This window comes from Salmo trutta, chromosome 9 (genome assembly GCF_901001165.1).
Source record: "Salmo trutta chromosome 9, fSalTru1.1, whole genome shotgun sequence".
Lineage (NCBI taxonomy): Eukaryota > Metazoa > Chordata > Actinopteri > Salmoniformes > Salmonidae > Salmo > Salmo trutta.
The window spans coordinates 35,970,351-36,258,708 of NC_042965.1; the positions used below are offsets into that span (position 1 = coordinate 35,970,351).

Here is a 288,358-nt window from a genome sequence, read left to right on the forward strand (position 1 = left end):
TACCCCACATGACTCTCTGTTTCAGTAGTTAGTATTCTGCCACTATGACGTACCCCACATGACTCTCTGTCTCTCTGTTTCAGTAGCTAGTATTCTGCCACTATGACGTACCCCACATGACTCTCTGTTTCAGTAGTTAGTATTCTACCACTATGACGTACCCCACATGACTCTCTGTCTCTCTGTTTCAGTAGCTAGTATTCTACCACTACGACGTACCCCACATGACTCTCTGTCTCTCTGTTTCAGTAGTTAGTATTCTGCCACTATGACTTACCCCACATGACTCTCTGTTTCAGTAGTTAGTATTCTACCACTATGACGTACCCCACATGACATTCTGTTTCAGTAGTTAGTATTCTGTCACTATGACGTACCCCACATGACTCTCTGTCTCTCTGTTTCAGTAGTTAGTATTCTACCACTATGACGTACCCCACATGTCTCTCTGTTTCAGTAGCTAGTATTCTGCCACTATGACGTACCCCACATGTCTCTCTGTCTCTCTGTTTCAGTAGTTAGTATTCTGCCACTATGACGTACCCCACATGTCTCTCTGTCTCTCTTTTTCAGTAGTTAGTATTCTAACACTATGACGTACCCCACATGACATTCTGTTTCAGTAGTTAGTATTCTGTCACTATGACGTACCCCACATGACTCTCTGTCTCTCTGTTTCAGTAGTTAGTATTCTACCACTATGACGTACCCCACATGTCTCTCTGTTTCAGTAGCTAGTATTCTGCCACTATGACGTACCCCACATGTCTCTCTGTTTCAGTAGCTAGTATTCTGCCACTATGACGTACCCCACATGACTCTCTGTTTCAGTAGTTAGTATTCTGCCACTATGACGTACCCCACATGACTCTCTGTCTCTCTGTTTCAGTAGCTAGTATTCTGCCACTATGACGCACCCCACATGACTCTCTGTTTCAGTAGTTAGTATTCTGCCACTATGACGTACCCAACATGACTCTCTGTCTCTCTGTTTCAGTAGTTAGTATTCTGCCACGATGACGTACCCCACATGACTCTCTGTTTCAGTAGTTAGTATTCTACCACTATGACGCACCCCACATGTCTCTCTGTTTCAGTAGCTAGTATTCTGCCACTATGACGTACCCCACATGACTCTCTGTTTCAGTAGTTAGTATTCTGCCACTATGACGTACCCCACATGACTCTCTGTCTCTCTGTTTCAGTAGTTAGTATTCTGCCACTATGACGTACCCCACATGACTCTCTGTTTCAGTAGTTAGTATTCTGCCACTATGACGTACCCCACATGACTCTCTGTTTCAGTAGTTAGTATTCTGCCACTATGACGTACCCCACATGACTCTCTGTCTCTCTGTTTCAGTAGTTAGTATTCTGCCACTATGACGTACCCCACATGACTCTCTGTTTCAGTAGCTAGTATTCTGCCACTATGACGTACCCCACATGACTCTCTGTCTCTCTGTTTCAGTAGTTAGTATTCTGCTACTATGACGTACCCCACATGACTCTCTGTCTCTCTGTTTCAGTAGTTAGTATTCTGTCACTATGACGTACCCCACATGACTCTCTGTCTCTCTGTTTCAGTAGTTAGTATTCTACCACTATGACGTACCCCACATGACTCTCTGTCTCTCTGTTTCAGTAGTTAGTATTCTGCCACTATGACATACCCCACATGACTCTCTGTTTCAGTAGCTAGTATTCTGCCACTATGACGTACCCCACATGACTCTCTGTCTCTCTGTTTCAGTAGTTAGTATTCTGCCACTATGACATACCCCACATGACTCTCTGTTTCAGTAGCTAGTATTCTGCCACTATGACGTACCCCACATGACTCTCTGTCTCTCTGTTTCAGTAGTTAGTATTCTACCACTATGACGTACCCCACATGACTCTCTGTCTCTCTGTTTCAGTAGTTAGTATTCTGCCACTATGACATCCCCCACATGACTCTCTGTTTCAGTAGTTAGTATTCTGCCACTATGACATACCCCACATGACTCTCTGTTTCAGTAGCTAGTATTCTGCCACTATGACGTACCCCACATGACTCTCTGTCTCTCTGTTTCAGTAGTTAGTATTCTGCCACTATGACGTACCCCACATGACTCTCTGTTTCAGTAGTTAGTATTCTGCCACTATGACGTACCCCACATGACTCTCTGTTTCAGTAGTTAGTATTCTGCCACTATGACGTACCCCACATGACTCTCTGTTTCAGTAGTTAGTATTCTACCACTATGACGTACCCCACATGACTCTCTGTCTCTCTGTTTCAGTAGCTAGTATTCTACCACTACGACGTACCCCACATGACTCTCTGTCTCTCTGTTTCAGTAGTTAGTATTCTGCCACTATGACTTACCCCACATGACTCTCTGTTTCAGTAGTTAGTATTCTACCACTATGACGTACCCCACATGACATTCTGTTTCAGTAGTTAGTATTATGTCACTATGACGTACCCCACATGACTCTCTGTCTCTCTGTTTCAGTAGTTAGTATTCTACCACTATGACGTACCCCACATGTCTCTCTGTTTCAGTAGCTAGTATTCTGCCACTATGACGTACCCCACATGTCTCTCTGTCTCTCTGTTTCAGTAGTTAGTATTCTGCCACTATGACGTACCCCACATGTCTCTCTGTCTCTCTGTTTCAGTAGTTAGTATTCTACCACTATGACGTACCCCACATGACATTCTGTTTCAGTAGTTAGTATTCTGTCACTATGACGTACCCCACATGACTCTCTGTCTCTCTGTTTCAGTAGTTAGTATTCTACCACTATGACGTACCCCACATGTCTCTCTGTTTCAGTAGCTAGTATTCTGCCACTATGACGTACCCCACATGTCTCTCTGTTTCAGTAGCTAGTATTCTGCCACTATGACGTACCCCACATGACTCTCTGTTTCAGTAGTTAGTATTCTGCCACTATGACGTACCCCACATGACTCTCTGTCTCTCTGTTTCAGTAGCTAGTATTCTGCCACTATGACGCACCCCACATGACTCTCTGTTTCAGTAGTTAGTATTCTGCCACTATGACGTACCCAACATGACTCTCTGTCTCTCTGTTTCAGTAGTTAGTATTCTGCCACGATGACGTACCCCACATGACTCTCTGTTTCAGTAGTTAGTATTCTACCACTATGACGCACCCCACATGTCTCTCTGTTTCAGTAGCTAGTATTCTGCCACTATGACGTACCCCACATGACTCTCTGTTTCAGTAGTTAGTATTCTGCCACTATGACGTACCCCACATGACTCTCTGTCTCTCTGTTTCAGTAGTTAGTATTCTGCCACTATGACGTACCCCACATGACTCTCTGTTTCAGTAGTTAGTATTCTGCCACTATGACGTACCCCACATGACTCTCTGTTTCAGTAGTTAGTATTCTGCCACTATGACGTACCCCACATGACTCTCTGTCTCTCTGTTTCAGTAGTTAGTATTCTGCCACTATGACGTACCCCACATGACTCTCTGTTTCAGTAGCTAGTATTCTGCCACTATGACGTACCCCACATGACTCTCTGTCTCTCTGTTTCAGTAGTTAGTATTCTGCTACTATGACGTACCCCACATGACTCTCTGTCTCTCTGTTTCAGTAGTTAGTATTCTGTCACTATGACGTACCCCACATGACTCTCTGTCTCTCTGTTTCAGTAGTTAGTATTCTACCACTATGACGTACCCCACATGACTCTCTGTCTCTCTGTTTCAGTAGTTAGTATTCTGCCACTATGACATACCCCACATGACTCTCTGTTTCAGTAGCTAGTATTCTGCCACTATGACGTACCCCACATGACTCTCTGTCTCTCTGTTTCAGTAGTTAGTATTCTGCCACTATGACATACCCCACATGACTCTCTGTTTCAGTAGCTAGTATTCTGCCACTATGACGTACCCCACATGACTCTCTGTCTCTCTGTTTCAGTAGTTAGTATTCTACCACTATGACGTACCCCACATGACTCTCTGTCTCTCTGTTTCAGTAGTTAGTATTCTGCCACTATGACATCCCCCACATGACTCTCTGTTTCAGTAGTTAGTATTCTGCCACTATGACATACCCCACATGACTCTCTGTTTCAGTAGCTAGTATTCTGCCACTATGACGTACCCCACATGAGTCTCTGTCTCTCTGTTTCAGTAGTTAGTATTCTGCCACTATGACGTACCCCACATGACTCTCTGTTTCAGTAGTTAGTATTCTGCCACTATGACGTACCCCACATGACTCTCTGTTTCAGTAGTTAGTATTCTGCCACTATGACGTACCCCACATGACTCTCTGTTTCAGTAGTTAGTATTCTGCCACTATGACGTACCCCACATGACTCTCTGTTTCGGTAGTTAGTATTCTGCCACTATGACGTACCCCACATGACTCTCTGTCTCTCTGTTTCAGTAGTTAGTATTCTGCCACTATGACGTACCCCACATGACTCTCTGTTTCAGTAGTTAGTATTCTGCCACTATGACGTACCCCACATGACTCTCTGTTTCAGTAGTTAGTATTCTGCCACTATGACGTACCCCACATGACTCTCTGTCTCTCTGTTTCAGTAGTTAGTATTCTGCCACTATGACGTACCCCACATGACTCTCTGTTTCAGTAGCTAGTATTCTGCCACTATGACGTACCCCACATGACTCTCTGTCTCTCTGTTTCAGTAGTTAGTATTCTACCACTATGACGTACCCCACATGACTCTCTGTCTCTCTGTTTCAGTAGTTAGTATTCTGCCACTATGACATACCCCACATGACTCTCTGTTTCAGTAGCTAGTATTCTGCCACTATGACGTACCCCACATGACTCTCTGTCTCTCTGTTTCAGTAGTTAGTATTCTACCACTATGACGTACCCCACATGACTCTCTGTCTCTCTGTTTCAGTAGTTAGTATTCTGCCACTATGACATCCCCCACATGACTCTCTGTTTCAGTAGTTAGTATTCTGCCACTATGACATACCCCACATGACTCTCTGTTTCAGTAGCTAGTATTCTGCCACTATGACGTACCCCACATGACTCTCTGTCTCTCTGTTTCAGTAGTTAGTATTCTGCCACTATGACGTACCCCACATGACTCTCTGTTTCAGTAGTTAGTATTCTGCCACTATGACGTACCCCACATGACTCTCTGTTTCAGTAGTTAGTATTCTGCCACTATGACGTACCCCACATGACTCTCTGTTTCAGTAGTTAGTATTCTGCCACTATGACGTACCCCACATGACTCTCTGTTTCGGTAGTTAGTATTCTGCCACTATGACGTACCCCACATGACTCTCTGTTTCAGTAGTTAGTATTCTACCACTATGACGCACCCCACATGTCTCTCTGTTTCAGTAGCTAGTATTCTGCCACTATGACGTACCCCACATGACTCTCTGTTTCAGTAGTTAGTATTCTGCCACTATGACGTACCCCACATGACTCTCTGTCTCTCTGTTTCAGTAGTTAGTATTCTGCCACTATGACGTACCCCACATGACTCTCTGTTTCAGTAGTTAGTATTCTGCCACTATGACGTACCCCACATGACTCTCTGTTTCAGTAGTTAGTATTCTGCCACTATGACGTACCCCACATGACTCTCTGTCTCTCTGTTTCAGTAGTTAGTATTCTGCCACTATGACGTACCCCACATGACTCTCTGTTTCAGTAGCTAGTATTCTGCCACTATGACGTACCCCACATGACTCTCTGTCTCTCTGTTTCAGTAGCTAGTATTCTGCCACTATGACGTACCCCACATGACTCTCTGTCTCTCTGTTTCAGTAGTTAGTATTCTGCCACTATGACATACCCCACATGACTCTCTGTTTCAGTAGCTAGTATTCTGCCACTATGACGTACCCCACATGACTCTCTGTCTCTCTGTTTCAGTAGTTAGTATTCTACCACTATGACGTACCCCACATGACTCTCTGTCTCTCTGTTTCAGTAGTTAGTATTCTGCCACTATGACATCCCCCACATGACTCTCTGTTTCAGTAGTTAGTATTCTGCCACTATGACATACCCCACATGACTCTCTGTTTCAGTAGCTAGTATTCTGCCACTATGACGTACCCCACATGACTCTCTGTCTCTCTGTTTCAGTAGTTAGTATTCTGCCACTATGACGTAACCCACATGACTCTCTGTTTCAGTAGTTAGTATTCTGCCACTATGATGTACCCCACATGACTCTCTGTTTCAGTAGTTAGTATTCTGCCACTATGACGTACCCCACATGACTCTCTGTTTCAGTAGTTAGTATTCTGCCACTATGACGTACCCCACATGACTCTCTGTCTCTCTGTTTCAGTAGTTAGTATTCTGCCACTATGATGTACCCCACATGACTCTCTGTTTCAGTAGTTAGTATTCTGCCACTATGACGTACCCCACATGACTCTCTGTTTCGGTAGTTAGTATTCTGCCACTATGACGTACCCCACATGACTCTCTGTCTCTCTGTTTCAGTAGTTAGTATTCTGCCACTATGACGTACCCCACATGACTCTCTGTTTCAGTAGTTAGTATTCTGCCACTATGACGTACCCCACATGACTCTCTGTCTCTCTGTTTCAGTAGTTAGTATTCTGCCACTATGACGTACCCCACATGACTCTCTGTTTCAGTAGTTAGTATTCTGCCACTATGACGTACCCCACATGACTCTCTGTTTCAGTAGTTAGTATTCTGCCACTATGACGTACCCCACATGACTCTCTGTTTCGGTAGTTAGTATTCTGCCACTATGACGTACCCCACATGACTCTCTGTCTCTCTGTTTCAGTAGTTAGTATTCTGCCACTATGACGTACCCCACATGACTCTCTGTCTCTCTGTTTCAGTAGCTAGTATTCTGCCACTATGACGTACCCCACATGACTCTCTGTTTCAGTAGCTAGTATTCTGTCACTATGACGTACCCCACATGACTCTCTGTCTCTCTGTTTCAGTAGTTAGTATTCTGCTACTATGACGTACCCCACATGACTCTCTGTTTCAGTAGTTAGTATTCTGTCACTATGACGTACCCCACATGACTCTCTGTCTCTCTGTTTCAGTAGTTAGTATTCTGCCACTATGACGTACCCCACATGACTCTCTGTCTCTCTGTTTCAGTAGTTAGTATTCTGCTACTATGACGTACCCCACATGACTCTCTGTTTCAGTAGTTAGTATTCTGCTACTATGACGTACCCCACATGTCTCTCTGTTTCAGTAGCTAGTATTCTGTCACTATGACGTACCCCACATGACTCTCTGTCTCTCTGTTTCAGTAGTTAGTATTCTGCTACTATGACGTACCCCACATGTCTCTCTGTTTCAGTAGTTAGTATTCTGCCACTATGACGTACCCCACATGACTCTCTGTTTCAGTAGTTAGTATTCTGTCACTATGACGTACCCCACATGACTCTCTGTCTCTCTGTTTCAGTAGTTAGTATTCTGCCACTATGACGTACCCCACATGACTCTCTGTCTCTCTGTTTCAGTAGTTAGTATTCTGCCACTATGACGTACCCCACATGACTCTCTGTTTAAGTAGCTAGTATTCTGCCACTATGACGTACCCCACATGACTCTCTGTCTCTCTGTTTCAGTAGTTAGTATTCTACCACTATGACGTACCCCACATGACTCTCTGTTTCAGTAGTTAGTATTCTGCCACTATGACGTACCCCACATGACTCTCTGTTTCAGTAGTTAGTATTCTGCCACTATGACGTACCCCACATGACTCTCTGTTTCAGTAGTTAGTATTCTGCCACTATGACGTACCCCACATGACTCTCTGTTTCGGTAGTTAGTATTCTGCCACTATGACGTACCCCACATGACTCTCTGTCTCTCTGTTTCAGTAGCTAGTATTCTGCCACTATGACGTACCCCACATGACTCTCTGTTTCAGTAGTTAGTATTCTACCACTATGATGTACCCCACATGACTCTCTGTCTCTCTGTTTCAGTAGTTAGTATTCTGCCACTATGACGTACCCCACATGACTCTCTGTCTCTCTGTTTCAGTAGCTAGTATTCTGCCACTATGACGTACCCCACATGACTCTCTGTTTCAGTAGTTAGTATTCTGTCACTATGACGTACCCCACATGACTCTCTGTCTCTCTGTTTCAGTAGTTAGTATTCTGCTACTATGACGTACCCCACATGACTCTCTGTTTCAGTAGTTAGTATTCTGCTACTATGACGTACCCCACATGTCTCTCTGTTTCAGTAGTTAGTATTCTACCACTATGACGTACCCCACATGTCTCTCTGTTTCAGTAGTTAGTATTCTGCCACTATGACGTACCCCACATGACTCTCTGTTTCAGTAGTTAGTATTCTGCCACTATGACGTACCCCACATGACTCTCTGTTTCAGTAGCTAGTATTCTGCCACTATGACGTACCCCACATGACTCTCTGTCTCTCTGTTTCAGTAGTTAGTATTCTGCTACTATGACGTACCCCACATGTCTCTCTGTTTCAGTAGTTAGTATTCTGCCACTATGACGTACCCCACATGACTCTCTGTCTCTCTGTTTCAGTAGTTAGTATTCTACCACTATGACGTACCCCACATGACTCTCTGTTTCATTAGTTAGTATTCTGCCACTGTGACTGACCTTTTTTCACAACAGACAGAGTTGGGGTGATTATATTCCCTATGTAGTGCACTACCAGAACCTTTGGGAACCTGGTCAAAAGTAATACACTATAAAGGGGTAAGGGTATGATTTGGGACATAAACAGAGCTGTTTATGTTTGTCATATTTTATTGTATTATAATTGGCGTCATAGCTAGCAATACCCTGCGTGTTGGTTTCTTCTCAGAATAGGTCTATGCACTAATAGGCCTTTTACTGAACACACACACACACACACACACACACACACACACACACACACACACACACACACACACACACACACACACACACACACACACACACACTGCCTACGTACCTTGACTGCCTCCAAGTGTGAGACTCTGTCAAACAGCATGCCGTTAACAGTCACTATCTGATCCCCGACCCTCAGTCCTTCATTCTCGGCAAAAGATCCGGGTTCTACTAGCGACACATAGATTCCCACACCGTGCTCAGAACCTCCCCGGATACTGAACCCTAAGCCCTCATTGCTCTTGCTGCGTCTCAGTGTCACTTGGCGGATCTCTCCAACAGCCTCCCCCTGCATGAAAGCCTGGGGAGCTGTCCCATCCGCGGTGGTGCTGAAACTATCCGGGCAGGGGCAAGCTTCTGGTGATGTGAAACAAGAAAGATCATGAGGCAGCTGAGGCTCATGCGGGTTCATAAAGTGTGTAGTGGGAATTGGGACATAGTTATTTGCAGTATTGCCTACTTCTCCTCCAAAGCTTTCAGGGTTGTTGACACTGTTTAGTGGTAGATGATCCGTTTTAAGGTACAGGCCCTCGGAAGTATACTGGTCGAACAACAGCTGATCTGAGCGGGGAATGACCAAACGCAACATGGGGAGGAGTTGTCGTTTGTTCGGCGTGTTGAGGATTATTTTGAGAGTTTGAACCAAGTCGAAGACGTTGCGTTTAGCGTGGTAAACATTGAGACAGTGGATGAACTGTTCTCTCTCGAAGTCAGTGAGCAGCAAGTTGAGCGCGTTGTGCAGCTTCCGAACGTTGGCTGACAGCCCTCGGCCGCCCGACCCAGTCCCGGAGTTGCTGGCCGTCGTTGAATTGAGTGAAACGTGCTCCAAATCACTGCTCATCATCCTACAACTTTAACGTAAACACCGCACCACAGACAGGGATGGTCAGATAATCAGACATTTATAATACTGCTGTAGAAGTCACTCCGCTCCGAAAACATAGGTGACCGCACCGCGATTCTTGGAGGAAGTCACCTTTAAAAATGGTCATTGTTCCGATGTTTGTAGGGAGGGTCAAATACTATCTGCTTACCATTGTCGGCGCATCTTCTATCTTCATCTATTTATGTAGAGTGCGGTTTTGTGTGAAGGTGCGTGGTAGGTGATGGTGAGAAAAACATTGATTCAAAAAGTTGCTATAAATACTCGTGCAGATTTGGAATATTTATTGTCGGGTCACAAGTTTTATTCAACGGAATATGATCCTGGATATCCAAGAAGATGCATCACAAGCGCGCGCATTTTACGCGACAATCACAAGCAATCAAAAAGTGTGACAAGAATATATTCCTCCGGGTTTTCTGGATTAAAACTGTTCGCAAATTGTCCTGTCTGTGCCTATGTCTTCGATAATTATAGAAACCGAAGTGGAAAAGCTGGTTGTTTATCGTTCATCTCAGTGTCCCCCGTTCCTCTGTCGGATAAGATCATGTTGTTCACGTGTAAGCTCCGCTGACTTGCTTTGCTCGCTCAGACTTTTTCTGAATAGGAAATTACGCATTGTGTGGAGTGGGCCTATGTGAGTGTGTTGCTTAGAAACTGACAGCGGTTCGCGAGGCGTTACACACAGACGCTGGGCAATACATGATTTGGTCTCATTGAAGAAACGCACAGATATAATGGAAGTTTCCAGCTACAGTATCATCATGCTCCAGTTCATTTAGCTTACATAAGATAGTTCCATGATGTCCATGAGATCTACCCAGGCTAGGGAGAGTGGCAAAGAGAGTGCTCTACTTCCTTTCAATCACGTGTATGGACCAGTACAGGGCTACAAGTCCCCATTCAGTCTACTATCTTACATCTCTGACAAGTCTATTCATTATTTAGGTCAGTATTTGGAGCTCTTCTGTATTTGAGTTACTGTAGCTGGTGGTTCTCTATTTGTAGGGAGCTAGTTTACAGTAGACATCCAACAGCTGTTAAACTCATAAAGCTGCATTAGCCATGTCTCTACAAAGACCTCATCTACTCATATCTGCACACCTTACCATAGGCTAATTATAAACATTGCTATTTTTAGGCAATAAGCCTTCTCTATCCTATCTGCATATTTCCTCTTCCAGATGGACCCCAGGCTATTTGCTAAGGATAGGATTATTAAGATAAGTGAGCAGGCATGCACAGTTCATTTGTAATAATAACAACAGCAGGCAACCAGCCATATTGAAACTAAATTAGACAACAGAGAATGTTCATGGAAAAATGGCATCATATTGTTCTTCATTCTTGTGTAATACCCGTTGAGCAAATGTACACCCTCTTTCTCTCTCTCTCACACACACACACACACACACGCACGCACGCACGCACGCACGCACGCACGCACACACACACACACACACACACACACACACACACACACAAACACACGCGCGCACACACACACACACACACACACACACACGCGCGCACACATGATGTAAAACACCCCCACAAACTCAAAACAAGCTCCAAATAGACTGATTATGTCACTACTACATTATACACTGACTTTAGGAACACCTGCCCTTTCCATGAAATAGACGTCACTTGTTAAATCCACTTCAATCAGTGTAGATGAAGGGGAGGAGACAGGTCAAATAATAATTTTTAAGCCTTGAGACAATTGAGACATGGATTGTGTATGTGTGCCATTCAGAGACTTAATGGGCAAGACTAAAAATGTAAGTGCCTTTGACTGGGGTATGGTAGGAGGTGCCAGGCGCACCGGTTTGAGTGTGTCAAGAACTGAAACGTTGCTGGGTTTTTCATGCTCAACAGTTTTTTGTGTGTATAAAGAATGGTCCACCACCCAAAGGACATCCAGCCAATGACAGGCCAGGGGTTGAAAATGTGTAATTGATGAAAGAGGACAAAGGAGGCTGACATGAATTGTGCAGAGCAACAGACGGGCTACAGTTAGTCAACTGACAGTTCAGGACAACATTGGTGCCCAACGACCAATAACAGAATGCCCAACTCATCATACCTTGACACGAATGGGGTATAGCAGCGACGACCTTACAGAGTTCCACTTCTTTCAGAAAAAAACAAGAAACTCTGGTTCAGTGGGCTAAAGGAACAAAAACACTGGACAATTGGAAAAACATTGCCTGGTCTGATGAATCCCGGTTCTTGCTGTTTCACGCTGATGGGAGGACTAGGGTATGGAGAACCATATGAGGCCATGCATCCATCATGCCGGGTGTCAACATTACAGGGTGATGGTGATAGTGTAGGGTGTGTTTTCATGGCACACATTGGGCCCATTGATAAAAGTGGAGCAACGTTTGAATGCCACAGGATATTTGAACATCATTGCCAATCAGGTGCATCCCTCCATGGCAGTGTGTCCATCTGTTAACTGATTTATTTCAGCAGGATAATGCTCCATGCCACAAGACTAGGATTGTCCAGAAATGGTTCCACAAACATGACAGTGAATTCAGCTTCCTGCAGTGGCCTGCCCAGTCACCAGATCTCAATCCAGTTGAGTATCTGTGGGATGAGATAGAACAATCTATTCAGAGTAGAGATCCACTACCGGCCAACTTGCCACAACTGCGAGAAGCATTGGAGTCAACATGAGCCAGCAACCCTGTGGAACGTTTTCGACACCTTGTAGAGTCCATGCCCCGACAAAATGAGGCTGTTCTGAGGGCAAAAAGGGGATGCATCTCAATATTAGGAAGGTGTTCTTAATGTTTTGTACACTCATTGTATATGCCAAGCACTGTGTAATTAAATATCTCATGAGACAATGTTAATCATTTACTGAGCTGTAAAACAACAAAAGAATCAATCAGCTCTCTGTTGTTTAACTAAACATGTCCAATAAACTGGTCATTAGTGAGAACAGAGCAGGAAACGTTTATCCATCTCCTTGAGAGATGAAAAACGGTGTGCATGCATCTCAAATGGTACCCTATTCCCCATGTTTGACCAGGGCTCATAAGTAGTGCACTATATAAGGAATACATTTGGGATTGAACCACACTGGCTCCCTACCAGGGAGGGAACAGACAAGCAGGCCGCCCTCCCATCGCCTAATCTTGTTCAACCCTGTCCAACTCTCAATCATATTAACAGGCTGTTAAAAGACAGTACATCATTTACAACGAGACACAGCACATCTGTCTTAGAATATAGGCGTAGTTAGTTTGTGTCTGAATTAAGGGGAAGTGGGTGAGGTAGGCCCTGTCTCTTGTGACAAGATTAATTCTCACTCCGCTAGCTATCTTCAAAGCCAAGCAGCATAGAGATACAGACAGTCCCCCTCTCTTCTCCCCTCCTCAGCAGTGCATTTAATACCACCTAAAGGCTTTGTTATACTGCTCAGTACATAGTGTATGGAAGGGAGACATTTGGTGATATGTAAAAAATACATTGAGAAGGAATGTGTTAGCCTGGTCCCAGATCTGTTTATGCTGTCATGGTAACTCCATTGTTGTCATTGTTAAGCCAAACATTTGGCATGAAAGTGAGTGACAAAGAGTTGGCATGCTAGCACAAACAGACTGGCACTCAGGCTAAGAACGTGTGTATGTGAAACACATTGCATTACTGTTCTACACAGGCTACATGCAGTTCATGACATAATCCATTTTTCTGTTTTCTACACGGTCTCTCACTTAATTCTAATGAGAGACAAAGTATGCGTCCCAAATGGCACCATATTCCCTATAGTGCCCTGGTCAAAAGTAGTGCACTATATAGGGAAATGGGTGCCATTTGGGATGCAGAGAAGGCCTGTAAAAGGGAAGAATTTGTTCAAAAGAGTGTGGAGGAGGCTGGTTCTTTTGATGAATGACTTAACATGTAATACAAGGAAAGTGACTCATGCTTCTTCACCCTGCCAAATAGTAATTACAGTAATATAACCGGATCAATGTACCTTCTTAAACATCCACCCGGCTAACGCTATTAAAAGTTGTACTTAAAAAACAGAGCATGGGTTCTGGCCGTGGTCAACAGTAGTGTATAGGGGGCGATTAGAGATACCATGCTCTAATCGTGACGAGATACGATCTCGTCACGGTATCTCTGTGCATTCAAATTGACATCAATAAAATGCAATTGTGTTCGTTGTCTGTAGCTTATGCCTGCCCATACCATAACCCCATCACCACCATGGGGGACTCTGTTCACAACGTTGACATAAGCAAACCACTCGCCCACACTACGCTATACATGTTGTCTGCCATCTGCCCGGTACAGTTAAAATCAGGATTCATCCGTGAAGAGCACACTTCTCCAGCGTGCCAGTGCCCATCGAAGATTAACATTTGCCCACTGAAAATCGGTTATAACGCCAAATTGCAGTCAGGTCAAGACCCTGGTGAGGACAATGAGCATGCAGCTTCCCTGAGACGGTTTATGACAGTTCTTCAGTTGTGCAAACCCATAGTTTCATCAGCTCTCCGGGTGGCTAGTTTCAGACGATCCTGCAGGTGAAGAAGCAGGATGTAGAGGTCCTGGGCTGGCATGGTTACACGTGGTCTGAGCTTGTGAGGCCGGTTGGACGTACTTCCAAATTCTCTAAAATGACATTGGAGGCGGCTTATGGTAAAAAAATGAACATTCAGTTCTCTGGCAACAGTTCTGGTGGACATTCCTGCAGTCAGCATGCCAATTGCACGCTCCCTCAAAACTTGAGACGTCTATTGCATTGTGTTGTGTGACAGAATTGCACATTTTAGAGTGACCTTTTATTGTCCCCAGGACAAGGTGCACCTGTGTAATGATCATGCTGTTTAATCAGCTTCTTGATATGCCACATCTGTCAGGTGGATTATCGTAGAAATGCTCATTAACAGGGATGTAAACAAATTTGTGCACAAAATTTGAGATAAATACGTTTTTTTTGTGCGTATGGAACATTTCTGGACTCTTTTATTTCAGCTCATGAAACATGGGACCAACACTTTACATGTTGCGTTTATATTTTTTGTTCAGTATAGAATCAGACCAGGTGTGTTTGGTTTGGGATAGTTTTGAACATCCAATTTTGTATTCATTTTGCAAGCGTCATTTCATCAATGATGTAAATATGTAGGAGTTACCCTGTAATACAGATTCACCGTTGTTGACTACATTATTCACACTCTCAAATAGATAATGCATGCACCACATAATGCATCCATTATCCCTGGTAGGTGTACAACAATAGTCCCTGAGTTCTACCAGAGGATGGGTGGGTGGATGTAAATGCTTCACATGGGAACAGACTGAGCCTAATTACTAAAGGACTCGGGTTTAATAAGCCATCTGAATGGAGTTCTTTGATGCTTCATTGCGCCCTTTCTTTTTTCATAACTATCATTTGTGACGACAGCTAAAAGTACCTGACATTTTCCTGTGTGGTGACTAACTAAAGCCTAAACCACTGCACTTCTACTGCACAGCCAACTAAGATGTGAGTGCCAAATGGCACCCTATTCCCTACATAGCGCACTACTTTTGACCAGAGCCCTGTAGGCCCTGGTTAAATGCAGTGCACTACATAGGGAAAAGGGTGCTATTTGGGATACAGACAAGGTCCTCTACCCTTACACTTCATTCACACAGACTCAGGCTTCTATTTTTCTACCAGTCAGTCCAGAGCCCTGTTAAGAAAGACAGGAAGTCCATAAATGTTAGGAAGTTTGTTCAATGTGGGCAATCAAGTAAATTAGTTTTAATGGAATTAGGGAATGGGATTATTGCATTGCATGTCCTGTTTCATGAATTGAGTTGTGTTTGTGCTTTTATAATAACCCATTTCTGTGTTCATGTAAGTGACTGATTGAACGGATCCTCACTATCAGTATCTGCAATTCGGCAGTACGCCCAGAACCTTGTTTTGAGAATGAAAGGTTATCTCAGTTTCAAGGTCACAGCTTGGAGAGAAGAAGCCTCGTGAGGTATTGGTCTGTCACATGCATGAACCAAACATTAATGAAGAATGAATTATGAATGAGGAATAAGCTAAATCATGCCTATGTAATGTGTCTGTAAGCTGTATATAAGAGATCTAACAGGACTGCCCCGATGGCAGACATGTACTATGGTGCATCAAGTTTGTAGGAACCTCCCCAGTTAACTGTTAATAAACAATGATTCCTTTAAGATTGACTTCGAGTGTCCCTGTGTAGAATTTCCACGACAGACCTATTAGGTTTTCTTCAACAAAAGGGAACAACACCATTCTTACCACTAGATCTTCTTTAGTTTAACAGGTTTACGTGATCATGGAGGAAGTAACAATCATATAACAGTATAACAGTGGTCCACATTCATTCACAGCAGTTGACAGTAAGTAGAAAAGGTGAAACACTTTAAGTTTGACCTGTTGGTCAAATGCTACCCAGTATGCCCACTCTATTCCCTCTGAGTGGATGGAAAATGTCAGTGGCTTGGTCAGGCATGCAGCAAACCCAATTATGTAGTCCTCCATCAGACAACCACAGAAGAACACCAAGAGATGACATGCTGCATAGTCTCCGTACTGATTCTGAAGAAGGCCGTTGACAACCGTCATCATTTTAACTTGAATTAGATAAAAAAAATAAAGTATCAAGTTGTTAACTGTGAGCAAGAGTTGAGCCTATTCCTTGTTTGATAGCAACATGGTCATCCGATCGATGGTTGTGGGGGCCTCTCCTTCCCGGTAGGCAAAAAGGCTGGGGAAGATGCCAATGTTACCAGCACAGTGACCCTCCAGCCACTCTTCATTGACTGGCAGACAGGGGGGAGAGAGAGGAGGCTCATTATTCAGAGTAGGAGGTGACGTACTTACTGTTCACTTAAAACACACAACACTTCATCATTTCTCCCGTTCCGTTACCTTCACTGAGAATGTCAATAGTGTCTCCCTCACTGAACTCCAAATCCTCTGGTCCCTCAGCTGCATAGTCATACAGTGCCACCATCTGGTAGAGAATGGTACGGTTGGCCAGAGGGTCCTCAGTCTGACACAGAGAGAGCAGAGGAACATACAGGTTAGCTTTCACTCAGCAATTAGCCACACATTCCATTGAGGCATTTCAGTTCAAAATGGGTCTGTGCTAAATACACTGTGTTGTATAACACACTGTATTACTTCTACAACTAGTATAAGGACAGGACATGAGACGGGAGTAGAAACTAACGTGGGCACATAACATTCCAAGCATTCCGATGTACGTAAAAAGGGGGGTGTTACAGGTGCCCTAAAGGGACACACTAGAATATCAACACACAACATATTCCTCCCCCTTTACTTTTGATGCCTCATAAGGAAAAAGTAAATATTCACTGTTTTGCATATTATTTTCTTTTTAACATAACCGCTCTCTTAAGGTAAATAAAATATTTTTTCAGAATAACCTTTTCTGAACTAGGGAAAGAGGGTAGACTGCCTCAGATCCCGGACTGAACCCTGGGGTGTATTCTGCCCCAATGTCGGAGGTTAGTCTGAACTAAACAGTCAACCTGTCAGGGGGTCGTCTTTCTCTTGCAAGGTAATGATGACGTACAGGTGAGTCTACAGCCACATTGTCTCTGAGTCTGAGTGGTGATGGTGTATGCCCAGACTGGTGCCCAACATTACCCTGAGTAGGCACTCTGGCTGGTTCAAGTGAGTCTGGAGCACTTTCCACATTTATAGGTTGCTGCAGTGGATGTTCAGGTGATGGCTCGTAGTCATGGTAGGTATCCAGTAGCTGTTTAGTCTTTGGAGGTCTCAGGAGGTCGAGTCACGTGCAAATCTGTCTTTTCATCATGGCTGACGCAGGTGCCACTTTGGTTGTAGCGTGGGGAGTGTTTCTGTAGGTCAACAGGTAGGTGTTTAGGCGCCTATTGAGGGACCCGTTCCCTTGTGATGATTTTAAAGCTTGATTCATCGTCTGGACAAATCTGTCAGCGAGGCCGTTTGTTGCAGGGTGACACGGCACTGACTTGATGTGCTGAATTCCATTTGCTTCCATGAATGACCAGAACTCTTCAGATACCAGTTGGGGGCCATTATCGCTAACGAGTTGAGTTGGTAATCTGAAGCAACTGAAGATTGACCGTAGCACTTTGATGGTCCTCTCCGCTGAGGTGCTCTTCATCACTGTGACCTCAGGCCATTTGCTGTGTGCATCAACTACGACTAAGAACATCCAGTGGGTCTGCATAGACTATGTGGACTCGTTGCCAAGGCTCCTCTGGGAAGTCCCATGGGTGTAGTGGCGCTAGCTGAGGCATGTTCCTCACCTTGTCTTAGATAGCTGCGTCCAAACCTGGCCACTAAAAGTAGCTGTGTGCAAGTGGCTCCTTCATTCGCACCATGCCACAGTGCCCTAAATGGAGATCTTCAAGCACCTGCCTTCCCAGTGGCGGCGGTATGACGACTCGAAAACCCCATAGCAAGCATTCAGACTGAACTTTGAGCTCGTTTCTCCTCACTAGGTAAGGTTGTAGGCTGTCCAACATCTCTCCTTCTTTTCCACGAGTGACAATGTCCACGACCTCAGACATCACCGGATCAGTGTGGGTGAACTTTTTCACTTGGACAGATGTAACTGGGGCGTTCGTCACTTCCTTGAAGTAGAAGATTTCAGCCTGGGAGTGTTCAGTGTGTGTGACAGGTAAGGGAAGCCTTGAGAGGCTGTCTTTATTGCAGTGCTGCTCAGACTTTCTGGACTTGATATCGTACTGGTGCAGATAAAAGTAATGCCCATCGCTGCATGCGGCTGGCTGCAAGTGATGGAATGCCGGTGTTGGGACCAAAGATGGTGAGGGGTCTATGGTCCGTCAGCAGTGTGAATCGTTGGCCAAACAGAAGCTGATTAAATTTCTTAACACCAAACACGATGGCGAGCAATTCACCCTCGATCTTTACATTTACATTTACATTTTAGTCATTTACATATTTTACATTTTAGTCATTTTAGCAGACGCTCTTATCCAGAGCGACTTACAGTAGTGAATGCATACATTTCATTTCATACATTTTTTTTCTGTGCTGGCCCCCCGTGGGAATCGAACCCACAACCCTGGTGTTGCAAACACCATGCTCTACCAACTGAGCTACAGGGAAGGCTATATCCAGAGCGACTTACAGTAGTGAATGCATACATTTCATTTCATGCATTTTTCTTTACTTAAGGTAAGGCTTTACTTAAGGTCCGTGATTTGAAAGCAATTGGCCTTTCTTCCCGATGGCATGATGTGTGAGACAACAGCACCAACGCCATAAGGCGTACAGTCCTTTGGGAGTCACTATGGTCAACAGTTCTTGTGACTCTTGGTCCACATGCATCTGTAGATAGGCCTGACATAAGTCTATCTTACTGAATTTGTCCTCCAGCTAAACCAGAAAAGAGGTCATCAATGAGGGGTAGTGGATATTTTTCAGCAGTCAAGACTGGATTAATGGTGACTTTGAAATCACCAGAGTCTGAGTGATCCATCTTTTTTATGACTGGAATGACAGGTGTAGCCCATTCACTAATATTCACTGGATCCAATACTCCACTCTCGACTTGTCTGTTTAGCTCAATTTCAACTTTTGGTTTTATGGCGTATGGGACGGGTCTAGCTTTGAAGCATTTTGGCTTGCTGTCTGGTTTCACGGTCAGTTTAACTGTTATGTCCTTCATACTGCCAAGTTCTCCTCTGAACACATCCGCGTGTTTCCTCAATATCCCTTACAGGTTTGTGTCCTCTTTTGCAACCATTTGAACTTCCTGACAGTTTAGTTTGATCTTTTCCCTGCCATGTGCATCCTAGCGATGCTGGATGGTTGCCTTTCACGTTGTAGAGACGTAGCTTAACCTTCTGTTTGTTGAGCACTGTAACAATCACGCTTCCTCTCACTGGAACAATCTCACCGAAGATAAAGAACACAAACGTGAGAACGTTTCTTCCTCGTCGCCAGTGTTGTATGACACACTGTATTACTTCTACAACTAATATAAGGACTGGAGATGACACAGGAGTAGAAACTAACATGGGCATTGTTTAATGCCTTTCACAGGACAAAACATTCCAAGCATTCCAATGTATGTTAAAAGGGGGGTGTTACAGGTGCACTAAAGGGACAAACTAGAATATCAACACACAACACATTGTATCATAGGTCATTGTCCCACATGGCACCCTATTCCGTCTGTAGTGCCCTACTTTTGACCAGAGTGCATTGGGTAGCCCAGAGCCCATAAAGTAGTGCACTTAATAGGGAGTAGATAATAAAGCATCTGATCTTTCCATTTTGTTAACGATGGAGGAATCTTTCAAATACTTTAAGCGCTTGCTTTAGTCTGCCTGGAGTGCTAGATGAGCAGGACTTGCACTTTAGCGAGTATCCTATTGTGCCTGTCAAACTAAATCAAGCCCAGTAAGTATTTAAAAATGATTTCAAATAGTATCTGAACCTAGGGGTGATGGAAAGTATTTCAAACAGCACATACTAAATGGTTGCATAATAAACACTGTAATGGTAGCTAATGATTCCCTTACCACAGTAAATGATCTAGATGTTTTTGTTCTGAACAATGGACCCACTCAGGTCTCCTAACATAAGTTGTATAACTGGTATTGGCAGTATTGACTGAACGGAAATGGAGAAAACTCTGCAGAACACTCACTGAAACCTCTTGCTTTTCCCCAGCCAGCCAGTCTTTCAGGAATTTTATGTAAAAGTAGAACAGGACTTACACAAGTTCCATACGTTTTGGCACGGCCATCAGAGAATTTTAAGAGGTCATTTCTTCTTACGAATATCATTCAGGTCACTCTGACATGCTGAGGCACAAAAGCTAGTCTTAAATAGTCCAGAATATATTTTTACCTGACAACTGACTACCTCTCCCTCCCCTGGGCTTTGCATTGACTTAATCAGGCCAAATCATCAGCATTGTATTACATCTGACACTTGAAAATGATGAGTCATAAAATGAATTAGAAGTTATCCACAATTCCATCTGCCTAGTGTACAGTATGTAAACCCATGCAACTAGAGGTACAGCACAACATCATGTATTTACTGGATTATGTCAAATGGTCCTTCTTCCAGTCAGGCTGACACCAGTGGAGGCTGCTGAGGGGAGGACGGATCATAATAATGGCTGGAACGGAGCAAATGGAATGGCATCAAACACATAGAAACCAGGTGTTTGATGTTTTTGATGCCATTCCACTCATTTCACTCCAGTCATTACCACAAGCCCATCCTCCCCAATTAAGGTGCCACCAACCTCCTGTGGCTGACAAACATTCTTCTTCAACCAACTGGAGGACAGATGTACTAATTGTTTGGACCTGATAACTTCAGAGAAATAAATTAATCTTTATTTTACCTTTACATGTGTTATTTCCGACAGAGATGAAGAGTTACACACTCAGATAAAAACACAGATTAAATCAGAGCCTTTACTCACCAGCTCAGTAGGACTGTCCACCGTGGGTGGGTACCTGGGTGGTGGGGTGGAGGTGGGTGGTGGGTGGGTGGCAGAGGCAGAGGAGGGTGGAGATGCCTCTCTATCAGGCCTCTCTACAGATGATATATAGCACAAGATTTAAAAGGCTGAACACTTGTACAATAATCAGTGACTGTAAAATTAACACATTTATAGTTCATGGGGCTGGCAGAATGACGACTGTTACAAAATGATTTAAAGCACTTTGAGATTCTTTGTGTAATGAAAAATACTCTAATAGTTAAATAATAACAATAATTATTGTTATTTCATTAACATAAAGGTGCTTTAAAGGTTAAGATGGATGCTGGCGTGGCCGAGCTCCATCCCCTTGGTCTTGTGCTCTGCCAGTGGGGTTAAATGAGGTGAGCCTACCCTGTGGAGCTTCTTCATGGCTAAGCTGGCTCTGTGGGCGAGTGGGCGGCTTGAGACCCGGTGGGAGGGGGATCCCACTGGGAATACTCTGTGGAGGACACAACCAGAGTAGTCAAGGTAACACCGCTCTCTGTGCCTTCCATTAAAGCAATGAAACATCCAGGCAGGCTGGGCTTATAATTGCAATTCCTCTTGTGACACCTCATCCCCTCATTGTTAAAATCCAAGGGTATTTAACAACCCTGTCTGTCCTTCACAGTGGTAAGCAGGTGCAGCTTTGATACACATGAATAGGCCTACACATGTTTTCACTGTCTGTGGGTAGAGGAGGAGAGTTAAAATACAGCTCTGTTCAGCATTACTCTAAAACTGAACGGTGAGAGAACAACCCAGATGAGATTAAACACCTGAAGCTGCTGGATTGTCACATTCTGTTCACCACTATGGAAATAGCTACATTGTCTAAGTAAAACATACAAATGCAATGAAATAAGAAACTCTAAGATGAAGATAGAAAGCCTTACTTTATTTTTTTTTCTGCCTTTGGACTTGTTGACATCCACTGGGTCCAGCAGGGTCATGGGGACAAGTCCTTTCTAAACCACGAAAGAGGGGAAAAAAGGGAAGATGAGCGATAATCAAACATTTTTACGGCATAGATATACAATCGTACAGAAAGAAGGCAGGACCAAAATAAAAGGAGTTGGTGTAGCTGTGTTAGGAAAGGGGAGATGTAATGACATGGCTATTACTGATACAGCCAATGGAGGGGGTTAGGGCAAGGGCCAGACAGCTAGGGGACAGCAGAGCCTCTTCTGGAATGTAGAAGTATTGCATTATTCTTATGCGCTTTGTAATTCATTATAGAAAATCCTAGCTAGTTGCTACTATACAATACAACTTTATTGTTCATACACTACAGCAAACAACAGAAATGTGTCTACTGCTCAATTCTCAACCCTCCCAGACAACACACATTATTTACGGGTGTAGGGAGTAAACCCACTCTTTACAGGTGTAGGGAGTTAACCCACTCTTTACTGGTGTAGGGAGTTAACCCACTCTTTACTGGTGTAGGGAGTTAACCCACTCTTTACAGGTGTAGGGAGTTAACCCACTCTTTACAGGTGTAGGGAGTTAACCCACTCTTTACAGGTGTAGGGAGTTAACCCACTCTTTACAGGTGTAGGGAGTTAACCCACTCTTTACAGGTGTAGGGAGTTAACCCACTCTTTACAGGTGTAGGGAGTTAACCCACTCTTTACAGGTGTAGGGAGTTAACCCACTCTTTACAGGTGTAGGGAGTTAACCCGCTCTTTACTGGTGTAGGGAGTTAACCCACTCTTTACAGGTGTAGGGAGTTAACCCACTCTTTACAGGTGTAGGGAGTTAACCCACTCTTTACTGGTGTAGGGAGTTAACCCACTCTTTACTGGTGTAGGGAGTTAACCCACTCTTTACAGGTGTAGGGAGTTAACCCACTCTTTACAGGTGTAGGGAGTTAACCCACTCTTTACAGGTGTAGGGAGTTAACCCACTCTTTACAGGTGTAGGGAGTTAACCCACTCTTTACAGGTGTAGGGAGTTAACCCACTCTTTACTGGTGTAGGGAGTTAACCCACTCTTTACTGGTGTAGGGAGTTAACCCACTCTTTACAGGTGTAGGGAGTTAACCCACTCTTTACAGGTGTAGGGAGTTAACCCACTCTTTACAGGTGTAGGGAGTTAACCCACTCTTTACAGGTGTAGGGAGTTAACCCACTCTTTACAGGTGTAGGGAGTTAACCCGCTCTTTACAGGTGTAGGGAGTTAACCCACTCTTTACAGGTGTAGGGAGTTAACCCACTCTTTACAGGTGTAGGGAGTTAACCCACTCTTTACAGGTGTAGGGAGTTAACCCACTCTTTACAGGTGTAGGGAGTTAACCCACTCTTTACAGGTGTAGGGAGTTAACCCACTCTTTACAGGTGTAGGGAGTTAACCCGCTCTTTACCGGTGTCTCTCACCTGTCCATCATGTATGACCATGGCCAGTCCATCTCTGTCTGCATCACTGAAAAGAAACACTATGGCTCCCCCAGGCACCGTCAGCTGCCCAGGGGCTTGGGACATGTAGGGGGTACGCAGACGCATGTAGCGAGATTCCCTATGGGGAGGCAAAGACAGCGTTCCAAGTGAAGGGTTAAGATGCACACTTCCATGATTATCTCACTTGTGTTGCAGCGCGTTATTAAGAACCCCAATCCACATTGTCGAAAAATAAACACATAATTTGACTCATGTACATTTATTATCAACATTTCGGTCAGAGACCTTGGTCTTAAAAAGATGTTACTCATACCACCATATTAACCATGGATATCTTTTTGGGGATTCAAATATCAGTTCTGAGCTTATTTTCTTCTGGTGTCCGTGACCATAAGAGAATAATTACAGGATTTTTTCTGCTCCAACAACATTCATGTTTTGGAACATAATTGAAAGTCAATGTGAATAATGTTACTTACTCCACTCTATCCACCTTGGGCTCGTAGTATCCCGGTTTCTGTTCGGAAGACAGAGTCACAGTCAGAGAGAGAGGCAGAGGGCATAGGATGTGTCCCAAAATGTCATAATGGCATACGGACTCTGGTCAAAAGCAGTGCACTATACAGGGAATAGGGGGTTATTTGAGACACATTCAAGGTGTACTTCCGATGCTATGTTAACAGTGGTCTTACATTGATCCTGAGAGGTTCAAATCCACCAAAGTCATCATTGGGAATCATTGAGGAAATTACCTGAAAGCACAGGAAGAGGCCTGATTCGATTGACACACACACGGACACACAGGCAAGCACACACACAGAGATATGTCACTATAAAAATGTCCCAAATGGCACATGGCACCCTATTCACTACATAGTGCATTACTTGTGACCAGATCACATAGGGCTCTGATCAAAAGTAGTACACTATATAAGGAATAGGGTGCCATTTGGGTTTTACTCTATGTTACTGTGCCTGTGTACATCAGTGTGGTGTGGTTTAACTTTACCATTGGTTTGCCCAGGAAGTCTCTCTGTCCCAGCTGTTCTACGTCCTGTTTCCTGGGCCGGAACACCTCTCCCTCTGGCACCAGGAGGACGGGCAGCACCTCTCCCTTCTGGGGGTGGAGACACACACAGAGAGAAAGAGAGAGAAAGAAAAAGAAAGAAAGAAAGAAAGAAAGAGAAGAGAGAAATAAAGAGAGAGAAAGAAAGAGAGAGAAAGAGAGAGAGAGAAAGAGAGAGAGAGAAAGATAGAGAGAGAAAGAGAGAAATAAAGAGAGAGAAAGAGAGATAGAGGGAGAAAGAAAGAAAGAAAGACAGAGAAAGAGAGAGAGAGAAAGAGAAAGAGAGAGAGAGAAAGAGAGGGTAATTCAGGACCGAGAGAAATGCAGCCACGCTGGACAGAACACACCACACCCTGCCAATGTCAAAGTATTATGTGATGTTAGAGACAGGAGTTTTTCCATATCATGTGCCTTGATCAGTGAGAAAAAAAACCTCATGCCCTATGTAGGGAGAATTCAATGTTTGTTATTCTAGTGAATATTGTTTTTCCGGTAGTGTACTTACAGAGAGACTGTGTAAAGCCACTTCCACGTTCAGTCCTCGCCCACCTCCTCTTTTCTCCTGGGAGGCTGAGAGCAGGATGTCTCTGGCTTTGTCCAACTGGTTCAACCTGGAGTGGACAGCTGCTGCGTTATACAACACCTAGACAACCACAGAGAAACATAGTGTCTGTCTCAAATGGTACTCTATTCCCTATGTAGTGCACTACTTTTGACCAGAGCCCTAGGGGACAGTCTACTAATAACCCTCTCCATATCAAATCAAATGTATTTATTAAAACCCTTTTTACATCACCAGGTGTCACAAAGTGCTTATACACAAACAAAACTGCCTAAAACCTCAAACAGCAAGCAATACAGATGTAGAAGCTCGGAGGCTAGGAAAAACTCCCTAGAAAGGCTGGAACCTAGGAAGAAACCTAGAGAGGAACCAGGCTCTGAGTCCTCTTCTAGCTGTGCCGTGTGGAGATTGTAAGAGTACATGGTCATTAAGCCCAGATATGATCACACTGAAAGGTAATACTCAACAACTGCCCATGACAGAGCATCACTTAATGATGCTGCATTGAAAACATTGGTGTTTTCATCTCTGAACAGATATACAGTGGGGGAAAAAAGTATTTGATCCCCTGCTGATGTTGTACGTTTGCCCACTGACAAAGAAATGATCAGTCTATAATTTTAATGGTAGGTTTATTTGAACAGTGAGAGACAGAATAACAACAACAAAAAATCCAGAAAAACGCATGTCAAAAATGTTATAAATTGATTTGCATTTTAATGAGGGAAATAAGTATTTGACCCCTCTGCAAAACATGACTTAGTACTTGGTGGCAAAATCCTTGTTGGCAATCACAGAGGTCAGATGTTTCTTGTAGTTGGCCACCAGGTTTGCACACATCTCAGGAGGGATTTTGTCCCACTCCTCTTTGCAGATCTTCTCCAAGTCATTAAGGTTTCGAGGCTGACGTTTGGCAACTCGAACCTTCAGCTCCCTCCACAGATTTTCTATGGGATTAAGGTCTGGAGACTGGCTAGGCCACTCCAGGATCTTAATGTGCTTCTTCTTGAGCCACTCCTTTGTTGCCTTGGCCGTATGTTTTGGGTCATTGTCATGCTGGAATACCCATCCACGACCCATTTTCATTGCCCTGGCTGAGGGAAAGAGGTTCTCACCCAAGATTTGACGGTACATGGCCCCGTCCATCGTCCCTTTGATGCGGTGAAGTTGTCCTGTCCCCTTAGCAGAAAAACACCCCCAAAGCATAATGTTTCCACCTCCATGTTTGATTGTGGGGATTGTGTTCTTGGGGTCATAGGCAGCATTCCTCCTCCTCCAAACCCGGCGAGTTGAGTTGATGCCAAAGAGTTTCATTTTGGTCTCATCTGACCACAACACTTTCACCCAGTTGTCCTCTGAATCATTCAGATGTTCATTGGCAAACTTCAGACGGGCATGTATATGCGCTTTCTTGAGCAGGGGGATCTTGCGGGCGCTGCAGGATTTCAGTCCTTCACGGCGTAGTGTGTTACCAATTGTTTTCTTGGTGACTATGGTCCCAGCTGCCTTGAGATCATTGACAAGATCCTCCCGTGTAGTTCTGGGCTGATTTCTCACCGTTCTCATGATCATTGCTCCCCCAAGAGGTGAGATCTAGCATGGAGCCCCAGGCCGAGGGAGATTGACAGTTCTTTGTGTTTCTTCCATTTGCGTATAATCGCACCAACTGTTGTCACCTTCTTTACCAAGCTGCTTGGCGATGGTCTTGTAGCCCATTCCAGCCTTGTGTAGGTCTACAATCTTGTCCCTGACATCCTTGGAGAGCTCTTTGGTCTTGGCCATGGTGGAGAGTTTGGAATCTGATTGATTGATTGCTTCTGTGGACAGGTGTCTTTTATACAGGAAACAAACTGAGATTAGGAGCACTCCCTTTAAGAGTGTGCTCCTAATCTCAGCTCGTTACCTGTATAAAAGACACCTGGGAGCCAGAAATCTTTCTACATTTTGAATCTTGTTTCATCGTACTGTACTCCACTTCTGGTACATGGTGTACACCTGCAAGGTACAAGTACATCTATAACACCTGCAAGGTACAAGTACATCTATAACACCTGCAAGGTACAAGTACATCTATAACACCTTCAAGGTACAAGTACATCTATAACACTGTGGTGTAAATCTACATCTATAACACTGTGGTGTAAGTCTACATCTATAACACTGTGGTGTAAGTCTACATCTATAACACTGTGGTGTAAGTCTACATCTATAACACTGTGGTGTAAATCTACATCTATAACACTGTGGTGTAAGTCTACATCTATAACACTGTGGTGTAAGTCTACATTTAGAACACTGTGGTGTAAGTCTACATCTATAACAGCAAGGTGTAAGTCTACATCTATAACAGCATGGTGTAAGTCTACATCTATAACACTGTGGTGTAAGTCTACATCTATAACACTGTGGTGTAAATCTACATCTATTACACTGTGGTGTAAGTCTACATCTATAACAGCATGGTGTAAATCTACATCTATAACACTGTGGTGTAAATCTACATCTATAACACTGTGGTGTAAATCTACATCTATAACACTGTGGTGTAAGTCTACATCTATAACACTGTGGTGTAAGTCTACATCTATAACACTGGGGTGTAAATCTACATCTATAACACTGTGGTGTAAGTCTACATCAATAATACTGTGGTGTAAATCTACATCTATAACACTGTGGTGTAAGTCTACATCTATAACACTGTGGTGTAAATCTACATCTATAACACTATGGTGTAAATCTACATCTATAACACTGTGGTGTAAGTCTACATCTATAACAGCATGGTGTAAGTCTACATCAATAATACTGTGGTGTAAATCTACATCTATAACACTGTGGTGTAAGTCTACAGCTATAACACTGTGGTGTAAGTCTACATCTATAACAGCATGGTGTAAGTCTACAGTTATAACACTGTGGTGTAAGTCTGTTGTACCTGCCAGCTGTAGAGCTTGTAGCGTAGCCCCAGCTGTCTGTAGTCAATGACCACGTTCCCTCTCATGTGTTTCTGAGCTGAGATACAGTCATTCAGAGCCTCCTCCAGCCTGTAGAACACACACACACACACACACACACACACACACACACACACACACACACACACACACACACACACACACACACACACACACACACACACACACACACACACAGGAACAAAGAGAGTGGGAGGGAGAGGGATGTCAGATATAATGGCTGTCTTTTGTAATCTAAAACATGAATAGACAGCCATTTGCCTTCATATGTTAATTGATGTCTAAATGCTGCACGTACACATTGACCTGTACATCCTGTTGTTTACTTTAATAAAGGAGAGAACAACATCAGTTGACAGAAGAGGAACCATAATGTTGTACAGTGATCTCTTTACCTACTAGCCATTATGAGTGTTCCAGCTCTTTGGAAAAAGCCAACTGCAAGTCGCTCATCCTTGGCTATGGTCTGGTCTAAAGCCTTCACAGGGCGACAGATAAATATTAGACTCACTCACATACATACACAAAGAAATCCTTTCAGAGATTGATCAGTCACTCTTGACAGCAGTCCTCCAGACTTACCTGGATGGCAGGCTCCAGCTGCCCCAGGGCAAGGTGAGCAGAGGCAGTCAGAAACAGAGTACGGGAGGTAGGTTCAGTGATCTGGTTCAGTTTAGACAGGGCTCCCTGCCAGTCTCTGGCATCCACTGCCTTCACTGCTTCATCCCACAACCGCAGCAGCTCTGTGTACAACATCGTCCTGTGATAGGAACATTTCTTTATATATATTTATTTTAAAGTTGTACCTCAAAAAAGTTAGGACAAGTGGGGATCAAAATAATTGTATACACATGGCACTTTTTAAGAGGCAATCTGGAATTGATAAATACACTAAATAAGACTTTTAAATACATTATATATAGCCATTGTAGTTTATATAGCTGCTTTGTTGCTTTTCGAATCCCAGATAGTCCCTTTAACCAATTACCTTGTCATGTCTGAGTGCAATGAAGAAAATAACTAGATTACAATGAGAAAATGTAAGCCTACAGTGTAATAACTGGGGTGGTATCCTTCATGAATGAAACTCTTGACCAGGAAGCTCTTCATCATACTCAGCAAACACAGCATGGAGATTTAGACAGAGTGACTCTTAAAGAGTATCCAAGTCTTTAATAATATTATTTTAATATATTATTCATTTTATCCAAGCCTTTCATACATAATTAAATATCTACTCAAATAAATATTAATGATTTGAAAAATAAACATCTCTACTTACAGGTGCTCCCACACTTAAAACATAAACAAAAGGAAAGAAGTTTGATGGCAGAGAGTCAGGGAGATTCAAACCTATTGTCAAAGGTTCCTGGAAAGGTATGCCAGCTTAGCACCCTCAGTCCCGCTCAGTATGGCAACAGGGAAGTGAAGGTAAGGGAAGGCTGCACTACAAGGAAGTCCTCCTCCCTTGCATTTCCTGCAAACAAGGCAGGGAATGCACCAGGGATGGGTCTCAAATGTCACCCTACACCCTATATAGTGCATTACTTTTGACCAGAGCCCTATGTGTACCCTATACAGTGCAATAGGAAAGTATTCAGACCCCTTGACTTTTTCCATATTTTGATGTTACAGAATTATTCAAAAATGTATTCAATTTATTTTCCCCCTCAATCTACACACAATATCATATAATGACAAAGCAAAAACAGGCTTTTAGAAAAAATTTACAAATTCGTTAAAAAAAACGGAAATATCACTTTTACATAAGTATTCAGACCCTTTACTCAGTACTTTGTTGAAGAACCTTTGGCAGCGATTACAGACTCACGTCCTCTTGAGTATGACGCTACAAGCTTGGCACACCTGTATTTGGGGAGTTTCTCCCATTCTTTTCTGCAGATCCTCTCAAGATCTGGCATCGTCGCTGCATAGCTATTTTCAGATCTCTCCAGAGATGTTTGATCGGGTTCAAGTCCAGGCTCTGGCTGGGCCACTCAAGGACATTCAGAGACTTGTCCCGAAGCCACTCCTGCGTTGTCTAGTCTGTGTGCTTAGGGTTGTTGTCCTGTTGGAAGGTGAACCTTCGCCCTAGTCTGAGGTCCTGATCAATTGAATTTACCACAGGTGGACTCCAATCAAGTTGTAGAAACATCTCAAGGATGATCAATGGAAACAAGATGCACCTGAGCTCAATTTCGAGTTTCATAGCAAACGGTCCGAATACTTATGTAAATAAGGTATTTTATGTTTTTTATTTGAAAACATTTGCAAAAAAATGATAATTACAACTGTTATCACTTCGTCATTATGGGGTATTGTGTGTAGATTGATGAGGAACATGTTGTATTTAATCAATTTTAGAATAAGGCAGTAACATAGAAAAATGTGGAAAAAGGAAGGGGTCTGAAAACCTTCCAAGTGCACTGTATACAGTGTTGGGCGGTTTGCTTGAATTGTTTTATCCGTGCTGATTACAGTTACATGACAAATAAAGTAATCAGTAACGTAATCCTTTGGATTACTCTAAATGAGTAACTTAATCCAATTACTTTGGAACTGTATATTTTCTAAGTTCTTTAAAACTATTTTAATATTTCGGTTTTTTTTTGTTCTAGAATTTATTTCTCAATATAATGAAACTTGGCATTGTCTTCTTTAAAATTAGACTTGAACACCATGTTACAGATTATAAAGTAGCTGCACAGATTTGTTCATTTTCAGCACATTATAAGGAGTGATATGATATAAGGTTATTCTATGTTCTGTACAGCAGCATGCTCAGGCCCATCCCTTGGAACATGCTGTTTGTCAGCAGCACCCTAAAGCTTTCCAATGATTGGATGAGTATCAGTAGTGATGGGCACCAACATGGAAATTCTGTAGCCTATCCATACCAGTTGCATTTTTTCTATACGAAAGGAGGAGACGGAAATGTACAGTGTGCAGGGTAGGGGTTTAGGAGCTTGTGCGCTTATTTTGCCACTGATTAAAGGAGACCGAGAGGAACCGATCTGCTAGCCTGGACTCAGGGGTAGACGTAACATAGTAAATGTAAATCTGGGACACTCCAATTAGTATGATATGTTACATTTCATATGTTATGTATGTGGATGTCCATCATCCATTTCGCATGATACTGCATGGTACGAATTACAATTTGTATGATATGTTACCAATTGCAATTTGTTGTGGGGAGGATTAGCTAACATGCTAAGTAGTTGCAAAATAGCTATAAAGTAGTAAGTAGTTGCAAAGTTGCTGATTAGATAAAATGCTAAAGTTGTCCGTGATGAGATTCAAACACACAACCTTTAGGTTACTAGATGTTCGCGTTACATGCCCACCTATCCGCCCCAACCAACCAACCACCCACCCACCCTACTTCCGTTTTTGCCTTAATAAGTAACCATCTGTCTTATGTAACCATAACATATCATACTCATTTGAGTGTCCCGGATTAACATTTACTATGTTACGTCTAATCTATGAGACCAGGCTGGACCTGCACAGGTAGGTTTATGAGAGCTCTATGTAGTCCAGAAGATTGTCTGCTGTTTGACCGCAAAACGTTTTATTTTTATTTGTCCAATAGAAACTCATGTTTTAATTGCTGTTTGCAACTGTTTGGACTAATGATTGCACCCATGGTGTGAATGTTCTGAAAGCCTATCCTATTCAACCAGTCTGAATATAATCAAAAACCCATCCATGCCTCTGATGGCCCATCAGCTAGAGACAATAGTCTTGCTGAGGTGGGACAATGTCAGAAAGTCTATGCACTAAACAGCAGCATCACTGAAGCGTATCAAATTGTAATATTGATATTAGATGAAGTAATCCATAATGTAATCAGCTGTTTTTAAGAATGTAACTGTAATCCAATTACACATAATAAAAAATAAAAAACATAATCCCTGTTACATGTAATCCATTACTACCCATCCCTGCCTATATAGCACATTACATTTGACCAGAGCCGTAGAGTGAACTAAATAGGGTGTGGAATGGAATGGTGCCATTTGGGACATTGCCCAGGACAGTGATAATAGCACGTACACAATCGCTTTTCACATGAAATTACAAAGATGTGCTGATTACCACAGGGCGAGATCACTGAAGGTACACAATGAGGTTGATTGAGTAACATCATGACTGAGTCACACACTTATAATAAAACATACTCACTATGAAACATTTCATGAACAGAAAGCATTCATTTATAGTCTAGTATTTCAAAGTGACATTTGACCCTTTGACTTGAAATGGAAGTTTGTGAGGAGGAAGAAGGAAGAAATATGATCTGACATAGTTTCCATAAAGTTTCACCTGGCTGTCTCCAATTTCTGTTTCCTTGAGCAATCAACTATCCAACTGAATGATAGTTAGCTTACACCTCGTGGCACATACAAGAAGTATATGACATCACATCTCAGTTTTCATTGTATATTGCTTCAAGTTTGTAAGATTTTTATTTAGATCTTGTGTGAAATCATCATTCGGGAGAGAAGTATGGTGACAGCTCTCTAACCTGGGGAAAACTAAGATGACGTGGCTGACGTGCAAACCGATATTTCATTTTTCAAATTGGTTAAAATTAGATTAGGGTTAAGGTTAAGGTAAGGGTCAGTTATGGATTTTGGCTAGTCGGGCTCTCAATGGTATGTTGGTCAGACAAGTCCCCTTAGTCTCTCCCCTCTAACCCTGAGGTGCTACGATGATACTAGAGGAGGCTGGTGGGAGGAGCTATAGGAGTACGGGCTCATTATAATGGCTGGAATGGAATTAGAGCGTTGCTGGATCGAATCCCAGAGCTGACAAGGTAAAAATCTGTCGTTCTGCCCCTGAGCAATGAAGTCAACCCACTGTTCACCCCCCGCACAGCTCTGATTCAGAGGGGTTGGGTTAAATGCGGAAGACACATTTCAGTTGAATACATTCAATTGGACAACTGACTAGGTATCCCCATTTCCCTTTCTCTTTCCTTTCACTGTAATGGCTAGAATAGAATCAATGGAACGGAGTCAAACGTGGTTTCCAGCTGTTTGATACCGTTCCATATATCCCATTCCAGCCATTACAATGAGTCCATCATCCTGTAGCTCTTCCTACCAGCCTCCACTGGATGACACTATACCCCACAGTTACCCCACAGTGTACAGCAATAAGAAGACCTCTTATCACATGGTTTGGTACCATCTAGTGGATACCATAGAGAACTGCAACCAGAAGTGAAAAATCTCTGCAACTTTTCCTCCAATCATGGCTCCTGTTGCACGATAGGCCGACTCATGATAGGCCCAAGCAACAAAAGACTTTGAAAATAAGTTGTGCGTTGACATAATGAACATGGAACATAATCTGCATTGATCTCATGAAACTTTATTGAACAGCAGACAATGTAAACAGAACAACCAACCCCATAGCTATCTAAAAGCTTAGCAATGCCTATTGCACCAAAACAACAACAACAAACTGTATTAGCCCACATCCCTTGAATAAATTCAATAGCCATCATCCCCATATTGACGATACATGAAATATGTCATAATAGAATCTTAATTAAATTTCTTATACTTGGATGATGTTTAACTGGAACAAACAGGCTGATAGATAGCACAGCAGATTCGTTGTATCATCAAGCATGTACTTTTCACAGCTTCGCTCATGCGTGACACATTCAGAGCTCCTTCTGCAGCTCCTACTGCAGCTCCTTCTGCAGTTCCTACTGCAGCTCCTTCTGCAGATCCTACTGCAGCTCCTACTGCAGCTCCTTCTGCAGATCCTACTGCAGCTCCTTCTGCAGATCCTACTGCAGATCCTACTGCTGCTCCTACTGCAGCTCCTTCTGCAGATCCTACTGCAGCTCCTTCTGCAGATCCTACCGTAGCTCCTACTGCTGCTCCTACTGCAGCTCCTTCTGCAGATCCTACTGTAGCTCCTATTGCAGCTCCTACTGTTGCTCCTTCTGCAATATTTCTGCAGATCCTACTGCAGCTCCTACTGCTGCTCCTTCTGCAATATTTCTGCAGATCCTACTGTAGCTCCTACTGCAGCTCCTACTGCAGCTCCTTCTGCATATCCTACTGCAGCTCCTTCTGCAGATCCTACCGTAGCTCCTACTGCTGCTCCTACTGCAGCTCCTTCTGCAGATCCTACTGCAGCTCCTACTGCAGCTCCTACTGCAGCTCCTTCTGCAGATCCTACTGCAGCTCCTTCTGCAGATCCTACTGTAGCTTCTACTGTTGCTCCTTCTGCAGCTCCTTCTGCAGATCCTACTGCAGATCCTACTGCAGCTCCTACTGCTGCTCCTTCTGCAGATCCTACTGCAGTTCCTACTGCAGATCCTACTGCAGCTCCTACTGCTGCTCCTTCTGCAGATCCTACTGCAGTTCCTACTGCAGATCCTACTGCAGCTCCTACTGCTGCACCAACTGGTCCTCCAACTATTTCCATAGCAGCTCCGCATGCAGGAACCATGTCTGCTCCAACACCTGCTCTTAACAAAGCGGTTTCTTTTTAGGCAATTTTTCATTGTTTTCCCTCAGGTTGTCACTCTCTGTTAAGAGAATTATGTTATTTTCTTCTTATTTGTTAAACTTACAAATATGTCAAAACTTTAAACTCCATCATAATTATCAATTACACAAATCACCTTAAAATCAGTATTACAAATGACCCGTTTTCTTCATTATCCAAATGGCCATCCTATGAGGCTGATCAGACCACACAGGAGAGCCATGATAGAGGTCAAAAGAAATAACAACCCCTTCACAGAAGTGTTTCTTACTATATTAGACAAATTCAAGAAAAACCCTCAAACATTTTCTACATGTTGTATCTCAGGTTCCCAGAACATTCCTTTATCAAGAGAATTCACGTGTTTAATTAAAACTCAGAAAATAAAACTTCTAAAATGCCATGTGTGTATACCCCTTTAAGATATCGTGGCTCTAGGAAACATTCCAAAGAGAGACAATGAAGCACTCCTTTTTCCAGAAAAAAACAACATATCATTATACTACGCCGATTGAGAAACCCAAACGTTGACTACAAACAAAACTCAAAGTGCTTGATAGGACTACCCTGCCATTAGACACACACAACTGTAATTAATGTGCACTGTCCCTGTAAAATAAAATAAACTCAACCTGCAATCCACTTTACTGACCTGACATCATTCCACGTAATGGAAACTGATTATGATGTCAGAATACATTAACCTCCTGTTCAAATTCACTATTGTTAACTAAACATTCAAACCAAGAATCAATAACCACAAACTATCGTAAAACTTTTATGATTCAACTGTTCAAACCTGAATCCCTTACAGCCAACATAGCCCATCGCGCACAACCACCTCTCCTCTTCTTATCAGTGGGCAAAAATAGAACCTCGGTCGTTTGATGGGGAGACCTTAATTGGGTAAGTTTTACCTGACCTGTTCAAAATTCAACCTAGTAGCTGTTTGTGTGTCAGATATTACCTATCCTAACTGCCACTGGTAATAGAACAACGACTGTGTGTGTATGTGTTCACAGAAACATGTATGGAGCCAGCACATAGAGACTTGCAAGATGATGTGATGAAGACCAGGCGAACAGAGGGACTTGATACTGATACTGTCTCTGAATTGAGAGAGACCTGGCACTCAGCATAATATACTAGACAAAACTTTTACTTGTATTGTCTTATTAAATTATTTAATTGAATGGTACCAGTTAATATGGGGAGGGAGAAACCCTGTGTATTCTGCACCAGGATCAGGTGCAGAATCAGGTGCCTGTTTTATACGGGACACCACACAGGAAGGTATGACCGCTCTTACATGTTTGCCAACGTAGCCACATTACCACCAGACAAAATGCCGATAGGCACAGTATCTGTTTAGGCTGGGAATGAAAGGGGAACAACACATTAGATTAGCTTATGTGGTATTATGTAAAGGGTTGTTTATTCTACATGGACCTGTTACTATACTTGAAAATTATCAAAACACATATAATATCTACATAAATTCAGCAATTGCATTCTTCTCATATTACTCTGTAGGCCACTGACATATTCAAAGATTCCTCCGGCATCTCACCATACATCTGCATGTAGTGATTGAACTCAACCTGCAGGAGGTTGGTTTGTTGTGACTGAGTGGGGAGTAACAGCTGCGGGAAATGTTCTGACAGATGGGTGTGTCTTGAGCCTTGTTCACACTGGCAGTTTGAAGTGATTCAAAACATTTTAGCATATCCAATTCGAATATGTTCTTTTTCCTGCAGTCAACAGCCAAGAAGCACATGGAACTGGACATTTCAAGCTACATACAGATACAAAAATGATTCCTGGCCCTTTGTGTCTGAACAATAAAATCTGATTTGCCCTCAAGTCATTTTTAGACTGTTATTTGGCATATATTGTTGCTTGCTAGCTACACTGTTGACAGTTTTACAATGACATGTGGTAGCTAACGAACTTGATAATTGTTTACAAACAAATTAGTGAATGTGCTAGAAAGCTAAACAGTTACCTAGCTAGCTAGTTGACTGCTGTGGCTAGCCAAAAATGACTTGTTTTGAAAGTTGGACAATCTTATCCTTTCAGGCTTTAAAAAGTGTTCTTACACTATGATTTTGATCATTCAAAGCAACTGGGAAACGTCCATGGAAGCTATTGTTGTCACCTTAGATTGCTACATAACTTCTGAGTGATAGGAACAACGAGCACCACTACCAATCAGCCTACGTCACCCCGCCAACACCCGTCATTACTTTGACAACTAGCGTAGCCATGTCAGCAAATGACTGCTGTCTGAACACAGACAAATACAATTTGGTCACTTGTAACTTGCTGTTTGGACATTCAGTATTCCAAGACGGATTTGAACAACAAAACTGATTTGAGCATTAAGGCCTGCAGTGTGAACAAGGCTTTAATGGTGGCAAGGACACACACAAGAAACAACCACATCAAACCACACCCCCAAGCCAACTCACATTTGGCTTATGTCATGGCCACCAGCATTTCCTGAGGAGCAAGCCAAATTCACTGGAATGCTTTTCCAACAGTTTTGTAGGAGTTCCCACATATGCTGAGCACTTGTTGGATTCTTTTCCTTCACCCTGCGGTCCGACTCATCCCAAACCGTCTCAATTTGGTTGAGGTCAGGGGATTGTGGAGGCCAGGTCATCTGATGCAGCACTCCATCACTCTCCTTCCTGGTAAAAATAGCCCTTACACAGCCTGGAGGTGTGGTGGGTCATTGTCCTGTTGAAAAACAAATGATAGTCCCACTAAACTTAAACCAAATGGGATGGCGTATCGCTGCAGAATGCTGTGGTAGCCATGCTGGTTAAGTGTGCCTTGAATTCTAAATAAATCACAGACAGTGTCACCAGCAAAGCACCCCCACATCAAAACACCTCCTCCTCCATGCTTTACGGCGGGAAATACACATGCGGAGATCATCCGTTCACCCACACCCCGTCTCACAAAGACACGGCAGTTGGAACCAAAAATCTTCAATTTGGACTCCAGACCAAAGGACACATTCCCACCGGTCTAATGTCCATTACTCATGTTATTTGGCCCAAGCAAGTCTCTTCTTCTTATTGGTGTTCTTTAGTAGTAGTTTCTTTGCAACAATTTGACCATGAAGGCCTGATTCACACAGTCTCCTCTGAACAGTTGATGTTGAGATGTGTCTGTTAATTGAAATCTGAAGCATTTATTTGGCCTGCAATTTCTGAGGCTGGTAACTCTAATGAACTTATCCTCTGCAGCAGAGGTAACTGGGTCTTCCTTTCCTGTGGCGGTCCTCATGAGAGCCAGTTTCATCATAGTGCTTGATGGTTTTTGCGACTGCACTTGAAGAAACTTTCAAAGTTCTTGAAATGTTCCGGATTGACTGACCTTCATGTCTTAAAGTAATGATGGACTGTCGTTTCTCTTTGCTTATTTGAGCGGTTCTTACCATAATATGGACTTGGTCTTTTACCAAAAAGGGCTATCTTCTGTATCCCCCCCCCCCCACCTTGTCACAACACAACTGATTGGCTCAAGCGCATTAAGGAAAACAATTCCACAAATTAACTTTTAAGAAGGCATACCTGTTAATTGAAATGCATTCCAGGTGACTACCTCATGAAGCTGGTTGAGAGAATGCCAAGAGTGTGCAAAGCTGTCATCAAGGCAAAGGGTGGCTATTTGAAGAATCTCAAATCTCAAATATATTTTGATTTGTTGAACACTTTTTTGGTTACTACATGATTCCATGTGTGTTATTTCATACTTTTGATGTTTTCACAATTATTCTACAATGTAGAAAATAGTAAAAATAAAGAAAAACCCTTGAATGAGTAGGTATTAAAAAACTTTTGACCAGTAGTGTATACACTACTGGATTTTTGCTTTAGATTCCGTCTCTCACAGTTGAAGTGTACCTATGATAAAAATTACAGACCTCTACATGTAGAGGAAAACCTGCAAAATCGGCAGTGTATCAAATACTTGTTCTCCCCACTGTATGTATATATATACACACTACTGTTCAAAAGTTTGGGGTCACTTAGAAATGTCCTTATTTTTTAAAGAAAAGCAATTTTTTTGTCCATTTATATTATATCAAATTGATCAGAAATAAAGTGTAGACATTGTTAATGGCTATTGTAGCCAGAAACGGCTGATTAAATGTTTTTTTTTTTTAATGGAATATCTACATAGGCGTACAGAGGCCCATTATCAGCAACTTTCACTCCTATGTTCCAATGGCACGTTGTGTTAGCTAATCGAAGTTATAGCCACAGTCTAGGACATTTACGGTCATTAGTGAAAACATGTTTATTTTATCTACTGAAAATGTATAAAAATGTGTTAATGATGTTGTTCTGTGGCCAAACATTTTGGAATGTTTGCCACAACTAAAAGTATTAACACATATTTCCTTATTTTCACAATCTCCATATCTCGAAACTAGTTGCAACTGGTTTAAATGTATTTAGGCCCAGAGCCTTCTGTTCACGTAAACAGGATAGGCCCAATAAACAAGCTCTTAAATCTTTTCGTGGTTCAAACTTAAGTGAAAATCTGGCTGAAATGTTCTTCGAACTCTGTAGATCAGTTTATGAAGGATAACGATCTGCAGAGGTTGTTTCAGAAAGGTGGGGTTGGATACCACATGTTCAGTCATCATGACACCAGCAACAATAATCAGATTAGAGAACTTTTTAGAAAAAATAGAAACCATACTGATAAAAACAGATTAGCTGGTCATGGCACTGGAGAAATGCAGCTACAGTAGTTACATTATCATCACTGCAGCAATGCTGATTGGCTGATGATAGTAAAGTGTTTGGCAAACAGTTTGAAAACATGACACTGCCTGGAGGAAACACCAGGTGCAGGAAGGACAGTGGCAGGGACAGGAGGGACGGGAGGGACAGGGGCAGGGACGGGAGGGGTGGGAGGGACAGGGGCAGGGACAGGAGGGATGGGAGGGACAGTGACAGGGACGGGAGGGATGGGAGGGACGGTGGCAGGGACAGGAGGGATGGGAGGGACCGTGGTATTGGGAGGGACGCTGTGGAATAACAAGAAGGCTTTCAGGGGCCGGACGATGACACCAAATGACTGCTTCTCTCTCACACACAGGTCATGTCATGAATGCGTTTCTATCTGTATCAGGCCAGGCGTACCTGTATGTTGCAGGTGAGTTTATCTTCTCCAAGAATCACAGGCAACAACTCTCAATCTCCACCGCCCAGCTGATTGGCTCCACAGCAGCACAGCACCCCTCCTTAGTGATGTAGCTGAACCCTCATCAACACCGTCTCTCCAGCAGCACAGCACCTCCTCCTTAGTGATGTAGCTGAACCCTCATCAACACCGTCTCTCCAGCAGCACAGCACCCCCTCCTTAGTGTAGCTGAACCCTCATCAACACCGTCTCTCCAGCAGCACAGCACCCCCTCCTTAGTGATGTAGCTGAACCCTCATCAACACCGTCTCTCCAGCAGCACAGCACCTCCTCCTTAGTGATGTAGCTGAACCCTCATCAACACCGTCTCTCCAGCAGCACAGCACCCCCTCCTTAGTGATGTAGCTGAACCCTCATCAACACCGTCTCTCCAGCAGCACAGCACCCCCTCCTTAGTGATGTAGCTGAACCCTCATCAACACCGTCTCTCCAGCAGCACAGCACCCCCTCCTTAGTGATGTAGCTGAACCCTCATCAACACCATCTCTCCAGCAGCACAGCACCCCCTCCTTAGTGATGTAGCTGAACCCTCATCAACACCGTCTCTCCAGCAGCACAGCACCCCCTCCTTAGTGATGTAGCTGAACCCTCATCAACACCGTCTCTCCAGCAGCACAGCACCCCCTCCTTAGTGATGTAGCTGAACCCTCATCAACACCGTCTCTCCAGCAGCACAGCACCCCCTCCTTAGTGACGTAGCTGAACCCTCAACACCGTCTCTCCAGCAGCACAGCACCCCCTCCTTAGTGATGTAGCTGAACCCTCATCAACACCGTCTCTCCAGCAGCACAGTACACCCTCCTTCGCGGTGTAGCTCAACCCTCAGCAGCACTGTCTCTCCAGCAACACAGAGAGACAATAAACACACTGCATTGGTCTTGCTGGTGCCTTCAAACCAAAACGCATGAAACGTGGTGGAGAAAATATGTTGTTCTAACTTTTTCTTTGTCAACATGAGCCCTGTGTTGTATAATGCTGAACCATTAACCAATAGTGTCCTCTAGTGGTGCTTTCTGAGAGTGAGTCACACCTGAACTGGTGGGCAGGATTGTAAAGTAAGTAGTCTCCGATTCACTCAGACACTAACTGCTAGGCTGTTCAGGCTTCAAGCCACCCAGTCCAACAAAGCAAGGTCACAGCACCTTATGGAACAGTAGCATCTATCCGAAATGGACTCAAGTAGCCTCCTTCCTTGACAGGATGGAAAGGAACTGTAAAGATGCTGTTGTATTTCAGAAGACAATGAAACACAACATTTGACCTCTCTCACATCAGTTAAATTCAAAAGCCTTTAATTGGTACTACATTTGAGAAGTGATGTTACAAAGCTTTTCACATTTTCCACAGGTGAGAAGTGCTATTCACATGAATATGACCTGGAGTGAGAAACTAGATCAGGTCCCGGTTTCCCAAAAGCATCTTAAGGCTACGTTCATTGAACTTAGCCTTAAAGCTGCGATCAGCAGTAGACACAATAACAAAGTGGCCTCCCCACTGCTGGTTCAGGTAAAAAGCTGAGGGATGGGGCTGGAGAAATTTAAGGACTGATCATACATGATATCAAAATCATAGTTTTAACAACGTTTTGAGGCTATATAGTGTTTGTTTAAATGTTCATTGTTTACAAACACTGGTGTAAAACAAGCTTATATTTTGGTTCTGATGGGGTATGACAGTTAATCTAAGCTCATGAGGCATTTATGAATTATATTATTCAAGAATCAATGGGTACATATCAACTTCTAAGTCCAAAAATGGATGTAGCAACTGCTGATTGCCCTAACCTTTGATGCTTGCAGATCTGAAACGGTCTGGACAGGCATAACCAGTGTAGTAGTGGTGGAGCTCCCACCATATTGCCTACTCCTTACGTATCTGCAAACATGCTCAGGTCAGATCCACGTACTGGTTAGGACCAAGGGTGTAGGGAGCATATTGGGACCAACTGCAAGACAAGAGTTGGGCAAACTGAGAGGAGTAAGTTAATGACCAGACAAATACCATATACCAAGTACCTGTGCTACTTGTCAGGTGTCAGTGCTGTTATCCAATCAACAGAACGGTCAGGTGCCAGTGCTGTTACCTAATCAATAGACAACAGAACAGTGGTGTTTGAGTGCTTTTACTTAATCAACAGAACTATCAGGTGTCAGTGCTGTTCCCTAATCAACAGAACTGTCAGGTGTCAGTACTGCACACAACATGCAACCTGAGAACACTGCTTTAGTGAAGACACATTAAGCAGCACAGGACAGTGATGTCAGATACTTTGCTTAATAAATGCTATTAGTGGTGCCATAGTAAAAATGTCAATATGTTTCAACATTAGATAACCTGCAGCATAGTCTGGGCTGGCTAATGCCAGAACAGAATGGCATCCAGGCTATAGATTGTTTCACATCTAGAAAAAAAACAGTCTTGTCGGTATGAAATGCATTGAGCACCTATGATTCTCTCTCTCTCTCTCGTTAACAGGTCCACACTATCTAAGGGAGATTAAACGTTCCCCCCATTTCAGGTAAACAAAGCACAGGATTCAAAAGAAAACAGCAACAGAAATGCTTTTAATGTAATGGTGATTTGAATGACAGTAGCCCCGAGGGCGAGGCTAGTCGGTTTAACAGAATGAGAGAGTATATTGCATAGGTTGTTAATACCGGACAGTATAGTATGGAAACCCAGTACAAACAATCCAACTGCCAAGATGACTCTCACACACTAAAAATACCCCTTAAGCACTGATCAAAGACCAATCTAGCCTTTCAGCTCCTGATGGCTGAAGTTTGTACCTAGAGTCTTCTACCATTCAGTCTCTACAGTTGGGAAATACATGATTTGATATTGGATTACTATGAAAAACCAAAAACGGTCCATGTTGTTAAAACAAATAACACTTGCCATGATAGAAAACTTTGCCACAGCATCCTGGACCTGTATACAGAAAGGCTGCCAATGTAGTCTCCTCCTCCATCTATACAAATGCTTTGAACATTCAAAAATGCTACATTGCTCGACAGATCCGTGACCTGCTAGTGAAAAACGTATTTTCTGAAAATGTGTATAGATCTATTTTATAAAGAAATTGTAATTCAATAACTTGAAGTGCAAATTTCAGATTCTCTAAAATGTAATATTAATAAGATCAAGTAACTAGTTTGGCTAAAATATAAATAAACACAAATCAAGCAAATACTTCTCCATTAAAAAACATTTAAATAATTGTCAAATATTGCATTTTACCAAACCATACTTAGTGACGCTCTGTTCAATAAGCCAGGTTTTCATGGATCAGTTAAAGCCTTAAGTCAAGTTTTTGCACAACAGGAGTAGAGATTTGCCTCATGGTGACATAGCTAGAAAAAAACAGCCTCCCTGAGCAAAGTCACAACACTACAATTCAAATATTGAATAAAACACTCAAAGCTTGGCAAAACACACCATGCATCCTTCATGTTCTTGTTTTAGATGAAATTCACAATGAAAACAAAGTCTTCGTCCCAAATGGCACCTTAATCCCTAATAGTGCACTACTTTTGACCAGGACCCATAGGGCTCTGGTCAATACTAGTGCATTATTTAGGGAACGTGGTGCATTTGGGAAGCATACTAAGAGCCCCATAAATCAGTCAAATTGAATCATATGTAACAAAAGCAGTACTAGTGTTTCTGGGAAGTCACTTATTGTTATTATAAATTACTGTCAAAGGATATAGAATAAACATACAGCCTCACTAACCCATTGCATTTCACACATTCCTAACACTACAATCAAATATGTATTCTAACAGGTCTACAAAACTCAAGTCCATCTATAGATTCTAGCTATTGCACAACAAGTTACTGTATTATTATAGTTTGAACTGGTCTGTCTGGTGACAAGGCAAGTCCTCTCACAGTCAATAATAAGTTCATGTTTTGGTTAAACAGCTCACATCTACTTTGCTCTCAAAAGTACAACGGCCCACCACTAGACTAGCAGTTTTACTGAGCTCAGTATACCACTGCATGTAAAATTCTTCAATGCATTGGCTTACATGTTGATACCTAGTTTGCTTCATTGCAGGAAGGAATGATACACCTTCACATCACTCAAACAATTACCTTTGAATCATTTATGTGATGTTCGTGGATCAAGCCTCAATTTCCCCTGAAACCTATCATACTGTATTCTGGTCCCAGATCTGTTGTTGCTCTTGTCAGCGCCATTGCTCATTGTCAAGCCAAATATGGTTTGACACAATCTGTGACAATGAGTTGGCATGATAGCACAAACAGACTGGCACTCAGGCCAACCATACCACTCATTGGCAGAAAATGTATTTCTCAGGAGTTCCAGGAGTAATATTTTGCCTGCTGCAGTGAGCTGTGGTAAGAGTATTGAGAACAGGCGCAGAATCAGAGCACATTGAGAATTTATACATAGGTCTCGAGATAAAGCAGGACCAAAGACCACTTTTACACAGACTTGACTTCACAGACACTAAAAAGACAGCTTATAATACTACACTTTGCTAAAATAGGCAACAAAAAAATGTAGCAGTTAAATAAATATTTGGGAGAAGCACAAAGAAAATGTCCTTTACTTTTCCACATCTGAGTAGTGACTCCCAGCAGGTAGGTTCCCAAGGTTGAACAGAGTGAGAGGTAAAGTGTCTGACCACCCACATCCACCTGGGGTGCATTCATTAGTGCCAGTGTAGTAAAACATTTTACAATGAAAATGAGAATTTCTATTGGACAAATTCAGATAGGCCCTTTCCTGTTTCAATCCATTTGCTTGCGTTTGCTTACTACTGAATACACCCCTGTACCTCTACTGACGGTGATAAGCACAACCGTTGACCTCTAACATCACCTGGGGCTTAATCATTCAGAAAGGTGAACAGGAACAAAACATTCAGATAGAAATAGATCATTTAGAACATACATTCTTCTTTATCAGAGAGAATCCATCATGTCAGTTCTATATGTTAAATTTCTATCTACCTTTAAGTCATTTATTAGACGCTCTTATCCAGAGGGACTTACAGTAGTGAGGGCATACATGTTCATACTGTTACCCTGTGGGAATGTTGCAGATGGTGCCACACGGGACCATATGCAACATTCTGAAAGTTTCAACCTTTTGAATACACCCCTGGCTAGTAGTGAATCCTGGTTCCCTCGACACACAACTGTTAGGGTGCATGTTCACATGCAGACCTGTCTTCAACCAAATGACACGGACTGCTTGCCCTGAAGTCATTCGCCTTTGATGAAATGTAGCAATTTAAGGAAACAAATGAAACTGTAATTGATATTTAAATATCGCAAAACATACAAAAGCTGATTTTAAAGTGTAAACATTGTTTTGATGCCTGATGGTCATTTTTTCTGTACATGGATAAATTATTTTAAATAAATCATGTAGGTCTTAACGATAAATTGTTCTTATTAAAATGTAAAAAACAACAATTTTTATAATCATGTTCATGTTAACATTGTTCTATTTTCTGTGGTATAAATAGATATATCTGTCACATCTCCGTCTTCTAAACTCTTACACATCTTCTCCGGCTTTGACTTTTCAAGGCAAAAACAATACTCGTCACAGCCGTGCGCACACACACACACACGCTCACCTACACACACACACACACACACACGCTCACACAAACACGCACACGGTTTGTGCAGTGTCTACGTGCGGTTGAGTGTCTGGAAGATTCTGGAGATCTGCAGCATGACAGGCCCAGTCTCAGGGTCGTTCATCCACTGGGTGCTGTTCAGAGGGTTCTCCAACATGTCCTCAAACGCTGCATAAAGCCAACAAGGGTTTTAGAGGCTAACCTGCTGTGTGACCCTACAGTACACACAACAGAAAACATAATCAAATGCTAACACACATTAAAAAGCCACTTGTGTTTGTGTGTAACAGCTGTCATTCCTACCCAGCAGTGTTTTGGGGTTGGTGAGGCCCAGCTGGACCACGGGGTTCTCCAGGATGGCCTGGAACAGAGGACTGTTGGTGTCGATGCCCTTATCCAGGTCCTCTGGAGACGGCTTCCTGTCCCCAAGCAGCCACTCACACTGCAGGATGACAACACGTTAACCAATCAGCAGCCACTCACTCCGCAAACACGTTAACCAATCAGCAAACACTTACTCACACAGAGGGACAACAAGATGTTTAGATCAGTTAGTCAACTTCTCTGAAACTAGGATGGTCAATAGAGAATCAGGTCTCGATCCCAATGACAACATGGCCAAAGGGTATGAAAAGCAGTTAAATCATTCCTTCCTCTTGTATAAATTAATTTTTTCTGCATATAGAATGTCTCATTGAATACAAGACAAATGCATCATATAGATAGAAGATACAGAGTGCTCCTGAAAGACCTAAGTGTCATATACTTCATGCTAGCAGATACCTATACTTCCAGGCATTGCGCTAATGGTAGTTAGCATTGGCTCTCGAAACTCCAACTTCCTTCATACTGGACAGACATAAAAATGGTATCCACGAGTTCATCCGACTCAGGGGAAGTATCCCTATAAACTTACCGCAGCATCCTGTTGGTTGTTGTTGACTCTCAGAGCATCGACCACCTCCTTCTCATCGAAACCCATCTCCATTAAAGCAATGACTGCCTGCAGAGTTAGACAGCAAAGAGTCTACTCATTCATCTGTGTGAGTTAACAGTTTATATAGTCAATACTTTCATTCCACAAGACATGTCATTATTCTATCAAGCTTTTGTAACAATATGATCAATAGAGTTTTATCACACAATGAGTCCAATAATCACAACACAGGTGGCATTCAGCAACCGAGTCCATAACTGAACGGCATCACATTACAAACACTGTGTGTAAGCTAGCTACATGCATCAGTATTAGCTTGGTACATCCCAGGCCAGGCCATTGGGACCCACAGTGACACTCACCCGTGAGTCGGGCCTGAACTCTCTTTTCCTTCGGATTCTCTTGAAGATCTCAGTAAGCTCGTCCTGCCTGGCTCCGGTGGCAGCGTCGTCTGTGCTGGTCTGGGAGAGGGTGCAGAGGAGGCTGGGACGGAAGGCGGAGGCCGAGATAGAATGGACCAGGGGGGGTGCTGTGGCCCCTACTGCTCCTGGGGTGTCCTGGCCAGGCAGGGGGGTGTCCACCGTGGGGTCATCTACGTGCTCAATCAGCCACTCCATGGCCTGGGTCACTGACATGCTGCAGGATCGAGGCAGTGAAGGAGGGGCATGGTTAAAACTGTCGTTTCACACTCTTCAGTTCAGATATGGCTCTCTTGTGATTCAAACAACTGGTGAATCTGTATACACTTCACTGATGACCACTGACCAGTAGCATGGACGTAAGACTACACTCGTTGTGTCAGTGATTCTGATGTAGAGTCTGACTCCTGCTGCTACTAAGTATAATTGATTGTGACTCACTGATTGAGTCTGAGAGCTTTGATGGCTCTGCTCTCAGGGAAACCCATCTCAGTCAGCTGCTGAAGGGCCGTCTCATCCACCCGGTCCTCATCATCCTCATCCAGCATGGCTGACAATCACACACAGACACACATTGTTAGTGAACTGGAATAATAGTATAATACAGTTTCGTCACTCATGAATAGCCTCGGTCAGTATTCCAAAATTGTGTAGCTGGTCCGCACTCAAAAAGGAGATTCAAGTTTTCTTTTTAGTATTTATTTAATTTGGGGGTAGGTAGACAGACAAATGTTTCAGCCTTCGTTAGTGTCATTCAAAAGTAACAATATATACTCTTTATATACAAAAGTATGTGAACACCCCTTCAAAATTAGTGGATTCGGCTATTTCAGCCACACCCGTTGCTGACAGGTGTATAACATCGAGCACACAGCCATGCAATCTCCATTGACAAACATTGGCAGGAGAATGGTTTTAATGAAGAGCTCAGTGACTTTCAACGTGGCACCGTCATAGGGTTCCACCTTTCCAACAAGTCAGTTCCTCAAATTTCTGCCCTGCTAGAGCTGCCCCAGTCAACTGTAAGCGCTGTTATTGTGAAGTGGAAACATTTATGAGCAGCAATGGCTCAGCCGCGAAGCGGTAGGCCACCCAAGCTCACAGAACAGGACCGCAGAGTGCTGAAGCGCATACTGAGAAAAATCATGTTCTCGGTTGCAACACTCACTACAGAGTTCCAAACTGCCTCTGGAAACAACGTCAGCACAATAACTGTTCATAGGAAGCTTCATGAAATGTGTTTCCATGGCCGAGCAGCCGCACACAAGCCTAAGATCACCATGCGCAATGCCAACCACCGGCTGGATTGGTGTACGCCATTGTACTCTGAAGCAGTGGAAACACGTTCTCTGGAGTGATGAATCACGCTTCAACATCTGGCAGTTCGACGGATGAATCTGGGTTTGGCGGATGCCAGGAGAACGCTACTTGCCCCGATGCATAGTGCCAACTGTAAAGTTTAGTGGAGGAGGAATAATGGTCTGGGGCTGTTTTTCATGGTTTGGCTAGGCCCCTTAGTTCCAGTGAAGGGAAATCTTAACGCTACAGCATACAATGACATTCTAGACGATTCTGTGCTTCCAACTTTGTGGCAACAGGTTGGGGAAGGCCCTTTCCTGTTTAAGCATGACAACGCCCCCGTGCACAAAGCAAGGTCCATAAAGAAATGATTTGTTGAGATCAGTGTGGAAGAACCTGACTGGCCTGCACAGAGCCCTGACCTTAACTCCATTGAAAACATTTGGGATGAATTGGAACGCTGAATGCGAGCCAGGCATAATCACCCAACATCAGCGCCTGACCTCACGAACGCTCTTGCGGCTGAATGGAGAAAGTCCCAGCAGCAATGTTGCAACATCCAGTGGAAAACCTTGCCAGAAGCATGGAGACTGTTATAGAAGCAAAGGGGGGGGGCAACTCCATATTAATGACCATGATTTTGAAAGATGATGTTCAACGAGCAGGTGTCCACATACTTTTGGTCATGTAATACACACCCGTGTGTGTGTGTGTGTGTGTGTGTGTATGTATGTATGTATGTATGTATGCGCACACAGTTTAAGTCAGAAGTTTACATAGACCTCAGTTTCACAATTCCTGATATTTAATCCTAGTAAAAATTCCCTGTCTTAGGTCAGTTAGGATCACCACTTTATTTTAAGAATGTGAAAATGTCAGAATAATAGTAGAGATAATTATTTATTTCAGCTTTTATTTCTTTCATCACATTCCCAGTGGGTAAGAAGTTTACACACACTCAATTAGTATTTGGCAGCATTGCCTTTAAATTGTTTAACTTGGGTCAAACGTTTCAGAGAGCCTTCCACAAGCTTCCCACAATTAATTGGGTGAATTTTGGCCCATTCCTCCTGACAGAGCTGGTGTAACTGAGTCAGGTTTGTAAGCATCCTTGCTCGCACACACTTTTTCAGGGCTTTGTGATGGCCACTCCAATACCTTGACTTTGTTGTCCTTAAGCCATTTTGACAACTTTGGAAGTATGCTTGGGGTCATTGTCCATTTGGAAGACCCATTTGCAACCAAGCTTTAACTTCCTGACTGATGTCTTGAGATGTCTTCCTCATGATGCCACCTATTTTGTGAAGTACACCAGTCCCTCCTGCAGCAAAGCACCCCCACAACATGATGCTACCACCCCCGTGCTTCACGGTTGGGATGGTGTTCTTCGGCTTGCAAGCATCCCCCTTTTCCCTCCAAACATAACGATTGTCATTATGGTCAAACAGTTCTATTTTTGTTTCATCAGACCAGAGGACATTTCTCCAAAAAGTACGATCTTGGTCCCCATGTGCAGTTGCAAACCATAGTCTGGCTTTTTTATGGCGGTTTTGGAGCGGTGGCTTCTTCCTTGCTGAGCGGCCTTTCAGGTTATGTCGATATAGGACTCGTTTTACTGTGGATATAGATACTTTTGTACCCGTTTCCTCCAGCATCTTCACAAGGTCCTTTGCTGTTGTTCTGGGATTGATTTGCACTTCTCGCACCAAAGTACGTTCATCTCTAGGAGACAGAACGCGTCTCCTTCCTGAGCGGTATGACGGCTGCGTGGTCCCATGGTGTTTATACTGGCGTACTATTGTTTGTACAGATGAACGCGGTACCTTCAGGCGTTTGGAAATTGCTCCCAAGAATGAACCAGACTTTTTTTCTGAGGTCTTGGCTGATTTCTTTTGATTTTCCCATGATGTCAAGGAAAGAGGCACTGAGTTTGAAGGTAGGCCTTGAAATACATCCACAGGTACACCTACAATTGACTCAAATGATGTCAATTAGCCTATCAGAAGCATCTAAAGCCATGACATCATTTTCTGGAATTGTCCAAGCTGTTTAAAGGCACAGTCAACTTAGTGTATGTAAACTTCTGACCCACTGGAATTGTGATACAGTGAATTATAAGTGAAATATTGTGTCTGTAAATAATTGTTGGAAAAATTTATTGTGTCATGCACGAAGCAGATGTCCTAACTGACTTGCCAAAACTATAGTTTGTTCACAATAAATTTGTGGATTGGTTGAAAAACGAGTTTTAATGACTCAAACCTTAGTATTTGTAAACTTCCGACTTCAACTGTGTGTGTGTGTGATAGATATATATATATATATATATATTCCCTAATCAGTCAGCCAAGGCAGTTGTGAAGGCGTGGAGTGTAACAGCGTCTGCATGTTGTACCATTGGCCTTTTTGAAGAGCTCCACAGCATCAGGATTCAAGGCGAGAAGCTTCTGGGCCACTTCAATGAGAGAGACAAGGATTTTCCTAAGCTCCGTCTGAAACTGAAGGAAAATGTACACACATGCACACATAAACAATAATTAATACTCTATTTTTTGGACTGAGGTTCATGGCATAACATTGAGAGCATTATCAACTTGCCAGGTCTCCTGTGGGAATGAGGTCTTCTGACCTCAATGGGATTTCCTAATTAAATAAAGGGTTACATAAACATTAAATCTTAGCATCAGAAATTTAAAACAGGCTTAATATGACAAACTTCACTCATTTTAACCTGCTTCTGAATATTGTGCAGACCCATGAAATTCAGGACTAGTTGAATTTCAGTACAATAGTCAGTGGAACACTCCTCCAGTGCTTTGAACCATGCATTCGACCAGGTTATTTACAATGGTGTTCAATCCTACTGTACATACATCTCTGATGTTGTGCTGGGTGACAGTGCGGTCAGTGTGGCGGGTGGACAGGCCAGCGGTGGCCTTCAGGATAGCTTCCTTATCTGGAGCCTTGTTATCTTGCTTCTTCTGACAGACAGGGAGGAAATCACACACGGACAATAATCCCAGACAGTACAAATAGATGTAAGAAGTTTGTTGAATTACTTGTCCATGGTTCTATCCATATTAGCAATCCATTAAACATTTCAGTCTGATGATCAGTGCCTATTTAGTTTCTGCACTGAGTTAGATAACCCACAAACCCAATACAATTAAACGAGAGTAAATAAATCAGTTTTACCTTTTCCTCTGCAGATATATCCGCCATTTTCGGAGGGGGTGGCGGTGGTCTCTTCTTTATCAGTAGAAGAACATCTAAAACCGAAGGAATCACTAACTTTCTAGCACAATTTTTGTTGTTGTATTGATTGTATATCGTTATATTTTAACTTTGTGTGACTGTCCTTGTCTATCAGTGTATCAGTGTTTTGTTGCTTGTCATGTGTGTGGACCCCAGGAACAGTAGCTGCTGCTTCTGCAAAAGCTAATAGGGAGCCAAATAAACAAATAACAATCACTAAAATGTTTGTGGTGAAATTGGAAACATTGAGACAACTTTGTGACATACATACGATTACCTTTATCTTTTAAATTTTCATCTGAAACTGTTTTTGTTTCCATGAGGATCCTCTCTGTGGCAGCATGGACAAGTTTGTGGTGTGTGAGTGTTTTGGGGTCTTCAAGACTTCCATGTACATACTGAAAAACAATTAAAACCCAACATTATCCCACAGGCAGGAACAAGTACCAGTACTTTTACCCTGGTAAAATAATAGCTACAGTGTCATAAGCAGTTTGTAATTGGTAATGTATAGGGTAGATAGACCTAGACCTACATCAATAGCAACATTAATTTCGAAAGGTACCAATTATTTCTGCATTACACTAGGAGCATTGTGCCTAGTTTGCAGGTTTAGAGGCTAGACAGCTTGCGAGCCAACTTGCTAAATTATAAATAGCAGTGTCTACCCAGTTACTATAAATACAGAACCACTGACAATTTCAACTGGGCCTGCAAACAGCTACAATTTCACCCCGGGCAAACACCAATGAGCAAGCAGGAAAATAAACACACAAACATACATGTTTCAAGCACTTCTCTTTGAGTTTTTCAATAGTGGTATCCTCTGTAACTTCTTCCAACCACTCCGTACCCTCCATTGTACAAATATGAATTTTTAATATTTTTCCGGCGAATATCTTCTCTTCTTGCACAAACATAGCTGTAGCCTTGGTGTGTAGCTAGATAGCTGCCAGTCCAGTGATGTTGGCTTGCTTTTACGGCTAGCTTGCTAACGTTATGGCGCTAACTGGCGTCTTCGAGAACCAGCGACAACAGTGCAAACGCCTGCACTTTTGATTTTCAGACCATTTTCAGACAGTCTGGTCGTAATTTAACGCGATAGCAGTCTACTGACGTTATTTCGCTAAAAATATTTGTTTACTTTCCTTGAAGAGTCGAGCAGCCAGCCGAAGACCATATTTTGTTGGTAACGATTGACCTCTGAACCCAGGCAACGCAGTGTTGGCCCTGTGCATAGTGGGAGTTGTAGTTACGTTACGTCTTAAATCCTGGTTTGAAATATCCTTTTTTGGACTTATACATTTCTAACCATTGATTCTTTAAGAATATAACTTATAAATGCCTTATGAGCTTAGTTCAACTGTTGAACCCGGCAATGAGAATCCCAAAAATCCAATGGCTCCCCTGACAATTTTCATTGACCCCCTTTTTATTTGCACTGACTCTCTTGCACTGGCTCTATGCACATACATACTCACACAAATACACACATTGGCTGCTGCTCATCTGTTAATTATCTATCCTGATTGCCTAGTCACTTTTACCTCTACCTGCATCAAATCAAATCAAATTTAATTTGTCACATGCTCCGAATATGTGTAGACCTTACAGTGAAATGCTTACTTACAAGCCCTTAACCAATGGCCACCCGGACTATTTAAATTGACCCCCCCCCCCCAAAATAACTTGACTAATCTGTACCCCCGCACATTGACTTGTACCGGAACCCCCTGTATATAGCCTCATTATTGTTTATTTATTAAATGTTTTCTTAACTCTTTCTTGAACTGTTCAGGGGGTTCCGGTACAAGTCAATGTGCGGGGGTACAGATTAGTCAAGTTATTTTGTACATGTAGGTTTGGGTAAAATGACGATGCATAGATAATAAACAGAAGCAGTGTAAAAACAAAGTGGGGGGGGGTCAATTTAAATAGTCCGGGTGGCCATTTTATTAATTGTTCTGCAGTTTTGGGGGTAGAAGCTGTTAAGGAGCCTTTTGGTCCTAGACTTGGCACTCCGGTACCGCTTGCCGTGTGTTAGCAGAGAGAACAGTCTATGACTTGGGTGGCTGGAGCCTTTGACAATTTTTTGGGCCTTCCTCTGACACCACCTAGTAAATTTGAATAGGTCCTGGATGGTAGGAAGCTTGGCCCCAGTGATGTACTGGGCCGTACGCACTACCCTCTGTAGCGCCTTACGGTCAGATGGCGAGCAGTTGCCATACCAGTGTAACAGTGTAGGTTCCGTCCCTCTCTTCGCCCCAACCTGGGCTCGAACCAGGGACCCTTGCACACATCAACAACTGACACCCACGAAGCATCGTTACCCCTCGTGCCACAAAAGCCGCGGCCCTTGCAACGCAAGGGGAACAATCACTTCAGGTCTCAGAGCGAGTGACGTCACCGATTGAAACGCTATTAGCGCGCACACTGCTAACTAACTAGCCATTTCACATCGGTTACACCAGGCAGTGATGCAACCGGTCAGGATGCTCTCGATGGTGCAGCTGTAGAACGTTTTGAGGATCTCGGGACCCATGCCAAATGTTTTCAATCTCCTAAGGGGAAAATGTGTTGTTGTGCCCTCTTCACGACTGTCTTGGTATGTCTTGGTACTGTCTTGGTATGCTACAGCCACGTCGATGTTAATGGGGGCCTGTTCGCCCTGCCTTTTCCTGTAGTCCACGATCAGCTCCTTTGTCATGCTCACATTGAGGGAAAGGTTGTTGTCCTGGTACCACACTGTCAGGTCTCTGACCTCCTCCCTATAGGCTGTCTCATCGTTGTCAGTGATCAGGCCTACCAATGTTGTGTCGTCAGCAAACTTAATTATGGTGTCGGAGTCGTGTTTGGCCATGCAGTCGTGGGTGAAGAGGGAGTACAGCGGGGGACTAAGCATGCACCCATGAGGGGCCCCAGTGTTGAGGATCAGCGTGCAGATGTGTTGTTACCTACCCTTACCACCTGGGGTCGGCCTGTCAGGAAGTCCAGGATCCAGTTGCAAAGGGAGGTGTTTAGTCCCATGGTCCTTAGCTTAGTTATGAGCTTTGTGGGCGCTATGGTGTTGAACGCTGAGCTGTAGTCAATGAACAGCATTCTCACATAGGTGTTCCTTTTGTCCAGGTGGGAAAGGGCAGAGTGGAGTGAGATTGAGAATGCGTCATCTGTGGATCTGTTGGGGCAGTATGCAAATTGGAGTGGGTCTAGGGTTTCCGGGATGATGGTGTTGATGTGAGCCATGACCAGACTTTAAAAGCACTTCATGGCTACCAATGTGAGTGCTACTGGTGGTAATCACTTAGGCAGGTTACCTTCGCTTCCTTGGGCATATGTACATAAACTCAGCAAAAAAAGAAACGTCATCTCACTGTCAACTGCGTTTATTTTCAGCAAACTAAACATGTGTACATATTTGTATGAACATAACAAGATTCAACAACTGAGACATAAACTGTTCCACAGACATGTGACTAACAGAAATGGAGTAATGTGTCCCTGAACAAAGGGGGGGGGGTCAAAATCAAAAGTAACAGTCAGTATCTGGTGTGGCCACCAGCTACATTAAGTACTGCAGTGCATCTCCTCCTCATGGACTGCACCAGATTTGCCAATTCTTGCTGTGAGATGTTACCCCACTCTTCCACCAAGGCACCTGCAAGTTCCCTGACATTTCTGGTGGGAATGGCCCTAGCCCTCACCCTCCAATCCAACAGGTCCCAAACATGCCTTATGGGATTGAGATCTTGGCTCTTCGCTGGCCATGGCAGAACACTGACATTCCTGTCTTGCAGGAAATCACACGCAGAACTAGCAGTATGGCTGGTGGCATTGTCATGCTGGAGGGTCATGTCAGGATGAGCCTGCAGGAAGGGTACCAAATGAGGGAGGAGGATGTCTTCCCTGTAATGCACAGCGTTGAGATTGCCTGCAATGACAATAAGCTCAGTCCGATGATGCTGTGACACAACGCTCCAGACCATGACAGACCCTCCACCTCCAAATCGATCCCGCTCCAGAGTACAGGCTTCGGTATAATGCTCATTCCTTCGACGATAAATGCAAATCAGACCATCACCCCTGGTGAGACAAAACCGCGACTCGTCAGTGAAGAGCACTTTTTGCCAGTCCTGTCTGGTCCAGCGACGGTGGATTTGTGCCCATAGGTGACGTTGTTGCCGGTGATAACTGGTGAGGACCTGGTGAGGACCTTACGGGCCCTCAGTCCAGCCTCTCTCAGCCTATTGCGGACAGTTAGCACTGATGGAGGGATTGTGTGTTCCTGGTGTAACTCGGGCAGTTGTTGTTGCCATCCTGTCCCTGTCCCGCAGGTGTGATGTTCGGATGTACCGATCCTGTGCAGGTGTTGTTACACGTGGTCTGCCACTGCGAGGATGATCAGCTGTCCGTCCTGTCTCCCTGTAGCGCTGTCTTATGCTTCTCACAGTACGGACACTGCAATTTATTGGTCACATCTGCAGTCCTCATGTCTCCTTGCAGCATGCCAAAGGCATGTTCACGCAGATGAGCAGGGACCCTGGGCATCTTTCTTTTGGTGTTTTTCAGAGTCAGTAGAAAGGCCTCTTTAGTGTCCTAAGTTTTCATAACTGTGACCTTAATTGCCTACTGTCTGTAAGCTTAGTGTCTTAACAACCGTTCCACAGATGCATGTTCATTAATTGTTTATGGTTCATTGAACAAGCATGGGAAACAATGTTTAAACCCTTTACAATGAAGATCTGTGAAGTTATTTGGATTTTTACAAATTATCTTTGAAAGATAGGGTCCTGAAAAAGGAAGTTTCTTTTTTTGCTGAGTTTATTACCTCAATTACCTCGTACCAGAGCACATTCACTCAGTACCAGTACTCCTCCTTGTATATAATCTTGTTATTTTATTGTGTTACTATTTCCAAATGTTTCTTACTTTTTAACTCTGCAATGTTCTTAAGGGCTCTTAGGTAAGCAGTTCACGGTGATGTCTACACCTGTTGTATTCGGCTCATCTGACAAATACAATTTGCTTTGAGGATTTGAATTTTAAAATATACGCTTGTTTTTCTTGTTTTTATAAACAATGTAAATGTAAACAAACACTTTATTGCGTCAAAACATGGTTAAAACTATAATTTGGATATCATGGATGGTCAGTCCTTCAAATCAAATCAAATGTTATTTGTCAAATGCTTCGTAAACAGCAGGTGTAGACTAACAGTGAAATGTTTACTTACGGGTCCTTCCTCAACAATGCAGAGTTAAAGATAAAGATAAAATATAAATAGTGATACAAGGAATAAATACAAAGTGAATAACAATAACAAGTAAAAATAACGTCTTTATACAGGAAGTACCAGTACCGAGTCAATGTGCAGGGGTACAAGGTAATTGAGGTAGCTATGTACATATAGGTAGGGGTAAAGTGACAAGGCAACAGGATATATATTAGACTGAGCTGTAGCACAAGCAGCATCTTATGTTGTGAGTGTGAAAGTGTGTGTGTGTGTGTGTGTGTGTGTGTGTGTGTGTGTGTGTGTGTGTGTGTGTGTGTGTGTGTTCAGTGGTGTAAAGTACTTAAGTAACAATACTTGAAAGTACTGCTTAAGTTGTTTTTTGGGGTATCTGTATTTTACTTTACTATTTATATTTTTGACAATTTTTACTTTTACTTCACTACATTCCTAAGGAAAATGATGTACTTTTTACTCCATACTTTTTCCCTGAAACCCAAAAGTACAAATTACATTTTGAATGGAAACAGCAGAGGGAGCAGCCCCCTATCTACATTGACGGGACAGTAGTGGAGAGGGTGGAGAGTTTTAAGTTCCTCGACGTACATATCACGGACAAACTGAAATGGTCCACCCACGCAGACAGCGTGGTGAAGAAGGCACAGCAGCGCATCTTCAACCTCAGGAGGCTGAAGAAATTCGGCTTGTCACCAAAAACACTCACAAACTTTTACAGATGCACAATCGAGAGCATCCTGTTGGGCTGTATCACCGCCTGGTACGGCAGCTGCTCCGCCCATAACCAGAAGGCTCTCCAGAGGGTAGTGTGGTCTGCACAACGCATCACCGAGTGTAAACTACCTGCCCTCCAGGACACCTACACCACCCGATGTCACAGGAAGGCCAAAAAGATCATCAAGGAAAACAACCACCCGAGCCACTGCCTGTTCACCCCACTATCATCCAGAAGGCGAGGTCAGTACAGGTGCATCAAAGCGGGCACCGAGAGACTGAAAAACAGCTTCTATCTCAAGGCCATCAGACTGTTAAACAGCCATCACTAACATTGAGTGGCTGCTGCCAACATACTGACTCACCTCCACCCACTTTAATAATGGTAAAATTGATGTAATCAATTATCACTAGCCACTTTATTTTATATAATGTTTACTTACCCTACATTACTCATCTCTTATGTATATACTGTACGCTATACCATCTACTGTATCTTGCCATCTTGATGTAATGTATCACTAGCCACTTTAAACAATGTCACTTCATATAATGTTTTCATACCCTGCATTGCTCATCTCATATGTATATACTGTACTCTATACCATCTACTACATCTTGTCTATGCCGTTCGGCCATCACTCATTTATATATTTTCATGTACATATTCGTATTCATTCTTTTACACTTGTGTGTATAAGGTAGTTGTTGTGGAATTGGTAGGTTATATTACTTGTTAGATATTACTGCATGGTCGGAACTAGAAGCACAAGCATTTTGCTACACTTGCATTAACACCTGCTAACCATGTGTATGTGACAAATAAATTTGATTTGATTTGATTTGAATGCTTAGCAGGACAGGAAATGGTCTAATTCACACATTTATCTATCAAGAGAATGCTCCTGGTCATCCCTACTGCCTCTCACCTGGCGGACTCACTAAACACATGCTTCGTTTGTAAATTATGTCTGAGTGTTGGAGCGTGCCTCTGGCTATCCGTGAATGAAAAAAAAACAAGAAAATGGTGCAGTCTGGTTTGCTTAATATAAGGAATTTTAATTATGTACTTAAGTATATTTTAGCAATTACATTTACTTTTAATCCTTAAGTATATTTAAAACCAAATACTTTTAGACTTTTACTCAAGTAGGATTTTACTGGGTGACTTAAGGTATTTTCTATTAAGGTATCTTTACATTTACTCAAGTATGACAACTAGGTCGTTTTCCACCACTGTGTGTGTGTGTGTTTGTTTGTTTGTTTGTTTGTTTGTTTGTTTGTTTGTGTGTGTGTGTGTGTGTGTGTGTGTGTGTGTGTGTGTGTGTGTGTGTGTGTGTGTGTGTGTTTATGTGTGTGTTGAGATATCAGTTTAAGCACTGTACGTGTGAGTGTGTGGGTAGAGTCCAGTGTGTGTGCATTGTGTCAGTGCAAGATAGTTAGTTAAAAAAAAAGGTTCAATGCAGGTAGTCCGGGTAGCCACTTGGTTAGCAGCCTTGTTTAGCAATCTTATGGCTTGGGGTAGAAGCTGTTCAAGGTCCTTTTGGTTCCAGACTTGGTGCATCGGTATTGCTTGCCGTGCGGTTGCAGAGAGAACAGTATATGGCTTTGACAATTTTTTGGCCCTTCCTCTGACATCGCCTGGTATTGAGGTCCTGGATAGCAAGCAGCTCGGCCCCAGTGATGTACTGGGTCGTACTCACTACCCTCTGTAACACCTTGCGGTCGGATGCATTGCAGTTGCTGTACCAAGTGGTGATGCAGCCAGTCAAGATGCTCTCAATTGTGCAGCTGTAAGAACTTTCAGGATCTGAGGGCACATGCCAAATCTTTTCAGACTCATGAGAGGGAAGAGGCGATGTCGTGCCCTCCTCACAACTGTGTGGGTGTCTGTGGACCATGTTAATTCCTTTGTGATGTGGACACCGAGGAACTTGAAGCTCTCGACCCGCTCCAGCGCAGCCCCATATGTGCATCCATAGCTCTATCTATGAATTTGAGAGTGGTTACATTTATCCAGGCCCATCCGGTAGCTTTATACCAAAACAGAGGCTGGGAGACTGCTTAGTTATTGCTTCAATTAAGGATTCTAGCTTTCACCTTGTAGTTTCAAATTCAATCAGCTGTGAAATCCTAAAACTAAAAGCACCACCACAAGAGGGAGATTTTTCCACACTGAGGCAATTCCCTTTTACTTTATCAGGTTTTTTTTCAACAGGCCACCTAATTGATTGATTGATTGACATCAAAGCGAAGTACTTATTAACAAATGCATCGTTTTTTAAATTAAACTGTTTCATTTCATTTCTAGAGACTCCTCTCAAAAGAGAGCAAGTTGTTACGGTATGGGCACATGGGCTGGTTCATTTCTGATGAATTTTTGCAAACAAACATCTAACATTGTTTCATATACCTTCTTACGCCCTTCTTTTTGAATGAATGGTTACTTTAAATCTTGCTCTGCGTTGTGTGTATGTTGGGGTCAATGATGTGGTTGCATGATAGTATTAGCATCCGCGCAGGCGCAGTGGTTAGCTACTTATGCTAACGGACAGACAGATAATTCGATTTATGGGAAAGCGCGGATACGGAGGTACATAAGGTGCTTCTCACTAATACGTTAAATACTTCGACCTAAAATGAGTCATCAAATTGAAAGATAAACCAGGGATAATCAGGTACGTTACTATATTTCGTGAACTCTGTACATTTCTGTCTGGCATTGGTAGTAAACGTTTATCCTGGGTTTCCCGTGGCGCGGTTGTCAGACACAGGCCGCAAATTGGGTTTTGTTGCTGGGGAGGAGACCGTTCGTTCATCTCGCTGCTGCTACGATGTGGTGCTTGGGCTTTGCTAGGGCAATTGCATAAGAAAGTCCTTATGTTACCTATTTTATACTGACTGATCTAAAGGGTTGATTTACGTTACATAGTGTTTTTCCTCATGTATTTTCAAAAAATACTGTTTGATTAAGTTAGTGAATGTCAGTTTGATTCATCCAGTTATTGTAACCTAGCATAAAGCTGCACTTGACTAGCTGACTAGCCAGCTAACTGGATAAAAACAGCTAACTTAAGTCTGTGTTGGCCAAGGTGCTTTCTAACTTGGCCAGTAAGGCTATTTTGTAAATGTTGTACAACCCAGATTCAACGAAACAATCCAGCTTATTGTCAGCTAGCTAGCTAAAGTTAGCCACCTGTCTAATGAATGGGCGCCCAATGCTAAGTTAGCTAACATGCAAGCATGAACCGGACTAGCTAGCTAAGTAGTTCTTCCATTTTCACTTGTGGGTTAGTTAGCTGGTTAGTTAACAATTCCTCAGTGGCTCGCTAGTAACTAACGTAATACTCGAATTAAATGACTATAGTTATTTAGTATAGTCATTTTAATAACTCCAGTTACATGTACCTATTATCTCGACTAACCGGTGCCCCCGCACATTGACTCTGTACCCGTACCCCCTGTATATAGCCTCGCTATTATTATTCTACTGCAACTCTTTAGTTATTTGTTGTTTTTATTTATATATTTTTTGGGGTGTTTTTCTTAACTGCGTTGACAGGTTAAGGGCTTGTAAATCAGCATTTCACTGTAAGGTCTACACCTGTTGTATTCGGCGCATGTGACAAATACAATTTGATTTGTATGTTTCATACTGTACATTTCTGTGACATGTGTTTGTAAGGATGGATGTGGATCTGTGTGGTGGTGGGGATGGCACCCGAAGAAACATGGATTCAGCTGGTGAAGGGACAATAGAGATTGTTCCTTTAGAAATGTACGACTCAGCCAGAGCAAAAATAGACGCCAACCTGCGATGGCTGTTCGCCAAGGCATACAGCATTGGTAAGTTCTCACACACACACACACAGAGAGGGACAACGACATAGGTATTAAAAAGGTCCAAAATAATCACCTGTCACATAGCTACACAACTCCAATGCTTTGGTGCAAGTATTAGCCCTTTACTGTTCTCACACAGATACTTAAGGATTTTACTTTCTGCTGTGATCAAAAGCATTATGGAGATGTATGTAGGTTTTTAATGACAAAGAAACACAACACTTCTCAAGGAAGACACAGTTGCCCCATCTAGTGGCAGGGTTGGGCCCAAATGTTGTTAGACGGGAAATGTGTCTTTGTGTTCATCCACACCTCAGACGAACAATCTGCAGTTGGGCTTGGCCTAATGAGCCCTTCTTGGAACAGGCCTTGATGGCAGAACCAAGCCGAATGGAATGTATTGTCTAGATTTTCTCAGTTATTATGCATCAAAATACTTTGTGTGCAGAACTGACTGTGTCCCTGTATGTGATCTGATTGTTTTTGTGCAGTGGCCTTTTGCACTACAGTGAGACTGGACTCACAGGAAAACTGCTGAATAAATCCCCTGACTCTGTCAGACTCAACATGTCATGGAAAATGCAGAGAAAGATATCAGTCCTTGTCACTCTTATCAAGAGTGACAATGTTGCTGACTTGTTTTATTTATTTTATTTCACCTTTATTTATCTGTAATGTCAACAACATCATTAGACCAAACAATTACCTGGACCTTTGTTAAAAGTTACTCTATTTTCTAAAATGTTCTAGGTTCTTCAGAGCAAAAGAGTCAAAGTATTTGATGTTTTTGTATTGCAAGATTACCACTTCTGTAACGCATCACTTATCCCCACCTGCATAATTAACTGGAGGATATGTGGAATGAATTACACATCACACCACAGTGCCACAAGCATTGCCAGCTGGCTCCTCCACAACATCTTAGCATGTCTTCTGCATGGATCCAAAGCCACAGGCCTTCAATAGCAAAGCTAGGCCAGGTAGCGACCCTTAGAACAACAATTATTTATTTAACCAGGTAGGCAAGTTGAGAACAAGTTCTCATTTACAATTGCGACCTGGCCAAGATAAAGCAAAGCAGTTTGACACATACAACAACACAGAGTTACACAGAGTAAAACAAACAGTCAATAATATAGTAGAAAAGTAAGTCTATATACAAAGTGAGCAAATGAGGTGAGATAAGGGAGGTAAAGGCAAAAAAGGCCATGGTGGCGAAGTAAATACAATATAGCAAGTGAAACACTGGAATGGTAGATTTGCAGTGGAAGAAAGTGCAAAGTAGAAATAGAAATAATGGGGTGCAAAGGAGCTAAATAAATACAGTAGGGGAAGAGGTAGTTGTTTGGGCTGAATTATAGATGGGCTAGGTGCAGTGATCTGTGAGCTGCTCTGACAGCTGGTGCTTAAAGCTAGTGAGGGAGATAAGTGTTTCCAGTTTTAGAGATTTTTGTAGTTCGTTCCAGTCATTGCCAGCAGAGAACTGGAAGGAGAGGCGGCCGAAGGAGGAATTGGCTTTGGGGATGACCAGAGAGATATACCTGCTGGAGTGCGTGCTACAGGTGGGTGCTGCTATGGTGACCAGCGAGCTAAGGGGGAACTTTACCTAGCAGGGTCTTGTAGATGACCTGGAGCCAGTGGGTTTGGCGACAAGTATGAAGCGAGGGCCAGCCAACGAGAGCATACAGGTCGCAGTGGTGGGTAGTATATGGGGCTTTGGTGACAAAACAGATGGCACTGTGATAGACTGCATCCAATTTATTGAGTAGGGTATTGGAGGCTATTTTGTAAATGACATCGTCGAGGATCGGTAGGATGGTCAGTTTCACGAGGGTATGTTTGGCAGCATGAGTGAAAGATGCTTTATTGCAAAATAGGAAACCAATTCTAGATTTAACTTTGGATTGGAGATGTTTGATGTGAGTCTGGAAAGAGAGTTTACAGTCTAACCAGACACCTAGGTATTTGTAGTTGTCCACTCATTCTAAGTCAGAACCGTCCAGAGTAGTGATGCTGGACAGGCGGGCAGGTGCAGGCAGCGATCGGTTGAAGAGCATGCATTTAGTTTTACTTGTATTTAAGAGCAGTTGGAGGCCACTGAAGGTGAGTTGTATGGCATTGAAGCTCGTCTGGAGGGTAGTTAACACAGTGTCCAAAGAAGGGCCAGAAGTATACAGAATGGTGTCTGCGTAGAGGTGGATCAGAGACTCATCAGCAGCAAGAGCGACATCATTGATGTATACAGAGAAAAGAGTCAGCCCAAGAATTGAACCCTGTGGCACCCCCAGAGACTGCCAGAGGCCTGGACCACGGGCCCTACGATTTGACACACTGAACTCTATCAGAGAAGTAGTTGGTGAACCAGGCGAGGCAATCATTTGAGAAACCAAGGCTGTTGAGTCTGCCGACGATGATGTGGTGATTGACAGAGTCGAAAGCCTTGGCCAGGTCAATGAATACGGCTGCACAGTATTGTTTCTTATCGATGGCGGTTAAGATATCGTTTAGGACCTTAAGCGTGGCTGAGGTGCACCCATGACCAGCTCTGAAACCAGATTGCATAGCGGAGAAGGGGTGGTGGGATTCGAAATGGTCGGTGATCTGTTTGTTCACTTGGCTTTCGAAGACTTTAGAGAGGTAGGATAAATATAGGTCTGTAGCAGTTTGGGTCAAGCGTGTCCCCCCCCTTTGAAGAAGGGGATGACCGCAGCTGCTTTCCAATCTTTGGGAATCTCAGATGACACGAGAGGTTGAACAGGCTAGTAATAGGGTTTGCAACAATTTCGGCAGATAATTTTAGAAAGAAAGGGTCCAGATTGTCTAGCTAGGCTGATTTGTAGGGGTCCAGATTTTGCAGCTCTTTCAGAACATCAGCTGACTGGATTTGGGAGAAGGAGAAATGGGGAAGAAATTCATGTTAGCAGGCAATATTAACTAAATATGCAGCTTTAAAAATATATACTTGTGTATTGATTTTAAGAAAGGCATTGATGTTTATTGTTGGGTACACATCGGAGCAAAGACGGGCCTTTTTCGCGAATGCGCACCACATCGATTATATGCAATGCAGGACTGGCTAGTTAATATCATCAACCATGTGTAGTTACTAGTTTAACTAGTGATTATGGTAAGTTTAATGCTAGCTAGCAACTTACCTTGGCTTCTTACTGCATTCGCGTAACAGGCAGGCTCCTCGTGGAGTGCAACGTAAAGCAGGTGGTTAGAGCGTTGGACTAGTTAACCGTAAGGTTGCATCCCCAAGCTGACATGGTAAAAATCTGTCATTCTGCCCCTGAACAAGGCAGTTAACCCACCGTTCCTAGGCCGTCATTGAAAATAAGAATGTGTTCTTAACTGACTTGCCTAGTTAAATAAAGGGGGGGGAAAAATCGGCAAATTGGTTGCCAAAAATACAGATTGTTATGAAAACGTGAAATCGGCCATTCCGATTAATCGGCCGACCTCTACATGAAACCAAGGCTATTATGGTTACAGAAGTCATCAAAAGAGAGCGCCTGGGGAATAGGAGTGGAGCTAGGCACTGCAGGGCCTGGAGTCACCTCTACATCGCCAGAAGAGGAGTAGGATAAGGGTACGGCTAAAAGCTATGAGAATTGGTCGTCTAGGACGTCTGGAACAGAGAGTAAAAGGAGCAGGTTTCTGGGGGCGATTTAAAATAGCTTCAACGTATAATGTACAGACAAAGGTATGGTAGGATGTGAATACAGTAGAGGTAAACCTAGGCATTGAGTGATGATGAGAGAGAGAGATTGTCTCTAGAAACATCATTGAAACCAGGTGATGTCATGGCATGTGTGGGTGGAGGAACTGAGAGGTTGGATAAGGTATAATGAGCAGGGCTAGAGGCTCTACAATGAAATAAGCCAATAAACACTAACCAGAACAGCAATGGACAAGGCATATTGACATTAAGGAGAGGCATGCTTAGCCAAGTGATCAAAAGGGTCCAGTGAGTAGTGAGGTTGGTTGGGGTCAAGGCGATTCAGACAGCTAGCCGGGCCATGGGTAGCCAGCTGGCAGAAGATGGTCTGTTTTTAGCCACCTCGTGCGTTTCTGTCGGTAGATTAGTGGGGTTCCGTGTGGTAGAGGGGACCAATCCAATTGGCAAAATAGTTATTGTGGCCCAAGAAAATTGGCCGCTAGACCTATTCAGATAGCAGCCGATAAGACAGCTAACGATTAGCTGGCCGCAGATGGGCGTTCAGGTTATGTCGCGACGGAGGGGCCAGTTGGATAACTCCCTCGGGCAGATAACGTCGGTAGTCCAGTCATGAAGGCCCGATGGGGCTCCGCATCGGCAGTAAAACGGGTCCGGATCGGTGATTGTAGCACAGGAGTGGCTGATGGAATTAGGCCTAGCTTTGCTATTGAAGGCCTGTGGCTTTGGATCCATGCAGAAGACATGCTAAGATGTTGTGGAGGAGCCAGCTGACCATACTTGTTGCCCTGTGATGTGTAATTCATTCCACATATTCTACAGCTAGGTTTGCCTGTCACTAGTGGAGGAAACCTGTCATGTGAGAGATGTGTGACCTAATTTCACTCGGAGCACTTGCTCTGGCTATGAATTTTTCATTTCTAAACAGTCATGTCAATGGAGTGTCGTCTGTGTTGTCACTGGAAGAACATAATGGTGCCACGTGCGGTGGTTAATTTCTTTACTATCAAATGAGGAGCGACAAACTTATCACACAAATCAGAGTTAAACTAAATCTTTAATCACTTATTAATAAGGGAGCAGGTCAATACGACGCACACATATAAAGTGAATCGATTGAGTGCGATAATGATGGCTGGTCGACGAATCACGCTCAGATGATTCGTTGAGAACCCCTAGACAAAAGTACAAAGGTATTTTATAGCCAAGATACACCCCTTTCAACCTACATGATAAACAACAGATGTATAGAATGGGTCACAAGGTTACGATTTGTATTAAAGATACCTATAATTCACAGCAGACAGTATCTGCTGTGTCAACAGTTTTCATTGTGTAGAGACCAATGTCTGGCCCCCCCAATTCCATACTGGAGCCATGTCTCCCTTGTACGGTATAGAACAGAAACATTAACTCATGCTCTGGAATGCTCTTTAGGTTTTATCACCCAAAAGACACTGTAAATCTCCTGTCAGTGTTATCTCCCAGGGGCCCATCCTCAGTAGAACACACAATAGTTATAAGAATCCTCTATTCTGTTGCATAAAACAACCATTTGATGCAATAAAACTATACCATCTTGCAATTTTCCACCATACCATCCATTGTTTTCCTAACATGGCTTCTTTGGATTGCCTTTCCTATTGTTATTTCTGGATTCAAGAAGGGCCTTTTTAGTTTTGTACTGGCCTAACTGTACTATCACCTCCCTGTATGATATTCATTATACTGAAAGTGGAACCGTGTTGCTTCCGTCCCTTTCCTCTTCCCAACCTGGGCTTGAACCATGGCTCCTCTGCACACATCAGTCACCCTCGAAGGATCGTTACCTTTTGGCCCACAAAAGCCTCGGCCCTTGCAGAGCAAGGGAAACAAATGCTTCAAGGTCTCCGAGCGAGTGACGTCACCGCTAATTAGCTAGGCATTTCACACTGGTTCCACAAGCACCTGCACCATTGCAGCCTGTCTACATCAGAGTTTCCCATGCACCACTTGGGGTCCCGAGGACCGAGTATGGGGAAACGCTGATCTACAATGTTTTCTAAGCCTAGGTTTCATTTTGTCATCCTAGCCTTTTGGTTTCTGCTGTCATTAGTGATTTCATAATGTCACTCAGACACACGCCTGCACACAGCAAACAAATAATCCCAGATTTGAATGGTATTCATATAGATGGAATGCCATTTTCCTGTTTTCATTCTGTTCTCCATGTTTTTTCCTCATGCCTAGTCCCTGTGTTCCTCTAACAGAGAGCTGTGGTCCCGGAGAGCTCAGAAAAGTAATAGGCTTTTGTCCTGATGACGAACGAACACTGCCTCCTCTCTCTCCCTCCGGAGGAATCTCCCCACTGTCTGTCATCTGCGGCTCTAAGGGCTGTGGCTAACAGTCATGCAGGCAGACAGAGTACACTAGCACTCAGCAACATCTAATCTATATTAGCTAAAGACATGGGAACAGAACTTATTGCCCAAATATTAACTGGGGGTGAAACACAGTTTGATAATAGAGGGAGTGGATTGTATAGTAGCCTTGGGGATTTTGGGGACTGCCTGTGCCCAGGTGCAGCAGTAATTGGCATCCCCATTTGGATTTAAAAAAATTTTTTTTTAACCTATGGCAGTAGTGGAGTGTATTGCTAATGCTGCTTCACAGATGCTGGTCTGGCTCTATAAAATGGCAGGAACTAGGGATGGGCGGGCAGGCTGAGACAATACATCCTCGCCCCTCAGACATTGTGGGGCAGGTGTGTGTGTATGCGAGTGGGAACCTGCAAGCAGGTGGCTGCGTCACGTGTGAGCATGCCTAAATCTGTTTCTGAGCGTGTGTTTGTCTTCTGTGTGAGTGCACACTGCAACCTTGCGCCGTGTGTTAGTATTTGCCCCCCAGTGCAGACAGATCTGGCTGGCTCCGCTCCTCACATCACAGTGCCGACCAGCCAGTCAGAATGGTACCCGCTGGGGCAAGCTGGTTCTCTCCTGTCTAGTCTGATGGTAATTGGGGGATGCATTATAGCCAGTCCTGGCAATGGAGAGAAAGAGTGTGTTTACCATGCTGGGCTCACTCCCTGTCCCAGTAGTTAGATACTTCAGCCCACTGCGGCAGGAGGGGGGCAGCTGCTGCCACACAATATCGCTGTCTCAAGGGGGAATTCATACGTGAAGACCCACCCTGGTCCCCGGCCACCCTGGTCCCCGGCCACCCTGGTCCCCGGCCACCCTGGTCCCCGGCCACCTTGGTCCCCGGCCACCCTGGTCCCGGCCAGGCCACGTCTTGTTTTCACGCAACCACCTCATCTGTTTTAATGCATTATACACAGTACCACACGCACACCTCTGCCTCTCAGAATGACTGACTCTTATACTGTTAATGTATCTCAGGCTTATTGCACATGTGGATGCTGTTTATCTCTAATCAGTCTATTCTGTTGTAATGCACAGACAGTTTCCTCCACAGGTATCACCCATTTAACGATCCTAGGCTTATTATCCCTCCCTAGTCCTACGGTTAATAACACTTATTATGAACATTGAGCCACATTGACTGTGCTAAGGATGACCGTAGAATCCAAATCTGCCTGGTGTCACTGCTGTGTTGCTGATTGGTTGATGGAGAGCTCTGCCTCTGTCAGCCTATGTGTCTTCCTGTTAGTGTGGTCGGATTGGAGAAGGCTGACTAGCCGCTCCCTTTATGCCATAGTCAGTCAGGACTGGGAGGCAGGGAAGGAGGGCTCCATAACACACAGATGTGAAGTTATGGAGATGTCTGTTCTTCTTAGGACTGACCCCATTTAGTCGACTGTTTGGTCGATAGGTTGTTAGTCGACTGAGACTTCTTTAGTCGAGCAGTAGAAAGGGGGGGAAAGAAATGTATGTACATACATGCACAAATACACTAGTATGTATGTATGTATGTATGTATGAATGACACTGGTCTGATTTGTACTGAGTGGACTGATCCATTGTGGAGGCCGTGGGGATGGCGTAGTCATCAGTCTTAATATGTGCTAAATTGTATATGGTTATATTATTACATAAGAACAATGGTGCAACACTAATAAAAAATGTATAACAAATGCGCTTCCTCCCGCGTTGGATAGCGGTCTCTGTCCACGGTTCTGAAACTCATCAGTGCTCTGTTGAATTGGCGCCTTTTCCTAGACCATGTTGCTATGTGCATAATAGCACAGTTAACCAGTATATGGTGTTGAGAACAATGCTGTGGAGGCAGCAGCAGAATGAGATGAGAAAACAGCCCTCGCCTTATTGTCTAAAAAGTCAGGAAAGAGGAAACCCCAACTTAATTAGGTCTATAATCAATAGCCTAACTGTTAAATGTGACTGGCTTTATAAATCATCAATACATCTACAGAAATAAGACAGATCCTGCTTTTGTTTCCTGTTTGAGTGTTTGTTTAATAGCCTACTGACAAGCCAAGGATGGGCCTTCATAAAATTCCATTACAGGCCGACATGGTTGTCTAAACCCTTGTAAGCTTTTGGATGTCTTTTTTTGGTCCGGATGTTTTTTGTTGTTGTGTGTTTTACAAATGGTCAGCTTACCACATAGATGGGCATTTTATAAAATTAAATTTCAGGCAACACTGTAGGCTACACCTCAGTAATCATGGACCCGCACTTTTTTTTTTTTTTTTTCCATTTTTTTTTTTTTTTTTTGTGCAGTTCCGGACCGGCCTTGATTTCCACAGACATTGGTTTTTGGTCTAGTCCAGACCAAATCTGAACCAATCATTCTGTTAAAATGTTTTGGTCTATAAATGACTTATTTTAGGAAGTGCGTTTAGGACGTGCTCCTGATCGCTAAAATATCATAATGATTATGATCACGCTTCCTCAATTCAAATATAATGTGGACACTATAGGAAATATGATTTGGTATGGTTTCGAAACTTGAGAACCAAGCTGGAGTTATCATTGTGGCCCCATCACCTGGACCTGTTGAAATACTGTATCTTCACACCTATGCAATGTGTCATGCAAAGAGGGCAAGGGTTTAACGAATAGGGAATGTTTTTCCAAACAAATGAGGGATTTTGGTAGCAGAACTTCTCAGGCAGAAATTACTGTTGCAGCTTCAGCAACACGGACCGCGCGATAAACACTTTGATGTTCTGTGGTGGTCGCTGCAGCAGGGAGGAGAGCGGGACAACGGGTGCTAGTCACAGTACGGCTGAGCCCGGCCCGGCACATTCAAATAAATTGCTGCACTCTCTCGGGTCATTTGTGTCTTAAATATTTAATCAAACTGTGCTTAAAGCATCAGACAAGCTCAGTGCATATAGTTGATTTGATTAAAACACATACGATGTGTCTATGTGGAAAAATACATGTACAAAAATGTTGGCCAATAGTTTGGTCGACAGAACAATTTGGTCGACTTTTTTGTCGTCTGGGACAGCCCTATTTCTGTTAGCCTAGCTTCACAGCCACAGCTGAAGTAACAATGTCTGAATAATGGAGGTTAGCTGGGCTATTTTTGTCCCGAAGATCATCACACCTTTCTGAGAGCGTGCACTTGTGCGTGGGCTGGGCTTGTCACATGCAATGGGCTGCTGGGGGATCCTCCATTCTATTCCTCTGCTTTAATGTTTCCAGATTGTGTGTAGGCTGTGTTTCCTGTTAGAGGAGTACGACAGCAACAGACATCAATTATCATGATCGGATTCCCATCGCCATTTAGCCTAATATGGTGATTTCTGGTTTGATATGAGTCAGTGAAAAATGCAAAACAGACCCTTCATAGGTCAATGTTTGTTTTCTTCCTTTGTGGTGGAAACTGGAAAGGCATTGTTTCAGACTAGTAACCTGAGAACCTAGCTCTTCTCTCACCAGTGTTACTGTCAGTTCCAAGCCATGACTAGCCTGTATTTACAGAGTAAACAGAAACCTTGCAGAACACATATTTTTACTCTGCGAGATGATGCTGTTCCCACATTCCCTTTCATTGTTGAAAGATTAGGCTAGATCTTCTGTTTTTAAATTAAAGCAAGTATTTCACATTTGGCTATCCACGAAACGACAAACTCTTATTGTAGCCCTGTGTATGCATATTAGTCATCATAGCAGCGTTCCCCTAGATTCTTTCTGAAGTAGGCACAGGGCTGCAAGCACCAAAATATTCCATTGAAACCAATAGCAACCAAATATTTTCATGCGGGTGGCAACACAGCTAGATGTAGGGAGTGGAACCCATCCTGTCTAAATATGTTAGGACCAACACAATGCATCATATCCATCACTAACCCCCCCCTACCCCTCCCCCCTTCCAGACCACATCCCAGAGGACCTGAGGGATCCGTTCTACACAGACCAGTATGACCAGGAGCACATCAAGCCTCCCGTCCTCCAGCTGCTGCTGTCCTGTGAGCTGTACTGCCGGGTGTGTGCCCTCATCCTGAAGACAGACCAGGCCGCCTCGCTGCAGTCACACATGTCAGTCATCCAGGCCCTCAGCCGTAAAGGGATCTACGTCATGGAGAGTGATGACGCCCCTGTCAGAGATGCTGACCTCTCCTGTGTGCCCATCAAAATGGTGAGTGGGAAAGACTGTGTGTGTGTGTTGGGGGTGATGAAAAGCTATGCAGAGTGAAGGCAATACAGCTGTATCTCAATTGGCTCAAGTGGCTCTCCTTGTCTCCTTAATCTACAGTGAAAACACTGGAGAGACCAAAGCGATAGGGTTGATACCTACGAGCCAGGCTGCTAGGTCTCTCGCATGATGACAGAAAGGAAACAGACGAGATGCACCCAATGTCCTCTTCATGGACTAGGAAGTAGGGCGGGACACTATTTGTGGTGATGGAACTAGTTTGATAAGCACGTGGTGTTTTATGGGAGTCATTGCCAGAGGCTGCTCATGATTTGTGGACGAGAGCTGTCTTGAAAATGAGTTAGTCCCAGTGCAAAACAGACATAAATCAAATCTGAAAAGCTGTGTTGCCCTTTAGCTGGCTGTTGTTGAGCGAGAGTCAAGTAGCTTTGCCTTCTGGTTGGCTATTCTGTGTGTAGGCCTACATAGAGAGCGAGAACTCTCTGCCTGCAGCAGCAGCTCTGTTCCTGCTCTAGTCTTATTACTTTAACTAGTGAAAGTAGCCATTGTTCTCTTCTCTCTATCACACTGACATCTATCACACTACACTGAACACTAGAATGCCTACCTGTCGTCTATTGGACTTTGTCAAACAGCCTTTAAACTCTAGGTAACTAAAACGTTCTAGGATTTGTTGAAACCATGGCGACTCATCGTGTTCCAATTCAGTTTACATTTGGGTGGTTTTTCCCAACCTATTAAATTTGGTTCCAGACCGTTTAGCTATTTCCTTATCGTTGGCTACCTTGGAGATTCAAATTTGACTCTGATTCATGTCCATATAAAGGCATAGAACTGGGCCAGAGAGCGGGTCGTCTGTAGGCTTTACAACGGCTTTTGGCACAGTCTGGTTTCTGTGGATTATGTGAAAACTGATTCAGTTACTTCTTTGACCATCAATTTCTACCAGCTGGATAGGGAAGGGTACACACAGAGAGAGAGGGAGGGAGAACAGTCTGAAGTTAGGCCCAGTGGGGTCCCTCCACCACTACTTTTTTTTCCACTCTCCTGTCGTGTACCCTTGTTCTAAACGGTGACATTTTCCATGTTGTCTGGTCAATTTGCAAAGTCTAGTGCAGCAGTTGCATAATGATTGATTCACCATCTCTCATGTAACCTAGTTCTCCAACCAACCAGCCTAGTTTTTAGGACTATTGACTTTAAATGTGTCTGAGTCGTTTTGACCCGTGGTCACCCTGGTGATATAGCTGTGTCAGGGCAGTAAACACAGGGTTGGATTACTGAGTCATACTCTAGTTTCACAGCTTGGCCAAATGCTAGTGGCGCAGCGATCTAAGGCACTGCATCTCAGTGCTAGAGGCATCACTACAGACCCTGGTTTGATCCCAGGCTGTATCGCAACCGGCCGTGATCGGGAGAACCACAGAGCGGTGCCCAATTGGCCCTGCGTCGTCCGGGTTAGGGGACGGTTTAGCTGGGGTAGGCCGTCATTGTAAATAAGAATTTGTTCTTAACTGACTTGCCTAGTTAAATAAGGTTAAATAAAAAAATGGAATCCAGAAATAAAATAGTACAGCAACATCTCCACTCAGTATACGGAATGAACATCACTCCCTCCCTACATGTCACATTCAGAGATAGAGATAGATAGAGATAGATATATATCTATCTATCTATCTCTCTATCTATCTATCTATCTCTATTGCACAAGCGTTTCCTTTCATACGAGATCCAATAACCTCTTACAATTTCACTGAAAGCACTTACAGTAGCATCACTGCATGGTGTAGGGTGGCTTGAATACATTATACACTGCCAATGCCATGGAGACTCGCGTTGTCGCCAAGATGGCTTGCTTCTGTCGAGTGACTAGCCTACAGACAGGCTGGTTTATAATCCGGGCAAGGCTCTATGGAAGAAGCCAGACAAACACATGCTTAGTCTAAAATCCTGAGTAGAGAGAAGTGGTTGTCTTTGACAGACTAGACTAGGCCTGTGTAAGGGTTGAGAACCCCCCCCCCCCCGGGTTGCTGAGTCTGCAAGGAGGTGTTTCCATGGCAATGCCTGTGTTCTTCCCCCATGTGCTGCCCCTGGGCGCACTCCTGTCGTGTGTGTGTGTGTGTGTGTGTGTGTGTGTGTGTGTGTGTGTGTGTGTAAGAGATACCTTCTCTGCCTCCTGTTTTGACTCGTACTGCCTAGAGGGCACAGATGGGGAGCGATCAGCTGGGAGTAATAAAACAGCAGTGTACCATCTGAGTCCACTCACACAGGTTGGAAGAAATCCATTTCTACACTAGGGGGGCACTAGGGGGACGGACAGGGGGGCACTAGGGGGACGGACTATAGAGACCGGATTAGTGCTGAGTGATTAGTAATTTGTCGGTTTGGTTTCAATTGGATTATAAAAACATTGGTTTGTTCTCTCTCTTGGTTTCTTAATCTTATTTTTTACATGAAATCCATTATTAAATAATGACATTAAAATGATTTTAGAGCTTTTTAATGGAAATACAATGCCAAAAATAGTGAAAATTCAAATTGCCAAAACACAGAAAATATTCCGTTGTATCCGTCAGGTCCACATTGGGTAGACATCAATAGAAAAATAGGAAATTACTATGAAATAATACAATATTTCAGTTCTGTATATTACTTCTTATTTGATTACTTTCTTATTTTTCATTCCTTAAGTCACCATCTCATCTCTGCTCAGGCAGTAGCAACCAAACAGCCAGACAACATTCTCTCTTCTTCCCATTCTGTACGGGCTTTACTGCCATGCTTCGGTCTCTTTTTTTTAATGTAGTGGTCTCTCTCTTGTCGTGATATATCCCCGTCCCCGCAGGAGGCTTTTTGCCTCTTGGTAGGCCGTCATTGTAAATACGAATTTGTTCTTAATTTACTTAGTTAAAGATGCTCTATGCAGAAATCGCTCCGCCATTTCCTGGTTGCAAAAATTCTAATTGTTCGGCAGATTTGTTGGTGAAAAAACTAGCAGTCATGTGTAGATAATCATTGTACCATCTAAACCGCTGTGAAATATATTTTCCATAACCAAAAATATTGTATATTTCGCTGTTTTGAAGCTGGTGTACAAATCTGAAAGTAAAAGACACAAAAATGAAATATCAGAACGGGAAGCATAGAAATGGCACACAGAACAGATCTAGCTCTTAGACTTGTGTTCAAAGGGGATGAAATATCTATAACTCACATTTCTTTGGATTTGGTCAGGTTGCCCATAGTTACATATTGTAGCTTTTTTTAATAAAATAATCTTATTTCGCTAGGCTGACCTGCCTAAGCATGCTGCAGAGCTGTCAGACAATCATTTTACTAGTTCTTCGAAGTAGATAAGGCATACTTTAACGAACTCTGTCTATCTCTCGCTCCTTGTTTTTGTGTACAGTCGTGGCCAAAAGTTTTGACAATGACACATTCATTTCCACAAAGTTTGCTACTTCAGTTTATAGATATTTTTGTCAGATGTTACTATGGAATACTGAAGTATAATTACAAGCATTTCATAAGTGTCAAAGGCTTTTATTGACAATTACATGAAGTTGATGCAAAGAGTCAATATTTGCAGTGTTGACCCTTCTTTTTCAAGACCTCTGCAATCCGCCCTGGCAGGCTGTCAATTAACTTCAGGGCCACATCCTGACTGATGGCAGCCCATTCTTACATAACCAATGCTTGAAGTTTATCAGAATTTGTGGGTTTTTGTTTGTCCACCCGCCTCTTGAGGATTGACCACAAGTTCTCAATGGGATTAAGGTCTGGGGAGTTTCTGGCCATGGACCCAAAATATCGATGTTTTGTTCCCCAAGCCACTTAGTTATCACTTTTGCCTTATGGCAAGGTGCTCCATCATGCTGGAAAAGGCATTGTTCGTCACCAAACTGTTCCTGGATGGTTGGGAGAAGTTGCTCTTGAAGGATGTGTTGGTACCATTCTTTATTCATGGCTGTGTTCTTAGGCAAAATTGTGAGTGAGCCCACTCCCTTGGCTGAGAAGCAACCCCACACATGAATGGTCTCAGGATGCTTTACTGTTGGCATGACACAGGACTGATGGTAGCGCTTGCTGGACTTTCTTGGGTGCCCTGAAGCCTTCACAACAATTGAACCGCTCTCCTTGAAGTTCTTGATGATCCAATAAATGGTTGATTTAGGTGCAATCTTACTGGCAGCAATATCCTTGCCTGTGAAGCCCTTTTTGTGCAAAGCAATGATGACGGCATGTGTTTCCTTGCAGGTAACCATGGTTGACAAAGGAAGAACAAATCTCTGAAACTGAAAACGCTTATCTCCCTCACTAGCTTTAAGCAGCTCAAAGATTATTACACCTGTACATAGCCCATCTATAATTTAACTGAAACAACTACCTCTTCCCCTACTTTATTTATTTATTTATTTATTTTGCTCTTTTGCACCCCATTTTTCTACTTTGCACTTTCTTCCACTGCGAATCTACCATTCCAGTGTTTTACCTGCTATATTGTATGTACTTAGCCACCATGGCTTTTTTTTGCCTTTACCTCCCTTGTCTCGCCTCATTTGCTCACATTGTGTATATAGACTTATTTTTCTACTGTATTATTGACTGTAGGTTTGTTTTACTCCATGTGTAACTCTGTTGTTGTATGTGTCAAACTGCTTGCTTTATCTTGGCCAGGTCGCAATTGTAAATCAGAACTTGTTCTCAACTTGCCTACCTGATTAACCTCTCTAGGGAAGGTGGGACGAAATCGTCCCACCTACGTAACAGCCAGTGGAATCCTGTGGCGCGTTATTCAAATACCTTAGAAATGCTATTACTTCAATTTCTCAAACATATGACTATTTTACACCATTTTTAAAGACAAGACTGTCGTTAATCTAACCACACTGTCCGATTTCAAAAAGGCTTTACAACGAAAGCAAAATATTAGATTATGTCAGGAGAGTACCCAGCCAGAAATAATCAGACACCCATTTTCCAAGCTAGCATATAATGTCACAAAAACCCAGAAGACAGCTAAATGCAGCACTAACCTTTGATGATCTTCATCAGATGACACACCTAGGACATTATGTTATACAATACATGCATGTTTTGTTCAATCAAGTTCATATTTATATCAAAAACCAGCTTTTTACATTGGCATGTGACGTTCAGAACTAGCATACCCCCCCGCAAACTTCCGGTAAATGTACTAAATTACTCACGATAAACGTTCACAAAAAACATAAATTATTTTAAGAATTATAGATACAGAACTCCTCTATGCACTCGCTATGTCCGATTTTTAAAATAGCTTTTCGGTGAAAGCACATTTTGCAATATTCTGAGTAGATAGCCCGGCATCACAGGGCTAGCTATTTAGACACCCACCAAGTTTGGCACTCACCAAAGTCAGATTTACTATAAGAAAAATGTTATTACCTTTGCTGTTCTTCGTCAGAATGCACTCCCAGGACTTCTACTTCAATAACAAATGTTGGTTTGGTTCAAAATAATCCATAGTTATGTTCAAATATCCTCTGTTTTGTTCAAGACACTATCCGAATGGTAAAGAAGGGTGACGCGCACGACGCATTTCGTGACAATTTTTTTTTTTAATATTCCATTACCGTACTTCGAAGCATGTCAACCGCTGTTTAAAATACATTTTTATGCCATTTTTCTCGTAAAAAAGAGATAATATTCCGACCGGGAAAGCGTGTTTAGGTTCAAAGAGAGAAAATAAAAACATGGGGTCGACTCGTGCACGCGCCTCCGTCCCATTGTCCTCTGATAGAGCACTTACCAAAAGCGCTAATGTTTTTCAGCCAGTGGCTGGAATTACATCATTCAGCTTTTTCCCGCCTTCTGAGAGCCTATGGGAGCCGTAGGAAGTGTCACGTTACAGCAAAGATCCTCAGTTTTCATTAAAGAGAGCCAAGAAGAACAAGAACTTGTCAGACAGGTCACTTCCTGTAAGGAATCTTCTCAGGTTTTTGCCTGCCATATGAGTTCTGTTATACTCACAGACACCATTCAAACAGTTTTAGAAACTTTAGGGTGTTTTCTATCCAAAGCCAATAATTATATGCATATTCTAGTTTCTGGGCAGTAGTAATAACCAGATTAAATCGGGTATGTTTTTTATCCGGCCGTGCAAATACTGCCCCCTACCCCCAACAGGTAAATAAAGGTGAAATAAATAAAAAATTCCAAGCACCACCCTCCTTTTGAAGCTTCCACTCTGTTATTCAAACTCAGTCAGAGTGATCTCCAGCCCTGTCCTCGTCAACACTCACACCTGTGTTAACGAGAGAATCACTGACATGATGTCAGCTGGTCCTTTTGTGGCAGGGCTGAAATGCAGTGGAAATGTTTTTTGGGGATTCAGTTCAATTGCATGGCAAAGAGGGACTTTGCAATTAATTGCAATTCATCTGATCACTCTTCATAACATTCTGGAGTATATGGAAATTGCCATCATACAAACTGAGGCAGCAGACTGACACAAATATTAATTTTCATTCTCAACTTTTGGCTGCGACTGTACATTCCTCTTTCATGCAGTCTGTTTGAATCTAACCTAACATAGCAGGCATAAAAGTGTACCCATCTCTGTCCGAGATGGGGGAAAGGCGCTATGCATTATGGTCGTTGTAGTTAATTACCATGTTTCTGCACTCAATTATGCTGAATATTTTCTTAATGAAAACTACAACTCCCTTCAGCCCAGCGTCCCACTCGTGAATGATGTGATTTCTCTCGTGAAACGGCGTGTTGTGCTCAGAAAAATCAGAATCAATTTGGTCAATTAGTTGTTTAATAACTGAAGAAAAAATTGTTAATCGGATGTTAATTGCTCAGCACTTGACTTGGGACACTTGAGACGGCTTGTGGTAATATAACAGTAGTCCACCCATACTCTCCTGGGTTCCTCTGACAGGTTTGGTGAAGGGAAGACAAAGGGTCTGTGTTTCTGGCATATTCATTGTGTCGTACCTCAAGCACATCGGTCAGGCTGTTTTCTTCATCTTAAGTCCCTCTTTGACTTAAGAGACACAGAGTCCTGTTTTTGAAATAGTCTACATCTAGCTAGTTGCTAGGTGGAAGGGTGCGTGTTTTTTTTATTTATTTTTTATCTCAGGCAGTGGTGTGTGTGTGTGTGTGTGTGTTGCTTATGCCTCATTAGAGTAGGGATCTGAGGCTGAGTGTTGAGTAATGCTTGTGTAACATCGTTGGGGCCTATCACTGAGGGCTCTGAATAGCTGTTCTCCTTTCCTATTGTGAGCTAATCAGGATCTGTCCTCCATTTCCCTCAGTAGGATTAGTGCTGGAAGCTGTGTGTGTTCGTGTTCAGCAGTGTGTTTTGGGTCAGGCATGCTCTAACTGGCTAGGCTAGGGTGTACTGTGTGTTAACTCCACACCTAGATTCATAGGTCACATTTCAGGGAATTATACTCCTGCCTAAGATTATGGATATACTGACGAGTTACTTGTCTCCCTGCCCTAACAGTGGGAGTCATTGTCCACAAAGCGGCATGGCAGGCTGTCTAGCCTCCCGCGTATCCTTTCTTTGGATTGTGGAATACATCTCTTTATTTCATTACTTTTTAAATGTTCTATAAGGATTGTTGTCAACCGCCTGTATTCAGTGGAGAGATGCTATGCTGCTAGCCTCTTGCCATAAATATTCATAGACAACTCCGATATAGTGTTTTTCCTCAGTTGCCAGGATGTCACATGTCCTACTTAAGTCAGTACACTCGTAATAACCTAAGCGTTACGAAACTTCTATTCAATCAAATATATCTCACGTAGCAAATAAGCCATTCATTTTCCTGTTGATCAAATTTGGCACTCTTATTGATCTCCGTACAGAACTCCTTGCTAAGTGGGTAAAAAGAAAAGAACGCCACCTGCTTTAGGGATACAGATTTTCTGCCGGAGTTGAGCCTCTTCACCTCTTCCTCTCTGCTCCTACTGCAAGGCGTTGAGCTCTACACAGAGTGATAGATATTAATGGGCCTCAAAACTGGGCCTTATAGAGTGCCAGTGATTTCATTTTTTTTTACCTGGTCCATGTTCGTTTTTGGGTCACAATTTGCTTAAATGTATCATGACTTATTCAAACAGCAATGTGTAATTAACCAAAAATAAACCACCATTCTGAAGCGGAAACCACTGCACGGGAATGCCCTGTCTGTCTGCAGTGCGTGTAGGGTCTATATGTCTACCACGTTGTGTAGCCGTTAGCGACGCTAATGATGGCCTAACAGTCTTTGGTTAGATGGAAAGGCAATTAAAAGGTACTTGGCTAAATCAGGATTATTTGCCTCAATCCAGTGGCCATTTCTTCTGAAAACTCCATCACAAGTGTGCTACAGACGTAGTACATTTTTTTTATTAAATTGCCAAAATTATATAGCCTAATTAGCTTACTCCTGTCTAAACAGAAATAAATACAATCATACAAAATAGGCTACTACACAAGAAATCATGGTTTGGCCTCAGAGGATCATTAGCTTCTTTTAAATGTTAAATCACAGTGCCTACAGTAGGTAGGGACTGCAATGTGGGCAGCGCACGTGACAAATACTGCATATCCTCGGTGAGTGAGCATATTCACTCTTTATCGTTGTTCGTTCCGTGCTGCTTGAAAGTTTGTTTTTGTCATTTCTTCCTCTGGGTTAGACGGGTGTCATATTGTAGGCTATTTGTCTCCCCTTCTCGTAGCCCTGTTATATGGATCAGACAATGTCGCAATTGACACTTTCTCAGTGTCAGCAGAGTAGGCTTCCCTGTAATTTGCAGAATTAAAAAAGATTCTGCTAATGTGTCCAGTCATTTATACAGAGAAGTAGAATTGCATGAAATGTGTTTAGAAAAGGCCAAGAAACATATCTGATATAGCCTGTAGCCTAGGCCTACTCTACACCACTACGCGCCCTCAGGGTATAAAACAAGGACGCAGCTAGAAATAAACTGCCATGTCGGCTTTGTTTCCTCGTCTCCTGACCGTCTGACCTCACTGATGTACTACAGATGATCCTTATCCAATAGAAAGACTGAGGGAGGAACCCCCCCCTCACCATGACATTAGAGGTCACTTCAGTCTCTATCTGTCCAATCAATCAGCCTTAATACCTCACACAGGGGGACAGAGGTGACCTACAACACAGATAATGATGCATTGAACAGTCTTTTTTCCAAACCGTGATTGAGATCATTATCTGTGTTGTAGGTCACCTCTGTCCCCCTGTGTGAGGTATTAAGGTCTTTCTATTGGATAAGGATCATCTGTGGTACATCGGTGAGGTCAGATGGTCAGGAGACGAGGAAACAAAGCCGACATGGCAGTTTATTTCGAGCTGCGTCCTTGTTTTATACCCTGAGGATTGTCCAGTCATCCCTTAATTATACTGTTCTGTGGGCATCATGTCCTCGTGCCCACATTTTCCCGATTTTAAATAAAAATAAATAATAAAATATATATATTTTTTTGTTTTTATTTTAGTTTTAATTCTCTCTACCCATCCATCCACAATGCCCACATGCCCATGATCGATGCCCTGACGTTCAACTGTAAATTGTGTTTGTCTTGTGACCTGTTCTTTCCCATCTCTCCTCTCACACAGTGTCCTGTGCCCATAGTCGATGCCCTGATTTTGGCATAACGTGATTGTTGTTCTGGCTCGGCCTGCCACCACACAGTAACAACATAGCCATGCTTGATCAATACCCTGGTGTTTTCTATCCTGAACTAGACCTACTGTATGCCCCCACGATGACCTACCTTTACAGCATTTGTTTTTCTGACCTAATCTGTGCCCTCTCATCCTTCCTCCAGAGTGCCCACATGCCCATGATTGATGCCCTAATGATGGCCTACACTGTGGAGATGATCAGCATAGAGAAGGTGGTGGCCTGCGTCAAACGCTTCTCCACCTTTAGCGCCTCCAAGGAGCTTCCCTTTGACCTGGAGGACGCCATGGTCTTCTGGATCAACAAGGTATGGTGGGAACACACTCTCTTTCTTGCGGACTCTGTAACATATAGTTGTCTGTCAGTGGCCTACATCGATCATGAGCTTGTTCAGAAAATAGAGCTCTAAAGAACTGAGTGAATGTTGCTTTTGTTCCAGGTGAACCTGAAGATTAGGGAGATCACAGAGAGAGAGCTGAAGGTCAAGCAGCACCCGCTGGAGTCTCCCAGTCACCAAAAGGTAAGGCTGGAGCCCCACAGATCTCATGGCTCTCCCACAGAGAGAGAACAAGGAAACTGGCCCCCATGGAGCTTTTTTGATGCATCCTTACAGCGATTGCTGCTCTTGATGCATCAAGTCTCTGGACTGCAGTCTATGCCTCCAGGACACATTGCAAGAATAATTGGCGTTTAAAAACCAATTTATTTTTATTTATTCAGATTAGTCTCATGGAGATGACATCCGTTTCAACAGAGACGTGGTCCAAGTCTACAGAGCTCTTTATCTCCTGCCATTTGGGGTTGAATCCTGATTGACCTTTTTTCTCCTAACCCGGAAGCAGATCCAATCCTGTCTGTGACCTCTGACCTATTGACCTTTTGCTCCTATTCTCCCTGTCCCCCCCCCCCCCCCCCCCCCCCCTTCCCTGCTACTTGGATAGTCTCCCTCCAAATGGTATTGGAAACTAGTACCTGTAAGTTGGCTGCTAGTAATCCCCCCTCCTCCCTCTTGCACGCATAGTTCTGTGTCGATGTGCACACCACACCATCGTGGCTCATCCAAGCCCATTCTGTGCTGCTTGTAGCCAGTGAGTCAGCCAGCCAGTGGGAGAAGGCTGGTATCTTTGTGTTAAGAATGTCACACTGTTGTTGTCTGGTGGTTTTGGTAATTTGCTAAACTACATTTTGGCCCTTTCATTTCAAGCCCCTGCAGACTGTGCAATCATGATAGGTGGTGTGTTTGTCTGAGAGTGTGACAGTGTGTGAAGAGATGTCTGGGTGAGAGAGTCGTGAATACATCTCTCAGCCCCTGCTTTCCTTATTTGCTTGTGCTGAGATGTTGGCGCCATTGCCCGCAAACTGTGCCCGCAAACTCTGTCATGCCCACCCCTCCTATGCTGTCTGCAATGCCCATGTGGTCTCTCCCTGGCCTCTCGTGTCTTTTTACTTGCCCAAGGTCTCCTTCTTACTCTCGGCTGTCTGTGTGTCTCAGTCTGATTTCATGCACGCCATGGCCCAATGCATGCTGGAGCCAGAGGAGCTGGTGTCCTCCATAGTGGTACAGTTCCAGTAGTCCTTATCCTCTGTAGACCTCTCACTACTTCTCTCCCTTCTGTAGGGTGGATGGGAAACCTTTAGTCCTGGTTGTCTAGTTGTTCTCCAGTTACCCTTATAGAATTAGCATAATTGTGTCAGAAAAGTATTTGAGATACAGATGAAGTTGAAGTTTGCATACACTTCAGCCAAATACATTTAAACTCAGTTTTTCACAATTCCTGACATTTAATCCAGGTAAAAATTCCCTGTCTTAGGTCAGTTAGGATCACCACTTTATTTTAAGAATGTGAAATGTCAGAATAATAGTAGTGGTTTATTTCGGCTTGTACTTCCATCACATTCCCAGTGGGTCAGAGGTTTACATATACTCAATTAGTATTTGGTAGCATTGCCTTCAAATTGTTTAACCTCTCTGGCGCATGTGGGACGAACTCGTCCCACCTACGTAACAGCCACTGAAATCCAGTGGCGCGATTTTTGAATCGTTAGAAATACTATTACTTCAATTTCTCAAACATATGACTATTTTACAGCTATTTAAAGACAAGAATCTCGTTAATCTAACCACACTGTCCGATTTCAAAAAGGCTTTACAACGAAAGCAAAACATTAGATTATGTCAGCAGAGTACCCAGCCAGAAATAATCAGACACCCATTTTTCAAGCTAGCATATCATGTCACATAAACCCAAACCACAGCTAAATGCAGCACTAACCTTTTATGATCTTCATCAGATGACACACCTAGGACATTGTGTTATACAATACATGCATGTTTTGTTCAATCAAGTTCATATTTATATCAAAAAACAGCTTTTTACATTAGCATGTGACGTTCAGAAAAAGCATAACCCCCGCAAACTTCCGGGGAATTTACTAACAGTTTGCTAAATTACTCACGATAAACGTTCACAAAAAGCATAACAATTATTTTAAGAATTATAGATGCATTACTCCTCTATGCACTCGATATGTCCGATTTTAAAATAGCTTTTCGGATGAAGCACATTTTGCAATAATCTAAGTACATAGCCCGGCATCACAGGGCTAGCTATTTAGACACCCACCCAGGTCAGCCTCCACCAAAATCACATTTCCTATAAGAAAAATGTTCTTACCTTGCTTGTTCTTCGTCAGAATACACTGCCAGGACTTCTACTTCAATAACAAATGTTGGTTTGGTCCCAAATAATCCATCGTTATATCCAAACAGCGACGTTTTGTTTCGTGAGTTCTAGACACTATCAGAATGCTACATCACGGTCTCGCGCATGGCGCATTGGCGTGACAAAAAATGTGTAAATATTCCATTACCGTACTTCGAAGCATGTCAACCGCTGTTTAAAACCAATTTTTATGCCATTTATCTCGTAGAAAAGTGATAATATTCCGACTGGGAATCTGCAATAAGCTAAACAGCCGAATTAAATTTCTCCTCAGGAGCGAATCGTGCACGCGCCTCATTCAAAGGTCCTCTGATCCGCCACTTACCAAAGGCGATAGTGTGTTTCAGCCTGAGGCTGCCTCGTCAACCTTCAGGTATTTCCCGGGTTCTGAGAGCCTATCGGAGCCCTGGGAATTGTCACGTTACAGCTAAGATCCTTACTTTTCAATTAACAGATGCAAGACGCACGACTCCTTGTCAGACAGGGTACTTCCTGCATGAAACCTTGTCAGGTTTTTGCCTGCCATAGGAGTTCTGTTATACTCACAGACACCATTCAAACAGTTTTAGAAAATTCAGTGTTTTCTATCCAAACCTGAACAATAATATGCATATTCTAGCTTCTGAGTTGGTGTAGGAGGCAGTTAAAAATGGGCACATATTTTTTTTCCAAAATTCTCAATACTGCCCCCTAGCCCAAACAGGTTAACTTCGGTCAAACGTTTTGGGTAGCCTTCCACAAGCTTCCCACAATAAGTTGGGTGAATTTTGGCCCATTCCTCCTGACAGAGTTGGTGTAACTGAGTCAGGTTTGTAGGATCCTTGCTCGCACACGCTTTTTCAGTTCTGCCCACCAATTTCTATGGGACTGAGGTCAGGGCTTTGTGATGGCCACTCCAATACCTTGACTTTGTTGTCCTTAAGCCATTTTGACACAACTTTGGAAGTATGCTTGGGGTCGTTGTCCATTTGGAAGACCCATTTGTGACCAAGCTTTAACTTCCTGACTGATGTCTTGAGATGTTGCTTCAGTATATCCACATTGTCTTTCCTCATGATGCCACCTATTTTGTGAAGTACACCAGTCCCTACCGCAGCAAAGCACCCCCACAACATGATACTGCCACCCCTGTGCTTCACGGTTAGGATGGTGTTCTTCGGCTTGCAAGCTTCCCCCTTTTTCCTCCAAACGTAACGATGGTCATTATGGCCATACAGTTCTATTTTTGTTTCATCAGACCAGAGGACATTTCTCCAGAAAGTACTATCTTTGTCCCCATGTACAGTTGCAAACCGTAGTCTGGCTTTTTTATGACGGTTTTGGAGCAGTGGCTTCTTCCTTGCTGAGCGGCCTTTCCGGTAATGTCGATATAGGACTCGTTTTACTGTGGATATAGATACTTTTGTACCCGTTTCCTCCAGCATCTTCGCAAGGTCCTTTGCTGCTGTTAAGGGATTGATTTGCACTTTTCGCTCCAAAGTACGTTAATCTCTAGGAGACAGAACGCGTCTCCTTCTTGAGCGGTATTACGGCTGCGTGGTCCCATGGTGTTTATACATTCGTACTATTGTTTGTACAGATGAACGTGTTACCTTCATGTGTTTGGAAATTGCTCCCAAGGATGAACCAGACTTGTGGAGGTCTACAATTACAATTATTTTTTTTTTTTTTGAGGTCTTGGCTGATTTTCCCATGATATCAAGCAAAGAGGCACTGAGTTTGAAGGTAGGCCTTGAAATACATCCACAGGTACACCTCCAATTGACTCACATGATGTTTATTAGCCTATCCGAAGCTTCTAAAGCATGACATAATTTTTGGAATTTTCCAAGCTGTTTAAAGGCACAGTCAATGTCACAAGAATTTTCCATCCCAATGATGATGATGATGATAACTAAACAATTATTTAAGCTTTGTCCAATCCCCGAGGTTTGTAAGACCCTGGGTTTAACTTCTTGGGGCTATGTGGGACGTTAGGGTGCGCCACGGGTGGCACGCTATCAACAGCAGGTGCATTTCAAGAGCGGCAAATTTGAAACCAAATAAATGTCAAAATTCAAATTTCTCAAACATACAACTAACTTACAGCCTTTGAAAGATAAACATCTCCTTAATCTAACCACGTTGTCCGATTTCAAAAAGGTTTTACGGGGAAAGCATAAAGTTAGGTTATGTTAGGAGAGTACATTGACAATAGCTGTGTGTAATGTATTGTCGATTCAAAGACAGGCGTCACCAAAACCATAATCAGCTAAAATTATGCACTAACCTTTTACAATCTCCATCAGATGACACTCCTAGGACATTATGTTAGACAATGCATGCATTTTTAGTTCTATCAAGTTCATATTTATATCTAAAAACAGCGTTTTACTATGGCGTTGATGTTCAGGAAATCGTTTCCCTCCAATACCGGCAGTCAAGTCATGACAACAAAATAATTAATTAATATTAGAAAACATTGGTAAAATATTATATTGTCATTCAAAGAATTATAGATTTACATCTCTTGAACGCAATGGACTTGCCAGATTTAAAATTAACCTTACTGGGAAATCACACTTTGCAATAATCTGACCACTGCGCCCAGAAAAATACGCATTGCGATACAGACAAACCGCCATGTTGGAGAGATCTAAAATCGAAAATACTATGTAAATAATCCATTACCTTTGATTCTCTTCATCAGATGTCACTTCCAAAGAATCCCAGGTCCATAACGAATGTAGTTTTGTTCAAAAAAGCTCATCATTTATGTCCAAAAACACATGATCTAAGCCAGCCGGACTTCACTTCAATTCACGAACGGAAAAAATATATTTACGTTCGTTCAAACATGTCAAACGTATCGCATAAATCATTAGGGCCTTTTTTAACCAGAACATGAATAAAATTCAAGCCGGACCATTGGGTTCTCTTTTAAAACGTTTCGGAATGAGAGTACCCACCATCAACTCGCGCGCAAGGTGTCTAATGGGCCATCACAGTTCCAAGGCTCTTATTCGGTCAGATCTCACTGTAGAAGACTCAAAACACTTTGTAAAGGCTGGGGACATCTTGTGGAAGCAATAGGAAGTGCCAAAACATTCCTCACCCCCTTTGTTTTTCAATGGTATAGGCTTAAAGTCAATTCAACACATCAGGTATCCACTTCCTGTCAGAATCTGTCTCAGGGTTTTGCCTGCCAAATGAGTTCTGTTATACTCACAGACACCATTCAAACAGTTTTAGAAACTTTAGGGTGTTTTCTATCCATATATAATAAGTATATGCATGTTGTAGTTACTGGGTAGGATTAGTAACCAGATTAAATCAGGTACATTTTTTTTATCCAGCCGTGAAAATACTGCCCCCTATACCCTAACAGGTTAATAATAATTAGGCAAAGACTTAGATTCTGCAAAAGGTTCGTAAGCTTTATTCAGAGAACGTTCTAAAGTCAACCAAAATGTGAGCAGTCTTTATAACCCCCTCTACGCGCGCGCACACACACACACACACACACACACACACACACACACACTTATCACTTTTCTACCAGCCTTGGCAGTTTCTCGCCGTTCCTTTCCTCCCCAGATAAGAGATGCCTTGGAAGGGCCCTCCTGTTGTCAGCTTTTTCAGAGTTATCATGTGTAGTCTACCAGCCTTTGTTTTCTCAACAATACATTTCTCCCTCTTAACTTGTCCCACATTACTACATAGTAACACAATGGTCTAGTCACACACATTATGGAATTATGACTCTTAACACATTCCATACATTTATATACAATTTCAGGGTGGAATCCTTTAGTCATTACTTTAAACATATAAATTCCTTTATCAGTCAACTTAGAGTATGTAAACGTCTGACCCACTGAAATTGTGATACAGTGAATTATAAGTGAAATAATCTGTCTGTAAACAATTGTTGGAAAAATTACTTGTCATGCACAAAGTAGATGTCCTAACCGACTTGCCAAAACTATAGTTTGTTAACAAGAAATATGTGGAGTGGTTGACAAACGATTTTTAATGACTACAACCTAAGTGTATGTAAACTTCCGACTTCAACTGTAAGTGTTTTGTATTATGTTAGTTAGTTACCCTTGTAGAATTACCATAATGGTGTCAGAATAGTATTCGAGGTGTGTTGTATTATCATAGTTACCCTTATTATGCCCCAAAAATGTGTAGACAGATTGCAGACAGTGCGTGTAGTAACATGGTTAATTGTTGCTGTAAATGTTTAGTATGGTTCAGCTGGAGCCATAAGTACCGAACTGGCCTGGCTAGTAGACTACAGCAGTGATGAATTCAATAGGCTAACTCAGGGAGGGTTCCACAACACCGTTAGCCAGCAGAAGTGGGCCAGTGATTCCCATGTGTTCCTTCCTCTGTGCCAGTGGCCTGGTTTGACTATGCTGACAGTGACACAGCATTCCCAGAGAGGGGTGGGTGTCAGGCCGACCATGGCTCCATATCACCGCTCTATAAAGCAGGGGTTCTCAAAGTGGGGTCTGCAGGGGGTCTGTGGCCAGATTGCCCCCCCAAAAAACTAACAGATTAAACACATTTTTGTTCAAGTGATCTGTGGAATAAGTTTAGCAGGTGTTAAACAGTGAAATTGTATATGAATAATATTCATGTTCTTAACCTTACAACATGGTCCTGGGAGGCTCACAGGGATATTGGTATCCACAGAACTTCACCAATTGTACATTTTTCAACTCAATACTTGTATTTCCCCCCTGCCCTATTTTTTTTTTTTTTTTTTTTTTTTTTTTTTTTACATAAATGCACTGTAATTTTAAGTTTTAAGATGGCTAAATTTTCTCTCTGCCTCATGGCAAATGTGTAGAATTACAGGATATTAATGTAGCTTGAAAAATGCTAAATTTTCTCTCTGATGCCAAGGGATTTAAAATGTTCCTTCCCAGGGCCCGAGACACAGTACAACTCTTGTATGCTATTTTTATCTCACTCGAGTTCTGATTATGAGGGGGTCCCTAATGAACTTGCTATCGCAAAAGGGGTCTCTGGCCCCAAGAAGTTTGTGAATCCCTGCGATAAAGGACCACCCCACTCATCTCCACCCAACTAAACACATACTGGGGCTTATTCAGGGAATGCCACTGAATTAATTCAGAGAATCATTTCTGGTCTAGATAATGAACTTCTGTTTTTCACCAGGGCGTCATGTCTGCTCTAGTCATGACGTTTTCATCCTTCTAAACGTTGCCTTCCACTGAATAAGCACTAGGCTATGTGATGTAGGCCATAACTGTGTATATGACTGGACAAAGCCATGCATCACGTGACACCATTCATACATATGTGAAGACTCGATAGCACATTTGAAGCCAAGGAAATCTTAAGATGGCGTATCATATTGATATTTATGTAGACATAACAGTTCGAGCTACTCCAGGAAGTGATGTTGCTGGCTAGCTCAGTGCTGCCCCCTCATTGAACATTTCAAGTTGAAGTCTGACCGGGGTACTGCAGGCTGCCATTAGCAACTCAATTATCCTTAACTTCTTGTGTGCGATTTTAATTTACAATTTTTATAATCTGTTCAAGGACATCTGGTGTAATAGAAGCAGTTAATGGTACCATGAGTGTCTTCGAAAATGTGTATTTATTTACATGAAGATTGTCCACAGATTGCCATTTTCTCCATTATAATGGGGGATCGTTTTCTGCAAACGATGTCTGCAGTACCGTGGTCAGCCTTGAACTTTGTGGCTTAAGTGAGAGGGGGTAGTCATTCTCCTCTGGATGGAGCCTAATAAGCCAGCCTTATCTCTTTGTATTCCTCTCTGACTCTCTCCCTTCCCCTGGTGGTCAGGTGAGGTACCGCAGGGAGCACGCCTTGGGCCGCCAGCTGCCCTTCTTCCCCCTGCTGGAGGATCTGATGAGGGACGTGTGTGACGGCGCAGCCCTCCTCACCGTGGTCCACTACTACTGCCCTGACCACATGAAGCTCCACGGTACATCATGGGACGCCATCTGGCCTCAACAAACTGGGGTTTCATCATTTAGATGTTAAATCTATCCTATTTTCTCCCTGATTGGTCAGGAATCCCAAATTTGTCTGACCTCAAACAATCAGTAAAATTATGTCTTTAACCTGTTTTTGTAATTGAAATGGTCCATTTAGTTCTACTCCAGATCTATGTTGTGGACATTAGACATTAAATCTGTGTTGTGCCCTGACTGTGCCAAGGAGGGTTGCATGTGACATTTCTAAACATCAGGTCAATGAGCTCCATCCTGACCTTTTTGACCTCTGTCTATCAGATATCTGTCTGAAGGAGGTGACCTCCATAGCTGACAGTCTGTACAACATTCAGCTGCTCAAGCAGTTCTCAAATGAATATCTCAACAAGAGCTTCTACCTAACCATGGAAGACATGCTCTACTCTCCACTGGTTCTCAAGGTAAATAAGTCCTTTGGTATTTGTCACTGTAGCTAGTTGTCACTGTAGCTGGGTTTTTCCCCTGTCACTGTAGCTGGGTTTTTCCCTGTCTTTGTAACTTTGAGGATTTTGTTTTTCTGTGTTTCTAAGGAAGCACTTGATTCATTGATGGTTTTGGTAACATGTTGTATGTCATTGTAGTTGACTTTCTCTGACGTGGTTCTTGTTTTCACTACTCAGCACAATGTGATGGTGTTCATCGCTGAGCTCTTCTGGTGGTTTGAGACCGTCAAGCCAGAGTTTGTCCAACCCAGGACGGAGGAGTTCAGAGATGGTGAGGATCATCTTTATGGGTGTGTTGTGGTCTGAATGGGATGGATCAACAAATCTGTTGAACCTGCAGGACAGGGAAAAGGAGTACTTTAGGACTTCTTCCTTATAGAACATGTGGTTCAACTAGTGTCTTTATTGTCATTTCTTCCAATGACATTTCAATGCAAATGTGTAAATGATCCCCATGCAATGTCAATAGTCTAATATATAGTGTTTAGATTTAGCTGATATTATTATTATTATTATTATTATTATTATTATTATTAATTGATTTTGGATGAACTTGACCAGAAGTTAAAATGAGCAGCTGCAGTATTTTTTTATTTGTTTCACCTTTATTTAACCAGGTAGGCTAGTTGAGAACAAGTTCTCATTTACAACTGCGACCTGCCAAGATAAAGCAAAGCAGTTCGACACATACTGCAACAGAGTTACACATGGAATAAACAAACATAGTCAATAATGCAGTAGAAAAAGTATATATACAGTGTGTGCAAATGAGGTAAGATAAGGGAGGTAAAGGCAATAAATAGGCCATGGTGGCAAAGTAATTACAATATACCAATTAAACGCTGGAGTGATAGATGTGCAGAAGATGAATGTGCAAGTAGAGCTACTGGGGTGCAAAGGAGCAAGATAAATACAGTATTGGGATGAGGTAGTTGGATGGGCTATGTGCAGTGACCTGTGAGCTGCTCTGACAGCTGGTGCTTAAAGCTAGTAAGGGAGATATGTCTCCAGCTTCAGTGATTTTTGTAGTTCGTTCCAGTCATTGGCAGCAGAGAACTGGAAGGAAAGGCGGCCAAAGGATGAATTGGCTTTGGGGGTTACCAGTGAAATATACCTGCTGGAGAGCGTGCTACAGGTGGGTGCTGCTATTGTGATCAGTGAGCTGAGATAAGGTGGGGCTTTACCTAGCAAAGACTTGTAGATGACCTGGAGCCAGTGGGTTTGGCAACGAGTATCAAGCGAGGGCCAGCCAACGAGTGTGTGTATAGGTCGCAGTGGTGGGTGGTATATGGGGCTTTGGTGACAAAACGGATGGCACTGTGATAGACTGCATCCAATTTGTTGAGTAGAGTGTTGGAGGCTATTTTGTAAAAGACATCGCTGAGGATCGATAGGATGATCAGTTAAGTACACTAGTTACATTATTCTCAAATTCTCCACCTCTTACCCACCTCTGTTTTGATTGACACCTCTCCACTTTTCTCACAACAGCCCGAGCCATGGCTCAGCCGAAGAGTGCCCGCACCTCAGTGCCCATCTCCAATGCCACCAAGCGCAGCTTTCAGGTTACCCCTGGCATCCCAGAGGCCTCGCTGTCTCTTTCTGCCCAGAGCAGCCCTGATGGCAGGTACTCCCTGTACCCTGCTGAAGGCTCTGACCCTCTAAGTTTCTCCTTCCTCTATGTCCACCCACCCTTCTCATTTCATCAACCTGTTTATTTCTCTCCTAGTTAGCTAGACAGGGATGAAGAGTTCTTTAAAAAAAAAAAGCCAAGTGTTGATACTCAGTTCTCTCACCTCTTGGCTTCCAGCCCACCACTTTCTACCTTTGCTTTGTCCTACACTGTGTTCATCAATGTTAATTAATTGATGTTTCACAGTACATCCAGCCTTGTTGAAAACAAATAAATTGATAGCTTTGTAATACCACCACCATTTCAGAGACCATTGCTTATCATGTGCTGGTTGTTCAGAGGGATGGTCAAAGATCAGCTGATTTCGATTAAAGGGACAATAGGTCATAATGTCAACTGACTGGTAGTTTGCCTGTAAGGTCTGTGGTTATGGAGAAAAGACTAGATGTTTGTTGCTTAGTTCGCACTTCTTATGATTCTTAAAAATGAAAGCAATAAAAGCTCCAGTGATTCCCTGTGAGAATACGAGACCGATAATGTTGTAGAAAATGTGGGGTCAATCTCCTTTACTAAAGGTGTAAGAGGGGCTAATCCCTAAAACTGTGTTGGTACTTAAGACCTGAATGAATTAACATTTGCCAATAAATAATATATTAAGACCTACTGAATGCAATCACACAGCCTGGATAAAATATATCCTGCAAAGATGGAATTGGAATTTGATCTGCTGCTTAGAGATATCCTGCAATGATGGATTGTGAATGTTGACTGCTACGGTACTGCTAAAAGATTGTGGATTTGGTAGGTAAGAAAAGTGGTTTGTGCCATTTTGATTATTTTCAGTAACAAGGGATGTCCTGGGGAAGCCTTCAGCCCCTCCCACCCACTCCTCCCCCTAAGGCAGAGACAGCAGCAGGGAGAGGACGGATCAGGTGAGGCCACTACAGCACACTACAGTTATCATTTACTATAGAAGACTACTAAAAACTATCCATAGCTTTATACAAGTTACATTTAGCCCTTTCTGATGGCTGTGTAGTTTTTATTATAGTGTAATATTATTACAGCTCATATTTCAGCAGATGTCTGTTCTGTAGATAGCTGTGTGATCTATGTTGTTCTGTAGGTAGCTGTGTGATCCATGTTGTCTGTGTATCTAGGCATCAGAAACCGCTCCAACTCCTTGGAGAACAAACATCCACGAGGCTCAGTGCAGGCCTGGTCTGACAGGACACAGAGGTGTAGTATGAGAATAACACTGACCTCCCTTCTTGCTCTGAAATGTTTTACAATCAATGCATGTTTCAGAGATTTGGGTGGCTAATTGGGGGATATTTCACCAAAATCTGTCATTTTGTAATTAAAACAAACCGTTTTCTTCTTGATGTCCAATGTTGTGCATCTCACTTCTTCCCCTCTTTCTCTAGGCCGACGTCTACGCTCAACCCGTACACATTTGGCATCTCAGCCACTGACAGCGATGCTGACATTGCCTCTGGTGACAGTGTGAGTCTGGCCCGCTCCATCAGTAAAGACAGTCTGGCCTCTAACGTAGTCAACCTCACCCCCAAACACCAGGTTCTCACCCCCCAGGGCCACGCCCAGGTAGGCCGTGCCCCAGTCAGCCCTGCCCCCCGCCGAGTCAACGGTCACGGTCTTCTGGGAAACGTCAATATGGAGGAGGAGCTTGTGCCCGTGATGAGGACAAACGCATCAGACTCTCTCCCCAGTCAGGGAGAGGCGACGCAGCGAACTGCTGGGGCCGAGCCCAAGGATTGTTCTTATTTTGAACCTCTGATGCCTGCTGTGTTGAAATCGGTGAAAGAGAAGTCTGTATACCTGAACAAGGAGGAGGAGAGTGGGGAGGTGGGTCGATCGCGGGGAGGGGGTTCTATCCGGAGAGTAGAAGGGGGACCTGAACTTGTGGCGTCGGCCAGGAGGAAAACCACCACCAGCCTAAACCGGACCTACACTCCCGCCTCTAGTGGGGAGTTTAACTTGTCTACTGAGACCTCACTGGCTGGGCCACTCCAGGGACAGGGGGCCTTCAATCCCATGGTCACAAGCAGTGTGGACCCCGACTCCAGCGTTTCAGCAGGTGGCTTCTACCTCCATTCTGACAGCGAAGACCAGAAGCCTTGGCAGGAGCCAGACCTGGACGAGGCTCATGATGAAGACCTGGATGAAGCCCTCACCACCAAGGACCCAACCAGGAAGACCTTTGACGAGGAGGAGGAGTCAGCCAAGCTTATGGAGGACCTGAAGGTGAAAGAAAAGAGGGACAAGGACAAAGGGGATGATTGTAGTAGCGGTCGCTCGAGCCCCTGTCTCAGCACCCACTCCCAGGCCAGCAGCCTAGCCAGCGGCAGCGTACGCATGACCAGCTTCGCTGAGCGCAAGGCCCAGCAGCGCTTTGGCAGCAACCAGGACCTGCGAACCAGTGCCTCCAGCTCCCAAAGGACCACCCCGGATGGCTCTGAGTGCAGCGGGCCCCTGTCCCTGCCCACCTCCCGGAGGCTGAAGATGGACCAGAGCCCCTCCATGCCCCAGGGGGGGCGGGGAGACGGGGGGACCAACATGCTGGCTTCTGAGCTGGTTCAGCTCCACATGCAGCTAGAGGAGAAGAGGAAGGCCATCGAGCACCAGAAGAAGAAGATGGAGATGCTGTCAGCCAGGCAGAGACAGAAGCTGGGCAAGGCTGCCTTTCTGCACATCGTCAAGAAGGGCAAGAGCGACACCCTGCCCAACCCGCTCAAAACAGACTACTGCAAAGAAGAACTCAATGGGGACAAAGGGGGAAGCTCAAAAGATGACTCTTGCGTGGACGCTCTGAGAGGGGCCAAAGAGACTGAGTCTGCCACCTCGCCGGTCCCAGATGCCTTAGAGATGGTGGACAAGAAGGGCAGCTGTAGTCCTGGTCTGCTGCTGGATGAAGAGCTGGACCTGGACGAGTGTAACCACTCCATTGAGATGCTGAATGACGCCATCGGTAGTATCCAGCAGCAGATGATGCAGCTTTCCCTCCAGCAGGACCTGCTGATGAAACAGAACGTACAGTCCCCTCCCAGGGTCCCGTCTCCCTGCTCAGTCAACGAGAAGACCTGTGGATCTGAACCCAAGGCCCGACCTGCTGTCCACTTTGTGGATTTGGGAAGCGGCGCACCAACCACTGGCACCGCTCCATCCAGGAAACCCCCCAAGCTGAGTTCGGCCCGTGGCCCCAGGACCAAGCCCTCAGAGCTGAAGCTGGCCAAAGAGCACGGCAGGCCAGGCCTGGCATCAAGCAGGGCTATCACCCCCTCCCACAGCCTGGAGACCCTGCCTCACCTGAGGCAGTTTCCTGGGGGCAGGTCCCCCAGGGCGGACCACTCTGACGTCAGCTCCAGAACCCCCTCCACAGGTGTAGAGACAATCAGTGGGCAGGACAAGCCTGGACGTAGTGCCACCTTCAGGCTCCACGACGAGGCTAACCTGCGCACAGCGGCCCGTATCGACCCAGTGGTCGTCACCCCAGAAGTGTCCTTTGAGCCGTGCCTGTCCAGTACCCTGAGGGAGGGGGAGCTGAACTCCTCCGACGGCTCGGGGAAGGAGAACATCCCCTCGGAGGAAGTGTCGAGGAGCAAAGCCCCCCTGATCGAGGTGGACCTGTCAGACCTGAAGGACCCAGAGGAGATGGAGGGAGACAGGGGGCAGGACAGCACCATGGATGGGGAGGAAGGGGAACAGAAGTCTGGCCTGGGATTCTTCTTCAAGGTACATCTGAAATGTAGTCTTTTTACATTGTGTGTACACACACACACACACACACACACACACACACACACACACACACGTGTTCTACTTGACAGTAATTTTATGTCTGGGTGAATGTCTATTGATTATAACATGAAAAGCACCAAATTCAATGACCGCAAACAGAACAGGGGAAGAAATTACATGGTTTTTATAGTTGTACAAAATTGTCTTGGAAGGAATAGTATAAAATTCTCCATTACTGAAAAAAAATCTAAAGTACCTCTTACTAGCCACTAATGTAGAAAAAGGGCAGGAGGCGAGGAGGATACACAGCAGGCAATCGTTTGGCATAAATCAAGTTGTATTGTATTGAATTGAATTGAGGAAATTGATACCAGTATTGATCAAGTGTTACTTTTTGTGCTACAGGATGAACAGAAGGCAGAGGATGAACTAGCTAAGAAGAGAGCAGCTTTTCTAATAAGGCAGCAGAAGAAGGCTGAGGAGGCCCGGCTACGAAAAATGCAGCTGGAGGCTGAGACGGAACAGAAACGGGAAGAGGCCAGGTAACGAACATTGCCTCTACAACCAAATCAAAACTGTCTGTTAGACAAGACCTACTGTTCAGGTAGGATAAGACCATGTCCACAGACTACTGTAACAGCAACACCTCCACAACCCTCCCACAATAGTCACACTAATGTCCAAACATGTATCTGTTCTATTTACCTTGAATATTGACTCATTGATAACGCAGACGAGCAACGGCATTCCTCTTCTGCCCTGCATTAGAGAAAATTCCAACACAGGACCTTCTAACGTGTGTTGACACTTGAGATGCATTTTAAATACATTGTGACTCCGTCTATTCAAATGCAGCAGTTGTTGAGCCTGTGGTCTGTCTCCCCCCAGGCGGAAGGCAGAGGAGGACAGGATGAGGAAGGAGGAGGAGAAGGCCCGTAGGGAGCTCATCAAGGAGCAGTACCTGAGGAGGAAGCAGCAGGAGCTGATGGAGGAGCAGGGCCTGGGCAGCCCCATCAAGCCCAAGACTGCCAAGACCAAGCTCAAGAAACCCAGTCACCAGACTCACAGACCCAAGTCTGCATTCAGCAGAGAGGAGATCTCTAGCGACACCTTCTCCTCCAAGGGCTCTTCTTCTACATGTAAGAAACACCTTTCTAGTCCAGGGGTTTCTAACTGGTGTCCCAGAGGGCTGCGGTTCTGCAGACTTTTACTCCACTACTGTACTAACAGATCTGATCCAGCTGGGCTGGAGGAAAAAAACCTGCTGACGCTGGTTCTCCTTCATCTAGGCCACATTTTATACATCTCAATTATCATTGAGACAATATTGCGGTCATGCATTTCTGTGTGTGACGATAGTAGCGTAATGGGAAGAGTTAGCTATACTAAGAAAGCGTCTCTGTTTTGGTTCTCTGTAGCTGACAACCTGAGCAGTGTCCAGTCAGGCTCTAGTCTGTCCCTGGCCTCCGCTGCCACCACCGAGGCAGACAGCGTCAACTCTGGAGGGCCAGGCTCCCAACGGTAAGTAACCCAAATGTGTGGGTGGTTGGGTGTTTTTTGATTTGTGTGACATTTTAAAACCTCTTGTTTTCTCTGCTGTCCGTTGCCAGGGGTGAGTCTGTGGAGTCGTTCCCAGGCCTGAGTCGGAACGCCAGTCGGAACACTGAGAGAGACTGGGACAATGGATCCACTGCGTCTTCCATCACCTCCATGGCAGAATACACTGGTCAGTACAAGTCACCACCTTTAGCATATCAAGCTATTACACGCCCCTATAATGTTCCCATTAAACCGTTGCGCTGCTCACTTTCTCCTCGTGTCTCCGTGTATGTTAACGTCTAATGTTAAGACCTGTCTTTCCACTGTCCTCAGGTCCCAAGCTGTTCAGGGAGCCCAGTTCCAAGTCCAACAAGCCAATCATCTTCAATGCCATCTCCCATTGCTGCCTCGCTGGCAAAGTCAACGAACCCCAGAAGAACACCCTTCTAGAGGTGAAGTATCATCTTACTGTTAAATACTATTATATAACAGGTGGTTCTAATCCTGAATGCTGATTGGTTAAAACCTCATTCCAGCTGGTGTCTATTCCACAAGTTGTGCTGTTAAATGCTATTACCAAGTACTCCAGAACCAGTGGTAATACCCCCTCTCCTCTCTGACTCCTCTGTCTGATCCCAGGAGCTGGAGAGAGTAGATGCACACCACCTGATGATCCTGTTTAGGGATGGGGGCTGCCAGTTCCGGGGGGTCTACTCCTACTTCCCAGACACGGAGGAGATCCTCAAGCTGACCGGCACGGGCCCCAAGAGCATTAGCAAGAAGATGATCGACAAGCTTTACAAGTACAGCTCGGACCGCAAGCAGTTCACTGTCATCCCTGCCAAGACCGTGTCGGTTAGCATAGACGCCATCACTATCCACAACCACCTGTGGCAGGCCAAAAGAACCACTGTGCCAAAGAAGAGCGGGAAATAATCCGGGGAGGCCCCTGGAACTCACCCTGGGGAACCCCACCTAGGGTCCATTCCACCATGTTCTGCTGGATAGACTGCATTGACGTCCACAGCCAATAAAACTCCCCCTCTATCAAGGATGGTCAGACATGTGGCTCTTTCAGTTGACACTAATGTGGGGGAATGTATCAATGGATACATGTACTGGTGGCCTGCCAGTGACATTGTCATCTGTCGGGATCTCCATGTGTTCTGTTCAGGTTGTTCGTTGATGGATTCATTCGGTTCTGTTTTTCTATAGACTAAGAGAAGCATGTCATTTTTTTCATGTGGTGGATGTCTTTTTACTTGAAGTATTTATTGGTTTGGCACTGAAATGGTTGAGCTCCGCTGCAGCAAAATGCGCTACGGCTTCCCTCTCTCTCGTTTGAGTCCATTTGAGGGGGTGGGTGGTTCTCTCACACTATGACCCATTCAACCCCCCCATCCTCCTCTCTCTTGTTGGAGGGGGTAGGTGGTTCTTAATCTCTCCACTTCAAAATCCGACCTGAGATGACCAGTTTACGTTCTTTTAGGACTTCTAGGACCAGTGTTCTGCAACAAATCAATCTCCAGCATAACTAACTAGCTACCAGACAAGCATTGCCAACTTTGCCTCTCCCGTTCTCTCTGTCCAATGTGCTGCTCTGAACTGTCTCCTGTTTGTTACTGGGCTCCCAGACCATCTGCTGGCCTTCTACAAGCATCATACTGCTAGTATCAACTGTCTATTTATTCAAACTCTTCTAAACTTGCGCAGTGCAGCCCGTCGTAGCACTGTCTATCTGGGATGTAGAATAGTGACGATTGTTTTTAAACTACTCATCTAGTCTCCTTTAGGCCTTTTAAAACAAGGGGGTAAAGACGTGCGGGAAATAATAGGCTTTGGTACTCTTCGAAAATGTCATGATGCTTATTTTGTACGTTTTTGTTAATTTTTTTTTAATGGAAAACTGTGGTTGGTTATACAGTAATCGGCGCTGATGTGTTTTTCATATTACATGAATCGGTATGGCGTACGTTAGGTAGCTATAGCTAGTCATTTCTCTCCACTAGGCACTACTACGTCCTGTATAAAGGTGCACTCCGCTCATCACGTTTCAAAGGCTTTTATCATGCAATGTACCCCCTCCCTTCTACCCCATGAGTGATCGGCTACCCACCATGGGTGGGGTCAATTCATTCCATTTCAATTCAGGAAGTAAAATGAAAGTTGTATTTTTGTTTACTTCCTGAATTGACGAAATTGACCCCAAACCTGCTAAGCCAGCTTTTCTCCCCTCCCCCAGAGAGCTGCATGCTCTTGTTCTGAAGAGTGTGTGTATGTTCTGCTGTAACCGGTTTGAATGACAGTATTTAATATGTTCATAATGGGTCACTCTGTGGGACTGTGGTCTAGTTATTTACCTACCGACCGACATTAAAGAACATTCCTGAAAGGTGTCAACAAACACTGCCACCATTTAATTTTTTTCTCTCTGTCCAAGTGCTTATTATTAGATACCGTATGTTGGCCTCAAGAACAACTAAGTGTTGCACGTGCACTTTACTCACTGATTACAGAAAGTGGAAATCAACTTTAAAAGGGCATTCAAAATGTATTGCAGAAGGAAGATGGTATATTTTTCATAACTGAACTCCTGTGCACTCCAAACTGAAACCTTTCCTGAACTAAAACCAAACACTAAGATTTAAGAATGGGTGACCAGTCAACTAAAATAACCTCCTTCCTTCACTAATACTGCAGTCACCAAAAATATATAGAGTACTTGATTATAATTTTCTGCATTTGATGTATTTTTTATAGATCTTTTGTATGTTAGTGTTTTTGTCTACTAAAATATTATATTGTCATTAATCACTTTGTGTGTACTTCCCATCCCTGTTCATTTGACTTTCTTTGAGATCATACCATCTATTTATTTTTAAATGGAAGCACTGAAACTGAATAAATTTTTAAAGTTATTAAAACACATTTCAATCTTTTGTTCTCATTTGTCTTTTCACATTTTACTTTCTGTACACTTCAGCCTACATCACCAACAGTTTGTTAGTTCAGCACCAGTCAAACGTTTGGACACCCCTATTCATTCCAGGGTTTCTTTATTTTTACTATTTTCTACATTGTAGAATAATAGTGAAGTCATCAACTATGAAATGACGTAGTAAGCAAAAGTGTTAAACAAATCAAAATATATTTGAGAATCTTCAAAGTAGCCACCTTTTTGTCTTGACAGCTTTGCACACACTTGGCATTCTCTCAACCAGCTTCATGAGGTAGTCACCTGGAATACATTTCAGTTAACAGGTGTGCCTTGTTAATTTGTGGAATTTCTTTCCTTAATGCGTTTGAGACAATCAGTTGTGTTGTGACAAGGTATACAGAAGATAGCCCTATTTGGTAAAAGACCAAGACATGAAGGTCAGTCAATGCGGAAAATTTCAAGGACTTTGAAAGTTTCTTCAAGTGCAGTCGATTTGAAATAAAAAGTGCTATGATGAAACTGTCTCATGAGGACCGCCACAGGAAAGGAAGACCCAGCGTTACCTCTGCTGCAGAGGATAAGTTCAATAGAGTTAACTGCACCTCAGATTGCAGCACAAATAAATGCTTTACAGAGTTCAAGTAACAAGAATTTGTTAATTTACTAGTTAAATAATGGTTAAAAAAAGAAACACCTCAACATCAACTGTTCAGAGGAGACTGTGTGAATTAGGCCTTCATGCTGGAGTTGCTGCAAAGAAACCACTACTAAAGGACACCAATAAGAGACTTTCTTTGGCCAAAAAACATGAGCAATCTGTCCCTTGGTCTGAGTCCAAATTTTAGATTTTGGTTCCAACCGCCATGTCTTTGTGAGACGCAGAGTAGGTGAGTGGATGATCTCCGCATTTGTGGTTCCCACCGTGACGCGTGGGGGTGCTTTGCTGGGCACACTTAACCAGCATGACTACCACAGTATTCTGCAGCGATACCCCATCCCATCTGGTTTATGCTTAGTGGGACTATCATTTGTTTTTCAACAGAACAATGACCCAACACACCTCCAGGCTGTGTAAGGGCTATTTGACCAAGAAGGAGAGTGATTGAGTGCTGCATTAGATGACCTGGCCTCCACAATCACCCGACATCAACCCAATTGAGATGGTTTGGGATGAGTTGGACCGCAGAGTGAAGGAAAAGCAGCCAACAAGTGCTCACCATCTGTGGGAAATTCTTCAAGACTGTTGGAAAATAATTCCTCATGAAGCTGGTTGAGAGAATGCCACGGGTGGTTACTTTGAAGAATCTAAAATATATTTTGATTTGTTTAACACGTCTTTGGTTACTACATTTTTGTTATTTCATAGTTTTGATGTCTTCACTAATATTCTAAAGAAAAACCCTTGAATGAGTAGATGTGTCCAAACTTTTGACTGGTATTGTACATGTGTATGTTCTCGTCTATTCAGAGACACTTGTATATTCACAGTATAGTTTTGCATGCCTTGTTTTCACCCCACACCAGTTACCTAGGCATTATTGAAGGCACGTTTCACTCAAATCATTTAGGTGTTCCATCGGGGCTGGGCCAAAAAGACAATATAATTAATTTCAACCCAGATCACGTCACTATAAGGGAGTTGGTGGATGTGCTGCTATCCTCCAGGTCTCCCTAGTGTGAACTGTTTCTCCCTCTACCACTCAACTAGAACAACGGTGATCTCCCAGCCATGCCTCAATGGCATCCAGCACTCATAACCATGGTAAACTGTTGCAGTCATGCATACACCTACCATGGCAACGGGCAGTTCATTCTCTTCAAGTGGCTCTCTGAGTGTCATGTATTCACAGAACAGCACATACTGTCAAACGCTCAGCTTTCTGTCCCCATCTGTGGTAGAATTACTCCTCAGTTCTGTGTAAATAATACATGTTCTAGTAGGACATAGGAGTCTTTCATGCAAGGCTACTTTCTGAGGTAGATCATCGTGAATAGTGAGTATTCTACCTATTTCTATTTGCATAAGTATTCAGACCCTTTGTGATGAGAATCGAAATTGAGCTCAGGTGCATCCTGTTTCCATTGAGCATCCTTGAGATGTTTCTCCAACTTGATTGGAGTCCACCTGTGGTAAATACAATTGACCACAATTGATTGGACATGATTTGGAAAGGCACACACCTGTCTATATAAGTTCTCACAGTTGACAGTGCATGTCAGAGCAAAAACCAAGCCATGAGGTCAAAGGAATTGTTCGCAGAGCTCAGAGACAAGATTGTGTTGAGGTACAGATCTGGGTAAGGGTAACAAAAGAATTCTGCAGAATTGAAGGTCCCCAAAAACACAGTGGCCTCCATACGTTTTAAATGGAAGAAGTTTGGAACCACTAAGACTCTTCCTAGAGCTGGCACCCCAGCCAAACTGAGCAATCGGTGGAGAAGGGCCTTGGAGAAACTCCAAACTCCCTAAATACAGGTGTGCCAAGCTTGTAGCATCAAACTCAAGAAGACTCGAGGCTGTAATCGCTGCCAAAGGTGCTTCAACAAAGTACAGAGTAAAGGGTCTGAATACTTATGTAAATGTGATCAGTTTTTTATTCATAATACATTTCTAAAAACCTGTATTCACACCCTTTGACTTTTTTCACATTTTGCTAGGTTACAGCCTTATTGTAAAATTGATAAAATTATTATTTTTGATCATCAATCTACACACAATCCTCCCATTCTTCTCTGCAGATCCTTTCAAGCTCTGTCCGGTTGGAAGGGTAGCGTCGCTGCACAGTTCTTTTCAGGTCTCTCCAGATATGTTAGATCGGATTCAAGTCCGGGCTCTGGCTGGGCCACTCAAGGACATTCAGAGAATTGTCCCAAAGCCACTCCTGCATTGTCTTGGCTGTGTGCTTAGGGTTCTTGTCCTGTGAGAAGGTGAACCTTCACCCCAGTGTGAGGTCCTGAATGCTCAGGAGCACGTTTTCATCAAGGATCTCTCTGTACTTTGCTTCGTTCATCTTTGCCTTGATCCTGACTAGTCTCCCAGTCCCTGCCGCTGAAAAACATCCCCGCAGCATGATTCTGCCACCACCATGCTTCACCGTAGGGATGGTGCAAAGTTTCCTCCAGATGTGACGCTTGACATTCAGGCCAAAGAGTTCAATCTTGATTTAATCAGACCAGAGAATCTTGTTTCTCAGGGTCTGAGTCCTTTAGGGGCCCTTTTTTGGCAAACTTCAAGCGGGCTTTCATGTACCTTTTACTGAGGAGTGGCTTCTGTCTGGCCACTCTACCATAAAGGCCTGATTAGTGGAGTGCTGCCAATATGGTTCTCCCATCTCCACAGAGGAACTCTGGAGCTCTGTCAGTGGCCATCGGGTGCTTGGTAACCTGCCTGACCAAGGCCCTTCTCCCCTGATTGCTCAGTTTGGCCAGGCGGCCAGCTCTAGGAGAGTCTTGGTGGTTCCAAACTTCTTCCATTTAAGAATGATGGAGGTCACTGTGTTCTTGAGGACCTTCAATGCTGCAGAAATGTTTTGGTGCCCTTCCCCAGATCTTTTCCACGACACAATCCTGTCTCTGAGCTCTATGGACAATTCCTTCGACCTCACGGTTTGGTTTTTGCTCCGACATGCACTGTCAACTGTGGGACCTTACAGGTGTGTGCCTTTCCAAGTCATGTCCAATCATTTGAATTGGACTCCAATCAAGTTGTAGAAACATCTCAATGATGATCAATGGAAACAGCTCAATTTTGAGTCTCATAGCAAAGGGTCTGAATACATATGTAAATATGTTTATTTATTTTTACATATACATTTGCACAGGGCGGAGAATGATAGAGAACTACACAGGGTGGAGAACTACACAGGGTGGAGGCTGATATAGAACTACACAGGGTGGAGGCTGATATAGAACTACACAGGGTGGAGGCTGATATAGAACTACACAGGGTGGAGACTGATGTAGAACTACACAGGGTAGAGGCTGATGTAGAACTACACATGGTGGAGGCTGATATAGAACTACACAGGGTGGAGACTGGTGGAGAACTACACAGGGTGGAGACTGGTGGAGAACTACACAGGGTGGAGACTGGTGGAGAACTACACAGGGTGGAGACTGATGTAGAACTACACAGGGTAGAGGCTGATGGAAAACTACACAGGGTGGAGGCTGCTGGAGAACTACACAGGGTAGAGGCTGATGTAGAACTACACATGGTGGAGGCTGATGTAGAACTACACAGGGTGGAGACTGGTGTAGAACTACACAGGGTGGAGACTGGTGTAGAACTACACAGGGTGGAGGCTGATATAGAACTACACAGTGGAGACTGATAGAGAACTACACAGGATGGAGACTGATAGAGAACTACACAGGATGGAGACTGGTGGAGAACTACACAGGCTGGAGACTGGTGGAGAACTACACAGGATGGAGACTGGTGGAGAACTACACAGAGTGGAGACCGATAGAGAACTACACAGGGTGGAGACTGATGGAGAAAACCTGTATGAATATATGAAGACGTCAGAGGTAGAGAGCAGCAAAGAGCCAGGATGTAATGAGTCCAGGTGGGAGATAGAAACCTGACAGGAAACGATGATCTTTCTGGTGAAGCGAGTCAGGAACATGAGAGTGATGATGAAAGGACTGAGAATCTACAAAATGGCAGCAGAAATACAACCCAGGCTTCTGAGGATACAGAGATCATACCTTATCTGACTATTGCCGCTGACTCGGCCAAACCTAACCCTGACCGCCACAAAGGTCAAAGAAGGCCATAGTGAGGGTCTCCCCCCATCTTGGTTCAGTGGCAGGCCCACAACGCCACACAGAGGGGGCTGAGTCTCTTCACTGACCCTAAACTTGACCCTGTCCAAGAGGTCAAATATGAAAGAGAGAACCAATCGATGGATGAAGATGAAACGGGGAATCTCTCAGCTGACCGTGACCCTGTCCAAGAGGTTGAAGGTGAAACAGAAAACCAATCAGACGACCCCGACCCTGACAAAGAGATTGAAGTCAAAGCAAACAACCAATCACCTGATCTTGACCAAGAGGTCGAAGGTGAAATGGATACTCTCAGTTGATGTTTCTCTGGGGGGCAACACTACTGACAGTGTTCTGGAATCTTCACCCCCAGAAGAGGAAAGGGGTGAGACTGGTGAGGAGTTCAAGAGTAGACCAGGCTCTGAAACAATCTCTCCAGATCATGCTACTAGACATGCTGAACCCTCAATTGAGTCAAGTGTGTCCTTGTCAATGCTACTCATGTCCAATGAGGTCCTTACCCAGACCTGGATCCTTCCTGCTCCAGAAAAGCCTGAAGAATTTGCGAACAAACCTCAAGAAACCCCACAGTTTTCTTCAGACAGAGCTCCCAGACAGAGTAGAGGCAAATCCAACCCAAAGGGGGTGCCAAAGAGTCGCTGCAGGGAGAGAAGAGAGCGTAGTGGGGATCCCCCTAGTGGTGGCTCTCCCAGTGATGACAACCTGCTGCTGGATAATGAATACACCTCTATTGACTTGCTGCAGGAGGTGGTTCAGAACCAGGGTCAATGAACCAGAGACAAGTGGTAAAAGACACACCTCAGCAAACAGAGGAAGGGACAGGACCGGCTGTGGCTTTAAGAATTTTATAGCACTATGTAGTCTTTTTTATATGATACTGGTGTGATCTTATCTTTTTACTTCTATTGGTTTATGTTTCATAACTGTGTACATTGTCAACATTAGAGTGAATCAATACTGAACATGTGTTACCCTAACCAACGCCGCCATCCCATTAATAATGATTAACAGCAATGCTATCTCAATGCTGTTTCTGAGTGATCATGTTTCTCTGTGATTCAACAAACAACAGGATTGTTTATCCATTTCAATGTTCCCGGCTGCATGTAGCATTTATTGTTTCATATTTTACACCATGGTAGAGAAGTACACAGACTTCATAATAAGAAATAGTACAAAATGGACCTTTTCACAATGAATTAAAAACATGATAAAGTAAACAAAGGTTTTTGATAAGTCTGGAGAACATGCATGGTTCCATATAAAGATATCAAATGAAGAAGCGGGGAATAATATCATCAGATTAATTTTCTAGGTGTGATACTTCACACAGGTCCTAACTGTAGGAAAACATATCTGGTTTGGCAAGCTTTATTTAAAAACATGCTTTTTATGTTTGCATGCCCTTTTCTATACTACAGTATAAACTTCAAAAACCACAAACAGATTTTCTATGGATTCTAATTATATGGTGATTGATGGGATTGTACACGCTCATTGTTTCCATGGTGACCAACTGTACTCTTCTTTAGTCCTCCAGATCTGTAAACTGCCTTTCTGGGGGCCTGGCTAGAATCAAACATATTCTATCTACACTTACAGTAAATCAATGGAATACTATACATCTCAAACACAGCAAGAAATATATCTTAAACAACTTCAGTCCTGATATCAAAGTATCAATTGCCTTTCCTCCATCATAACAAACTTTCTCAACAACCTAATCGTATTCATACAGTCAGGAAACACATGTATTATGCTGTACTCTTTTTGTGTGTATTTGTATGATGGCTTTACCCAAAAAGATTCCATCAAAATGGACAAAGTATATTGTATCATTTACAATGACAATGATCCTTAAACTTTGCAAACTTACTTAACTAAGTTGATATTTTGTTTTTAACACCTCTCTCTGAATGTATGGAGACTGACTCATACTGTGCTGTGAATACGGTAGTCTGTTTTATTGTATAGTTTAAGTTTCGGGTTAAAGGGTCATGCTATAACGCTCTTAACGACCACAGAGCTTAGTGCAAAAGTATTTCAAGTCCGTCTTGTTATCATTTCTGTAATAATGACCCATATTTTTTTTTGTAACCAAACAATGAGGATTAAAAGTGTTAGACTATTTACAATGATAAAACCACACATATCAGTCCAACAGTATCGAAAAAATTAAAATAAAACATAAATACCCTAACCCTTAAATAATGATTCAATATTTAAAGCACACACAATACTACATTTACTGTACAAGTGATTCCTGTATAAGTGAAAGGACATATTGGAATCCAGCTTGCAACACTGTACTCCAAGCCCATGTACTGGCCATACAAACAGACTTCAAGTGATAGTTAACTCAAACTCATCTTTACATTAGATTACTTTTGACATCTGAAAACATATAACAAACTTTAATTTTGTAGTGAACTATCACTTTAACTGCGCCTGTCTTTTATTGTGCAAAACAACATAGGTTTTCCACGGTAAACCGCTTTGAAAATCAGGATCATTGTACTGTAATGTACAATAATTCATAAAATCCTGTCAGAAATAGGGAATGATTGTACATTAGCTTAAGTAGAACACTGACAGATATAAAATAAATATCCAGATACCATATGGCACAAATAGAGCGACATACTGTAGGGGCATGGAAGAATTTATATAGCTTCTTCAATTCCTTTACTATTCTAGACTTTTAATAAGAAATGTCCTGTTATTAAACAAAATGGGGAAACATCCAGAACGAACAGTAAAAGGGTCCCTATATAAGATACAATGTTTTCTACATTGAAAATAGGAAAATCAAAAAACGAAAATCAATGTAATTTAAAAAGTGCTTATGTACTTTCATGATTGATGTGTAAGAATACTGCCATAACATTGTGATAAGGAATAACCATTTCTGTACCAAACTCCGTACATGACTTGCTATCGTAACTGATAACTACACAGTCCCCACACACACACCAGGTGTGCTTGGTCTAGCTCACCAGCATACCATACAGGCAGAGTTTGCTCTTGTGACACCCTTCCATTGGTCCTAAAGTGCGAGCTCCACCCACCAAGCGTGTGAACGAGCTAAATCAAACTAACCTCTAAATATTCAGAGCGTCACAGGACCTCTGACATCATCCTCTCTTCTGGTTGCTTACTTGTCCGGAAGGGGGCGTGCTTCCAGTCCGTCTCTCTCCCTCCAGTGACTGGTGCATTGTTTCTGTTTTATCTGTTGCAAAGAGGGCCGCCGCGTCTGTCTGATGCTCTCCAAGAGGGCCACCGCGTCTGTCTGATGCTCTCCAAGAGGGCCGCGTCTATCTGATGCTCTCCAAGAGGGCCTCGTCTGTCTGATGCTCTCCAAGAGGGCCGCGTCTGTCTGATGCTCTCCAAGAGGGCCTCGTCTGTCTGATGCTCTCCAAGAGGGCCGCGTCTGTCTGATGCTCTCCAAGAGGGCCGCGTCTGTCTGATGCTCTCCAAGAGGGCCGCGTCTGTCTGATGCTCTCCAAGAGGGCCGCGTCTGTCTGATGCTCCCCAAGAGGGCCGAGTCTGTCTGATGCTCTCCAAGAGGGCCGCGTCTGTCTGATGCTCCCCAAGAGGGCCGCGTCTGTCTGATGCTCTCCAAGGGGTGAAGTAGTTAGTTAATGATGAGGCACTCTTCATGCATCCTTCCATAGCAGCTGTGTGTGTGTGTGTGTGTGTGTGTGTGTGTGTGTGTGTGTGTGTGTGTGTGTGTGTGTGTGTGTGTGTGTGTGTGTGTGTGTGTGTGTGTGTGTGTGTGTGTGTGTGTGTGTGTGTATTGTGCCGGTGGTTGGCAATCAGGGTGAGGTGAGGGGGTTTCACAGGTGGGTCTCGTCCCTGGTCTCAGTGCCAAAGTCTTGCCTCATCCGGCCGCCACCGCTGCCCTGCCCTTGTGCTGGATCCTCCGACACATTAGGACCCGCCAGAGGGTCAGACCGGATAATGTACCTGGAGAGAGACGACGGCAAAACCAACTCTATTGGGTCACATCCACATTTTTATAGAACACACTACTAGAGAACTGTACTGTCCAAAATAGACTGCTGTGCCCAATTGGGAACAGTATTGTATACCATACCCAAGGTTGGTGTACAGTCGACACAGCTAGGTACAGTATAGTACATACTGAAAAGAGAAGAAGAGGCCGCTGATCCCACCTCTCGTCGGTACTTACACAATGTCATTGAGCTCCAGCATGGTGTCTGGAGGGGGGTTGATGAGAACGTAGGACAGAGTGTTCTGCTGGTCGTTCATCTCATCTGGAACAGAACAGGGACAGGTATTCACAGATGGTCTGGTTTTACTAGTCAACATCAGCCCACTAATGCTCTGTTTAGCAACTGAAACTATAGGATTCCCTGACTCCTTGATCTTCAGTAAGGGTGTAGACTTGTATAAAAATTCATATGCATATAAAGCAAGTCTACAGTATATATCTTGTTTGCTACGAGTCCTGTGTTCATTTTCTTAATGTCTATTCAAATATAATCAATGGTGTGTAACTGTGTACCCCTTGATATAGCATCCCCTGACGTCCTGTGCTTGTCTTGAAGTAGGATCAAGTTGCCCCTAGTCACTGATCTAAGGTCAGGGCTGTGTGTGTTTTACCTGTTTGCGTGTAAGAGTGAGAAGCTGTGTACCTGGGACAGAATGGGGCTCAAGCTTGGGGGTTGGGGGGTAAAGTGCATCTGCTTCTCCAAACCCACCTGTGTTTGCCCCTTATAATGCCAGGCGGAGTGGGCAGGAGAGAGAGAAGGTCTAACCGTTACTGACAGGGCATGGCTGGTACAGGGTAGGCCCATGCTGCCACAAGGCAAGCGTATCCCTCCATGCGCGGTATAAGAAAGACATGCAGACACTGTCCAACTGTATCGATTCACCTTCTGCACATTCTAGACGTCTGCCTGGTCACTCACGTCAACACGTCACCATGGTTGCCATGCCAACGACACTCAGCCCCCCCATATAGAAATGTTGACAGACCCACAAACACAAATAGGACATGCTCTGGCATCCGGCAGGGCAGGCTCAACCAATCGAAGTGAGGCTCAACCAAACGAGGTGTGGCTCAACCAATCGAAGTGAGGCTCAACCAATCGAAGTGAGTCTCAACCAAACGAGGTGAGGCTCAACCAATCGAAGTGAGGCTCAACCAAATGAGGTGTGGCTCAATCAATCGAAGTGAGGTTCAACCAAACGAAGTGAGGCTTAACTAATCAAAGAGTGAAGCAAAATACATTGGGAGTGTGGGATTGGAAGGGGTCAAAATATAGCATCAATCTAGGATCATCTTGTAATGTCATTCAGAGGGACTAAAATGTGATGAATATTACAAATTATTTGGTATTTAGGCTAATCAAATGCTAAATGGGATTATCTGTTAACAACCACAGTTATATTTCTACACAATTCCCAGTGTAGCTTTGGTGTGCGGATAGCTATGAACTGTTGACCTTCTGAACAACACAGGCATAATGCTTTCTGCTCCACTCTGTCCTGTCCCATCCCACCACCCTGTAATGTATCTAACCACACTCTCCTGCCCTGCAGTAACTTGGTACTCCGTCTGGCCATCTCTCCTCATCCATCGCCAGTCAACAAGGCTTAGTTAACACAGGTAAAACTGATGTAGCCTACAACATATTTGACTACCGTACATCAGTTGTTCAACCTAAGTGTGAACTAGGCCTATGTCTCCCACTTCAGTCCACACAATGCAGAGGACAGAGAGAAAGAAAGACTGTCTGCCACCCACCACTGCCATCATCACACAGAGTCATGCAGTAGTGATGTTTGATCATGAGTCTCCATCTAACCTGTTCTGGTCTCCTCTCCTAACGGCTGCTCTGAAATGCCCTGTAACTCTAAGACGGCCAACACTGTCACTCACAGGCTACTGTAGTCTTGTTCAATAACACAGCATTCTTACTCTGTCACTCACAGGCTACTGTAGTCACTGGCGAACCAGACACCCCCACAGCCCCCGCAAGACAGGGGGACCACGAACTCTGGAGGCCCATGCGCCTGTCATTGAGGTTTATATATATATATTTACAAATTCTTTTGACATTAACCCTTCAAAAAGTCATTCATAAACCTTTTTAATTTCCATATGTACTAGGAAGCTAAGTGTTTGTTTCTTGAGCTTCAGGAATGTGACTGATCAAAGTGCCTCAGGCCTTGAAAAATAAATGATTGAACTGATTGAAAGTAAGGGGATATCGGTGAACAAATGTCGTGGTCAAGGTTACAACGGTGACAGTGTAATGAGTGGAGAAGTAAGGGGATATCGGTGAACAAATGTCGTTGTCAACTCTACGACGGTGCCAGTGTAATGAGTAGAGAAGTAAGGGGATATCGGTGAACAAATGTTTTGGTCAAGGTTACAACGGTGCCAGTGTAATGAGTGGAGCTTACTCAGGTGTTCAAGAGCTCATATCAGACCGAGAGCCTAATGACTCTTAGGTAGTTCTTTATGAGTTTTAGTTTAGAAAACAACCTTTCTGCAGAAGAGACAGTTACTGGGATGGTTAAAAACAGCTTGATTGCCGTAGCAACATCACAGAAACTGGTCAGAAGGGAGTGGTGCTTCAAATAAGCAGTTCTGCATCATCTTTAATTGAGCCTCTCATTCTCCTTAATTGCCAGACTCAACACATTACAGAAAGAGATGAACTGTATAGGAAGCTCTAGGAACAGGTCGTCTGGATACTGGACAGACAATAAATTGGCAGATGCAAACAGATTATCATCTTTAGCGGAGGACAACAGTTCTTGAGGGATGGTACAAAAAAACATATGTTTGTGATATTGTTCACACCGGTGAACCAGCATTTAATATCAACAGTCCCTTATCTCTGGTATATCTTGGCATGCATCACTCAAGACTAAGTTAAAATTGTGTGCAGCGCAATGGACATATAATGCACAATGTCACAGGAAAGACTGTCTGGGTTGACAATACTCAATATAGAAAACAGTCTGGCCCGCAACCTGGACCTACAGGCCATGGTGAAAACATTCACACACAAAAAAGGACTTCAGGAGACCAGGGGAGTCTGGATTTAATTTAATATACCTTGAAAATTTGCAGCCCATTTGTTTAGGCTTTTAGACGTACAAAAGATGCAGAGTTCAACCACTAACAGTGGCTAAATTTATCCTGCAGCGACCAATTTTTCCCTCGTTGTTAGGCTAGATGACGTGTCATTTTTATTACAACTTTATAGTAAATAGCAGACAAATACTGTACATAGCTATAGATATTAGCCTACACTGCATAATGAAGCGATCTCTAGTGAGTTAGTGTTTTGAGGGTGGACTGACTGTATTATTTAGCATTAACAGACTGTTTTTATTCACAGCAACTTTCTATCCAAGCTGGGAGAGAGCGTGAGGAAGGCTCATGTCATGCAGCCAGGTTCAGGTAGCTATACAGGACAGTTGTATATTTAAAAAACAATCGATTGGTAGCTGATTAGTATACAGTTGCATCAAACATTTACTTTACAATCTGCAATGTTTGAATTTCAAACTTGAATTACATTTTTGCCGCCAGTCAGCAGTCTAAATGGCAGCTTTGCGACACTGTGTATAGCTTGAGAAAATGAGAAAATGACGACCAAATAGGCCTACCAATAAACATTTATCTATTACCTAAAGCTAAGCTAAGCCCTGGCACCACAGAAAGCTTACCATTGATCCGATAGGCATGCAGCCACATAGACATGTCGCAGTTTCAGCGCCGTGGACAGTGATCGGTAGTCTATACTTTGATTTTACATTGGGGGGGGGGCCGCGAACTTCGACCTTGCTGTGTTACGCCAGTGACTGTAGTACTGTCATTCAATATCACAGCATTCTTACTCTGTTACTCATATAGATGTGCAAAACAGATACTAAACTACTACTGCTTCAAACCTCAACCTGTCTCCCCTTTTAGAGGGATGGTGGTAGGCCTATATTCACCACTTTCTTCCAAAATATAATTATTAGAGATATTAGAAGAAAACATTCCCCTAACAACATTCTTACTTGACCATAGGTCACAGAATAGCATTACTCTCCAACATATAGGATGTCATTCAAATGCTTTCAGAACACTTGACACGTTTAAGAGAGTGATGACTACATTAAATGTGTTGCATACTGTATGTGACCACTACTGTACGTGGGATTACCTTGTAAATATCCTAGATTTACTCGGTTCATGACATCGCTCGCGGTAAGATTAGCAACATCCTCTACAAGCCAGACGGGAAAGGCAGAAAGGAAAAAGAAAGGAGAGAAGAAAGAAAAGGTCAGGCAAGCAGCAAAAATGCAAATTGCAGTTTTCAAATGGGGAAGTAAAAACAAACTAACAGGCAAAGAAAGAAAAAATCATGTTCCCATGTTAAACGGTAGGCTATTAAATATATATTTTTTATAATTGTAGAATTATTTGATTATTTATTATGTAAATATCTATTTCTGGCTCAAGCATTCAATTTCAAAATAACGGTAATCCTTTATTAAGAAGGCCTTTTTTCCGTTTTTTTAATGCCTTTCTGGCTGTATTACGTAATAAGCATTATATGGAATTATATGGAGAATTATATAGAGAAATCATTTTTTCTTTTGCAAAAAGAGGGTGAAGGAAGCTGAGGAGAGAGGAAAAGAAAGGCCGGAGGTGCAGGCAAAATGCTTCATATGCTTCAGTCGTCCTTCCATCCAAGTGAAGGGTTATGCACATTCATAGAGAGGTTAAGCACATCCATAACAGGTTATGCAGGTTCATTGTCATACTGTCATGTAGAGTACTTTGAATAATGGGGAATGAGCACGGGATACTCCTCAATGTTAATGTAAGGCATTGTGGGATGTTTATATGGTTATTGATGTTATGAGGCATTATGACACTTCTCTACAACCCTTGAAATGGTGTTCAATGAAGTGAGGTGAATGGATGGCAAGGTTGTATGGTGAAAACAACAGTCTTTAAAAAACCAACACAACTTAATAATATTACTACGATAGTATTTCCATCTGCTGAGAATAGTAATTAGTCATTGACAAACAATAATATCTAATTTAGAGCAAAATATACCGCAAACATCTCCAACAATAATGTCCATCCTAAATTCTCCAACTTATCCCTCATCATTCTCATTCCATACAGCACCAATAGCCAAACTATGAAAGATTACACATATACTGAAGTGCCCCTCCGTAACTAAATGACACAACACCCTGTACTGCCCCTCAGTAACTAAATGACACAGCACCTTGTACTGCCCCTCGGTAACTAAATGACACAGCACCTTGTACTGCCCCTCAGTAACTAAATGACACAACACCCTGTACTGCCCCTCAGTAACTAAATGACACAACACCCTGTACTGCCCCTCAGTTACTAAATGACATAACACCCTGTACTGCCCCTCAGTTACTAAGTATGACACAACACACTGTACTGCCCCTCCGTAACTAAATGACACAACACCCTGTACTGCCCCTCAGTTAATAAATATGACACAGCACCTTGTACTGCCCCTCAGTTAATAAATATGACACAACACCTTGTACTGCCCTTCAGTTAATAAATATGACACAGCACCCTGTACTGCCCCTCAGTTAATAAATATGACACAACACCCTGTACTGCCCTTCAGTTAATAAATATGACACAGCACCCTGTACTGGCCCTCAGTTAATAAATATGACACAGCACCCTGTACTGCCCCTCAGTTAATAAATATGACACAGCACCCTGTACTGCCCCTCTGTTATGTTCGTCTGAAGGATGAGACCAAGGTGCAGCGTGGCAGGCAAACATTTTCTCTTTATTAAAATGAACACCGTCAAAACAACGAGCGGAGTCTATGTCCCACATGGGAGCCGACACCAAGTCCTAGATGCGCCCCCCCCCCCCCCCAAAGGTGCGGAATCCGGCCGCAAAACCTGACTCAATAGGGGAGGGTCCGGGTGGGCATTTAGGACTTGGTGTCAGCTCCGGTGTGGGACATAGACTCTGCTCTGCTCGCGGATCCGCCATCCTCGGTGGCGACTCTCTTTTGGGGGTCGTCGCCGAAAGCTCCGGACTGTAGATCGTCGCCGGAGGACCCGGACCGTGGATCGTCGCCGGAAGCTCCGGACCGTGGATCATCACCGGAGGAACCGGACCATCGCCGGAGGCTCTGAACTGGGAACCCCCACTGGATGCTCTGAACTGCCGATCGTCGCTGGAGGCTCTGAACTGCCGACTGCCGCTGGAGACTCTGGACTGCTGACTGCCGCTGGAGACTCTGGACTGCAGACCGCCGCTGGAGACTCTGGACTGCAGACCGCCGCTGGAGACTCTGGACTGCAGACCACCGCTGAAGACTCTGGACTGCAGACCGTCGCTGGAAGCTCTGGACTGCAGACCGTCACTGGAGGCTCTTGACTGCAGACCGCCTATGGAGGCTCCGGACTGCAGACCGTCGCTGAAGACTCCGAACTGGGGACCGTTGCTGGAGGCTCCGGACTGGGGACCGTCGCTGCAGGCTCCGGACCGGGGACAGTCGCTTCAGGCTCCGTGCCATGGATCATCACTACAGGCTCCGTGCCATGGATCATCACTGGAGGCTTCGTGCCATGGATTATCACTGGAGGCTTCATGCCATGGATTATCACTGGAGGCTCCAGGCCATGGATTATCACTGGAGGCTTCGTGCCATGGATCATCACTACAGGCTCCGTGCCATGGATCATCACTGGAGGCTTCGTGCCATGGATTATCACTGGAGGCTTCATGCCATGGATTATCACTGGAGGCTCCAGGCCATGGATTATCACTGGAGGCTTCGTGCCATGGATCATCACTACAGGCTCCGGACCATGGATCATCACTGGAGGCTTTGTGCCATGGATCATCACTGGAGGCTTTGTATGTGGAGCCGGAACAGGTCTCACCGGACTGGGGAGACGCACTGGAGGCCGGGTGCATGGAGCAGGCACAGGGCATACCAGGCTGGATAGACGCACTGGAGACCGGGTGTGCGGAGCTGGCACAGGATATACTGGGCCGTGGAGGCGCACTGGAGGTCTGGAGCGTAGGGCTGGCACAACTCGTCCTGGCTGGATGCTCACTTTAGCTCGGCAAGTGCAGGGCGCTGGCACAGGACGAACTGGGCTGTGAAGGCGCACTGGAGATACAGTGCGCATTACCGCATAACACGGTGCCTGACTGGTCACACGCTCCCCACGGTAAGCACGGGGAGTTGGCTCAGGTCTAAACCCTGACTGCGCTATTCTCCCCGTGTGCCCCCCCCCCCCATTTTTTGGGGGGAGCTGCCTCTCGGGCTTCCATCGTCGCCGTTCCTCCCTCGCTGCTTCCACCTGTTCCCATGGGAGGCGATCCCATCTGGCCTGGATCTCCTCCCACGTCCAGGATCCTTTGCCGTCCAGGATGTTCTCCCATGTCCACTCCTCCTTGCCACGCTGCTTGGTCCGTTTATGGTGGGATCTTCTGTTATGTTCGTCTGAAGGATGAGACCAAGGTGCAGCGTGGCAGGCAAACATTTTCTCTTTATTAAAATGGACACCATCAAAACAACGAAATACAAAAACGAACATAAAGTTCTGCAGGCTTACAAAGCAGCTATACAAAAACAAGATCCCACAAAAACCCAGTGGGAAAAGGCTGCCTAAATATGATACCCAATCAGAGACAACGAAAGACAGCTGCCTCTGATTGGGAACCATATCAGACCAACATAGAAATAAAAAAAACATAGATATACATAATCTAGAATGCCCACCCAAATCACACCCTGACCTAACCAAATAGAGAAAATAAAAAGGCCCTCTATGGTCAGGGCGTGACACCCTCAGTTAATACATATGACACAACACCTTGTACTGCCCCTCAGTTACTAAGTATGACACAACACCCTGTACTGCCCCTCAGTTAATAAATATGACACAACACCCTGTACTGCCCCTCAGTTACTAAATATGACACAACACCCTGTACTGCCCCTCAGTTAATAAATATGACACAACACCCTGTACTGCCCCTCAGTTAATAAATATGACATAACACACTGTACTGCCCCTCAGTTAATAAATATGACACAGCACCCTGTACTGCCCCTCAGTTAATAAATATGACACAGCACCCTGTACTGCCCCTCAGTTACTAAGTATGACACAACACCCTGTACTGTCCCTCAGTTAATAAATAAGACACAGCACCCTGTACTGCCCCTCAGTTAATAAATAAGACACAGCACCCTGTAATGCCCCTCAGTACTATCAGGGTGTCCATTTTACATTCTGCTCACCGTATCCGACAGTGGGCAGTCCCAGGTGCTTCATGCGGTTCTTAACCAGCTCAGACAGCTCCTGTCTCTCTGAGCGTCGGTACAGGTTGAGGCGCTGCTGTGAGAACCGCTCAGAGCGGCTCGGAGGTTTTGTGTTCTTACGGCTCAGACGCCGCGCCCACTGGAGGCTCTTCTTCCTCAGTAACGGGTGTTCTGATTCGCTGGTGGTGGACATCCGGTGTGTTCTGGTCTTCTCCTTCCATGACTCGCGTCTGTTGTCCCTCTGATCGTCACCGCCGGTGTCCTCTACATTGATGGAGACTTGAGACTACGGGGAGGGTGAAGGGTTAATACCATATCAACTGTGATGAGATTAGGGGGAGGGTGAAGGGTTAATACCATATCAACTGTGATGAGACTAGGGGGAGGGTGAAGGGTTAATACCATATCAACTGTGATGAGACTAGGGGGAGGGTGAAGGGTTAATACCATATCAACTGTGATGAGACTAGGGGGAGGGTGAAGGGTTAATACCATATCAACTGTGATGAGACTAGGGGGAGGGTAAAGGGTTAATACCATATCAACTGTGATGAGACTAGGGGGAGGGTGAAGGGTTAATACCATATCAACTGTGATGAGACTAGGGGGAGGGTGAAGGTTTAATACCATATCAACTGTGATGAGACTAGAGGGAGGGTGAAGGGTTAATACCATATCAACTGTGATGAGATTAGGGGGAGGGTGAAGGGTTAATACCATATCAACTGTGATGAGACTAGGGGGAGGGTGAAGGGTTAATACCATATCAACTGTGATGAGACTAGGGGGAGGGTGAAGGGTTAATACCATATCAACTGTGATGAGACTAGGGGGAGGGTGAAGGGTTAATACCATATCAACTGTGATGAGACTAGGGGGAGGGTGAAGGGTTAATACCATATCAACTGTGATGAGACTAGGGGGAGGGTGAAGGGTTAATACCATATCAACTGTGATGAGACTAGGGGGAGGGTGAAGGGTTAATACCATATCAACTGTGATGAGACTAGGGGGAGGGTGAAGGGTTAATACCATATCAACTGTGATGAGACTAGGGGGAGGGTGAAGGGTTAATACCATATCAACTGTGATGAGACTAGGGGGAGGGTGAAGGGTTAATACCATATCAACTGTGATGAGACTAGGGGGAGGGTGAAGAGTTAATACCATATCAACTGTGATGAGACTAGGGGGAGGGTGAAGGGTTAATACCATATCAACTGTGATGAGACTAGGGGGAGGGTGAAGGGTTAATACCATATCAACTGTGATGAGACTAGGGGGAGGGTGAAGGGTTAATACCATATCAACTGTGATGAGACTAGAGGGAGGGTGAAGGTTTAATACCATATCAACTGTGATGAGACTAGAGGGAGGGTGAAGGGTTAATACCATATCAACTGTGATGAGACTAGGGGGAGGGTGAAGGGTTAATACCATATCAACTGTGATGAGACTAGGGGGAGGGTGAAGGGTTAATACCATATCAACTGTGATGAGACTAGGGGGAGGGTGAAGGGTTAATACCATATCAACTGTGATGAGACTAGAGGGAGGGTGAAGGGTTAATACCATATCAACTGTGATGAGACTAGGGAGAGGGTGAAGGTTTAATACCATATCAACTGTGATGAGACTAGGGGGAGGGTGAAGGGTTAATACCATATCAACTGTGATGAGACTAGGGGGAGGGTGAAGGGTTAATACCATATCAACTGTGTGGACAGTATGAGGATCCAATAGGATGTTTTGTTAACACTTTCCATCAGCGATAGAAGTTCTATAAACTGGAAGCATTTATAATGCATTATGAATAAGCGCTTGGGTGACAGCTTCACCAAAGTGTTTCATGCCGAATAAAACAGAATAGCTACATGTATGCTGTTGTTTTTTGTTGCACTGCACATTTCAGCAGATAATGACAGTTATGTGACCATAATGCCATCTTACCTGTGGGTACCCATCCTTTAACTAGGAATGAGACAGACCAAACAAACAAAAACACACCATGGATGAAATAAAAAAAACTGAACAGAGTAGCATTGACAATAGTAAATATCATTTACTTGATCAAGAATGTTTGTGTGTGTGAATTGCAGCACCAAATAACTAATTGACACATATGAAGCATCATTACAATGAATAGCAGCACAATTATAGCACAAATATATTGGCCATAATCTATGGATGACTCATAGGCGGGTTTGTTCAAATACTTTTTCAGAATGCAACCTTCCTTTTTTTGTCACCCTTGAGACAATCACTGATCATTATGTGATTTGACAAGTGAAAGCAAGGTTACTATCCCTATTGCTTTCACTTACAGTGGGGCAAAAAAGTATTTAGTCAGCCACCAATTATGCAAGTTCTCCCACTTCAAAAGATGAGAGAGGCCTGTAATTTTCATCATAGGTACACGTCAACTATGACAGACAAAATGAGAAAAAAAATTCAGAAAATCACATTGTAGGATTTTGAATGAATTTATTTGCCAATTATGGTGGAAAATAAGTATTTGGTCACCTACAAACAAGCAAGATTTCTGGCTCTCACAGACCTGTAACTTCTTCTTTAAGAGGCTCCTCTGTCCTCCACTCGTTACCTGTATTAATGGCACCTGTTTGAACTTGTTATCAGTATAAAAGACACCTGTCCACAACCTCAAACAGTCACAATCCAAACTCCACTATGGCCAAGACCAAAGAGCTGTCAAAGGATGCCAGAAACAAAATTGTAGACCTGCACCAGGCTGGGAAGACTGAATCTGCAATAGGTAAGCAGCTTGGTTTGAAGAAATCAACTGTGGGAGCAATTATTAGGAAATGGAAGACATACAAGACCACTGATAATCTCCCTCGATCTGGGGCTCCACGGAAGATCTCACCCCGTGGGGTGAAAATTATCACAAGAACGGTGAGCAAAAATCCCAGAACCACACGGGGGGACCTAGTGAATGACCTGCAGAGAGCTGGGACCAAAGTAACAAAGCCTACCATCAGCAAGGGCATTGAAGATGAAACGTGGCTGGGTCTTTCAGCATGACAATGATCCCAAACACACCACCCGGGCAACGAAGGAGTGGCTTCGTAAGAAGCATTTCAAGGTCCTGGAGTGGCCTAGCCAGTCTCCAGATCTCAACCCCATAGAAAATCTTTGGAGGTAGTTGAAAGTCCGTGTTGCCCAGCGACAGCCCCAAAACATCACTGCTCTAGAGGAGATCAGCATGGAGGAATGGGCCAAAATACCAGCAACAGTGTGTGAAAACCTTGTGAAGACTTACAGAAAATGTTTGACCTGTGTCATTGCCAACAAAGGGTATATAACAAAGTATTGAGATAAACTTTTGTTATTGATCAAATACTTATTTTCCACCATAATTTGCAAATAAATTCATTCAAAATCCTACAATGTGATTTTCTGGATTTTTTTCCCCTCGTTTTGTCTGTCATAGTTGAAGTGTACCTATGATGAAAATTACAGGCCTCTCTCATCTTTTGAAGTGGGAGAACTTGCACAATTGGTGGCTGACTAAATACTTTTTTGCCCCACTGTACTTCAACAAGGAAGGAAAAAAATAAGGGATACTTTGGGATTTTGGCAACGAGGCCCTTTATCTACTTCCCCAGAGTCAGATCAACTGGTAGATACCATTTTTATGTCTCTGTGTCAAGTATGAAAAAATCCTAAAGTATCCTTCTAAGGCCAAAAAGGAAGAAAGAAGGGAAGAAAGAAAGGAATTAAGGTAGGAAGGAAGGAATTTAGGAAGGAATGAAGGAAGGAAGGAATGAAGAAAGGCAGAACGGAAGGAAGGATGCATCTTTAAAGTATTTGAACAGGGTCTGTGTCCATTCTGTCTTACCTCAGAGGAGGAGAACATGTGAGACTCTGTACGGTAGATGCCTATAGGAATCTCAGCACTGGAGGAACACAGCTTCTGGAACAACCTGCCATATGTCCTGATCCACAGGTCCTCCTCTGTCACCTTCATCTGGGGAAGAGCAGGGAAGTAGACACATTCAGTACACACACACACACACACACACACACACACACACACACACACACACACACACACACACACACACACACACACACACACACACACACACACACACACACACACACCCTAACATACTGTAGATATCCATACTTACTGCACACAGGTAACCCGACCCTGGCGTGGTGTCCAGGCCTAGTAGAAGTCTTGCTATGGGAATCATATAGTCCTTCACAAATGACTGTAAAAACAAGAGAATGCATTAACAAACAGGAGGAACCATAGCTGAAAATACAAATTTCTAGTCCCAGAGGAAACATTATAGAGTAGTGAATGATCACATAGCTCTTAAACATACGGTAGATCTCTCTCTCTCTCTCTATTTTTCTGGGAGAGACTAAGCTGACCATAGACCTGTGCCTAAGGGAGAGACTAAGCTGACCTGTGCCTAAGGGAGAGACTAAGCTGATCATAGACCTGTGCCATAAGAGAGAGACTAAGCCGATCATAGATCTGTGCCTAAGGGAGAGACTAAGCCGATCATAGTGCCTAAGGGAGAGACTAAGTTGATCATAGATCTGTGCCTAAGGGAGAGACTAAGCTGATCATAGATCTGTGCCTAAGGGAGAGACTAAGCTGATCATAGATCTGTGCCTAAGGGAGAGACTAAGCTGACCATAGACCTGTGCCTAAGGGAGAGACTAAGCTGATCATAGATCTGTGCCTAAGGGAGAGACTAAGCTGATCATAGATCTGTGCCTAAGGGAGAGACTAAGCTGATCATAGATCTGTGCCTACGGGAGAGACTAAGCTGATCAAACAGTCCATTTACACTCTGCTGGCTGAGACAAGGTGATACACTGCGGATAAACTCCCTAGCTACGTCCCAAATGGTATCCTATTCCCTACATATTCAGAAATGTCTTCAGTCCCTATAGGCCCTGGTCAAACGTAATGCACTACATATGGAAAAGGTTGCTATTTGGGATATAACCCCTAATACCCACCTGGTAGAGCAGCGTATCCAGCATACTGATACTGAACACTCTGCCTGCAGCGAACGGCAGACGGAACATGAAGGCCAGGTTGGAACCCTTATCACGCTCTATCTGTAAGGGGGAGAGGGAGGAGAGAGCAGAGAAAGAGAGGGAGGGAAGGAGAGAGAAAGGGAGGGAGAAGAGAGAGAAAGGGAGGGAGAAGAGAGAGAGAGTGGGAGGATAGAGCAGATAGGGGAGAGGGATGAGATAGAGGGGGAAGAGAGGAGAGAGAGGAGAGAGGGAGGAGATAGAGAATGAGAGAAAGAGGGAAGGGAGAGAGAGCACATGAAATGTCATCAGCTGGCTTGTTAACCCAGTCCAGAGCTTTATATCTTCATGTCTGAGTCTGTGTAACAGAGTTCCCCTCCCACATGACATCCACACAGACAGAGAGTCAGTAACGAGGCCTGAATTCTGAGATCTAAAGATGGAGGAGTTACATGCCCCCACGCTGAACTCACCTTCTCTAGTTTGGAGAGAGCCAGAGAGTAGCAGTCCTTAGCTCTGAACTGCATAAATCTCATGTTGGAAGGGTGGGTCAGCTCAGTGATGATACTAAGACTGGGGAACAGCCTGGAGGGATAGATGGGTAGATAGAGAGGGAGAGGGTGGAGGGAGATTGTGGAGGAAGAGGAGAGAGAGAGAGAGAGAGAGTAGGAAGGAAGGAAGGAGTCAAAGAGATTCCATGCTTTGGGCTCACGGGTAAGTACCAATCTAGCGGTGATGCATGGTTTCAGTTTTGGGATGTTGAATGAAACTTTTCTACCATGATAGATGCTCTGACAGATGCTGTTTAATATAGTTTCACCCAATGGTTTATTCATTTTACTTTCATGAAAAACAACTACATCTAACACTTTCATCTGACTGTCATCTAACACCTTCATCTGACACTTCATCTGACACTTCCATCTGACTGTCATCTGACACTTCATCTGACACTTTCATCTGACTGTCATCTGACTGTCATCTGACTCTCATCTAACACTTTCATCTGACTGTCATCTGACTCTCATCTAACACTTTCATCTGACTGTCATCTGACTGTCATCTGACTCTCATCTAACACTTTCATCTGACTGTCATCTGACTCTCATCTAACACTTTCATCTGACTCTCATCTGACTCTCATCTGACTCTCATCTGACACTTTCATCTGACTCTCATCTGACTCTCATCTAACACTTTCATCTGACTGTCATCTAACACCTTCATCTGACACTTCATTTGACACTTCCATCTGACTGTCATCTGACTGTCATCTGACTCGCATCTAACACCTTCATATAACACTTCATCTGACTCTTCCATCTGACTGTCATCTGACTTTCATCTGACTGTCATCTGACTCTCATCTAACTTCATTATGACATGAAAAAAAAAAAAAAAAAAACTTTGATCTGAATTTCATGTGACTTTCATCTGAGACTTTCATCTGATACATTCATCTGAATTTCGTTTGAATTTCCAGTGTGTATTTAATTGTTTTATGTCAGTTCCATGCTTGAAAAATGAATTTCCCTCTTGAATTTTAAAGACAGAGTATTTATAATGATTTACTATACTGTAAGCAGTCCACACTGTGCCGTAATAGGTTACTTGAAATGAAGACCATCAACCAATCTGTGTGCAGCGCATTTACTGTATATCATTAAACATAGAAGCAGGCATCTCACAGCATACCTGAACATGGTCTGTACGTTGACTATGGTTTTGGCATCTGCCATATAGTCTTCCTCAGCACTCATGGTGCTCTCCTTGTCCACCACCACCAGGTTATCAGCATAGATGATGCCACACTGCAGAAGATTGTCCAGGCTGCCACAAAGAGAACCCATCATAACAAAACACATCGTGACAAGCTGCCACAAAGAGAACCCAACACAATATATCATATTATGACATTCATGACTTTTACCTGACCTATAATGTGTCATTAATGACACTCGTTAATTGCAAATCCCCTGGATAGTAATGATATGTGACATAATATACAGTGCAGTCGGAAAGAATTCAGATCCCTTGACTTTTTTCACATTTTGTTACGTTACAGCCTTATTCTAAAATGGATTAAATAAAGATAATTCTCATCAATCTACACACATTACCGCTTAACATAAATAGAAAGTGAAAAAAGGTTTTGGACATCCTGTTTCCATTGATCATCCTTGAGATGCACACAGCCAAGACAACACAGGAGTGGCTTTGGGACAAGTCTCTTAATGTCCTTGAGTGGCCCTGCCAGAGCCCGGACTTGAACCTGATCGAACATCTCTAGAGAGACCTGAAAATAGCGGTGCAGCGATGCTCCCCATCCAAACTGACAGAGCTTGAGAGGATCTGCAGAGAAGAATGGGAGAAACTCCCTAAATACTGGTGTGCCAAGCTTGTAGCATCATACCAAAGAAGACTCGAGGCTGTAATCGCTGCCAAAGGTGCTTCAACAAAGTACTGAGTAAAGGGTCTGAATACTTATGTAAATGTGATATTTTCAATTTTTTATTTGGAATAAATTTGCAACAATTTGTGTTTTTGCTTTGTCATTAGGGGATATTGTGTGGAGATTGATTCGGAAAAACAACAACTTCATCAATTTCAGAATAAGGCTGTAACGTATACTTTCCAAATGCACTGTATAGCTAATTAATGTGTAAATGAGGGGGGCACTGCATAATGTCATTGGGATGTCATTGGAATTGACCAGGGTCATTGGAATTCTGTGAAGTGGGGCGTTCCAGTAATGAAAGAGTAATGAACACCTACTTATCTATAGTTCCAGCCATGAAGTAGACCATTGGGAAACAGCAGATGGCTTCTAGGAAGTGGTTGTCAGGCCTGCAGGAATCACAACACTACATCAATAGGGTGTGGTAGAATTACAACATTATGTTAATCACATTACTTTCATATTAGAATGTATTCACATTAGTATTTTCACAATGTCTGTTCTTCTGAGATGAGTCTCTGAGGCTTAACGCTGACAGTTGATTTACGATGCCTTGGTGATAAAACCTAAAGACTGCATTCCATTCCATGCTTAGTGTCTGTGTGCCTGTCTGCCGGTACCAGGCAGAACCTCCCTCCAGTTTATTTCTCCCACATGGCAGATGAATACTGGACTTCATAAATTAAGGGAAGGATCTAGTGTCCTATGTTGCACTAGTATTTTTGTATAACCTGTAGAAACAAGTAGTAAATGACCTAGAGTTAGAAACCTGGTGCAATGTAAATCTTGCTGTCTATTGCATGAAAGCACAATGTACCTTTGTATAATTTCACAAATCTGTTGTTTGTCACGTATTCAGGTGGATGCGTCTTAACCATAAAATTCTCTGGCTTAGTTCTGCTCGTAGAGTTCTCAGTGATTACCTTAAGGGTGGTTACCGACCAACTCCATTACTGCAGTAATGAAATAATATAGTTACATTGTTTTGAAGAAATCTAAAAGTCTCTCCTTTGATTCGAATAATTCCACGACAATTTGGCGACGAGGATAGGATGATAATCTTAATTTTGCTGTTTGTTCCCGGGGAAATCTAGGCTAACCGTGCTCGGGAGTTGCATTACAGTGGGGGAAAAAGTATTTGATCCCCTGCTGATTTTGTACATTTGCCCACTTACAAAGAAATGATCAGTCTATAATTTTAATGGTAGGTTTATATGAACAATAAGAGACAGAATAACAACAAAAACATCCAGAAAAACGCATGTCAAAAATATTATAAATTGATTTGCATTTTAATGAGGGAAATAAGTATTTGACCCCTCTGCAAAACATGACTTAGTGGCAAAACCCTTGTTGGCAATCACAGAGGTCAGACGTTTCTTGTAGTTGGCCACCAGGTTTGCACACATCTCAGGAGGGATTTTGTCCCACTCCTCTTTGTAGATCTTCTCCAAGTCATTAAGGTTTCGAGGCTGTCGTTTGGCAACTCGAACCTTCAGCTCACTCCACAGATTTTCTATGGGATTAAGGTCTGGAGACTGGCTAGGCCACTCCAGGACCTTAATGTGCTTCTTCTTGAGCAACTCCTTTGTTGCTTTGGCCGTGTGTTTTGGGTCATTGTCATGCTGAAATACCCATCCACGACCCATTTTCAATGCCCTGGCTGAGGGAAGCAGGTTCTCACCCAAGATTTGACAGTACATGGCCCCGTCAAATGATGCAGTGAAGTTGTCCTGTCCCCTTAGCAGAAAAACACCCCCAAAGCATCATGTTTCCACCTCCATGTTTGACGGTGGGGATTGTGTTCTTGGGGTCATAGGCAGCATTCCTCCTCCTCCAAACACGGCGAGTTGAGTTGATGCCAAAGAGCTCCATTTTGGTCTCATCTGACACAACACTTTCACCAGTTGTCCTCTGAATCATTCAGATGTTCATTGGCAAACTTCAGACGGGCATGTATATGTGCTTTCTTGAGCAGGGAGACCTTGCGGGCGCTGCAGGATTTCAGTCCTTCACGGCGTAGTGTGTTACCAATTGTTTTCTTGGTGACTATGGTCCCAGCTGCCTTGAGATCATTGACAAGATCCTCCCGTGTAGTTCTGGGCTGATTCCTCACCGTTCTCATGATCATTGCAACTCCACGAGGTGAGATCTTGCATGGAGCCCCAGGCCGAGGGATATTGACAGTTCTTTTGTGTTTCTTTCATTTGCGAATAATCGCACCAAATGTTGTCACCTTCTCACCAAGCTGCTTGGCGATGGTCTTGTAGCCCATTCCAGCCTTGTGTAGGTCTACAATCTTGTCCCTGACATCTTTGGAGAGCTCTTTGGTCTTGGCCATGGTGGAGAGTTTGGAATCTGATTGATTGATTGCTTCTGTGGACAGGTGTCTTTTTTACAGGTAACAAGCTGCGGTTAGGAGCACTCCCTTTAAGAGTGTGCTCCTAATCTCAGCTCGTTACCTGTATAAAAGACACCTGGGAGCCAGAAATCTTTCTGATTGAGAAGGGGTCAAATACTTATTTCCCTCATTAAAATGGCAAATCAATTTATAACATTTTTGACATGCGTTTTTCTGGATATTTTTGTTGTTATTCTGTCTCTCACTGTTCAAATAAACCTAACATTAAAATTATAGACTGATAATTTCTTTGTCAGTGGGCAAACATACAAAATCAGCAGGGGATCAAATACTTTTTCCCCCCACTGTAGATGCAGCCGGGGAAGCCATACTCCACTAGACGGAGCAGATCGGATCCCCACCTGGCTGGGAGCGTCAGCTGAATGGATACGTCATTTTGAACAGAATTAGATTTAGGGTGAGACTGATTTCTTTCAATAATTGAACTCGAAAGTGCACAGAATTAATAGTACTAATTGAACATTAATTGAACATTGTTAATGTTGAGTGGGCAGTTTAGGCGTAAATGTTGAACATTAATTGAACATTGTAAATGTTGAGTGGGCAGTTTAGGCGTAAATGTTGAACATTAATTGAACATTGTTAATGTTGAGTGGGCACTTTAGACGAAAATATTGAGTGGGCAAGAAAAAAATGTCTCGTAGCTAATGGTATATTTTTCTTGAAAGACATGTTACCCTTATTCTAGGTTGTGGGGTAGGTTGGAAAAGAGAAGTATAGTCTCTTATTTACCTAGGTAGGAAGTGGGCAGTTAGGCGAAAAGGGTGTTCATTGTCTTTAAAGTATTCCTAAGGGACGTGGAGTAGGTTTGGAAAAGATAAATAGGTATCTTATTATCAACCCTAGGAATGTAGGCGCTCTTCAATTGAAGTTTATGAGAAATCCTGTACCGGTGTGTTTGTATGATGTCTAGACATTGTATTTCGGCCAGTCTTTTAGGATGTGGTCCGGCCATTGTATCTCAGTGGGACCGATCCTTGCAGGTTTCCCAAATTTGGAAACCTTAGAGGTGTTGGATTCGGGGTAAACTTTGAACATTGAGATACTAAAGACTTGATAGATCTGGGAAACTAACAATGTCACTGAGGGAGAGAGGGTAATGTATAACGTTTACATTGTCAGGATATGTTATTGTTTGCCATCAGGGATACTCTGGGAGGAGAAGAGACACAGTCTGGTATCAATAACCATGACAGCCTTGAGTTGGGGAGGTGTGGGCACTTTGGGGTAGAGGTCAGGTTAGATTAAGTGAGGAAGAACAGATATCATTAAGGTTCTGTCTAGCAACAGAGATGCATTGGCTGTTCAGTTGTGGAGGAGGAGACTCAGACTAGGAGAAAGGGTTAAATATCAGTGCTTGTGTGAAATGTTTTTTTTTGTCTTCCCTTTGGGAAGAATTCAACTTTGTTAAGCTTCACTAGTGTCCGTGAGTTATTTACTCTGAAAAATAAGAACCTAACAGAGGGAATTTATGATTATGGAAAAATTGGTTATGGTAAAATGTTAATGTAATAGATTTGACATTCCAAATTTGGGCCTCGTTATAGAAGAAAATATTCCTGCAAGTTATACAAATATTGATTAAGTGTGTTTGGGAATAGTATTGTGTAAATGTGTTATCAGTCTGAAGTTTGGATAATAAGATACAGAAATGTGTATAATAAACTGATTTAAATATGGATAATAAGTTTAGCTATGCAGCGTAATAGTTGGGTTCTGTACATCACTGCCCATCATAGAATATCACAGGGTGGTATTGAGAGCGGGATGTTATTTTATAAAGTAGAAGCAAGTCTATAGCTTCTGGGAGGCTAGACTTTGCCGTGGTTTCTGGGAGGTTAGAGACCCATTGAGGATCCCATGACATGCCAGGCAGCATCCGGGAAACTTGGGTTTGGGTTCCGCTGGGAGTAGGGCGATGAAGAGTCGTTGGAAACGCACATGAAGTGGTTAATTAATGTGAGTACTTAAGATTTCTAACGTTCTATATGGATTCTGTGAATATACGAAAATATTATGAATTTTATGTGTGTGTAATCAATTACTAGAGAATTGATAAAGTAATAATTTGAATAATATTCATATAGTAACTTGCACACCCAAAACGTAGATGTACGTCACGTCAGGGGTGGGGGAAAAAATGTACGTTTTCTTAGTTGGTCCCTTTTATGGATCATTTGATAAATATGAGGTTTAAGCATTTCTGACTGTCTACAAAGTCTGGGCAATAGTCTCAGAAAATGATTGGCGTATGTCCACTTTTGGTTAAAATATGGGAAATTGACCCTAACCGATGTAACTATAAAACGCATATGGCATTTTCTCCATCCGGGTACTACATTTAAAATAAAACTGCCGATAAGGCCTGCTTTTTTGAATACATTTTTCAGAGTATGAGAGGAGTTGCTATATTTATCGAATAAACCCTTTCCCCATAAAGTTACAGCGAATTAAGATGGAATCTCGACGTAACTTATAACATCGTACAAAGCCAAATCAGGGTTTCCATCAAACTAATTATCATTGCAGAGCTAATGTGATATAGTAAAGCAATTTAAATATGTCTCATGAGAAAAGATAATCCGCTTTTATTACAAGGCGCAAGATCTAGTTTTACATCAATGGATGTTGATTTTATTTATTTGACTGCTATGACGGTGAATAAATCCCCTTTGTGCATGTGAAAATCTCTGCGGAGAAACACTTGGATGAACTGTAAGGCTATTTTCTGGGAATTGTGTCGTTATTATGTGGCAGATGTTAAGACTATAAACCATTACACTTGGGTTATTTGCCGGATTTCTTTGTCATTTCAATAGCATCGGGTCTATGGTATTGACTAAATATTAATATTAATACTATGGATATGAATTGCCAGATGTTAAGACTACAAACCATTATGCTTGGGTTATTTGCCGGATTTCTTTGTCATTTCAATTGCACTGGGTCTGTGGTATTGACAACATATTCATACTATGGATATGAATTGTATGTATGCTTGTCAACAACAGCAAGTGTTTGTTTTATTACCTGTAGTCTAATCAGAATGGACTGTTACCTATATCTAATGCATTCTAATAATAGCAGATAGGCAATTGCAATAGAGCTGTGACCATGATCATAATTGATAACTAAACATGGGTATTAATTATTGCATGATAATAGGCTACAACAGCAATGTACTGATGTTGTGGGCAGAAAGAGGATCTAGCATTGTGAACTATCTGAGTTCCCTCCGAAAAGTATATTTTTCCTTAATTAAGGATTTGTATAAATTCGGCGCATTACATGTTAATTTTAAGTCTTGGACATTTAATAAGTGTGAAGCCGAAAGGGAAGAGAAAGTTGTCAAGTTTGTTATCAACTTACAATAGAGATAAACGCAGAACGTTGTTTGAGACTGGTTTATTTAAATATATATATATACTGGTAAGAATAGAAGAGTTTCCCAGTTTTAGTCCGCAGGTGTAAGCGACTGGTGCTCGCTGAACTCGAGCAGGTTGCAAGGGACGAAGTGGGTTCATTTGGTGTGGAGATATGACTAAGTTGAATGCAGAGATGTTCTTTGACAATTTCTAATTATTATTACTCAATTCTATAGTTTGGGTAACACCAGTGATTTAAGAGAACAGTTAATGTATTTTAAAACGATAATCTGTTTACATTAAGTAGAACAGTGTCAAGTAATTGAAGTGGATTGCAGTTAGATTTGACTATTATGCTGATAAGATATCACCAACTTTTTGAAGCTTCTAGATTTGTTAAACAACAGGTTTATATTTTACTACATCAATGCAACAGGTTGCAATGATACGTTTACCTAAAAGGGGTTCTGGGTTTGTTTATTTTAGAAGGTGTTTATTCTGCTTAAAGGGATGCTGTATCATCTGATGTGTTTTAAGTTTACCCTATGGTTTGCAAATACCCACACACAGCACACTTGTTATGAATATTTGTTAGTGGTGTTAATACTGTGTTTGACTTATTGTGTGGGGTTATTTCATTTGGTTTAGTGGGTTTTTCACGGGTTAAACAGACTGCACCTTAAAGGGGCACACACAGAACTTTCTTAAGTTTTTATTTTGTGAGTTTAATTCAATATGTGAATCATTTATTTAATAAATGTACTGATGCAACATACTGTAAACCTGGGATATGAAATATATGACTGTTTTTCAATAATTAGTCTAAAATAGAAAGAAACACTTAATTGAAGGGTTTGTATGACCTCTGACCTCTGCCTTTCTACTGTGGTTTGATCGCCCTCACTGGAAAGCTGAGAGACATTGGATGATGATTTAAAGGTCATTTGTAATACTGATAATTATGGAAAAGTTTATAATTAATAGTTATATGTGTGCTTCAGACCACTAGAAGGATAGACCTGTCTCTAGTCTATTTTTCTATTCTTTGAATCAAGTATGGGGACAATTTATTATTTATGGAGTTATTAACTTCTATGGGCTACGTGGGACGCTAGCGGGACACAGCCAGTGAAATATCAGGGCGGCAAATTCAAAAACAACAAAATGTTCAACTTTCTCAAACATACAACTATTTTACACCATTTTAAAGATACACTTCTGCTTGATGTAACCACATTGTCCGATTTCAAAAACGCTTTACAGCGAAAGCAAAACATTAGATTATGTTAGGAGAGTACATAGACAAAAATAATCACACAGCCATTTTCCAAGCAAGGACATGTGTCAATAAAACCCAAAACACAGCTAAATGAAGCACTAACCTTTGATGATCTTCATCAGATGACATTCCTAGGACATCATGTACCACAATACATGGTGTGTTTTGTTCGATAAAGTTCATATTTATATCCAAAAACAGCATTTTACATTGGCGCATAATGTTCAGAAAATGTATTCCCACCAAAACGTCCGGTGGATGTGCACATCAATTAACAAAAATACTCATCATAAACGTTGACAAAATATATAACAATTATTTAAAGAATTATAGATAGACTACTCCTGGATGCAACCGCTTTGTCAGATTTTAAAAAAGCTTTACGGAGAAAGCACATTTTTCAATATTCTGAGTACATAGCTCAGCCATCACAGAGAGCTATACAGACACCCGCCAAGTTCGGGGCAACCTAAACTCAGAATTAGTATTAGAAATATTCTCTTACCTTTTCTGATCTTCGTCAGAATGCACTCCCAGGACTGCTACTTCCACAAGAAATGTTGTTTTTGTTCGAAATAATACATATTTATGTCTAAATACCTCCGTTTTGTTCGTGTGTTCAGAGCACTATCCAAAGGCATAATGCGCAAGCGTGGTACCAGAGACGAAAAGTCAAAATGTTCCATTACCGTACTTAGAAACATGTCAAACACTGTTTAAAATCAATCTCTATGGTATTTTTAACGTAAAATTGCGATAAATTTCCAACCGGACAATAGCGTATTCATTCAAGGAGAAAAAGAAGGAACGGCACGCTCGCGTGACTGCGCATATCCAATCCCTTTGTCCACAGGCAGTCCACTCAGTAACTGAGCTCCTATTATCTGCCCAGTAGCAGGAGAAGGCTGAAACAACTTTCTGAAGGCTTTTGACAGCCAATGGAAGCCTTAGGAAGTGCAACGTAACTCCACAGATACTGTAGTTTCGAAAGGGACTAGAAAGAAGAACTACAATTCTCAGATCCTCCACTTCCTGGTTTACTTTTTCTCATGTTTTTGCCTGCCATATGAGTTCTGTTATACTCACAGACACCATTCAAACAGTTTTAGAAACGTCAGAGTGTTTTCTATCCAAATCTACTAATTGTATGCATATTCTTGTTTCTGGGCCAGAGTAGTAACCTGTTTAAATTGGGTACGTTTTTCATCCGGCCGTGAAAATACTTCCCCCTAGCCCAGACAGGTTAAGGATAGTGATTCTAACTCAAATTGTTATTTTACATTGTTTTATTTGTATTTAACCAGCAGTGGTGTTGTTTGTTTTACACATTAATCACGCTGTGAGTCGTGTCAAAATGGGGGAATTACCAGTCCTCCAAAGGTTTTTGTATTGAAGTTTATACACCTCCAGTGATATGTAGGATTGCATGGAGTGATATATGATGGAGTGTATTGTTGTGTTGTTTGTGCTGTTTTGTTAGATACAAATCTCACCAGATTGGGTCTGCTTGATGATCGAGATTAGCAGTCTAACTTTCTGATCCTGTGACTCTGCAATGAGGTCGACAGTGTGATAGGGGAGTATAAGCCAATTTGAAATACAGAAAGTTTAGTTTTTAAAACTTTTGTTTTATAAATTTGTATTAAGAATAATTGGTAAAAGTAATAACTTGTCATACAGTCAATGCTTGTCTGGATTTCCTGAATCAGACATGCCCTGAACTAAACTGTTTTTGATCTGTCCTCTCTTGAGGTTATAGTGAAGGTGACTACAGATAGTGTCTTGATGCAAGGCAGGGATAATTCGGCCAAGAACGATGTGAACCTCAAAACCCCCTCTGACCGGCTGAAGAAGAAAATGGCGTTCAATACGGCCCTGTCCGCACCACTCTTACCGAGAGACCTGAGTCAGAGTCTCTCCATGTGGAGTGAGGATGGAGAGAGATCTGTTCCAAACTTCTCTCATGTTGCTGGTATACTGGTTGGCAAATGGACAAGACATAATGGCTGGTAGAGGTGGTGGTGGCCCAGGTGAGACATTGAGCTTGGGACATTATCTCGGGCCATCCACTTTGAACTGTAAAGCTATCTGAAGAAGAAAATGAAGAGACGCCAGAAGATTGAATGCCGGTAAAGGAAGGGATTGGTCAACTGTGCTCGTAATTGATTTAGCCTTGTCCAAAATTGTTTATTTTGGGGTATCAAGTTGATTGTGGAGGTCTATACACTGCTTAATTTATAGTAATTTAGAATAAGAATACATTGAGATACTGATCTGTAATTATAACCGTGATGAGAAAGTTGATACTAGAATTATGGATAATTATACTGTATGTTAATATAAATGTACATTCTGCCGGTGTTGATGTGTGTTAAGGTTTTAACTTTGAGTGATAGAACCAATGAGAATCACTGAAGCATTGTCATTCTAAATTTTGGTTGGATAATTCATTGAGTTTTGATTATGATTTGGAAGTTGAATGATTTTTTTGAAAACTGACTAATTGATTTGAGTAAGTTTTTAGTATGATAATAACTATAAGTGGATTGTTTTTGATTGCTGTTTTACTAATTGTGACATGAGTAAAGAAGTTGTGTACTAAAGATGTTGACACTATTCTCAGCATGCCTTGGTGAATGGAGAGGGTGAACTCTGATCCTGAGAGTGAAACTGATCCTAATCTATTTGATTACATTTTTGATGATAATGATAATACTCAGGAACTATAGCAGGTTTATGCTAATGGCAAACATAGAGTCCATAGGCGTTGCCTTATAAATAGTGAGATCATGATGCTTGTCCTGGGTATGTTCATTAGGCACTAAACTGAATAAATTGTAATTAAACCAGGAGTCACTACCTGGATTTGTCCAACAATATATGCTAATTTTAGTTTCTACAGATGGTGTTATGGGGATAGAAATAGTTATTTCCACTATGCAGACCAATGGGAATGTGCTCAGTATCAACATGATGATTGTGTTTCGTACTGATGGGAAAATGTACTCCGATTTAGATTGCTGAGAATTTCTTAACGATATTTTAATGTTTATATCATTCCCAATGAAGGATAATTTTATGTTAAGGTTGAAAAACTCAATGAACGGATGGTAATTTAACAATGGTAGTATACTAGTGCAAAGATTATTTTTTCCCTATATATTTGAGTTAGAGGTGGTTTGATATTTTATTTTTATTCATGTATTTTTTTAAGTTGTAATTATCTTTTATGTTGAGACTAAGTCTCAAAATGGAGGAATGTGGTAGAATTACAACAATATGTTAATCACATTACTTTTATATTATAATGTATTCATATTAGTATTTTCACAATGTCTGTTCTTCTGAAATGAGTCTCCGAGGCTTAACGCTGACAGTTGATTTACGATGCCTTGGTGATAAAACCTAAAGACTGCATTCCATTCCATGATTAGTGTCTGTGTGCCTGTCTGCCGGTGCCAGGCAGAACCTCGCTCCAGTTTATTTCTCCCACATGGCAGATGAATACTGGACTTCATAAATTAAGGGAAGGATCTAGTGTCCTATGTTGCACTAGTATTTTTGTATAACAAAGTAGTAAAACCTAGAGACAGAAACCTGGTGCAATGTAAATGTTGCATGTGAGCACAATGCACCTTTGTATAATTTCACAAATCTGTTGTTTGTCACATATTCAGGTGGATGTGTCTTAACTATGAAATGCTGTGGCTTAGTTCTGCTCGTAGAGTTCTCAGTGATTACCTTAAGAGTGGTTACCGACCAACTCTACTGCAGTAATTCAATTATAAAGTTACGTTGTTTTGAAGAAATCTAAAAGTCTCTCTCCTTTGATTAGAATAATTCCACGGCAAGGGACAGGACATAGACAACTGCAACCACACATAAAGTACAGTACATACATACTAATGGGTATTAGACTATTAGAAGCCTCAGCAAATTTTGCAGCCAAACATTTTCCTTTGGCTATGCATTAAATTACATAATGTCCTAAAATACTGTACATATGCAGCAAATATGTATTCTGTTAATAGTTTTTGGATTCTGCGACAAAATACTGCTTCCTGATAACTTCTCCAGATATGCAATATAGCCTGTTGCCATGGTAACTCCTCAGGCAGTAGGTAGCTGTATAGTGGGACTAGGATAGATACGCCGCCGACAGTGTGAAGTGTTAGTCTCTGCCCCAGACTATATGGGATTACAGAGCTCCATGGCTTTCTGTTTAGCTACACAAACGTCCCTGGAGAGTCCTCTGAAGTTACTGTAATGAAATCCACACTGAATTATTATAGGCAAAAACATAACACACAAACACACACCCCTGAAGCTTCCCGGAGCTCCATTTATCCAACAGAGAGGCACAGCCAGCGATATGAATAATGCAGAAATCATTTCTTATCCTGCAGCAGTTAAGTTAACTTCAGGATGCAGCTGTATAATCACCTTTCTCTCGCTACAATTACTTTATGTCACTGGATTTCATTAATCTTCATGCAGCCCAATACTAAATCTTGGCAAAACTTTATATTACAATAACCATCTGAGTGTAATGCACTTAAGTCCTATACCAAGTCGTATAACAAGTCATATACCACATCATATATATCAAGTCATATACCACATCCTATACCACATCCTATACCAAGTCCTATACCACATCATATACCACATCATATACCAAGTCCTATACCACATCATATACCAAGTCCTATACCACATCATATACAAAGTCCTATACCACATCATACACCACGTCATACACCACATCATATACAAAGTCCTATACCACATCATATACCAAGTCCTATACCACATCATATACCAAGTCCTATACCACATCATATACCACGTCATACACCAAGTCCTACACCACGTCATACACCACGTCATACACCTTTTAAAGTCATATACCTTTTCAAGTCTTAAACAGTAAGCATAATGCATTATGAAAACATGTATAGGTGTTATTATGCATTTAGTCTGTTTAAATGCATTACACACAGGTGGATACATGATATGTTACCTAAAACCATTATATAGAGGCACAGACCAGTCATGTGGTTGCTTTTGGGGTAACCTCACCCTCAAGCTATTGCGCCCAGTGCAGACCGGTGCGTGAAACTACTTACGGGTAGTCTAATAGCAGGACGATAGGGTTGAGCTCTTTCCTGGGGCGGTAGTAGGCCCGCAGAGGGACGATGAAGTTATAGAGGCCGTTCCCTGCCATCTCTGCAGATACTATGATCAGCTTGTTCTTAAAACCATAGGCCTTGGCATCCTCAAAACTGTTGTGCCTGCAACCCTGGATGTGATGGAAAGTTAGGTAAAAGGTAATTATGTTTCAGGTTTGTTATAATGATTTAAATGTTTGTCAGTGTTACTGAGTGAAGTCTAAGGCACGTTTTTTGTCCATAAACATATGATATTCCATGAACTATTGTGACAACACTAAACAGTTAGGCTTGTCTGCTGTATTCTATTATTCAAAGATACGTACACTTTCTATTCATACAGTCAAGTTTACAAAGAGGAGCTGAGGTACAATACAATTGTTTAGACATGGTGCAACCAACACAGCTCAACAAAATAAGATATAATAAATTGTTTGCTGTCTTTGGAACAAGACTGTGTGGCTTAATAATTACTACATGAGAGAACAAAACCAAGTTCGTTTGTGCACAATAGACTTCATTACATCCTTGTCTCTATTCACCTTGTCCAGACGAAGGCAGCAGAACGAGGCTTTCTGGGGTAAGAGATGGCACAGGGTTGGAGAGCTGCCAATGTAGGGCGAGTTGGGAGGATATCCTTTCACAAAACTGAGGTGAAAAATTAAAATGAACAACAAATACACACACTTTCAGTCAGAGAGACTTTAGAAGAGGCAATGAACCAAAAACGTTAGCGACAAGGCAATCTATTGAATAATGTATCAATGTCAATCATTGACACCGTCTATTTGTCATTGTGTCATTGACACAGCTATTTGTCATTGTAAAGTATTGTACACATGTTGAAGGTTAACACAAAGGATTGACAGATTGTTACATACAGTATTGAGACCGAGTGTAGCCTTTTCTCAAAGGCTTGTTTATCATGACCACACAGGGGCACTGTGGGACTTCAAGAGATGACTGTATGGCTCATGACAAGATCACATTATACAATTCTCTGTCTCTCTCTCTCTCTCTCTTCCAGGCAGCAGTCTGGCATACCACAGTGTGTTACTTATGTAAGTGTTGTCTAAGGGCTTTAATGGTATGCATTGAAGGATGTAAAGAAAGGGAGAAAGAAATAGAGTGAGAGAGAGAAAATAAGAAAAGAAAGAAAGGATCCACTCGAACCCCTCCCACACATCTTCTCTTTCCTTTGGTGATGGAACGGATAGAGTAGCTGTGTGACTCAACATTGAGCTGAACAGACGTTATAAAAGCCGACTAGACATTATCATATCGACTGTCAGTTAATGAAAACAATAATTCTAGCTACAGCCCAGTCATAAGCCATGGCCTGTAGCGTAGAAACCATTGAGTCCTGATCCACCATTTCGGAAACACTGCCCAAGCCCTTCCAACTTCCCTTTGCCCTCCTCTACATCTCTAATTGGACACTCACTCTGACACCGACGAGCTCTCCTCGTCTGATTGGTTGGTCTCGTCCTCTGATTGGTCACTGAGCAGGTCGCAGGGCAGGATGGAGGAGGAGTCAGCGATCTCCAAGACGGGGGCGATGCTGGGCCGTCTGCTTCCGGACCCGTTCTCTGTGGGCAGTGTTAGCTTGCTGCTGTCCTCTGGGGGGTCCGCCGGGTTCTGGAGGTCGATGGCTACCGTCCCTGAAAGAGGTGGTTAAATGGTTGGTAAGATAGTTGGTCGGTAGTGTGATGGGATTGGGCACCACTGATAGATAGATAGATTAGTTGTTGTAATAGTTTACAGAAACCTTAAGTTGATATACTATGATTTCCTATGAATACTCTATACTCCATAGTACAGTGTAAGCACATTTTATGTTGCCTTGCATGATTCATTATCTACTCATCTTTTTGTGTGAAATGAACCAGCACAGCTGACGTGCTAACTGCACTGTCATTGCTTCTGGTTGAATTAGTAAAGTCACTTAGTCTTTGTCCTTGCCCAAAGCAGCACACTCATCCATCAAACTCATGCGTCTTCAATGCACTGATTTTTTATTAGACTTTACAGACGAATGTCCTCAATGTTATCTATTCAACACTATCCGATCTACCCCCATCTAATTGAACATAAAGTACATGTATCCATATATGACAGCTGTACTATACAGTACCTGGACAAAGAGCAGTTGAATATGATATGTTTTTAATAGATTGTGTCAACTGAATGAATGTCCTTGAGGTTATTGTCCTCATGGTAAATGACATATTCTAAAGCCGTCCATCCATTTAGATGTGTCTACCTTGTATCTCATTTCTGAAAGGTTAAACATCGGGCATATCTTAATCTTGTTGTAATGGGAAGTAGCAGCATCAAACGCAAGTACAACTACATTAAATGCATTTTTGATAAACAGAACTTAAACGATGCAAAACTATGTGCAAAAACCCCGCAAAGAACTGATTAACAGCAAATCACAGGAGGTTGGTGGCACCTTAATTGGGGAGGACGGGCTTGTGATAATGTCTGGAGCGGAATGGGTGGAATGGCATCATTTACGTCAAACACAAAGTTTGATGCCATTCCCTTGGCTCCGTTCCAGCCATTATTATGAGCCGTTCTCCCCTCAGCAGCGTCCACTGCAGCAAACACATTTACGGAAAACATCAAGCCTATACCAATACAACAGAACAACTGTGTTGACAGAAATCCTTCACCAACTACACTACGGTGTTGCTTTACAACAGGACAATGCAATAGTAGCAACATGCACAAACTTATCATACGAAGTGGCATGATCAACTTTCACACGTCGTAGTAAAACAACAACAACAACAATAACAATAACAGAAACCAAGTCGGCCCAGAAAAGAGAAAAAGCCAATAGAGTCAGACAAGAACACATGCATACAAAACAACCATCACCACCAACATGTCAATGGCAACATTGCATTGTGAAAGGTAGCATTGCATTGTGAAAGGTAGCATTGCACTGTGAAAGGTAGCATTGCATTGTGAAAGGTAGCATTGCACTGTGAAAGGTAGCATTGCACTGTGAAAGGTAGCAGTGCACTGTGAAAGGTAGCATTGCACTGTGAAAGGTAGCATTGCACTGTGAAAGGTAGCATTGCACTGTGAAAGGTAACATTGCACTGTGAAAGGTAACATTGCACTGTGAAAGGTAGCGTTGCACTGTGAAAGGTAGCAGTGCACTGTGAAAGGTAGCAATGCACTGTGAAAGGTCGCATTGCACTGTGAAAGTTAGCAAATACATAGCAGTGACAAGTGAAGAATCCCTCCTCGTCCCCATTCTCTCACCCCCTTGCATCACTGGGCTCACTCCTCTGATTTTCCCTCCCTCCGTCTGATCTTTATAAGACTCTGCCATTCCTCCTCCCTCCCTCCATCCCTCCCTCCCTCATCTTTATAAGACTCTGCCATTCCTCCTACCTCCCTCCATCCCTCCCTCCCTCATCTTTATAAGACTCTGCCATTCCTCCTCCCTCCCTCCATCCCTCCCTCCCTCATCTTCATAAGACTCTGCCATTCCTCCTCCCTCCCTTCCTCCCTGATCTTTATAAGACTCGGCCATTCTTCCTCACTCCCTACTCGACTCTCATCCTGCATTAGGCTCACCAGTGTTGGGGAAGCTACTCTGAAAATATAGTTTACCAAGCTACCAATTACTTTACACTGGAATAAGTTAAGTTACACTAAAGCTATCCTTAAGAAAAATAATAAAAAATGTCATAGACTACAAATTGCAAGAACAGATCACTGTGTAGTCAGATGTCAACATAATGTGTGATTTAGCCTAAAAAACACAGAAAGTGAGAATTAGGTAGCCCTGATGCCCAAAAAAATTAAGGAATTAGGCAGCCCCGATGCCAAAAAAAGTTGTGTGTAGTTAAAATAGTTAGCTACACCACTACATGGCAAAACAAGTTATTAATTACTGAACAAAACACTACAAAGATTGGAATTTAGATAAACTACAACCAAGCTAGTGCAAAATGTACTGTAATTCAATTACTAGTTTTTACATTACATATAGTTCATTACCTCCCAACACTGAGGCTCACCCATCCATCTTCAGTCTCACCTTCTCCCCTTTACTAAGTTATCCCTCCCTCCCTCCCTTCCCTTCGTTCCTCACCCATCCCTCTTCAGTCTCACCTTCTCCCCTTTACTAAGTTATCCCTCCCTCCCTCCCTTCCCTTCGTTCCTCACCCATCCCTCTTCAGTCTCACCTTCTCCCCTTTACTAAGTTATCCCTCCCTCCCTCCCTTCCCTTCGTTCCTCACCCATGCTGGCGATGATGCTGTGTACAGGCAGCCTGGAGGGGGCATCGTACAGCCCGGCCACCGGCAGGCCCTTGTTGTCCTTCTCCTCCTGTTTAAAGATGAAGGCGCTGTTCTCCTCCTTTGTGATGTTGATGTAGTAGCAGGTGTCTGGGGCGGCCATGATGTGGCGAGGACCAGGGTTCAGCAGGATGCTCTTGTTGTCCTCCCTCTTCACCCCGATCAGACACACACCATACCTGTGGGGAGATGGAGAACAGCCATCTGGTATGCTGTGCTTAGTGTAATCCAGCGGTGCATAACTCTGGTTCTAAAGGGCTTCTGGCTACAGGCTATGCCGGTTTGCCTTGGTTTGACAGAGAGTGATTAACCTCGAAGCCATGAACCAAGAGACAAATACCCAGGGAGCTAATCGAAACCCAAGAATATGCCACATATTTACAGATGTATCAATCAAGTGCTAGGGGAAACGGACACTAAGACTGCTGTCCTCAAGGTTTGCAGAGTGTCAGAGAACACCATGAAGGTCTTATACAAGCCATGGAAGGAAGTCTTCTCACTTCTTGTGTGCGTGGAAGGAGGCATAGGTGAAACTCTTTCCATCATACTCCCCAAAGAACTTGCTGTCACAGAGGCGGATGTGGTAGACCTCGTTCCCCGAGCACCGTCCGTACGTCCTCTGCCACTGTTCTGGAGACAGCTGGCCTTCCCTGTAGTCAAAAACAGAAGAAGTGGAGAAAACTCATTGTGGCCTTATGTCCCAAAGGGAAGGAAGATGACTGATGAAGTAAGGTGATGAAGATGACTGATGAAGTAAGGTGATGAAGATGACTGATGAAGTAAGGGGATGAAGATGACTAATGAAGTAAGGGGATGAAGATGACTGATGAAGTAAGGTGATGAAGATGACTGATGAAGTAAGGGGATGAAGATGACTAATGAAGTAAGGGGATGAAGATGACTGATGAAGTAAGGGGATGAAGATGACTGATGAAGTAAGGGGATGAAGATGACTGATGAAGTAAGGGGATGAAGATGACTGATGAAGTAAGGGGATGAAGATGACTAATGAAGTAAGGGGATGAAGATGACTGATGAAGTAAGGGGATGAAGATGACTAATGAAGTAAGGTGATGAAGATGACTGATGAAGTAAGGGGATGAAGATGACTGATGAAGTAAGGTGATGAAGATGACTGATGAAGTAAGGTGATGAAGATGACTGATGAAGTAAGGTGATGAAGATGACTGATGAAGTAAGGGGATGAAGATGACTGATGAAGTAAGGTGATGAAGATGACTAATGAAGTAAGGGGATGAAGATGACTGATGAAGTAAGGGGATGAAGATGACTGATGAAGTAAGGTGATGAAGATGACTGATGAAGTAAGGTGATGAAGATGACTGATGAAGTAAGGGGATGAAGATGACTGATGAAGTAAGGTGATGAAGATGACTGATGAAGTAAGGTGATGAAGATGACTGATGAAGTAAGGTGATGAGGATGACTGATGAAGTTAGGGGATGAAGATGATTGATGAAGTTAGGGGATGAAGATGACTGATGAAGTTAGGGGATGAAGATGACTGATGAAGTTAGGGGATGAAGATGACGGATGCAGGTGATGAAAATGACTGATGAAGTAAGGGGATGAAGATGACTGATGAAGTAAGGTGATAAAGATGATTGATGACGAAAGGGAATGATGATGACTGATGAAGTAAGGTGATGAAGATGACTGATGAAGTAAGGTGATGAAGATGACTGATGAAGTAAGGGGATGAAGATGACTGATGAAGTAAGGTGATGAAGATGACTGATGAAGTAAGGGGATGAAGATGACTGATGAAGTAAGGTGATGAAGATGACTGATGAAGTAAGGTGATGAAGATGACTGATGAAGTTAGGGGATGAAGATGACTGATGACGTAAGGTGATGAAGAAGACTGATGAAGTAAGGGGATGAAGATGACTGATGAAGTAAGGTGATGAAGATGACTGATGAAGTAAGGTGATGAAGATGACTGATGAAGTAAGGTGATGAAGATGACTGATGACGTAAGGTGATGAAGATGACTGATGAAGTAAGGTGATGAAGATGACTGATGAAGTAAGGTGATGAAGATGACTGATGAAGTAAGGGGATGAAGATGACTGATGAAGTAAGGTGATGAAGATGACTGATGAAGTAAGGAGATGAGGATGACTGATGAAGTAAGGTGATGAGGATGACTGATGAAGTAAGGTGATGAAGATGACTGATGAAGTAAGGGGATGAAGATGACTGATGAAGTAAGGGGATGAAGATGACTGATGAAGTAAGGAGATGAAGATGACTGATGAAGTAAGGAGATGAAGATGACTGATGAAGTAAGGTGATGAAGATGACTGATGAAGTTAGGGGATGAAGATGACGGATGCAGGTGATGAAAATGACTGATGAAGTAAGGGGATGAAGATGACTGATGAAGTAAGGTGATAAAGATGATTGATGACGAAAGGGAATGATGATGACTGATGAAGTAAGGTGATGAAGATGACTGATGAAGTAAGGTGATGAAGATGACTGATGAAGTAAGGGGATGAAGATGACTGATGAAGTAAGGTGATGAAGATGACTGATGAAGTAAGGGGATGAAGATGACTGATGAAGTAAGGTGATGAAGATGACTGATGAAGTAAGGTGATGAAGATGACTGATGAAGTTAGGGGATGAAGATGACTGATGACGTAAGGTGATGAAGAAGACTGATGAAGTAAGGGGATGAAGATGACTGATGAAGTAAGGTGATGAAGATGACTGATGAAGTAAGGTGATGAAGATGACTGATGAAGTAAGGTGATGAAGATGACTGATGACGTAAGGTGATGAAGATGACTGATGAAGTAAGGTGATGAAGATGACTGATGAAGTAAGGTGATGAAGATGACTGATGAAGTAAGGGGATGAAGATGACTGATGAAGTAAGGTGATGAAGATGACTGATGAAGTAAGGAGATGAGGATGACTGATGAAGTAAGGTGATGAGGATGACTGATGAAGTAAGGTGATGAAGATGACTGATGAAGTAAGGGGATGAAGATGACTGATGAAGTAAGGGGATGAAGATGACTGATGAAGTAAGGAGATGAAGATGACTGATGAAGTAAGGAGATGAAGATGACTGATGAAGTAAGGTGATGAAGATGACTGATGAAGTAAGGTGATGAAGCCTTGACTTGAAATGTTAAAGAAACGTGAATGACTGTTAGAGCAATGTGAGAGCCTGTGACAGTGATGAACTACTAGCTATCATGAAGAGACTCTGATACCCTTTTCACATTACTGTCTCCACCTGAACCATAATGTGCTGGTTGAGATATTTTATTTTCACATTACTGTCTCCACCTGAACCCTAACGTGCTGGTTGAGATATTTTATTTTCACATTACTGTCTCCACCTGAACCCTAATGTGCTGGTTGAGATATTTTATTTTCACATTGTTCTTTCCAGCACAGTTCCAGTAACTATAGTCAGAGAGGTCATGCCCATATGGGGCGTAGGGGCATGTGCCCCCTCAAATTTGTCCTGTTAAAAATGTTAAATGTAACAAAAAAAATAAAAAAATAAAAAAATATATATATATATATTGTATTTTTTTGTATAATTTTTTTGTTGTTGTTTCTCTGTAATACTACTAGCCACGAATCAATTGTATGAAGTTGGCTAGCCCAGATAGGTTCCCAATCTCCCAACCTCATAACTAGCTACCAAGAAGCCATTTCAGGCTATCAATCAAGTTAGACCAGTTATCTCCCCTCTCATTGTAATTCCCTGACTTGATTTGCAACTCAGCACCTTTCCTTGTCTTGATTGACAGCTCCATCTGGCTAAACAAATTGCTTCTGACCTTTTATGAGCTTGTAACTCCCGCCACCTAAATCTCCAAACAATAATTACCTTGTTGAGAATAAGGTCATCCCAGCACAGCAATTACTCTCTCTCTCTCTTTCTCTCTTTTTCTATCTTTCTCTCTTTTTCTCTCTTTCTCTCTCTTTCTCTCTCTCCCTTTCTCTCTCTTTCATTCTCTTTCACTCTCTTTCTCTCTCTCTCATTCTCTCTCTCATTCTCTCTCTCTCTCTCATTCTCTCTCTCATTCTCTCTCTCTCGTTCTCTCTCTCATTCTCTCTCTCATTCTCTTTCACTCTCTTTCTCTCTCTCTCATTCTCTCTCTCATTCTCTCTCACTCTCTCTCTCATTCTCTCTCTCATTCTCTCTCTCTCGTTCTCTCTCTCGTTCTCTCTCTCTCTCTTCTATTTCTCTCTACCTTTTAACCTTTTAATCAATCTGATGACTTCAGAGAAAACTCATTTATTGGAGTTGTCTTTTCCCAAAAACATGTCACTATGTAGGACATAGCCTATCTAATTATTTCCATGAAGAGGATAAGAAGGGATTATCTGCTGCGTCAAGCTGTTGATATTATAACGATGCTGAAAAGATTTTATCACCTTGGCTTGGTGTTGATGGCAGCGCACAGTGCGATTGATGAGTGTGGAGGCCCAAGGAAAAGTTTATGGCAACGCAGTAGATTTCAGGGAGGAGTCAATAATGAGGTATATGCCTTAGGCTTATGACAAATGTGCCTGTTGTTGTCATCGTAGTAACCTGGGACTTGTTTACAAAGGAGGACACCTCAATCACAGGAGGGGAGGACGGGCTTGTGGTAATGGTTGGAGCGGTATGAGTGGCATGGTATCAAATACATCAAACACATGGTTTTCATGTGTTTGATGCCATTCCATTGGCTCCGTTCCAGCCATTATTATGAGCCGTCCTCCCCTCAGCAGCCTCCACTGACCTCAATGTATAGGTTACTGTTTCACAAAACAACACATGCAACGATCTCTGTATAATAAGGCATTTTATTTGTATAACGCTTTCTCACAAACACAAAGATCGAGGTTTATGGTTTCAATAGTGATACCTCATTGTGGAGTTTTCAGTAGGAGGAGAGAATCATCAGTGTTTTAATGGGTGTACTCACTGTCCTCTGGAAGTGTGCACCAGGAGTGTGACCAGGGTGGATGTGGCTGGACACACACAGTTCAGGGCCAGCATGGCGTACTTGAATTCCTCCTCACAGACTACGTGATCTAACAAATAAAACAGAACACTGCAAGTCAGAGCAAATAGGTGATGTAACAACTTTGTTTTTGAAAGGAATGCGAAGAAGGAGAGAGGATGGACAGACGGAGAGAGGGAGCTGGGGATGGGGGGACTGAGGGGAGGGAGCAAAACAGAGAGTTGAAGAAAGAGAGAAAAAAAGAGAGAGAGGGACAGGGAGACAACAATCTAAGAGACAGGGAGACTGATAGAAAGAGAGGGACAGGGAGACTGGTAGAAAGAGAGAGAGGGACAGGGAGACTGATAGAAAGAGACAGAGAGGGACAGGGAGACTGATAGAAAGAGAGGGACAGGGAGACTGGTAGAAAGAGAGAGAGGGACAGGGAGACTGATAGAAAGAGAGGGACAGGGAGACTGGTAGAAAGAGAGAGAGGGACAGGGAGACTGATAGAAAGAGAGGGACAGGGAGACTGATAGAAAGAGAGAGAAGGACAGGGAGACTGATAGAAAGAGAGAGAGGGACAGGAAGACTGATAGAAAGAGACAGAGAGGGACAGGAAGACTGATAGAAAGAGAGGGACAGGGAGACTGATAGAAAGAGAGAGAGGGACAGGAAGACTGATAGAAAGAGAGAGAGGGACAGGAAGATTGATAGAAAGAGAGAGAGGGACAGGGAGACTGATAGAAAGACAGAGAGGGACAGGGAGACTGATAGAAAGAGACAGAGACAAAGAGAGCAAGGAAAGCTCACCAGCAAACTTCACATGGAATTTGTTCTCTGGTTTGAGGATCTGGACATACAGGGGGCAGTTTGGGGCAAAGTCCTTCACAGCCCAGGCTCTGAGGATGGTCTGGTGGTCCTGCAGGACAAAACAACATCCATTTCCATCTGCTACTTCTAACACTTTCACCCTCACTCAACCTTCACAGCCCAGGCTCTGAGGATGGTCTGGTGGTCCTGCAGGACAAAACAACATCCATTTCCATCTGCTACTTCTAACACTTTCACCCTCACTCAACCTTCACAGCCCAGGCTCTGAGGATGGTCTGGTGGTCCTGCAGGACAAAACAACATCCATTTCCATCTGCTACTTCTAACACTTTCACCCTCACTCAACCTTCACAGCCCAGGCTCTGAGGATGGTCTGGTGGTCCTGCAGGACAAAACAACATCCATTTCCATCTGCTACTTCTAACACTTTCACCCTCACTCAACCTTCACAGCCCAGGCTCTGAGGATGGTCTGGTGGTCCTGCAGGACAAAACAACATCCATTTCCATCTGCTACTTCTAACACTTTCACCCTCACTCAACCGGAAATGTAATTCCGATTTTATGAGTCCTGAGAATTGGCCAGCTGGACTGTTATGTGCACTCAATATGAGTTTATAAATCCAATACTTATTTTTCATTTCTGTCCATTTTGTAAAATCAGCCGAGTGGAAAAGTAAAATAGTTCTTAAGCCACAAGTCCAATACGCACAATCTCACTGAGTTAGAGTGGAAAAATTCAGTTCATTGCAATCATAACTCAATTCATGTATTGAGTGATAATTGCAATGTGCTAAATATGAAGTCATGAGCCTGATAATGAACTTACAGCCGCAGTGCGGTCCACCTCATTCCTACTGCTCAGGATAAAACAGGCTTCTGCATCATCCATCCTGTAGGAAACACACTGGTTTAACAGAAATACACACACACACACACACACCACGCACGCACGCACACACACACACACACACCACGCACGCACGCACGCACGCACACACGCACACACACACACACACACACACACACACACACACACACACACACACACACACACACACACACACCAGGGCCAGGGAAGCTTCAGACAGGTAATATTAGTGAGAACTGTCCGAGAGAAAAGCTAAGAGGCTAAAATCTGCATGCTGTTGTAATGTTCACCGTATTGTCACGCTGTAGTCATGGTTTTCATCAGAGTATTTTCATGTGTGAAAACGGCAGAGTGGAGGGCTGAGCTGCTGGGTGAATTTATGACTCTGTTGTCACTGAACGACCATGCAGTGCTGTGCTGCAGTGCTGCAGTGGACAGGGTAAATTTCATGCCATCCCAGTTCATGCCATCCCAGTTTCCTCTCACGGGGACAAGCAGTATTACCACAATTCAGCCATCCATCACCACCCCTTAACATCCACCATACGACTACAATAAAATCAGAGCAGCTGCATATATCAATGGCTACCTCTATTGTGTTTCTGACAGGTCAGCCCCTGCCAACACGGTTTGATGTGATCGATCTCAGCTATGATTTGTGTTGATGCCTATGAACTTGGCTGTTGTGATGAGAGTGAGCCGTACTGAGATATCCCATTACACTGATATACTAAGAGAGGACAGCCAACTGAATTAACACCATTGGCTGACCTTTCCTGACTTTACCACTCTCTTATCTGTCAGCAGCACAAGGTGCACGAACTCACTCATAGACGCTTGATTCATATCTGAGATCAGAAAGCCTATCAACCAGTAACTGAACTGTTAGGACTCAACAACAGGCTCATTAGAGGTTTGTTCTGATCTGCGAATACCAACTCAGGCCTCTGTGACCTCAACTGATGGTGTTATGAACTTCTCTGATACCCTTGCTTCCCTTTACACTCTTAAGAAAAAAATGCTTTTTAGAACTTGAAAGGGTTCTTTGGCTGTCCTCATAGGGGAACCCTTTGAAGAACCCTTTTTGGTTCCAGGTAGAATTATTTTGGTACCAGGTAGAACCCTTCTGAGTTCCATGGAGAACCCTTTACACAGAGGGTTCTACATGGTACACAAAATAGTTAAACCTGGAACCACAAAGGGTTCTAACTGGAACTAAAAAGGGTTCTCCTATGGGGACTGCGGAAGAACCCCTTTGGAACCCTCTTTTCTAAGAATGTATCATTGCAAATAAAAGTGTTATAGAATGGAGCTGTCAAAGCGATGTGATATTTCTATCTATTCCACAACATGTTTCCCTGCTGAACACTGCCCTTCTCTCCCATTGAGACTCTTTAGGACCAGTGGGCGGTGGGTCACTCACTTGGCCCTCATGAGGTCTGTGTCTTTGAGCGCTGAGCCCTGGAGATAGATGACCCTCTGGGACCACAGGGGGATCTGGAGGACACGACGCACCTGGATGTCCATCTCCGTAGGGCACAGGATCACCACGTAGTAGTCCTGCAGGGTAGATACCTGTTATATACCTAACATCAGGAGAGTAGGGTAGGTACCTGTTATATACCTAACATCAGGGGAGCAGGGTAGATACCTGTTATATACCTAACATCAGGAGAGCAGGGTAGATACCTGTTATATACCTAACATCAGGAGAGCAGGGTAGATACCTGTTATATACCTAACATCAGGAGAGCAGGGTAGATACCTGTTATATACCTAACATCTACACTGAAGGTTTGCATATTTTATTATATTTTGCAAGCTAAATGCACATTTTGTTAGGAACCAGAGCTGATTGTCTAAAGGACTTGTGCGCCAAATAAAACATAAATATTGAGGTCTGTCCATTAGCGCTGTCTTTGGAGTACACACCAAATAACACAGCCTTCCTCAATTACTGTAGACCTACCAAATAACATTGCCTTCTTCTATTCCTGTAGACCGACCTGTAATCTAGGATGAGCGTAGAACTCATTGAGGAAGTCCATGAGCAAGTCTATCTTCAGAGAGCTGACACACAGGACGGCGTGTTTCTCTGTCTGGGCCCGGTGTCTGCTGTAGTTCCCTCCTGACTTCTGTCGCTCCATCCACAGATAGGCCAGCTCCTCAAACTGACACACACACACGCACGCACGCGCACACACGCACACACATGCACACGCACGCACACACACACGCACGCACACACACACGCACGCACGCACGCACACACACACACGCACACACACACGCACACACACGCGCACTCACACACACACGCACACACACGCACACGCACGCACACACACACACACGCACGCACGCACACACACACACACACACGCACGCACGCACGCACACACACACACACGCACACACACACGCACACACACGCGCACTCACACACACACGCACACACACGCACGCACACACACACACACGCACGCACGCACGCACGCACACACACACACACACACGCACGCACTCACGCACACACACACACACATATTTGAGGTTACAACAACCTACTGTACACATTGTAATACACTTACGGCATAACATGTTAGGGGGGTGACAATGTGAGGAGGGTGACAGAGTTAGGGGGGTGACAATGTGAGGAGGGTGACAGAGTTAGGAGGGTGACAGAGTGGGGAGGGTGACAGAGTGGGGAGGGTGACAGAGTGGGGAGGGTGACAGAAAGAGAAGGGTGACAGAAATAGAAGGGTGACAGAGTGGGGAGGGTGACAGAGTGGGGAGGGTGACAGAGTGGGGAGGGTGACAGAAATAGAAGGGTGACAGAGTGGGGAGGGTGACAGAAAGAGAAGGGTGACAGAAATAGAAGGGTGACAGAGTGGGGAGGGTGACAGAAATAGAAGGGTGACAGAGTGGGGAGTTAAACTGCTGATGCTGCAGGAAGGTTCATCAAATGCATTTCTATGGATTGTATTCATCAGTTAATTTATACTGTGGGGATTTAGTCCACATACTGTATAAAAAGGTTTAACGAGGAGGGCTGCTGCTGAAACTAAGATATAGGAGGATAACTAACAAGGTGTTGTTGTGCCTCACTCTCAGCAGGAACAAAGCTTTGAGTTGTGTTCTCATTACTGACGATGGACGGTGCATATGAGGTCGGAGCATGACAAGCAAATGATGTTCATTCTCAGAATGTGTTTCCGTCATATGTTGGCATTGTTTACACAGGACGTCTACGTCTGTTTGTTTGTTCTAGACCATGAAGTTTGATCAAGCAGTCTTAGCATTGAGGATGTTACTTCATGACTGGTTACTACTACAGGTATACATCTATAATTTCAAAACAGTTCTTGTCAGGCCATTCTTTTTTTCTTTTTTTACCTTTATTTAACTAGGCAAGTCAGTTAAGGACAAATTCTTATTATCAATGACGGCCTAGGAACAGTGGGTTAACTGCCTTGTTCAGGGGCAGAACGACAGATTCTATTCCACATCAGGTAACTGAGGGAAGCAGAAGACTCAGATAAAAAAAAGATGAAAATACGCCTTATGGAACAGCAGTGACTGTTAAGAGACACACAGGAACAGACACACGCAGACACACACACACACACACTCTACACACACATACATTGTAATATTGTTGTATGGTGGTCTTATAACTTTTGTATTGTAGATATGTAGTGGTGGAATAATGTTACATGATTTATCTTGTGTTTTATATGTAATGTAAGTGCCTTAATGCGTTTGGACCCCAGGAAGAGTAGCTGCTGCCTTGGCAGGAACTAATGGAGATCCCTAACAAATACAAATAGAAATGAAATCTTGTGATAAAGTGTCAGATTCTTTTCAGCCTCAATTATCCTTGGAAAACGGCTGTGGTAATAGCCTATTGTGTAAGCACTGTTATATACCGTGTCATACCTGTAGCGGGAGGACCACGAGAGCCACACAGATGAGAATGACCACCAGCAGCTGAGAGGGCCAGATATGAGGTGTGACATCACCGTAGCCCACCGTAGAGAAGGTGACGATGCAGAAATACAGAGAGTTGAACAGAGTCAGGTTCTGATTGGATGCTCTCTCAAGATGCTGGATACCACATGCCCTGGAAGGAGGAGAGGGGTTTCACATTTAGGGGTGTTGCTGAATTGGCGTTATGGAGAACCACTATAATGCCGGAACTCAGAGCTACAGATGTCGGATCTTAACTTGATCGATCCTTTTGTCACAGGGAATTTTCCAGATGCAATTCTAAATGAGCTCCGTGTGTGGCTGAAAATGAACAGTTCTCTTTCTCTCCATGCGGGGGCAGTCGAATCATTGGGATCAGGGTTTGATATCAAAATGATGTTCTCTCTCGCTCGCTCAAACGCTAACCCTAGGTCCTAATACTGCAACATTCAAACATATAAAATCTGAAACACAGGCATACACATAAACAACTGTTGTTTCATATACAGTGTCAAGTGTATCTTAAAGTTGCGAATGAACTGTCAAAATTGAGTTCAATTGTGGCCTGGGGTGGTCTAGCAGTTAGGGCTGCTGCCTTCAGTGCGAACATATAGGCCTACTGTGTCGGCGTGGGTTTGATTCCGGGCCGCGGGCCTTCTGGCACAAATAAGTTAATCCCCAGATAGACTTGATGTAGTTACACATTTCAAATTTGGACAGTCCAGGGTTATTGTACCCCAGATCTTGATAAGAAATGACCATATCAGACTGGATAACTTAAATCGGGAACGAATAGAATGATAAGAGTCAGTAGGCTACACCAACATTAGTTTCGAAGTATCAGAAGTTCATGCCCAGAACCGGGCGTGAACTTCTGATACTCGGCACTGAAGCTTGCTGCTCAGACCACTGCACTATGTCAGGTCACAATGCTCTAGCAAACCTTGAGAATACTGGATGGTATGGGGTCGGTTGGTTAGCGGAGCCTTCCCCCGAACCATAGCCCCCTAGGTACGCTACTGCATTGTATAGCCTACAAACACTGCTTCCAGTTGCCCCCTGGCTGTGATTATACTTTTTAAATATTTATTCAAATCCTCCTGCAGCAGGATTATTTTCCTCCTGTGAGGAAGATCCGACATCTGTATGCATGAGGAAACAGTAGTGAGCTTATCTGAATAAGGACTGGTTCAATTAAAACATGGACACATTGAATGATCAATGGCTCCCGAGTGGCACAGCGGTCTAAGGCACTGCATCTCAGTGCTTGAGGCATCACTACAGACACCCTGGTTTGAATCCAGGCTGTATCACAAGCCTGTAAGTTGGTGGTTGAAGATATCCCTCTAGTGGTGTGGGGGCTGTGCTTTGGCAAAGTGGGTGGGGTTATGTCCTGTCCGGGGGTATCATCAGATGGGGCCACAGTGTCTCCTGACCCCTCCTGTGTCAGCCTCCAGTACTTATGCTGCAGTAGTTTATGTGTCAGGGGGCTAGGGTCAGTCTGTTATATCTGGAGTATTTCTCCTGTCTTATCCGGTGTCCTGTGTGAATTTAAGTATGCTCTCTCTAATTCTCTCATTCTTTTTCTCTCTCGGAGGACCTGAGCCCTAGGACCATGCCTCAGGACTACCTGGCATGATGACTCCTTGTTGTCCCCAATCCACCTGGCCGTGCTGCTGCTCCAGTTTCAACTGTTCTGCCTGCGGCTATGCAACCCTGACCTGTTCACTGTGATTACTATTATTTGACCATGCTGGTCATTTATGAACATTTGAACATCTTGGCCATGTTCTGTTATAATCTCCACCCGGCACAGCCAGAAGAGGACTGGCCACCCCTCATAGTCTGGTTCCTCTCTAGGTTTCTTCCTAGGGTTTGGCCTTTCTAGGGAGTTTTTCCTAGCCACCGTGCTTCTACACCTGCATTGCTTGCTGTTTGGGGTTTTAGCCTGGGTTTCTGTACAGCACGTTGATATATCAGCTGATGTAAGAAGGGCTATATAAATACATTTGATTTGATTTGATCACAACCTGCTGTGATTGGGTGTCCCATAGGGTGGCGCACAATTGTCCCAGCATCGTCCGGGTTTGGCCGGTGTAGGCCGTCATTGTAAATAAGAATTTGTTCTTAACTTACTTGCCTAGTTAAATAGAGGTGAAATAAAATTAAAAATCTAAAAATCTAAGAGAAAGGTGAATTATACATGATGATGATCCAATGTAACCTAACTTACTGTTACATTTACATTTTTTTTTACATTTTAGTCATTTAGCAGACGCTCTTATCCAGAGCGACTTACAGTAGTGAATGCATACATTTCATACATTTTTTTCTCCGCACTGGTCCCCCGTGGGAACCCCGTTACAACTTGGCCTGAGTCCCACTGATCTCCTCACTTGTGATATTTAAACAGACAGATTGACATACATATACTATCCACATTGAAATTCAGCCTGGCAGATTAAGGATCAAAACCCTACATTCCCAACGATCGATGCACCACAACACTTCTGCTCTGACCTGTTGAATCAGTGAGAATCACACCATTGATTCTGCTGTCTGTTCTTCAGTTAATTTCCTGTATTGGATAATGAGGAGTCAAGATGTCAGTGGATGGAGGAAAGGAGAAGGTCCCAGGGAGCACCAGGGATGAAGGGGGGAGATCAGGGGCTGTATTTCATTCCAGAAAGTCGTTTCCTCCTAGATGCCCTTGTTCACTCCCCTTCACAGATCTGAAACAACTAGGCATGAGAAAAATATCTGTGGGCCAAACTGGTTGTTGATGTTGTTATTACAACCAAGTCCAACTCCTTTTTTCAATGTTGCTTACCCCTAACCAGATTCTATCAGATCTGTGAGTGGGAATGAAAAAGGGCAGATGGCAGGGAACAGCTTTGTGGAATGACATGCAGCCCATGGGCCCAGATTTAGGGAGCTCCAGGGAAGAGAGGCTGGGATCAGAGGACACATACCCAGTGAAGACCAGACAGAGTAGGGTGCAGATGAGGATGAGAACCTGGTTGAACATGGCCGAGTGGGTCCTCTGAATGGCACGATGGAGATCATTCTGAGGATAAGGAGGGGGGAGGGATAGAAGCAGAGCGAGGGAAGGGGAGATACAGAGAGAGGGTTAGGGTTCATGTTAAATTGGTTGGTCAGTCAGTTGGTCTGCTGTGCTGGTCAGTCTGTCAGTCTGTCAGTCAGTCAGTCTGCTCCATCTACTGCACCATCTATCTGTCTATTTATCTCGCTTTAAAACCTATCTGCCTTGCTGGTTACTTTAATACTGATGCAGTCAACCTTTCATACAGCATACAAGCACTGAACATGCGGTCCATGTCACACCTTGTTAATGTTTCTGATTGGCTGAAGCCCCGCTTCAGTCTCTTCAAGCTACCTACCCACCATGTCCCTTCATACCTTGTTAATGTTTCTGTTCGGCTGAAGCCCCGCTTCAGTCTCTTCAAGCTACCTACCCACCATGTCCCTACATACCTTGTTAATGTTTCTGATTGGCTGAAGCCCCACTTCAGTTTCTTCAAGCTACCTACCCACCATGTCCCTTCATACCCTGTTAATGGTTCTGTTTGGCTGAAGCCTCCCCTTCAACCTCTCCAGGCTGGACCTGTTCTCCCTCTCAGAACTGGTCTCCTTGACCCTGGACCTAACCATCTGTCCACAGAGATACATGCTGGCTCTGGCTCAAATCTATACTCATTGATGGTCTGCCTTCCTAAAACATTTGTTTTTAAACTGACAGGGAATCTACAGACTATTTATAATCAGGGAATTCTTACCAGTGTTCTTCTACACCCACATAATGCAGAGTTAAGTTATTCTATAGCAACTATTCTGCAAGCAGGCTATATACAGCATAATCTGAGATCTGAAGCATTTTAATAGGAAGAACCCATGTATTCCCTGCCAACAAAACTACATAATTATGACACCATTGCAACCAGTTCTGTCCAGTTTTGCCTGCTGCGTTATGGCTATAGCATATACTCACAATCATATTCTCCAGGGCACACTTGGCTAACCAGCAGTTGAGAAACACCGGGATGAAGATGTTTCTCAATGGAGGCCAGAAGATCTGAAGAGACAGTTGGATTAATTCATATGCACAGTGTGCAGTGCACGCTCCCATCATCAAGTTTCAACACTCACAGTCTCACATTATCATGCTCCCTGGTCTCTAGAGCTATACTCATAATATAAAACATAAACATTGCAAAAGTCATATGTTGTCTTCTAACCCCAAGCCATAAGACTGTCGAACAATTAATCAAATGGCCACCCCCCCTTTTTGTTTTTACACTGCTTTTACTCACTGTTTATTATCTATGCATAGTCACTTTACCCCTACCTACATGTACAAATGACCTCGACTAACCTGTACCCCCGCACATTGACTCGCTACCGGTACCCCCTGTTTATAGCCTCGGTATTGTTATTTTATTGTGTTACTGTTTATTTTATTTTTACTTTAGTTAATTTAGTAAATATTTTCTTAACTCTATTTCTTGAACTGCATTGTTGGTTAAGGGCTTGTAAGTAAGCATTTCACGGTAAGGTCTAGACCTGATATATTCGGTGCAGGTGACAAATACAATTTCATTTGATTTGATGTTCACTAATTGGCCTTGTTTGCTTTGTGGAATATGGTTTGAGCCACTGAAATGAATCTATTTGTCAGCACCACATTCCTCATGGTGTATCCTGTTACATTTCTCTGTTGGACGTTGTGGGCCTGCTGCTTGATGAATATCAGAGGGATACCACACACTGTGAATTCACAAAGACCAGAGCCATTCCAATACCATTATACATGTTTTATCAGCATGCCTGAAGCCCATTCATAGTAGAAGGTAACTAGACTATTTGAAATAATTGATTATGGCACAGATGGAAAACAAGGTGTGTGTGTGTGTGTGTGTGTGTGTGTGTGTGTGTGTGCGTGCGTGCGCGTGCGTGATCAGGTGGAAGAAGACTCACAGTGATTATAAACGGCACGGTATTGATCATCTCCAGGATGAAGGAGATCTGGAACATCTGCTCCCAGATATTCCCCTGAAAGAGAGAAACACAATCAATGTGTGAGTCAAGGCAATAAGCTACTGGCTCTGTCTGTGGACTAATTACAATGATAGTGATATGATACAAATCCACCAAAAACGAGGTCAATATTGTTGGAATAATCAGACCTCGGTTCTAAGTGTGCCTGGCACAATGGAACCAATTCTGCAAATCCTGCCCATTTGGCGCTCCAGGCAGGTGAGAACATAATGACAGCATTCGTTAAAACAATTGGGGATTGAAGCCATCTGCCAAAATGAAGCAAAACAAAAAACACACTGTACTTTGTCTTCCTAAAGTAAAACAGCCTAATTAATCAAAGGGAAGTAGCACTGCAGCACTAATGAGTTATTTAAGGAGAGAGACGAATTTAAAGAAAAAAGTAGGACGGACACCTCATCTTTTATTCATTTGTAAGGTGTATTAATGACCTGTTCTTCTGGCTCAGGCTAGAGCAGAGGCTCGCGGTTAACACATATGCCAGAAAGTTCGCCAAATTAATTGCAATCTCACACAGAGACGCAACACGACTCTGCCTGATAGAATGAATGAAATGACTTCCTTTGTGGCGTAGATTTTTTTCTGTGATCAGTGTGAAAGGAGTAGAGCTGAGGTGTCTTACTTTGTAGCTGAGATATGTAAGGAGCATCGCTTCCAGGAAACTGATTAAGGCCACGATCACCTGGAGCAGAACAGAGTGGAGGCACACACATTACCAGGGCTGAAATCTGGTCACATAACCTCTCAGGCCATCTACATATCACTGGGGAAAAGATGTGATGTTTTCTGTTGTAAAATCATTTCATATGGGATGCTGTGAGTGTTTAGATGTCTTCTTTTTCTAATGTATTGGCCACAGGGGAAGGGGGACATTGTCAATGAAATGTTCACTTGTGAGTTTGACCCATAGTGGCTACTGTTGAATGGAAGACTTGAGAAGCCAGTACTGTATTACCAAAGCAGTGTTAGTGAATCTCAGTCTTCTTTTACCTGTATCGCCCATACAGGAACCCTTCTGTTCACCCAGAAAATCAGATCCCTTTCACAAGACAAAACAATGCTATTGATTATACTCTATATATTGATTATTTAACAAAGATGATTCCAAATAACACAAGATAGCTATGAGATTAACAACTCCCTTTCAAAAGACAAAACAGTGTTATTGATGATGAATTACACTGTATGGGTTAGACAAGACTCATTTCAAACACCACCTGATAGCTATGAGATGAACACAATCAAAAACACATTCGAAGCCCGGGACAGCACGTCAATGTTAGACCCTCATAACTCACCAGTTGATTTCTGTGCTTTCTGTAGATTCTGCTGTGGTGCTTGTTCGGTTCTGACAGTTCACACTGCAGAGGAAATCCATAGCACAGGGAAGTCGTTCAGACAGGATGTGTGGTGAAATATATACCCTGTGGCTAATAGGCACCTTCACTCACTCTGCATGTTGCCATGGTGACGGACGGGAGGCAGAGGGACAATTTCTTTAAGAGCTGCCGGCGGCAGTGTATGCAATAAAAACCATATGCTGCTTCCATATCACTACACTGAGAGAGAGAATGCCCCTTCACCATCGCCGCTGCTCTTTAAAGCCTTTTGTGTCTCAGATAGATACCAAATGAATTCCAACTCTGGATCTATCTTATCTTGACCAAATACAATCTCATTTTCAACTTTGGGTAAAAGATAGAGGTAGATTCTCTGAATCATACAATACCTGAATAGATACCATCTTTTTAGAATTGATCTGACTACTGAACAAAAATATAAAACGCAACATGTAAAGTGTTGGTCCCATGTTTCATGAGCTGAAATAAAAGAGTCCAGAAATGTTCCATATACACAAAAAGCATATTTCTCTAAAATGTTGTGCACACATTTGTTTACATTCCTGTTAGTGAGCATTTTTCTTTTGTTAAGGTAATCCATCCACAGGTGTGGCATATCAAGAAGCTGATTAAACAGCATGATTATTACACAGGTGCACCTTGTGCTGGGGACATTAAAATGTGCAGTTTTGTCATACAACACAATGCCACAGATGTCTCAAGTTTTGAGGGAACGTGCAATTGGAATGCTGACTGCATGACTGTCTAACAGAGCTGTTGCCAGAGAATTTGCCAGAGAATGTTAATTTCTCTACCATAAGCCACCTCTAACATCGTTTTAGAGAATTTGGCAGTACATCCGACTGGTCTCACAACCACACAATTTCCATATTATTGTCCATATTCTAATACGAGATGCTGATGCACTTATTCTGCCCCCAATCTCAAACACCCAAATTAGAAATCACAGTTTAACAAATGCTACGGTCACTAGTAAGAAATGAAATAACAGGACTTTATCAGGAGGTTAAACATACAGTTACTCACCATACACCAGTGACCTGTTCGGGGTCGTCCAGAGACACTCTGAGGACGTAAAGGGCACACGTCAACAGCTTCAAGGAGAAGTTAAACAGACGGATCCTCAGGCCTGCATGGAAATAAACGCAATAGAGAATCCTAAAGGACACATTTACTAAGTAATTACATTGGGAGTAAATCTCAACCTGTTTCCCAGAGGGAATTGAACAATTATAGTTGACAAAGGTCAAATTAAGCTTATGGGAAGGAATAACATACCAAGGTAAAGTAAAGAGTAACTGAATTTGTGCTGATTTATATTGAAAAATCTGTTTAATCAGGCCCATAGGAGTAAATCTGGCTAATGTTTGCAGTCATGTTTTTGTAATGCAAGACACATTGGTATGGGAATGTCTACAAAGTTTGTTGCTAACTGCCCAGAAACTGAACTTATCGCAGACCAATGAAATGAGCAGGCTAGTGAGTCCGACAGGTAAAGCATCTCTCTCCTCGCAACTGGTGTCTCTACCCTACACCGGACATCTCTCCTCAGAACTGGTGTCTCTACCCTACACCGGACATCTCTCCTCAGAACTGGTGTCTCTACCCTACACCGGACATCTCTCCTCAGAACTGGTGTCTCTACCCTACTGGACATCTCTCCTCAGAACTGGTGTCTCTACCCTACACCGGACATCTCTCCTCAGAACTGGTGGCTTTACCCTACTGGACATCTCTCCTCAGAACTGGTGTCTTTACCCTACACCGGACATCTCTCCTCAGAACTGGTGTCTCTACCCTACTGGACATCTCTCCTCAGAACTGGTGTCTCTACCCTACTGGACATCTCTCCTCAGAACTGGTGTCTCTACCACACTGAACATCTCTCCTCAGAACTGGTGTCTCTACCCTACTGGACATCTCTCCTCAGAACTGGTGTCTCTACCCTACACCGGACATCTCTCCTCAGAACTGGTGTCTCTACCCTACTGGACATCTCTCCTCAGAACTGGTGTCTCTACCCTACACCGGACATCTCTCCTCAGAACTGGTGTCTCTACCCTACTGGACATCTCTCCTCAGAACTGGTGTCTCTACCCTACACCGGACATCTCTCCTCAGAACTGGTGTCTCTACCCTACTGAACATCTCTCCTCAGAACTGGTGTCTCTACCCTACACCGGACATCTCTCCTCAGAACTGGTGTCTCTACCCTACTGGACATCTCTCCTCAGAACTGGTGTCTCTACCCTACACCGGACATCTCTCATCAGAACTGGTGTCTCTACCCTACACCGGACATCTCTCCTCAGAACTGGTGTCTCTACCCTACACCGGACATATCTCCTCAGAACTGGTGTCTCTACCCTACACCGGACATCTCTCCTCAGAACTGGTGTCTCTACCCTACTGGACATCTCTCCTCAGAACTGGTGTCTCTACCCTACACCGGACATCTCTCCTCAGAACTGGTGTCTCTACCCTACTGGACATCTCTCCTCAGAACTGGTGTCTCTACCCTACACCGGACATCTCTCCTCAGAACTGGTGTCTCTACCCTACTGGACATCTCTCCTCAGAACTGGTGTCTCTACCCTACTGGACGTCTCTCCTCAGAACTGGTGTCTCTACCCTACTGAACATCTCTCCTCAGAACTGGTGTCTCTACCCTACACCGGGCATCTCTCCTCAGAACTGGTGTCTCTACCCTACACCGGACATCTCTCCTCAGAACTGGTGTCTCTACCCTACACCGGACATCTCTCCTCAGAACTGGTGTCTCTACCCTACACCGGACATCTCTCCTCAGAACTGGTGTCTCTACCCTACACCGGACATCTCTCCTCAGAACTGGTGTCTCTACCCTACTGGACATTTCTCCTCAGAACTGGTGTCTCTACCCTACACCGGACACCTCTCCTCAGAACTGGTGTCTCTACCCTACTGGACATCTCTCCTCAGAACTGGTGTCTCTACCCTACACCGGACATCTCTCCTCAGAACTGGTGTCTCTACCCTACTGAACATCTCTCTTCAGAACTGGTGTCTCTACCCTACTGGACATCTCTCCTCAGAACTGGTGTCTCTACCCTACTGGACATCTCTCCTCAGAACTGGTGTCTCTACCCTACTGTACATCTCTCCTCAGAACTGGTGTCTCTACCCTACTGAACATCTCTCCTCAGAACTGGTGTCTCTACCCTACACCGGACATCTCTCCTCAGAACTGGTGTCTCTACCCTACTGGACATCTCTCCTCAGAACTGGTGTCTCTACCCTACACCGGACATCTCTCATCAGAACTGGTGTCTCTACCCTACACCGGACATCTCTCCTCAGAACTGGTGTCTCTACCCTACACCGGACATCTCTCCTCAGAACTGGTGTCTCTACCCTACACCGGACATCTCTCCTCAGAACTGGTGTCTCTACCCTACTGGACATCTCTCCTCAGAACTGGTGTCTCTACCCTACACCGGACATCTCTCCTCAGAACTGGTGTCTCTACCCTACTGAACATCTCTCCTCAGAACTGGTGTCTCTACCCTACTGGACATCTCTCCTCAGAACTGGTGTCTCTACCCTACTGGACATCTCTCCTCAGAACTGGTGTCTTTACCCTACTGGACATCTCTCCTCAGAACTGGTGTCTCTACCCTACTGGACATCTCTCCTCAGAACTGGTGTCTTTACCCTACACCGGACATCTCTCCTCAGAACTGGTGTCTCTACCCTACTGGACATCTCTCCTCAGAACTGGTGTCTCTACCCTACTGAACATCTCTCCTCAGAACTGGTGTCTCTACCCTACTGGACATCTCTCCTCAGAACTGGTGTCTCTACCCTACTGAACATCTCTCCTCAGAACTGGTGTCTCTACCCTACTGGACATCTCTCCTCAGAACTGGTGTCTCTACCCTACACCGGACATCTCTCCTCAGAACTGGTGTCTCTACCCTACTGGACATCTCTCCTCAGAACTGGTGTCTCTACCCTACACCGGACATCTCTCCTCAGAACTGGTGTCTCTACCCTACACCGGACATCTCTCCTCAGAACTGGTGTCTCTACCCTACTGGACATCTCTCCTCAGAACTGGTGTCTCTACCCTACACCGGACATCTCTCCTCAGAACTGGTGTCTCTACCCTACTGGACATCTCTCCTCAGAACTGGTGTCTCTACCCTACACCGGACATCTCTCCTCAGAACTGGTGTCTCTACCCTACTGGACATCTCTCCTCAGAACTGGTGTCTCTACCCTACTGGACATCTCTCCTCAGAACTGGTGTCTCTACCCTACTGAACATCTCTCCTCAGAACTGGTGTCTCTACCCTACACTGAACATCTCTCCTTACCACAACCCTACCTGTTTAAGTGTCATGGTGTTGTCCAGGCTGTGTTGCTGCTCTGCCAGGTCTAAAGTGACTATATCTGGCTATGCACAGAGCCGTGACTATCAGGCACAGCTGATGTCTCTGATATAGAGGGCTTGGGTTAAATACGGAAGACCTATTTTGGTTGAATGCATTCAGTTGTGCAGCTGACCAGGTATCCCCTTCCCCCTTCCCTTTCACATACAGCAACAACATATCACAGGTCTGCTTTGACAGGGTGAACAGCTACGTGTCCGTTCCACAACGATATGACACCCTGTGGGGGGAGATGCTGTATGTTGTGGCAGGCATATAAAGCAGTGGAATAGAGGACGGCTTATTGTGATATATAAGGATTAAGACCCAATAACATGGCATGCTGTCAGTAAAGCCATTACAACAACACAGCCTTGCACACAAGGCTCAACACACACACACACACACACACACACACACACACACACACACACACACACACACACACACACACACACACACACACACACACACAAAAATCATCACCCACACAACTTACCTGACTGCAGATACACATGTCAGTCAGAGGGTGGCGCCAGCTGCCTTAAAGACTGTTCACGTTTCAATCAACCAAGCCTCCCATTTCATCTCTTTGCAGTATTAACACAGCAGTGACACAGTTACAAGAAAAACACCCACATCAAACGCTTCACAATGGGTTTGAATTGTACAGGAGCCAAAACAATCTGACTCAGCAGGAAGCTTTATAGAGTTGGGTTGGCCTTTCTATTTGGCCCTAATGTTTTCTCTGTAACTGATGGGAAGTTGTTCAGAGATATTGACAAGCACATAGGAAGCACTAACAACATACTGCAGCCATTACACACGCATGCACACACACAAACACACACGCATGTAAAAAAACACACACACACACACACACACACACACACACACACACACACACACACACACACACACACACACACACACACACACACACACACACACACACACACACACACACACACACACACACACACACACACAGACACACACACACACACACATTTACAAACACAAACACACAGAGAGACTGTAGACATGATGCATTGTGGGTGGCAAGTTGGACAGTTCCAATGTCTTTTTCAGAATGCATGAGAAATCCCATCCTGGCTGTATCCATGCCTTAAGTCCTAATAAGAAATGATAATGCCCTATCCGTTAACAAAATACCTAAAGCATTGTCCTCATCACAGCAACATGATGTGCAGACCTGAGACACAGCACCATGCATCAAGACAACTAATTAAAGACCCAGACTGGAGCTGAAATTGGATGTGCAATAGACCTAATGACTTACATTACTGTATTACCCTGCATTAGGAGGACCTTTATGACTTCCTAGTTCTGTTGTGTTACATGAGACAGTAATAAAGTCCAAACTTCTCTGTGCTCTACTTACTTGACCTTTGGTTTTTGATGAAGAACAGCTTGAGCCTCTCCTTGAAGGTGTTTTCATTCACATAGAACTCCACCTGAACCCTGGAGAGAGAGACAGAGACAGTCAGTACATCTACCATAGAACTCCACCTGAACCCTGGAGAGAGAGACAGTCAGTTCATCTACCATAGAACTCCACCTAAACCCTGGAGAGAGAGAGAGACAGAGACAGTCAGTACATTTACCATAGAACTCCACCTGAACTCTGGAGAGAGAGACAGTCAGTACATCTACCATAGAACACATGAACCCCGGAGAGAGAAACAGAGACAGTCAGTACATCTACCACAGAACACCTGAACCCTGGAGAGAGAAACAGAGACAGTCAGTACATCTACCATAGAACTCCACCTGAACCCTGGAGAGAGAAACAGAGACAGTCAGTACATCTACCATAGAACACATGAACCCTGGAGAGAGAGACAGAGACAGTCAGTACATCTACCATAGAACTCCACCTGAACCCTGGAGAGAGAAACAGAGACAGTCAGTACATCTACCATAGAACTCCACCTGAACCCTGGAGAGAGAAACAGAGACAGTCAGTACATCTACCATAGAACTCCACCTGAACCCTGGAGAGAGAAACAGAGACAGTCAGTACATCTACCATAGAACTCCACCTGAACCCTGGAGAGAGAAACAGAGACAGTCAGTACATCTACCACAGAAGTACTCCAGCATCCATATATAAGGACCATGGTTATTTGATTGAACTGTTTTGAGATATCAGTAAGTAGACAAGCTTAACCATGATGCATTGTGTTGTTGAATTCTGGAAGGCTCGGGTCTCTTTCTTTATTTGTTACCTCGAAGGCCTTCAGCAGCGAGACACTGAACATAGCATACAAGGTGCTTTTCAGAATGCACCAACAGCCAAAATGAAGAACAGCAACAGAGCGAAGGCAAACACAGTTAAAACAGGATACTTCATCACATGTAACATGAACAAATGGTCACCATTTCCAGCTGCTTTGATTGATTCTGCTTTCCTGGAATGGGTTTAATGTAACATAAAGAAAATAACATGAATTGTTATGACCCCTTTCCTGGAATGGGTTTAATGTAACATTAAAACATTTTTAAAAACATGAATCGTAATGACCCCTTTCCTGGATTGGGTTTAGTGTAAAAAAGCCATCAATCATAATGACCCCTTTATAGTCTCCTATATTACCCACAGTGGCCAATTACTGTCATGACAACAAGGCGATGTAGAGTAACCATGGTAATTTGGAACTATCTATTAGAGAGTGAATATTGTGTTGATATGACTCTGAAGATATCCAAGCAATAAATCTGATGTGACACGAGGCACGCAATCTGTTTCAACACCAGTGCCTGTCTGGCTGGAGAAGACTGTTGCCTGACTGTTGAAATGTGCGATGTGCAGCTGAGGTTTAAGCCACACGAATCTCCATTTGAAGCTCTGATAGCTACGTAGCTATGGTGATATCATTACCAGTGATTTTAAAAGACCCTTCAGTTATGTGCGCCTCTAAACTGCGAAGGCTCCTCCAACCAAATTAGTTATTTTACATTGCTGCTTCGAGCATAATTATAGTTTACTTCTTCTCCCATGATGCAATTCACTAAGCACACATCCAACCCCTTAGTAGGCCTACAGTACAATATCCCCCAGCAACTTAGATACTGTGCATAGCAGTGTAGCTTTAATCATGTAGGAAGTAGGAATGCTCATTAATCATTTGAGTCCATATTAGATCATGTTCTCCTCATAATGCTATTGATAAACACATCACAGAGACTGTAGATTCTAGCTGTAGAAAGCCCCTCCCTACCCACCACTTTCTGTGTGTGACATCACCACAGACCAGAGGTTCTAAATATTTAAATCCTGCACTCTCATTGGTCCCTCGGCTATTCCATGTATTCCTGATTGGACTCTCCTATTCAATCATTTCATGAATAAGTAAAAAGGAACAGTGTAGTGACTGTGACTTATGGATCACCCCTGTGGTGCAATTCATTCATACTTGACAAGCTAGTCACTTTAAAATATATATTTCATTTTATACGGTCCTCCTGTACCCCCAACAAGCACATCTGATTTTACTTGTCTACTAATTATCAAGCCCTTGACAGGTTGAATCAAGTTTTTTTGTCCGGGCTACAACAAAAATGTGTTCTGTTGGGGGTAGCCGAGGGCCGGAGTTGGGAAACACTGGTCTAAGCAATCTAATGAAACACTTTGACGTTAATGTAAAGCAAGTACATTAATAAAGACCATAAACTGAATATTGGGGTGTGTCTGGGAGGTTATAAATGAAGGAAGAGCTAACTTCGACTCCTCTATCTAGAATAGATGTAGATGAATCTAAAGTGAGGGTGAAAGAGATCTATTTGATGTGTAGTTGCCTCCCCTAATGACAGCGATAATGGGCTGTAAACTCCTGCAGGGCCCTTGGAGCCTTCTGACAAGATTAATAGGGAGGAGAGGAGAAGAGAGGAAGGAATGAAGAGGAGAGAAAAGGAGGAGGGCAATTACTGGAGCCATATCCTGAGGGAAGCACAGAGAGAGAGAGAGAGAGAGAGAGAGAGAGAGAGAGAGAGAGAGAGAGAGGGTCTACATGTCTGTATAATAACAGATGTGTAGCTTAACCTGCTGTCCAATCCTCCTCTCCTTCTAGCCTTCATCTCCCTGTTCTTCTCTCTCTCTATCCTCTTAGTTTTATCTCCCTCTATTTCTTTACCACATGGAGACAGCCTCCAGGCAGGAAACGTCCACTCCACTCTCATGTGGTGAACCAATAACTGTATTGGTGCTGTAAAGTCCAGGAACCAGTCATACACATTACACACACATGCTTACAATAGAAACACCCAGCAAAGAAAGAGGGACCGGGGCCAAGCTTCCTGCCATCCAGGACCTCTATGCCAGGCGGTGTCAGAGGAAGGGCCTAAAAATTGTCAAAGACTCCAGCCACCCAAGTCATAGACTGTTCTCTCTGCTACCGCACGGCAAGCGGTACCGAAGCGCCAAGCCTAGGTCCAAGAGGTTTCTAAACAGATTCTACCCCCAAGCCATAAGACTCCTGAACACCTAATCAAATGGCTGGTAGCTGGGGCGGCAGGTAGCCTAGTGGTTAGAGAGTTGGGCCAGTAACCAAAAGGTTGCTGGATCAAATCCCTGAGCTGACAAGCTATGAATCTGTTGTTCTGCCCCTGAACAAGGCAGTTAACCCACTGTTCCTAGGCTGTCATTGTAAATAAGAATTTGTTCTTAACTGACTTGCCTAGTTAAATAAAGGTTAAACATGGCTACCCAGACTATTTGCATTGCCCCTCCCCCTCTTTTACACCGCTGCTACTCTCTGTTGTTATCGTCATTGTATAGTCACTTTAAAAACTCTATCTACATGTACATATTACCTCAACTAACTGGTTCCCCGCACATTGACTCTGTACCGGTACCCCCCTGTATATAGTCTAGATATTGTTATTTTACTGCTGCTCTTAAATTACTTGTTACTTTTATTTCTTATTGTTATCTGTATTTTTTTTTTAACTGCATTGTTGGTTAGGGGCTCATAGGTAAGCATTTCACTGTAAGGTCTACACCTGTTGTATTCAGCACAAGTGACTCATATAATTTGATTTGATTTGATATGCATGTTGACATAATCAATATCACAGCATGGTTACACATGTACACATGTACATCGAGACACAGAGACACAGGTACATAGAGACACAGAGACACAGGTACATAGAGACACAGAGACACAGGTACATAGAGACACAGAGACACAGGTACATAGAGACACAGAGACACAGGTACATAGACACACAGAGACACAGGTACATAGAGACACAGAGACACAGGTACATAGAGACACAGGCACATAGAGACACAGGTACACAGAGACACAGGTACATAGAGACACAGGTACACAGGTACATAGAGACACAGGTACACAGAGACACAGGTACATAGAGACACAGAGCCACAGGTACATAGAGACACAGGTACATAGAGACACAGGTACACAGAGACACATGTACATAGAGACACAGAGACACAGAGAAACAGAGACACAGAGAAACAGGTACATAGAGACACAGGTACATAGAGACACAGGTACATAGAGACACAAAGAAACAGGTACACAGAGACATATGTACATAGAGACACAGGTACATAGAGACACAGAGAAACAGGTACACAGAGACACATGTACATAGAGACACAGGTACATAGAGACAAAGGTACATAGAGACACAGGTGCATAGAAACACAGAGACAGAGACACAGAGACACAGGTACACAGAGACACAGAGCCACAGGTACATAGAGACAGAGAGACACAGGTACACAGAGATACAGGTACATAGAGACACAGAGACACAGGTATATAGAGACACAGGTACACATAGACACGGAGACACAGGTACATAGAGACACTGAGACACAGGTACACAGGTGCATAGAAACACAGGTATATAGAGAAACAGAAACACAGGTACATAGAGACACAGAGACAGGTACAAAGCGACACAGATACATAGAGACACAGCTGCATAGAGATACAGGTGTATAGAGACACAGGTATATAGAGAAACAGAAACACAGGTACATAGAGACACAGAGACACTGAGACAAAGGTACATAAAGACAAAGGTACATAAAGATACAGAGACAAAGGTACACAGGTACATAGATACAGGTGCTTGAGTAGACTCACATAAAAAACATACAAAAAGGCAACACAAGGGCAACATGCATACATCCCTGTTATTACCCATCATCCCTGTTATTACCATACATCCCTGTTATTACCAATCATCCCTGTTATTACCATACATCCATGTTATTACCATACATCCCTGTTATTACCATCCATCCCTGTTATTACCATACATCCCTGTTATTACCATCCATCCCTGTTATTACCATCCATCCCTGTTATTACCATCCATCCCTGTTATTACCATCCATCCATGTTATTACCATACATCCCTGTTATTACATACGTCCCCGTTATTACCATCATCCCTGTTATTACCATCCATCCATGTTATTACCATACATCCCTGTTATTACATACATCCCTGTTATTACCATCATCCCTGTTATTACCATCCATCCATGTTATTACCATACATCCCTGTTATTACCAACCATCCCTGTTATTACATACATCCCTGTTATTACCATACATCCCTGTTATTACCATCCATCCATGTTATTACCATACATCCCTGTTATTACATACGTCCCCGTTATTACCATACATCCCTGTTATTACCATCCATCCATGTTATTACCATCCGTCCCTGTTATTACCATCATCCCTGTTATTACCATCATCCCTGTTATTACCATACATCCCTGTTATTACCATCATCCCTGTTATTACCATCATCCCTGTTATTACCATACATCCCTGTTATTACCATCATCCCTGTTATTACCATCCATCCCTGTTATTACCATACATCCCTGTTATTACCATCATCCCTGTTATTACCATCATCCCTGTTATTACCATCCGTCCCTGTTATTACCATACATCCCTGTTATTACCATCCATCCCTGTTATTACCATACATCCCTGTTATTACCATACATCCCTGTTATTACCATACATCCCTGTTATTACCATCTATCCCTGTTATTACCATACGTCCCTGTTATTACCATCCGTCCCTGTTATTACCATCATCCCTGTTATTACCATCATCCCTGTTATTACCATACATCCCTGTTATTACCATACATCCCTGTTATTACCATCATCCCTGTTATTACCACCCGTCCCTGTTATTACCATACATCCCTGTTATTACCATCATCCCTGTTATTACCATCCATCCCTGTTATTACCATACATCCCTGTTATTACCATACATCCCTGTTATTACATACATCCATGTTATTACCATCCATCCCTGTTATTACCATACATCCATGTTATTACATACATCCCTGTTATTACCATACATCCCTGTTATTACCATCCATCCATGTTATTACCATACATCCCTGTTATTACATACGTCCCCGTTATTACCATACATCCCTGTTATTACCATCATCCCTGTTATTACCATACATCCCTGTTATTACCATACATCCCTGTTATTACCATCATCCCTGTTATTACCATCATCCCTGTTATTACCATCATCCCTGTTATTACCATACATCCCTGTTATTACATACATCCCTGTTATTACCATCATCCCTGTTATTACATACATCCCTGTTATTACATACATCCCTGTTATTACATACGTCCCCGTTATTACCATCATCCCTGTTATTACCATCATCCCTGTTATTACCATCATCCCTGTTATTACCATACATCCATGTTATTACCATACATCCCTGTTATTACCATCATCCCTGTTATTACATACGTCCCCGTTATTACCATACATCCCTGTTATTACATACATCCCTGTTATTACATACATCCCTGTTATTACCATACATCCCTGTTATTACCATCATCCCTGTTATTACCATCATCCCTGTTATTACCATCCGTCCCTGTTATTACCATCCATCCCTGTTATTACCATCATCCCTGTTATTACCATCATCCCTGTTATTACCATACATCCCTGTTATTACCATACATCCCTGTTATTACCATACATCCCTGTTATTACCATCATCCCTGTTATTACATACGTCCCCGTTATTACCATCATCCCTGTTATTACCATACATCCCTGTTATTACATACATCCCTGTTATTACATACATCCCTGTTATTACCATCATCCCTGTTATTACCATCATCCCTGTTATTACCATCATCCCTGTTATTACCATCCATCCATGTTATTACCATCATCCCTGTTATTACCATACATCCCTGTTATTACCATACATCCCTGTTATTACCATACATCCATGTTATTACCATACATCCTTGTTATTACCATACATCCCTGTTATTACCATACATCCCTGTTATTACCATACATCCCTGTTATTACCATACATCCCTGTTATTACCATACATCCCTGTTATTACATACATCCCTGTTATTACCATCATCCCTGTTATTACCATCCGTCCCTGTTATTACCATACATCCCTGTTATTACCATCATCCCTGTTATTACATACGTCCCCGTTATTACCATCATCCCTGTTATTACCATACATCCCTGTTATTACCATCCATCCCTGTTATTACCATTCATCCCTGTTATTACATACATCCCTGTTATTACCATCATCCCTGTTATTACCATCCATCCCTGTTATTACCATTCATCCCTGTTATTACATACATCCCTGTTATTACCATACATCCCTGTTATTACAGTACCAGTCAAAAGTTTGGACACACCTACTTATTTTTTGTACTTTTTTCTTCTTTGTAGAATAATAGTGGACATCAAAACTATCAAATAACTCTTACGGAATCATGTAGTAACCAAAATAGTGTTAAACATATCAAAATATATTTCATATTTTAGATTCTTCAAAGTAGCCACCCTTTACCTTGATGATAGCTTTGCAAACTCTTGGCATTCTCTCAACCAGCTTTATGAGCTAGCCACCTTCGTCACAGACATAATTACACTTATATATGTTGGCAACACACATTATAAAACATGAAAAGACCTGGTTCAAAAGCAATCCATAGTAATAAACTATGTCAGGAAAACATGACCTACATGTACAGGAATAGTGAGGCAGCAGACACACCCCTTCAGAAGAATGGGCCATGTAACCATAGACACAGACACCTCTCTTTCCTTGCACCTGCAGATCACTTTGATTGTCTTTCATCATATGAACATATGGTTTGATACTGTAGAGGTGCACTGTTAGTGTATACATTAACACATATGCTAAAAGGTATCAAGATGCAACATACATGCACACACCATTGCCTACGAGAAGATAGGGAAGACATACTGTATATCTGCACTGTGCACTGTAAATTAAAATCTGTTATCTGATTCACTGTTATCTGATGGAAGAAGTTAATGAAACCATGATTATCTGATTCACTGTTATTTGATTCACTGTTATCTGTTGGGAGAAGTCAATGAAACCATGATTATCTGATTCCCTGTTATTTGATTCACTGTTATCTATTGGGAGAAGTCAATGAAACCATGATAAATAGAAGAGAGAGGCTTCATACTATACAATCTGTGTTGTTTTAATAAAAGACATATATCAGTAGCATAAGACACACAGGTCAGTGATTGTAATCATGAGGGAATGACTGAAACACATCAAAACAGATGTTGCACACTTGGATAATTACTCAAATCACAATCAGATCAGTTATCCCATTGGCTGAAGATTGTTTGATATGAGACACACAGCTGTGTTGATTTCCCATGTTATCTGTTTCAGTTGTCAATAGCCTTGGTTAAGTATCTTGCTTAGGGCACGACAGCACTTAGCCCATCTGGACTTGAGACCTACACTGTCAATTGGCCACAATTCCATTTCAATTCTCTGACCATTGCATAAATGCATTGACCTGTCATCTTCCTCTGTGAATTTATTTGCATTTCTTCTGTCTTATATCTTGCTCTATTTTCAAACCATTTGAGATCCAAAAAGTAGTCACTTGTCCATAATTTCATCTCAATTCTCAGACCATTACAGGAATACCATTTGTCCTCTCAGCTCAGCTCTCCTCTTCATACAGTAACATCTGACCTCTCACGTTCATATTCTTCCCCGTGAAACTATTTACATTTCTATGTCTTACATCTCATACTATTTAAACTCAATTTCATCTCGATTCTCAGATCATTACAGAAATATAGTTTCCCTTTCGGTTCTCACGTTCTTACTATTCTATGAATCCATTTACATTAATTGTCTATGTTAGTCCAGGCAATATGTGAGATTTTAAACTTGCTCTCTTTTTATCCTTTTGACATACAAACAGTCCAGTAACAAGCAGCACAAATAATTTTCTCCTGCTGAACTTCAGATACTGTATAAGGGCAGCAGGGACTTCTATAAATATCAAGAACAGACATGAATATTAAAACAGGAACTCTCTCTCTCTCTCTCTCTCCCTCATCCATCTCTCCAGCTCTCTCTCTCTCTCTCTCGCTCTCTCCATCTCTCCATATCTCGCTCTCTCTCCCTCCCCTCCATCCCCCTCTACATATCTCTGTTAATCTCTCCATCGCTCTCGTTCTCCTTATCCCTCTCTCCCCCTCCCTCCCTCCCTGACCAGCCAACTAGTTCCACTGCTCTCCAGTCAACCTACTTAAAATAGCGGTGCGTCCTCTAAACACGAAGTCTGTTAAGAGACACTGCAAGTAGATGAAAGCAGGGCATGATGGTGTGGATTCTTCAGCTCATCAAACTGGAGGTGTATCATGACACAGAGACACCAGCTCTGAGGAAGAACAAGCCAGCCGCCCCCCTGTATGTCTGACACCTTCTACTTGTACTGTAATTAGAATTGCCTTCTAATTAACGACTCCTCCACATGCTCCACATTCAGTCAATAGGAATGTACAGTATACATGACATAATCTATCTTCCCTTGTTCAGACTCCTGCAGTAGACTGTGATGACACATCCTCAAGAAACACTACTGCGATTAGCGGTTAGCTTGTTTTTACCACATCTTTGGTAACACGATCAAGATCGATTAGAATCATGTTTTCCATTCTAGAGTGGTGTTTCTGAGTCAATTCCAAAGCCTGGTCATATATCACATCCTGTGGGATCTCAGATATCCACTTTGACCACAAGAACAAAACACAATTTTATTACTATATCAGTGAATACAGCTGTTTAGTTTAAAATCACATTTTTGTTATGACATAAGATACCATTCCAAAAGTAATTTGAATTTGAACTAGTCGTACATCAAATTAACAGATCTAGTAGCATCTTCCACAGAGAGAAACCGTTTTAAACAAAATCTGAAAAGCATTATATGGAAATACTGTGTTTCCAAAAAAATTCCACACACTGCTTAATTGATTCTCTCTCTATAAATGGCAAAAACACATTTATCCGCTGTCTCTAACAGAAAAGCTCTGTCGGTCTAGGAAGCAACAGATTCTGTTTGTTCAAATTGTATAATAAAATAATGATAATTTAAGCTGATAAAATCTGTGGCTGAACTAGCCGACGCCTGAGAATAAAAAGATGATGAAGACACATGATGAAGACATATGATGAAGACACATGATGAAGACATGAAGACATAATGAAGACATATGATGAAGACACATGATGAAGACATGAAGACATAATGAAGACATATGATGAAGACACATGATGAAGACACATTGAAGACACATGATGAAGATACATGATGAAGACATATGATGAAGACACATGATGAAGACATGAAGACATAATGAAGACATATAATGAAAACACAATGAAGACATATGATGAAGACACAATGAAGACATATGATGAAGACACATGATGAAGACACAATGAAGACACATAATGAAGACACATGATGAAGACATATGATGAAGACACATGATGAAGACACATTGAAGACACATGATGAAGACACATGATGAAGACATATGATGAAGACACAATGAAGACATATGATGAAGACACAATGAAGACATATGATGAAGACACAATGAAGACATATGATGAAGACACATGATGAAGACACAATGAAGACACATAATGAAGACACATGATGAAGACATATGATGAAGACACATGATGAAGACATATGATGAAGACATATGATGAAGACATATGATGAAGACACATTGAAGACATATGATGAAGACACATGATGAAGACATATGATGAAGACATATGATGAAGACACATTGAAGACATATGATGAAGACATGATGAAGACATATGATGAAGACACATGATGAAGACATATGATGAAGACATATGATGAAGACACATTGAAGACATATGATGAAGACATGAAGACATAATGAAGACATATAATGAAGACATGATGAAGACATATAATGAAAACATGATGAAGACACGAAGACATGATTTAGACACAAAGACATGATGAACACATATAATGAAGACATGATGAAGACATGATGAAGACATATGATGAAGACATGATGAAGACATGATGAAGACACAAAGACATATAATGAAAACATGTGATGAAGACATATGATGAAGACATATGATGAAGACATGATGAAGACATGATGAAGACACAAAGACATGATGAAGACATGATGAAGACATATAATGAAAACATGTGATGAAGACATATGATGAAGACATATACATTCTGATTAGAAGAGCTTGACTAGTGTTTGTGCAGACTGACTGCACTGATACACCGGGTTCATCCTAAAGGTCATGATAGAGGGCAAGCTGATCGTTAATCAGTGCCTAAGGGCAACTTCTACCCACAGCAGTAGGTTTGCACTTGGCACACACACTTCAGGGACCTCTATGGCCTCGGGTGAGGAAGTCAGGACAGGGATCACACTGCACTCAAAACAGATCCAGCAGGATGACAACCATTATGAACAGATACCTCCCTCCCTCCCTCCGTTCTCTCCCTCCCTCCCTCCCTCCCTCCCTCCCTCCCTCCCTCCCTCCCTCCCTCCCTCCCTCCCTCCCTCCCTCCGTTCTCTCCCTCCCTCCCTCCCTCCCTCCCTCCCTCCGTTCTCTCCCTCCCTCCCTCCCTCCCTCCCTCCCTCCATTCTCTCCCTCCGTTCTCTCCCTCCCTCCCTCCGTTCTCTCCCTCCCTCCCTCCCTCCCTCCATTCTCTCCCTCCGTTCTCTCCCTCCGTTCTCTCCCTCCCTCCCTCCCTCCCTCCGTTCTCTTCCTCCCTCCCTCCCTTCCTCCGTTCTCTCCCTCCCTCCCTCCCTCCCTCCCTCCGTTCTCTCCCTCCCTCCCTCCCTCCCTCCCTCCCTTCTCTCCCTCTGTTCTCTCCCTCCGTTCTCTCCCTCCGTTCTCTCCCTCTGTCCGTTCTCTCCCTCCCTCCGTTCTCTCCCTCCCTCCGTTCTCCTCCCTCCGTTCTCTCCCTCCCTCCCTCCATTCTCTCCCTCCGTTCTCTCCCTCCCTCCCTCCCTCCCTCCCTCCGTTCTCTCCCTCCCTCCCTCCCTCCCTCCCTCCCTCCCTCCCTCCCTCCGTTCTCTCCCTCCGTTCTCTCCCTCCCTCCCTCCCTCCCTCTGTTGTGTCCCTCCCTCCCTCCCTCTGTTGTGTCCCTCCCTCCCTCCCTCCCTCCCTCCATTCTCTCCCTCCCTCCCTCCGTTCTCTCCCTCCCTCCCTCCTCCCTCCGTTCTCTCCCTCCCTCCCTCCCTCCCTCCGTTCTCTCCCTCCGTTCTCTCCCTCCGTTCTCTCCCTCCCTCCCTCCCTCCATTCTCTCCCTCTGTTCTCTCCCTCCCTCCCTCCCTCCCTCCCTCCGTTCTCTCCCTCCCTCCATTCTCTCCCTCCGTTATCTCCCTTCCTCCCTCCCTCCATTCTCTCCCTCCGTTCCCTCCCTCCCTCCCTCCCTCCATTCTCTCCCTCCCTCCCTCCATTCTCTCCCTCCGTTCTCTCCCTCCGTTATCTCCCTCCCTCCCTCCATTCTCTCCCTCCGTTCCCTCCCTCCCTCCCTCCCTCTTCCAGCCACACCTCCATAGGGGAAAGAACATATGAGACAACACTTGTGCCAACACTTACAGTAGGCCAAGCTGTATGCTTCTGAATCTGAACCACCAGCACTTACAGCATCCCTAAGGAACCCCATGCACCATCCATTTCCCCGACAGAGATAGTACAGAAACCACAGAGATAATAGAGAGCATGTTATCACTTCCAGCGCACCAGGCATAGTAACCCCCAAAGAAATGTACCACACACACATTAAAGACTAATTGCTTTTTGACTTAGAGTTGGCAATTGTTGAGCGGACCGGCACTGTGTTGATCTGATTTGAAATGTAGTCATCATGCTTTAGGCCACCTTGATAATTGAATAAAATGCTGAGGAAGCGCCTATCAAACTGGCTGTCATTGGTTAATAGGCATTCCACAATGAAGACAATTAATCATTCACACTTCCAGATAGTACAGTACGTACCAAGTACCATTACAATGCCTGAGGTGACAACACAATAAACAGGCAAACAGGCAGACAGGCAGAGAGACAGACAGTCAGCAGACAAGCAGCAGACAAGCAGTAGACAGGCAGAAAGCAGACAGGCAGATAGGCAGCAGACAGGCAGTAGAGAGGCAGGCAGCAGACAGGCAGTAGACAGGCAGACAGCAGACACAGACAGACAGACAGACAGACAGACAGACAGACAGACAGACAGACAGACAGACAGACAGACAGACAGACAGACAGACAAGCAGACAGGTAGCAGACAGGCAGACAACAGACATGCAGACAACAGACAGGCAGGCAAGCAGGCAGGCAGGCAGACAGGCAACAGACAGTAGACAGGCAGACAGCAGACAGGTAGGCAAACAGACAGGAGACAGACAGGCAAGCAGACTGGCAGACAGGCAGCAGACAGGCAAACAGTCAAAGTACTCCAACCAAGTACTCGGTGTCCAAATCACTAAGACAGTCATCAGACAGGCAGCAGACAGGCAGAAAGCAGACAGGTAGATAGCAGACAGACAGACAGACAGACAGACAGACAGACAGACAGACAGACAGACAGACAGACAGGAAGCAGACAGGAAGCCGACAGGTAGATAGCAGACAGACAGACAGACAGACAGACAGACAGACAGACAGACAGACAGACAGACAGACAGACAGACACAGACAGACAAGCAGACAGGGGGTCAGCAGACAGGCAGACAGACTGGCAGGCAGCAGACAGGCAGAAAGGCAGAAAGACAAACAGAGACAGACAGACAGACAGTAGACAGGCAGACCAACAAACAGACAGGCAAGCAGACAGGCAGACAGACATCAGACAGGCAGACAGGCCAGCAGGCAGACAGTAGGCAGGCAGGCAGGCAGACAGTAGACAGGCAGACAGCAAACAGGCAGGCAAACAGACAGCAGACAGACAGACAGGCAGACAGCAGACAGGCAGGCAGGTAGACAGCAGACAGCAAACAGGCAGGCAGTCGAAGTACTCCAACCAAGTGTCTAAATCACTAAGAACTTAAAAGGGTCTACACACACGCCCACAGTTCTGAAGAAGAGGCGCAACAGCACTTCTTCCTCCTCAGGAGGTTGAAACGGTTTGGCATCGGACCTCAAATCCTCAAAAAGGTGTGCAGTTTAACCATTGAGAGCATCTTGACTGGCTGCATCACTGCTGCCCTCGAGCGCATGGCGCTTCAGATGGTTGTGCGGACAGCCCAGTATATCACTGGGGCCAAGCTCTATATCAGCATGACCTGGAAAATCCACCCAAGCCATAGACTATTGTCTCTGCGCCCGCACAGCAGGTGGTGCCGGTGCATTAAGTCTGACACCAACAGGCTCTTGAACCGCTTCTATCTCCATGCCATACGACTGCTAAATAGCTAACTAAATAGCTAACAATATGGCTACAAGGACTGAGTATTGTAGCCATATTTCATTGTTATTTTTACACTGCCTCTATGCACACTCACAAGACCCTCCACACTACACACACTGATACTCCAAAACACACACGAACACTCACTGCATCATCTGCTCACTCACACAAATGCACATACATTTATACTGACTCTCTACACACACTCACATACAAACTGCTGCTACTCTGTTTATACACTCACATACAAACTGCTGCTACTCTGTTTATACACACATACAAACCGCTGCTACTCTGTTTATACACTCACATACAAACTGCTGCTACTCTGTTTATACACTCACATACAAACTGCTGCTACTCTGTTTATACACACATACAAACCGCTGCTACTCTGTTTATACACTCACATACAAACTGCTGCTACTCTGTTTATATGCTCACATACAAACTGCTGCTACTCTGTTTATACGCTCACATACAAACTGCTGCTACTCTGTTTATACACACACATACAAACTGCTGCTACTCTGTTTACACACTCACATACAAACTGCTGCTACTCTGTTTATACACTCACATACAAACAGCTTGTCACATCCTGACCAGTATAAGGGGTTATTTGTTATTGTAGTTTGGTCAGGACGTGGCAGGGGGTGTTTGTTTAGAGTGTTTCGGGGTTTGTTGGGCTATGTTCTTTGTTAGTCTATTTCTATGTTAGTTCTAGTATGTCTATTTCTATGTGATGTTTTTTGGGTTGACCTTCAATTGGAAGCAGCTGCTCCTCGTTGCGTCTAATTGAAGGTCCTATTTAAGAGGGGTGTTTTTCTATGGGATTTGTGGGTAGTTGTTCCTTGTTTAGTGTTTGTTGCACCTGACAGGATTGTTTCGTTTTGTTCCTTTTTGTATACGTATTTAGTTGTTTCTCCTTCTTCAAATAAAAAGAAGATGAGTATACATATTCCCGCTGCGTTTTAGTTCAATCCCTACGACAACCGTGACACCGCTGCTACTCTATTTATACACACACATACAAACTGCTGCTACTCTATTTATACACACACATACAAACTGCTGCTACTCTGTTTATACACTCACATACAAACTGCTTCTACTCTGTTTATACACACATACAAAAAGCTGCTACTCTGTTTATACACACACATACAAACTGCTGCTACTCTGTTTATACACTCACATACAAACTGCTTCTACTCTGTTTATACACACATACAAAAAGCTGCTACTCTGTTTATACACTCACATACAAACCGCTGCTACTCTGTTTATACACTCACATACAAACTGCTGCTACTCTGTTTATACACTCACATACAAAGTGCTGCTACTCTGTTTATACACTCACATACAAAGTGCTGCTACTCTGTTTATACGCTCACATACAAACTGCTGCTACTCTGTTTATACGCTCACATACAAACTGCTGCTACTCTGTTTATACGCTCACATACAAACTGCTGCTACTCTGTTTATACACTCACATACAAACTGCTGCTACTCTGTTTATACACTCACATACAAAGTGCTGCTACTCTGTTTATACACTCACATACAAACTGCTGCTACTCTGTTTATACGCTCACATACAAACTGCTGCTACTCTGTTTATACACTCACATACAAAGTGCTGCTACTCTGTTTATACACTCACATACAAACTGCTGCTACTCTGTTTATCATTTATGCTGATGCCGAGTCACCTTACCCCTATATCTACCTCTATGGATCCAGTATCCCTGCACATTGTAAATATGGTAGTGGAACTGACCCTGTATATAGTGTGCTTCCTTAATTTATCATGTTCTTCTTACTTCAGATTTTTACATCTTGTGTGTTTTTGTTCTACCTGGCTATTTTTAGTATTACATTGTTATTGATTACTGCATTCCTGGGGTTAGAGCTTGTAAGAAAGGCATTTCACTGTACTTGTGACATTAAAACTTGAAACCATAACCACTGACTGCACCATTGAACTAAATCCAATAATCTGGAGGCGTTAGTGTTGCCCAAGGCAACACAAGTACACTAACACAAGTATGTGGACACCCCTTCAAATTAGTGGATTCTGCTATTCTAGAAACAGACGTTGCTGACAGGTGTATAAAATCATGCACACACACATGCAATCTCCATAGACAAACATTGGCAGTAGAATGGCCAAGCTCACAGAACGGGACCGCCGAATGCTGAATGCCAGGATAACACTACCTGCCCCAATGCATAGTGCCAACTGTAAAGTTTGGTGGAGGAGGAATAATGGTCTGGGGCTGTTTTTCACGTCCCCTTAGTTCCAGTGAAGGGAAATCTTAACGCTACAGCATACAATGACATTCTAGATCATTCTGTGCTTCCAAATTTATGGCAACAGTTTGGGGAAGGCCCTTTCCTGTTTCAGCATGACAATGCCCCCATGCACAAAGAGAGGTCCATACAGAAATGGTTTGTCGAGATCAGTGTGGAAGAACTTGACTGGCCTGCACAGTGCTCTGACCTGAACCCAATCGAACACCTTTGGGATGAATTGGAACGCCGACTGCAAGCCAGGCCTAATCGCTCAACATCAGTACCCGACCTCACTAATGCTCTTGTGGCTGAATGGAAACAAGTTCCTGCAGCAATGTTCCAACATCTAGTGAAAAGCCTTCACAGAAAAGTAGAGGCTGTTATAGCAGCAAAGAGGGAGACCAACTCCATATTAATGCCCATGATTTTGGAATGAGTTGTTTGACGAGCAGGTGTCCACATACTTTGGGTCATATAGTGTACTTCTATAAACGAATCAATCACAGAGGCCCAACAGGTGGTGAGACTGAGGCTGCTACTGGTGCTGAGACTAATGTTGTAGCTTAATCTGGGACTGAGACTAAGGTAGTAGTTTAATCTGGTACTGAGACTAAGGCAGTAGTTTAATCTGGTACTGAGACTAAGGCTGTAGTTTAATATGGTGCTGAGACTAAAGATGCATTACAAATGACACACTACCCACAGATGTAAATTAATTGAAAATGACATGGAAACAACATTGATTCAAGCAGTGTGTGTTCCCTTTACAGTTGCTTTTGACCAGGGATTATTTTATTTGTAACCTTTATTTAACTAGGCAAGTCAGTTAAGGACAAATTCTTATTTACAATGACAGCCTACCGGGGAACAGTGGGTTAACTGCCTTGTTCAGGGGCAGAATGACAGATTTTTACATTGTCAGCTCGTGAATTCGATCCAGCAACCTTTTGGTTACTGGCCCAACGCTCTAACCACTAGGCTACCTGCCGCCCCAGGGATAGAAGAACAACAAGCTGTGTGTGTTAATCAACCTCCCGTAGAGGCCGGAGTCACAGGACACATGCCATGCCATGCTAGCATGATGCTGGAACTGTGTCCTGAATGGCACCCTATTCCTCACATAGTGCACTACTTTTGCCCTGGGCCCTGGTCGAAAGTAGTGCACTATATAGGGAATAGGGTGCCATTTGGGATGCATCCTTGGACTTACTGGGCGTTGGTAGAGTCCATACTGTACTCTTCCTGATACCTATAGGCACAGTAGACAGATAAGGGACAGGTTAGGTCATTAGGAGGCAGGAAGGGAGGGAGGGCGGCATGCTTTCACAGAAGACATGCAAGACCAGAAAAACAGAAGCGTCTCAGAGTAGGAGTGTCGATCTAGGATAACGACCCGGAAGAACTCATTCCTAGATTAGGATCACACATTAGGATTGACAGGGATTCTCGGATAAAATTATTTGATTAGTTTGAGAACAGACAGGAGACTCTGAATGCAAACCACAAGAGACCAGAGGACAGCAGCAGGAAGCAAAACCTACTGGGTCGATCTCAATGGCTTCCACGTTCAAATGACGACAAATTGGAAAAATTGGACAGATTCCGTACTGTAGCAGCTTGAATGGATGTATCGGGGTGACATTGAAATCAATCAACAAACAGAGAATGAACATGTTAAGAACATGTTGAGAATCAGAGACACTGTCAAACATGAAAACATCAGATTCTTCTAAAAGATCTGTATCACACTTCATACTCAGGTAGATGGTAGTTAAAGGTATAAACTTCTAGGGGTTTGCTAATATGAATCATGAGAATCAAGAATCAACCACACCATTCCTATATTTACAATGTACTTTTGATCAAACAGTCATAAGAATAAATTAATATGGACCGATTTAATTATTATGAAGAGTGCTCTGTATGACCAGTTCACTAAATATGATCTTCTTCAAATCCAAAGAGATAAAACCCTTTTTGGATTCGTCACTTCTTATACTTGTTGATGGATCAAAATATTCACTGCTTAAGGGGAAATCTGCAGTTGCTCCATCCATTTTTGTAATTGTAAATTAATAATCTATTGATTTTTGAAGAATACAGTATAACTTACAAATGCCTCATGAGCTTAGTTCAACTGTCATACCCCATCAGAACCCAACATATAAGCTTGTTTTACTCCAAAGTTTGCAAACAAAGTGAATGTAAACAAACACTGTATAGCCACAAAACATGATTAAAACTATTATTTTGATATCATGGATGGTCAGTCTTTGCATCCATAGCTCTGTCTATGAATTTGAGAGTGGTTACATTTCTCCAGACCCAATCAGAGCTGCAGTATCCCTATATGCAAATAGACCATTGCCATATATGGATCTGTGCCATTCCCTTTGAACTGGACTGTGTTTACAGCATGAGCGATTGTGAGTAGATGCGCATGTTTTGAGATCAAAGTGAGAGCTGCATGTAGCCATGTGTGCACATTTTGTTCATATCCTTTACTAGTTAGTGAGTTATTAACCCAGTTATAGATATTTTCTTAGCAACGATGGGGGAGTGGTTGCCTCCCACAAGAGCACAAAACGTGTACATTTCTAGCCATCTTTGAAAAGCAAGTCAGGTAAAGAGATTTTTTTCTGTCTTAAAAGGGCAGTGTTGTATTTTGAGACAGGCTTGAATAAGCTAAGTAGCCAATAAGCAGAGGGTAGCATAATTTGTCTGATTCGCTGTTAAAATGGTGTGACAATAATAATGAACTTTATTTTGTGATTTCTTGCATCAAACAACACATTTTCAATCACATCCTTGTCTGAAGGACAAGTGGATAAACAGGTTAATGTCAAGCCAGACATATTTTCCAAAAGTCTCACAGAATGTAAAACCTACATTGAACACCACACATTGGCTGTTACTACAGGCTGAATGATAGAACGGCTATTTCCATATTAAAATGTTATGGGATGCATTTTCTCCATTGTTTTTGATGGTAGGCCACTCTGGTAGGCTGTTATAACTGTAACTTAAAGTGGGTAGAGCCTCAGTGTTCACAGTAAAAGCAAGCCAGAAGTCAACAGATGTGACATTTGCTCAGTGCCTCCAAAATAATTTGAGGGAACATTGGCGGGGTGTCCGCTTTGTTATTGTTTCAACTGCTAATTGACATTTTAAATCTATTTTTGGAACCCATTCCTGATCGAAGCATTTCTCAGGCCACACTCTTTAGAGCTGAACCTAAATGGCTGAGCTACACTCTATTCAGCCGAGGTAAGGAGGATGGCGTGCTGCACATCACAATCAGGAAGTACTCAGGACCCAAGAGAGGTCCAGTACATTTAGCATCTTAGTATTATTCAGAGCGACTTACAGGAGCAATTAGGGTTAATTGCCTTGCTCAAGTGAACATTGACAGATTTTTCACCTTGTCTGCTCTGGGATTTCGGTTACTGGCCCAACGCTCTTAACCGCTAGGCTACCTGCTGCCAATAACCACTCAGGTGTGAACAGGGATGGAAGAAAATAGGTTTTATCCACACAACTCTAAACTAGAACTCAGGACCTTCTGAGACTCTTAAGCCATCTGTGACTGCCAAATAGAACATTTTCACACGCTCCAAAACTTATCTGAACCTCTTTATTTACACGTTCTCCAACATATTATCTATTACAACAGTGATATTTTGGCATGTCCCGCATCACGGGTAGGCAACCCTGTTCCTGGAGTCCTGCAGGTACTGCAGGATCTTGTTCCAACTAGGCACAACACCTGTTATGGCTAATTTAGTGAAATCGTCAACCCTGTTACGCTTAACTGTTACTTTCATTGGCACTTTTATAGTCATTTTTCTTAATTTAACCTCTTGAGATGGGAATATATGTTTTTTATTTAGTTGAACATTGCTCTTTGTGACAGAATGTTAAAATTAGGAGAAATAAATAGTCATTTTTGACTAAATTACACTAGCCAAAAGGCACTCTATTCGTGGAATAAGCCGAGTTATTGAGTCAGGTGTTCTTGTCCAGGAATAGAACAAAGATGTTCACCTAATCCATCAAAACGGTCAGTTTGATTTATTAAATGTCAGTTAAAGTTGAATAAATTCCAACTGAAACTGAAAGTCTGTTGATAGTCTGAGCAAGGTACAGACTATCTACTGTATCGAGGTCGGGACTATCTAAATGAAGTGAGACCAACGTCACCATGGTAACAGGGTGTTGCTGTCACCAACTCTTTTTGAGTGTCAGTCTGTTTGATGGCAGTAGTTCAGGGCTCTGAAATGAACATAAACATAATACCTGTAATTAGCTCTGTCCATTCCATATCTGCTGCTACCGCATCAAACACTGTCTCTATATCTGCCTCTGCTATCAGAGGCATCACAGAGCGATAGAAGAGCCTGAACGTTTCTGTTGTCTTGGTAATCATGCAGGTAACCTATCATAAACACTGCCACACTGTTTAGCCCCCAAGGCATGCAACGCAGGAACAAATTGATTCTCACCTCACCTTGACAGTAGATCAGGAAACTAATTGATAAAAAAACAACAACTGCTAGTGCTAAACTGGTGCTAAACACTGCAGGTATTGGAGAAATAACTCAGATCCATGCTGCTGAACCTGTCTGAATCCTCTGTCACCTGTCCTCTCAAGGACCTATTGAAATGTTATCTGACCACATGAGTCTCTGCAGTCATTTAGAGGGCTGCTGGGACTTGTAGTTTTCTATATGTTTCCCAAAACTACACTTCCCAAGCCTGAGTAGCATTTGGCATTGAGTGCTCCAGAGGTGTACAAGCCAAGGGAAAGACACAGCTCATCACGCCCATTGGAACAAGGCTTCCTGAAGTCACACCTGCCTCTGGCAACATCTCTGAAGAATGACTCTCTGTTCTTATAGTCTAAAGGGACAAAACATCCACAGTACAGTGACCTAAATATGCAATGAAAGGCATATGCATAACGTGTGTACATGCATGTATTCTGTCTGAGCATGTGTGCGTGTCCCTGAGAGGGAGAGATAACAGAGAGAGAAAGGAGACATAAGAAAGAGAGAGAGAGAGAGAGCAAGAGTGCATTTTCTTTTCTGAAACGTGTCGGTAGCTCCTTGTCTCTCAGAACACATTAAATAGACCATCTTAATCCATAATAGCCCTCGTATAAGTAGGCTGTCCCGTTAATTCAGAACGCTATGCACTGTACCCTCTATGTTGTGTTTCTGACCTCTCCTTAACATCAATGTCTATAACCATGCTCTATCGAGATCCTAGAATGTTCTGTATGTAGTTCTACGTACCTATGATTTCCCATGATTTTCAGCTCTCCCTGTTGGCATTGGAATCCAGCTCACATTGCAACTGGCTGTGCTGGGAATAACACTCCCTCACTGTGGTGTCTGACTGAGTTAGACAACGCCATGCCCTCTCTCTCTATTGATTCTCCTCTGACGGATGCTTTCAGGCACAAGGATGGGTGTAATATGGACAGTAGTTTGTGTGGACACACATAAACAGCCGAGACGCACGTGGGTTACACGAACGCACGTTCACACACACGCACACACATGGCACACACACACACTTCTGTACTGAGTGAGTATTTGTGGCAGCTTTTAGCTCCACTTGACCATTTAAGCCTTTTTTAAAAAGCACATTTTCGTCAAGGAATGTGGGATTGTGGGTAGGAAGTCGCAACGCACCAATCACGACTATGTTTCCATGGGGGCTACTTCGCCTTTCAAGTCAATTGATGAGAAAGTGCTTCCGCCCCAGTTTAATGAACACCGCCTTAATGATAACAAATGTGACATAATTTACCCAGCGGACCACATTAAAACAGCTCATTAAGATGGAGTTGCTCAAAAGCAAGGACATCATAACTGTACAGTTATATTAAGAAAGAGCCACTTTAAATATGCACCAGCACAGCAACACAGATGGAGATTTCAGTTGCAAGTCCTTCTAGGCTGTAGCTTCAGTAACACTGAGGGAAAGAGACAGCAGGTAATTGAGTTGAAGAGTTCTAGATGCAACCAAAATCGCAATTAAATTGAGTAAATGGCCAGTTTAATAAGCATATACATGATTACAGATGAATTGATAAGACATGCTATCCTAGAAGAGATCCTAGAAGAGATCATAGATAATAGATCCAAGAAGAGATCCTAGAAGAAATTATAGAAGAGATCATAGATAATAGATCCTAGAAGAGATCCTAGAAGAGATCATAGATAATAGATCATAGAAGAGATCATAGATAATAGATCATAAAATAGATCATAGATAATAGATCCTAGAAGAGATCCTAGATAATAGATCCTAGAAGAGATCCTAGGTAATAGATCCTAGAAGAGTTCCTAGATAATAGATCCTAGAAGAGATCATAGATAATAGATCCTAGAAGAGATCATAGATAATAGATCCTAGAAGAGTTCCTAGAAGAGATCATAGATAATAGATCATAGAAGAGATCATAGATAATAGATCATAAAAGAGATCATAAATAATAGATCCTAGAAGAGATCATATATCCTAGAAGAGATCCTAGAAGAGATCATAGATAATAGATCCTACAAGAGATCCTAGAAGAGATCATAGATAATAGATCATAAAAGAGATCGTAGATAATAGATCCTAGAAGAGATCATAGATAATAGATCCTAGAAGTGATCATAGATAATAGATCATTGAAGAGGTCATATATAACAACTTGGGGTCACGCTCTCTCTTCCCTCTAAAGGAAAAAAATACAGCATTGAGTTCAATCGACTAACAAGCTCTTGTATTTAACAAGGGAACCACTTAACAAGGTGCTCTGGAGGTGTGGGGATATCACTTGTCTGCAAAATAAAAAACATACTGCCAACTGTACAGGCAATGAGCCTTAATGTATACCGACTGGCAGAACATACAGTACGGAAATTATGATAGTGGCCATATATTGAACAACATCTGAATAGGATAGGCCAATATGTAATCAATTATTGTGGTGCAGGGGCCTTAGAAAGGATGTGTGATGTTGTAAGAGGTTAAAGGAGGGCAGAGAACTAACAAACAGAAAGGACATTGTGTTTCAGCCATAGCCCTCTCCTCACTTAGGCAGCAGCCACCGCCAGCAGAGCAACAAACAAAAATTCCTCTGCAATCCCTCACCAGCACCCATCCAGCCCTTCCTATCCCTGCAGACTTTCCTAGACAGAAGCTTTTGTTACTACTGAGACCAGAGCAGTGTGATCCAGCCAGTCTTCACTGTCATGACATGTACGGGCACAGTGTCCTTGGGATCCGAAAAAGCTCTACTAAGAAAATGAAATATATCATCATTACCATCATTATCGTTACAATGTCAGGCTGTAGTTGGAGAGGCAGTGCCCACTGTCAAGCCATGTGAAGGTGATGGCTATTATATCTGAGGCTGTGCTAAGCAACGGGGAATGGGAGAGTGGGTGAGTGGGGGAGTGGATGAATGGGTGAGTGAGGGAATAGGTGAGTGGGGGAATGGATGAATGGGTGAGTGAGGGAATGGGTGAGTGGGGGAATGGATGAATGGGTGAGTGAGGGAATAGGTGAGTGGGGGAGTGGGAGGGTGTTCTTTAATAGGAGCCTTCACACAAAGTTGCCATAAATTCAAAGCACATGCATAATTGACCCTACCAGACTGCACATGTGACCCAAAAGCAGTTAATAAATGCTACAGGAAACCCCTAAAATACAGCCTATAAAATAACATGTGCCTCTTTGAGCTGCCATTGTGACTCTTCACAGTCACAAATGTGATAGGCCTATGCACAATTCACTACAGGCATCTCTGTCTGTCAATGGTGTGCGTACTGGGAGCGGAGTCAGGTGCAGGAGAGCAGAGAGTTGTGAACAGGCGCACACTTTATTGAGGCAGGAGAAACCAACAGACGGACGCCACTGCGTCAAAACCTCCAGGTAATTTGCAAAAGTGCAAAAACGCACAAACAGTCACAAAATATATGTTTAACAAATAAACATACCTCGTGTACAACACGGAATATAAGAACACCAGTCTGGCGCGTCACAAATAACACGTAACACAAACAATCTCACACAAAGACATGATGGGGAACAGAGGAATAAATACATGCAGTGTGATTGGGGAATGTAAACCAGGTGTGCAGGGAACAAGACAAAACAAATGGATCAATGAAAATTGGAGCGGCGATGGCTAGAAAGCCGGTGACGTCGACCGCCGAGCGCCGCCCGAACAAGGAGAGGAGCCGACTACGGCGGAAGTCGTGACACCGTCACAGACATGAAGTCTGATAACAATTCAGAGGCATGAGGCCTAGGCTAGTTTCCTTTCCAGTCCCAAGCCTACTGAAACACAAATTCCTGACTCCTGTCTTCTGTAATCCATAGGTTGTATTATCAAAGCATGTCTCTGGCCTACTATGCATGTCAAAATACCGCAATAACATTTCCTCCGCTTCTCTGCGCTGGCTCGTACTTGCTGCCCATAAGAGAGCTTTGGTAGAAAAATTCTGATCAACAAACTGTATGAGAGTAGATATGGATATTACCCCCTCCTTCCCCTCCCGTCTCCTCAACCCTCACCTCTCCTCACTCCTCACCTCTCCTTTCCTTCCCTCGCCTCTCCTCTCCTCCCCTCTCTTCTTTCCTCCGCTCTCATCCCCTCCCCTCTCCTCTTCTCTCCTCTCTTCACCCCTCTCCTCCCATCCCCTTCCCCTCTCCCACCTCTCCTCTCCTCCCCTCTCCTCTCCTCCCCTCCCCTCAACCCTCACCTCTCCTTTCCTTCCCTCTCCTCTCCTCCCCTCTCTTCTCTCCTCCGCTCTCATCCCCTCCCCTCTCCTCTCCTCTTCTCTCTTCTCCTCTCTTTACCCCTCTCCTCCCTCCCCTTCCCCTTTCCCCCCTCTTCTCTCCTCCCCTCCCCTCTCCTCCCCTCTCCTCCTCTCTCCTCTCCTCTCTTCACCCCTCTCCTCTCCTCCCCTCCCCTCCCCTCTCCATATGGTAAACAAGATACCTTGACATTTAAAACATGTTCTCTCTCTGTTATTCATGAGCTGATCTGCTATCCATATAATCATGAACTTGATTTTGCTAAATATAAGAGATATTCTATCATATGTTGAAGGAGGTTATCTAACAGGCTTAGCAACTTTGGTCATTTGAATTTTGTCTGAGTGCTGTTACAAAGTTATTACGATTCGACAACGCTATACTTTGGGTGTGCTATGTGCGTCCTGTGCACACTCTGTGTGGCGATAGCTTCCTGCTGAAATGTGCTGAATTAGTTGAGGAACATGATAACGATGGGAATTTATTAACGGCCTGTTTCTTAATTCACAACAATGTTGATCAAAGAGAATTACTTTATCATTACTACATAGGTTATCAGTTTCATTTGCTCTAAAATCTATACTAGTGGTGCAGCCAAGCCGAAAAGGTGGCACAGTGACCTTCTTACAGTGAGGGAAAAAAGTATTTGATCCCCTGCTGATTTTGTACGTTTGCCCACTTACAAAGAAATGATCAGTCTATAATTTTAATGGTAGGTTTATTTGAACAGTGAGAGACAGAATAACAACAAAAAAATCCAGAAAAACGCATGTCAAAAATTTTATAAAATGATTTGTATTTTAATGAGGGAAATAAGTATTTGAATCCTCTGCAAAACATGACTTAGTACTTGATCATTGACAAGATCCTCCCGTGTAGTTCTGGGCTGATTCCTCACCGTTCTCATGATCATTGCAACTCCACGAGGTGAGATCTTGCATGGTGCCCCAGGCCGAGGGAGATTGAGAGTTCTTTCGTGTTTCTTCCATTTGCATTATGTTTCTTCCATCTTCCATTTGCAGAGAGTTCTTTCGTGTTTCTTCCATTTGCGAATAATCGCACCAAATGTTGTCACCTTCTCACCATGCTGCTTGGCGATGATCTTGTAGCCCATTCCAGCCTTGTGTAGGTCTACAATCTTGTCCCTGACATCCTTGGAGAGCTCTTTGGTCTTTTCCATGGTGGAGAGTTTGGAATCTGATTGATTGATTGCTTCTATGGACAGGTTTCTTTTTTACAGGTAACAAGCTGCGGTTAGGAGCACTCCCTTTAAGAGTGTGCTCCTACTTTCAGCTCGTTACCTGTATAAAAGACACCTGGGAGCCAGAAATCTTTCTGATTGAGAGGGGGTCAAATACTTATTTCCCTCATTAAAATGCAAATCAATTTATAACATTTTTGACATGCGTTTTTCTGGATATTTTTGTTGTTATTCTGTCTCTCACTGTTCAAATAAACCTACCATTAAAATTATAGACTGATCCTTTCTTTATCAGTGGGCAAACGTACAAAATCAGCAGGGGATCAAATACTTTTTCCCCCCACTGTATTTGAGGTGAACCCTGGCATAGTGAGCACATTTTGGTTTTAAACGCTTTAATGGGAACTTCCGATATTTTTGGTATTTCCCGGGACTCTGGATACTGAAACTCCGGTTGTCATGTTGGTATGAAGGGTCGGGAGACAGACGCAGGAATGCGTAATAGGGTTTTTTATTATACCCAAATTACGGAGTGCTGTGTAAAGGCACGGGGAAGAAGACCAAACAAACACGTAACAAAACACAGGGTAGAAACCCTAAACAAAATAAATAACACACGCGCACAATGATACCACACAGGACGAGACCCGTAATCATCTGCACAATCCACAAGGGCGCGAAAGCCCAAAACACACAGCACAGGTACTCACACGCACCAACGGACATAGTAACAATAATCGACCCCCCAATGGAAACCAAAGGGCACATATATACAAATACAATCAGTGGGAATAGAGGCCAGGTGTGCATAATGAAAGTTCCGGAGGGATCTGTGACACTGGTACTGAAACTTGATACAAGTGCCACAAAGAGGAACATAGGCAAATTACAGTTGGCCCAGAACAGAGCAGCACGGCTAGCCTTTAAATGTACACAGAGAGTTAACATCAATAACATGCATGTTAATCTCTGCTAGCTCAAAGTAGAGGAAAGATTGACTGCATTACATCATTTTGTTCACACGCTAGGTAGTTTTTCAATGTTAGTTTGCGTTTCCTGCAATGGTCTGCTGCTAGGCAGATTTATTTTTAATCACAGACAAGCTAGTGCCCAAGTTACCATGGTAACGACCCATCCCTTAAAGGGGCAACTGAAAATGTTTGTCTCACCTAATGTTTGTGCTTGATTGAGCATGAATTACTCCCAAAAACTTTTATTCATGAATGTTTTGTAATTTCTTATCATTAAAACACTGAAATAGGTTGAATGGGTGGGTGGGAGAATGGGTGAGTGGGGGAATGGGTGGGTGGGTGAATGGGTGAGAGGGTGAGTGGGTGAATGGGTGAGTGGGGGAAAGGGGGAATGGGTGAGTGGTAGTAAAGAAGATCTAATGATGAGGATCGTAATGAGATAAAAACCCAGTTGCTTGGTGCTCTAGAATCTGGAGGAGGAATCTGGAGGAGGTAGTTAGCTACAGTATACATTTTTCTATCTCTCCCTATAGCGTAGCAAATATGAGTAAGTAACATCTCAACAGAGCTTGTAGGTGTCCACGCACTTCATATATGTTTTCATGATTAGGAACATTATTTTTCCCTGGTGCATATTAAACATGAGTAACTTAATCTGTCTTTTTAGTTACCAGGCATGGGGAACACGTTTTGGAAGCATAACACAGAGCATATTCCCATAATCATTATATAATGTATCCCTAATGTATCAAACTTGAGTAACATCTCAATTGGTTCTGTAGGGATACAGATGCACAAACTTCCTCTGTCTTTTTTGTTTCATCAAACTCACTCAAGAGGCTTTGGTGACTGAGTATGTAAAGCTGCATGGGCTTCCAGTCATAAACACCATCAATATCATCATCACCTGCAACACCTAAAAACAACCATCTTGTTCCTGCTAGCTGTGATGGGGACTATGTGTGAAACACGCACGCATGCATGCACAGACGCACACTCACACATACCGGGCTTCTCTATAAGCTTCCCAAATGTTATCTTGTCTCAGAGCCTAGGGCTGACAAAGTTCTCTCTCTCTCTCTCTCTCTCTCTCTCTCTCTCTGTCTGTGTCTGTGTCTGTGCCACTTGCATCTCCGTTTAGAATGACATCCCTGGATCTCTAACACACCATGACATCTCTCTGCATCTCTATGTCTGTCAGGTGGGTAAACAACAACAGGGGATACGAACTAAGTAGGCAGGGTGGACTGGAGAGGACAGGGGAGGAGAGGTGAGGGGTGAGGAAAGGAGTGGGGAGGGGAGGAGAGAAGAGAGGGGAGGAGAGGGTTGAGGGGAGGGGAAGGGAGAGGGACAGAGAAGAGGCAAGGAGAGGAGAGAGGAGGGACGAGAGGAAGGGAGGGGAGGGGAAGGCAGGAGTGGGGTGAAGAGAGAAGAGGAGAGGAGAGGACAGGGGAGGTGAGGGTAGGGCTGAAGAGAGAAGAGGGGAGGAGAGGAGGGGAGAGGGGAAGGGGAGGGAGGAGAGGGGTGAAGAAGAGGAGAAGAGAGGGGATGAGAGGGGATGAGAGAGGAGGAGAGAAGAGAGGAGAGGGGAGGGGAAGAAAGGAGGGGAGAGGGGAAGGGGTGGGAGGAGAGGGGATGAGAGAGGAGGAGAGAAGAGAGGAGAGGGGAGAGGAGGAAAGGAGAGGGGTAAGGAGATGAGAGGAGAGGTGGGGGTTGAGGAGAGTAGAGGAGGTACTCCAGAGGCTTTGTGAACTACTACAGTTGTTCTATGGTATACCAGCTACTTCACTCAGACCCCAAAAAGACACTGGTGCATTTTCAGATGGTGTTGGTGCAGAATTGTGTCTTTCGAGTTCTACCTGTGTTATTGATGTGAGATCCTGCCTTCGAAAAATTAACATAAGAAGGACTGTATGTGGAGTGGACACTGTCTGTCTATCATTCAAAGGCAGTGTATATAAGCAGTATACTATAGCCTCATTCTTATTTAATTTGCTTCACAGAAGTCTTGTGGTAAGAGCGAATGACTAACAGGCATGTCAATTAGTGAATAGCTCATGACGGCACTGGTCTTTAGGACAGGGGTCTTTATAGCAGGCCTACCTGGGTACATGTACAGTATGTGGATGCAATATCAAACTAAACATCACAGGCATTATGGAACTGTGGCAAACCGCTCTAATGAACAAAATTGATCCTGCACCAACCTCAACCTGGCTTTGCCCCTCTGGCTTTTGCTAAACAGCAGAAATACTGTAGCAGACTCTAAACATTATTGCAGGTTTCTGACCAACCAACGTCATTGTTTCAATTTTGCAGTTGAGCGCTAAGAGAAATTAGATGAGAATGGTGAGTGTGTGGAAATGCATACCGTTTTGGGATAAAGAAAGGGATTTTAACACCCAGACCAACTTTAATTCAGGCAGGCACATGTAGAGTATATGTATCTCCTCCCCCTTAATGAAACTATGTAGTCCCATTCACAGAGAGCTGCATCTCCCCCTTAATGAAACCATGTAGTCCCATTCACAGAGACCTGCATCTCCCCCTTAATGAAACCATGTAGTCCCATTCACAGAGACCTGCATCTCCCCCTTAATGAAACCATGTAGTCCCATTCACAGAGACCTGCATCTCCCCCTTAATGAAACCATGTAGTCCCATTCACAGAGACCTGCATCTCCCCCTTAATGAAACCATGTAGTCCCATTCACAGAGACCTGCATCTCCCCCTTAATGAAACCATGTAGTCCCATTCACAGAGACCTGCATCTCCCCCTTAATGAAACCATGTAGTCCCATTCACAGAGACCTGCATCTTCCCCTTAATGAAACCATGTAGTCCCATTCACAGAGAGCTGCATCTCCCCCTTAATGAAACCATGTAGTCCCATTCACAGAGACCTGCATCTCCCCCTTAATGAAACCATGTAGTCCCATTCACAGAGACCTGCATCTCCCCCTTAATGAAACCATGTAGTCCCATTCACGGAGACCTGCATCTCCCCCTTAATGAAACCATGTAGTCCCATTCACAGAGAGCTGCATCTCCCCCTTAATGAAACCATGTAGTCCCATTCACAGAGAGCTGCATCTCCCCCTTAATGAAACCATGTAGTCCCATTCACAGAGACCTGCATCTCCCCCTTAATGAAACCATGTAGTCCCATTCACAGAGACCTGCATCTTCCCCTTAATGAAACCATGTAGTCCCATTCACAGAGAGCTGCATCTCCCCCTTAATGAAACCATGTAGTCCCATTCACAGAGACCTGCATCTCCCCCTTAATGAAACCATGTAGTCCCATTCACAGAGACCTGCATCTCCCCCTTAATGAAACCATGTAGTCCCATTCACAGAGACCTGCATCTCCCCCTTAATGAAACCATGTAGTCCCATTCACAGAGACCTGCATCTCCCCCTTAATGAAACCATGTAGTCCCATTCACAGAGACCTGCATCTCCCCCTTAATGAAACCATGTAGTCCATTCACAGAGACCTGCATCTCCCCCTTAATGAAACCATGTAGTCCCATTCACAGAGACCTGCATCTCCCCCTTAATGAAACCATGTAGTCCATTCACAGAGACCTGCATCTCCCCCTTAATGAAACCATGTAGTCCCATTCACGGAGACCTGCATCTCCCCCTTAATGAAACCATGTAGTCCATTCACAGAGACCTGCATCTCCCCCTTAATGAAACCATGTAGTCCATTCACAGAGACCTGCATCTCCCCCTTAATGAAACCATGTAGTCCCATTCACAGAGACCTGCATCTCCCCCTTAATGAAACCATGTAGTCCCATTCACGGAGACCTGCATCTCCCCCTTAATGAAACCATGTAGTCCATTCACAGAGACCTGCATCTCCCCCTTAATGAAACCATGTAGTCCCATTCACAGAGACCTGCATCTCCCCCTTAATGAAACCATGTAGTCCCATTCACAGAGACCTGCATCTTCCCCTTAATGAAACCATGTAGTCCCATTCACAGAGACCTGCATCTCCCCCTTAATGAAACCATGTAGTCCCATTCACAGAGACCTGCATCTCCCCCTTAATGAAACCATGTAGTCCCATTCACGGAGACCTGCATCTCCCCCTTAATGAAACCATGTAGTCCATTCACAGAGACCTGCATCTCCCCCTTAATGAAACCATGTAGTCCCATTCACAGAGACCTGCATCTCCCCCTTAATGAAACCATGTAGTCCCATTCACAGAGACCTGCATCTCCCCCTTAATGAAACCATGTAGTCCATTCACAGAGACCTGCATCTCCCCCTTAATGAAACCATGTAGTCCCATTCACAGAGACCTGCATCTCCCCCTTAATGAAACCATGTAGTCCCATTCACAGAGAGCTGCATCTCCCCCTTAATGAAACCATGTAGTCCCATTCACAGAGACCTGCATCTCCCCCTTAATGAAACCATGTAGTCCCATTCACAGAGACCTGCATCTCCCCCTTAATGAAACCATGTAGTCCCATTCACAGAGACCTGCATCTTCCCCTTAATGAAACCATGTAGTCCCATTCACAGAGACCTGCATCTCCCCCTTAATGAAACCATGTAGTCCCATTCACAGAGAGCAGCATCTCCCCCTTAATGAAACCATGTAGTCCCATTCACAGAGAGCAGCATCTCCCCCTTAATGAAACCATGTAGTCCCATTCACAGAGAGCAGCATCTCATTTGACTAACAAATACCCTGGGAAGTTCAGCACCCAGGTAAACTACTCCAGTGCCATTTCTGATTTGCTCGGACAAACATGTAAGCTACACACACACTCACATGCGTACACAATCACCTGAGGTTTGCATTGCAAAGCAGCTAGTCTATCATGTTGATAACAATATATTAACTCACTGGAATGAGCAAAATATTCATACAAAGTGTCGAGTTCACCTGTGGCAACCAATACAGCGACTGTATCTTCGATACATCTGCATTTACCATGATATATGATATTGCTTCAGACATGTATACTTGCATTGTTAGAGTTGCAGCATCTTCAGAATTACATAAGCTTTGCACAGAATGTACTGCAGACATAAAGAAAACCTCAGAAAAACCTAAATAGGATACTGAGAAAAATATGACTGACAGGAAGAGGATGGTTCAGTCAAACACCGAGACAATTTGAGTTATTGTAACAGTGCCATTGTGTGCTGTCGGTGTTGACAATCTGTTATAGATCAGCTTCATAAACCGAGCATATCCTGTGTCAATATTACCAGCATGAGAACAGAGACAGCTACCTCCCGGCGCGCCACGGTTATGTCGTTCAAATATTTTCCTTATAATCGATTATTGAATCTATATATTCGATATAAATGTAGCCTAATGATAAATGCATATTCTTTGCCTAAAGATAATGATCTATAACGTCATATGGGATAATTAAACTGCGCTTTACCGCCGCGCGCCCGCGACACCACATCGGTTTGTGAAGATGCTGCAGGTTTGATATCGAACTGGTACTCTGAGTCTGAGACATGCAGCGGCTTCATGCGGGTCTATCTGGGGTACCTTTGCCCAGCATCACTCCCAAAAGAACCCATCGTCCGTATCGGCATCGACGGGTTGACCCAAGGCGGCTCCTCTGAGGATTTCGTGGCCTCGGTCTTGACGTCTGGGTCTATCTCCGAGGGAGACGGTGTGAGTTTAGCGCCTGCCATCTTTACTTCTCCCGCTCCTAAGTTAACTCCAGCGGAGAATTACCAATATGTTACCTAGCTCTTGTCAATACCAGATAATGGAATCAGCAGCGACTAAAAGTGAAACCCACATCCTGAATGCACTACCGCTGCAAGTAAGACCAAGGTAGACTTCCCCTTCCTTTCTGCAATAGCCTACTAAATCCTCTGAGAAAGTGCTGTGAGCTTCTTGTGATTCAGCAGCACTCCATCCTTCAGAGATGTGTGCTCCGTTGCGTCTTAGCCAGCTCAAGTCGTCATCCCAACGTCAAACCATTCTACCCAGTACACTCTTATTGCTACTGTAGCTGCAACATTATTCATTGATTTTGAAAGGGGGATGTGTTCAAATGTGTTTTCTAATCATTTAAAATAGTATCAGCTGTCCTTCAATGCACCTAAATATGATGTGTACTAACAGTTACATTTGTACAGTGTAAAGTGCCATTACTGCATTGTGAATACTTTTATATCATGCATCAATAACTGTGGCTTATTGGTTTACAAAGCAAAAGTGATGAATGACTCATTCATACTGTGACATCTCAGTAATGCATCAGCAATCGTCACCAGATCTGCAGTAGGATACCAGTATCATCTAAATTGAGTAGTCAGCTACATTGCAGATACAAAAAGCAGATGCAGCAGCAGCAGACCCACAGGCTGATGATGAACAGCTGCACACTAGCAGCCTTGTATGCACTTAATAAAGGACATGATTTATAACTCTGAAACAAAAATGAAAAAAAATCCATTGCTCACCACAACTGTTCAGGAGCACTGCATTGACTATATAATGCTGTATGCACTTAATACAATACATAATGATAGGCTACCAAAACAAAAATTCAACATTCACCCCCTCACAATATATTGTAGAAAAACATTACTGAACCCTAAAACCTTTTGTTCTGTAGTGAGGAGGACAATAAAAGGAAATACTAAAAGACAGCTTGTCACAAACACATCGTAGACTGATGAGTAGATGTGTTATTCGAACTCAGATTGAAAATATCACCCATCATGTTTGTGTGTGGTTTTGATTTTTATTGAAAACTGGAGTGGAATAAGACAAGTGAAGGAGGATTAGGTCTAGTATGAATAAAATGTGATATAAATGTGATAGAGACGAAGGGAAGTGTGATATAAATGGAATAGAGACGAAGGGAAGTGTGATATAAATGGAATAGAGATGAAGGGAAGTGTGATATAAATGGAATAGAGACGAAGGGAAGTGTGATATAAATGGAAAAGAGATGGAGGGAAGTGTGATATAAATGGAATAGAGATGAAGGGAAGTGTGATATAAATGGAATAGAGATGAAGGGAAGTGTGATATAAATGGAATAGAGATGGAAGGGAAGTGTGATATAAATGGAATAGAGACGAAGGGAAGTGTTATATAAATGGAATAGAGATGAAGGGAAGTGTGATATAAATGGAATAGAGACAAAGGGAAGTGTGATATAAATGGAATAGAGATGGAAGGGAAGTGTGATATAAATGGAATAGAGATGAAGGGAAGTGTGATATAAATGGAATAGAGATGAAGGGAAGTGTGATATAAATGGAATAGAGATGGAGGGAAGTGTGATATAAATGGAATAGAGATGAAGGGAAGTGTGATATAAATGGAATAGAGATGAAGGGAAGTGTGATATAAATGGAATAGAGATGGAAGGGAAGTTTGATATAAATGGAATAGAGATGGAAGGGAAGTGTGATATAAATGGAATAGAGATGGAAGGGAAGTGTGATATAAATGGAATAGAGACGAAGGGAAGTGTGATATAAATGGAATAGAGATGGAGGGAAGTGTGATATAAATGGAATAGAGATGGAAGGGAAGTGTGATATAAATGGAATAGAGACGAAGGGAAGTGTGATATAAATGGAATAGAGACGAAGGGAAGTGTGATATAAATGGAATAGAGACAAAGGGAAGTGTGATAGAAATGGAATAGAGATGGAAGGGAAGTGTGATATAAATGGAATAGAGATGGAAGGGAAGTGTGATATAAATGGAATAGAGATGGAAGGGAAGTGTTATATAAATGGAATAGAGATGGAAGGTAGTGCAAGAAAAAAGTCATTTAGAATGAAGGATGTGAAAGGGATGAGGAGGAAAATATGTGCTGAGTAGAGTACACAGACTGCACAGAGACACCTGTTGGTGATGGAGAGAACTGCAGGCCTAACTCCAGCCTTACAGACACTGAGCAGTAGCAGCAAGCTAGCAGCAGCAAGCTACCGGAAGGAGACAACTGACTGATGGGCAAACATGGCAAATGTAATGTAGCTGTAAATATGTATACTGGAACAACTGCCGATATACACTTAGTGTAAACAACATTATGAACACCTGCTCTTTCCATGACATAGATTTACCAGGTAAATCCAGATGAAAGCTATGATCCCTTATTGATGCCATTTCTTAAATCCACTTCAATCAGTGTAGATGAAGGGGAGGAGACAGGTTAAATTCGGATTCTTAAGCCTTGAGACAATTGAGACGTGTATTGTGTATGTGTGCCATTCAGAGGGTGAATGGGCAAGACAAAAAATGTAAGTGTCTTTGAACGGGGCATGGTAGTAGGTGCCAGGCGCACCGGTTTGTGTCAAGAACTGGGTAATTCACGCTCAACAGTTTCCTGTGTGTATCAAGAATGGTCCACCACCTAAAGGACATCTAGACAACTTGACACAACAGTGAGAAGCATTGGAGTCAACATATGGAACACTTTCGACACCTTGTAGAGTCCATGCACTGACGAATTTAGGCTGTTCTGGGGGCAAAAGGTGGGGTGCAACTCAATATTAGGAAGGTGTCCTTAATATTTTGTCCACTCAGCGTAGAATACAAATAAAACTGCAACAGGAGCAGACAGACACAACTGAACTGTATTTGAATCAGTATTTGATGGGCAAATATGGCCAATAGCTCATAGGACAAGTTGCTTCATTGAATCAGTGAATATGTATGCAACAGTTGGGATTCACTTTCGCTTGGGAACCCAATATCGTAACCATTAGACCAGAGGGAAATCATCCTGGTCCAAGAGCAACTATTGGGCTTTACTGTTGAGGCTCAGGCAGCGCTACGTCATGATGGTGTGATTTCAAATCACCTCTGCTACAAGAACATACAACATACTGTAGTGTTGTTAGCAGACTGAAAAGTCAGCTGATTGAACAGTCAGCAGGTTGAACAGTCAGCAGGTTGAACAGTCAGCAGATTGAACAGTCAGCAGATTGAACAGTCAGCAGGTTGAACAGTCAGCAGGTTGAACAGTCAGCAGGTTGAACAGTCAGCAGGTTGAACAGGTAGCAGATTGAACAGTCAGCAGATTGAACAGTCAGCAGGTTGAACAGTCAGCAGATTGAACAGTCAGCAGGTTGAACAGTCAGCAGGTTGAACAGTCAGCAGGTTGAACAGTCAGCAGGTTGAACAGTCAGCAGATTGAACAGTCAGCAGATTGAACAGTCAGCAGGTTGAACAGTCAGCAGGTTGAACAGTCAGCAGGTTGAACAGTCAGCAGATTGAACAGTCAGCAGATTGAACAGTCAGCAGGTTGAACAGTCAGAAGGTTGAACAGTCAGCAGGTTGAACAGTCAGCAGATTGAACAGTCAGCAGGTTGAACAGTCAGCAGGTTGAACAGTCAGCAGGTTGAACAGTCAGCAGGTTGAACAGTCAGCAGATTCAACAGACAGCAGATTGAACAGTCAGCAAGTTGAACAGTCAGCTGATTGAACAGTCAGCAGATTCAACAGTCAGCAGATTCAACAGTCAGCAGATTCAACAGTCAGCTGACTGAACAGTCAAGTTCCTTGGTGTCCACATCAACAACAAACTAGAATGGTCCAAACACACCAAGACAGTCGTGAAGAGGGCATGACAAAGCCTATTCCCCCTCAGGAAACGAAAAAGATTTGGCATGGGTCCTGAGATCCTCAAAAGGTTCTACAGCTGCAACATCGAGAGCATTCTGACTGGTTAGATCACTGCCTGGTACGGCAACTGCTCGGCCTCTGACCGCAAGGCACTACAGAGGGTAGTGCGTACTGCCCAGTACATCACTGGGGCTAAGCTGCCTGCCATCCAGGACCTCTACACCAGGCGGTGTCAGAGGAAGGCCCTAAGAATTGTTTTCTCTACTACCTCATGGCAAGCGGTACCGAAGTGCCAAGTCTAGGACAAAAAGGCTTCTCAACAGTTTTTACCCCCAAGCCATAAAACTCCTGAACAGGCAATCAAATGGCTACCCGGACTATTTGCATTGTGTGCCCCCAACCCCTCTTTTTACGCTGCTGCTACTCTCTGTTTATCATATATGCATAGTCACTTTAACTATACATTCATGTACATACTACCTCAATTGTGCCGACCAACCAGTGCTCCCGCACATTGGCTAACCGGGCTATCTGCATTGTGTCGCGCCACCCAACACCCGCCAACCCCTCTGTTGCGCTACTGCTACTCCCTGTTCATCATATATGCATAGTCACTTTAACCATATCTACATGTGCATACTACCTCAATCAGCCTGACTAACCGGTGTCTGTATGTAGCCTCGCTACTGTTATAGCCTCGCTACTGTTATAGCCTCGCTACTGTTATAGCCTCGCTACTGTATATAGCCTGTCTTTTTACTGTTGTTTTATTTCTTTACCTACCTATTGTTCACCTAATACCTTTTTTTGCACTGTTGGTTAGAGCCTGTAATTAAGCATTTCACTGTAAGGTCTACACCTGTTGTATTCAGCACACGTGACAAATACTTTGATTTGAATCACCAGTCAGCAGGTTGAACAGTCAGCAGGTTGAACAGTCAGCTGATTGAACAGTCAGATAATTGATAATGGGCCGTTTGGGATTGGGGCAGAAAGGTCCCCTTAAAACGACCACATTCAGACACTGAAATAAAGGCTCATTTTCAGCCAGAATAGCAGTCTGCCTCCCTACCTCATTCTAGGCTGCAGATGGGAGCAGAGAGCCACAGTACCACTGGTCTGTCAAAACAAATTAGAACCAAACAGCTTCAAGCTCCCCAGGGTCCATGACACCACAGCTGTCTGCTTCAACATAACATGGCCAGAGAGGGAGACAGGCTACCTAGTCAACACCACTGCCACTATGGACAAAAACACATATCCACACATGTCCACACACATATCCACACACACATACAGTGCATTCGGAAAGTATTTTGACCCCTTGACTTTTTCCACATCTTGGTTCCATCAGACCAGTGTCGTGACGTGGCTATCATTAATGTGATGACGGCTATTTTATCAAATAAATTAATTATGTTTAATTATTACGTGATTAAATTAATCATGTAACAATTAATTAATTAGTAACTTGGGGCACCACGGAAAAAGTTTGTTTTAATGAGTTACTGTTTCCTGAATTAACTCAAGAATATATCAGAATATATTGTTATCATACCAGTCATCCGGATTTAGAAATGCAACATATATTTAGCTTAGCTTCTCTCTGTTGAAACCACTCGATACGTCTGTGACAAATAGTTACACAGAAAGTCTCTGGTTGTGTAAGTCTCTCGTTGTCCACCAGAGGTCACAATGTCCTCAGTTGTAGGCCTCTTCGTCTCTGACTGTTCGTTCCTTTGATAAGATCTTCCTTGTGTCTTTGGTTCTAAGTTCTAGACTACTTTACATTACCCAGCTGCAGACTGAGAATGTCTGGTATAGTCTTCGCCTTCTTCACTCGTCGAGTTTCAGAGGGTCTTACCATTTCGTAACATTCAGCTCACGCTGTCGGTCACGCTGGTCTGTATTTAAATTGCAACCATTTCAATATGTAGCCACGCGTAGCTACCTCTACACGTTGGTCTGATAAAGTCTAACCATTCGTGACCATTCGTGACGTCTGGCTCAACACCGTCCGCCTGCTTGGTCTCAATGGTTGATTATTCCGGGTTCAGCTCCCAACCATTTTACACGCCAGTAGCAACCCGGCAATGTACTGGTCTAATGTAAATTTCGTTAGCAGTCCTTTTATGTACTCGCCTTGGAGGGTGGTTCCATCATGTTGCCTCAATGTCTGTGCTCACGTGGGCGTGGTTACTGACTTGGCAAAAGTTAATATAAAAACAATTCTCATTTAGAATGCTAAAATCACATTTCATCTTCTCACAAATAGTTTAATATTTAATCGTATAAGTTTTACAACATTTAGATGTACTCTCAGGTTTGAAGGTAAGACCCAGATGCAGACTGTGTCGGAGTAACAATGTTTATTATGGCAACAGGGGTCGATAACCAGAGTAGTGGGGGAAAGGTGCAGTCAGGCTCAGGGTCGGGTCAGGCAGAGGTCGGTAATCCAGAGGTGGGGCAAAGGTACAGGACGGCAGGCAGAGTGGACAGGCAGGCGAGCTCAGAGATGGGACAGGCAAGGGTCAAAACCAGGAGGGCGAGAAAAAAAGAGACTGAGTAGAAGCAGGAGCTGAGATGAAAAACACTGGTTGACTTGACAAACAAGACGAACTGGCAACAGACAAACAGAGAACACAGGTATAACCTGTCTGGGCTAGGGGCAGTATTGAGAATTTTGGAAAAAATATGTTCCCATTTTTAACTGCCTCCTACACCAACTCAGAAGCTAGAATATGCATATTATTGTTCAGGTTTGGATAGAAAACACTCTGAATTTTCTAAAACTGTTTGAATGGTGTCTGTGAGTATAACAGAACTCCTATGGCAGGCAAAAACCTGACAAGGTTTCAAGCAGGAAGTACCCTGTCTGACAAGGAGTCGTGCGTCTTACATCTTTTTATTGAAAAGTAAGGATCTTAGCTGTAACGTGACAATTCCCAGGGCTCCGATAGGCTCTCAGAGCCCGGGAAATAACTGAAGGTTTACGAGGGAGTCTCAGGCTGAAACACATTATCACCTTTTGTAAGTGTCGACTCAGAGGACCTTTGAATGATGCTTGTGCACGAGTCGCTCCTGAGGAGAAATTTTATTCGGCTGTTTAGGCTCAATGCATACTCCCGGTCGGAATATTATCACTTATCTACGAGATAACTGGCATAAAAATTGGTTTTAAACAGCGGTTGACATGCTTCGAAGTACGGTAATGGAATATTTAGACATTTTTGACACGCCAATGCGCCATGCGCGGGACCGTGAAGAAGCATTCTGATAGTGTCTAGAACTCACGAACAAAACGTCGCTGTTTGGATATAACGATGGATTATTTGGGACCAAACCAACATTTGTTATTGAAGTAGAAGTCCTGGCAGTGTATTCTGATGAAGAACAAGCAAGGTAAGAACATTTTTCTTATAGGAAATGTGATTTTGGTGGAGGCTGACCTGGGTGGGTATCTAAATAGCTAGCCCTGTAATGCCGGGCTATGTACTTAGATTATTGCAAAATGTGCTTCATCCGAAAAGCTATTTTAAAATCGGACATATCGAGTGCATAGAGGAGTAATGTATCTATAATTCTTAAAATAATTGTTATGCTTTTTGTGAACGTTTATCGTGAGTAATTTAGCAAACTGTTAGTAAATTCCCCGGAAGTTTGCGGGGGTTATGCTTTTTCTGAACGTCACATGCTAATGCAAAAAGCTGTTTTTTGATATAAATATGAACTTGATTGAACAGACATGCATGTATTGTATAACACAATGTCCTAGGTGTGTCATCTGATGAAGATCATCAAAGGTTAGTGCTGCATTTAGCTGTGGTTTGGGTTTATGTGACATGATATGCTAGCTTGAAAAATGGCTGTCTGATTTTTTCTGGCTGGGCACTCTGCTGACATAATCTAATGTTTTGCTTTCGTTGTAAAGCCTTTTTGAAATCGGACAGTGGGGTTAGATTAACGAGATTCTTGTCTTTAAATAGCTGTAAAATAGTCATATGTTTGAGAAATTGAAGTAATAGTATTTCTAACGATTCAAAAATCGCGCCACTGGAATTTCAGTAGCTGTTACGTAGGTGGGACGAAATCGTCCCACATACCCCAGAGAGGTTAAGTACCCAGGGGATAATGGGGAAGATGGGCGACACCTGGCGGGGGGGTGGAGTCAAGCACAAGGACAGGTAAAACAGATCAGGGCGTGACATGTAAACCTGACAACTAATTTGTAGAGGTACAGTTATTTAGTTACACCGTCCTTAATGATATCACAAAACAATAAACTTTTGACAGGATGCATCGTTTGGATCCCCACCAACCATTCCAGGCATGTGGATTTGAGAACTAATCATCCAGTGCCCAATCTTTTGATGTTTGAAGTTTTGTCAAGATTCTCTCTTTACACACAAAGGATTTTTGACTTCTCCATACTGCAGTGCACGAGAGAGAAAGTTTACGACCGGTCATTAAAGTCATAGAATGTTGTTTAAATGTTTTAACATCTTGATTGAAGTACACATGTGGTAAATTCAATTGATTGGACATGATTTGGAAAGGCACACACCTGTGTATATAAGGTCCCAAAGTTGACAGTGCATGTCAGAGCAAAAACCAAGCCATGAGGTCGAAGGAATTGTCCGTAGAGCTCCAAGAGAGGATTGTGTCGAGGCACAGATCTGGGGAAGGGTACCAAAAAATGTCTGCAGCATTGAAGGTCCCCAAGAACACAATGGCCTCCATCATTCTTAAATGGAAGAAGTATGGAATCACCAAGACTCTTCCTAGAGCTGTCCGCCCGGCCAAACTGAGCAATTGGGGGAGAAGGGCCTTGGTCAGGGAGGTGACCAAGAACCCAATGATCACTCTGACAGAGCTCAAAATCAAATCAAATCAAATTGTATTGGTCACATACACGTGGTTAGCAGATGTTATTGCGGGTGTAGCAAAATGCTTGTGCTTCTAGCTCTGACAGTGCAGTAACATTGTCACGTATACTCCCTCTCCGGCCTCTAGGTCATCCCGCACCCCTGTCACCATCATCTCGTGCACCTGCGCCTCATGACACTCACCTGGACTCCATCACCTCCTTGATTATCTTCCCTATATCTGTCCCTCCCCTTGGTTCTTTCCTCAGGTGTTATTGACTCTGACTGTGTTTCAGTTTCATGTCTGTGCGTTGTTCATGTTTTTTGCATTATGTTTTCATTTATTTTTTAAATGATTCACTCCCTGAACTTGCTTCCCGACTCCCAGCGCACACATTACAAATATCTAACAAGTAATGTCTAACAAATTACACAACATATACCCAATACACACAAATCTAAGTAGAAATGAATTAAGACTATATACATATATGGATGAGCGATATCAGAGCTGAGCAGACTAAGATAACGTAGAGTAGTATAGAAAACAGTATATACATATGAGATGAGTGATGCAAGATATGTAAACATTATTAAGTGACTAAGATACGGTAGAATAGTATAGAATACAGTATATACATATGAGATGAGTAATGCCAGATATGTAAACATTATTAAAGTGACTAGTGTTCCATTCCTTAACGTGGCCAGTGATTTCTAGTCTGTGCATATAAGCAGCAGCCTCTAGTGTGCTAGTGATGGCTGTTTAACAGTCTGATGGCCTTGAGATAGAAGCTGTTTTTCAGTCTCCCGGTCCCAGCTTTGATGCACCTGTACTGACCTCGCCTTCTGGATGATAGCGGGGTGAACAGGCAGTGGCTCGGGTGGTTGATGTCCTTGATGATCTTGTTGGCCTTCCTGTGACATCGGGTGCTGTAGGTGTCCTGGAGGGCAGGTACTTTGCCCCCGGTAATGCGTTGGGCAGACCACACCACCCTCTGGAGAGCCATGCGGTTGCGGGCGGTGCAGTTGCAGTACCAGCCGGTAATATAGCCCGACAGGATGCTTTCAATTGTGCATCTTTAAAAGTTTGTGAGGGTTTTATGTGACAAGCCAAATTTCTTTAGCCTTCTGAGATTGAAGAGACTGTTGCTGCTTCTTAACCACACTGTCTGTGTGGGTGTTCCATTTCAGTTTGTCAGTGATGTGTACACCAAGGAACTTGAAGCTTTCCACCTTCTCCACTGCGTTCCCATCGATGTAGATAGGGGGATGCACCCTCTGCTGTTTCCTAAAGTCCACGATCATCTCCTTTGTTTTGTTGACGTTGAGTGAGAGGTTGTTTTCCAGGCACCACACTCCCAGAGCCCTCACCTCCTCCCTGTAGGCTGTCTCGTCATCGTTGGTAATCAAGCCTACTACTGTTGTGTCGTCTGCAAACTTGATGATTGAGTTGGAGGCGTGCTTGGCCTCACAGTCATGGGTGAACAGGGAGTACAGGAGGGGTCTGAGCACGCCCCCTTGTGGGGCCCCAGTGTTGAGGATCAGCGGAGTGGAGGTGATGTTTCCTACCTTCATCTCCTGAGGGCGGCCCGTCAGGAAGTCCAGGACCCAGTTGCACAGGGCGGGGTTCAGACCCAGGGCCTCGAGCTTGATGAGCTTGGAGGGTACTATGGTGTTGAATCCTGAGCTATAGTCAATAAACAGCCTTCTTACATAGGTATTCCTCTTGTCCAGATAGGATAGGGTAGTGTGAAGAGTGATGGCGATTGCATCCTCTGAGGATCTATTGGGGCGGTAAGAAAATTGAAGTGGGTCTAGATTGGCAGGTAAGGTAGTGGTGAAATGATCCTTAACTAGTCTGTCAAAGCACTTCATGATGACAGAGGTGAGTGCTACGGGACGATAGTCATTAAGTTCAGTTACCTTTGCTTTCTTGGGTACAGGAACAATGGTGGCCATCTTGAAGCATGTGGGGACAGCAGACTGGGATAGGGAGAGATTGAATATGCCCGTAAACACACCAGCCAGCTGGTCTGCGCATGCTCTGAGGACGCGGCTAGGGATGCCGTCTGGGCCGGCAGCCTTGCGAGGGTTAACACGTTTAAATGTTTTACTCACTTCGGCCACGGAGAAGGAGAGTCCACAGTCTTTGGTAGCAGACCGCATCGGTGGCACTGTGTTATCCTCAAAGCGTGTGAAGAATGTTTAGCCTATCCAGAAGCAAGACGTCGGTCTCGGCAACGTGGATGGTTTTCCTTTTGTAGTCTGTGATTGTCTGTAGTCCGTGATTGTCTGTAGTCCCTGCCACATACGTCTCATGTCTGAGCCGTTGAATTGCGACTCCACTTTATCTCTAAACTGACATTTAGCTTGTTTGATTGCCTTGTGGAGTGAATAACTACACTGTTTATATTCTGCCATATTCCCAGTCACCTTGCCATGGTTAAATGCGGTGGTTTGTGCTTTCAGTTTTGCACGAATGCTACCATTTATTCACTGGTTCTGGTTACGGTAATAGTCACAGTGGGTACTACATCTCCTATACACTTCCTTATGAACTCAGTCACCGTATCTGTGTATGCGTCCCAGATAATTTTTTTGCAAGCTACCCGGAACATATCCCAGTCCACGTGATCAAAACAATCCTGAAGCGTGGATTCTGATTGGTCAGATCAGCGTTGAATAGTTCTTAACACGGGTACTTCCTGTTTGAGTTTCTGCCTATAGGAAGGGAGTCGTGGTCAGATTTGCCGAAAGGAGGGCGGGGGAAGCATTCCAGAAGTTTGAATAGCAATGGTCAAGAGTCTTAGTAGCGCGAGCAGTAAAGTCAATATGTTGATAGAACTGTGGCAGCCTAGTCCTCAGATTTTCTTTGTTTAAGTCCCCAGCTACAATAAATGCAGCCTCAGGATATGTGGTTTCCAGTTTCCATAAAGTCCAGTGAAGTTCTTTGAGGGCTTGAGGGGGACGTAAACGGCCATGGCATTGACGGAGGAGAATTCTCTTGGGAGATAATATGGCCGGCATTTGATTGTGAGGTATTCTAGGTCGGGTGACCGAAAGGACTTGAGTTCTTGTATGTTCCTAGAATTACACCATGAGTCGTTCATCATGAAACACACCCCTCCGCCCTTCTGCTTCCCGGAGAGATATTTATTCCTGTCTGCGTGATGTACTGAGAATCCTGCTGGCTTTACCGACTCCGACAGAGTATCCCGAGAGAGCCATGTTTCTGTGAAACAAGTATGTTACAGGCCCCAATGTCTCTCTGGAAAGAAATCCTTGCTCTAAGTTCATCAACTTTATTATCCAAAGACTGAACATTAGCGAGTAATATACTCGGAAGCGGTGGGTGGTGTGTGCGCCTCCTAAGTCGAACCAGCAGGCCGCCTCGAGTGCCTCTCCTCCGCCGGTGATGTTTTGGGTCGGCCTCTGGAATAAGTTAAATTTCTCTGGGGAGAGTGAACAAAGGATCTGCTCCAGGGAAGTCGTATTCCTGGTCGTAATGCTAGGACTTCTGGTGAGTTACCGCCGCTCTAATATCCAATAGTTCTTCCCGGCTGTATGTAATGACACAAAACATTTCCTGAGCTAAAAATGTAAGAAATAGTACATAGTTTCCGAACAGCTAGTCGCAATGCTGCCATCTCCATCGGCACCATCTCTGTTGGTGCTCTAGATTTCCTCTGTGGAGATGGGAGTACCTTCCAGAAGGACAACCATCTCTGCAGCACTCCACCAATCAGGCCTATAGGGTAGAGTGACCAGACAGAAGCCACTCCTCAGTAAAAGGCACATGACAGTCCCCCTGGAGATTGCCAAAAGCCACCTAAAGACTCCCAGACCATGAGAAACAAGATTCTCTGGTCTGATGAAACCAAGATTGAACTCTTTACACTGAATGCCACATCTGGAGGAAACTTGGCACCATCCCTACGGTGAAGCATGGTGGTGGCAACATCATGCTGTGTGGATTTTTTTCAGCGGCATGGACTGGGAGACTAGTCAGGATCGAAGGAAAGATGAACAAAGCAAAGTACAGAGAGATCTTTGATGAAAACCTGCTCCAGAGCACTCAGGATCTCAGACTGGGGCGAAGGTTCATCTTCCAACAGGACAACGACCCTAAGCACAAAACCAAGACAACGAGTCTCTGAATGTCCTTGAGTAGCCCAGCCAGATTCCGGACTTGAACCCGATCGAACATCTCTGGAGAGACCTGAAAATAGCTGTGCAGCAATGCTCCCCATCCAACCTGACAGAGCTTGAGAGGATCTGCAGAGAGGAATGGGAGAAACTCCCCTAATACAGGTGTGCCAAACTTGTAGCGTCATACCCAAGAAGACTCAAATCTGTAACAAAGTACTGAGTAAAGGGTCAGAATGCTTATGTAACCGTGATATTTCAATTTATTTATTTATTTTTACAAAACCTGTTTTTGCTATGTCATTATTAAAATTCAAATATTCAATTCACATAATTGCCTTAACGAGGGTAATCAAACAAGCAAAACAACATGGCAGTGATTTAGACTGTGCAAAGGCATTTCAGCGTATTATTTCACCTGCCAGCCTTATTCACAGGCAAATGAAAGATGGTTGTAATATGCTACAATAATTACACTATTGGGGGATAAGACAAAAATTGTAACAGACAGCAGAGACATCCCACTGGGCACACACTGGTTGAACCAACATGGAAAAGATGTTGAATTGACGTCTGTGCCTAGTGGGATGAACATATATACAAACAAATATTTCTTTTCAGACAAATCGAAACACTGGCCATGAGGTCCTTTTCAATCCATTCCACCTGCCTGCACAGAGAGGAGAGAGAGCAGAATGATCCTGCTGCCATCTCTCACAGAAACCATTTACCATTTCCTGTAACCATTTACCGTCTCCACAGCAACCTTCAAGGTGACGACCAGACAGGTTCATACTATTTTAAATCTTATACTCTGGGTGTTTGTTTTAGCCTGCAGATAGACTGGGTTCACAGTTTTCCATCTACTCTATTGCTTCCATAAGATATAATTCCAGGCAAACTCAATCAAGCACAGCTAAAGTATTTGAAAATGATCTTGAATAGTACTTGAACCCAGGTCTGGTTACATTGCTGTGTTTTCTTGTGCTCCTTAGTCTTTCCTCTGATGAGCTCCTTATGTCCCAGTCATTACAGCAGCTGATTCAGCCTGACAACCAGAGGGCTCCAGCCTACACCAATGGCAGCTAATTAATTTGGACCTGACAAACAAACATCTGAGGGTTAAATTGCTGCTCCAATAATTACCTAATACAACGAAATGAGGGAAAGATGTTATAACAGAGAGCTGTCCGCTGATGATTCTCTTTTATCTCATCCCAGAAGTCTACCTTCAACTGCAGATCCCACTAGGATGGGCCTCGTGAGACCGTGCTGCTTGATAACCACGACAATTAGTATCATCTGAGATGTGGCAATAAAACAGTAACCATTCATACAGTAGACACTCTAGAGCTGAGGCAAAGCAATGTCTACTTCAATCTATTTCTATGTGTGAACTAGCTAGGAGATGATTAATAAATATAGAGAAATGCTGAAAGTGTTCAAAGCCTTATGTCAAAGGTAGAAATATCATCTCAGAAACAGAATGCAATTCTCATACTGATTGAGCTACAGTACATTCCACAATGCAGATGTAAAGTACAGTGCAGTCAATTTAAAATGAAACTAAAACAATTTCTAGTGCTGATGAGGGTGATAGGTGGGAGCTGTAACTGTGGCCCACCCACACACTAGCATGATGACTAAGCCTACCTATGGTCTAGACTCCAGGCTCTGGATCTGACAGTGTGTGTGTGTGTGTCTGAGCTTAGAGGTGCCTTGTTTTGGCAGCAACATAGCCCAACACTCCAGGCACATCACATATCCTCAGAACACGGACCATTGGATACAAACAAGCAGGAAACAGTTGACCCTTCTAACTGACCCTCCCTGAGGCACATACAGCCCTTGAAGCATTCAGAGGACACCATCACCACCATCATCATCATTATCACTGCTACACCCTGCCATAAACACAGTGATAGAAACTCAATTAGGCTCTTGTCCTTGGCTGCGTTGTTGTTGCTATGATGTGTGACGCGTTTTCAAAGTACTTAATGCTTATTTTTCTAGTAAACATGCTACAGAAAGCAGGGTCTGTAGTCAAACTATGTAATTCCCCCTCAAAGGAGCAGTTATGATTGATTTAGCATGTAATTACCACCACTCATTCTATATATCTTCCATAAGCGTCATGAAAAGAGGGAGGGGGTAGGGAAACAAAATGATTCATCGGAAAGAACGGTAGGTGGAACCAATTATCACAAACGTCACCCTGCTACTCGTTCGGGTTTCAATCAAGTGGTGTTTCTATTTCTGACTTGGGTCGTATCTACCAACCACTCTTCCTCCTCTTTTCCTCTCCTCCGTCAGCCCTCCTTCCTCCCATCATCCTGTCATATGCGTGCCCCCATTGTGCATGTTAATCTCTAGCTTCCAGCCCTGAAGATAATGACAGCCAGGGAGGGGATCCCTTCTGAGGACGCCCATGCTAGCCTGCAACACCAGCTAACCAGGGAGCATCAGTCAATCAGGGAGACAGACAGCACTGACAGAGCCCACTAGCCTAGCATAGCCTATTACTGAGACGGACAGGGAGACAGGGAGGGAGACGGTGGGGAAACATGGGGAGACAAACGGGGAAACAGACAGTGAGACAGGGAGGGAGACACGGAGGGAGACAGACAGACAGACAGACAGGCAGGCAGGCAGGCAGGCAGGCAGGCAGGCAGGCAGGCAGGCAGGCAGGAAGGAAGGAAGACAGGAAGACAGGCAGGGAGACAGACAACACTGGCAGAGCCTGATGGGCCTCACAACTACCCCTCCCACCCACTAGCCTCAGCCACTAATATTAATTATTATATTTCATAATGTAAGGATGAGAATTGGATGTTAGTGATTGATTAGTAATGCCTGACGAGTCCCTATACATTGGTCTATGTCATGCCAGATAATTGAGATAGCATGCCAAACGGCATGTTAAATAGCTCTTTTCTAAAAACCAAAGAGAGTAAATATTGCTTGGGTTAGGATAGAGGGAGAGAGAGACCAAGAAAGAGGGAGGAGAGTGAAGGATGCAGAACATCCTATATATCAGCACAGAGCATAGCAAAACCAAAATGAGTTTTATTTTCTGCTTACTGTAAGCTCTAAGCTCTGGAGTTCGGAAATAACCAATCAGCACTGATGATGAACTAATTACATGTGCTTCCATTTTGGATAATTTTCTTCGAGACAGGCTGATAAAAACTGTAAGTGCGTGAAGATGCTTCTCACATAAAACCCACAGACAGCGATTAGGGAAGACAGACTCTGCCATGGAGATCTCCATAAATTATAGTGTCTAAATGGATAGCAAACACTGCGGTAGCCCAGCAACCAGCTACAATTATCTTCAACAATGTGACTTCTGAGACACTCAAGGGAAAATATACGTGAAGGAGTATGCATTGGGAGGCATTGTGTTTTCAAGTTATTCTGGCTTTAAGGGAAAAATATACTGTTACATATTAATAGTCAAATATGTTATGTGATATTCTCAGTGCAGTAAAATGAAACACCATATCAACAAATCTGCTGATTCACACAATATTACTCTAAAGCAATCTCTATGCGCTTCGGATCAATATTCTTTCATCCGACCTTGATAAATCTTTAAAAAACTGTACATGAAATGGACCACTGCTCTGGCAAAGAGAAAATATGTAATGTACATCTTCTCTCAGTAAGGAAAATACTGAGAAATCAGTATCCCACAACAAAAAAGATACTGTCCAATTTGAGCAGGAAAAATACTACAATATTTTGAATAGGACTGTGAAAGTTAGCGTGTTAATAACGCATTATTTTTTGACAACGTTAATCTTATCTCCATTTCGTCACAGCACGACACCATTTATGCTCACCTGTTTCCGCATCAAGCCTTTTAAGTGCAGAACACAACACGGAACACAGCTACAGTCAATGATTGTGCCTTTACATAGCTGAAGACTGTATTCCTCTAGACAAAATCTTGTCAAAGTTATGCCCAATATTGCTGGAGCTATGATTTGTCTTTCTGCCGTGTGCATGTCACGGGCCATTTTAAACTACTCGCCAGACATTTTTGGGGTTTGATATAAAAAACCTTGTTTAGCTAGCTAATCATTTTACCTACCTAGCTAGCTACCTGATAACTGACTAGGCTATGCACAAATTTGAATGGCACAGGAAGAACTGAACATGAATAGGCTACTCAAATAAGGTGGCTCCAAAAGGTAGGTTGCATATGTAAAAGTGGGGTGTGTATGACTGTGTGTGAGAGAGGATGTGGGAGAGCAGGGGTAAGTGAGAGAGAAAGGATGTGGGAGAGCAGGAGTAAGTGAGAGAGAAAGGATGTGGGAGAGCAGGAGTAAGTGAGAGAGAGGATGTGGGAGAGCGGGAGTAAGAGAGAGAGAGGATGTGGGAGAGCAGGAGTAAGTGAGAGAGAGAGAGATGTGGGAGAGCAGGAGTAAGTGAGAGAGAGAGAGGATGTGGGAGAGCAGGAGTAATTGAGAGAGAGAGAGGATGTGGGAGAGCAGGAGTAAGAGAGAGATAGGATGTGGGAGAGCAGGAGTAAGTGAGAGAGAGAGGATGTGGGAGAGCGAGAGTAAGTGAGAGAGAGAGAGGATGTGGGAGAGCGAGAGTAAGAGAGAGATAGGATGTGGGAGAGCAGGAGTAAGTGAGAGAGAGAGAGGATGTGGGAGAGCGAGAGTAAGTGAGAGAGAGAGAGGATGTGGGAGAGCGGGAGTAAGTGAGAGAGAGGATGTGGGAGAGAGAGGATGTGGGAGAGCGGGAGTAAGTGAGAGAGAGAGGATGTGGGAGAGCAGGAGTAAATGAGAGAGAGAGGATGTGGGAGAGCTGGAGTAAGTGAGAGAGAGAGGATGTGGGAGAGCAGGAGTAAATGAGAGAGAGAGGATGTGGGAGAGCTGGAGTAAGTGAGAGAGAGAGGATGTGGGAGAGCGGGAGTAAGTGAGAGAGAGAGGATGTGGGAGAGTGGGAGTAAGTGAGAGAGGATGTGGGAGAGCGGGAGTAAGTGAGAGAGAGGATGTGGGAGAGAGAGGATGTGGGAGAGCGGGAGTAAGTGAGAGAGAGGATGTGGGAGAGAGAGGATGTGGGAGAGCGGGAGTAAGTGAGAGAGAGAGGATGTAGGAGAGCGGGAGTAAGTGAGAGAGAGGATGTGGGAGAGAGAGGATGTGGGAGAGCGGGAGTAAGTGAGAGAGAGGATGTGGGAGAGCGGGAGTAAGTGAGAGAGAGGATGTAGGAGAGCGGGAGTAAGTGAGAGAGAGAGGATGTGGGAGGGTGGGAAAGTGTGAAGGCCTATGTGTGTAAAGTTATCTGAACAGTACAGATGGTTACAGTGTTTTCATAGAGATAGTTACACTCATTTAGAATGCCTGAAGATTAACAATACTGTGTGTGTGTGTGTGTGTGTGTGTGTGTGTGTGTGTGTGTGTGTGTGTGTGTGTGTGTCTGTGTGCTGTGCTGTGCTGTGCAATAACAGTGATAAGAGGGAGTAGGCCTACTTAACCATTGGGAGCATTAATAGTTCTATGTTACAGTGACTTTTGTGTTGTTTATGGTGAACATGCTATTAAAATATTCTGATGTAGATCATTTTGTGTTGTTTATGGTGAACATGCTATTAAAATATTCTGATGTAGATCATTTTGTGTTGTTTATGGTGAACATGCTATTAAAACATTCTGATGTAGATCATTTTGTGTTGTTTATGGTGAACATGCTATTAAAACATTCTGATGTAGATCATTTTGTGTTGTTTGTGGTGAACATGCTATTCAAATATTCTGATGAAGATCATTTTGTGTTGTTTATGGTGAACATGCTATTAAAACATTCTGATGCAGGTCATTTTTTGTTGTTTATGGTGAGCATGCTATTAAAACATTCTGATGTAGATCATTTTGTGTTGTTTATGGTGAACATGCTATTAAAATATTCTGATGAAGATCATTATGTGTTGTTTATGGTGAACATGCTATTAAAACATTCTGATGCAGGTCATTTTTGTTGTTTATGGTGAACATGCTATTAAAAGATTCCGATGTAGTTACTTGTGTGTTGATCATGATGAACATGCTATTAAAACTGTCACGATGTGCGCAACTGGTTGAAGGTAAGTCAGGTGCAGGAGAGCAGAGATGGGTTATAACAGGCGCACTTTATTCATGCCCAAGGAAAACAGAATAACGCCCAAAGTACACAAACGGTACAATAAACAAAACACACGGGTCAAACACATACCCGGTGCAAACCAGCCTGATGCAAACCACACGTAACAAACAAACAATTCCACACACAGACATGGGGGGAACAGAGGGTAATATACATTTAGTCAGATGAGGGAATGTGAACCAGGTGTGCGGAAAACCGAGACAAAACAAATGGAAAATGAAAGGTGAAGCGGCGATGGCTAGAAGACCAGAGACGTCGACCGCCGAACGCCGCCCAAACAAGGAGAGGGACCGACTTCAGTGGATGTCGTGACAAAAACTGTCAAGGCTGTGGGTAACTGGTGAAAGGAGTCAGGCGCAGGAGAGCTGAGATGCGTGGACAAGGTATTTAATTCAAGAAAACACCAGTATAAACACAATACTATATACTATCGAACAAGGAAAGGGACTGACTCCCGCGGAAGTCGTGACAGTACCCCCCCCCGACACGCAGCTCCAGCAGTGCGCCGACACCGGCCTCGGGGACGACCCGGAGGGCGAGGCGCAGGGCGATCCGGATGGAGATCCGGATGGAGACGGTGGAACTCCCGCAGCATAGAAGGGTCCAATACATCCTCCACCGGCATCCAGCATTTCTCCTCCGGACCGTACCCCTCCCACTCCACAAGGTACTGAAGGCCCCTCGCCCGACGCCTCGTGGCCAGTATGGATCGGACTTCATACGCCGGGGCCCCGTCGTTGTCCAAGGGGGGCGGAGGAAACTCCCGCACCTCAGACTCCTGGAGTGGACCAGCTACCACCGGCTTGAGGAGAGACACATGGAATGAGGAGTTAATACGGTAATCTGGGGGAAGCTGTAAACGGTAACAAACCTTGTTCACTCTCCTCAGGACTTTGAATGGCCCCACAAACCGCGGACCCAGCTTCCGGCAGGGCAGGCGGAGGGGCAAGTTTCAGGTCGAGAGCCAGACCCGGTCCCCCGGTGTTCGCCTCACTGCGGTGGCGGTCTGCGCTGGCTTTCTGACACCTCACGGTGAAGGTGAACATGAGCGGCATCCCACGTCTCCTCCGAGCGCCTAAACCAGTCGTCCACCACAGGAGCCTCGATCTGGCTCTTATGCCACTGCACCGGAACCGGCAAAGTACACCAGTATGCACTGGAAAGGGGAGAGGTTGGTAGAGGAGTGGCGGAGCGAGTTCTGGGCCATCTCTGCCCAGGGTAAGAACGCCACCCACTCCCCCGGACGGTAATAAGAGTGCAGAAACCTACCCACATCCTGGTTCACTCTCTCCACCTGCCCGTTACTCTCGGGGTGAAAACCTGAGGTAAGGTTGACCGAGACCCCAGATGTTCCATGAATGCCCTCCCGACCCTTGACGTGAACTGTGGACCTCGATCAGATACTATGTCCTCAGGCACCCCGTAGTGCCGGAAGCCGTGTGTGAACAGGGCCTCCGCAGTCTGCAGGGCCGTAGGGAGACCGGGCAAAGGGAGGAGACGGCAGGACTTAGAAAACCGATCCACAACGACCAGGATCGTGATGTTACCCTGTGAGGGAGGCACATCCGTCAGGAAGTCCACCAACAGGTTCGACCATGGCAGTTGTGGAACGGGTAAGGGTTGTAACTTCCCTCTGGGCAGGTGCCTAAGACCCTTGCACTGGGCGCACACCGAGCAGGAGGAAACATAAACCCTCACGTCCTTAGCCAAGGTGGACCACCAGTACTTCCCACTAAGACAGCGCACTGTCCGACCGATGCCCGGATGACCAGAGGAGGGTGACGTGTGGGCCAATAGATCAAACGGTCGTGGACAGCAAATGGAACTTACAGAAGCCCAGCTGGACACTGGGGGGGGGGGGGGGTGTGGGCTCTGTACGTAACGCCCACTTGATGTCCGCGTCCAGCTCACACACTACCGGTGCCACCAGGCAAGAAGCTGGGAGTATGGGAGTGGGATCCATGGACCGCTCCTCAGTGTCATACATCCGGGACAGTGCGTCTGCCTTTGCGTTCTGGGAACCTAGTCTATAGGACAGGGTGAAAACAAAACGGGTAAAGAACATGGCCCACCTTGCCTGGCGAGGGTTCAGTCTCCACTCCGCCCGGATGTACTCCAGATTGCGGTGGTCCGTCCAGATGAGAAAAGGGTGTTTAGCCCCCTCAAGCCAATGTCTCCACGCCTTCAAAGCCTTGATGACAGCCAACAACTCCTGGTCCCCCACGTCATAGTTTCGCTCCGCCGGGCTGAGCTTCTTTGAAAAGAAGGCACAGGGGCGGAGCTTTGGTGGCGTACCCGAGCGCTGAGAGAGCACGGCTCCTATCCCAGCCTCGGACGCGTCCATCTCCACTATGAACGCCAAAGAGGGATCCGGATGAGCCAGCATGGGAGCCGAGGTAAACAGAGCCCTCAGCTGACCAAAAGCCCTGTCCGCCTCAGCTGACCACTGCAAACGCACTGGTCCCCCCTTCAGCAGTGAGGTAATGGGAGCCGCTACCTCACCAAAGCCCCGGATAAACCTCCGGTAGTAATTGGCAAACCCTAGAAACTGCTGCACTTCCTTTACCGTGGTGGGAGTCAACCAATTACGCATGGCTGTAATGTGGTCACTCTCCATCTCCACCCCTGAAGTGGAAATGCGGTACCCTAGGAAGGTTCATCAACCCGTACGGCATGACGAGGAACTCATAGTGCCCTGAGGTGGTAGTAAATGCCGTCTTCCACTCGTCCCCCTCCCGGATACGCACCAGGTTGTAAGCGCTCCTGAGATCCAATTTTGTGAAGAAGCGCGCCCCGTGCATTGACTGGATCGCACTGGCTATGAGAGGCAGCAGGTAATTGTACCTCACAGTGATTTGGTTGATGCCTCGATAGTCAATACACGGGCACAGACCTCCCTCCTTCTACTTCACAAAAAATTAACTCGAGGACGCAGGTGAAGTGGAGGGCCGAATGTACCCCTACCCCAGAGATTCGGAGACATATGTTTCCATAGCCGCCGCCTCCTCTTGCGACAGGGGATACACGTGACTTCTGGGAAGTGCTGCGTCTACCAGGAGATTTATCGCACAATCCCCTCGTCGATGGGGTGGTAATTGAGTCGCCTTCTTTTTAGAGAAGGCGAGAGCCAAATCGGCATATTCAGAGGGGATGCGCACGGTGGAGACCTGGTCTGGACTTTCCACCGTTGTAGCACCGACGGAAACTCCTAAACACCTCCCCGAGCACTTTCGTGACCACCCCGTGAGAACCCTCTGTTGCCACGAAATAGTGGGGTCATGACAGGCCAACCAGGGTAGGCCCAGCACCAGGGGAAACGCAGGAGAATCAATAAGGAATAGACTGATTCTCTCCTTGTGACCCTGCGTTACTTGCCCAGTGGAGTGGTGGCCTCCCTAATTAGCCCTGACCCTAATGGTCGACTATCTAGGGCATGCACAGGGAAGGGCATATCCACAGGAACAATGGGGATCCTAAACTATGGGATCGGCGCCTGAATCTACGAGCGCCTTATACTGGGAATGCGGGGAAACCTCAGGAAAATAAATAAACAAAAACGTGTGAGCAACAGGGGGCTCTGGGTGAGCCTGGTACCGACTCACCTGGGGTGACACGAGAGTGCCCTGCCTGCTGCCTCGACTCCCAGAGGAACCTCCCCAGCACCGACCGGCAGTGTGTCCTCTGCGGCCACAGATGGTGCATGGAACGGCCCCTCCTCCGGTCGCCCTAAGTTCAGCACCTCCCAGCTCCATGGACGTTGAAGCGGTGGTGCTGGGGGATGGAACCGACAGACCCCGATATGGACATCCGCGGTTAGCCAGCAGGTTATCCAGCCGGATGGACAGGTCCACCAGCTGGTCGAATGTGAGAGTGGTGTCCCTGCAGGCCAACGACCGACAGACGTCCTCGCGCAGACTGCACCGGTAGAGATCGATCAGGGCCCTGTCGTTCCATCCCACGCTGGCGGCCAGGTTCCGGAATTCCAATGCGAACTCCTGTGCGCTCCTCGTCCCCTGCCGCAGGTGGACGAGACGTTCACCCGCCGCTCTACCCTCAGGCGGATGGTCAAAGACTGCCCGGAAGCGGCGGGTGAAATCCTCGAAGTGGTCCAACACCGCTTCTTCTTCCCCCCCATACGGCGTTGGCCCACTCCAGGGCTTTCCCTGAGAGGCAGGAGACGAGGGCGGCGATGCTCTCTCGGCCCGAAGGAGCCGGGTGGACAGTTGCCAGGTAGAGCTCTAGCTGGAGCAAGAAACCCTGACAATCCGGCGCCGTTCCATCATACTCCTTCGGGAGGGCGAGCCGTATCCCACTGGGCCCGGGTGAAGGAGGGGTGAGTGATGGTGAGACTGGTGTTGCTGGTGGAGCTGGTGGAGACACTGGAGGGACTCCTCTTCTCTCCTAAAGCTCCATGGTTTGTAGCATGCGATCCATTGGCGCTGCCGAGATGCTGCAGCATGGCAGCATGCTGCTGGACTTGCTCGTCACTCCCTACTGCTGGGGCACCTGCTCCTGCTGACTACATTCATTTTGGTGCGTGTTTCTGTCAAGGCTGTTGGTAACTGGTGAAAGGAGTCAGACGCAGGAGAGCTGATGGACGTGGACAAGGTATTTAATTCAAGAAAACACCAGTATAAACACAATACTATGATGCTGGAAAAATACCGGTACCACAAAATAAACGGACGTAATAACAAAACCCGGTAACAACATACCAGCCGTCAGATACAGCCTTACAATAAAACAAACACGCACACAAACATGGGGGAAATCAGAGGGTTAAATAATGAACATGTAATGGAGGAATTGAAACCAGGTGTGTAAAAAACAAAGACAAAACAAATGGAAAATGAAAAGTGGATCGATGATGGCTAGAAGGCCGGTGACGTCAACCGTCGAACGAACAAGGAGAGGGACCGACTCTGGCGGAAGTCGTGACAGTACACCCCCCCGACACGCAGCTCCAGCAGTGCGCCGATACCGGCCTCGGGGACAACCCGGAGGGCGAGGCGCAGGGCGATCCGGATGGAGACGGTGGAACTCCCGCAGCATAGAAGGGTCCAATATGTCCTCCACCGGCATCCAGCATCTCTCCTCCGGACCGTACCCCTCCCACTCCACGAGGTACTGAAGGCGAGACATGGTGAGAATAGCGTTCAGCTTTACGGCGCTGATATAAAACATACTGAAAGCAATTTCCTGCTGAGAGAGAGAGAGAGATAAGGAGAGAAGGGATATATTGAGAGAGGGGGAGGGGTTGAGAGAGATACAGGGGGATAGAAAGAGGGAGAGAGACAGCGAGAGAGGGTCCTGGGGCTCTGTTCACAAACACAAACAGACCCCACAGAGCCCCAGGACAGCAACACAATTAGACCCAACCAAATCATGAGAAAACAAAAAGATAATTACTTGACACATTGGAAAGAATTAACAAAAAAACTGAGCAAACTAGAATGCTATTTGGCCCTTAAAATAGAGACTACACAGTGGCAGAATACCTGACCACTGTGACTGACCCAAACTTAAGGAAAACTTTGACTACGTACAGACTCAGTGAGCATAGCCTTGCTATTGAGAAAGGACGCCGTAGGCAGACATGACATTTGAAATGTCTTTATTCTTTTGGAACTTCTGTGAGTGTAATGTTTACTGTTCATTTTTATTGTTTATTTCACTTTTGTTTATTATCTACTTCACTTGCTTTGGCAATGTTAACATATGTTTCCCATGTCAATAAAGCCCTTAAATTGAATTGATTTGAGAGAGAAGGGCAGAGAGAAAAGAGTCAGTGTCACATGCGTCGTTGTAGGTAGACCAAAATGCAGCGGGTATATTTATCATCTTCTTACTTTATTGAAGGAAAAACATATAAACAAAACAAACAAAGAAAACAGTCCCGTAAGGTACACAGACTAAACAGGAAATACCCAGCCACAAACACAAGAGAACACTAACCCACTTAAATATGTCCTCCAATTAGAGGCAACGACAACCAGCTGCCTCTAATTGGAGGTCGTTGCCAAAACCCCAACATAGAAATAGAAAACTAGATAACCACATAGAAATAGATAACATAGAACAAAACCCAAAAAACCCGAAACACACAAAACAAACACCCCCTGCCACGCCCTGACCAAACTACAGTAACAAATAACCCCTTTTACTGGTCAGGATGTGACAGTCAGAGAGAGGGAGTGAGCAAGTGGGAAGGATAAAGAGAGGACAAAGTGACAGAGAGCGATGTGAGACGTCACATTGACTCTCACAAAAGCAGCTTTACCTTGAAATTTCAGGCAGCAGCAGAAAGGGATTTCACTCTTTTTCCAGCAATAAAAAGAAATACAGTTGATGTACTAGCTAATCAGGCCACAGCGATATTGGACATGTTCAGAAGAAATACAATCTACAGACGGTAATGGACTCCTGGGTGAGACGTGTGCTACTGGAATTGACATGTTGACCCTAGAAATACAGAAATAACAATAACAATAACTCTTGCTCTGATCTTTTAAGAAGAATTTATAAAACCAATTGCTACTGACAGACTAAATTCCCCCAATAGCGATATCTGTCAACAAACGAATGAGCTTCAATACACAACATATCATGCCAATACCTTTGGTTACTATTGATTTTGTTGGGTTAAGGTGTTTTTATTACCGAATTCCAACTCATTTGTCATTAATCACGTAGCTCACACTGTAAAAAGTATTCATATGGCTCGAAGCTCAGTCTTTACTGCAACGCTATATCAAATCAGCCATGTCCAGTCCAGCCTGTCAGCCAATCAGAGCCTGACCCACGATACAGTCAGGTAGAACTCACACAGTGACAGGCAGCTGCTGATGTTGATAGACCACTAGTGCTTTCAAATTTTCAGAACACAAGCTAGCTACAGATGCTAAATTTGATAATCCTGTTGTTGCAGGAATTTTCTTGCACAGCAGGAAATGCAAACTTGCAGTGTATCCAAGGTTTAAAAAGGCTTCTAAGGTTGTTGTATCCAATTTAACATTTCAGACTTGATTTGCCCTAAGGAAAAATGTATCAACCCCTACAAAAAAATGGCAATTAATTATAATCAACATAACAATTAATTTGTTTCCTGTTGATGCAGGATTATTTTCAGGCTCTGAAATTAAGATAAAGCATCTGTACTCTCAGAAGAACGCTCCACAATCACCTAATAGAAAACCCAAAACCCTTCAAATTACTTTTAAATGGTGGAATCCCATCTGGACTAAAGTGTGTTATAATGACTTAGTAACCACATTATGAAACTATGCAGAATTTAACACCAACCACTTAGCTACATCTGCCTGCAGCAAATAAACATAAAACTCCATTCTGTTCTTCCCACACTGAGTTTCATTCATTTCAGCACCACCTTGAAGGACATCTCCACATTACAGCAGTGAAGCAGAATGCATTTATTCAATGGCTGAGGGAATTCAATTCCAAATCTCTTGAGTCATGATGACAGTCAAATTCCATGTGACTGTTTAGTCACGGTAATTAGGCTTCTCCAAGCTCTGATGCTGCTGATGGTCATTACTAGCCTACCAAACTTGCTAATTGCCTGGTACTCAGCACTCTATTGTCCCTCTAATCACTCTGAGAAGAAGAAAAACTACCGTACACACAGTCCACCCATGCAACACTCATGCACACACACACACACACACGCTCATGCACACACACACACACACACACACACACACACACACACGCTCACGCACACGCGCGCAAACACACACACACACACACACACACACACACACACACACACACACACACACACACACACACACACACACACACTGTGCAATCGGGGCCCTTGCAGCAGTGTAAATGAGTGCCCCTGGGCAGTATTATATAATCTTTACAGATGTATTATATAATCTTTACAGGTGTATTGTATAATCTTTACAGATGTATTATAGCATCTTTACAGGTGTATTGTATAATCTTTACAGGTGTATTGTATAATCTTTACAGGTGTATTGTATAATCTTTACAGGTGTATTGTATAATCTTTACAGGTGTATTATATCATCTTTATAGGTGTATTATATCATCTTTATAGGTGATATATATCATCTTTACAGGTGTATTGTAAATCTTTACAGCTGTATTATATAACCTTTACTGGTATGTTGTAGAATCTTTATAGTTGCATTATATAATCATTACAGGTGTATTATATTACAGGTGTATTATATAATCTTTACAGGTGTATTATATAAACTTTACAGGTGTATTATCTTTACAGGTGTATTACCATTACCTGTCGTCGTTCTGAAAGGACTGGTCCCCCAGCAGCAGGTCCCTGAAGCGGTAGCGGGGCGGTAGAGGAGGGACCTCAGAGTCCACCTCCAACTTGAGGGCTGAGATGTCCAGAATAACTCCACTGTTGCTGCTGTTGTTCTTCTGGAGGGTCTCCGTGGAGTCAGACCTGACAACATACAAAGAAATCTAAGAAAGACATACTGTATAAAAAAAATATGTAGGGTTGGATGACTTAAGACACGATCTCTGATTGCTGGCAAGCAGCTTTTGATATGATCTCTGACACTGACATACTGAGTTGCTGACAGAGCACTGAGGAGGTTAGAATATAGTCTCACATGGGGATATGATATGTTTTGAGTTGTTGACAGCACAGAGGTACAACTATGATATGTCTCAATGGTTGACAGCAAGGCTTAACATGCACATCCATGTACTTTATCTCCTCTTATGCTGTAACGTTCCATTGCAATGAAAGGGAAAGGAATGACAAGCAAACAGAGAAGGAAAATACATTTTTATCAAGGGATTTGTTAATATCTGGGTCGATGCAAGAGTATGTGTGTGTTTGTGTGTGTGCATGCATGCGTGTGTGTGTGTTTGAGTGTTTAAAGTGATCAAAACAGAGTTGTACAGATCCCCAATGAGCACTTACACAAATATATAAAATCTGATTAAATCAATGGCCTGATCAACTGCCCAGAGTCTGGGCCATCCACATTTTCACTACATGAGCAAAAATGTATAAAAAAATGCTGAATCGATTTCCTACACTTTTGGCATTAGATGGGATTTTTAGAAACAGACCTGTTCGAGAGGGAAAATGTTAAATCCATCAATTTATGCAGTAATTGAATGGTAAGATTATCCTAAGCAATTTGGATCCAGTTAAAATGGAAAGGTTTCTCTCCGCATTAAATAACTACGCCACAAATCTGCACATTTTGATTAAGTGAAATTTGATGTCTGCATTAAACCCCCTAGGGAACACAGACCATCTCCCTAGCTGAACATATAGCCTGCATCCCAAAATGGCACCCTATTTCCTACAGATGCCGTATCTTCATCTGAGCAAGTTTGAAAACACAGCATGAAAATAATCCTGCAGCAACAGAAAATGTGAATTGTTATGTGGATTATTATGAATGGACATTTTTTGTAGGGCACGCTACATTTTACGTTAGGGCAAATATTTTAAAGTGGAAATTTCTAACTTTAGAAGCCTTTTTGAACCTTGAGTACGATACAAGTTTGCATTTCCTGCTGAGCAAGAAACTTCCTGCAACAACAGGATGATCAAATTAAGATTCAGCATGTGTATATAGCCACAGTAGTGCACTAGTTTTGAGCAGAGCCCTCTGGTCAAAAGTAGTGCACAACATAGAGAATAGGGTGTCATTTGGGAGGCAAGGTTTAATAAATGTTCTGTACAGAATGGTAGTATTGGTTGGAGCAGTCCACTGAATACACAATTAAACATAGTCAAATGAAAATAAACAGGTTTCAATTATTCAGGATCACTCTGGGACCATTTCATTATGGCTGCTGTATTGATACTGGTGGAGTGTTTGAGTAGAAGAACAAACAAATTTAGGCTTACAGCCGATCAACACACACACACACACACACACACACACACACACACACACACACACACACACACACACACACACTATTTTCATGTCAGTGCTTGTTAAGAAACATTACCTGTCACCATGGGAACTTGAGGATCGACGCAGCGGGCTCATGGTTGCGTCTTGGTGAGTGATTTAGGAAAATTTGAGAGAGAGAAAGAGAGAGAGAGAAAGAGAGGGAGTGAGAGAGAGAGAGACAGAGAGAGAGAGAGAGGAAAAGAGAGGAAAAGAGAGAGGAAAACATGAGTTCAACATGAATAATACATCTACAAGGTGAGGGGTACACAGTGTGTAACACGATAGCACACACAGCATACACATCAGCTTAACTCTGTGCTGCTGCTGAGGCAAACCAATCCCTCTGAAGTTAGCTCTTCTACTTCTTTACTTTCCTTCTTTAAGGATTACTCCGACATGCGGCTGATGGCTGAGACGAGCTGGGACAAACCCTCTGGGTGGCTTATGTCTCACTATAACACTGTTTCATGAAAAGTCAAAGTAATGTTTTAGATCAGTGGAATTCAAAGTCAGGGTCGCAATGGAAACAGCAGTAGGGTCGCCAAAAAGTCAAGAAATATATGTATATTTAAGAGTATAGAATTAATTTTTTGAGAAAGATCATTTGAAAAATACAATTTTAATGAGTAAATGTATTCATTGGTTTCTTTTCATTTTGATAAGAGATGAAAATGCAATGAACTGAAAGTTATTTGACGATGTCAAATCAAAATGTACTGTTTTTAGGGGTGGTGTCACGTTCGCTATCTTCAAACTCCCTGTCGTAAATCAACCAAGGCGCAGTGTGCTTGTAATTCCACATCTTTTATTGAGGTGAAACTGAACAAAACAATAAACAAAAAAGAACGTGATGCAACTGAGGCGCACACAAAACAGAAATAATAATTACCCACAAACAGTGGTGGGGAAAAGGCTGCCTAAGTAGGATTCCCAATCAGAGACAACGATAGACAGCTGCCTCTGATTAGGAACCATACTCGGCCAAAACACAGAAATACACAACATAGAATGCCCACCCCACATCACAGCGTGACAGGTGGGGCGGGATCGCAAGAAATTCTTGGGGAAAAAATGGGGTCCCTGCTGAAAAATTCTGAATACCACTGTTTTAAATTTAGGCAATGTGTTACGTGGAGCCTTTGATAATCAACAAGCAGTAAAGTGCCTCTCTGATTTGCTGTAAAAACACTCTGTCTAACAGAATGTGTGAATGTCTCAATCTTCAAACTAAATGGATTGTTGATGGGTTAAGACAAAACATCTTCTCTATCAGACCTCTGCTTGTACTGTGAGTTCAATTTGTAAATTATTCAAGAATCAACAAATATACATCATTAATATAAACGTCCAGAAATGTATGTACCAATCCCAGATTGCCCCTTAAACACAGTATAGCCACATTGTAATACAAGGAGGGGTCAGCTCTTTCTGACTGGATCGTCCACTGAATACTCGCTGCTGCCATTGTTGCTTTGAAACGAGCAGCGTGAGCACTCAGCTTTATCGCCTAGCCATGGTTTATCATGATGAAGTATTTGTGAGACAACCCCTCTCTCTCTCTCTCTCTCTCTCTCTCTCTCTCTCTCTCTCTCTCTCTCCACACGATTTGCTCTCCAAACATCTTTTCTCATACCACTAAGTGGACAATATGGGACTCAAATGGGTTATTTGCTGATCTTGTGTGTGACGAATGCTTCACTCCAAAAAAAGGTCATAATTTCTAAACCCTTCGTTTGATCCTTCAGAAATGTACAGACTTTATCAAGCAACAAATTAGCTTACCAACATAAAAACACAATGATTTCTGTGTTAATATGGAGGAAAGAAAAGTCATCTCTCTTTTGTATACTAGTGGTGTGCTGAAAATGTGGACTCAATAGTAGTGGGCTCGAAGCATAAATGTTGGCACAGAGGTAGATAGATGTACAGTATGTACTCTGAACATTTATAGATATGGAGCCACCTCAGATTTGGCCCCTGGGGGGCGTGGCAGCCACTATAACTCAAAAATAACTAAAAAATATAAATAAATATTTACATATTGTCTCTATAACAAGTTGAGTTGATAGCCCATAGCATTCCAAAGTTAAAGTTAAAAGACTGATGGCACCGGTGCCCATATACTGTAGCCTGTATAACATATCACCATAGCATAGCAGTGGCAATTTTTGTTAATACTGGAATGTCAGATTAACTCAATCGCCAATTTCTGCCTCTGAATTTCACAAAAACATAAAATAACCGTTCAAAACATGAAAAACATACATAAATGTATATTTTTAAACATAGAATTAGATTTTAATTGTGTGAAAATGTTCTAATGTGTGTAAAATATGCTTATTTTTGGAAATATAAAACATTTACTTGTGTTGCAAAAGGTTAATAAAATAAAAAGTGTTACTGTTTGACAGAAAGTGTCTTTTTGCCATCATTTCCAGTTTGTGGGTGGAAAAAATATACGTTTTTGTGCTTTTAGTGGTCGAAATATGTTGGTGCTTTTAGGGTTAATCTTTGTACCATGCTCAACGTCCCAACTCCTTATCTGGAGCTCTCATACAGTATATTAAGTACATGACTATATGGTTCAGCCCTGTAGGCGGTCATCATGAGAGAATGGGCAGGCTGGAGTGGGCTCATAACAGAGAGAGAGAGAGTGAGAGTGAGAGTGAGAGTGAGAGAGAGAGAGAAAGAGAAAGAGAGAGAGAGGCAGACCTGGCTTTCAAGAAAAGACAGGCTATGTGCACACTGGCCACAAAGTGAGGTGGAAACTGAGCTGCACTTCCTAACCTCGTGCCAAATGTATGACCATATTAGAGACACATATTTCCCTCAGATTACACAGACCCACGAAGAGATCAAAAACAAATCAACATTTTGATAAACTCCCATACCTATTGGGTCAAATACCACTGTCACGACTTCCGCCGAAGTCGGTTCCTCTCCTTGTTCGGGCGGCGCTCGGCGGTCGACGTCATTTTCCACTGGTTTTGTCTGTTTCCCACACACCTGGTTTTCATTTCCCAATTACTGGTCATGTATTTAACCCTCTGTTTCCCCCATGTCTTTGTGTGTGATTGTTTATTTTTAAGGTCAGTACGTTTCTGGCTGGTTCGTTCTGTTTCCCCCATGTCTTTGTGTGTGATTGTTTATTGTTAAGGTCGGTACGTTTCTGGCTGGTTCGTTCTGTTTCCCCCATGTCTTTGTGTGTGATTGTTTATTGTTAAGGTCGGTACGTTTCTGGCTGGTTCGTTCTGTTTCCCCCATGTCTTTGTGTGTGATTGTTTATTGTTAAGGTAGGTACGTTTCCGGCTGGTTCGTTCGTGCTGTGCTCACCCATGTTGTGTGGCAACCATTATTGTTCGCACATTGATTTTGTTACTTTGTGCTATTTTCTCAAGTAAAGTGCGTTGTTCACTCATCTCTGCTCTCCTGCGTCTGACTTCATGCACCAGCTACACCCACCGCCTGACAACCACAGTGTGCAATCACAGAAGCAAGATTTGAAAACTGTTGCAACAAGCTAAGGGAAACCAGTGAACAAACACCACTGTAAACACAACCTATATTCACGTTTATTTGCTTTCCCTTTTGTACTTTAACTATTTGCACATCATTACAACACTGTACAGTCGTGGCCAAAAGTTTTGAGAATGACACAAATATTGATTTCCACAAAGTTTGCTGCTTCAGTGTCTTTAGATATTTTTGTCAGATGTTACTATGGAATACTGAAGTATAATTACAAGCATTTCATAAGTGTCAAAGGCTTTTATTGACAATTACATGAAGTTGATGCAAAGAGTCAATATTTGCAGTGTTGACCCTTCTATTTCAAGACCACTGCAATCCGCCCTGGCATGCTGTCAATTAACTTCAGGGCCACATCCTGACTGATGGCAGCCTATTCTTGCATAATCAATGCTTGGAGTTTGTTAGAATTTGTGGGCGCTTGCTGGACTTTCTTGGGCGCCCTGAAGCCTTCTTCACAACAATTGAACCGCTCTCCTTGGCGCTTGCTAGACTTTCTTGGGCGCCCTGAAGCCTTCTTCACAACAATTGAACCGCTCTCCTTGAAGTTCTTGATGATCCGATAAATGGTTGATTTAGGTGCAATCTTACTGGCAGCAATATCCTTGCCTGTGAAGCCATTTTTGTGCAAAGCAATGATGACGTCATGTGTTTCCTTGCAGGTAACCATGATTGACAGAGGAAGAACAATGATTCCAAGCACCACCCTCCTTTTGAAGCTTCCAGTCTGTTATTCGAACTCAATCAGCATGATAGAGTGATCTCCAGCCTTGTCCTCGTCAACACTCACACCTGTGTTAACGAGAGAATCACTGACATAATGTCAGCTGGTCCTTTTGTGGCAGAGCTGACATGCAGTGGAAATGATTTTGGGGGATTCAGTTCATTTGCATGGCAAAGAGGGATTTTGCAATTAATTGCAATTCATCTGATCACTTATCATAACATTCTGGAGTATTTGCAAATTGCCATCATACAAACGGAGGCAGCAGACTTTGTGAAAATTAATATTTGTGTCATTCTCAAAACTTTTGGCCACGACTGTATATATACACAATATGACATTTGAAATGTCTTTATTCTTTTGCAACTTCTGAAAGTGTAATGTTTACAGTTCATTTTTTATTGTTTATTATCTATTTCACTTGCTTTGGCAATGTTAACATGTTTCCCATGCCAATAAAGCCCTTAAATTGAATTGAAATGTCATTTCATTGAGAGAGAGAGATAGAGAGAGAGAGCAGTATCATCAACAGCAGACTTCTACATTTCCTCAGTGAAAACAATGTACTGAGCAAATGTCAAATTGGCTTTTTACCAAATTACCATATGACAGACCACGTATTCACCCTGTACACCCTAATTGACAACAAACCAAAACAAAGGCAAAGTCTTCTCAAGGTTTGTTGATAAAAAATATATATTTTGACTCAATTTGTCATGAGGCTCTGCTGTAAAAATTGACGGAAAGTGGTGTTGGGGGAAAACATACAACATTTTAAAATTGTTTTTATATAACTAGGTAAAACCCATTGAGGTAAAAACCTATTTTGCGAGGGTGACATGGCAAGAAGGCAAAACAAATAAATAGCAGTGTGTCCATAAAACATTATAGAAATATACAGAATACAGACAAAAGACCAAGTGCCACAAGTTAAAGATACAATTGAAGATTAGAAACAACTGCAGTTGTCACAAACAGTGTTGTCAATCAGAGTCTTAAAAACAGGCAAAAACACTAACTCCTCTAACTTTAAAATCTTCTGAAGCATGTTCCAGGATGAAGGGGAATTATGTGAAAAAATTTTTTTTCCCATCTCAGTTCTAGCCTTATGAACAGACAAGGACAGCAGCGACATTATAAAATCCATTTACACAAACAACAAGTGTGCGGTAAAAATTGGCAAAAAACACACATTTCTTTTCACAGGGCTGTGGGTTGAGACAGGGATGCAGCTTGAGCCCAACCCTCTTCAACATATACAGTACATTCGGAAAGTATTCAGACCCCTTGACTTTTTCCACATGTTGTTACGTTTCAGCATTATTCTACAATGGATTAAATTATATATATTTCTCATCAATCTACACACAATACCACATAAGTCCCCCGGTACTGCTGCTCATTCCATGCAACAGTTCTATTTCACCGGCTTTCTAGGCGTCACTGAACTGGATTCATTACCACCAACCCTGGACTGTCTTGTCTTATTACGCACACCTGGTTCCCATTCCCCCTGATTAGTATGTTATATATGTGCCCTCTGTTCCCCATTGTCCTTGTCGGTTATTGTTCCCATGTCAGTTGGTCTTGTGAGTACCTGTGCTTTATTGTTTCGGCTTTCGTGCTACGTGTATTGTGCACTTGTTCTTTTGGGTCTCGTCCCGTGTAGTGTTATGACGGGTCTCGTCCCATGCAATATTAAGAGGTTTAAACCTTGCTCTTTTGTTTGGGTTACATCCCTGTGTATTTTATATATGGGTTAGTTTTGGGCTTCGTCCCCGTGTTGTCCCGTGTCTTTTTCAAACCTTATTTACATAAGTATTCAGACCCTTTGCTATGAGACTCGAAATTGAGCTCAGGGGCATCCTGTTTCCATTGATCATCCTTGAGATTTTTCCACCTGTGGTAAATTCAATTGACTTGACATTTAAGGTCCCACAGTTGACCGTGCATGTCAGAGCAAAAATCAAGCCATGTGGTCAAAGTATTTGTCGGTAGAGCCCTGAGACAGGATTGTGTCGTGGCACAGATCTGGGTAACGGTACCAACATTTTTTTTCAGCATTGAAGATCCCCAAGAACACAGTGGCCTCCATCATTCTTAAATGGAAGAAGTTTGGAACCACCAAGACTCTTCCTAGCCCGGCCAAACTGAGCAAACTGAGAAGGGCCTTGGTCAGGGAGGTGACCAAGAACCAGATAATCACTCTGACAGAGTTTCAGGGTTCCCAAAGGACTCCCAGACCATGAGAAACAAGATTCTCTGGTCTGATGAAACCAAGATTGAACTATTTCGCCTGAATGCCAAGCGTCACATCTGGAGGAAACTTTGCACCATCCCTACGGTGAAGCATGGGGGTGGCAGCGTCATGCTGTCGGGATGTTTTTCAGTGGCTGGGACTGGGAGACTCGTCAGGATCGAGGGAACGATGAACGGAGCAAAGTACAGAGAGATCCTTGATGAAAACCTGCTCCAGAGCCAAGACAACGCAGGAGTGGATTTGGGACAAGTCTCTGAATGTCCTTGAGTGGCCCAGCCAAAGCCCGGATTTGAACCCGATCAAACATATCTGGAGAGACCTGAAAATAGCTGTGCAGCGACGCTCCCCATCCAAGCTGACAGAGCTTGAGAGGATCTGCAAAGAAGAATGGGAGATACTCCCCAAATACAGGTTTGCCAGCTTGTAGCGTCATACCCAAGAAGACTCAATGATGTAATCGCTGCCAAAGGTGCTTCAACAAAGTACTGAGTAAAGGGTCTGAATACTTATGCCAATGTCATAATTCCATTTTTATTTTTAATACATTTGCAAAAAATTCTAAAAACCTGTTTTTGCTTTGTCATTATGGGGTATTGTGTGTAGATTGATGAGGGGAAAAAACGATTTAATCATTTTCAGAATAAGGCTGTAACATAACAAAATGTGGAAAAAGTCAAGGGGTCTGAATACTTTCCGAATAAACTGTATATCAACGTATTGGCGAGGGCACTAGAACAATCTGCAGCACCCGGCTTCACCCTATAAGAATCTGAAGTCAAATGTCTACTGTTTGCTGATGATCTGGTGCTTCTGTCCCCAACTAAGGAGGGCCTACAGCAGCACCTAGATCTTCTGCACAGATTCTGTCAGACCTGCTTGGGCCCTCTCAGTAAGACAAAAAGAATGGTGTTCCAAAAAACGTCCAGTTGCCAGGACCACAAATACAAATTCCATCTACACACCGTTGCCATAGAGCACACACAAAACTATACATACCTATGCCTAACCATCAGCGCCACAGGTAACTTCCACAAAGTTGTGAACGATCTGAGAGACAAGGCAAGAACGGCCTTCTACGCCATCAAAAGAAACATAAAATTCGACATAGGGTCTGGCTAAAAATACTTTAATCCGTTATAGAACCCATTGATCTTTATGGTTGCGAGGTCTGGGGTCTGCTCACCAACCAAAAAACACCAAATATCCTGTGTACAATGTAAAACAAATAATGCATGCAGAGACGAATTAGGCCGATACTTACTAATTATTAAAATGCAGAAAAGAGACATTAAATTCTACATACACCTAAAAGGAACCGATTCCCAAACCTTCCATAACAAAGCCATCACCTACAGAGAGATTAACTTGGAGAAGAATCCCCTAAGAAAGCTGGTCCTGGGGCTCTGTTCACAAACACAAACAGACTCCACAAAGCCCCAGGACAGCAACAAAATTAGACCCAATCAAATCATGAGAAAACAAAAAGATAATCACTTGAATTAACAAAAAAAAAAACCTGAGCAAACTAGAATGTTATTTGGCCCTAAACAGAGAGTACACAGTGGCAGAATACCTGACCACTGTGACTGACCCAAACTTAAGGAATGCTTTGACTATGTACAGACTCAGTGAACAGGTTATGTGCACACTGCCCACAAAATTAAGTGGAAACTGAGCTGCATTTCCTAACCTCCTGCCAAATATATGACCAAATTAGAGACACATATTTCCCTCAGATCACACCATCACAGCAGCAAGATTTGTGACTTGTTGCCACAAGAAAAAGGCAACCGGTGAAGAACAAACACCATTGTAAATAAACCCAATATTTATGTTTATTTATTTACCCTTTAGTACTTTAACTATTTTCACATCGTTACAACACTGTATATAGCCATTATATGACATTTGAAATGTATATTCCTTTGGAACTTCTGTGAGTGTAATGTTTACTGTTCATTTTTTATTGTTTATTTCACTTATTTCACTTTTGTTTATTATCTATGTCACTTGCTTTGGCAAAGTAAACATATGTTTCCCATGCCAATAAAGCCCTTAAATTGAAATTGAAGAGGGAGCGAGAGACAGCGAGAGAGAGAGACTCTCTGATTAGCAGCCCAGAGGACAAACCCCGAGAAGCCTCCTGTCAGGAGAGTGTGGTGAGATGACGTGAGAGGGCCAGTGACCTTTGTATTTCATTGTTATTTTTACACTGCCTCTATGCACACTCACAAGACCCTCCACACTACACACACTGATACTCCAAAACACACACGAACACTCACTGCATCATCTGCTCACTCACACAAATGCACATACATTTATACTGACTCTCTACACACACTCACATACAAACAGCTGCTACTCTGTTTATACACTCACATACAAACTGCTGCTACTCTGTTTATACGCTCACATACAAACTTCTGCTACTCTGTTTACACACTCACATACAAACTGCTGCTACTCTGTTTATACACTCACATACAAACTGCTGCTACTCTGTTTATACACTCACATACAAACTGCTGCTACTCTGTTTATACACTCACATACAAAGTGCTGCTACTCTGTTTATACGCTCACATACAAACTGCTGCTACTCTGTTTATACGCTCACATACAAATCGCTGCTACTCTGTTTATACACTGACAAACTGCTGCTACTCTGTTTATACACTCACATACAAAGTGCTGCTACTCTGTTTATACACTCACATACAAACTGCTGCAACTCTGTTTATACGCTCACATACAAACTGCTGCAACTCTGTTTATACGCTCACATACTACTCTGTTTATCATTTATGCTGATGCCGAGTCACCTTACCCCTATATCTACCTCTATGGATCCAGTATCCCTGCACATTGTAAATCTGGTAGTGGAACTGACCCTGTATATAGTGTGCTTCCTTACTTTATCATGTTCTTCTTACTTCAGATTTTTACATCTTGTGTGTTTTTGTTCTACCTGGCTATTTTTAGTATTACATTGTTATTGATTACTGCATTCCTGGGGTTAGAGCTTGTAAGAAAGGCATTTCACTGTACTTGTGCATATGACATTAAAAACCTAAAACTTGAATGGACCAGGGGGGATGGGAGGTTGTGTGTGGGTGGGGGGGGGGGGTGAACAGAACAGATAGACGGCGACAGACCAGAGCAATGAGGACTTCACCCCCCCACCCCACCCATTAATCCCTTACTTATGAAATCGTCTTGACACACACACACACACACACACACACACACACACACACACACACACACACACACACACACACACACACACACACACACAGTGATACAGTGACACACACACGGTGAGACACACACACACGCATAATGCAGTACCAGTCAAAAGTTTGGACACACCTACTCATTCAAGGGTTTTACTTTATTTTTACTATTTTCTACATTGTAGAATAATAGTGAAGACATCAAAACTAGGAAATAAAATCTATGGAATCATATAGTAACTAAAAAAGTGTTAACTCATCCCAAACCATCTCAATTGGGTTGAGGGTCGGGTGATTGTGGAGGCCAGGTCATCTGATGCATCACTCAATCACTCTCCTTGATCAAATAGCCCTCACACAGCCTGGAGGTGTGTTTTGGATCATTGTCCTGTTGAAAACAAATGATAGTCCCACTAAACCCAAACCAGATGGTATGGCGTATCGCTGCAGAATGCTGTGGTAGTCATGCTGGTTAAGTGTGCCTTAAATAAATCACAGACAGTGTCACCAGCAAAACCCCCCCACACCACCTCCTCCATGCTTCACGGTGGGAACAACACATGCGGAGATCATCCGTTCACCTACTCTGCGTCTCACAAAGACACAGCAGTTGGAACCACAAATCTCCAATTTGGACTGATCCATTGCTCATGTTATTTGGCCCAAGCAAGTCTCTTCTTCTTATTGGTGTCCTTTAGTAGTGGTTTCTTTGCAGCAATTCAACCATGAAGGCCTAATTCACACAGTCTCTTCTGAACAGTTGATGTTGAGATGTGTCTGTTACTTGACCTCTGCGAAGCATTTATTTGGGCTGAAATCTGAGGTGCAGTTAACTCTAATGAACTTATCCTCTGCAGCAGAGGTAACTCTGGGTCTTCCTTTCCTGTGGCGGTCCTCACGAGAGGCAGTTTCATCATAGCGCTTGATGGTTTTTGCAACTGCACTTGAAGAAACTTTGAAAGTTCTTGAAATGTTCCGGATTGACGGACCTTCATGTCTTAAAGTAATGATGGACTGTTGTTTCTCTTTGCTTATTTGAGCTGTTCTTGCCATAATATGGACCTGGTATTTTACCAAATCTTCTGTATACCACCCCTACTATTTCACAACAAAACTAATTGACACAAACGCATTAAGAAGGAAAGAAATTCCACAAATTAACTTTTAACAAGGCACACCTGTTAATTAAAATGCATGAAGCTGATTGAGAGAATGCCAAGAGTGTGCAAAGCTGTCATCAAGGCAAAGGGTGGCTACTTTGAATAATCTCAAATATAAAATATATTTTGATTTGTTTAACACTTTTTTCATTGAATGAAGTCACAATGTTCATTCTGTTCTGTTCTTTACAAATGAAAGTAAATGTAAAAAACAATATAACAAACCCTAAAACAAGTTGGACCACAATAGTTCATCTTAGCCTGTCATGCAATTGGATTTCAAATGCAATAAATCAGATTAAACCAACGCCATTCACTAATTCTCCTTTCTAAATATTTATTTTCTCCAGATTAGACATCCAAATAAACATGCTTGGAATTATCGCAACGACACACAGCAGCCTACAATTTTAAAAGTTGAATGGACTGACGGCAACAGTGCATTGCCAACTAGCAGAGATGAGACCAAGTTACAATTTTGTAAGTCCTAAGCAAGTCCCAAGTAATAATCGTCAAGTCTCAAATAATGTCCCAAGTTCCACAACTCAGGTCGAGTCAAGTCACAAGTCCCTCCCTACTTTTGGGGTTCGAGTCCTCAAGTCAATGGTTAAGTGTTTTATGCCAATTTCATTGCAATTGCAATGCATCAGTGATTTTGGACCCACATGTTTTACAAACTGCATCTCTTATTTCCTCCACTACCACATAGTCTTTGAAACCAAATGCAACCATTTTGGGGACTGATGATGCCCTGATGCACCACAGGTCCCAGAGTGGTGGGGCAAATTGTTTTCCCTGAGACCTGGAGCTTTCCCTAATCTGGTAACCTAACCAGGTGCAAAACAGGATCATATAGGGAAAGACAGTGATTAATTATTAGTTGTAAAAATGTATTTATATGGGAGTGGAGCCAGACTAACATTTTAGTAATTTAGCAGACACTCTTATCCAGAGCGATTTACAGCAGCAATTAGGGTTAAGTGCCTTGCTCAAGGGCACACCAACAGATTTTTCACCTAACCGGCTCGGGATTCAAACGATTGACCTTTCAGTTAATGGCCCAACACTCTTAACCACTAGCCTACCTGCAACCTAGATATACAAATATTTTCTAAACAGGTCACATGGTTTTAAAGAAACTCTGGAAAAACTCAGGAGCCCAAACCTTTACACAGACACAACCACTGCAATTGGACAATCTGTTACGTTTTCAGATAAAATATTGTAATCAGATTACAGATACTTTTGAAAAACTAGATGATTACTTCGAGGACAACTTTAAAAATCAGAAAGGATTTTTGGGGAAAAAAAATATTATATTATTATATGTAATAGAAAGCGATGGGTTAGAAGGCGGCAGGTAGCCTATTGGTTAGAGCGTTGGGCCAGTAACCAGCAGGTAGCCTATTGGTTAGAGCGTTGGGCCAGTAACCAGCAGGTAGCCTAGTGGTTAGAGCGTTGGGCCAGTAACCAGCAGGTAGCCTAGTGGTTAGAGCGTTGGGCCAGTAACCAGCAGGTAGCCTAGTGGTTAGAGCGTTGGGCCAGTAACCAGCAGGTAGCCTAGTGGTTAGAGCGTTGGGCCAGTAACCAGCAGGTAGCCTAGTGGTTAGAGCGTTGGGCCAGTAACCAGCAGGTAGCCTATTGGTTAGAGCGTTGGGCCAGTAACCAGCAGGTAGCCTAGTGGTTAGAGCGTTGGGCCAGTAACCAGCAGGTAGCCTAGTGGTTAGAGCGTTGGGCCAGTAACCAGCAGGTAGCCTAGTGGTTAGAGCGTTGGGCCAGTAACCAGCAGGTAGCCTAGTAGTTAGAGCGTTGGGCCAGTAACCAGCAGGTAGCCTAGTAGTTAGAGCGTTGGGCCAGTAACCGAAAGGTTGCTAGATTTAATCCCTGAGCTGACAAGGTAAAAATCTGTCGTTCTGCCCCGAACAAGGCAGTTAACCCACTGTTCCTAGGCCGTTGTTGTAAATAAGAATTTGTTCTTAACTGATTTGCCTAGCTAAATAAAGGTTAAATAAATAAAACATTAAAAAAAATAAGTCTACATAACCAACCAATAAAGTAAAATTTAACATCCATATAAGGCCAGCTATGTAAACTTTAACATTGATTTATCCTGCGATAGATGTCATTCAATTGGTAACATACATTTTTTGTATTCTTCTAATGCCTCTTAACGGGAAAGTAATCTAACAGTAACAGAATGTAAACAGATTACTTTACTGAGTTTGGGTAATCCAAAAGTTACGTTACTTATTACAATTTTGGACAGGTAACTAGTAAATCTAACGGATTACATTTAGAATGTAACCTACCCATCCCTTGCCATAAATAGGCTACATAACATCACCACTACCCTGACCAGAGGGCAAGAGGGGACAGGTTGGCTGTAGTTGTTATCAGTTGCCTAGTTGATCAGACTGGGAAATCGTTTCGTTTTCTTCTCATACAGTTTAGGTGTAGGCTGCTGCAACATTTATGTGAAGAGTTCTTGCTTGAGTATGTCGGGAGTGATGTGTTATTACGTTCGCTAAATAAATACTGGAGGACAGTGGAGCGGCGCGGGCTTTGCTAGAAGACGTGCTTTGTGGTCTGCGCAACCTCTGATTTCTGCGAATCTGTTTGGTCGAGACAGAGAACAGAACGCACAGAACCTCCAGTACTCCGATAGAAAGGACAGATAGGCTTACATTGTGCGTGAGGTGACAAATCGAGTCTCTAGATTCGTACGGCTCAAGTCCAAGTTAAGTCACGAGTCATAGATGGTCAGGTCGAAGTCGAGTGACAAGTGTTTTTTCTTTTTGCCAAGTCTCAAGTCGCAAAATGTGCGACTCGTGACTCGAGTCCAAATTTCTCCCAAATAGGCTACAGATGTTTGGCTCTCGGTCAATTTCACTGCACTCGGCGTTAGCCAAGAAGCCAAGACTGTTTCCAGTCCTTACCTGGTTCTGTCGGTGTCCGCGGTCCCATCATCGTAAACACACGTCTTGTTTATGATAGAATATCTGCTGCACATTGTCCGTGCAGCCCCGGCTGTATCACGCTGGTGGTGGATGCCTTCCGATAAAAAAAGAAACCTTGGCTTGAAACATTCGTCTTATTCATTGATAAATTACATAAGAGGGGCGGAAAGGGAAGCGACCCCGCTGATGGCACTTGAAGAGGGTCCACGACCACGGAAAATGCTCCCGGGAGGTAGAGAAATTCGAGCATCTTCTGGTCCTCATGGATAAATTATGATTAGTTTACACTAGGCGACATCTCCGAAATAATGTTCCTTTTATCTTTCGATTTTACCAAACTGCTGTTCTTTTTGAAAGACTACTTGAAGTTGACATTTTTTTGCAAAACAGAAACATCAACAGTCTCTACTTACTTGAATTGATTGGTTAGAAAATATACTGTTTCCTTTGTAAAAAGATCAAACGCATTTCAAACCAGTCAAGTGACAGCATCTCTGTGATCCCTTCAGGATAGCATCATCCATGCCTTTTCTACTGTCACACAGCAACTGTCCTCCTCCTCTGCCCCTGTGTAAGGGCTGTGTTGATGGAATGGATGGGAGAATACACGTTCTCAGAATCCAACCAAAGCTCCTTGTCCACCCATACAACCCAACCATACACACCTCGCCATCTACCGGACAACCTAGCAATTATGTTTTTGCATCTTCTTCAAAATAGGCGTGTAATAAACAGCAATTAGTAGACTCCGCGCCCTAATATTACAAGCTTTTAACAGAATACGGCGTTTAAGAGTGAAGCAGACGCACGTGCCTTACTCCCTAATTGGCAATATCTGTAGATGTGGGTTTGAATTTGAACTCATCATAATTTCTACAGAAAGCTTGCCTGTTGGGAGTTATATGACTCACTTTCAAGGGAAGGTTGTAGGCTTCTGTATACAGTTGGCCTTCGGGGGTTATTATAGCGAAGTGCACTTTATCACTCAAGAGTCCTCTGGTGGCGTTTGATGGGATTGCAGCTCTACCTTCTCTGAGATTTAAGTGATTTCTTGTTTACACTGCAGCTAATTTTGGAATAACACTGACCTAGAATTGTTGTGTTTGTATAACAGTGTGTTGTATTGGCCTACATGTTGATGTCTGTAAATGCATGACTGCATCTCAAAGCTCAATAATCAAACACTATTTACAAATAGTACAACAGTTTTAGAATTTCAACAATAAATTACAATCATTTATTTCCTTTGGTCAAACATTTAGATATGAAAACACAAGAAAAGAAATGGAACCCCAATAAATAAACACTTATCTAGGCTACATGCAAAACACCAGACAATGCCACAAGCCTAACTCTATGATTCTACATACCTTCAATCTTCCTGTCTTCAGCAACTGGTTGTTTATATATTCCCCTTAAATTGAAGAACATATTCATGTTCTGTGTAGAGAGCAGTCACAGAGATCTGGACAGAGTTGTACAGCCTTTCAGAAAACAGCAGAAATGCTCACCAGCTGCTAACGTGAGTTCAAATGCTGGAGGTTTTGTCAATGCTCTGTGAGCAACTGCTTTGCTGCTTCCATCGTCATCACTTTCAAAGCATCTCAACCACTCAGAACTTTCCCAAACAATCAGTCATCGGTTACTTTATGTCCCTTGAAAATCTATTTTTGCCACAGATTTGGTTCTCCCCTTGTTGCAGTTGTTATAATCTGACCAGGGACATTGTTTTCTTTGCCTTTGCAGGAGTTTTGTAAGTTATAAAGCGTAGTGAATGTTGGGACTTCTGATTGCTCTGACATTTAGGGGATGACACAAAGGTTGGGACACACCCACACTGTTAATTGACATTGATAAGTGCTACTACAACAGGCAACTACACTACCGGTCAAAACGTTTAGAACACCTACTCATTCAAGCGTTTTTCTTAATTTTTTTATATTATCTACATTGTAGAATAATAGTGAAGACATCAAAACTATGAAATAACACATATGGAATCATGTAGTAACCCAAAAAGTGTTAAACATATCAAAACATATTTTATATTTGAGATTCTTCAAATAGCCACACTTTGCCTTGATGACAGCTTTGCACACTCTTGTCATTCTCTAAACCAGCTTCTTGAGCTAGTCACCTGGAATGCATTTCAATTAACAGGTGTGTCTGTTGTGTTGTGACATGGTAGGGGGGGTATACAGAAGATAGTCCTATTTTGGTAAAAGACAAAGTCCATATTATGTCAACAACAGCTCAAATAAGCAAAGAGAAACAACAGTCCATCATTACTTTAAGGCATGAAGGTCAGTCAATACAGAACATTTCAAGAACTTTTTAAGTTTCTTCAAGTGCAGTTGCTCTCATGAGGACCGCCACAGGAATGGAAGACCCAGAGTTACCTCTGCTGTAGAGGATAAGTTCATTAGAGTTACCAGCCTCAGAAATTGCAGCCCAAATACATGCTTCACAGAGTTCAAGTAACAGACACATCTCAACATCAACTGTTCAGAGGAGACTGTGAATCAGGCCTTCAGGGTCGAATTTCTGCAAAGAAACCACTACTAAAGGACACCAATAAGAAGAAGAGACTTTCTTGGGCCAAGGAACATGAGCAATGGACATTAGACCGGTGAAAATTTGTCCTTTGGTCTGGAGTCCAAATTGGAGATTTTTGGATCCAACCGCCATATCTTTGTGAGACGTGATGTGGGTGAACGGATGATCTCCACATGTGTATTTCCCACCGTAAAGCATGGAGGAGGAGGTGTGATGGTGTGGGGGTGCTTTTCTGGTGACACTGTCTGTGATTTATTTAGAATTCAAGGCACACTTAACCGGCATGTCCACGACAGCATTTTGCAGCGATACGCCATTCCATCTGGTTTGGGCTTAGTGGGACTATCATTTGTTTTTCAACAGGACAATGACCCAACACACCTCCAGGCTGTGTCAGGGCTATTTTACCAAGAAGGAGAGGGATGGAGTGCTGCATCCGATGACCTGGCCTCCACAATCCCCCGACCTCAACTAAATTGAGATGGTTTGGGATGAGTCGGACCGCAGAGTGAAGGAAAGCAGCCAACAAGTGCTCAGCATATGTGGGAACTCCTTCAAGACGGTTGGAAAAGTATTCCAGATGAAGCTGGTTGAGAGAATGCCAAGAGTGTGCAAAGCTATCATCAAGGCAAAGGGTGGCTATTTGAAGAATCTCAAATATAAAATATATTTTTATTTTTAGGTTACTACATGATTCCATATGTGTTATTTCATAGTTTTGATGTCTTCACTATTATTCTACAATGTAGAAAATAGTAAAAATAAAGAAAACCCTTGAATGAGTACAGTGGGGGGAAAAAGTATTTGATCCCCTGCTGATTTTGTACATTTGCACACTTACAAAGAAATTATCAGTCAAAACACAAGGCCAAGGCAACAAAGGAGTGGCTCAAGAAGAAGCACATTAAGGTCCTAGAGTGGCCTAGCCAGTCTCAAGACCTTAATCCCATAGAAAATCTGTGGAGGGAGCTGAAGGTTTGAGTTGCCAAACGTCAGCCTCGAAACCTTAATGACTTGGAGAAGATCTGCAAAGAGGAGTGGGACAAAATCCCTCCTGAGATGTGTGCAAACCTGGTGGCCAACTACAAGAAACGTCTGACCTCTGTGATTGCCAACAAGGGTTTTGCCACCAAGCACTAAGTCATGTTTTGCAGAGGGGTCAAATACTTATTTGCCTCATTAAAATGCAAATCAATTTATAACATTTTTGACATGCGTTTTTCTGGATATTTTTTTGTTGTTATTCTGTCTCTCACTGTTCAAATAAACCTACCATTCAAATTATAGACTGATCCTTTCTTTATCAGTGGGCAAACGTACAAAATCAGCAGGGGATCAAATACTTTTTTCCCCCACTTTAGGTGTTCTTAAACTTTTGACCGGTAGTGTATATCTACTGCTATCAAAAATGTAATCTACTGTAAAAACACAACTCACTCATGATGACAAAAATATTTCAATCAACACCATCAGGCCCATTTCACATGTCGCCTTAAAAGGTTATTCTGAATCACATCCTTTAACCTTTTTTGATCCAGCCTCTTCCCTCATAATATCCATCTGAACCTTTTCTGAACCTAATAGCCATCTGAACCTATTCACTATAGTGTACTACTTATGATGAGGGGTCATAGGGCTCTGGTCACAGTATACAGTATAGGGAACAGGGTGTCATTTGGGACGCAAACAAATACTTCCTAAATGACCTTTCTCTTTTCTAAATCTTCCTTCTCAACCTCCTTTTTCTATTCTCAGTCTTCAAGGGAAAACCCTCAACCCCCTTGACCCTGCCTCTTTCGTCCACACTCATCACACACTAATCAATAAAGAACCTCTGAAGAAACGCAATGCTATTTACAATTCACTATGTTGCCATTGAACAAATGGCATACACCTTCCGCTGTTTTTCTTACATAGAGGTGTCATGCCCATAGAGGGCACAAGGGCACGTGCCCCCTCATATATAAAAAAAAAATGACATTGTAAAATATTTTTTATTTTTTTTATTCATTTTTCAGATGTTAAATAAATGACAAACAAAACCATATCCGTCAGTGATATTTTGTGGAGGGGGGGCACACAAACTGGACCAGGCAAAGATGATCCCCTCCCCCCTATTCTCCACAGTAACTGGTTCCTTCCAAGGTGCACTATGGAGCAAAGATATGCTAGGCAGGACACTAGATACTCTAGTGCAGGTACCCCCTGGGGTACACACAATGCCGTTGTGGGGAAGCCAAACAAAAATGTGATTTATTAAAAAATAAATAATAATCTTCACATTTTCAAACAGTCCATTTATATTTTCCAATGGGGCTATACATTTGCGTGAGTTTTTTTCACTCGCCTGAGTAGCCTTGTTTCACTGCCAAAAATAGAATTAAGCCATCTAGTGTTCAGCGAAATAACAACACAATGTCAAATACAGGTAGCCTAGTCAAATAATTAACATCCAATCACATTAACCGTTACTCTCTCACGGGAATTCCACTAATGGTCCGTATGTAGCCAAACGTAGCTGCTGCTCCTTCCATTTGCTCGAAAATGGATAAATGGTTAAAAACAAAAGTAAGGCCCGCGTCAATAGAGACACATACCAGCTCTACTGGTAGTACTGATATTACCAGCAGTACTACACCTGCACCTGTCGACGACACAAGTTGTTCTGCTTCCATGAGCACATCCAATGCTAGCATCAGGAATTCTACTTTTGTTGTTAGCCGAGCTAGCATGGATACTGACAATTGTGAATCTTTTTCAGCCGAAGAGCTACTGCCCCCTTACCCGGGAAAGCACCAAACAACAGACAGGGACATTGGACCATCGAAGGGTCGCAAATATGATGAGAAATACATTGATTGGGAGTAGTGCCTTTCCTCAGCCACAGTGTGTTATATGTGCAAAAGTATTATCTCACAACTCAAGGAAACCTTCACTCTTGCGCAGACATTTAGAAACAAAACATGCCAATTTGAAAAAGAAGCACGGGAGTTTTTGAGCGAGAATTAAGATTACTTTTGAGTAGTAAGACATGTATAAAAGCAACAGATCCCATTAATAAGAAGGGTCTAGAAGCGTCTTGTATGGTGAGCTACCGAGTGGCTAGGACAGGCAAGCCCCATACTATTGTAGAGTACTTCATTCTTCCTGCTGTCGGGGATATGGCTGGGACAATGCTGTGGGAAAAGGCCCAAAAAACTATACAGACAATTTCTTCATCAAACAACACTGTTTCACAACGCATAGGTGACATGGCAGGAGATGTTTTGAAACAATTACTGCTTCGCATACAAGCCAGGGAATTCTATGCGTTACAGCTGGATGAGTCAACAGACGTGGCGGGCCTGGCACAGCTCCTGGTATATGTCCGTTACATTTATGGCTGAAGAACATACGCACATCCAGGTACTTTCCGCAGGTGCTGGAGTTGTAGGCAAACTCATGGAAAACGCCGCACACTGCTGCTCATGCTCCCAGGTGATATTTATTTACAATGTTTCGACCCTTAGGTCTTCATCAGGGATCCATATCCCAGGTGGGGGTGGAAGGTCCTATATATAGGGGCAGTACTCAGTGACATCACTTCCTAAAACAGGAGGTAAAAATGTATAACATAGTTTCACAATATTAACATTCAATGTATCAAAATATATGATCATACACAGAGAATGTGATCAATATTTATAGAAATATAAATACACATACAATATTCAATTAGGATAAAAAAACAACTTAGAATTATTGAAACAATAAGAACGGTTTCAACTCAAACTCCTCGTTAAGGCCAAGAGGGGACAGTGTGTTCAGCCTATGGATCCAGAAAGATTCCCTTTGAAGAAGTTTCCTCTCAATGTCCCCTCCCCTGTGTGACATCTTGACAATTTCTATTCCAATGTATCTCAGAGAACTAAAAGGAAGTCCAGCTTGTACAAAATTATTTTTTGATTTTTTTGTCTCACCTGTCCGTATATTGCTGAGGTCCTCACTGATCCGTGTCTTCAGGCTTCTACGGGTTTTCCCTATGTAAGACAGACCACAAGGACATTTCAACATGTAAATGACATTGGTGGACATGCAAGTAATCAGGCCCTTGATCTTAAATCTTTGTCCTGTGCGGGGGTGTGTAAATCAGTTGCATTTGTACGTAAAGCTGCATTGAGCACATTGGCCACATTTGTAATTACCCTCCGGAAACTTGTCAATTTTTTTCCCTTTTCTCTGGTGGGTAATCAGATTTAACCACAATATCTCTCAAGTTTGGAGGTCTTTTAAAAACCATACGTGGGGATATTTAAAAATGGGTTTCAATTGTGGGTCATTGTGGGTCAGAAATGCCTTCCCCAATGGTGAGTATTGGGTAAAGCATGATGGGACATGTTCTGCTTTTTCTTTTTCTTTTGGTTTTAGGCTTTCCAACTGTGTTAGTCCTTCAAAACGATCATTGGCATGTTTTACACAGTTGTCTTTGTACCCCCTGGCACAGCTCCTGGTATATATCTGTTACGTTTATATGGGGTCAATTAAGGAAGACATCCTCTTCTTGTCACAAATATAGCCGTGTTGAATAGACCAAAATGCAGCCGGGATATGTATGCTCATCTTTAATTATATTAGAATAAAGTGAACACGGGAAAACAATAAACAAGAACGACTAGTAACAGTTTTACAGGCTATACAGATACTTTAGCAGTGTAAAATAAACAACCCACAACCCCAGGAGAAAAACACACACCTAATATATGACTCCCAATCAGGAACAACGATATCCAGCTGTTCCTGATCGGGAGTCACACAGAAACAGAACAACTAGAAACTACATACAACACACAACTTCTGCCACGTCCTGACCAAATACTAAACAACTACTCCCTCTGCTGGTCAGGACGTGACAGTACCCCCCCTAAAGGTGCACACCCCGAATGCACCTAAAAAGAAAACACAACAATCCCCCAAACCACAAAAAAAAAAAAAAAAAAAGGGAGGGAAGGGAGGGAGGGTGGCTGCCGTCAATGACGGCACTTGTGCTACACCCCCCCTCCCCAACCCACCTATCCTGGAGGTGGCTCTGGTTCTGGCCTACTGTCCTCCAGACTGTAGCCAGAGTCTCCTTGCTCCGGACCGTAGGCAGACTCACTCAGTTCCGGGTCGTAGGCCGACTCACTCAGTTCCAGATCGTAGGCAGACTCATTCAGTTCACAACTGTAGGCAGACTCGTTCAGTTCACAGTTAATTTCCATCTCACCCTGTTCCGGACCGCAGGCAGACTCACCCGGTTCCAGATTGCAGGCAGACTCCCTCGGTTCCGGGTCATAGGCAGACTCATTCAGTTCACAGTTAATTTCCATCTCACCCTGTTCCGGACTGCAGGCAGAAGCAGGAACCGGCCGAGAGGAACTACTATTACGCACTATAAGCCTGATGCGTGGTGCTGGTACTGGAACTGCCAGTTTGAAACCACGCACCCCATGGCTAGTGCGAGTAGCGGGAACAGGCTGAATAGGACTAGGCTGACTCATTGGAAGCTTGATCTGTGGTGCTGGTACTGGTCATGCCAGACTGGAGGCACGCACTTCCGGGTCAGCACGAGAGGCGGGAACCGGACAGACTGGGCCACGGAGGCGCACAGGTGGTCTTGCTCGCACCTCCTGCACAACCCGTCCTGGCTGGGTGGAACTAGCAGCCCTGTACGAGCGGGGTGCTAGTACAGGGCGAACTGGGCTGTGCAGGGGCTTGATGGTTACCGTGCGTAGAGCGGGCATAGGGTAGCCTGGTCCTAGGAGGCGTACCGGCGACCAGATGCGCTGCGCAGGCATCCTCCTACCAGGCTGGATGCCCACTCTAGCAAGGCATCTGCGCTGGGCTGGAATGGCGCGCACCGAACTGTGCGTGCGTATGGGCTAGATTGTGCGCACCTCAGCAAAACACGGCGCCCTCCACTACATACGCTCCTCCATATAAACACGGGTAGCTGGCTTATGGCTCTCCCTTGGCCTAGCCAAACTACCCGTGTGCCCCCCCAAAAAAATTCTTGGGGGTGCCTCTCCAGATTCCTCGCCAGCGCGTACATAGCCTCATATCGCCGCCTCTCAGCCTTCGCCTCCTCAATCTCCTCCCGTGGGCGACGGTATTCCCCAGCCTGATGCCAAGGTCCAGCCCCGTCCAGAATCTCCTCCCAAGTCCAATCTTCGCCATAGTCCATGTAGTTAGTGACCTGCTCCTTCTTCCGCTGCTTGGTCCTGGTATGGTGGGTAGTTCTGTCACGGCTGTCGTGTTGAATGGACCAAACTGCAGACGGAATGTGGATACTCATCTTTTTAATATATACGAGCAAAGCATCCACAGGAAAAACAATAAACAAACTAACGACAGGAACAGAGAAGCAGGCTCAACAAAAGCAGTGCTATCAAACAACTACCCACAAGTGACAAACAAAACACACACCTATTTATAGGACTCCCAATCAAAGGCAACTAGAAACACCTGCCTCCAATTGAGAGTCCAGCCATCCTACACATACAAAAACTACCCTAGAACATACACAAGGAAATACAAACATAGACCAGTGACCAAAAAACCCCGTAATACATAAATAAGCTACCCTCTGCCACGTCCTGACCAAACTATAATAACAAAATATCCTCTATACTGGTCAGGACGTGACACAGACGTGCGAGGGGTTAATAGGGCCATAGAGAAAATCACTACCTATAGTTTCAATGGCCAAGATTAGACTAAGGAACGTAGCAAAAAAACATCAAAGCGTAAGGGGATAGCTCCCTGTTTTAGATGTGGGACAATCGGGCATTGGAAGAATTAGTGTAAGGTGATACTGGAACTTACAGCATTAGAAGGAAATGCCACTATACAAGAGTTGGCATTTTTTTTAAAAGAGCACCAACTAAACGTTTTGAGATTAGCAAGAATGGAACTTTCACATAGCGGTGTATAGTCTATGCTCGATCGATAAGTGGTTCATAGAGATTACAGTTTCTATGTGATGGAAGGCGTATGAGATCACGTTTTACCTAATTTTTAGTAGGGTACCGATGGGATTTACATTTGCATTGAAACAATCTTTAAAAGGGTGTCAATTTGTAGGTTATGTGTTGGTACAATATACGAGACCGCACCACATTGATAGACAATTTGGCAGAACAGGGTCATAAAGCATCGTATGACAAAACACAACTAGCAAAGCAAGAGGTAACATTTGTGGGTTTCGATTTCGTTTTGATTTCGAAGGGCAAGATACACATTACCCGGGATCGGGTAGAAACAATGCGTTCTTTGACATGGCCAAACACTCCTTGCAGGAGTTTTCAGTTTTGTTAGACATTTTATTTCATCATTCTCTGAAATTGCTGAGACACTTACAGAGTGGACGAAAGGGGGGAAGGGTCCCCATGATAGAGTGGAATCAAGAGTGTGAGGAGGCGTTTGTCAAGTCAAAGAAGCAATTGTGTCAAGCGCCAGCATTGGGATTGCCAAACCTAAAACTACCTTTTACATTTTTTGTTAATAAACAGGAAAAACATTGTAGTGCGGAGGGGCAAGAGGAATGCCACCGTGCCTTAGAGCGGTACAGGCGACAGAAATGGTGTTGCATTAAACGGCTTCCATTACAATGGGTCAAAAAGTAGATATGTATGTTCCACACGCAGTAGCAACCATAGTGGACAGCACGAAAGCACAACATGTTACTAGTGCAAGATGGACAAACTGGGAGTTAACGTTAATGGGGAAAATTTACAATTTCATAAGATTGGTGCTTTAAATCCTGCGTCGTTAATGCTGTTGCCTGGGGAGGGTGAATCGCGTACAGTTACATGAACACAGAAGGGAACAGAGTAACGTAACGGGGTACGCTGTATGTGGTATGCATTTGGAGTAGTTCATGATTTCGGTACATTGTGGTCACAACGGGGCATGTTAACAGCGACAGGAACCCCATTAAAAAATGGTCTGGTGGTAGAGGCATTATTGGAAGCATGTCAGTTACCCAGTAAATTAACAGTGGTGAAATGTGAAGCTCATACTAGTCGGATAGATAGAATCGTAAAGCAGAGGAGCATAGGTAATCGTAAAGCAGATGAAACGGCTAAGACTGCTGCCTTGGTGAGAGAAAGTGTTAGAGAACCACATGTAAATATTGCGGATTCCTTACAATGAGAAATTGGCTAAATTTGCCAGAGAAAAACGCATTTTGGGTTGAAGATTCTAGGCAGAATACCAGGGGAATGGATTCTAAAAGGTAATACATTTAAATGATATCGCCAAACACTCCTTGCAAACTCAGAAGGCTTTGTTTTTTTGTTTGTTTTTTTAAATCATGAGACATTTTATGTGGTTTTATTTTAAAATAAATTAACGTTGGATGTTGTCTTATTCTGGAATGGAATTATAGAATAGACGAAAGGGTGGAGGGGTCACGAGGAATTAGTATAGGAGTTACCTAACCTAAAATGAACTGGGATCACGAGGAATTGATATAGGGGTTACCAAACCTAAAATTCACTTTTAATTATTTTATGTGGTGTGGTGGTTATGGAGAATCATGGGGAAAAGGAGACCAGTGAATCGTTAGACTCGGTGAAGAGACTCTGTCGCCGTGTTGTGGGAATTATTGGATGGGGTCTTTTCAATGCAGTTAAATTGGGTATGCAGGAGGATGGAAATGTCTTGAAGAGGTTTTTAAACGGTTTCTGAAGGGAAAGAAAGGGAGAGGAAACATTTTAATGGTGTCGAAAGCCCTGTATACGAAAAATTCCTAATGAGGAATGATCAACCTCATTAGAAATGAATGGAACACGGGAGATTTAATTATAAAATTCATGAGAAACACCATTCTCTATCCAAATTGTACCATTACGTTAGGAGATTATTATTATTTCCATAGGAAGTTATAAGAGTTGTAATTCTAAGTTGATTAGTTTTTCAAATGTGTTTATTTTTGATTTAACATGTTTGAAAAGGGAAAATCACCTGTCCCTGAGGTCCTGGTCTTTGGGTACTTATACAGTGGTACTGTGTTTAGGCTGCATATAGAAAGGAAAATATATGTTAATAAGGGATGACAGTTCATTCAAATGGATTGTGATATATTTATTGCTGATTTCATGTTGTGTTTTTGTTTTGATACAAATTTCCCCAGATTGGGATCCTGGAGTGGGAATTCTGCGAGGGGTTAGGGTGCTAACTTCAGGATCTGGTACCTCTTCCGAGAGGTCGCCAGTAGATTAAGGGAGTATGGACTCATTTAGAAAATGGTTTTACCAGTAACATTATGTTATGCTTTTTTACATTTTGTCTTAGAGATGTTATTAAGAAAAGGTTAATGTAATAATTCGACATATAGTCAATGTTTGTCTGAATTTCCTGGAACAGAAATGAAACTTAACTGTTGTTATGATCTGTGCTTTTTTGAGGTTATCATGGAAAGTGAAGTCAGATCGCGTCTTAATGCATGGTAGGAATAATTTGACCATAGACAGTATGTGTAAACCTCAAAACCCTCCCTAACTGGCTGAAGAAAGAGCGACAAAGGCGTGCAATGAGAAACAGTGACTTTTACCACTCCTATCTGAGTCCGAGCCATAAACCAGGGCCGGGGTGCTGAGAGTGAGCGTGGAAAGAGAACAAGCTCAGGTGAGAGACTCATGTACGTGGGAGAAACGGAAGTATCTACTTGGATATTAAGATCGGGACATTATCAAGGGCCATGAAATGTGACAGACAAAAGTTACATGTGTCGTTGGGAAAATGAACTTTAAACGATATCTGAAGAAGACGCGGTAGAATGCTAAGTGCCGGGTGAAGGAAATGGGGGGTGGTATACACCCCGCTAACTATTTACTGAGAATGCATTGAGATACTGATCTTTCATTACCAGGCCACTGATGACAGGAAAACAGGGACAAAGGGGGGCTGTAATGAGAAGAGTTATGACCGGCAATAAAAGGTTGTTTATAAATGTATGTTCTAACAGGGATGATGTGTGATAAGTTGATAAACTGGAATTCGAGCACTAGACTCAAAGTAAGCACTGAGGTCAGTCATTCTAAAATTGGGTTGGATAATTTATGAAACATTTTAGTTGTGATTGGGATACAGCGAGAGAGAATTGCTAAAGCACGATGAGGGGTGAGGGCACTGCTAACATTTATTTGGCCGAGAGAGTCTCCAGGAACTTACCTCTAGTGTCATCCTGAAGGGAGGTGGTTTGGTAGGGGAACCACTGGATGATAGCTTGGAACAAACATTAACGGGTTTTTTTGTTCTCTTTTGTTTTACCCTGTATTCAGAATTGTTATGTTACATCGCATCAATGAGTGGTGCTAAGTTATTAAACATGTACCTTGTTTCTCTGTTCTTCTCAAGTCAATATGTCTTTAGGTTGCGCGGAACATGAGGGCGTTCATTGTTCCAGAGGAGGGAATGATGTATATTGACTAACTGATTTGAGAATGTGTTAGGATGTTTATAACTGTAGAACATGCATTAGGAGTATAGTGTGTTATGGGTTAGATGTAATGATAGAGGAGTATCATTCCCAGAGACTGTATATTGTTACAGGATATAGCTCATAGAAGAGGGAGAGCAGCTAACTGTACACAATATTGGGATTTATGTGAACATTACACATACCTAGTTCATGGTGAGAGTAGAAGAGATAGTGATGGCATTTCAGACACTATGGTAAACTTATAGGACACCTGTGACTCAGAGTTTTGTTAGGTTGGATATTATTCCCAACTCATGAATTTTTCTCCAATTTCTAACAGCCGGCAAAATTTGACAGATTACATACAGGAGGTATTCTCACGGCAGGCGCTGTAGGGACAGTAACTGAAGGAGCAGTACTAGTATGGATGCTATATTGATAGCATGGAATTGGACTACTGAGCAAATGAGGGGTATTGTGAGACTATAGTCATGGGCCATGTTGGAAGTAGCAGTGGTTACTTAAGTAGCATTGTTTGGATATCAGTTTATGCCACATGGATTGGTAACTGGTAACTGGGGGACAGGGGATGCGATTATTCAAATGTCACAAATGATGTTGTCAGGAAATGACCCATGTGTTGCAGTGTGTATATCCTCAGGTGAAAGCAGAGATATAACCAAGGGCACGAGCTGAATTCTGGAGATTGATATAACCAAGAGACACCAGGCGGGGGTGTTGGGACAGCGTTGGGTTGGGACACACACTACTCCATACAGTACCTGCAGAGTAAAGTTCATCATGTCTCTCCTTGGGAGGGAGGGGGGTGCATAGTTCTCACGTGAAGTGAGGTCCAGCTGCATAATGGGTGAGTGAAGACACCATGACAGATGAAGCGGAACGAGAGAGAGAGAGACTAGATTCCACTGTAAGACATACAGATGGGCTGGGTCTGGGAGCTACTATAAACATCATAGTTGGAGCTGCTTTACTGGTTAATGCATCATATTATAGAGGATAGAGGGGTAATTGTACTCTGAACAAAATGTTGAAGGCATTGATGTGAAAGCATATACAGTGCTGAGTTACCTCAAGAGGATGTAACGTTGATTAGGGCTACGCACTTGCATATCAGGTGATGTGCCTATCAGGTGAAATGGAGGAGATGGGGAACAAAGTGAAAATGACATGACTTGGAACACCTCTCGGAACTTGGGGCCAAACGGGGAAGACTGGGTGTAAGCATGAGGAAGTTTTTTAGAGCTTTCATTTTGTGGAACCCAGCAGGAAAGTATCCGGGAGGCATAGAGTCAAGTGAAGAGAGAGTGGGAATTGTCATGGTCTCAGACTTTGGTTTTCATGCATATATAATTCTGCATAGCTTATCACATTGTTAACATTGTTATGTTTTATGTTTTTTTGTTGCTTTCCAAGTCTTGTGCTATTACTCTGTTAGGAACCTGAGGTGGGAAGTATAAAACTAAAAGCTGTTCCATCTGACATAGAACGAGACCACAGAATCAGCTGGAATGGAATTTTGTTTTGTGATGATAGATGGAAATAAAATTGTGTGATCATAGTACAGAGGCCATAAATCTCTGAATTTGTAAACCTCACGGTGAATGTTTGTTCATAGTTTGTTCCATTTGTTAGTTTGTTTAATTCATGGTTTATAATCATTTGTTAGTTTTTTTAAATGTATTTAATTGTTTATCATTTATTAGTAATTTCCAGGTTTATATAAATTTAACATTTGGATGCTATTGTTCAAGAGGAGGGACTGTTGGATTCGACATTTTGAACATTGAGATATTAAATAAATGATAGAGAAGAAGCATAGAATATGAGGAGTGAAAGAGACTGGGTTTAGGTCAGAAGTTAATGGTTCTGTAGAAAGACAGATGGCTTTGGAATGTTTTGGGTGGATGGGAGGAGAGTAACGTGTTGATATAGGGGAGACAGATGGACATCTGTGGATTAGGTGAAGGAGGGGTTGAGGTCAGGAGGTGAGGTCAGATCCCCTAAAGGGAGTAATAAGGGTTTAGTATCCTGTTACTCTTCTCCTGTAGAACCATAAGATGTAAGGACTGGAGAGAAGGAGGAGTGTCTAAAGTGGGGTATATATATATATATATATATATATATGATGGGAGAAATGTTGGGTTGTCTGAATTACAGCTGTACAGAACCTTTGGGAAGAATTCAACTTGGTTAAAGCTTCTCTAGTGTCCATGAGTTATTTCCTCTGAAAAATAAGAACCTAACACATACCTCCATGTATTTGACTCATGGTTGTAGACTTCTATTGTTTTCAGATTGGTGATGCCATCAGAGCCTCCCACAGCCAACAACGACCCGTTGAACACCATCAGAGACATCTGAAAGAGGTGGACAGGAGAGGAGTGACAGTGAGCTACAAGAGCTGATATGAAAGGTTGACTCTGCAAGATGATATCATAAAAACAATGGACATCTTCCTACATGCAGACATCGACATTAACAGTAACCATATCTGACAAGAGTTGCATTACTTGCTCTTTGAAAGGCTGTGTGCTATCAGCCAATTATGTCAGTCTCTGGAGATTTGGTTGATGTTGATGTGGGAAGTGATCTGACCAATAGGGTGGCCAGAAAGGGTGTGGTGATCAATCACTTGCGTTGTTTCTCTTGCATCTCATGCGTTTGACGGGGGTCCAACTCAGAGCGTCTGGATCAAACTTCTCTGCAGCGCTGAGCTCCAGGTTGAGTTCATCTTTTCCTCCGGCCACGAACAGACGTCCCAGGTACACACAGCAGCCCGCGTTCTCTCTAGGGGTCAGCATAGGGGTACACGCATACCACATCCCATCCAAGGGATTGAAACGCTCCACTGGGATCACAGTACACAGAAAGGTCACACACAGACTCAGGTCACACACAGATATAAATAACCAAATACACAGACAGGCTGTGAAACAAACATACTGTAGAACTACATAAAATACTCACATCACGAAACAGACACAGACTACGGAACAGAAGGTCCACGAAACAACCACAGACTACGGAACAGAAGATCCACGAAACAGACACAGACTACGGAACAGACAGGCCTTGAAACGGACAGACTACAGAACAGAAGGTTCACGAGACAGATAGACCACGAAACAGATAGATCACGGAACAGACTACACAATAGACACAGGGTAGACACAGGGTCATGGATGAGGTCATTGGGGGGGGGGGATACAGAGAAGGCCCCAATCATAATGTCCCAACAACACAATTATATTGTTGTTCTTTTCTACTTCAGATTCTGGGTAGTCGGCTAAATCTCACTGATATATAATTGGCATATATATTACTCTTACAGAATTTCCACATGGGTGAGGATATTGGAAATGTAATCAAAGCCTACTTTATGATAACTTGTTTATAACTAGGACAGAAGAATTTATAACTGACTTTTTCAGACATAACATAGGTACAGCAGATCCCCTTATTGTATGGGACACTTTTAAATGTGCCTTTAGAGGCCATGCAATTCAGTACTCATCTATAAAACAAAAGCCATTTAGATCAGAAGAGTCCATATTAGCAATGGAAATTGAAGGACTAATTGTACAGATAGACAGCAATAAAAACTGTACTATAGAGGCAGAGAATAAGTTAGAGGAAAAACAAAAAGAAATGGAGGAACTTCATTCAAGAAAGATCCAGTGTAATATATTATAAAAATAAAGCGAACTGGATGGAATATGGGGAAAAATGCACCAAATTCTTTTTCAATCTTCAACATAGAAATGCTATCAAAACAAATGTATTGAAACTTGTTACAAATGATGGAGTCATGCATGATTCACCGAATTATATTTTGAAAGAGGAAGTAAAGTACTTTAAGAATATGTTTTCGTTTCAGTCTCCTCCATCTCCACTAACTGAAGCTAATTGTATGGATTTTTTTCCTTTTAATAATGTAAAATTAACATCTGTTCAGAAAGACTCATGTGAAGGCCAAATTACAGAGGAGGAACTTCTTGATGCAATTAAAGCCTTTAAGGCTGGGAAAACTCCAGGGCTGGATGGCATATCAGTGGAAGTATACCAAAACATTTTTGACATAATAATCCTCTGACTATTAGCATTTTTTAACTACTCCTATTTAAACGGTATATTATTGGACACGCAACAAGAAGGTCTGATTTCATTATTACTGATACTGGATCCAAGTGGTATATATATATATATATAAAGATCCAGTCCATTAAACAAATTGGAGGCCTCTTACACTTCAGTGTTGTGATGCAAAAATTCTAGCTAAATTTTTGGCACATGGAATTAAAAAGGTATTGTCAGATATTATTCATCCTAATCAGCCAAGTTTTTTTCATGGACAATACATTGGAGATAATATAAGACAAGTACTGGAGACAATGGAATACTATGAAATATTGGGTACACCAGGCCTGGTTTTCATAGCTGATTTTGAAAACGATTTTGATAAATTACTTGTCCATGACTGGAGTTTATATATAAATGCCTAGAATATTTAAATTTTGGAGAATCTCTTGTAAAATGGGTTAAAGTTATGCATAGTAACCCTAGGTGTAAAATAGTAAATAATGGCTACATCTCAGAAAGTTTTAAACTGTCAAGAGGAGTAAAACAAGGTTGTCCACTATCGGCATATCTATTTATTATTGCCATCGAAATGTTAGCTGGTAAAATTAGATCCATCAATAATAAGGCTTAAAAACAAAGATGATTAATGTTTTCTTTTAAAACCACAAATAGAATCCCTCCACAGGCTCATAGAGGACCTAGATACTTTTGCTAACCTATCAGGATTAAGACCAAATTATGATAAGTGGTACAGCAGATCCCCTTATTGTAATCCCAGGTATTACGTTTTGGATCACAAAAAAAAAAATCTACTTTTACATTACCGTGTAGTTTACCAATAAAATGGTCTGACGGGGATGTGGACATACTCGGTATACAAACCCCGAAAGAAAGACATGATCTCACTCTAATACATTTTTATAGAAAGTTAGCAAAAATAGATAAGATCTTGCTACTATGGAAAGGAAAATACTATTTCTATTTGTGGAAAAATCACCCTGATTAACTCTTTAGTCATATGACAGTTTATCTATTTGCTTATGGTTTTGCCTACACCTAGTGACCTGCTTTTTAAATTATATGACCAAAAATCTTTCAATTTTATTGAGAATGGCAAGCCAGACAAAATTAAAAGGGCCTATTTATATAACGAATATGAATTTGGAGGGCAGAAATGATTAAATATTAAAGCATTAGACTTCTCACTAAAGGCATCAGTCATACAAAAGCTATACTTAAATCCAAAATGGTTCTCTAGTAAATTGGTAAGAATGTCTCACCCCATGTTCAAGAATGGCCTTTTTCCCTTTATTCAGATTACAACTGTTCACTTTTGGTTGTTTGAAAACGAAATAATCTCCAAAATATCATTATTTTAAAACAAGCCTTAGAAAGTTGGTTGCAATTTCAGTTTAATCCACCTGAAAAGACAGAACAAATAATACAACAAATATTGTGGTTCAACTAAAATGTACTAATTGATAAAAAAATATATATAAAAAAATAGATACAATTTTTTAAAAAGGTATAATTTTTGTAAATTATTTCATAAATAGGACTGGTGGAGTTATGTCATGCATGCAGCTAACACAGACATATGGAATTGTCTGCTTTACCCAAAATTACAACAAAGTAATTGCAGCATTACCACAAAAATGGAAGAGGCAAGTAGAAGGGGGAAAAAGTAAGGAAAGTGTCTGCCGGACTTGCATTAAAGACCATAAATGGTTAAAGAAAATTGTGATAAATAAAAACATACCAATTTCATTTAAGGACCAAAAAATTGATAGTTGTGCATTATACATAATGCAAAATAGTTGGGAAGAGATTTTCAATGTACCTATTCCATGGCACATGGTTTATGAATTGACACGCAAAACAACACCGGATTCAAAACTTATAATTTTTCTATTCAAATTATTTTACAAAATTTTTGCAACCAATAGAATGTTATATATATGGGGATACAATCTTCCCAGCTCTGCAGATTTTGCTGGGAGTAGGCAGAGTGAGTCATTAGATAATTTATTTGGTACTGTTAATATGCAGCTACCTACATATTACCTGGAACTAACACTGCAGATAGCAATACTGGGTGATTTAAAAGGTCATAGTCAATCAATCAATAACATAATAATTATTTTAGCAACATTTTTTATCTTTAATTTACAATCTGTAGAAGCTATGAGAATAGAAAGGTTCAGTACTTTTGTGAAGCATCACAGCACTGTTGAGAAATATATGGCAAATAGAAACCCAAAATGGAGGGTGTTAAGAGATAGATGGGAGGGGTTGAATGGAGCGAAAGGGTGGGACTAATAACAACAAGATAACCAATCTATAACATATGGGGTCTGTAAAATGTATACACGTATATGTCAGAAATGTTGTGAAATAGCACAGTTGCAAATAGAAATCAAACTGGATGGACATCAGAAATAGAGGATGGACTAAAAACAAACAAAATATAACTATTGTAAAATAGATTGTGTCTGTAAAATGTGTATAATATGTATAAACTGAAGGTGGAAGCCTAAGTGTTATTGTTTATTAGTTTACTCCAATTGGGGGAGGGGTGGTAGGGTTTGCGGGTAATAATAAAGGTATATTCTAAAACAAGTATGTATATATGTATGAATGTTTATGTATACATATATACAATTGAAGTCGGATGATGACATCCACTTAGGCTGGAGTCAATAAAACTAGTTTTTCAACCACTCCACAAATTTCTTGTTAACAAACTATAGTCTTGGCAAGTTGGTTAGGACATCTACTTTGTGCAAGACACAAGTCATTTTTCCAGCAATTGTTGACAGACATATTATTTCACTTATAATTCACTGTATCACAATTCCAGTGGGTCAGAAGTTTACATACACAAAGTTGACTGTGCTTTTAAACTGCTTGGAATATTCCAGAAAATGATGTCATGGCTTTAGAAGCTTCTGATAATTGACATAATTTGAGTCAATTTTAGGTGTACATGTGGATGTATTTGAAGGCCTACCTTCAAACTCAGTGCCTCTTTGCTTGACGTCATGGGAAAATCAAAATAAATCAGCCAAGACCTCAGAAAAAAAATTGTAGACCTCCACAAGTCTGGTTCATCTTTGGGAGCAATTTCCAAACACCTGAAGTTACCATGTTCATTTGTACAAACAACAGTACGCAAGTATAAACACCATGGGATCACGCAGCTGTCATACCTCTCAGGAAGGAGATTCTGTCTCCTAGAGATGAACGTACTTTAGTGCGAAAAGTGCAAATCAATCCCAGAACAACAGCAAAGGACCTTCTGAAGATTCTGGAGGAAACAGGTACAAAAGTATCTATATCGACATAAGCTGAAAGGCTGCTGAAAGGCTGAAAGGCTGCATAATGACCATCGTTATGTTTGGAGGAGAAAGGGGGAGGCTTGCAAGCCGAGGGATACCATCCCAACCGTGAAGCACGGGGGTGGCAGCATCATGTTATGGAGGGGCTTTGCTGCAGGATGGACTAGTTCACTTCACAAAATAGATGGTATCATGAGGACGGACAATTATGTGGATATATTGAAGCAACATCTCAAGACATCAGTCAGGAAGTTAAAGCTTGGTCACAAATGGGTCTTCCAAATGGACAATGACCCCAAGCATACTTCCAAGTTGTGGCAAAATGGCTTAAGGACAACAAAGTCAAGATATTGGAATGGCCATCACAAAGCCCTGACCTCAAACCTACAGAAAATTGGTGGGCAGATCTGAAAAAGCGTGTGTGAGCAAGGAGGCCTACAAACCTGACTCAGTTACACCAGCTCTGTCAGGAGGAATGGGCCAACATTCACCCAACTTATTGTGGGAAGCTTGTGGAAGGCTACCCAAAACGTTTGACCCAAGTTAAACAATTTAAAGGCAATGCTACCAAATACCTATTGACTGTATGTAAACATCTGACTAACTGGGAATGTGATGAAAGAAATAAAAGCTGAAATAAATCATTCTCTGCTATTATTCTGACATTTCACATTCTTAAAATAAAGCGGTGATCCTAACTGACCTAAGACAGGGAATTTTTACTTGGATTAAATATCAGGAATTGTGGAAAACTGAGTTTAAATTTATTTGGTTAAGGTGTATGTAAACTTCTGACTTCAACTGTATATGGGTATGTATGTATGTATGTGTGTGGATATATATATATATATATATATATATATATATATATATATATATATATATGTATGTATGTATATAATATATATATTTACCCCCCAAATATATGGGGGATTGGAAATGATATAGACAATTACATTGATGGAAGCAACAATTTTTCCGCAGTATTAAAGCTGATCCACCCCTTTAAAAAAATTAAAACATTTTCTCACTGAAATAGAATTATAAACAGGTTTTTGGTTTATTGCTGGTTACTGTAACCTATGCTGTTAGATTCCTGTTTTGTTTCTAGCAAAACCCAAGTTCTGAGAATTTTCCTGACTTTCTCTTCTCAAAGACTGAAATATGCACTGACAACTGGCTGCACATCATAACCCTCCTCAGTTTAGCTATTGTGGCCCAAGCCAAGTATTTGCTTGAGTGTGAGTGTGAGTGTGTTTGTGAGTGTGAGTGTGTGTGTGTGTGTGTGTATGTGTGTGTGTGTGTGTGTGTGCGTGCGTGGGTGTTGGTACCAGACAAAAGTTCACACCATTGTTATGCTTGACCAAAACTGCAACATTTTGAAGAATTGTTTAAAAGTCTGAATTCCTCTGGAGGGCAAACGATACAAAGAACCCTCAAAATGGAGAGGGTTTATACTTCTTTCTGGGCCCTCCCTGCAAGATGTCCAGAGATCAGAAGATTCCTGTGTTGTTTCTAGCAAAACCCAGAATGGCAGGGGTTTACGAATGCTGAAAAGGTTATGAGAATTTTCCTGACTTTCTCTTCTCACAGACTGAAATATGCACTGACAACTGGCTGCACATCATAACCCTCCCGAGTTTAGCTATGGTGGCCCAAGCCAAGTGTGTGCTTGAGTGTGTGTGTGTGTGTGTTCGTGTGTGTGCTGTGATCGTGTGTGTGTGTGTGTGTGTGTGTGTGTGTGTGTGTGTTGGTACCAGACAGAAGGTCACATCATTGATATGCTTGACCAAAACTGCAACATTGGAAGAATTGTAGAGGGTTTATACTTTTTTCTGACCACATGACCTAACCAGGGTCAAATTATGGGCCCTCCCTGTAAGATGTCCAGAGATCAGAAGACCATAGAGCTCTGCAGCACAGACACAGATCAATTATAGATTCTGTACTAATGTGGTACAGGGCAGCAGGAAAATGTGTGGTGAGGTGGCATGTGCCACAGCACTTTTAAATCACTTTTGATTTGGGTAAAAAATATATATTGATGCAAAGCGTTAAAAAGAGGAACAAAGTGTTGATTTGCCTCATGATGTGTCCACTGGCGCAGAATTTCTCTGTCCACGTCAGAATGCCACTGCAGGCTCTTGGTGTGTCTTAACCAATCAGATTCAGAAACCAAACTACTAGGGGTGCAGCTAGACAACTGCTTATCATGGTCGTCTCAAATAACTGAGTGGCGCAGTGGTCTAAGGCACTGCATCTCAGTGACTGAGGTGTCACTACAGACACCCTGGTTTGAATCCAGGCTGTATCACAACCGGCTGCGATTGGGAGTCCCACAGGGTGGTGCACAATTGGCCCAGTGTCGTCTGGGTTTGGCCGGTGTAGGCCGTCATTCTAAATAAGAATTTGTTCTTAACTGACTTGCCTTGTTAAATAAATAAAAACATCTATGCAAAAACAGCATGCATGATCAGAAGGATAGCTAAATATTTACCGGGAATGATTCTTAAGCAAACAACCCAAGCATTAATTGGGAGTCAGGTGAACTACTGTTCTATGGTCTGGGTAAATGCATCATCAATTGAAATTAGGAGGCTGCAGATTGCACAGAACAAAGCAGCAAGGATTGTTTTAAGGTGGAGACATGGTTCTTCTGTTGTAGTCATGCTCAATGCTATTGGTTTAGGAAATAGGCAAAATAACATTTAATAAAGAAATTGAGCATTTTATCTGGGAAAACCACAAACCTTTCAATATATAAATTCAAACAATACTTCAGAACCATTTAAATATAATACATTTCAAAGTTGAGTGAGACTTGTAGATGAAGGAATCAATCTATCATTTCAGACTGTTAGAGTATTTATCTGATCAATATGTCAGTGTATTATGTCTGTTTGTAACAGTGTGATATATGTGAAAATGTGATCGTATTACAAATTGTATTTTAGTGTTTAAGGACTCTTGGAAGATTAGTCCAAATGAGGACTAAAAGAGATCCTAATAAACTCAAATCAATCACGGAAATTGCAGGTCGCACGCTCCAGGCACAATGCACCAAACACAAGTCGTGCTCTCCACTTTCCTCCGTTATTTATTTAGCAAGCCTGATAGCGCATCACACCCGACAGACAGAAGCAAAAACTCTCTCGTAAATGAAGCAGCCGATACAGCTAAACATTAGCGATCTGACATGCTGTATTGCGTGGAAACAAGACCATTTTTCAGTCTGGTCAACTGTAGGCTACTAACAACAGCAGCTGCATTGTAAGTGAGAACTTGGTAGACTGTATATTCTTTAGGTTTGGTTTTACTTTATGTGTTCTCTCCCATGTGCTGGTAAGGGCACAGATGACAGACAGGAAGGATTCCAGTTGAGGTGGTTTAATAACGCTGAAGATGCACCGGCTCGGAGCAGCACCGCACAGTGTACAGTATGTAGTATGGATGGTCTAAGGCACTTAGTGATGTGGCAACTTGCTTCAACCAACGTGTGTGTGTGTGTTATCAACAAGGACACACACTGGCCTTGGCTAACACAATGAAAGCTAACTGGTAGGAAAACACAAGGATATCTGGAACTTTCTTTCACTTGACTTATCTCCAGCTGATCTTCTTCTCTGAGCTGGAGATCGCCCAGCATGCTCTGCTCCACTTCACAGGCCTATAGTTGCATAAGGCAGGATTTTTTGTCTCACCTGCCCGTATAATGCTGCGGTGCTCACTGATCCTTGTCTTAGGCTTCTACGGGTTTTCGCTATGTAAGACAGATCACAAGGACATTTCAACATGTACATGACATTGGGGGACATGGAAGTATGCAGGCCCTTGATCTTAAATCTTTGTCATGTGTGTAAATCAGTTGCATTGGTACGTAAAGCTGCATTGAGCACATTGGCCACATTTGTAATTACCCTCCAGAACCATGTCCAAAAAAGTTTCCCCTTTCCACAAACTCTCTCAAGTTTGGAGGTCTTTTGAAAACCATACATGGTCGATATTTAAAAATGGGTTTCAATTGTGGGTCAGTATCAGTAATGTACCAGTGCTTCCTGATAATGTCCAGTAATGCCTTCCCCTATGGTGAGTATTGGGTAAAGCATGATGGCACATATTCTGCTTTTCTTTCACTTTTGGTTTTAGGCTTTCCAACTGTGTTAGTCTTTCAAAACTATCATTGGCATGTTTTACCCAATAGTCTTTGTAGCCCCTGGCATAGCTCCTGGTATATGTCCGTTAAGTTTATGTGGGGTCAATTAAGGAAGACATCCTCTTCTGCAAACCACTGGAAACCAGGACAACAGGACAGGATATTGGACAGCTTTGTGACATCAAATGGATTTGGTGGTCAAGATGTGTTGGTATCTGTTCTGATGGTGCAAAAGCCATGACAGGGAGACATAGTGGAGTGGTAACGCGCGTGCAAGCAGTTGCTCCCAACGCCACTTGGGTACACTGCAGCATCCACCCAGAGGCTCTTGCTGCCAAAGGAACGCCTGACAGCTTGAAAGACGTCATCATGCGCAAATTGATTTGGTCCCCCCACATCAAACGCAATCACAACACGCAGGTTGAAATATCAAAACAAACTTTGAACCAATTATATTAATTAGGGGACAGGTCGAAAAGCATTAAACATTTATGGCAATTTAGCTAGCTTGCAGTTGCTAGCTAATTTGTCCTATTTAGCTAGCTTGCTGTTGCTAGCTAATGTGTCCTGGGATATACACATTGAGTTGTTATTTTATCTGAAATGCACAAGGTACTCCAACAATTAATCTACACATAAAGCAGTCAACCGAATCGTTTCTAGTCATCTCTCCTCCTTCGAGGCTTTTCTTCTTTGGACTTTATATGGTGATTGGCATCTAACTTTCATAATAAGGTGTATTACCACAAACGACCTACTGACCTCAGTACATCTTTCAATCACCCACGTGGGTATAACCAATGAGGAGATGGCACATGGGTATATGCTTCTATAAACCAATGAGAAGATGGGAGAGGCAGGACTTGCACCGCATTCAGCAACACAAATAGAACTGACTTCTATTTTAGCGTTTAGCAATGCAGATGCTTGTTGGCGAGCAAAAGCAGTGTGGGTGCAATGATTGAATAGCATGTACTGTATGTGTACATTTATTTTTGTGATGTAAGCGGTGTGGTCAGCATGTAAGGCATTTAATTTCATAACTTTTTAAGGTATAGGGGGCAGTATTTTCATTTTCGGATGAAAAGCGTGCCCAGAGTAAACTGCCTAATACTCGGGCCCAGAGTCAACTATTTGCATATTATTAGTAGATTTGGATAGAAAACACTCTGACGTTTCTAAAACTGTTTGAATGATGTCTGTGAGTATAACAGAACTCATATGGCAGGCAAAAACCTGAGAAAAATCCAACCAGGAAGTGGGAAATCTGGGAATTGTAGTTCTTCTTTTGAATCCCTATCGAAACTACAGTGTCTGTGGGGTCACGTTGCACTTCCTAAGGCTTCCATTGGCTGTCAACAGCCTTTAGAAATGTGTTTCATCCTTCTCCTGTTACTGGGCAGAATATAGTAGCTCAGTCAATGAGTGGACTGCCTACGGCCCGCTAGCGCGCCGTTCCTTCTTTTTCTTCTTGAATGAATACGCTATTGTCCGGTTGGAATATTATCGACATTTTAGGTTAAAAAGAACCTAAGGATTGATTGTAAACAATGTTTGACATGTTTCTACGAACGGTAATGGAACTATTTGACTTTTCGTGTCTGGATTTACGCTCGTGAGTTATGCCTTTGGATAGTGATCTGAATGCACGAACAAAACGGAGGTATTTGGACATAAATATGGAGTATTTTGAACAAAAAGAACATTTCTTGTGGAAGTAGCAGTCCTGGGAGTGCATTCTGATGAAAATCAGCAAAGGTAAGAGAATATGTATAATACTAATTCTGAGTTTAGTTGACCCCAGAACTTGGCGGGTATCTGTATAGCTTGCTTTGATGGCGAGCTATGTACTCAGAATATTGAAAAATGTGCTTTCTCCGTAAAGCTATTTTAAAATCTGACACAGCGGTTGCATTAAAGAGAAGTATATCTATAATTCTTTCAATAACCGTTGTAAATTTTATCAACGTTTATGATGAGTATTTTTGTAAATTGATGTGCACATTCACCGGCGGTTTTGGTCGGAATACATTTTCTGAACATCACGCGCCAATGTAAAATGGTTTTTTAGGATATAAATATGAACTTTATCGAGCAAAACATACATGTATTGTGTAACATGAAGTCCTATGAGTGCCATCTGATGAAGATCATCAAAGGTTAGTGAATATTTTAGCTGTATTTTTGGTTTTTGTGATGCATGTCTTTGCTTGGAAAATGGCTGTGTGGGTTTTCTTGTGAAGTTTATGTCCTAACATAATCTAATTTTATGCTTTCGCCGTAAAGCCTTTTTGAAATCGGACAATGTGGTTAGATTAACGAGAAGTTTATCTTTAAAATGGTGTAAAATAGTTGATTGTTTGAGAAAATGAAATTATGAGATTTTTGTTGTTTTGTATTTCGAGCCATGCTATTTCACTGGCTGTTGAATAGTGTGTCCCGCAGGTGGGACGGTAGCGTCCCACGTAGCCCTAAGAAGTTGAAGAATCAGTGCATCATTAATTAAAATAACAATTGAATAGGTAAAGAGGTTTGCTTAAATATCCTATGCATAAAAATATATTTAATTTTTTATTTTATGTTTTTTTTACATAGAATTAGTCATAATGATTATGGCTCGAGATTGCAGGTAAAAGCTGTTTTTGGTGTTTAAAAAATGCTAATTTCTCCAACCTGGACAACGCCCCCTCCATCCTCATGTACTTCGTGCCCCCTCTAAAATAATGGGTGCATGACACTCCTGGTCCATAGTTTCATTTCTTAGGAAAGACTTCTGGGTTAAATAAAAGTGAAATAAATAGCCATGCATGTTTACATACTATACGGGGGATTACAGTACTATTTCGACATGGACATACACAGTATACAAATCTATATAATAAATCCATATGCTATTGTCCAGCAAAGTTATAATTTCCAGTTACAGGCTGTAACTGCGTTTGGTCTTCAACATGGCAACGTGGCCTCCTGGATGTTTGGTCTTCATGCTCCCAAAGTGTCTGCAAACAGATCATGGAGAATAACATATTATTCTCTGAAATTAATACCCAAAGAAATATTATTGTACTAAATACCTAAAAAATACATGAGAGTCTCTTTCATAAGAACTCAGCTGACAATGATCCTAAGAAGAGATTGTGAGAGTAGACTATGCAAACACCACATTCTTACAAGGCAGTTCCAGTGCACAACTACAATATGCACTGTGGTTACAGTCTTCATGTTGTACATTTTTTCAAAGTAAAGCATCAACTTTTGATCATATTGGTTGTGCCCAACCCATTCCACATATCTCCATCCCACATCTAATGTTACATATGTTGGATTCGACATTTGGAACATTGAGATATTAAATAAATGATAGAGAAGAAGCATAGAATATGAGGAGTGAAAGAGACTGGGTTTAGGTCAGAAGTTAATGGTTCTGTAGAAAGACAGATGGCTTTGGAATGTTTTGGGTGGACGGGAGGAGAGTAACGTGTTGATATAGGGGAGACAGATGGACATCTGTGGATTAGGTGAAGGAGGGGTTGAGGTCAGGAGGTGAGGTCAGATCCCCTAAAGGGAGTAATAAGGGTTTAGTATCCTGTTACTCTTCTCCTGTAGAACCATAAGATGTAAGGATTGGAGAGAAGGAGGAGTGTCTTAAGTGGGGTATATATATATATATATATATGATGGGAGAAATGTTGGGTTGTCTGAATTACAGCTGTACAGAACCTTTCGGAAGAATTCAACTTGGTTAAAGCTTCTCTTGGGTAGGGGGCAGTATTTTGACGTCCGCATGAAAGGCATGCCCATAGTAAACTGCCTGCTACTCAGGTTCAGAAGGTAGGATATGCATATTATTAGTAGATTTGGATAGAAAGCACTCTGAAGTTTCTAAAACTGTTTGAATGATGTCTGTGAGTATAACAGAACTCATATGGCAGGCAAAAAGCTGAGAAAAATCCAACCAGGAAGTGTGGAAATCTGAGGTTTGCTGTTTTTCAAGTGATTGCCTATACAGTGTATAGTGACTTAGGGTTCATTTTGCACTTCCTAAGGCTTCCACTAGATGTCAACAGTCTTTAGAACGTTGTTTCATGCTTCTACTGTAAATAGGGAGAGAATATGAGCTCCTGGAAGTAGATGAGTGAGAAAATGACATGAGCTCAGTGGCGCGCCCTCGCATGAGAGTTAGCTGTTTTCCTTTTCTTTTTTGAAGACAAAGGTCTTGTCCGGTTGGAATATTATGGAAGATTTATGACAAAAACATCCTAAAGATTGATTCTATACATCGTTTGACATGTTTCTACGAACTGTAATATAAGTTTTTTTAATTTTCGTCTGAACTTAATGCGCGAGCACAACGCATTTGGAGTACTCAACCGAACATGCGAACAAGAAGGAGGTATTTGGACATATATATGGACTTTATCAAAACAAATGAACATTTATTGGGGAACTGGGATTCCTGGGAGTGCATTCTGACGAAGATCATCAAAGGTTAATTTCGTGTCTGAAAGCTGTACTCAGATTATTGCAAAGTGTGCTTTCGCTGTAAAGTTTTTTTGAAATCTGACACAGAGGTTGCATTAAGGAGAAGTGTATCTATACATCTTTGAATAAGAGTTTAATATTTTATCAACGTTTATGATGAGTATTTCTGTAAATTGATGTGCTCATTCACCGGAGGTTAGGGAGGCAAAACATTTCTGAACATTACACGCCAATGTAAAATGGGGTTTTTGGATATAAATATGAACTTTATCGAGCAAAACATACATGTATTGTGTAACATGAAGTCCTATGAGTGCCAGCTGATGAAGATCATCAAAGGTTAGTGATTAATTTTAGCTGTATTTCTGGTTTTTGTGATGCCTCTCCTTGCTTGGAAAATGGCTGTGTGGTTTTTCTTGTCCAGGTGCTGTCCTAACATAATCTAATGCTATGCTTTTGCCGTAAAGCCTTGTTGAAATCGGACAATGTGGTTGGATTAACGAGAAGTTCATCTTTAAAATGGTGTAAAATAGTTGTATGTTTGAGAAATTTGAATTATGAGATTTTTGTTGTTTTGAATTTGGCGCCCTGCTATTTCACTGGCTGTTGGCAGTGTGTCCCGCCGGTGGGACGCTAGTCCACATATCCCAGACAGGTTAAAGCTTCTCTAGTGTCCGTGAGTTATTTCCTCTGAAAAATAAGAACCTAACACATACCTCCATGTATTTGACTCATGGTTGTAGACTTCTATTGTTTTCAGATTGGTGATGCCATCAGAGCCTCCCACAGCTAACAACGACCCGTTGAACACCATCAGAGACATCTGAAAGAGGTGGCCAGGAGAGGAGTGACAGTGAGCTACAAGAGCTGATATGAAAGGTTGACTCCGCAAGATGATATCATAAAAACAATGGACATCTTCCTACATGCAGACATCGACATTAACAGTAACCATATCTGACAAGAGTTGCATTACTTGCTCTTTGAAAGGCTGTGTGCTATCAGCCAATTATGTCAGTCTCTGGAGATTTGGCTGATGTTGATGTGGGAAGTGATCTGACCAATAGGGTGGCCAGAAAGGGTGTGGTGATCAATCACTTGCGTTGTTTCTCTTGCATCTCATGCGTTTGACGGGGGTCCAACTCAGAGCGTCTGGATCAAACTTCTCTGCAGAGCTGAGCTCCAGGTTGAGTTCATCTCTTCCTCCGGCCACGAACAGACGTCCCAGGTACACACAGCAGCCCGCGTTCTCTCTAGGGGTCAGCATAGGGGTACACGCATACCACATCCCATCCAAGGGATTGAAACGCTCCACTGGGATCACAGTACACAAAAAGGTCACACACAGACTCAGGTCACACACAGATATAAATAACCAAATACACAGACAGGCTGTGAAACAAACATACTGTAGAAATACATAAAATACTCACATCACGAAACAGACACAGACTACGGAACAGAAGATCCACGAAACAGACACAGACTATGGAACATAAGGTCCACATAAGAGACAGACTACAGAACAGACAGACCATGAAACAGACAGACTACAGAACAGAAGGTCCATGAGACAGATAGACCACGAAACAGATAGACCACGAGACAGATAGACCACGAAACAGATCACGAGTCAGACTACGTAAAAGACAGAGGGTAGACACAGGGTCATGGATGAGGTCATTCGGGGGGGAAATACAGAGAAGGCACCAATCATAATGTCCCAACAACACAATTATATTATTGTGGTTTTCTACACCTGATTCTGGGTAGTCGGCTAACTCTCACTGATATATAATTGGCATATATATTACTCTTACAGAATTTCCACGTGGGCGAGGATATTGGAAATTTAATCAAAACCTACTTGATGATAACTTGTTTATAACTAGGACAGAAGAATTTATAACTTACATTTTCCGACATAACATAGGTACAGCAGATCCCCTTATTGTATGGGACACTTTTAAATGTGCCTTTAGAGGCCATGCAATTCAGTACTCATCTATAAAACAAAAGCAATATAGATCAAAAGAGTCCATACTAACAAAGGAATTTGAAGAACTAAGAGTACAGATAGACAGCAATAAAAACTGTACTATTGAGGCACAGAATAAGTTAGAGGAAAAACAAAAAGAAATGGAGGAACTTCATTCAAGAAAGATCCAGTGTAATATATTATAAAAATAAAGCGAACTGAATGGAATATGGGGGAAAATGCAGCAGTCTTTTTCAATCTTCAACATAGAAATGCTATCAAAACAAATGTATTGAAACTTGTTACAAATGATGGAGTCACGCATGATTCACCGAATGATATTTTGAAAGAGGAAGTAAAGTATTTTAAGAATATGTTTTCGTTTCAGTCTCCTCCACTAACCGAAGCTAATTGTATGGATTTTTTTCCTATTAATAATGTAAAATGAACATCTGTACAGAAAGACTCATGTGAAGGCCAAATTACAGAGGAGGAACTTCTTGATGCAATTAAAGCCTTTAAGGCTGGGAAAACTCCAGGGCTGGATGGCATATCAGTGGAAGTATACATTTTTGACATAAGGATCCTCTGACTATTAGCATGTTTTAACTACTCCTATTTAAACGGTAGATTATCGGACACGCAACAAGGTCTGATTTCATTATTACTGATACTGGATCCAAGTGGTATATATATATATATATATAATGATCCAGTCCATTTAAAAAAGTGGAGGCCTCTTACACTTCAGTGTTGTGATGCAAAAATTCTAGCTAAATTCTTGGCACATAGAATTAAAAATGTATTGTCAAATATTATTCATCCTAATCAGACAGGTTTTTTATTTGGATGATACATTGAAGATAATATAAGACAAGTACTGGAAACAATAGAATACTATGAAGTATCGGGTACACCAGGCTTGGTTAATATATTTGATTTTGAAATTAATTTTGATAAAGTACGACTGGAGTTTATATATAAATGCCTAGAATATTTCCATTTTGGAGAATCTCTTATAAAATGGGTTAAAGTTATGCATAGTAACCCTAGGTGTAGAATAGTAAATCATGGCTTCATCTCAGAAAGTTTTAAACTGTCAAGAGGAGTAAAACAAGGTTGTCCACTATTGGCATATCTATTTATTATTGCCATCGAAATGTTAAACGTTAAAATTAGATCCAACAATTATATTAAGGGATTAGAAATCCATGGCTTAAAAACAACGGTGTCATTGTACGCTGATGATTCATGTTTTCTTTTAAAACCACAGTTACAATCCCTCCACAGGCTCATAGAGGCTCTAGATACTTTTGCTAACCTCTCTGGATTAAAACCAAATTACTATATTACTATATTACATATCGGATCACTAAAAATGCAACTTTTACATTACCGTGTAGTTTACCAATAAAATAGTCTGACGGGGATGTGGACATACTCTGTACACACATCCCAGAAGAAAGACATGATCGCACTCCAATACATTTTTATAGAAAGTTAGCAAAAATAGATAAGATCTTGCTACTATGGAAAGGAAAATACTATTTCTATTTGTGGAAAAATCACCCTGATTAACTCTTTAGTCATATGACAGTTTATCTATTTGCTTATGGTTTTGCCTACACCTAGTGACCTGATTTTTAAATTATATGAACAAAAATCTTTCAATTTTATTGAGAATGGCAAGCCAGACAAAATTAAAAGGGTGTATATATATAATGAATATGAATTTGGAGGTCAGAAATGATTAAATATTAAAGCATTAGACTTCTCACTAAAGGCATCAGTCATACAAAAGCTATACTTAAATCCAAAATGGTTCTCTAGTAAATTGGTAGGAATGTCTCACCCCATGTTCAAGAATGGCCTTTTTCCCTTATTTCAGATTACAACCACTCACTTTCGGTTGTTTGAAAATGAAATAATCTCCAAAATATCATTATTTTTAAAACAAGCCTTAGAAAGTTGGTTGCAATGTCAGTTTAATCCACCTGAAAAGACAGGACAAATAATACAACAAATATTGTGGTTAAACTAAAATGTACTAATTGATAAAAAAGAAAAATAGATAAAAATTTTAAAAAGGTATAATTTTTGTAAATGATATCATTAATAGGACTGGTGGAGTTATGTCATACATGCAGCTAACACAGACATATGGACATTTCTGCTTTACCCAAAATTACAACAAAGTAATTGCAGCATTACCACAAAAATGGAAGAGGCAAGAAGAAGGGGGAAAAAGTAAGGAACTTGTCTGCCGGCCTTGCATTAAAGACCATAAATGGTTAAAGAAAATTGTGATAAATAAAAACATACCAATTTCATTTAAGGACCAAAAAATTTACAGTTGTTCCATATATATTGCAAAATATTTGGGAAGAGATTTTCAATGTACCTATTCCATGGCACATGGTTTATGAATTGACACGCAAAACAATACTGGATTCAAAACTTATAATTTTTCTATTTAAATTATTATACAAAATTATTGCAACCAATAGAACGCTATATATATATATCGGGATTACAATCTTCCCAACTCTGCAGATTTTGCTGGGATGAGGCAGAGTCATTAGATCATTTATTTGGTACTGTCCATATGTAGCTCATTTTTGGTCACAGGTCCAGGAATGGCTGAAGAATTGCAACATTTTCCTAGAACTAACGCTGCAGATAGCAATACTGGGTGATTTGAAAAGCCATAGTCAATCAATCAATAATATAATAATTATTTTAGCAAAAAAATGTATCTTTAATTTACAATCTGTAGAAGCTATGAGAATTGAAAGGTTCAGTACTTTTGTGAAGCATCACAGCACTGTTGAAAAATGTATGGCAAATAGAAATCCAAAATGGATGGTGTTGATAGATGGGAGGGGTTGAATGGAGCGAAAGGGTGGGACTAATAACAACAAGATAACCAATGTATAACATACGGGGTCTGTAAAATGTATATGTCAGAAATGTTGTGAAATAGCACAGTTACAAATAGAAATCAAACTGGATGGACATCAGAAATAGAGGAAGGACTAAAAACAAACAAAATATAACTATTGTAAAATAGATTGTGTCTGTAAAATGTGTATAAAATATATAAACTGACGGTAGAAGCCTAAGTGTTATTGTTTATTAGTTTACTCCGATTGGGGGAAGGGTGGTAGGGTTTGGGGAGTAATAAAGGTATATTCTAAAAAAAAGTATGTATATATGTATGTATGTGTATGAATGTATATATATATATATGTATATATGGATGAAGGTTTATGTATACATATATACTGTTGAAGGCGGAAGTTTACATCCACTTAGGTTGGAGTCATTAAAACTCGTTTTTCAACCACTCCACTAATTTCTTGTTAACAAACTATAGTCTTGGCAAGTTGGTTAGGACATCTACTTTGTGCAAGACACAAGTAATTTTTCCAACAATTGTTGACAGACATATTATTTCACTTATAATTCACTGTATCACAATTCCAGGGGGACTGGTGCACTTCACAAAATAGATGGCATCATGAGGCAGGACAATTATGTGGATATATTGAAGCAACATCTCAAGACATCAGTCAGGAAGTTAAAGCCTGGTCGCAAATGGGTCTTCCAAATGGACAATGACCCCAAGCATACTTCCAAAGTTGTGGCAAAATGGTTTAAGGACAACAAAGTCAAGGTATTAGAATGGCCATCACAAAGCCCTGACCTCAATCCCATAGAAAATTTGTAGCGGAACTGAAAAAGCGTGTGTGAGCAAGGAGGCCTTCAAACCTGACTCAGTTACTCCAGCTCTGTCAGGAGGAATGGGCCAAAATTCACCCAACTTATTGTGGGAAGCTTGTGGAAGGCTACCCGAAACGTTTGACCCAAGTTAAACAATTTAAAGGCAATGTTACCAAATACTAATTGAATGTATGTAAACATCTGGCCCACTGGGAATATGATGAAATAAATAAAAGCTGAAATAAATCATTCTCTCTACTATTATTCTGACATGTCACATTCTTAAAATAAAGCGGTGATCCTAACTGACCTAAGACTGGGAATTTCCACTAAGATTAAATATCAGGAATTGTGGAAAAATGAGTTTAAATGAATTTGGCTAAGGTGTATGTAAACTTCTGACTTCAACTCTATATGGGTATGTATGTGTATGGATATATATATTTACTAAAAAAATATATAGGGGATTGGAAATGATGCAGGCATTTACATTGATGGAAGCAACGATTTTTCAGCAATATTATAATAATCACACTGAAATAGATTTACAAACAGGTTTTTGGGTTCTTGCTGGTTACTGTAACCTATGCTGTTAGATTCCTGTGTTGTTTCTAGCGAAACCCAGAATGTCAGGGGTTTACGAATGCTGAAAAGGTTCTGAGAATTTTCCTGACTTTCTCTTCTCACAGACTGAAATATGCACTGACAACTGGCTGCACATCATAACCCTCCCGAGTTTAGCTATGGTGGCCCAAGCCAAGTGTGTCCTTGAGTGTGTTTGTGTGTGTGCTGTGATTGTGTTTATTGAGTGTGTGTGTGTGTATTGAGTATGTGTGTGTGTGTGTGTGTGTGTATTGAGTATGTGTGTGTGTGTGTGTGTGTGTGTGTGTGTGTGTGTGTGTGTGTGTGTGTGTGTGTGTGTGTGTGTGTGTGTGTGTGTGTTGGTACCAGACAGAAGGTCACATCATTGATATGCTTGACCAAAACTGCAACATTGGAAGAATTGTAGAGGGTTTATACTTTTTTCTGACCACATGACCTAACCAGGGTCAAATTATGGGCCCTCCCTGTAAGATGTCCAGAGATCAGAAGTCCATAGAGCTCTGCAGCACAGACACAGATCAATTATAGATTCTGTACTAATGTGGTACAGGGCAGCAGGAAAATGTGTGGTGAGGTGGCATGTGCCACAGCACTTTTAAATCACTTTTGATTTGGGTAAAAAATATATATTGATGCAAAGCGTTAAAAAGAGGAACAAAGTGTTGATTTGACTCATGATGTGTCCACTGGCGCGGAATTTCTCTGTCCACATCAGAATGCCACTGCAGGCTCTTGGTGTGTCTTAACCAATCAGATTCAGAAACCAAACTACTAGGGGTGCAGCTAGACAACTGCTTATCATGGTCGTCTCAAATAACTGAGTGGCGCAGTGGTCTAAGGCACTGCATCTCAGTGACTGAGGTGTCACTACAGACACCCTGGTTTGAATCCAGGCTGTATCACAACCGGCTGCGATTGGGAGTCCCACAGGGTGGTGCACAATTGGCCCAGCGTCGTCTGGGTTTGGCCGGTGTAGGCCGTCATTCTAAATAAGAATTTGTTCTTAACTGACTTGCCTTGTTAAATAAATAAAAACATCTATGCAAAAACAGCATGCATGATCAGAAGGATAGCTAAATATTTACCGGGAATGATTCTTAAGCAAACAACCCAAGCATTAATTGGGAGTCAGGTGAACTACTGTTCTATGGTCTGGGTAAATGCATCATCAATTGAAATTAGGAGGCTGCAGATTGCACAGAACAAAGCAGCAAGGATTGTTTTAAGGTGGAGACATGGTTCTTCTGTTGTAGTCATGCTCAATGCTATTGGTTTAGGAAATAGGCAAAATAACATTTAATAAAGAAATTGAGCATTTTATCTGGGAAAACCACAAACCTTTCAATATATAAATTCAAACAATACTTCAGAACCATTTAAATATAATACATTTCAAAGTTGAGTGAGACTTGTAGATGAAGGAATCAATCTATCATTTCAGACTGTTAGAGTATTTATCTGGTCAATATGTCAGTGTATTATGTCTGTTTGTAACAGTGTGATATATGTGAAAATGAGATCGTATTATAAATTGTATTTTAGTGTTTAAGGACTCTTGGAAGATTAGTCCAAATGAGGACTAAAAGAGATCCTAATAAAATCAAATCAATCACAGAAGTTGCAGGTCGCACGCTCCAGGCACAATGCACCAAACACAAGGCGTGCTCTCCACTTTCCTCCGTTATTTATTTAGCAAGCCTGATAGCGCATCACACCTGACAGACAGAAGCAAAAACTCTCCCATAAATTAAGCAGCCGATACAGCTAAACATTTGCGATCTGACATGCTGTATTGCGTGGAAACAAGACCATTTTTCAGTCTGGTCAACTGTAGGCTACTAACAACAGCAGCTGCATTGTAAGTGAGAACTTGGTAGACTGTATATTCTTTAGGTTTGGTTTTACTTTATGTGTTCTCTCCCATGTGCTGGTAAGGGCACAGATGACAGACAGGAAGGATTCCAGTTGAGGTGGTTTAATAACGCTGAAGATGCACCGGCTCGGAGCAGCACCGCACAGTGTACAGTATGTATTATGGATGGTCTAAGGCACATAGTGATGTGGCAACTTGCTTCAACCAACGTGTGTGTGTGTGTGTTTTATCAACAAGGACACACACTGGCCTTGGCTAACACAATGAAAGCTAACTGGTGGGAAACCACAAGGATATCTGGAACTTTCTTTCACTTGACTTATCTCCAGCTGATCTTCATCTCTGAGCTGGAGATTGCTCAGCATGCTCTGCTCTACTTCACAGGCCTTCATTTGCATAGGGCAGGACTACACGATGCAAAGCTGCATAAAGCAAGCTCAGCCCTGTGAGTTTCATTGTCCAATCGTCATGTTGCTTTCTTTGTGTCTCTGTCTGTGTGTAGGAAACCCACCTAGTCCTTCTTTAAAATAAAATTCATTTGAACAAGAACAAGGTTGCTGCAGTTTGACAGGGTTGTAATCCTCCCCAAGACCAGGAGTTTTTCCAGGAGTTTTTTCGAACCATGTAACCTGATTAGAAAAACTCTGGTCTAATCATAGCCCATATTAAACCTTTTTACGACAGATTAATCACGTCATACCATATAAGGTCCAAAGATTTACCTGGTTAGGTCACCAGATTAGGAAAAACTACAGGCCCCAGAATGATATATATTGTTTTTGCCACACCACTCTAGGACCTGAGGTGCCACCTCTGATGTGGTACATTGAGTCGGGTACACCTATCTGTTAGCTTAATGTGTTATTCAGACCTGTGTTCATGGGTGCGTTGCCATCGCTGCCTCCAATCACGTATAGCTGACCATCCATCACAGCAGCCGTTGCCCCAGAACGTCGGCTCAGCATCGGTGCCTGCTTTGTCCAGCTATTCATTTTGGGATTATATCTGGTGGAATACAAAGAATATACAAACAAAACTAAGATTTTATCAAATATCTTTTCCCTATCTTCCTTCATATTATCACTAGTTAAACAGAGATACAGAAACAATGTCTAAATAGTTCAATTCTCCCTTTCCTCTGTCCGCCACATGTACAAGTGTGTATTGGAAATGTGTTTTTGCATATCCCAACTCTCCCTGAGACACCCTTGGAGAGTGGGGTCACAGCAAGGGTCTGCAAGAATCAACGGCGACCCTGGAGCGATCAAGGTTAAGTACCTTTGTCAAGGAAATATTGATATATTTTTCATCTTGTTGACTTGGGGATTTGATCTGGCAACATTTCGGTTACTGGCCCAACATTTTAACTACTAAGCTATCTGCCACCTGTCAAAAAGCCTATCAAAGGTCAACAGGTCAAAATTGGTTATCTTGCTGTCACCTACGTACAGTATTCAGGTAATTCACAGAAAACATCTAAAGAGCATTTAGACATGGACCTTTGTCATGATTTATCTATCTCAACCACAGTGCAACCACTGATGAGAACATGGCCTTACCTCTCAACAGTGTTGGTGCAGACCATGCCGTCGTATCCTCCAAGGGCGTACAGATATCCATCCATCTCCACCAGACCCACCCCACTGCGGGGGCTGCTCAGGGGAGCCACGTCGTTACTCCAGGTGTTGGTCTCTGGGTTGTACCTGCAAGGGGGTTGGGGAGGGGAGGGGAGGGGGGGGGGGGGGTGAAGACATGTCTGGTGAACAAGATTAGGAAGAGGACTATGGATGATTACCTATCACCATCTTTATCAGTGATTACCTATCACCCTCAATATTAATGATTACCTATCACCATCTTTATCAGTGATTACCTATCACCCTCAATATTAATGATTACCTATCACCATCTTTATCAATGTAATACCTATCACCATCAATATTAATGATTACCTATCACCCTCTTTATCAATGTAATACCTATCACCATCAATATTAATGATTACCTATCACCATCGTTATCAATGTAATACCTATCACCATCAATATTAAGGATAACCTGTCACCATCTTTATTAATGATTACCTATCACCATCAATATTAATGATTACCTATCACCATCTTAATCAATGTAATACCTATCACCATCAATATTAAGGATAACCTGTCACCATCTTTATTAATGATTACCTATCAATCTCTTTATCAATGTAATACCTATCACCATCAATATTAATGATTACCTATCACCATCTTTATCAATGTAATACCTATCACCATCAATATGAATGATTACCTATCACCCTCTTTATCAATGTAATACCTATCACCATCAATATTAATGATTACCTGTCACCATCTTTATTAATGATTACCTATCACCATCTTAATCAATGTAATACCTATCACCATCAATATTAAGGATAACCTGTCACCATCTTTATTAATGATTACCTATCACCCTCTTTATCAATGTAATACCTATCACCATCAATATTAATGATTACCTATCACCATCTTTATCAATGTAATACCTATCACCATCTATATCAGTGATTACCTATCACCATCTATATCAGTGATTACCTAAAAGTAATGATTACCTATCACCATCTATATCAATGTAATACCTATCACCGTCTATATTAATGATTACCTATCGCCCTCTTTATCAATGTAATACCTATCACCATCAATATCAGTGATTTCCTATCAAATAAAAATGTATTTGTCACATGCGCCGAATACAACAGGTGTAACACCTTACAGTGAAATGCGTACTTACAAGCCCTTAATCAACAATGCAGTTTTGAGAAAATACAAAAAAAAGGAAGAGAAAAGAATAACAAATGTATTTTTTATTTTTTATTTCACCTTTAGGTAGGCTAGTTGAGAACAAGTCCTTTATTTCACCTTTAGGTAGGCTAGTTGAGAACAAGTTCTCATTTACAACTGTGACCTGGCCAAGATAAAGCAAAGAAGTTTGACACACACAACAACACAGAGTTACACATAAACAAACGTACAGTCAATAACACAATAGAAAAAGTCTATATACAGTGTGTGCAAATGAGGTAAGATAAGGGAGGTAAGGCAATAAATAGGCCACGGTGGTGAAGTAATTACAATATACCAATTAAACACTGGAGTAAATAGATGTGCAGAAGATGAATGTGCAAGTAGATATACTGGTGTGCAAAGGGGCAAGATAGATAAATAAATAAATAAATACAGTATGGTGATGAGGTAGTTGGATGGGCTATTTACAGATGGGTTATGTACAGGTGCAGTGATCTGTGAGCAACACTGACAGCTGGTGCTTAAAGCTAGTGAGGGAGATATGAGTCTCCAGTTTCAGTGATTTTTGCAGTTCATTCCAGTCATTGGCAGCAGAGAACTGGAAGGAAAGGTGGCCAAAGGAGGAATTGGCTTTTGGGGTGACCAGTGAGATATACCTGCTGGAGCGCGTGCTACGGGTGGGTGCTGCTATGGTGACCAGTGAGCTGAGATAAGGCGGGGCTTTACCTAGCAAAGACTTGTAGATGACCTGGAGCCAGGGGGTTTGGCGACGAGTATGAAGCGAGGGCCAGCCAACGAGAGCGTACGGGTCGCAGTGGTGGGTAGTATATGGGGCTTTGGTGACAAAACGGATGGCACTGTGATAGACTGCATCCAATTTGTTGAGTAGAGTTTCAGTGATTTTTGCAGTTCATTCCAGTCATTGGCAGCAGAGAACTGGAAGGAAAGGTGGCCAAAGGAGGAATTGGCTTTTGGGGTGACCAGTGAGATATACCTGCTGGAGCGCGTGCTACGGGTGGGTGCTGCTATGGTGACCAGTGAGCTGAGATAAGGCGGGGCTTTACCTAGCAAAGACTTGTAGATGACCTGGAGCCAGGGGGTTTGGCGACGAGTATGAAGCGAGGGCCAGCCAACGAGAGCGTACGGGTCGCAGTGGTGGGTAGTATATGGGGCTTTGGTGACAAAACGGATGGCACTGTGATAGACTGCATCCAATTTGTAGATGACAGTTTTACGAGGATATGTTTGGCACCATGAGTGAAGGATGCTTGTTGCAAAATAGGAAGCCGATTCTAGATTTAATTTTGGATTGGAGATGCTTACGGTGAGTCTGGAAGGAGAGTTTACAGTCTAACCAGACACCTAGGTATTTGTAGTTGTCCACATATTCTAAGTCAGAACCGTCCAGAGTAGTGATGCTGGACGTGCGGGCAGGTGGGGGCAGCGATCGGTTGAAGATCATGCATTTAATTTTACTTGCATTTAAGAGCAGTTGGAGGCCACGGAAGGAGTGTTGTATGGCATTGAAGCTCGTCTGGAGGTTAGTTAATACATTGTCCAAAGAAGGGCCAGAAGTATACAGAATGGTGTCGTCTGCGTAGAGGTGGCTCAGAGAATCACCAGTAGCAAGAGCGACATCATTGATGTATACAGAGAAGAGAGTCGGCCCGAGAATTGAACCCTGTGGCACCCCCATAGAGACTGCCAGAGGTCCAGACAACAGGCCCTCCGATTTGACACACTGAACTCTATCAGAGAAGTAGTTAGCGAACCAGGCTCGGCAGTCATTAGAGAAACCAAGGCTGTTGAGTCTGCCGATAAGAATGGGGTGATTGACAGAGTCGAGATGCGGTAATGCCTCTTATCGATGGCGGTTATGATATCGTTAAGGACCTTGAGCATGGCTGAGGTGCACCCATGGCCAGCTTTGAAACCAGATTGCATAGCGGAGAAGGTACGGTGGGTTTCGAAATGTTCGGTAATCTGTTTGTTAACTTGGCTTTCGAAGACCTTAGAAAGGCAGGGTAAGAAAGATATAGGTCTGTAGCAGTTTGGGTCTAGAGTGTCTCCCCCTTTGAAGAAGGCGGCAGCTTTCCAATCTTTGTGAATCTCAGACGATACGAAAGAGAGGTTGAATAGGCTAGTAATAGGGGTTGCAAAAATTTCGGCAGATAATTTTAGAAAGAGAGGGCCCAGATTGTCTAGCCCAGGTGATTTGTAGGGGTCAATATTTTGCAGCTCTTTCAGAATATCAGCTATCTGGATTTGGGTGAAGGAGAAATGGGGGAGGCTTGCTGAGTTGCTGTGGGGGGTGCAAGGCAGTTGACCGGGGTAAGGGTAGCCAGGTGGAAAGCATGGCCAGCCATAGAAAAATGCTTATTGAAATTCTCAATTATAGTGGATTTATCAGTGTTGGAAATGTTTCCTAGCCTCAGTGCAGTGCTCTTATTCTCCATGGACTTTACAGTGTCCCAGAACTTTTTTGAGTTTGTGCTACAGGATGCAAATTTCTGTTTGAAAAAGCTAGCCTTAGCTTTTCTAACTGCCTGTGTATATTGGTTTCTAACTTCCCTGAAAAGATGCATATCACAAATAATTAAAGAGCAGCGGTAAATAACAATAGCAAGGCTATATACAGGGGGTACCGGTACAGAGTCAATGTGCGGGGGCATCGGTGTCGAGGTAATTGATGTAATATGTACATGTAGGTAGAGTTATTAATGATTACATATCACAATCTATATTAATGATTACCTATCACCATCTATATTAATGATTACCTATCACCATCTATATCAGTGATTACCTATCACCAACTATATCAGTGATTACTTATCACCGCCTATATTAATGATTACCTATCACCATCTATATTAATGATTACCTATCACCATCTATATCAGTGATTACCTATCACCATCTATATTAATGATTACATATCACCATCTATATCAGTGATTACCTATCACTATCTATATCAGTGATTACCTATCACCGCCTATATTAATGATTACCTATCACCATCTATATTAATGATTACCTATCACCATCTATATCAGTGATTACCTATCACCGCCTATATTAATGATTACCTATCACCATCTATATTAATGATTACCTATCACCATCTATATCAGTGATTACCTAAAAGTAATGATTACCTATCACCATCTATATCAATGTAATACCTATCACCGTCTATATTAATGATTACCTATCGCCCTCTTTATCAATGTAATACCTATCATCATCTCTATCAATATAATACCTGGAGAATAAAGTGACATAGCAAATCATAGATTGAGCATGGCATCAGTTAATTGATTGGAAGTATGACAGACTGCCCCAAGAGACACGTGTTCTCCCTCCTGCATTCCCAAATAGGACACTCAGTGTGGGGTCTAATCAAATGATGAGATCCCTGATAGCCCAGGGCATATCTGCTGCTCTCTGGTGCTGTCTGCTCTACCATCAGACAGACACCGACAAGGAAAGGTTGAGCTCTGAGGGAACAAGCAGTAAAGGTTTGTCTCTAATCTCTAGGGGGTGGAGGAGCAGAGAGTGGAAGTGCTATTCAGCAGATTAGTATCCTAATGATCTTCCTTTTTACATTTACATTACATTTTAGTCATTTAGCAGACGCTCTTATCCAGAGCGACTTACATTTTCTACTAACATGTACAGTCATGCGCTCCTCCCCAAGAGTACACATTTCCTGTATGCTATTGAGGAAGAGAATAGTCTTTTCAGACCTACGTGTGTTTGACAACAGCTGATAATTAGCTGATCATGAGATAAGGACACGCTGTATCCACATTAACGAATGGCGGGAAACTGCCCGAATGATGATGAATTTTCAGTATGGGTGAACCTACATACACAAAAAAATAGGGTTCCTCAAGGGTTTTTTGGGAAGGGTGAGGGTTCTATGTGAAACTATACTGACCCCCCAAAAACATGTGAGCCCTTCAGTGGTTCTTTGCAGGTTAACAAGAGGGTTCTTTCCTGTTTTAGTGAGAATTAAAATATAGGGGTGGTGGCTCATTAGAATTTTTTGGGTGTAGTTTGTGCACAGCTCTTTTTGTGCAAGCCTGTTTTATGCTATTGCATATTATGTATGACTATGGCCAGTGAAGGTGTCTTGTGAAAGACTCAGGTGTGGTCTTGTGTCAATTGAGAATGGTTGATTTAGTCAGTAGTTCTCAGTTCTCTCCTCAGTTCTCTCCTCTCTCCTAGCATACCTGATTCAACTTGTTAATAAACACTACAATAAAACCAATGGAATTTTAACAATATAATATGGTTATTAAACCAGAATTTAAAAAACTATGGTTCTACAAAGAGATTGAGAAAAGTTCTTTATAGAACCATACAGGTTCCATTTAGAACCGTATATGCATGGTTCTTTATAGAACCTTCAAAAAAAGGTTCCATCTAGAACCAAAAAGTGTTCTGCTATGGTTACAAGCCAAAGAACCCTTATTTGGCACTACATAGAACCATTGTCTTTAATGTGTAGTATGTACAGTATGTTCATATTTGTTGCATACAGTACGTTCTAAATAGTATGTTGTACGATTAGTACACAGTATGCAGTTTAACTAAGTAGTAGGCAAGACAAAGCCTAGGGTTTGTGACAGTGAGAAGTCTGCCGGGTCGAAGACCAAAAAGATGATGAGAGCGTGCGATACTGCAGAAGTTGAGAAGTGCTCCACCATGTAGAGGCTTCCCTCCAGTATCAGCAGTATCACTGACAGCGCTGGGCCTCAGGGTGCTAATTAAGAGGCCTGTCAGCCTGTCCCCACATCCATCACGGATCCATCATATCCATCATACCTCAATCCTGGAGATTCCTCTCTGACTGCTTGGCCCACCACCCCCTCAACCCAGTCCCCCCTGCCTAGACCCCCAGCCTCCTCTCCCTAGACCCCCAGCAGTGAATCCCTGTCAGCCCTGAGCCTCTGACCGGACCACCGACAGACACTCACCACTACAACGGCCCGTTCACACACTCACTCTGACACACAGCGTGGGATGGATATTTCTCATACAGCACTTTAACTGTGACACTCTGAAATAGGAATTAAAACTAAAGCTTTACCAACAGTTCTATGGGTAGCCATCTTGAAACGCCCTTACCTCTCCACGCTGCTTTTGCACGTGACACCATCGGCCCCGCCCACCGTGTAGATCTTCCCGGCCAGGCCGTACACGGCCACGTTACCACGGTGATTGATCATGGAGGCCATGTTCTTCCACTCATTCTCCAGGGGACAGAACTGTTCCACCGGGCAGGATGGATCCTCCTGGGTCCAGCCGCCCACTGTAGGTAGAAACAGCCATTGATGTGAAGGTGCAGATGAATAACACCAGTTAAGGAGTTTGTTACTTTATTGACAGGCCTGTATTTATCTGGTACTATTTAGACTCATAACTAGAATAGTAATTTCCTCATGATTGCTCTTCTGATTCTTTGAGATTCATTATTACCAGTATTGTATACAGTATAATTTGGTCTATATTCAATACTACAATTAAGAGGACTACTTACAACCCACTATGCAAAAAAATGGTTCAATCAACGTTATTTCCACTTAATTTCAACCCAAAACATCAATGTGATGATGTCGAATCAACGTGGAAAACTGATTGGATTTGAAAAAGGTCATCAACGTGAGGGAATTATGCATTTTTTTCACCCAACTTTTAACCTAAATCTAATGACATGGTGAAATGTTTTGTTGATTTCACGTTGAATTCACGTTAGTTGACAACTCATCCAAATGTAAATCAAAACTAGACGTTGAACTGATGTCTGTGCCCAGTGGGAGGTCTCACTCACTTACTACTACCAATAACCATTTTACCTAGGATATCTAAAGCACTAATTTGCAATCTTTTGCATTCTCAAACAACACTAAGTTTATTTTAGCTCATCATTGACACACATAAGTGGCCGTTCCTTATTCAGACAACTCATATGATCTCTCCCCTCCAAAAATACCAGTCCTTAATGTCTGAGGTTAGAGAGAATTTATGGACATGTCACCCTCCTCTCCCTCAGGAGAGACATGTGACTATAGGAATGAGGTACACAGTGCGTTATTCCTCCATGCCAAGTGAGGTTATGAGTGCCTGCACCAAGCAAAACACTGTAGATAAAACAGTATGCATAAGCTGCAGTGCTTAAAAAAATATTGCAGACGAGTTCAGTTTAGAGAGATATGGAGTATGAACTAAAATATGTTTGTTATCGCTTAATCTGTATATTTATTGAATTCAATATATTCCAGCCAGCCCCAGTGAACATACCCACCGTTGATTTAATCTAAAGCGTGCTATAGAGCAATGGACACCCAACAATCTGCCTTTTGAATGCAATTTCCCAAACATTCACTGAGATTAGTAAATGCTGTGTATGTTGGCTCAAGCGTTTAAACCTTTTAAAGTCAAAAGCAATATTCTGCTTTACCACCTTGGACTAAATCCCATCCTAATTGTCAAACTGAATCTAATAAACTTTGGCTTGCGCTCATATGAACCAATCTGTGAAACACTCAAATTGCAGACTTGAATTGTCAGGTTGACACAAACATACCTGTAAATATTGCTTGGCATTCACCTTCTCCCTTAGAGATACTTGACGGCATTATACTTAATGTTCTGTGTGGTACCTACAACCTACTGTACTGTATGGTACCTACAACCTACTGTACTGTATGGTACCTACAACCTACTGTTCTGTATGGTACCTACAACCTACTGTATGGTACCTACAACCTACTGTATGGTACCTACAACCTACTGTACTGTATGGTACCTACAACCTACTGTACTGTATGGTACCTACAACCTACTGTACTGTATGGTACCTACAACCTACTGTACTGTATGGTACCTACAACCTACTGTGCTGTATGGTACCTACATCCTACTGTACTGTATGGTACCTACATCCTACTGTACTGTATGGTACCTACAACCTACTGTACTGTATGGTACCTACAACCTACTGTACTGTATGGTACCTACATCCTACTGTACTGTATGGTACCTACAACCTACTGTTCTGTATGGTACCTACAACCTACTGTATGGTACCTACAACCTACTGTATGGTACCTACAACCTAGTGTACTGTATGGTACCTACAACCTACTGTACTGTATGATACCTACAACCTACTGTTCTGTATGGTACCTACAACCTACTGTACTGTATGGTACCTACAACCTACTGTACTGTATGGTACCTACAACCTACTGTACTGTATGGTACCTACAACCTACTGTACTGTATGGCAGAGTAACTGACCACCTAGGTTGAACAAAGATGAGCACATCTTTAAGGGGGAGTTACTGACCCATGTACATGACGTCGTTGAACACATCTGTAGGAGGGAGTTTGGAGTGTTGTCTACGCAGGGACATGGGGCTCGGGATACCATGGCGACCACTGACCCCCCCTT

General features: G+C 42.8%; 7 protein-coding genes and 1 long non-coding RNA gene across 18 annotated transcripts in view; 2 read left to right on the forward strand and 6 right to left on the reverse strand.

Moving 5' to 3' along the window:
- Positions 1 to 9,396, reverse strand: part of LOC115199661 (whirlin-like) — a 137,061-nt gene extending 127,665 nt beyond the window's left edge. Inside the window, exon 1 of the mRNA XM_029761970.1 lies at positions 8,996 to 9,396. Within this exon, the coding sequence (XP_029617830.1) occupies positions 8,996 to 9,343 (348 nt within the window). The 5' untranslated portion in view covers positions 9,344 to 9,396. The remainder of the gene's footprint in view (positions 1 to 8,995) is intronic.
- Positions 9,397 to 16,102: 6,706 nt separating this feature from the next.
- LOC115200479 (neutrophil cytosol factor 2) lies at positions 16,103 to 29,743 on the reverse strand. Its single transcript, XM_029763577.1, has 14 exons — positions 29,627 to 29,743; positions 28,927 to 29,104; positions 28,740 to 28,822; positions 28,305 to 28,413; positions 25,310 to 25,447; positions 24,748 to 24,855; positions 24,431 to 24,490; positions 24,218 to 24,255; positions 23,718 to 23,856; positions 22,236 to 22,307; positions 21,712 to 21,799; positions 21,298 to 21,410; positions 16,740 to 16,863; positions 16,103 to 16,630 (listed from the first exon to the last, which is right to left on the reverse strand). Exons 2-14 carry the CDS (start codon positions 29,098 to 29,100, stop codon positions 16,500 to 16,502), a joined length of 1,377 nt encoding a protein of 458 aa, XP_029619437.1. The 5' UTR covers positions 29,101 to 29,104; positions 29,627 to 29,743; the 3' UTR covers positions 16,103 to 16,499.
- Positions 29,744 to 42,635: 12,892 nt separating this feature from the next.
- On the reverse strand, positions 42,636 to 52,867 carry LOC115200480 (ubiquitin-associated domain-containing protein 1). 5 transcript variants are annotated; one of them, XM_029763579.1, is made up of 11 exons: positions 52,412 to 52,867; positions 51,907 to 52,027; positions 51,570 to 51,643; positions 51,248 to 51,352; positions 50,973 to 51,017; positions 50,770 to 50,872; positions 47,517 to 47,625; positions 47,019 to 47,292; positions 46,636 to 46,722; positions 46,023 to 46,161; positions 42,636 to 45,887 (listed from the first exon to the last, which is right to left on the reverse strand). In XM_029763579.1, the coding sequence occupies exons 1-11, from the start codon at positions 52,547 to 52,549 to the stop codon at positions 45,772 to 45,774; spliced, it is 1,311 nt and encodes a 436-aa protein (XP_029619439.1). In that variant the 5' UTR covers positions 52,550 to 52,867; the 3' UTR covers positions 42,636 to 45,771. The 5 variants fall into 5 exon arrangements, with proteins under 5 accessions (XP_029619439.1, XP_029619440.1, XP_029619438.1 ...); XM_029763580.1 differs by having other exon boundaries at positions 50,770 to 50,866; positions 51,248 to 51,355; XM_029763578.1 differs by having other exon boundaries at positions 51,248 to 51,355.
- A 7,232-nt stretch (positions 52,868 to 60,099) lies between these two features.
- On the forward strand, positions 60,100 to 100,410 carry LOC115200481 (calmodulin-regulated spectrin-associated protein 1-B). Its single transcript, XM_029763584.1, has 18 exons — positions 60,100 to 60,266; positions 61,274 to 61,434; positions 71,397 to 71,659; positions 81,510 to 81,671; positions 81,804 to 81,884; positions 89,918 to 90,059; positions 90,370 to 90,509; positions 90,729 to 90,822; positions 92,043 to 92,214; positions 93,028 to 93,116; positions 93,345 to 93,423; positions 93,612 to 95,937; positions 96,349 to 96,485; positions 96,832 to 97,082; positions 97,362 to 97,464; positions 97,554 to 97,669; positions 97,816 to 97,934; positions 98,122 to 100,410. Exons 2-18 carry the CDS (start codon positions 61,275 to 61,277, stop codon positions 98,416 to 98,418), a joined length of 4,731 nt encoding a protein of 1,576 aa, XP_029619444.1. The 5' UTR covers positions 60,100 to 60,266; position 61,274; the 3' UTR covers positions 98,419 to 100,410.
- Positions 100,411 to 106,291: 5,881 nt separating this feature from the next.
- Positions 106,292 to 242,383, reverse strand: LOC115200482 (potassium channel subfamily T member 1). 6 transcript variants are annotated; one of them, XM_029763585.1, is made up of 36 exons: positions 241,258 to 241,461; positions 240,824 to 240,938; positions 227,032 to 227,080; positions 225,323 to 225,490; positions 182,488 to 182,526; positions 164,506 to 164,585; positions 159,715 to 159,817; positions 158,626 to 158,688; positions 158,318 to 158,366; positions 157,950 to 158,009; positions 157,247 to 157,321; positions 156,261 to 156,344; positions 155,224 to 155,318; positions 152,222 to 152,405; positions 150,289 to 150,453; positions 149,706 to 149,842; positions 148,241 to 148,304; positions 147,392 to 147,500; positions 146,561 to 146,669; positions 142,094 to 142,243; positions 141,537 to 141,772; positions 138,716 to 138,932; positions 137,814 to 137,919; positions 137,230 to 137,402; positions 125,352 to 125,423; positions 124,272 to 124,406; positions 123,050 to 123,161; positions 122,559 to 122,660; positions 121,709 to 121,792; positions 121,414 to 121,542; positions 119,505 to 119,525; positions 117,534 to 117,840; positions 113,409 to 113,471; positions 109,869 to 109,946; positions 109,403 to 109,487; positions 106,292 to 109,176 (listed from the first exon to the last, which is right to left on the reverse strand). In XM_029763585.1, exons 2-36 carry the CDS (start codon positions 240,852 to 240,854, stop codon positions 109,047 to 109,049), a joined length of 3,864 nt encoding a protein of 1,287 aa, XP_029619445.1. In that variant the 5' UTR covers positions 240,855 to 240,938; positions 241,258 to 241,461; the 3' UTR covers positions 106,292 to 109,046. The 6 variants fall into 6 exon arrangements, with proteins under 6 accessions (XP_029619445.1, XP_029619446.1, XP_029619447.1 ...); XM_029763586.1 differs by lacking the exons at positions 182,488 to 182,526; positions 240,824 to 240,938; positions 241,258 to 241,461 and adding an exon at positions 242,215 to 242,383; XM_029763587.1 differs by lacking the exons at positions 225,323 to 225,490; positions 227,032 to 227,080; positions 240,824 to 240,938; positions 241,258 to 241,461 and adding an exon at positions 197,810 to 198,344.
- Positions 128,862 to 135,909, forward strand: LOC115200483 (uncharacterized). The gene is made up of 2 exons (XR_003879527.1): positions 128,862 to 129,415; positions 133,581 to 135,909. It is a non-coding gene; the product is annotated as an uncharacterized LOC115200483 (long non-coding RNA).
- Positions 242,384 to 247,390: 5,007 nt separating the features above from the next.
- LOC115200484 (kelch-like protein 20) lies at positions 247,391 to 257,195 on the reverse strand. Its single transcript, XM_029763592.1, has 3 exons — positions 256,499 to 257,195; positions 256,113 to 256,219; positions 247,391 to 247,419 (listed from the first exon to the last, which is right to left on the reverse strand). Exons 1-3 carry the CDS (start codon positions 256,682 to 256,684, stop codon positions 247,407 to 247,409), a joined length of 306 nt encoding a protein of 101 aa, XP_029619452.1. The 5' UTR covers positions 256,685 to 257,195; the 3' UTR covers positions 247,391 to 247,406.
- Positions 257,196 to 267,952: 10,757 nt separating this feature from the next.
- Positions 267,953 to 288,358, reverse strand: part of LOC115200485 (kelch-like protein 20) — a 21,087-nt gene continuing 681 nt past the window's right edge. The window contains exons 2-8 of one of the 2 annotated variants that reach the window (XR_003879528.1): positions 288,254 to 288,358; positions 286,030 to 286,213; positions 279,652 to 279,795; positions 278,964 to 279,097; positions 271,014 to 271,229; positions 270,632 to 270,738; positions 267,953 to 268,432 (exon numbers count right to left, since the gene is read on the reverse strand). The exon at positions 288,254 to 288,358 is cut by the window's right edge and continues 53 nt beyond it. Coding sequence is in view for 1 of the 2 variants with exons in the window: in XM_029763593.1 (XP_029619453.1) it covers positions 268,354 to 268,432; positions 270,632 to 270,738; positions 271,018 to 271,229; positions 278,964 to 279,097; positions 279,652 to 279,795; positions 286,030 to 286,213; positions 288,254 to 288,358 (965 nt within the window). In the remaining variant the exon portion in view is untranslated. The remainder of the gene's footprint in view (positions 268,433 to 270,631; positions 270,739 to 271,013; positions 271,230 to 278,963; positions 279,098 to 279,651; positions 279,796 to 286,029; positions 286,214 to 288,253) is intronic. The other variant, XM_029763593.1, reaches the window with a different exon arrangement.

Coding starts and splice junctions, on each gene's coding strand:
- LOC115200481 (XM_029763584.1), top strand. CDS start 61,275: ATGGATGTGGATCTGTGTGGTGGTGGGGATGGCACCCGAAGAAACATG. Junction 90,510..90,728: donor ACTCTCCACTGGTTCTCAAG/GTAAATAAGTCC, acceptor TTCACTACTCAG/CACAATGTGATGGTGTTCAT. Junction 97,083..97,361: donor CAAGGGCTCTTCTTCTACAT/GTAAGAAACACC, acceptor GGTTCTCTGTAG/CTGACAACCTGAGCAGTGTC.
- LOC115200484 (XM_029763592.1), bottom strand. CDS start 256,684: ATGTGGTATGCGTGTACCCCTATGCTGACCCCTAGAGAGAACGCGGGC. Junction 256,220..256,498: donor TGAGATGCAAGAGAAACAAC/GCAAGTGATTGA, acceptor CACCTCTTTCAG/ATGTCTCTGATGGTGTTCAA.
- LOC115200480 (XM_029763578.1), bottom strand. CDS start 52,549: ATGTTTGTGCAAGAAGAGAAGATATTCGCCGGAAAAATATTAAAAATT. Junction 51,644..51,906: donor TGAAAATTTAAAAGATAAAG/GTAATCGTATGT, acceptor CTTCGGTTTTAG/ATGTTCTTCTACTGATAAAG. Junction 47,293..47,516: donor AAAGCTCTCAGACTCAATCA/GTGAGTCACAAT, acceptor TCGATCCTGCAG/CATGTCAGTGACCCAGGCCA.
- LOC115200482 (XM_029763585.1), bottom strand. CDS start 240,854: ATGATGGGACCGCGGACACCGACAGAACCAG. Junction 225,491..227,031: donor TCAAGTTCCCATGGTGACAG/GTAATGTTTCTT, acceptor GTATGTTGTCAG/GTCTGACTCCACGGAGACCC. Junction 147,501..148,240: donor AGGTGGACCGCACTGCGGCT/GTAAGTTCATTA, acceptor TTTGTCCTGCAG/GACCACCAGACCATCCTCAG.
- LOC115200479 (XM_029763577.1), bottom strand. CDS start 29,100: ATGTTGTACACAGAGCTGCTGCGGTTGTGGGATGAAGCAGTGAAGGCA. Junction 25,448..28,304: donor ACAAGCTCTACAGCTGGCAG/GTACAACAGACT, acceptor GTGGTTGTCTAG/GTGTTGTATAACGCAGCAGC. Junction 24,491..24,747: donor ACTTCCTGGGCAAACCAATG/GTAAAGTTAAAC, acceptor CTGTGCTTTCAG/GTAATTTCCTCAATGATTCC.